This window comes from Diabrotica undecimpunctata, chromosome 5 (assembly GCF_040954645.1).
Source record: "Diabrotica undecimpunctata isolate CICGRU chromosome 5, icDiaUnde3, whole genome shotgun sequence".
Lineage (NCBI taxonomy): Eukaryota > Metazoa > Arthropoda > Insecta > Coleoptera > Chrysomelidae > Diabrotica > Diabrotica undecimpunctata.
Window position 1 is genome coordinate 135,448,888 of NC_092807.1, and position 288,358 is coordinate 135,737,245.

A 288,358-nucleotide genomic window follows, 5' to 3' on the forward strand; every position below is an offset into this window, starting at 1 on the left:
TGTAATATAGCAAATAAATAGAAAAATTAAAACCCCTACACCACTGTATGATTATTGTGAAGTGTCATGAAATTTAAATTTGGCGCATTCGCATTTCCAGATATGTCCGCCATCAGAGGCCACTTTTTTGGTCTCCTTTTCATAACGATTAGATTCCCTCTTTTGTCTTTTTGCTCGATGACACACACACATATTATATATATATATATATATATATATATATATATATATATATATATACACTGTGTCTGTAAAGTAGGGAACAAATTCTTTTTTAGCTAAACAGAGCATTTTAAGAAATAATCCTGAAACACGTCAATTTTTAATTTTAATTTATCGTATTTTAAAATAATATTCTAATATTTAACTTTACTTAACAGTAATCCAAACGTTGTACAAATTCTTGTTGAACGTTTTTTATTGTGTCTTGAGAAATATTGTTTATTGCTGTCCGAATTATCTGTTGTAATTCTTGAATATTTGCTGGTTTAGTTTGATACACAACATTCTTCAGAGGGCCCCACATAAAATAATCCAAAGGATTGAAATCTGGTGACCTCGCTGGCCATTCAATAGGTTCACGTCTACCAATCCACCTGTTGCTGTACCTTCTAACATCTACAGCATAATGTGGAGGTGCACCATCCTGTTGAAACCATAAACTTTCATCAAAACCTCCAGGATTACGTCTGCTGGGAAACAAATTACGTAAAGTAGGTAGGAGATACCCCCTTAAAAACTCCAGGTACGTTGCCCCGTTTAAATTACCTTCGAAACAGTAGGGTCCGATGATTCGATTTCTTACAATTGCAGCCCATACATTTAACTTTCGCGAGCATTGTGTATGATGCTCACGCATCCAGTGGGGGTTTTCTTTTGCCCAGTATCTACAATTCTGACGGTTAACCTCGCCATTTAACGTAAGAGTGGCCTCATCAGAAAAAATAATGTTTTGTACCAAGAGAATGCCTCGGTGGCAGTTATCCATCATTGCTTCGCAAAATTGCATTCTTCTGTCGGGATCATCTTCGTTTAATTCCTGCACAAGTTTGATTTTATAAGGATGCCATTTTTCAAGCTTTAATAGTTTGTGTACCGTTGTTTTACTAACACCGATACCGCGACTAACTTTACGCACAGAAGTGTGCGCATCTTCTTTAAAACTAAGTAAAATATCTAATTCTGTATCAGCATTTGCAGAGGGACGACCTGATTTCCGTGCATGTGCATTTTCAACCGTACCAGTTTCTGGAATATTCTTTTCAATCTTACTGACTGTTGAACGCGTTATAGGTCTTTCTGGATATTTATCATTAAACAAATTGCACACTTCCATCTGAGTTCGCGATCTGTCTCCATACCTAATCATCATAAATATTTCAATTCTTTGCTTTACACTTAACTCCATTTCTACTTCAAATTAAATCTAAGCAATAATTAAAACATTCACAAATACCAAAAATATTGTAGTACTAAACTGTCACTGAACATCAATAAATTACTAAAATAATAATGACATTTAACAAAAACATAGCCTACTATGTTTTTTTTTTTTAAATTGATAAGAAATAATTTCTTTCATATTTTGTTCGCTAGACAATAAGTATTTTTGATATTGTTAATTTAACTAACGCGTTACTTTATGAGCACACACAAAACTATTGTATTTTGTCCACTCTGTACCAATTTGAATCAAGATGTGATACATTTTTGGAATCAGCTCAGCTAGAGTAATCCGAAAATTGAGACAAAACAGGGGTGTTCCAGTTAAAAAAAATGACGGTGACGTCATTACTCGAAAGTTATTCACCCTGTATATTAGAATGTTATTTTAAAATACAGTAAATTAAAATCAAATATCGACGTGTTTCAGGATTATTTCTTAAAATGCTCCGTTTAGCTAAAAAAGAATATATATATATATATATATATATATATACACACAGTGATGAGTGTCTTACCACCCGGCTTATGAAACTCGTAGAGGTGGGAAATAATCGGTAGAAACCTATAATTTACATTACCATTATCGATAGTCTCACACCTTTAGACGTTAGCTTCGAGCTAAATCACCTCGGTCATAATTATTATGTGTAACGTATGTGTGACGTATTTCCATTTTTTAATTTCATATAAAGTAAAAACTGATTGACCACAATAAAGCAAAAATGTGAATAAAATAATTTAATTAATAGTAATTATTTAATCTAAAGTTTTAAATTATTAACCAAGAATAATTTCTACTATGATGTGAGGAGTTTCATACACTCTTGTCACGGAATAATCACAATCCTTCGTGGATTAGTGGTAAAAATTCGATACAGACGTCGCAGAAGATTAGAGTTCAAAACCCACATGTGGTTTTCTTTTTTTTTGTAATAATTTGAAATTATGCAGAGATCGTTTTGCTTTGAGTCGCTTAACATTTATGTCAGTCGTTACTAGTATTAGAAGTGTTTAAAGTTAAACATAAATATCTTATTGAAAAAAAAGTATCGTCGTACTGTCGAAAATAAAGTAAAAATTCTTCAAAATTAAAAGAACGTTTAAAGAATGTTTAAATAAGTAAAAATTCTACAAAAATAAAAACAAATATTGTAAATAAACGTATTTACAATATGTTCAAATAAGCCTCCATTAGCAGCAGAACAATAACCCAAACTGTCACTAAATAAATATAAAAGTTTGATGGATTAGAGTTCAAGTCACGATGTTCTCATGCAGGCGCTCAGGGTTCAAATCCCACATGAAGATTTTACTTTTTTAAAAATTTGAAATTATGCAGATATTATATCGTTTTGCTTTAAATCACTAGACATTTATTTCAGTTTTTATTAGAAGTGTTTATAGTAAAACATGAAAATCTTATTGAAAAAACAATGTCGTACTTTCGAAAATAAAGTAATAATTCTTCAAACATAAAAGAACGTTCTAAATAAATGTACTTCCAAAAATATTTAAATAGGTAGAAATTCTATAAAAATAAAAAAAAATATTCTAATGAAATGTATTTACAATAAATGTTCGAATAAGTCTCCATTAGCAGCAGAACAATAACTCAATATATTATAAAAGTTTCGTCTAACATTAGTTAATGTTTCTGGACTAATACCTCTCATTGAATCAGAGATCTTTTCTCCTAATTCTTGGAGAGAATTAGGCCTATCGTCTTCAATTCCATATAGCTTGGACTTAATGTATCTCCACATAAAAAAATCACAAGGTGCAAGATCAGGTGATCTTGCAGGCCAAAAAATATCTCCGTGGCCACTAATCAATCGATTAGGAAAAGTCGCACTGAGATATTCACTGACGATGCGAGAATTATGTGCGGGACAACCATCGTGTTGAAACCATATGGAATCGAAAGGTATTGATAAATTACGAAGAGCTGGGACAATTTGATTTTGCAGAAGTTCCAAGTATTTCCGCCCAGTCAACATATAAAAAATGGACCAATGACATGATTTCCTATTATGCCTCCCCAAACATTCACTTTTCGAGGACGCTGGGTACGAGCGACATAAATCTGACGAGGATTTCCTCGAGACCAATACCGAGCATTTCTGAATTGTGACGGCCCTGCAATGAAAACGTACATTCATCGGTGAACAAAACGTTCTCTAAAAAATGTTCATCTTGATTTGACATTTCCATTGCAGTTTGACAAAATTCTAAACGTCTATATTGATCCCCAGGGAATTGTTCGTTGGATTTATGAAGTTTATAGGGACGGTATCCATGTCTTTTCAAAATTTTACCTACTCTAAATCTTGAAATTCCATATTGTTCTCCGAGACGAGATGTTGATTGGGTAGGATTTTGCTCAATACTTGCACGAATCAAAGTGTCCCTTAGTTCCCTTTATAAGTAAATCTGGATTTACCTCCCTTCGTCTACGAACTCCTCTTGGAGTGAACACGGATCCATAAGTAAAAAAAATACGTATAATAGACTGAATTGTTGATCGTGCTGGAGCCGGCCTATTTGGAAACATATTTACAAATTGTTGTCTAATCATGTTGTCTGATAATTCATTCACATACCAGATAATAATTTGCACTTTTTCCTCAACCGTTAAAACCATTTTCACGAATTGTTTTTTCAATAAAAAGTTTCTGTTTACCGTGCAAAAACACTTCTCGGTATGTTATTATTTTTGATGGCTTGATGATTTGATTAGCTGTAAAGCAGGCAGCTGTTCGCGCGTATCCATTACAATGTTGTTAATTGTTTTGAAAATCATTACCTGTACAGAGGAATTGATATTAACACTGAGAATTTAGTGATGGATTTGGCATTAAACAGTCTTAACCGGATTATTTTGCAATCACAACTGAAGACTGTAAAACTGAAATTAAATTTGAATTATTTTGTATTTCTATTTTTTAACATTGGAATAAGAATAAATTGTAAATAATGAGTTTTTCAAAAACTTTTTACCTAATATGTATCATATTTTCTATTATTTTTTTATTGAGTAAAACAAAAATTTTATCCTTGGTGTGAATTGAACCTCAATCTTCTTGTCACTAGACCACGTCTCTAACTGTTACGCCAATTCCACATACAATAATTGTTTTCGAAAAGAACATACCTACCTTTAGTTTAATCAAATATTTCAGTTAAGTTATTTTTATTATTAAATAAACTTAAAAATTTATAATTTAAAATCGCTAATAATTAATGTTTTTTACTATAATATATCTTAATTTATTCAATCATTTATTCTAACATCAGAAATTATTAAAGTAAAATATTTTCGAGGTCATCCGTATAATTATGACTGAAGTGAAATATCCACGTCAAGAACTAGCTTTATCTCATACTATCTCACAACTTAATCTGTCTTCTATCCTTTTCGCTATTTTGCCGGGTGGTAAGACACTCATCACTGTATATATATATATATATATATATATATATATATATATATATATATATATATATATATATATATATATATATATATATATTGTGACAATTAGGGTTTATAGAAAATAATTTATAAGTTATATACTACATAATATTAGATATTTGGTTGTTTTAAATAAGTTATATACTAGAGAATTTAATAAAAATATATTTATGTGAGGGCATTTTTAATAAATTAGCATATAATAATTGTAAAAAGTTGTATTTAGTAATTTTAATGTTGTAAATAGATTTAAGTGAGCCATGTGCCTAGGCAACCAACTATACATACTCCAAGTGTCAAATTAAGAATCATAATTACGAATATAAGTGGGGTTATATTATTTGAAATGTGTATTTTATTAAATTAGAGTGTTAGTTACTAATTTGAATGTTTATTCTGATCTGAAAAGCCTAAATGTCAACAAAATTATTAATAGAAAAGAATGGAATTCTCTGGATCTCCGGAGATGGCCATGTTTGCGAAATGGTTTGTTCCAGAAAATTCAGACAAGTATTTGATAGAACAAATTAGAACATGATATCTTACGAGATGGTTCTAGAATGTCCAAAAGATATAAATACCCGTGATTTGGATTCAAGATGGAGTTTTTAGAAGTTTTTAGTCAGAAGTCAAGCAGTTTATTATGAAAGTTAGTTAGAGTCAGTGAATTAAGTACAAATAGTCCAATAGTTTAATATAGTGAGTTAAATGAAGATTAAAAATTATGCATATAATTTAATGCACATTTATAATTATACACAAATAATTATTGAAGATAAAAAAAGGTATATTGGAAGAAATTAAATTATATTATGGTTGGAGATTAGTATAAATCAACTTATAATAATTGGATATTGGTATATTGAAAAGAAGAATAAATATAAATGCTGTTTGCTGGTTTGGTTGGTGGTGTATAAATGCTGGTGAAGAAAACTATATCTTAAATTGGTAGAAGCTGATAATTGAAAAAAGTAATTTCACAAAAAACAAGGATAACTGAAGTACGAAGACTTTCAGTGGTGATTAGAATATATATAGTGGAAAACAGTTCATTTAGGCATTCAGTGAAAGAAAGGTACAAAATTTTGTTAATATAATTTAGTTAGTGTCATAACAATTTCAATTTTGAAGATAGTTTTGTTTAAATTTTAGATTGTCTATAGAATTTAATTAGTTTTATAAGAATATCAATTTAAAGATAGTTTATTTTAAATTTACATTGACTAGGTTAGATATATATGTGTGTTTCATAATAGTTATAATAAAGATAATTTAAAAAAGTACTTACAAGCTAATTCTTTGAGAACCGCGATAAAAACCCTATATATTATATTATTAAAAATACTCATTGCTCATCATTCAAAACAAAAAACACATCATAACAATTTGGCACCCAACGCGGTGGCTCTCTATTTAAAAGAATTAGTTTGGGAAGATAAGTGCTCTCATATAATTAAATTAATTATCAGTAGAAAGGAAAAATAATAGATTTTATTATTAATTATATTTGAACAAGTAAAGTCTCAAAATGTCTCAAGGAAAGAAAGGTACAAGAAGCAAAAAGAATGAAGAAGATGTGGAAGTAGAAACACAACCTATACAAGAGGAGAGTTTAGTTCAAGTTCCACAAGATACTGCAGAAATGAATCCAGAAAGAGAGGAAAATGTCAATATGGCAGCTTTGATGTCATTAATGATGCAGATGAACAAGACAATAGAAGAGAATTCAAAAGAAATCAAAGAAGACATAAAAAAATTGGAAGAGAATTCAAAAGAAGTCAAAGAAGACATGAAAAAAATAGAACAAAAAATGGAACAGAATTCACAAGAAGTCAAAGAAGACATGAAAAAAATGGAACAGAAATTGGAAGAGAATTATAGAAAATTAGAAAAGAAAATAGAAGATAATAATAATAAAATTGTAAAACAAATGGAAAAACAAATGGATAAAAAACTTGAAGCTGCAGAGAAAAAAGTAGCAAATGAAATAAAAAGTATACGGAATGACTACAAGAAAAGGATAGACAATGAGAGGACAGAAGTAAAGAGGATTATTCAAGATAATAAGATAGATATAGAACAGAAAATAGAGTTACAGAAATGTAACTTAGAAGTAAAAATTAACGAAGACAGGAGAAACACAGAAGAAAAATTAGACGATATACAACAAAATATCCAAATAAATTGTAATCAAATAAGAAATGTGGAACAGAGAATAGATGATATTTCACAAATGAGAGACATAGGGAGACCTTACTTAAATTTAACAAATGAGACTGGGATTAAATTCTCTGGTAATATAAAAAATTTGCATCCTAGAGTATACATAAATAGTTTAAAACATAAATTAAGATTTGTGAATAATATTAATGATATTAAAGATTATATTAGAATGACATTAAATGACAATGCAGCAACTTGGTTTGCTAGTATTGAGAATGATTTAGATAATTTTCAAACATTTGAAAATAAATTTTTAAATTATTATTGGGGTGAATTAGAGCAAGCCAAGTTTAGAGAAATTCTATATTTTGGAAAGTATAATCAAAATTTAAAATCAAATATGGTAGATTATGCATTGAAATTGATAACAGTTGCAAAATATTTAGAACCACCACTTAGAGAGGATGAAACAGTCTTAAATGTATCTAGACATTTTGATGCTGATGTTGTGCAAACCGTAACTGTACAAAATATTCAAACAATAGATAGTTTTATTAATTTTATTCAAAGAATACAAAGAGGCAATATGACAAGTAATAATAATAACAGAAAAAACAATAATAACTTTCAATATAATAGAAATGATAATCAACAATATAGACAATCATATAATAATTATAGATATGTTGATAGTTTACAAAATTTTAATAATAATAATAGTAATCAAAATAGACAGAATTTTAATAACAATACTAGTTATAATAGACAACATTTTAATAACAGTACTAATAATAATAAACAAGATTTTAACAATAGAAGAAATACAGAGCGACCTAACTATAACAGACAGGTAAATTGTGTTCAAAGGAATAGAAGCTGCGAAGACAGGGAACGAAGTAGTACAAGGCAGGAAAATATGAGTAGAAGTCATAGTAGGGAAAGACATAGGACATCAGATCCAAGTGGTCAGATACAATCTGAGAATTCTAATAATCAAAATTTTGTTCAGTAAACTTTCTGAATTACAAGTTAGGCCATTGCTATTATGAAAAACCTTCTGAATTTATTTCTTTAGATGAGTATAAAATTATTGACTCTATTAATTTAATTTATATAAATGCTTTGGCCAAAAATAAAATGATTAAAATTATGATAGATACTGGTTCAGAAAGTACTTTAGTCTCGGAGAATTTTATTTTTAATACATTAAAACTATCAGATATAATAAAGATTCCAAAAATTAAAATTATTGGTGCAAATAATAAGAAGTTGGGTGAAATTGATAAACTAGCCAATTTTAAAATTAATATTCTTAATAAAGAAATTAATATGCAAGGATTTATTGTCAAGGATTTATGTGTTGATATATTAATGGGAAATGATGAATTGGAAAAGAAGAAAGTAAAGATAGATTTTGAAGAAAAAATGGTAACTTTGGAAGGGCAAATAATTAAATTTATGCAGAAAGATGAGGTGGAAGAAGGAATAAGAGTTGATAGGATATTATTAAAAGAAAATAATGATGTTTATGAAGAAGAAATGTATTTTGATGATAGGGAAATGTCCCAAGAGAATGTAAAGAATAATTATTGTAGTGAATATTTAAGGAATGGAAATTTTAAGCAGATGGATGCCTACGAGGTGGACTGCGTAAAATTGGAAGCAAGGAATAATGAGTACATAATGAAGAATAATGTTATTTGTAAAGAAGAAGATATGAGGAAAGTTTTAAATTGCCCTGAAGAATATAAATCAATAGTCATTTCCATATTGCAGCAACACAAGGGACTTGTCAATAAAGAAAATAGAATTGCACAAAATTATATCCATAGTATAAAAGTTAAAGAAGAAAAAGATTTTAAAACAAAATCATACCCAATACCATATAAATACAGAGAAGAAGTAAACAAAACAATTAATAATATGTTAGAAGATGGGATCATTGAGAAGGCAGACACACGTTTTATTAACCCCATAGTAGTAGTACGAAAAAGATCAGGTGAAATCAGGTTATGTTTGGATGCAAGGAATATTAACAAGATTACTGAAAAGCAATTTGAAGCACCAATGAGTATAGATGGAATATTAGGAAGAATTACAGGAATGTCATTTTTCACTAAAATCGATTTACAGCATAGTTTCTGGTTAATACCTCTAGAAAGAAAAAGTAGACAGTATACAGGATTTCAGATAGATGGAGTAGTATATCAATTCAAAGTAGTACCATTTGGACTTCAATCATCTTGCAGTGCTCTATGTAGATGTCTTCATGATATTTTGGATCAATATGAACATTTTGTAATTCACTACATTGATGATATATTAATTTTTTCTAAAACTGCTGAAGATCATGAGAAACACCTAAAAATTATAATAAATAGATTAGACAAAGTTGGACTAAAAATAAATCAAGAAAAATGTACATTTTTTCAAAAAGAAGTCATATATCTAGGTTATAAACTTAACACTAAGGGAATCGAAATGGATCCAGAACGGACACAAGTCATTCAGGAATATAAAACACCACACAATTTAAGAACTTTAAGAGGATTTATTGGAATAATTAATTATTATAAAAGGATGATACCAGATCTAAGTATAAAAGAACTTCCATTACTTGAACTACTGAGAAAAGGTGTAAAATGGAGATGGGATCAGAGAAGAGAACTAGCATTCCAAGAGATTAAGAACATTTTTCTGTCAAATTTGAAAATATACTATCCTGACTACACACAGCCATTCATATTAAGAACAGATGCATCAATAGAGAGATTATCAGGGGTATTATTGCAAATACATGATGGGGTCGAATACCCAATACAATTCATTTCAAGAATTACAAAGCCACATGAAAAGGGTTACTCAGTTTCAGAATTAGAACTAGCAAGTATTATACACTGTGTCACAAAATTAAGATTTTATTTGTTGGGTAATGAATTTACAATAGAAACAGATCACCAAGCTTTAACGTCTATATTAAATAACAAATATGGAAACAGTAGAATACATCGGTGGAGTCTAATACTTAGTGAATACTGCTTTGAAATCAAATACATTTCTGGAAAATCCAATATAGTGGCAGATGCTTTATCAAGGTTAGAAAATACACCACAAAAAGGGCAGCGCACAATAAAAATTGGATTAAATCAATTAGTAGAAAATACAGGATTATATTCTAAAGAAGAAATTATAAGAGATCAGATCAATTTGAGTGAAAAACAAAAAGTCCTTAGGAAAGATGGGGTATATTATAAAATAATAAATGGCATAGAAGTATATGTAATAACTAGAACTTTAGCAAAGAAAATATTGAAAAATTTACATAACAATTATATGCATATTGGTTCAAGAAAGCTATGGATGCTATTTAGGGACAATTATTTTGCAAAGAATGACATAAGTATAGCAAAAGAAATTACTACCCAATGCCCAATATGTCAACTAAACAAAGAAAAGAATTTCAAAAACCAGAACACATATAAATCTAATGTTGTATATGAAAAACTAAATACAGTTTCCATGGATTTTATTTCAAATTTAGTTCTCAGTCCAACAGGAAAAAAGCATATACTAGTGATAGTTGATTTATATACAAAATTTATTAAACTATATCCCTGCTCCAGAACAAATGTTAAAACATTAAAATTATATATTAATCAATTTTTCGAAGAAATAGGACCATTTAGAAATTGCATAATAGATAATGCTACATATTTTAACAACCAAAAATTTCGGACATTTTGTGAGAAAAAGGGAATCAACATTCATTTTACAAGTATCAGACATCCTCAGGCAAATCCTGCAGAAAGATATATTAAAGAAGTTATAAAATATTTAAGGATACTGTGCCAAAACCAACATGAAACTTGGCAGCAACATATACCACAAGTAGAATATTTTTTAAATAATACACATAATTTGAATACAGAGGAAGTACCAGAATATTTAATGTTTGGCCATATAGGAAACAGAAAGTGGATTAGTGAATATAATCAGGATATGTTAGAACAAGTAATGCAGAAAGTGAATAACCGAATTAGGAGGAAAGCTGAAAAATATATCAGAAGACAAAATCGAAATATAAAAAAACCAATCACATTTCAAAAAGGAGACCTAGTGTTAATTCGTTCACTTAGAAAAAGTAATGTTAAAGAAAACCGTTGTAAGAAATTACAACCAATGTTTGAAGGTCCATATACAATTGAAAATCAGAATGGACTAAATAGTTATGTGTTAATAGATGCAGAGAACAGACTAAGAGGCATATTTCATATCAACGACATTTTTCAATATCATGAAGAGATTGAATAATGATTTCTATACCTTTAACACAAATATGATAACACTAATAACTTACTGATAGATCCATTTCATAGATAGATGGTAGATTTCTTTGTTGTGAATAAATTTGACATCATACTTGTTGAATTTTGTACATATGGAAATTGTTTGGTACCCTAAAAATCATAATTTGGGGTTAGATACAGAATTGATTGTGTAAATGTCTTTATAAAAAGTGGAAAAACTTACCAATTTATATTGATGAAAGTTATTTTGAATGGAAATAATTCCTAGATTTTGTCTATAAATAAACAGAACACAATATCCATTATATTTTTAATTAAGGTTATATTTTATTCTCTCCATTTGACATGACAGTTTGACCATAGAATAGCCGAACTGTGCTCCGTTGTTCTCTGTTTTGACATAGACAGCGAACAGGGATGTATTTAACACATTATAAATAAAAAAAAAATTGATTTATTAAATTTAATAAGGTATGAGAAAATTAATATTTAAAAAAATAATAAGTAAATTATTTATTTTAAATATTATTTTTGGGGTATTGTGACAATTAGGGTTTATAGAAAATAATTTATAAGTTATATACTACATAATATTAGATATTTGGTTGTTTTAAATAAGTTATATACTAGAGAATTTAATAAAAATATATTTATGTGAGGGCATTTTTAATAAATTAGCATATAATAATTGTAAAAAGTTGTATTTAGTAATTTTAATGTTGTAAATAGATTTAAGTGAGCCATGTGCCTAGGCAACCAACTATACATACTCCAAGTGTCAAATTAAGAATCATAATTACGAATATAAGTGGGGTTATATTATTTGAAATGTGTATTTTATTAAATTAGAGTGTTAGTTACTAATTTGAATGTTTATTCTGATCTGAAAAGCCTAAATGTCAACAAAATTATTAATAGAAAAGAATGGAATTCTCTGGATCTCCGGAGATGGCCATGTTTGCGAAATGGTTTGTTCCAGAAAATTCAGACAAGTATTTGATAGAACAAATTAGAACATGATATCTTACGAGATGGTTCTAGAATGTCCAAAAGATATAAATACCCGTGATTTGGATTCAAGATGGAGTTTTTAGAAGTTTTTAGTCAGAAGTCAAGCAGTTTATTATGAAAGTTAGTTAGAGTCAGTGAATTAAGTACAAATAGTCCAATAGTTTAATATAGTGAGTTAAATGAAGATTAAAAATTATGCATATAATTTAATGCACATTTATAATTATACACAAATAATTATTGAAGATAAAAAAAGGTATATTGGAAGAAATTAAATTATATTATGGTTGGAGATTAGTATAAATCAACTTATAATAATTGGATATTGGTATATTGAAAAGAAGAATAAATATAAATGCTGTTTGCTGGTTTGGTTGGTGGTGTATAAATGCTGGTGAAGAAAACTATATCTTAAATTGGTAGAAGCTGATAATTGAAAAAAGTAATTTCACAAAAAACAAGGATAACTGAAGTACGAAGACTTTCAGTGGTGATTAGAATATATATAGTGGAAAACAGTTCATTTAGGCATTCAGTGAAAGAAAGGTACAAAATTTTGTTAATATAATTTAGTTAGTGTCATAACAATTTCAATTTTGAAGATAGTTTTGTTTAAATTTTAGATTGTCTATAGAATTTAATTAGTTTTATAAGAATATCAATTTAAAGATAGTTTATTTTAAATTTACATTGACTAGGTTAGATATATATGTGTGTTTCATAATAGTTATAATAAAGATAATTTAAAAAAGTACTTACAAGCTAATTCTTTGAGAACCGCGATAAAAACCCTATATATTATATTATTAAAAATACTCATTGCTCATCATTCAAAACAAAAAACACATCATAACAATATATATATATATATATATATATATATATATATATATATATATATATATATATATATATATATATATATATATATGTATATATATATATATATATATATATATATATATATATATATATATATATATATATATATATATACGTACCTTGTATACTTGTATCTATAGTGTATAATATAAACATAAATATATAGTTTGAACACATAATTTTACAAATAAAATGGTAAATTTTAATTTAGTTTTACCGTTTTAGGTCGTCAGATTTATACATGCATTTTTAACATGGTATAAGAGCTGTGCAAACTAAATGCTGCTTTTCGAACACGCTTCGAAAACACAGTAATATGGATTGTTATTTGCCTTTCAAGTTATGAAACACCTATTTCAAAATGGCTAATTAATTAACATATCAAACCGGAATTAATTTAATTTTGAACACTTGAAGTGGAATGTAATCACATGAATAAAGCTCCATTCAGCTACATTCAATTGTATCAAAACTTTTGCTTTCGAGATTTCAGTTCTGAAATTTTGTCGTTTTAAAATTATTTAGTGAAGGTATCTATAGATCACTGTTTTTCGTAAATAAATTTTCGTGTGGCATCTTAAATCAACTACTATTTTAATTGCGAATAAGCCACAAGTTAAGTTTAAAATTAAAATGATTAATAAATAAATCAATTTATCAAGGTTTTGTATTTTGAGAACTATTTCATAAGTGGAAATCGAAACGTCAATAAAATTATTTTAAACTTAAATTGTGGCTTATTCCCAATTAAAATAGTAGTTGCGTGAAACAACTATTATAATTTAATTGAAATTATAAGTAGGTCGTTCAAGAGGAGTATTCTATATGTTTTTATAATTGCATTTACGCCTTTTTAAATGTCTATATTTAGATATATTTAACAAATTTTAATTACATTATAAAAGGAAAGATGCATTTATCTGAATTAACCAAAGGTCTCGAATTTAAACAGTATACCATTTAACAAAGTGCGTATCGGCTTTCACTGCCGATGTCTTGGAATTATAATTGGATTTATGGGAAATTATTTGCTTTCAACGTTTCATCTGCGGATGCATTAAAAATTATCAGACGATTATGGCAGATGCTATTTGCGCCAGCAGTCGTAGTTTGACTGCAACTGATTACCGACTGAACATGTCTCTCGATAATGTTTATACTTTCTGTATTTTTATATCCTTTATTTGCGTTTCAACCTCTGTCGGTTATTCTTAAGTGGTATTAGAAATCTGATTATCTTACAAGCGATTTTGTATTTTGTACTTAAATGAAAAAGGTATATTTTCCCTTTATCACGATTAAAAATTTGTAAAGTCACTAACAGAGAAATACTACATGATAATAACATCAGTTCTTAACAGGTGGGTACACCATTTCAACGAACATCTAAATATAAACGATACTGATACTGAAGGAGGTTACAATATCAACAAGATCTACATCGTTAACTACACAGTGAAGACCCAACAAGAGAAGACGTGTTAAATGCCATCCTAAAACTCAAAAACAATAAAGCCCCAGGAATCGATGAAATATGTTCGGAAATGAATAAAAAAGGTGCTGATCAACTTTTTGCAGTAATCCATAAACTAATAGTACTTATTTGGCAGAATGAATTGGTACCAGAAGAGTGGCTAAAGGGAATAATATGTCTTGCATAAAAAGGGTGATCAACTGGAGTATAAGAACTATAGAGGCATTACTCTGTTAGCATCTGCGTATAAAATCTTCGGCAATGTATTGTTTGGAAGACTTAAACATTTAACAAAGGATATTGTTGGTCAATATCAATGCGGATTTACTGCTGGAAAGTCAACTATACATCAAATTCAAGCACATACGCAGATGCGTATAGCGCAGATATGCAAGTCACATGAATATAACACATATACACACCATCTTTTAGTCGACAGTGTAAAAAAATTGCATTATATAATGCAATAATAGACTTTGGGATCCCACCTAAGTTAGTTAAGTTGACCCAACTAACAAAGCAAAACATAAGCTCATGCGTTAGAATTGAAGGAGAAAACTCTACGTTCTTTGACATTAATAATAATTTAAGACAGGGGACGCGCTGGCGTGTCTCCTCTTTAATATTGCCTTGGAAAAGGCAATCAGACAATTAAACATTAGAATAAATGGAACTATTTTTAATAGATTGACGCAAATTCTCGCATTCGCTGACGATATAGTTATAGTGGGCAGAAGTATGAGAGATATGGTGCAGTGTTTTACAAGGCTGGCGGACGCGGTAAGTGAATTAGGACTTGTAAACGAGGAAAAAACCAAATATATGTTGGTTTCTAAAAACCCCCGAAATATCCAACAGAGAATTCAAATTAAAAACCATACCTTTAAGCAAGTCGAAGAATTCACATATCTTGGATCGCTAGTAAACGCAACAAACACGACAGGCGACAAAATAAAAAGACGCATAGCAATAGCAAACAGAACTGTTCACGGTCTTCAGAAACCTTTAAAAAATAAAAATATAAAACGTGCAGTAAAGCTCAATATATACAAGACCGGTTTTGATATATGGGGCTAAAACGTGGACGTTATCTCAAAATGATGAAAGACTTCTTGGTATTTTTGAGAGAAAAATTCTTAGAAATAGTTTTGGGGCCGTAAATGAAAATGGGCTTTGGCGTCGAACGTACATTTTTGAACTATATCAATTATACACCGATCCAGATATTGTGAAATTCGTTAAAGTGCAGATACTTAGATGGGCTTGACACATTGCTAGGGTGTCAGATCACGAATACACGAAGAGATTAACATTTTCAAAACCAAAGGATAAGAGACAGAGGACGAACACTAAGGAGCTGGATTGATAATGTGAAAGACGACCTACAGATTCTAAGGGTCAGATGATGGAGGGAATTTGCCAGGAATCGACAGGAGTGGCGACTTCTTTGTGAGCAGGCCAAAATCCACAAAGGATTGTCGAGCCACTTAAAATGATATTTTCTCTTTTCCAGGTTGATCAGATACAGTTTTAATACACAGCGAAAAAAGTTTGCCTCTTGATACTAATTTTGATTTCATTTGAAGAGAGGAGAGGGGATGGACTTGGTTGTCATGACAAGCTTAATTTAATTTATATATATATATATATATATATATATATATATATATATATATATATATATGTATATATATATATAATATATATATATATATATATATATATAATATATATATATATATATATATATATATATATATATATATATAAAGTAAACGTTAAATAGTGGGTTTGCAGCAATAAAAATGAAATGTGTACTCTTTTAAATTTTTATTCCAAGCTTTCGGACATTGGTTATGTCCTTCATCAGGGAGCTACAAATGTGATTAAGAAATTTTTGGTGTTGGTATAATTAATTAAAAATTGTTTCTACTTACAAACTTAACGAGGTTGTATCAACAAAGATCTATTATAATATTGATAAAATTTGTCATGGTCTCTCATCTATTTTAATATATGAAAAAACTATTTTTATGTTTAAAATTTTAAAAAAATTACTGTAAATACAAAAACACTTAATTATTCTAAATAAATACGTGACATTATTTTGACAAAATTCTTTTAAATGTCAATTGATAAATTGTTGTTTGTGTTATTATTACACTTATCTAGTAGTAACAAATAGGAGAACACTTCATTTAGATGGCCAATATCCGTTTTATGATTCATTGTATTATTATTTTGGCAAATGTAGGCCATTTCAAGAAAAAGTCTTTTGGTGATGTTACTTTTCTTTCCAAAAGACTTTTTCTTGAAATGGCCTACATTTGCCAAAATAATAATACAATGAATCATAAAACGGATATTGGCCATCTAAATGAAGTGTTCTCCTATTTGTTACTACTAGATAAGTGTAATAATAACACAAACAACAATTTATCAATTGACATTTAAAAGAATTTTGTCAAAATAATGTCACGTATTTATTTAGAATAATTAAGTGTTTTTGTATTTACAGTAATTTTTTTAAAATTTTAAACATAAAAATAGTTTTTTCATATATTAAAATAGATGAGAGACCATGACAAATTTTATCAATATTATAATAGATCTTTGTTGATACAACCTCGTTAAGTTTGTAAGTAGAAACAATTTTTAATTAATTATACCAACACCAAAAATTTCTTAATCACATTTGTAGCTCCCTGATGAAGGACATAACCAATGTCCGAAAGCTTGGAATAAAAATTTAAAAGAGTACACATTTCATTTTTATTGCTGCAAACCCACTATTTAACGTTTACTTCCTTACGTTGTCAGCAAATACTTCTGGTTCATTATATATATATATATATATATATATATATAAATTATATAATCTATTTAAACTTTTATTATTATAATAATGTAAATACAAATGAAGAAACAAACTGTTTAAGGTAGTTTTTAATTAAAATTTAACTTTGTTACAAAGAACTGTTTCAGTAGATAACAATTTTAAAAGTTAGGAAAAAAACGTAAGCAAATCTTGTAACAAAATGACGCTCAATTAATGAAAAATTAAATCATGTGTCCGGACAAACTGATTTTAATAATCCCTGTTTCCTCCACGTGCTCGAGTTATTGCCTGAATTCTCCTTGACATGCCTAAAATAAAATTAGAAATGTCCTTTTGTGGAATAAGTTCTCATTCCTCTAAAAGGGCTTCTTGCAACAGATTTAAGATTAAAGGGTCATGAACACGACTTCGTATCCTTCGTCTAAGCATGTCCCAAACTTGTTTGATTTGGTTTGCGTCTGGACTCAATGCTGGCCAATCTGTTACAGCAATGTTTACTTTATTTAAAAACTGTTGAGTGATTCTCGCACTGTGAGACTTGGTATTATTATGCGTAAGAACGAAGTCATTTTCAACAAAACCAGCATGAGGCACAACAAAATCTTGGAGAACTTCATCAATGTACCTGGCAGCTGTTATGAAGCCCCTCGAACGATGTACAATTTTGTACGTGCCTCTAGAGAAATTTCAGTCCACACCATAATTGAGCCCCGTTGATAGCCTACCCTAGCTCTGAAAGTACATTCTGCAAAACGCTTATGTGATCCTCGCCATACTCTCTCATGGCCATCTGGAGACCGCAAGGTAAACCTGGGTAAGTAAAACAGGTCATCGGTAAATTAAACGTGCCTTCACATATTTACAGTAAAATGATCATGGTTTCGGCAAACTGAAGCAGCGCAATTCGATAGCGCTTAAGAAGTCGTAGGCCTGTTGCAGGTAAAGTAAGAATTGTAACACCGTTTGCTTTTGATAGTTCTAAAGATTCTACAGACTGGTGTGATTCATGATTATCAAATATCAAATATATATAAGGAAGGATTGTCTCTTGAACATGAAGTACATTTTATGAAATGTTTTAAGACTTCTGGGAATAATTCTGAATTCATCCAGCCGCTTGGAGCAGCCAAACCCAGCGTAATTTCTGGAGTACCCTTAATCATATAACTTTTAAAAATTTTCCTAGGAAAACACGATAACAGTCGACGTGATTGCCAATTAGTACATATTATAGCACATGTAGTGCATAACGTTCCTTTCTCGGCACTTGTAACTTGTAACTTGGTGCCAGGACTTTCGGTGGTTTCTGATCAGTCGTCATTGATGTCTCGTCTAAATTATAAATACGTGTTCCATTACTGAAATTGGGATGACGCTTGAGAACCTCTTCAAGATTCGTAAAATATTTATCATTATGAACTTTGATCAGATAAAAGGCATATATCCAGCACAGTTTAATTAAATCTTGCCCAAGTACTTTCGATCCCTAGATCATCTTCAGGGGCATTTCGTCAATTGTGGCCTATCCGGCAAGAACAAGATGTCATAAACATAAAATTGTACATTACACTACACTACAAATAGACAAACAAACACTTTAAAATAATTTAAGGGAGGCTACATTGCTTGAAAGCTTCAAGCAATGTAGCCTCCCTTAAATTATTTTAAAGTGTTTGTTTGTCTATTTGTAGTGTAGTGTAATGTACAATTTTATGTTTATGACATCTTGTTCTTGCCTGATAGGCCACAATTGACGAAATGCCCCTGAAGATGATCTAGGGATCGAAAGTACTTGGGCAAGATTTAATTAAACTGTGCTGGATATATGCCTTTTATCTGATCAAAGTTCATTTATTCGAGCATTCAACCTTATATTTATTTATCATTATGTCGATTAAAGCCCGCTGCTCGGACCAAGCTGCAACCTGGTGTTCTCAGGGTTAAATCGGAATGACGCTTTCGAAATTATCTAACCCATTATAGCCCTACTATTTTGTGTTGTATCCAGAAATTTGGGACCTTTATTTTATTTATTATTGCAGTGTCGTAAGCTAATTTGCGACAGTCTATAATACTTAATCCATAAAATAGATATGCACACTCTTTAAGATAGTTTATCAGAGTTTCCTCTTGATCGTCATTAAAAATTTGATTCACGTTATAGTTACGAACTAACGAAATATCCTGTCCTCCTGCATATCTACTTTTTAGATAATACCTTCTTAGGGAAGAACAGGAAATTACTCTAACTTTAGCAGCTTTTCTGATTGTCTTTTCAGTGTTAATCATTTCCAAAGCTGCCGCCATGTTTTCATTTATGTGGGTTCCTATTTTTCTAGGGGTATATTTCCGGGTCATGCTGTAAAATAAATAAATAAACCTTACTCCGTTATCCATATCTATGTTAGAGTGGTACACATTGAACCATGATAGTACACATTGTGGATTCAGAAGGTTCACTGTGGGACATGATTCACTGTGGGACAGTTGACCCTACATTGATTTCTGGTTCCCAAATAGTTTATGAGGGCCAGTTGTCATAGTTTACTGGAAAAAGTACTAAACAATTAAATATTTAAGTAAGATTGACACTAAAGAACTACCAGACCTTCTTAATATCTAAAAGATACTGCGACATAATAACACTTAAACTACAAACACAAAACAATTTAAACCGCAAAGTAGATATCAGTTATAAAGCAGCAGATTCTAAAAAACATAACTTTCTTACCACAATATTTTCTAGCGGAGCAATGAATTCTATGAACAAATCGATGAGGTGCTACTGGAACGTCATTTAAGCGTAATAAGTTGAACAAAAAATCCCACAATTAACAGATAAAGCGATTGTGCTGATTTCGTTATATAAGGAAATGTTTCCCATCTGCAGCTATGGGAAAAATATACTTACAAATTCCTTCAATTTAGCACTCAAATTGCACTATTTAGAATAGTTTGAAATAGAAAATATTTTGTTTCCAAATTTACACCGGGAAAAGGTAATATCCTTATGGTACTTCTATTAGGGTGCGTTATAAAGTTTTTTAATTTATCATTTTGATAATTAACTTATTTACAAATGCACTTGCAAATTAAATTAAATAAACTTGTTTATAAGTAGTATTTTAAGAATTAATTATTGTGTTGTTCCCACTTTTATCTATATAAACTGCGAGGCATAAGTTAGGGATAGAGCTAAACACTAAATAAACAATAATGCAACAATTATACAACTGGATAAATCAACTAAGTCAATTATCTACATCAACATTATTTGTTTGATTTTTTGAAGTTATACTTCTATACGCGCGTTCGACGTTGGAAATTTGTACAGGAGTGAATCGGCAAAATCATTACATATGTAAGATATAGGTAAGAGAGAGACAGAAGATATATTTTCTCTCTCTTCCTCTCTCGAATATAAAAATGTTCCTTTTGTAAATATATTTAATATTTATTAATATTAGTATTATTTTTTTTATTAATATTATTATCATGGTATATTAAACATATGCGTAAGTAAGTTATGTATATTGTCATTTTTAAATACTTATGAATATTGCATTTTAATTTGTATTCTATTATGATATTGAATTATGTTGCAGTGTATTGTACTGTATTTTTATATTAATAACAAAATAAACAATGAATTTTACTGCAGAGTATTGTTAAAAAAATTTTTTGCATTCAACTCCTTTCATACATATATGAAAATAAAAATATACATTTTCATCAAAATATTGATTCAATCCTTCATTTACTATACTCCTATTACAGATAATTTTTTGTTATATAGAGCAAACGATGCACCATATACCTATATACCTATTTCTGTTTCTCTTTCTGCTCTCTCTTACCTATAGCATTACATATGTAATGATTGTGCAGATTGACTCCCATATAAATTTGTAACGGCGAACGCATGTATAGAAGTATAACTTTTATACATGCGTTAAATTTATAAGTTGTTTATAGTTTATTATCCCATAAAACGATGCCGCAAAATCACATGAAAAATCGAACAATAACTGAGCACTATTTTTTAACTGGAATATCTGGGGTATGTCGATAGAAAGGACGTATTATCTCGTGGTAATCGAAACTTTTACTGCGTCATGACATTTCAGCAAAAAAGGGACTTTTTCATTCATTTCAATATTGTGAAAAAACTACTCATTCTAGTCAACATTCGACAGACGACTTTCTTGAAAGTACTTTCTCTTTAAAATGAGATTTTCTAAATTAAAAAATGGTTATAAACAAAAAAGTTATTGCAAATTAAACCTGAAAGTAAGCATGTTTGTCAATTGTTCATAACTAATAAAATGTTTTTATGTAGTTACTACTTGCGAAAGATAAGCATAGGTAATTATTCAGGTAGTTTTTAAACAATTATATTTGTGGGATATTATGGGATAACCATTTGAGAGAACAAAGGTCATTTTCAAATTGCTGTACAGGTACTTTGTCAATACTTAGAATGTTTTTTTTGGTCCGATTATTTTTATAAGGTCTCGAATTTTCATGTTTTTTAAAAACTATAATAATTTTTAATTGTTTACTTTCAAACAGAATACCATTATATTGGTAATATCCCTAACTTATGCCGCGCAGTATAGATTAGATATAGTTTAGAGTAGGAGTGTTTTTAGTGTTGATCGTATATGTAAAAACATGTAAAACTAAATTAATGTCAAACAATAAATAATTTAAAATTGAAGCTGCTCACTGGTTTTATTTTTTCTAGTGATAGAAGAATATATGGCGATCTTTTCCCAATAATTTTTTATCAAGGATTCAAAAATCTTTGTTTATCACTATTTTATCTTAAAGATAGGTGACAAAGGTAGGTCCGGTAACTTATGTCATTATGTATGAATTTGGGTGAACAAATATATCGAGTTTTGGCCAGCGGTCACCTATTTCAATCGAGACTAACCAAAGAATATAGACGCATATACACCTATATTCTTTGCTATCACTATTAACTTGGTTCTGAAACTACTTTCTTGTGGCATGGTGAAGTTAAATATTATGTTTTTATTGGATTGACCCACAATTATTGGTTGTGTTTGCGATGAAAATCATATTTTTAATTAACTACTATTTGACGTTTCGATTTCCATTCCGGAAATTGTTCTCAAAAAGGTTTTTTCTACAAATAGCGATCGCAAATTCCGACAGGGGGCGCTCAAGATTTCAAAGATGGACGATCACTACGGGAAAACAAATCATTTTGTCATTTGATCTCGAAGCTATAAAACGTTTAATATAGATCATGTACACGTGTGTTTTGCCAAAGTAAAAGTTGGACATTCTTCAAAGTTTATTTGTTTTTGATTCGAGTTTATACATACGGTAATTGACTCCCAAACCTGAATAAAAATAAAATTAAATATTTTTTTACAGTATGTCTGAAACACAAAAAGTAAAATTTACATTATCTCAATTATTTTTGTGGTTGCAAGGACGGCAGAGATCTTTAGTTGAGGGTGAGGCAGTTGTTGGAGCTGGCCACGTTATATTTTGTAAATTACGCCTTACGATTTCTACTAATAACTTCATAAGACCTTTGGGGCAATTTAGCTGATGGAACAGCATTTTTCTTCAGTCTCAGGTGTTACTATAAAATAAGTTAAGATACAAGGGAAGAGAAACCCAGGACGACGCAAAATATCCTGGCTAAGAAATTTGAGAGAGTGGTTCGGTTGCAGCTCATTAGAATTATTCAGAAGCGCGGCCAATAAAATTAAAATAGCGATGATGATTTCCAACCTCCGATAGGAGAAGGAACCTGAAGAAGAAGAAGTTAAATATAAATAAATTAAAATATAAATAATATTTTAATCAACACTTACTTGGAAAGTAATCGTTCTCAGTAAAATGTAACTGCACACAGTTATGTATTTGGTTATAGGTTTGCCAATTCGCAAAATGCATTGCCAAACTTTTCTCATATTCTCGTCCAGCGGAAACTAATGTATGGATCTTTTTTTGTGAATTATAATAGGATGCACATGAAATCGAAGTCATTGTTAATTAATATATAAATCGGTCGCTAATATGTATACAAATTAATGACAATTTCAAGGTTTTTCCGAAGTGGATGCTTTTGAAATCTACCACCAAGCGTCGCCCACTTTAGTGGTTTCTTGGTTATGTCATTTTAAAGTTGACATTTCTTGATCTACATCTTGCATGTCAACAGCCCATAGTCGTTACCACACATTTTTGAGGGTGGTGTTTTTATCTTAGGAATATCAAATTGTTATTGTGTGTTCCGTGTTATATGTTTGTGTAAAAATTATATCATAGTTGTGGCCATCGAGCAAAAAGACAAAAGAGGGAATCTAATCGTTATGAAAAGGCGACCAAAAAAGTGGCCTCTGATGGCGGACATATCCGGAAATTCGAATGCGCCAAATTTAAATTTTCCGACACTTATTAACAGTAGCTATAAAGTTTTCAGAATGTGTCTTAGACGAGAAAATTTTAATTAAATATTAACGATAACAGTCTAAAATGTGAAACAATTGTTAAAAAACTTCAATATAAATAAGATTTCATGTGACAGTTGGGACAAATAATAACATAACCCAACTAAATTTGATTTCTTAAACAAGGAAAGACTCTCTTTCCTTGTTTAATTTGGCCTCTCAAGATGGCACTTCCTGTCTAACAATATTTTTGCCCCCACTGCCTTTACATTCCCTCTTTTGTCTTTTTGCTCGATGGTTGTGGCTGAGTGTGATTTATTTATGTGTGCATTGTGTGTTGCATATGTATTGAGTGTTAGATTGTAGACGATGTGATTGACCTCCTATTACTTGGCTATTGTTGGTATATTCTTGTTGTTGACTTCTTTTAGTATTAGCAATCAAAGCGGCTACATTCTGCTGATGGGTTTGCTACACATTTTTTTTCTTACTTGAGTAGGATGAGGGCTGCTTCCTTGATGTTTCTCTTTTTCATGTCTGTTTGTTTTTTGATTATTGATGTATCTTTTCATTGTGGTCTGTGCTCGTTCTTCAAAAGTCTCTGTTCTTGATGTATGTTTAATGCTCGTTTATTCTGATATTGAGTGGTCTTGCTGTTTCTACCAAGTAGAAATTGTTGCATTCACAGGGTATTTTATAGATACAGCTTTTTAATCTTTATTGTGTATTGTTAGGTTTGGTTTTGGACAGGATGGACCTCAGTGTGTTGGTTGTTTTGATTATTGTACTTGTTTCCTATCCTCTTTAGTTTTTTTACCAAGCCGTAAACATATGGTAGTGTCATCTTTGAGCCCCTTCCTGTGACTGTTTCTAGTTTATTTGTGATTTTAAGTTGTTAAATCTTGTAAAATTCTTTGTTTATAAATGACAGTGAGTAGTTATTTTTAGTCAGAACATTTGTTAGCAGGTTTTTCCCTTCCTGAAATGCAGTTTCATTAGAATAGGTTCTATCGAATAGGGATTTAATGATTTCTTTTTTGATGTTTACGTTGTAGTTGGTAATTTAAATATCTATTGGTGTGGGTTGGTTTTCTTCAGACTTTCGTTGCATATTCTGTGTCTTCTTTTGAGATTAGCACGTCCAGAAAAGGAAATGTGATATTGTCTTCTTGATCCATGGTGAATTTAATTGATTATGCTTTATTGTTAATGTCCATCAGAAATTTGTCCAATGGATATGGCGGAGGTTTTAAAGAAACATGTCCACATTCGTGCAGTACATTGTCAAATTGATATTGAATAGGATCTTGTTTAAGTCGTTTGATGGTTTTATACAATTGCGGTTTTAACATTGACGTTACAAATGGTAAAATTTTTTCCTGTCAACCAAGATACCATATCTATTTTTTAGAATTACTGGTGGGTACTTAATTTGTATATTATGATATGACACATTATAAGTAACAACAACGATGATACACGCAAATTGGGTATTAACTGTTCTTTCATCCATTTTTCGTAATTTTTTGAAATTATTTCATCATGATAATCTCCGGTCTTGGCTCCCGATTTAAAAATCAAAAGGGGATTCTGTATGAAAGCCATCTCCTCACCACTATTTACGATAACTAACCTAATTCCAACTTTGAAATGTTTTTAAACAATCCTTTGCCACTGTCATCTGTCCAACTATTTGGCGTAGTGTGTCCAGCGTGTACATAGATTTCGTCAACATATACAATTGACTTACTTTCGCTTCTGTAATACTTAATGCGTAGAGCACGAATGTCATTCTGTTCAAATAATAAACGTCGATTATTTTTTATTTTCTTCCATTTAAATCCCAAATATTTCACAATCCTGTAGGGAGAACTCAGACTTACAGTTCACTCGTACACCTCTTCAGGCCTTTTTTTGCAAAAGCTTCAATGATACACGACAACGTTCAGTCTCATGAAAACGGTAAATGGTATTTCTAATGAACTATTTCGTCCCCTGAGAGCAGAACTATTCTATGTCCAAAATTTCATTTTATGCGATTTTACGCCGAACGTATCCATTAACGGATGCTTGATTTGCAGCAGAATCAGCTTAAGTCCAAGTGGGAGGGGAGACCAGTAAAAAATACACCTTACTAACTAGTCTATGTGTTGAAGCGACGTCAGTTCAGTGCAGAAGGATGCTATGTAGGCAACGGTATACTTAATGAGTGTGCATTGAATAATTTTAATGGACATACACTTGTTCTGATCTGTTTTCATTTTAGTAGTATATTGCAGTGGTGGAGATAGACTTGTTCTGCCTATATTTTGTGTGAATAAAGTGGAATTTTAATGGAGATCGACTTGTTCTGACCTAGTTTTGGTATGATAGTATAGGATTTCATTGGAGATACACTTTTTCTGCGACATTTCTTCTGTAGTAAAATATGAATAATCCAAGGATTCAACGAATGTTTCAAAATATGAAAGGGAAGGAGAATAGGTGTTTAGGTAAGTAAAATCGATAATAAAAAAATTGTGCCTATTAACTATTACCTAAAAATATTTTGTAATGCGAATTTATATAATTATAAAAAATACTTTTTTCAGTAGATAGCATGTGTTTGTTAGTCATACTTTATTTCGTCTTTCATTACTTAATTATAATTATTTCATAACATAAAATTTATCTCATCTGAAATGAATTAAAAGATAGTAGGTACTGACATATTATTTTCATTTCAGATAAGAAAAGAACTGTTCAAAACTCTCCCTACAAATCAACTTCAGATGTGGCAAACTATGTAAAAGATGTCCGTTCTTTAATGACCAGGTGTGAAAACTTGGTACCTCCATCTTATCTGTTATTAAGGGAAACATCTACTAGTGAATCAGATGTGTCATTTTTATCTTCAATGCACGTTGTTTCAAGTCAGTTTTGTACATCTGAGTCATCAGTTTATCCCGATTCATTTCATATCAGCCAAGTGAAGGAGCCATTGCTAACCACAGTTGATGTAAGTAGTACATCACATAATATGATGGAAGATAAGTTAACAATGAATTTACCTGGTCCGTCTTCAAATGTATTGCTTGATGATTTAAGTCTATCTTCTTCAGAATCGGACCCGTTTGGAGGAGATGACGAAGATAATGACCCCAATTATGTATTAAAAGCTACTGTTGGCCGTCATAATCAAGTTCCAATTAATGACTCTGAATTTGATAGTTCCGATGTGGAAGACACAAGCGGAAAAGAAAAAAAATACCGTAAACGAAAACGCAAATACAACACCTGGAGAAGAACTGAAATCAAAGCATCGAGAAACAGCGGCAAGTCTTACATAAACTGGAAAGGAAATCTAGTACCTGAAAGAAAAATTAAGGTTTCGTGTAAATGCAGGATGAAATGTTCTGATAAAATAAAAGAAGGAGACAGAGAAAAGATATTTTTGGAATATTGGAATCTTGCAGATATAAACAGACAAAGAGATTATATCTCAAAATTTGTTCAATGTAACAATAAGGCAAGAACGCGAATCCGAAATAACGCAGATAAAACAACCGAGGACCTAACTTCCAGACGAAATTTTACATTCGTCTATTACCTTCAAGTCGACACTAAGAAAGTTCAAGTCTGCAAACTTTTCTTTCTTCATACTTTAAGTATTAGCGCTCAGATGATTAGGACTGTAATTAATAAGATTGGTTCCACGGGAGTTGTACGTGAAGACAAAAGAGGTAAAGTTTGTAAAAATTCAATGTTAGATGAATCGGTTAAACAATCCATTCGCGACCATATTAACTGCTTCGAAACTGTTGAAAGTCACTACTGTCGGCAAAAAACAACACGTTTGTATTTACCTGCGACTTTAAATATATCCAAAATGTATAGCCTCTATGAAGAATATTGTCAAAATAACAATATCGAACAAAAAGCGACGGAAAGTTTATACAGAACAATATTTAATACCGAGTTCAATATGTCTTTTTTTTCGCCCCAAAAAAGATTTGTGTGATACTTGTCACGATTACGAACATTCATCTGCAGAAGAAAAATTAAAACTAGAAGAAACATTTCAATTGCATATTCGAAACAAGAACATGGCGAGGGATCTGAAAAATATCGACAAAGAAAAAGCATAAGAGAATACGACATTTTGCGCAGCCGCGTTTGATCTACAACAGGTGCTTTCAACCCCGAAATCCGACGTTGGTCTTGCGTACTATAAATTAAAACTCAGTACGTATAATTTCACGGTCTTCGACTTAGCAACTAAAGATTCATTTTGCTACATGTGGTATGAATGTATTGCAAAAAGGGGATCCTCAGAAATTGGCAGCTGTCTCCTTCTTTTTATTGAAAATCAGATCCAAAAAGGTGTAAAAGATTTCTCGTTCTATTCGGACAACTGTTCTGGTCAAAACAGAAACAAATATTTGTTTTCGTTATACAATTACCTGTACCAAAAAGACAAAATGAAAATTCGCCATACATTTTTAGAAAAAGGCCATACACAGTCTGAAGGGAACTCAGTACATAGTGTTATAGAGAAGGCTGCGAGGAATGTATCTGTTTATACTCCTGAACAATGGTATACAATCGTTAGGTCTGCGAAAAGAAAACAACCTTACGTTGTAATTGAACTAGAGCAAGCAAACATACTGAATTTAAAAAGTCTACAAGAAAAAACGACAATCAACTGGGACAAGGATGAACAAAATGAAAAAGTCACGTGGAATAAAATTAAAATTGTTGAAACAGACTTTCATATCCCAAATGTAGTTTTCATAAAATATTCTTACAGTAACGACGATCCATTTAAAAAAATATTTATATCTAAAAAAGGAAGAAAGTCACTCAACGTCAATGCCAGAGACTTTTGCTTAAAACCACTTAATACAACATTACTTCCCATATCCAAAAAAAAGTATGACCATTTAAAATTTCTGTGTGACAAGAGAGTTATATTGAATCCCTATCACAATTTTTTTTAAAAATTTACCATTTTCTGAAAAAGAAACAGCAAAAGATTCAGACAATGACAATTGAATTAGGATTTTTCTTATTTCTATCGCTAGTAACAGTATTTTGGATTATTTTTAAGTTCGAATTCTTTATTCATTGTAAAGATCTTTTTAAAATTGTGTTTTATTTCAAATTAAAGATTTAAACTAGTGGGTATTGTTTATTATTAATTATTATTATTACATCAGAACTATTCTATGTCACATTACAAAAGTAGTAACCTATACCGTTACTTTACATAGAATTATTAAAAAACTTGTGAGTATACTATGTCCACTTATTTCATAATTTCGTAATTTTAGAGAATGTTAGGTAAAGAAACATGTATCTGGGCACTAAAAAAATATTTCAATTTAATTTATTAGTACAATTTTACGTAAGGAGATCTCAAAAACAAAAAAAACCTCTCCTGTAAAATTTGCATTTTGTGACATAGTATAGTTCTGCTCTCAAGGGACGATTTGTCATACTCCCTCAAGTCTGTAACGGTTGATTTTCTTTTAGCAGGTACTTTTTACTGTACATAAAATACTCCAGTAGCTTCGCTCACACGTTGTTTAATAGTGGTTCAATTATCTTCAAGAAATAATATTTGTATATATTGAAATACATTGTAAACTATTTTTGGATTCTGGTGTCAATCTGATCTGTTTACTCGTACTACACTTTACCGTATTCATTCTACAAAATAGTTCTAATAAGCGTGTTAGCACCTATCTTTTTAAGATTTGACAACATAATGAGAATAAATTATGAACTCGTTTGAAATCCTACCCTTGTGGTGCCCTATCCAATTAGTGGATGTTGGCGATAATTCTGGCATACTCCTCTCGGTCTTGTGTGGCTCTAAAGAGTGCATGGGCATCGAGGTTTGTACAATCCCTTATGTTTTTAAGCCATGGGTATTTCTTTCTTCCGATGCCCTGTTTTCCTTTTATCTTTTCTTCCATAATAAGCTATACGAACTAGTACTTGAAAATTCGAAATATATGACCCAGATAAGCAGTTTTTCTTTTTTTTATTATTGGCAGCAATTCTCGTTCTCTGCCCATTCGATTTAATACTTCGACATTTGTTGTGTGATTTGTCCAGGGAATTTTAAGTAGTCTTCTAAATATCCACATTTCAAAGGCCTCCAATCGGTTCATCATATTGGCCTTTATAGTCCAGGTTTCTACACCATATAGCAGTATGGAGTAAATGTAACATTTTACAAAGCGATATCGAAGCGTTAAGTTAAGGCTGCTGTTGCTTAGCAAGGTTCTCATATTAGTAAATGCTGTTCTGGCTTGCTCAATCCTGCTACGTATCTCTATGACTGGGTCTAAATCTTCAGTTATCCAACTACCGAGATATCTGAACTTGGGGACCTTTTGGATGTTCTTATTGTTTACTCTTATATTTAATTGCATATTTCGTGTTCTGCTAACCACCATTACCTTCGTCTTGTCTACATTAATCTTCAAGCCCAGTCGTTCTCGTTCAGTGTTTATTCTATCTATTAGTCGTTGTAGCGCTTCTTGGCTATCAGCTATTATGACTGTATCATTAGCATAGCGAAGATTACTAATAGTCTGTCCGTTGATTTTGATTCCTTTTTAGTGTCCCTTAAGGCTCTATCGAAAATTGTTTTAGAGTAAAGATTAAAAAGGAGGGGTGACAGAACACAACTCTGTCGTACACCTTTTTCGATTGAGAAATATGATGTAGATTCCAGTCCTACTCTCACAGATGCCACTTGATTCATATAAAAGTTCTTTATAATTTTAAGGTCATTCTCATCTATCGAACGTTCCTGGAGCAATCTTACTAATTCTGAATGATTAACACAATCGAACGCTTTCTGGTGATCTATAAAGCATGGGAAGACATCTTTTTGCTGATCTCTGCATTTCTGAAGTAGGACAGTTAAGCTATAAAGTGCTTCTCTTGTGCCAAATCCTTGTCTGAAACCGAACTGTGTGAGGCTAATGTCTCTTTCACATCTGTTGTATATTCTTGTGTGAATTATCTTTAAGAAGAGTTTTAGGACCTGGCTCAATAAGCTGATCATTCGGAATTGGTAGCAACTATTAGCGTTTGGCTTTTTGGGATTGGTATAAAGGTTGATTGAAGCCAATCCTGTGGTATTTGACCGGGCCCATAAATGTCATTAAATAGATCTACCAAGGCATCTATATTGCCTTCACTCAACATTGTTAGAACCACTATGTATATGTCGTCTGGGCCTGGTGCTTTTCCCCATTTGCTCTGTTTGATTGCCCTTACGACTTCTGACTTCAATATTTTGGGGGTGGGTTTACATTTATATTCACTTTCAGAGTTTCTTCTAGTGTTGTCTGAGTATAGTTGCTGTGTGTAGTTTCTCCAATGTTGAAGTAGATCCTTGGGATCATCATCATCATCATCACTGGTTCGACAACCCTTTTTGGGTCTTGGCCTGTTCCAGGCTCCATTCTGATCTGTTTCGTGCTTTTTTTCCCCAGTTTTTTATTTTTAAGTATCTCAGCTTCGGTCTTCCTCTTGTTCTTTTTCCTACTGGCATCTGTTTGAATATTTTGTTTGGTATTTCGCCTTTTTCCATTTTTTCTACATGTCTTTTCCAACGCAGCTGTCCTATTTTAATGAATGTTATCCGGATCCTGGCATATTTTGTATAGTTCAAAGTTGTATCTTCTTCGCCATATTTCGTTTTCTTTTGTGCCCTTATATATGTGTCGCAAGATTTTTCTTTCGAAGGTGGCTAACAACGTTTCCTCTCTTTTAGTGAGTGTCCAGGTTTTTGAGCCGTATGTTAGAGTCTTATTAGGGTTTTATATATTTGGCATTTTGTTTCTCTTGCGACGTTATCTGATCTTAGTTGCCTAATTAAGCCATGGTAACATCCTTGGGATCAGTAATTTATTGTCCTTCACAATACTGTTAAAACTGCAAGGTTTTATATGACCTGTCACTTTTTTAACGAGTTTATGTATGTTAAAGTGGTTATGTTTTTCTTCCAATTCATCAAATTCTGCACACCTGTCTAGTAGCCACTGTTCTTTAGCTTTGCGACACTCTTTTCGTATTTGTCGGTTAATGCGCTGATGTTTGGTTCGGTCTTTGTTTTTAAATGATCTGCGGTCGTCCATCATTGATAATATTTAGTCAGTCATCCAATTCTTCTTTTTGTACTTTTGGGAAGCGATCATAAACTTGGTGGTGGTTACGATAGCTTTTTTAATACAATTTTTTGAAATCCAATGACTAGAAATTTTCATAAATTATTCTTATCAGTTCTTTCTATGTCCTTAATGAATCGTTAAGAAGTTAATAATAATGACTTTATAATTACGGTTTTAACCTTCCATCACTCGCACGTTAAGAAAAAATATAACATTTTTAAATATTTCGCCATAATTTTCAAAATATTGCTTCTTCTTAATTCTGCCACCAGTTATACTCATATCAAGACTTGTGTAAAAGTATGTTAAATGGTAGTGGAAGTACCTATAATCTTATAGCGGACAACGGTTGTTGTTAGTTCAAATCTAACATACGAGCGTTAGAAAAAATCTAACTAGATTTTTTGAGAGATAACTTTATAAAAGTTATATTATCATAAAAGGTAAGGATTTTTAGTGAAATATAGACTGTTGAACGTACATTATTATAAGCGGTGGGTGAAGAGATAGACGGCTATGTGGCACCACTAGCTGTGTTGAGTCATGGACAGTTTTACGTAGTTTTTTTCTAGGGTTAGACAGAGTTGTTTAAAATGTAAATTTTCGTTATCGATTAACAGTTGTAATATTTTTGTAATTTATTTGTATAGTATTTGGTTATTTTAAAAAATAGAAATTTTCGTGTTACACAGTCAGTTTTATTATGTATGTTTGTAATCCGGGTCAGTTATGAGACATAAACAAGAAACAACGTCTAAACTCTACTTACGTTTCAAAAACCTAATAATAGGTAATTCTATAGGTAAACCTATATTGTACTACCAAAAATTGCTTTTAAATACGAAATCTATGACACATAATTTCCTCTGACTCTACAATGTCGCGCAAGAGGTTTGCTGAATGTTTACTCGCGGTTTGTTTATTTGACATTTAATTAAATTAGACGATGTTTTCGTTATTACCATACAATCCCAAGCTTATATTTTAATAATTATATGTAATGCCCTATATATTAAAAAACGCGTATGGGAACATACGCACATCTTCCAGGAAAAGGAAAAGATAAAAGGAAAAAACTAATAAATTCTTTCTTTCACTTTACTTCAGGGTGATGCATTTCAGTATAATTTTTAATACATTGAAGAAAGTCTTTTGATTATTATAGCCTGAAAAGATTTTAGCACATTTGATGCATTAAGTGCCTTTTCTATCATTGCAGGATTTAGCTAACAGACTACCAATACAACAAAAGTGCAATATGATTTCACACCCGCGTGTATTTTTATGTATAGTCCAGGATCCCTACTGTAAGGAATGCCCTATGAGCCAATGTATTGTTGCCCGTATCCCGACACTCGGAGGCAGGTACTTTATAGGGGATACAAACTACTGTAAACTAGTATATTATCTAAAAACTCCAAAAACTCTAATAAACTATAAGTTTATTGTTTAAGGAGTGATAAAATCACTATTATATCCTTAGTATACTTTTTGTAGAGACATGCACAAGGACGTCCATCGTGCTTCATCGACTTCTCCAAGGCGTTTGACAAGGTCAAACATGATAAACTCATGGTAATGCTCAGGAAGATGCATATTGATGGCAAGGATCTGCGCATAATAACCAGTCTCTATTGGAACCAAAGTGCTGAGATAAAGATGGGCAACTTACACAGTGGGAAGATAGATATTAAAAAGGGTGTACGACAGGGATGCGTCCTCTCGCCGCTCCTGTTCAATATATACTCTGAACAAATCTTCAGAGAAGCACTGGGAGAAGTTTCGGATGGTATCAAAGTAAACGGAGAGGTAATCAATAATATTAGATATGCTGACGACACAGTTATTATCGCAAATGACTGCAACGAGCTTCAAAGACTCATGCAAAGCATACACACAGCAAGTCAAGAATATGGTTTAGAACTCAATACAACCAAAACTAAATGCATGCTCATCAGCAGAACACAACAACCTCCGATGCAATTGACATTAAACAACCGAAAAATAGAACAAGTGGAGACATACACATACCTTGGAACCACAGTCAACACAAAATGGGACCAGTCAACAGAAATAATATCACGAATTGAAAAAGCACGAAACGCGTTCAACAATATGAAAAAGTGGTTCACAAGCAAAATCTCATTGGAACTAAAATTAAGACTGGTCAAGTGTTATGTCTTCCCGGTCTTGTTCTATGGAGCAGAGGCATGGACCACAACGGAAGCCACCCTGAAGAAACTAGAATCCTTTGAGCTGTGGATATATCGCCGTATTCTTCGGATATCCTGGACAGACCACATCACTAACGTGGAAGTAATGCAGAGAATAGGCAAAAGCAAAGAAATAATCTTCACCGTAAAGAAACGGAAGCTTGAGTACTTCGGACATGTCATGAGGCATACTAAGTACCGGCTGCTACAGTTAATAGTCCAAGGAAGAATCGACAGTAGGAGGGGACCGGGAAGAAGACGACACTCATGGATGCATAACCTGCGACAATGGTTCGGACTAACATCGACCGAACTGTTCAGAGGTGCCGTAAACAAAGTCAAAATAGCCTTGTTAATAGCCAACGTCCGAAACGGATAGGGCAAAGGAAGAAGATACTTTTTGTAGATCCTGAAATTATGTTTTCTTGACGAAGATTTTACAATTTTCCCGTCTAGAAAAAATCTTCCTCGGTACAGGTAGAAATTGGTAACACAACTTTTTCATTTTATTTAATTATTTACGTTACACCATATTACATATTATTAATTCAATTTTGGTTTAATTTTATTTTTTAAAATAAATTTTATCAATCGAATGTTTAGTATCTAACTTTTCATTACATTCTTGTAATCTTTTTTTCTAAAACTCATGCTTTTAGATCTAATTTGTTTGTCAAAATATTTTTATTCGAGAACTATGTCTTGTATCTATTTAAGGTGACAAAAATTAATAACAGTTAAATTATTTTTATTTAATTTGACATGGTTTAATACTTTCAACATATCCTAATTAAAGGTCGAGGTTTATTAATAAATAATAAACAAGTACATGGTATATAAACTATATCTCAACAAATTGAAATTAAAAAACTAGGTGCTTATTTAGTTTTAATATTCTCAATCATCTTTTGCTGCTCTTTCTCCACAATAATATCAATGGTACCGTTTTGGTAGATTTCTGGTTTTATAAAAACACTTAGTAAATTTCCTTTTAATGACAAGTCTTTTCTGTTCATTAAAAACACTGTAGTTAAAGCTCCTACGAAGAAGTTGAGTGCCGCAAACGTTGCACATGCATTTGAAAATTCGTAGTGCTCCATGAGGGATCCTCCAAGAACAGGACCCAGGACCTCCCCAAGAGAATATACAGATGACCATAAACCTGCTATTACCGAATGTGTCGCTAAGTCATCCGCATATCCATTCTCACTAAAAAAAAAAAAGGAAATAAATATGAGCCATATCAAATATAAAAGAATAAGTACTAATAAATTTAAAATTTATCTATTTTCATGTAAGGAGTTTATGGATTACTATCTCAGAAAGAGTAATGCTGTGACGATATCAACGTCACACCAACGCTCCATACGCACGCACTCACACTTGACTACAGACAAAGTCCGAGTTCTATTAGAATGTTGATCTGGGAAGAACTCTACTGGCCCTAGGTTGTTGGCCGAAGGCCAACTGCTTCTATTTGATGTGTTGATCTAGTGGCAACTACCGGCCATAGAATGTTGATCTGAGACATACCCGTTCCGTGAATAAATGCTAATTAGTCACTTCCCACTCCTTGCCGGATCGAGTGTTGATCGATCCGTTTACCTCTAACCCAGATCACCCCTATTCTTTGGCGTGTATGTGTGTTAACACATCGTATTTTCGTTTGATTTTTATGAAATTAATTATATTTTATTTTTCGCAGGTATTAAACAATGGGTCATCGAACCGTCAATACCAGTATCTCTAGGATTGACTTTTAAATTGTACATATTATCTAGGATATAATTTTAATTTTGTTATTATGTTATTTAGAATATATTTTTATTTAAATTAAACCTGTGTTTTACTGAGTCTGCTATCTAAAAGAGCTACCCGTCACAAGCTTGGCGAAGCAAATTTAATGGCACGATCAGAGATGAATGTAACAGGGTCTGACTGTATGTCTGACAGAATGGATTTCAAATGTACGGCTTAAGATAAGCCGCAAAGCATGAAATTAAGAAGAAGAAAAGATTTTAGATGGATTGGATCCTCTAAGCCTAAATGATACACATCTAAATTTGATAAGTGAAGTAAAGTATCTTGGGGTAATATTGGACTCGAGGCTCATTTTAGAACGAATAACCAAGAAAGCAGTAACTATGCTAATGGTAGGCAAAACTCATGGAAAAATATGGGTTTAAAACCAGACATGTTATATGGGATTTATAACATGGTGCTAAAACTAATAACTACATATACATAATTGGTATCGTGGAAAACTCAAACTAAGCGAGATGCGAAGGTTGCTTGTCTTGGAACCACAGGGGCTACGAGGGGCACATAAACAGGAGCACACAAACAGGAACACACAAACAGCAGCTATGAAGGATCTACTGGACCTCCCTCCTTTAAAGACAGTTACAAGATATACATATATAAACCATATAAATAAAAGCCATATAAGCAATATGGTACCCATATAGAGGCCTAAAGTACATTCCACGTGTACATTTTACCCACGAGAGGGATTATACCTATAGAAAGACGGGTTTAAAACTAAGGAAGGGTCGGACTTAAAAATACTTAGTAGTGCTGGAAATTTTAACGTTTTTATTCCATTAGGAGAATATTCCTCCGCATTTCACTACAGTACAATTTGCACTATGCAAAAGAAAAAAACATGAGGGTTTTCGAACTAAAACTAACGAATATATACACAGATATCCAAGCATGAGCCACTCATATAAGCCCTAAGGTGGACTCTAAGAGTGTGTCAGAATATAGTGGGAAACTCGAGAGACAAGTGGAATATAAGTAAAACACTTTTATGGGTTTCAGGTCAGTGGAAAATACACTGTAATGAAAAAGCTAATTCACCTGTCAGATGAGCATCAGCTCATAAATACTTCGGTACAGAGTCGGCCGTAGGAGTACCAGAAAGTATCGTCCGTTATCAGAAAACTACAATGGGACTGTTTGATTGGGATAACCTGCAGACTCTGTAGCGGAGGGCCTCAAATATTTAACCATATCTTAAATGACGCAAGGCGCTAGATCGCAGGCGGCAAACATTTTTCAAAGTGACTCCAAAAACATACGCTACCCATCATCTAGACCTGTATAAGCAGGGTCACAGAGTCATGGAAGATGTACATTAAGCCAACTGTCTTCAGTTCGGCTGCAGTGGTACGTATTCCTTTAAAAAATAGTACCCATCTCTTTTGTATTGACTATTCTCAACTGTACATTTAGATCACACTCTAATTGAAAGTAAATAAAAAATCTAATCTAAAATCTAAATTTAAAGTATTATTTTTATCATTTAAAATCTACAAAATTTGTCTCTATACCAATATCTCCGTGTCATCCCACCCTAGTAACATTTTTTTACAATACACAGTGTTTTTTTTAAGAAAAGCGTGCTACAACAGAACTGGGGTTTGAATATAAACTGGAAAGCAATCGAAGAGCTTTATTAAAAGAAATAGTAATTATCCTTTAAAAACCAAATTCTTCTGTAAATATTAAGAATGTGCATTCAAGATAACTTCATTTTTAGATGAAACATATATCTATCAGAAATGAAAAAAATTGTTCGAATTGTTAAATTATAGTCATTACTAATAAATTTAATCTTTACAAACTAAATTTATTCTTAACCTCCTTTTAGTTATCATACATACAAGACATATAGATATTTAGCATACATATAACAATTTACTGATGACACATGTGCAAAGAACCAACGGACTGAGTATATAGGAATATTCTATTTTCACAATTAAAAATACGTGTACAAATAAATAAAAGTTATCGTTATAATTTCTCATTTCGTATTGTCTAAAAATATGCTCATTAAAATTTACCTTAATTCACGAAATATTTCAAATATACTTACATAGCACTGTCTAAAATAAACTGATATGTAGGCATTAATGCCATTCCTACTGTAACCCCTAGAAGTGACAAACTCAACATATTTAGCCACAATGATCTAAAAAAGAAACACCATAAATACAATCATAATATGACATATGCATAACGCATGATATTTTTTAATAAAATTTGTTAAGCACATAAAAAGTTTCAAATAATTTAATGTTATTTTTATTTATGAAAATCTTAAGTTACGATGTTCGTAGCATCTGCAACTTCTTTGAAATATATATTGAAATGTATTGAAGTCCCCTCGTATTTGCTAAAGCAATCAAAGAATATTTTAGTGTATTTCATTTCCCATTCGTACGTATTAAAACACAGAATTCTTCCAATTCATCTTAGCGTCGCCGAGTAAAATAAGCCATTTTCAGAGTTGTTTATATTTCCTTGGTATTTTCTTTGATCAAAACCGCTTTTTGGGATATTCTGCGTTTCAAATAAATATTCCAGTTTATATGTTTTGTTTATGCTAAGTTAAGCGACAGATACGGACTATCTCTTAACATAAAGAAAACCAAATTTATGGCAATTAGTAAAAAACCAATACTAAACGCTCAACTTACAATCAACCAACAGAATATCGAAAGAGTCGAGCAATATACATATCTAGGCACCAATTTAAATAGCCAATGGGACCACTCAACAGAAATTAAACAGCGAATAATAAAAGCAAAAGCAGCATTCGTTAGAATGAGAACCATTTTCAACAGTCGAGACATATCATTAAAAACAAAATGCCGTCTATTGAACTTCTACATATTCACAGTTCTGCTCTACGGAATGGAAGCATGGACACTGACTGTTGCATCTATGAATCGGCTCGAAGCTTTCGAAATGTGGTGTTATAGGCGCATCTTACGTATATCCTGGGTTGACAGAGTTACTAATGTGGAGGTCCTGCGTAGAATGGGGAAAGAATGTGAAATTCTCATGACTGTCAAAACCAAAAAGTTGGAATATCTAGGACATGTCATGAGAAATCAAGAACGTACGGCCTTCTCCAGCTGATTCTCCAAGGGAAAGTAAATGGTAAGAGAGGACCGGGAAGAAGACGCATTTCCTGGCTTCAAAATTTACGAAAGTGGTATAACACGACTACCACTGAACTGTTCCGCGCTGCAATAAATAAAGTAAAGCTGATTCTCCAAGGGAAAGTAAATGGTAAGAGAGGACCGGGAAGAAGACGCATTTCCTGGCTTCAAAATTTACGAAAGTGGTATAACACGACTACCACTGAACTGTTCCGCGCTGCAATAAATAAAGTAAAGATATCCGTGATGATCGCCAACATCCGGAACGGATAGGCACTTTAAGAAGAAGATGCGAATGAATTTAAAAGATTATTAGATCACTCTCTCTAAGACGTGATCAAGAGCGGTGGGCCTCAGCGTTATGTCCAAAATTCTAGGTCGAATTTGAAATTTTTCTGTTTTGTTCCTTTTCATGGAAAATGTGTAGCACTTTAATCAGTTGCAATTTAAGTGAGGTTTGTAAGAATCGTTATTTCCATTCTTGTTTTGTGTCTCCCTGGTTGTCATCCCATGCTTTTTGGCAGTTTGGAGATGAATTTGTTCATGTTCAGAGATTTCCAATCCAGTTTCAACCCTAAGAAACTTTAGTGCAAATAAGCACCCTCAGTGCTTTTTTTTTGGTGAAATCAGGTAACTTTTTGTGTTTTAATTTTGAAGTAACGACAGACATTTTTTTAAAAGTAATAATTACTTTCATAACAATTTAAATTTTGATAATTAATATGGTAGATCTTATGACAGCTAGATTCACATTTTTCACATCCAATGTCATTGGATTGGTACCAAAAGCCGACAGCATCAGGCAGGTATATAAATTACTATTCAAACCATACCACCCGTCAAAAATATAATACCATACTTGGTATGAAAAACAGGATAATGTCCATTGTTGATGACAACTTTTTACAAAAAAATCTGTACATAATATACAAAATTTTTCGTAACAAAGGATATCCTACACAAACTTAAAAAAAACTGATTTACAGCACTAATTTCTAAGACGGTCCCGTCCATGATTCTAACAACAAATCGATCAAATATAAAAAACTTCCCTTTATTAATGGTCTAGCTCATTCTGTCATATCTATATTCAAAAATGTTCCTAATATTAGTATAGCTTAATACAATACCATGAACAGCAAACAACTATTTTCAAAAATCAAAGACCCAGTACCAACCTTATATAAAAGTAATGTCGTTTATGAAATACCTTGTTTAGGATGTCAAAATAGCTACATTGGTCAAACATCACAATGGCTAAAACAACGCATCACACAACATAAAATTGATTGCCGCTTGGGAAAAAAATACTTGCGCAGTAGTTGAGCGTTATGAAAACACTGGTCATATGCTAGACTATAACAAAGCTTACATTTTGGCACAGACTGATAACTACAAAAGTAGATTATTTCTTGAGATGTATTACATTAACAAAAACACTTTAAATTATAAAACGGACACTGGACAGTTAAGTAACATATATTGTAACATATTAAACAAGATTTATAAATATTCAAAATAGCCAACATTCATCTTAATAACAACTAACCTTAATAATTCATCAAAGAAATATTATACTTCTAACTTTTCTTTTATTGTTATTTTTATTTTTACATTTGAAATAATTTTAATTTTTTATCGTATAGCTGTAACGAACGTGCTTAAGACAATTTAATCTTGACATTCAATATTTCAAATACTTCAATGTCAGTTTTTATTTACGAAATCTTTTAAATTCTGTGAGTGTTTTAAAATGTATTTGTACACCATTTTTTGTTAATGTTCAAATTGTTTTAGTTTACTCCTGAGGAAGCTATTAAATAAATGGCGAAATATTGAGTATCTCAGAAAAAAGAAAGATTTTCATTACAGACCACTTTACCCCATAATTCGAACGTATTTATAAATTATTTTTTGGTCGAAATAAACACTTCTAATATATATATAAATATATATATATATATAAATATATATATATATATATATATATATATATATATATATATATATATATATATATATATATATATATATATATATATGTTAGTTTTGATATTTCCGCGGGAGCTGTATGTTATATCAATGGTATTCCGGGTTTGACTCCGCGTTAAATGTTGTTGGTTTTGATAAAAACCATTTTGACGACGTTTCGGCAAGATCTCACTTGCCATTTTCAAGTCTCTCTGGATGGTCTGATTCTTGTCGATGTTCGAGTGGAAGTGACTTGAACTTCCACTCGAACATCGACAAGAAGCAGACCATCCAGAGAGACTTGAAAATGGCAAGTGAGATCTTGCCGAAACGTCGTCAAAATGGTTTTTATCAAAACCAACAACATTTAACGCGGAGTCAAACCCGGAATACCATTGATATAATATATATATATATATATATATATATATATATATATATATATATATATATATATATATATATATATATATATATTTTGCTCTTGCTTTACTCCGAGACATTTGTACATGTAATTTTCTCCCATGGCCTCGATGTTTTTGTCATTTTGCGTATCGAATCCTCGGGGCTGAACTTTTTTTCTGACTGTATTTAAAACACGAAGTACATACTAATATCATCAAATAATTTATTAATTTGTTGTAACTAATTAAATACGATTACTTCTACAATTAAGTGGATGAAATAATTTCGAAAAATAAAAAAATACTTACTCTGGCAAAAAATTAAAACAAGGTCCTAAAAATAATAATATCACAGAATTGCCAAATAATCCAACGGTCATTAACCACCAATAAACTTGAAGTTTATCTGTTAAGTAGCCCCAGAACGGACATGATATTGCATATGTTCCAGATGTGAGTAAAAATATCAATCCTATTACTGTGTTGGAAAGAGAAAACTGAAACAAAAATGTTTAATTAAAATCATTGTAAAAAGATGGACGTAAATGCAATGGCGGTAAATGTTACTAAAAAAAAAGAGATGAATAGATGACATTTTTGGGATTCTGTATAATGGGGCTTAGTTCTGTAAGAATTTTATTAGATCCATTTGCGTGTCCAGTCTTGGAATATTTATTAGCTAGTTCTACTTTTTTCTGTTTGTAAGTAGTGTAGTAGTAAGTAGTACCTCGGTGGGGTTCGAACTGTCACAGGCAGAAATAGGAGCGAATGAGAGACAGACGACGCGAGAGAGATGGTAGCCTCATGAACGCAGGTGGTTGAAAGTCTTTTGTGGTTCGTGAAGTGTTACACATAATTAGTAAGTACGATAATAAAGATGTAAAAACTATTAAAATTGGGAAACTTTCTTTGCTTTTACATATTTAAAAGAAAGAGTATTTTCTATTGACAATTTAGAAAGCTAAATAATTTACAAAGTGTTAAAAATTTTCATATTTACCTTACTAAAGTGAGGTTCCAATGTGGGATCCAAAAATCCCCATGTCATTGATACCACGATCATAATAAAACATGTCATCATGATCGGGGTCAACTTCAAAAGACTAGTTAATGAACCAGACTTAGATTCAATCTTGGCTTCTGAAACAGAGATTAAAACAATATAAATTAAGTATAATACCATTAGTGTCTTGTATAATCTTTGTTTAACATTAAACTAAGACGAGAAATATGTAAACTATATAACAAAGGAAGTTTCTTCTTGTTTGAGTGCCAAATTAGGCATGGGTAGCTTCCATGAATATTTGCCGATATTGTTCTCGATCTTACGCGGCATGTAACAATTCATCTGCTGATAAGCCAGCGAAGATTTGACAAAGGTTTCGAAACCATAAATATTTCTTAATATTGTTCTGAAGCTATTTTCTTGTGGCATGTTAAAGTAATTACTATTTAAATGGGAATAAGCCACAATTAAAGGTTAAAGTACGTTTATTGACGTTACAATTTCCACTTCGAAAATCCTGTTGCATTTAAATGCCTATTCATAGATTGATTATTTCCGAAGTGGAAATTGAAACGTCAATAAACGTAATTTAACCTTTAATTGTGGCATATTCCCATTTAAATAGTAATTACATAAATATTTCTTCCTACCAATTCCACTTTTTCCCTTGATCTTTCCGTTGAATATTAATTGCAATATCCAGTATTTGCTACCTTTCATTATTTGTCAAAGATATTAATGTAACCATTATCATATCATTATATTTCTTTTTTTTATCATCTTCGTCAAGTCACCTACGCCTTGACCCATTCTGTTTATCCTCTTGATCTTGACCCATGATATCATGAAGGCTTCTAATTTGTTTATCATCTTAACCTTTATGATCCAGATTTCATATCCATATAGTAATACAGGATACATATAATATTTTAGGAACTTGATAATGATCTTAGTTGTAATTTTAGCTGAAAGTCACACATTATAGGTCTAAGTTTTATTAATGCTCCTACAATTTAGTTACGAGTTTTAATTTCTTCATCATGATTTAGTGTCTCGTTTATTAAACATCCGAGTTATTGTAACGTGTTTGGTAAAACGAGCGGTTCTAATTTATGTAAATAGATTTATTCATAAGCTTACAGTTCGATAATATCTCATCAACTAAACTAACTAATATCAGCGCGGCTTTTATATATACAAAATAGGTTGGATTGTAGAGCCAAACAAGATCACCTACTTCAAAGCTTTTATTGTTGCATCGAGAATCATATTAATCTTTCATACTGTCACTGGCTAACTTCTGGCAGTCGACATATTCGCATGTAAATCACTTTTTTCATCAATCGCTCATTCCTTGTATTAGGTTTTACAAACAAATAACGTAAACATGTAATCAACTAATATTTGAATCGATTTTTTCTATTAAATAAGATATTCGTAGAAAAATATCAGTTTAGATTTGTATTGCAAAGTTTAATAATTGGCAAATTCCGGTCTTAATCTAGCTTCCTCTCTTTAAAATTTAGAAGTTAATTTTATTTTTATGTGGGTTTGTACAAATTGCATAATTGGAAATTATGCTCCTAATTTCACTTTAGTTGTGTACCCATTTCATTTATAAACAATTTACTTCGGCAATTTCAAACATAATAATTAATAGGAATTATGATGTTCTATATAACGTATTAAGAAAGCCTTCAAAGACATAAGTTTAATAACCATTTAAAAATGAAACAAAGGTAATAGTTGCCATTATTTTATTGGATTTAATGTTGTTTTAATTGTAGTCACTAAAGTTGTTAAAGTCTTTGAACTTAAAGTCTTTGTTCGGTTTTGTGTTTGGCATATTTGGATTCTTTAACGAATTTCCTTAATTTGGATAGTGATTTCGAACACTTATACTAGTATTTCCATTTTTCTTTGGGCTGCTCTTAATTTGTTTGTGAACGTTTTAATAGAGGTAAGAGTTTCGGTTTCGTATCTCATAAGAAGTAATATACTCGTCAAAAGTCAGGAATATTCAGCTTTGGACTTCTTCTTTTTTTATAGCGCTATCTTACGGTGGAAGTAAGCAGTCACTATAGCTATTATTTGTTATCTTTGACCTTACCTAACCTAACCTAAACAACTCAATGGAAGTGCAACCATGGTTAAGAGATTTCTCAACCATGAGATTCTTCGCCTTCCTGTCAATGTCTTTTCCTCTATTTTATCGTGAATGATTAACTGAAGTCAATCATATCTGACTCTTCTCATTAATCATAATCATTATCAACCCATATGGGTCCACTGCTGGACATAAGTATCCTCCAGCTCTTTTCATCTGTCTCTGTCTTGTGTGGCGTGCATCCAGTTATTGCTAACACTCTTCAGGTCATCAGTTCATCTGGTTGGTGGGCATCCTCTGCTTCGTATTGCTTCTTGTCTTGGTCTCCACTCGACAATACGTTTCGTCCATCGATTGTCTGATAATCTGGCAACGTGTTCTGCCCAATTCCATTTTAGCGACGCGATTTTTTCGATGACGTCTGTTGTTTTTGTTCTATGACGTATTTCTTCGTTTGGAACTCGGTCTCTCAGAAAGACACTCAACATCTGGCGCTCCATAGCTCTCTAAGTTACGCGAATCGTATTTACTACCTTTTTTGTATGCTAATGTTTCCGCTCCATAAGTGAGTACATTGGACAAAGATATGGATATATCTAATTTAAATACATAATTTAATTTACCAAACGCTGCCCATGCTTATCCTATGCGACGTGGGAGCTCACATGTCTGGATATCTCTGCCCAACCGAATTTTATGTCCTAAGTACTTATACGATGTAGTCTAGTCACAATATCCCTTCTATCAACAGCAATATTTCGATTTAGCAACAGATTAGTCATTATTTGGGTCTTGTTCATATCAACCTTTAGTCCGATCTCCAAGGAAGCGTGATATAATTTTTTAAACATTATTGTTGCATCATCCATACGATCTGCTATAAGGACGATGTCATCTGCAAATCTCAAATGACTGAGCTTTTTTCCATTTATGTTGATACCATGCTTGTTCAGATGTGCCTTCTTACAAGTATTATCTAAAAGCGTCGTGAATAGCTTTGGAGAGACTGTGTCTCCTTGCCGTTCTCCTCGCTGTGTACAGAATTTATTTGTTTCTTGTTTAGATAGTCTTAGGCAAGCTGTGGCATTTTGGTAGATATATTTGATTATGTTAGTGTAGCGATGGTCTATTCGGCATTCTATCAATGTTTTTAACATTTTCTGATGTCTTATAGTATCGAATGCTTTCTGGTAGTCGACAAATATCACTGCCAATGATTTTTTGTATTCTGTAGACTTCTCTATCAGGTTCTTAATCACTAGTAAGTGGTCGTTAGTGCTGTATTCCGATTTGAATCCAGCTTGTTCCCTTGGCTGATAGAAGTCTAATTTAGGGTCCAGTCTTTTTTTTGATAATTTTTGTAAAAAGTTTATGTATGTGTGAAAGTAAGCTGATAGGACGATAGCTTTTAGATCTGTTATGTCTCCTCGCTTGTGTAATAAAATATTGACTGCACTGTTCCATTGAAAAGGAGTTTTTCCTTGGTAGATGCATTCGGTAAAAAGTTTGGGTAAAGCCTGGATAATTTTATTTCCACCTAGTTTGATTGCTTCGATCACTACTCCTTTCACTACATGACCAAAATATTCTAGCTTCTGGTCTTCTAATTTACTAATCTTTTGATGTTAGATCTTTTTAAGCTTCAATCTTCAGCACCATATAAGAACTTATGTAATATCGGTTTAATCACATTCTCTGTTCTAAATTAGGATTCCTGTTAGTAAGAAGTAATTTCATTTTAATAAACGCAGCTTTTGCGATTTCGATTGTGATTCTCTATGATTTGACTATAAATAAATAAATTTGAGAATATTCTACTAATAATCATGCATTTAATTTTTATGGGTTTATAATCAGTTAATCGTGATCATTGGATCTATTTTTTCATTCTAACAAGTCCTGTAACTATTCCAGGTGCTGACGATTAGCATTGTGTCGTCGGTGTATCGTATATTATTAATAAATCTCCCATTTACCTAAATTATCACATTAAATATAATTAAATATTCGCTTTGTTAAAAAGAGACTCGGAGTTGGACAAATTACCTAGTACTGGAGTTGTATAGTTCCTAGTTGGGTTTATATTTCTTCGGAGAATTTATTATCTACACTAATAGCTGCTCTTTGGTTTGAGTGAACCTCATTTATTATTTTTCTATCGTTGCTATTGATATTCTAATTATTTAATTTCATTAGTTAATCATACTTCATTTTATCAAAAGCCTTTTGCCTAGTAGTCAACAAAACACATATAAATATGGAAATTTCTGTACATACACCTGTATATTAATACCATAATGGCAAATAATGCTTCTCCAGTTTCGAAGTTACTTTTTGATACTTTTTGAAATTCTTTACCTTCATTGTTTGTGGCAGTCTTTAACTGTGAATCCTGTTCCGTTTTCATATATTTTATTTTCTGATCATTAAAAATCGCTCCATATTGATATGGTTTCACTTTTTGGTTATCCTCAGAAATTATCTTTTCAATCTTACCATTAGTACCATGCAGAAAAAAACTAATAACCTGGTTTTGTTATAGTAGATCATTCCTTGCGTTTGTATTACGCTTTCCTCACTATTTTTTCTAACAAGAAATTGTATAGTATAGTATAGTATTGTATAGTACAGTTGCGGATGGAGCGGACGCAGTTGTCCACATCCATTTCCCATGGTTGAACGGGCAGCAAAAATTTAAAGATAACATAAATAACTGCCGTTATATGTCCGAAAAAATAATACATATAAACATCACAATGGACTACCAAAAATTAAATGTCATATCTATCTATAGCCCCGAGGACTGCAAACCTAAGGAGGAACGAGAGGCATTCTACGAACAATTGCAAACTATCTTGGATGAACTACCTCATGAAGAGCCCTTAATTCTTATGGGTGATTTTAATGCACAAATAGGAAATGAAATAGTTCCAGGAGTAAAACAAAGATTTAATGAAAACTACATCAACGCAAATGGAGAACTCAAAGCTAATCTCTGTGCCTTGAATGAACTGAGAATCAATAATACATTTTTTGACCATAAGCTCTTATTTAAACATACATATAAAAACTCCCGGGGCACAAATCTATGATTGTTTTTATAGTCACTAATAGAAAAATCCACCCAAAGCAATTCTAGATATCCGAACTTTAAACTCAGCAGACGCAGGAAGTGAACACAAACTAGTACTAGCAAAGATAAGAATGAAAATGACACCAAAAAATTTTCTACAGGAAATCACCGAGAAAAAATTTAATGTAGAATCACCGTGGAACGACTCTACAAGTGAAATGTACTAAAGGAGGCTAGCACAGAAGATACAGTTAAAACAACTAGACAACGTCGAAGATATAAACGAGAGTTAGGAGAAAATTAAAAACAACATTAAAAAAGCAGCAACAGAAGTTCTAGGAAAACGCAAAGTCATACTGAACAAAAGAAACAACAACCATACACCATAATTTAGAAAAGAAATAAAATAGAAATGTTAACAGAAACGAGAACCCTACACGAAGTACAAAACATCAATTACCCCAGAATATCAAGACACCTATAGAAGAATAATGAAGGAATTGAAGAAATACAATAACATACCAGCAAACGAATGGGATGGATACCTGACTGAACTGTTTAAAGCAAAGGAAAATAGTAATCAACCCAATAACGTACCTGAATTAAGACACAACATAGAAAAAGAAGTTTTCAGGAAGTAGAAATAGCCATACATTCACTCAAAAATAGAAAATCACCAGGACCAGACGGAATAACCAACGAGCTTCTAAAATACGGAGGAGAAAGTATAACCCTAGAGATGACAAAACTTATACAAAAACTAATATTGCCCTGCCAGATACCAGACGCATGGAGAAACAGCATAATGATACCAATAATCAAGAAAGGAGATATTAAATACAACAAAGTACATAGAGTAAAGTAGCTAAATAAAAAGGGACTGGGCAGTGATTGGGAAATTCGTCAACATTTAAAAAATATATGGGTATGTAAATTTTTAATTAATTAGGGACACCATTAGTAATTTGCTTGTATTTTTGACCCTGACGTTTTCGACATAGTGACAAAAAAAAATCCATAATATAGTAAGAATAGAAAAAAATATGAAAAAAAATTACAAATTACAAAAGGAGATAAGGAAGACCCCAACAATTATAGAGAAAAGGCCATCGAGTACAATAAACCAGCATATATATATATATATATATATATATATATATATATATATATATATATATATATATGTTTTATAAACCTGACAAAGGCTTTCGATAGCATCCAAGTCGAAGACGTCTTACACCTACTGTATAAAAGAAACATACCAATCAATATTATACAAACCATCGAAAACATCTACTTCCATAATCGAATACAGGCAAAGACAAATGGAAAACTAACACAGTGTATACCAGTACAAAGCGGAGTCAGGCAGGGTGACTCGTTAAGCCCACTTCTCTTTAATATAGTAATGCACGAAATAATACAAGCAGTACGTAAAGGTCATGGTTGCAGAATGGTGAACAAAGAAATCCAAATATTATGTTATGCAGACGACGCCGCATTAATCGCCGAGACAGAAGACGAGCTCCAAAGATTAACACACATCTTCAATACAACAGCCAAGAAATATAATTTGATAATATCAGCAGAAAAAAAACAAATGTATGACATCTAAATACCCTTCTTTTTCACGTGCCATCTCCGCGACGGAGGTTGGCAATCATCGTGGCTATTCTGATCTTAGATGCTGCTGCTCTGAATAGTTCAATTAATGTGCATCCATATCATTCCCTCAAGTTACGCAACCATGAGATTCTTCTTCTTCCTACACTTCTCTTGCCCTGGATTTTCCCTTGTATATTCAATTGAAGTAGGTTGTATCTCTCATTACGCATAACATGCCCCAGGTATTGGGTATTCAGGATATCTAAATACCCACTATGATGTAAAATCGAAATTGATGGGAAAATATTAAAGCAGGAAGGAACTAGTTACGGAGATGTTGAAGAAGAAGTACGACAATAAAGCTTAAAAGCAAGTAAAACGGCGGGATCTCTTAGAACTCCTAAGACAAAACACAAAAACAAGAATCTACAAAGAAGCAATTAGACCTATATTAATATACACGGCTGAGACAAGACCTGAGACATCTAAAATGTGACGACTACTAGAAACATCAGAGATGAAAATACTACGACGAATATCAGGAAAAAGTCTGTTGGATAGAGAGAGAGAGAGAGAGAGAGAAGCCAAAACATAAGAAGAGCATGCAACACAGAAGAGATAAATGGATGGGTGACAAAACAGAAACAGGAGTGGAACGAAGACATTAGTAGAATGACAGAGGATAGGAATAGCACGAGATAAGTCACCAAATGGACGAAGAAATATTGGCAGACCAAGAAAAAGATGGTGCGACAATTTAAACAATTTAGGAGGCTAATATTGAAGAAGAAACAAGCTTTAAAGCCTGCATACAAGCAGGAAGAAGAAGAAGAAGAAGAACAGGCAGCGCAGAATATACCACCAACGGGTTGGGTGGTGTATTCTGTGGTTGTAGAGACAACCACAGGCGGTGAGAAGTTTAACAATATAGATTTGTTTGTACAATTCTTTATTGCGTTTTTAAGTGTAAAAATAAAAAGAAATCAAGTGTATTAGTTTTTATATAAGCGGCTAACCAACCAAGCGATATACCGTAATAAGTATTATTGGTAATGAATCCTACTGCATAATCCATTTGTAATTTTTTTTCATATTTTCTTCTATTCTTACTGTATTATGGATTTTTTTTGTCACTATGTCGAAAACGTCTGGATCAAAAATACAAGCAAATTACTAATGGTGTCCCTAATTAATTAAAAATTTACATACCCATGTATTTTTTAAATGTTAACGAATTTCCCAATCACTGCCCCGTTCCCTTTTTATTTAGCTACTTTACTCTATGTACTTTGTTGTATTTACTAACTATATTTATTAATAGTTAATAGATAAAGTATATAAATAGGACAATAGGACAATAGCATTGTAAACAAGATTTATTATTGCGGTCAATCTCCTAATGTCAAACATTTGGAACAGTTGCTAAATAAATCGGTTATTATACATTTTTTAACTTATATATAATAAACTTTCATTCGAATTTGTAAACATAAAAATGAAATATCGAATCACAATGACTTCCTGTAATTACTAAAAAGGTAAAACTTTTATAATAAACTTGCCAACTCAAAAATATAAGTGTTGGATACGACTGTTCTTCTTCTTCACGTGCCGAGCTCGATTATCGAGCGTTGGCTATCAAATTGGCTATAGTAATTTTGTTGACGGCAGCTCGGAAAAGAGATGCAGAGGATCTGTTAAATCAATCTCTCAGGTTTCTAAGCCATGACGTTCTTCTTCGACCTGGCCCTCTTCTTTCGTCTACCTTGCCTTGTATTATTAAATGTAGTATATTATATCTCTCTGGGTGGCGCATAACATGGCCAAATTATTCAAGTTTGCGATTTTTAACTGTTTTGACGACTTCCCATCTTTTCCCAACTTTTCCCATCCGATGCAAAACAACTTCGTTATGAACTCTATCCACCCAACTTATTCGTAGGATTCTCCGATACACCCAGATTTCAAAGGCTTCCAGTTTCTTGAGAAGTGTATCCGTCAAAGTCCAACCTTCGACACCATACAAAAGAGTAGAGAACACATAACATCTCACTAATCTAATTTACAGACTTAAAGTAATATTGTTGTTATACGACTATTACTTGATGGCAATTCATTTTATATAACAATAAAACACTGAAAACGTTGTTTTCAAAACTTCCATAAATTTTATTATAATATCTTATCACTACAGCTGTTTCGGCAGAGTGCCTCTCTCAAGTGATCTATTTTTGGTATATGTTTACACTTTATAGTCTTTAACTGAATAAGTTGAAGAGGAGAAAACTGTTTGTCTCAAGTTATTCAGAATTATGACTGTATTTTTTAATTTATTGCCAAAGAGAGTTTGATGCAAAAGAATACCAAGACCACCGGATAATAAGTTTAATGAGTCATACGCTCAAAATATTTTTAAAAATTGTACCGGAGAATACACAACAAACTTGAGTAGGACATAAATGACACACAATTTGGATTTAGAAATGCACTAGGAACGAGGGAATACCTGTTCGCTGTAAATGTACTTGTGCAAAGGTGTATGGATGTTAATCAGCCAGTATATATAAGTTTCTTGGATTACAACAAAGCCTTCGATAAGGTCAGACATAACCGTCTTATCGAATTACTTAAAAAGAAAAGCTTAGATATGAGAAACATCAGGATCATTAGCGCTATCTATTATAATCAGATCGCTGTGGTAAAAGAGAACGACGTCTTTTCCAATGAAATGCAGATTGAGAGGGGCGTCAGGCAGGGCTGTCCTGTCTCCTAATTTGTATTCAGAGGAAATAATCCAGGAAGCACTAGAAGAACTAACTATGGGAATAAAAGTAAATGACCAACCAATCAATAATATACGGTTTGCCGACGACACTATTTTATTAGCGGAATGTCTTGAGGATTTACAACAAACTGTTGACAGACTGGTAGAAATCAGTGAAGAAACGGACTGTCCCTAAACCCAAAAAATACACAATTTATGGTAATTACAAAAGCCCAACAGCGCCAAGAAAACATAATAATACATGGATAACAAATTAAAAAAGTTGAAAAATATAAATATCTGGGTACAATAATAAACGAATATAATGAGTACGCAGAAGAGATTAAGGCAAGAATAGGATAGGCAAGAAATTATTTCAACAAACTGAAAAAAGTACTCTGCACCAGGGACATTTCAATTTCTTTAAAGATAAGAGTTCTGAGATGCTACGTGTTCTCCATATTATTTTATGGGTTGGAGGCTTGGACATTAAAGAAAGATGTTTCGGACAGATTAGAAGCCTTCGAGTTATGGGCCTACAGAAGGATATTAGGAATAAGTTGGGTGAATAGAGTCACGAATGCTGAGATGTTGAGGAGAATGGGAAAAGATAAAGAGGTTTTAAATACAATTAAAATCAGAAAACTGCAATATCTGGGACATGTCATGAGGGACGAGCGGTATAACTTGCTGCAATTAATAATACAAGGAAGAATACAGGGTAGAAGAAGTCGCGGAAGAAAACGCATCTCCTGGTTAGACAATTTGAGAGCTTGGTCTAACTGCACTTCGGCTGACCTCTTTAGAGCAGCGGTATCGAAAGTGCAAATTGCCATGATGGTTGCCAACCTTCTTAGAGGAGATGGCACATGAAGAAGAAGATGATAAATTCTAATAACGATAGCTTAAGGCCTTTATTTTGGAAGTGAAAAATTTGAAATTCATCATTAAAAGAATGATTATGATCTAGAAGGTAAAGTGCGTATGTAGAATCTGTTTTTCTATTATTGAAAGCCCTTTTATGTTGTGCTATACGTTTGTTAAACGATGTTTAACAAACCAGTTCTACCAGTTTGACCGATGTAAGTTTTTGAGCAGTCGCCACATTTAAGTTTTTATACACCACTGTGTAAGTGCTTTTTATTTTGACTCTTATTGTGCAGGATTTATAATGGGCTATCCTCTAAGCCCATTTCTATCAGATATTTTTATGGATCATCTAAAGACAAAAATTTCAAAACATCCCGTATTCAAACAGTTTTTATATTGGTAGAGATACGTAAACAATGTACTGTATATTTTATAGGAACTAACAGGCAACTTGACCAATTTTTATCATATATTAATTCACTCCATAGTCATATTGAATTTCCAATAGAAACAGAACAAAATCAGTCCATAAATTTTGAGATTTAAATATTGAGACCTAAAAACAAACATTAGTTCTCCATATTTCATAAACGTACCCATACTGACACGACTAAACACAATTCATCATTCCATCACACAACCTAAATTGGCAGCCTACCATAGCATGATACATAGATTAATAGAAATTCCGATATCAAAATACAAATTGGAAATAGAATTAAATATCATTAGGCAAATAGCAGTAAACTGGCAATAGTTAGTGAACAAATAATTAATAAAATTTTAAATCAAAAACTACATAAGAAAGCCCTGAAATTAGTATTTTTACCACCAGAGACAAAAACTAAGTACCTTCTGCTCGATTACATATACAGACAAGATACCAACAAAAATAGCCAAACACATATGAAAGAAAGGAATAACACCAGCTTTTAGAACAAATAACAACTTGAGCAAATATATTAAAAACAACAAGAGCCAAAATAAAAAGCACTTACACAGTGGTGTATACAAACTTAAATGTGGGGACTTCCCAAAAACTTACATCGGCCAAACTGGTAGAAATTTTAATAAACGAATAGCAGAACATAAAAGGGCTTTCAATAATAGAAAAACAGATTCTGCGTACGCACTTCACCTTCTAGATCATAATCATTCTTTTAATGACGAATTTCAAATTCTTCGCATCCATAATAAAGGCCTTAAGCTATCTTTATCAAAATCTATGAAAATTAACAAATTTAAAAATACAGATATAATTCTGAATGACGAACTTGAGACAAACAGTTCTCTCCTTCTCAAATTATTCAGTTAAAGACTATAAAGTGTAAACACATAACAAAAATAGATGAATAGAAACCTCTGTAGTGATAAGATACTATAATAAATTTTGTGACAGTTTTGAAAACAAAGTTTTCAGTGTTTTATTTTTAAAAATATAAGTATTTAAAAATTGAAAATTTTACATTATTTCTGAATTTGTTTCTACTAATTAAGCAACTGCCAAACACTGCTAGAAATAACACAACAGACATAATGTAATATATATGACAGTAGGTATAGTGTAACATTATAAAAAAGTGAATTACTTACTTTGAGGCCTTTCCAAAATGAAAATATTTAACGGTGCAAGTATCACCAAAATTATTCCTACTACGTAGAATGGGAGGCCAAAGCCTCCGATCTTCCTAGAAAAAAGACATTATTAATATTATCTTTGACAACACAATATAAAAAATCTATGTTTATGTAGGTATATTTTGTATGATTTTTAATTTGTCTTGTATTTTTTGCATTTGTTTTATATTTGTAGACAAAAAAGCACTTGTTAGATTAATACTATATAGGGGAAAGTAGCCGAAATTGTACCGGCACCAATATTGTACCGTTCGCGTCATAAAAAACTGGTACAACCCTTATAACCAAAAATCGTGTTTTTTAAGTTGTGTACGTTGATCTTGTCACATGTGTCATTCTAATTTCTAGGGCACTGTTGCCAGTTCAACGAAAATATTATATGAAACCAGCTAAAAGCAGAGCTGTGCGACAGACCGCCAGTTTTGAGTATACTAAAAACTAAAACATTATCGAGCATTCATTATCAGTCAGTCACATTTATTTAAACATGCATCCTAAAAAATTCTCCTATTACTATTGTAATTTTCCATAATCTCAATTAAGTACCCACACATTGATTTGTGTTTTATTATAATTTATGAAAATATTTCAATTCAAAAATAATGATAGATAATCAATCTAAACATAACTTTAAATTATTATAATAAAACATTACAGTGAGATATTGGATTGTAACTGTTACGTTTTGGAAAGCGTTTTTTCGTCCCGGATATTTTATAGTTTATAATACGTAGGATAAAGTATAATGTTAATTTTTCACATTTCTTGTTCTTGTAATAAATAATAATTTAATCTTGGTAGTTTGCCTGTTACTAAACTTATTGACACAAAATACAGTTCGTGTTCGGTAGGTAATTGAAGTATAAAATTACAGTAGACGCATTCCAATGTTCTCTTCAAACATTTTGGATATTAGCTCAACCCTATCTTTGGTTATTAAATTTATTAGATACAGTTTTTTGTTGTTAATGATAAAAATAATACCTATCTAAAAACTTTATACATTTTTGAACGTTATTTTTTATATATAGATTTTGTGCAATTCCGTTATCTATGATGGCAAAAACGAATTGATTAACGGACCATTGTGTCCAGTCTGAACACAGGTTTACATTGGGAAAAAAAAGTGTACCAGTTTTATATGACGGGAAGTGTACCACTGTATTTATCCTTTATGAGGAAGCCAGAATGCTCTTATGTCGTTTAGTGGAACTAAAATAGTTACTACATAGAGTTAAGTGCTGAAGTTTTACAACGTTCACATTTGTCGATTTTGTTTTATCGAATTTTTTGTATTTCATGGTGTGTCGGTATAGTTTTCTAGTTTCATACGTAAGGTTACAACATCTGTAAAGGTATGTGAAAACCATTTTGATTCATAATATTAATACAAGAAAAGCATGCATTTAGGTGGATCAAACTAAGTTGTTTCCTTTTGCTGGACCGTTTTTAGGTTAGGAATAGTAGTTTATGTACATAAAGTGCAAGTTTCCCATATTGTACCACGCCGAGTTGCCTATATTCTACCGGTACAATTTTAGATACCGTTGAATATTTAGGACCTACTTATTTTCAAAATAAATAAATGTATATATTCTTCTATCTCTTCTATATCTTCAAAGAAATCAAAGTTCGAATAGAGAAAGCACGTACAAACTTCAATAAAATGAGAAAGGTACTTTGTGCAAGAGAACTAAAATTGGACTTGAGAGTTAGGCTGGCAAGGTGCTATATTTTCTCGACTCTGCTTTATGGGATAGAACCATGGACACTTAACGCGTCGACTGCTAAAAAGTTGGAAGCATTTGAAATGTGGGTGTATAGAAGAATCCTGAAGATATCATGGACCGAGCATGTAACAAACAACGAAGTCATGAGAAGAATCAACAAAAGAATGGAAGTATTGGAAACCATCAAGACACGAAAGCTGCAATACCTGGGGCATGTTATGCGTAATGAGAGATACAACCTACTTCAATTGATTATACAAGGGAAAATCCAGGGCAAGAGAAGTGTAGGAAGAAGAAGAATCTCATGGTTGCGTAACTTGAGGGAATGGTACGGATGCACATCAATTGAACTATTCAGAGCAGCAGCATCTAAGATCAGAATAGCCATGATGATTGCCAACCTCCGTCGCGGAGATGGCACGTGAAGAAGAAGATTCTTCTATGTTTTAGATGCCTAAAGGAAAATATGGAACTTGGAATGTGGACGACATGAGTCGGGCTCTTCAAACATTCCGTAATGAAGATATGGGATTAAATAAATGCTGCAGGCAGTATGGAGTCCCTAAGCCTACCTTGCTTCGACACCTTAAGGGGACCAATGTCATGGCAAATGAGAAAACTAAGGTTTTTGGTCGAGTTGATCACATTTTAAAACTAAAGACGTTGATGTTTGGTCTCACGATCAATGATGTTCGACGGCTTGCACTTCAAATCGTCGAGAGAAATCAAATAACACATAATTTTAATAGAAAATACCAAATGACAGGAAAGTAGTGGTTGTATGCTTTCAAAGCTCGTCATAAGGACATAATCTCACTGAGAGAACCTCAAGCAACATCCATGATGGGCGCAAAAGGATTTAATAAAAGAAATAATATGATAATATTATTGATACAACTCGCTTATTTAACGAAACGGGTGTCAGCACTGTGCAGAACAAATGCCAAAAGGTTCTCGAACAAAAAGGTAAAAGGCAAGTTGGGTTGTTTGCAAGACAGTTGTTTGCTGTGCGAGTGCTTTAGGAATTTAAGTTTCACCTATACTTATATTTAAGTGTATGCGAGTGGACAATGATTTGAGTTTTGGTGCTCCACCAGGGAGTATAGTTGAGATAAAAGTCCAGCCTACATGACTAGTAATCTCTTTGTAAAATGGCTCACTCCAAGAATTTCGAAGTAATTTTACGTACTAGAAAGCACGGTGTAATACTGATACAATTGCCTGGGCATACGATCCATCGGATACAGCTTTTGGATAGAAATTGCAGGAAATGGTTTCCGAACTAGTGGATGGCCTGTTGATCGTATAGTGTTTAAAGATCATGAATATTGTGGGGCTGAAAATTTAAATGACCATGAATGCAGTGAAATTAGGGAAGATGGTGAAAATGAAGAGTCTATTTAGACAAACAAGGAACCACTTAGGTCTACAACAGGAGCTAATGTAGAGTACGAAATAATCTGACCTGAACTACCTAGTCCTAAAGAGAGTTTAGCTACTACTACTACACTTACTAAGCCTACTAAAAAACTAGTAAAGCAAGTCCAAAACTTAACATTTCAATTGATTGAATTTCCCTGATATCGAAACCTCATCCAAAATCCGAAAAGGGAACAGCACAAAAGGCAATGGTTTTGACGGAGGGTCCTTATAAAAATGAATTAGAATTAGCTAAATAGCTATAGTAAGCGCAGTAACAGATAAAACAAATAAAAATGAAATTGGGGAAGGTTAAACAGAAATCGTCCAAGAAACTTGTAACTGCTCCAAATATAAAACTAGAAGGTAAAACTAGTCTTAAAAGGAACAAAGAAGTAGGAAAAGGAACAATACAGTTTTAACTCAAAATTCTTAAATAGTTCCACTGTCAGTATTTTTCTTTAACTAACTTTCTTTAAATATTAATTAGAAACACATTTAATTTTTTTTATCTGAAATAGTTTTTCGTTGATTCTGAAAAATCATCTTTTTTGAGTTACGACACTATTGTATTATTAGTGCGTTATCTAATAGTGTTTACTATTTTTATTAAAAATCAACACAATTTCAGCTTACAATAGATTTATGTTGACGTTTCGATTTCCACTTCGGAAATTAATTAATCTGAAATTGTAGTTAATTCCTAATGCCACAAGAAAACAGCTTCAAAACATATTTAATATATTATTAACTCACATCAAAAAGCACGCCCCCGATTCCTGGACCTGCGCACAGTCCTAACCCTACAAATGTTTCTAAAATACCCTGAAAATAACATACATTAATATTAGCTGGCTTTATAAATAATAAATAAGTTTAAAACATTTTTAAATTATATAAACAATGTAAAATTTTAAACTTATCGCTTTTAGATTTAGATTCCTATTGGAGCTATGCATATAATAAAGTATATACAGGACGATTGATTAGAATGATAAAGCTTAGTAGATCAGTTATAATAAAAGCTGCTAAAAAGTTAGTTATAAAAATTATAGACAGTATTAAGCTTGGTGAATAAATAGTGATTTATAACACACTACCGGATAATAATACATATTTTTACGTAAAGCACCCTGTATTTTACTTTAAACTAAAAAATAGCCTCATTGTCATCACGATAGAAACAGTGATTCATATTTACCCTGATTGCGCCAGCATTATCAGGAAACACATTTACTACTATCACATAGGCAGCAGTAGCGTACGCACTGGAACCCAAGGCGGCAAAGCCTCTTATTACAAACGAAAGTGTTGTAAAACCACCGTAGTCTTCTACGTGATGCAAAGTTCTACAAAATAAAAAATACAGATTATTATAGGTAAACATGTAAAAATACATTTTATTCTTTAATTGATAATAATTACACACTTTAAGGTCCTAAAAAGGGCGCGGAAATGAAATATTTGGGCGAACAAGGTTGATAGGGAGGACCAGCGATGGTTTGGACACGGAGATACAACGACAGGATCAAATTTACCGCCGTAACGTGTATTCTACTGCCGGGATCTATTGTATTGTATAGCAACACTGCTAGAGACCAGCTGACAAAAGCATATGGCCTTCGCTGGAAAATTGTAATCGTTAAACAGAGTTTGTTTATTTTTGAACGCAATAATCTAAATTTTAAAGGTAAGAACTTACCATTTTTCTGTAACATAGTTTCATGTTTTGTATTTTACATTCCATTTTAATGTAGTGGTGACCAGTAGGGATATATTTATGTAATACAATGTTTGGTTAAAAATTCACGGCCAAAAACGTGTGATTACATCAGTTGGGGAAACAATGGACAAGTTGTCAATTATATCACCGATAAACCGATATTTATTAATTATTACCGCACAGCATAACCTTATTCTAGATGTCACGAGAATTTAAAAGAACAACATAACAAAACTTTCCTGAAGATGATCCAGAGCAGAAGGTGGAGAATCGTGGAAATTTGCGCCATGTAGCAGCTAGTCACAACGTAACGAATTCTCGACTGTATGTAAAGAAAACCAGAGAATTGGATATAGACAACATGTCGTTTAAATCAAACTTCCACAGAAGACAAGTTCTCTCAGACCAAATGGGGAAAGCACTGGTGGATTATTTACAGCAGTCACCTTAAATGATTTACGGAGTGACATTAAATAAATGCAGACACATTGTTTACAATTTGCTAAAGTCAACAATCTTATATTTTTCAAAGTCTGGAAAGAAAAAGGGCAAGCTTTTGATGACTGGTTTACTGGGTTTATAAAGAGAAATCCTACGTTAGCTATTAGAAAACCTGAGGCAACCTCTCTTGCCCGAGTGACTGCCCTCAAAAAACCATGGTAGGCGAATTTTTTGACAAATTAGACATTGTTATGCAAAGGAGGAAGTTCCGACCTTCAGATATATTCAGTGTCGTTAAAACGGTTTTTGGCGACTAAAGATTTCTAAAGGTAAGTCGATTCTTGGTACAGATAACAGTAATGAGTAAAGCCAGTTAATTCTCATAATTTATTCACAATTATAGTTGCTATTTTCGTTACTTTTATTTACAGTCAAAATATCGCATTTTTTCTCCATTATTATTCTAATATCATTTAACCAGCGACCTGTTAAGTTTTACACAAAACAACATATTATATTTAAATTTAATCAACAATTTTCCATTTATTCCGCAGAACTGTTTACAATATGTCAAGCTCTGGAATTGACTATTGAGAAGAAAATGTCTGATCAACAAATAGTAATCCTGTCGGATTCAAAATCTGCGTTGTCTGCTTTAGATAATTGGCATAAGCATATAATATACAAAAACGGTATTATCGTCAAAATTTTAGAAACTCAACTAAAATTACTTAAAAGACATAATTCAGTCTCTTTTGTTTGGGTAAAGGGACATGCTGGTATCTCAGGTAACGCCAAAGCAGATTATTTTGCTAAAAAAGCGGCTTTAAATGGATTAGAAATTAGTTGGCTCAATAGAAGTGATTATTTAGTCTGTGCCTTTTGCTGCAAGAAGCCATCCCAATAAAAGAGTATATTTAATGTTTGTTAGATGCCTTGTTAATTATGCTACTGTGAAAGACTATTTTCATAGATTTAATTTAAGTGAAACAGAACTCTACGATTGTAATGGTAACACTGACGATATCAATCATTGGATGTTCGGGTACAGATATAATGATGCTACTATTCAGTATCTATTGGAAAATATGATAAAAGAACAAATATGTTTTTCCTCAAAGTAAATGGTTTATTTTATATATCTCTAGTAGTAACCGAAGTATTAGGCTTAACCTAATTTTTTGAGGTTATTTAAAAAGCACTAAAAGAAAAATTTAGGATGGAATGTTTAATGTGAATGTATAAACCTAGCTTTGTTCCCTCTGTCTATCCTTATATATATATATATATATATATATATATATATATATATATATATATATATATATATATATATATATAAACCTCCTAGTCGTTGCCTGGCTTGTGCTGTAATAAAGTCGCTATTAAAGGCATCTTAGCGTAAAAAGTATCCCTATATTATGCAAACCCTTGTTGGTACTAAATACTCACTTTAAGTTGGTTAGGGCCCTGAATGTAACGAATAAAAATATGGTTTATTGTCAATCTACTGATTCTTGTGATATTGATGTTTACGATAAAGGTTTAATTTACCTTTAGGCGAAGTGCTATTTTGTTAACAAATGCAATAACTCGGTACATCAATAAAAAATTCAATCAGTCAAATATATTATCGTGGATGAAAGGATTAACTTATCCAAAGCCATTATTTAAATAAAAAAAAGTTTTTAATTAAAATTATAAAATATACACTTCCATTATTCATGATTATTTTTTTTTTCAATTAAAGAAATCTTCAACAGCAAATTTATTGCAGTTGTCAATAATATGTGGTCTTACAACTATAATGTAGGCTTACACGGCTGTCCTAATTAAAACTGGTAAATGTATGGCTCTGCAAGCAAGCAATTTAAGTAAACTCAGCCTGTGAGACATGTTCACCCCTAAGAATTACGTTCGGGTGTAACAATTTATTGGTGCGAGGTGTATTAACTCGAGTAAAAACGGGAGTTACTCCACCGCGTTCCATGCTCCAGACCATCCCTTTCCCCCCTATAGCACTCTGATGCACGATAGAGGCACAACTATCAGCCAAATGCTCTTTATGTGGAAGTCCTGGGTAATATAACTCCAATATGGTTTCCTAACCGAATTCAAAACTCAGGACAGCGCATTGTCGCTATAATCCTGTTATCTTACTGTGGCTTATCCGCGATTATGGCTCTGCATTGCAGTGGCTATACATTTTATTGATATGAATCTTAAAGTTAGCCTTTTAGTAGTTTACTTTTTATATTTGAAACACGCTTTATGCAAACGATAATACACAAATATAAGCGGCCAAGGTCGTCCGAAGAAAATGTCTCCCAGCAGGATGGATTTCTTATTATTCTGTCCTTCTGTCGTGGTACATCTACGCCTAGGAAACAAGATTAGATGGTCCATAAATGGCAAGTGAAGCAGTGGTTAATCATTAGAGGATATATAGAAGATGAAGAAAGAACTAATTTTAGACCTAGTAGATTTGTATTAAAGCCTCGTTAAAGAACGATCACAAAAGAGCGCGACTAAGATGCAGTAATCCATTTTAATCATTTGGGCATTGAACATTTGTAACGTTTACAGTTTAAGCCTAATAAAATAGATTAATTTTTTTTTTCATTCTCAAAAACGGTATCTTCAACTCCACAAAACTCCACAAAAATAATCTATAAATTTTGTGAAGCACTATCTGTTTAGGTTTGTTTTCTAAAATTATAAGATATAAGATAAAAATGTTATAAGCAACTTACCCAAATATCACAGTACAAATCCCTGATGTAAATAATCCAATAATAAATAAAAATTTAACTCCAATTTTTGGACACTGAAACAAAAGTAAATTTCTTATTATATGAGAGTTAAAATTGTCTATTTAGTTATTCTTCCAAAAACTTTATAAACGAAATTAAATTCAACTAAATAATTAGTCTAGGCGGGATCTGTTTTGGATTGGACATTTTCCATAAAGAGCTATTATTTTGCTGGAATCCCTTCAGGATGTGCCCAATATCGATAATCACGATGTGCGCCAGTCGCAAACCCTGTGCTAAATTTTTTATTTATCAAAATCTGAAAACAATTGAAAATTTCTCATTTTTTTGCTCCTATTTTCGTTCATAATTAGGAAAATATTGATCCCAGAGAAAAAACTATAAGAAGTTAAAAGTTTCGTTATTCAATTTTACACAATATTTCGTTAGCTAAAAATTAAAAATTTAATGTTTATTGTTGAAAAATAGCAATAATTGGAAAAAAAAGTACAAAAAAATGAAGTTAATCCTTTAAATGTTTTCGACTTTCTAAACTTGACCTACAAGCTCCATATTTCGCCTAGAAAAACCTTTTAATATTTTTAAAACGTGTGCTAAATTTTGTTAAGATCGGTCGGATAGGTTTTGCATAATAATTTTGCAACCCAGCCTACTGGAAAAAAATCGCTAATTTTTAAATTTATAGTAGGCCCTAAATAAGGCCCACAGATAGTTGCAAATTTTTTTACACATAAAAGAAGGCTCAAACTTTCAAACGCTTTTTAAAAAACTCAAATCGGTTCACTAGTAGAGCCTAGAAATTTTTTTAAAGTTCTAAACATTTTTTAGGCTTATAAACAAATTGAATAACTTAACGAGCTTTAAACATATCAATTTCAAAATTTTTACACTTAAAGAACATTAAAAGACGCTTCTTTAAAAAAAAAGATACATTCGGCTTACTGGTTGCCGAGATATTGAAGGTCAAAGTTGGCATACATTTGCCGTGTAACCATAAGTGATAGAGGTCTCGATTTTAAACAAATACCCTCGTCTTGTCAAGTACTTTTTATATGAAAAGTTTTACGTAATGCGCTTTATGGCAACGTCTATAAAAAAGACAAATAAAAAACCGTTTTCGCGTAAAATGTCGCTCGGAATGCATGAGAGGTGGTGGTGGGGGACATTCACTCGAAATGTGAATCGGCGAGTTCAAAATCATAGCGCGCGCTAAAAATTGCATTATCTCGGCTTCTTGTTAACCAATTTTGCTCTTTTTTTTTAATCGATGTTGAAAGGATTTCAAATATCATATTTTCAAATACCATTTTTAATTGCAAAATTGGGAAATTTGCAATAAACAATTGTATGTTAAACAAGTAATACATTGAAGAAAATTGTTAGGTTTAGTAAACAAATATGTATTTATAAATTGTTAATAAATAATTTAAATTGTTAAAACAAAGGCGAACGAAAAAAAATTTTTTGACTCAATCTTCAATAAGTCTTTTTCTTTTTTTGGAAGGACAAGAATCTTCAGGTCTGACCTTGACCTTCAATATCTCGGCAACCAGTACGCCGAGTGTATCGTTTTTTTTAAAGAAGCGTCTTTTAATGTTCTTTAAGAGTATAAATCTTGAAATTAATATGTTTAAAGCTCGTAAAGTTATTCAATTTGTTTATAAGCCTAAAAAATGTTTAAAACTTTAAAAAATGTTCTAGGCTCTCCTAGTGAACCGATTTGAATTTTACAAAAAGCGTTTGAAAGTTTGAGTCTTCCTTTATATGTAAAAATATTTGCAACTATCTGAGAGCCTTATTTAGGGCCTACTATAAATTTGAAAATTTGCGATTTTTTTCCAGTAGGCTGGATTGCAAAATTATTATGCAAAACCTATCCGACCGATCTTAACAGAATTTAGCACACGTTTTAAACATATTAAAAAGTTTTTCTAGGCGGAATATGGAGCTTGTAAGTCAAGTTTAGAAAGTCGAAAACATTTAAAGGATTAACTTCATTTTTCTGTACATTTTTTTTCAATTATTGCTATTTTTTCAACAATAAACATTAAATTTTCTTTTCTAGCTAACCAAATATTGTGTAAAATAACGAAACTTCTAACTTCTTATAATTTTTTCTCTAGGATCAATATTTTCCGGATTATAAACTAAAATAGGAGCAAAAAAATGAGAAATTTTCAATTGTTTTCAGATTTTGTTAAATAAAAAATTTAGCACAGGGTTTGCGACTGGCGCATATCGTGATTACCGATATTGGGCACATCCTGAAGGGATTCCAGCAAAAAAATAGCTTCCTATGGAAAATGTCCATTATGGTCTGAATTTCTACAGATCCCGCCTAGTCTATATTTTTTTAATAATATTCACATATACACGTCATATTTCCACTGCTTCCGTCGTGTTCTAAGTAATTCGTATGTTTGCACATAGATGCCAATAAAAAATTTTGATAATACGGAGGTGTTACTCAATTATTCCCACCTGTTATAAAACCACTCCGTGTCGTATTGCCTCACTTTAGGTCGTATTTCCACTGTTTCCGTCGTGTTCTGACGCATTCTTATCTTTGCGCATTAATGTCAATACACATTTTTGATAATACGGAGGTCTTGGTCCTCATTTTCCACCTGTTTTAAGACGCCTATCAGTTTGTCGTCGGTGACCCGGTCAAAGGCCTTTTCGAAGTCGATAAACACATATATACCGGTTGTTCTATATCTTGACATCCTTGAACCATGACCGGCAACCTGAATAATGGTTCTCTGGTTGTTTCTATAACTGTGTTTCGCTTAAACTTTTTCAACTTAAAAATCTTCAATACATGGCTCATCAGACTGATATTGCGATCATCGCTATATTGTTTAGCGTTTTCGGTATCATTACAACTGTTAACAGTAGTCAGTCTGCTGGTATATACCCTGTTTCTTATAATTTATTGAAGAGGTTTAGAAGAGAATGTTTACCTTTCTCGTATAGTAGTTTGATTAATTTTGCTGGGAACTTTATCTGAACCGGTTGCTTTCTTATTATGTGATAGTTTTATGTCTTAAAGTTTATGTTTGGACCAGTTGATATATTTTCGATTTGAACAGTTTCTCAATATATTTTCTCCACCTCTCTAGTTTGTCTTGTTCTTTGACTATAAAATTTCTTTGTTTATCAAGTAAACTACCTGCAGCTGGTCTATATGATCCAGTTATTTCTTGCACCTTTTTGTACATATAAAAGTGTCATTCCATTCTGTACTTCTTTTATTTCAATATATTTGCTGCTGTATTTTCCTTCTGATTTCTTTATTAATTATGTTGTATTATTACATGTTTAAGTTGTTTTTCTGTTTTCATATGTTTTCCATTAGTATCATCATTGTTGTTTGCCGGTTAGCTGGCATTAGTTGTTAGTTATTTACCATTAGTATCAATGTTTCATCATTCATCCAAGTTTTATACTTTTCATCATGATGACTCAGTTCGAAATGTTACTTACAGATTTAATACAACTAAAGATTTCTTTATGTACAAATAATGTCACACCATTCTGGTAGTTATTACCTTCTTCTCCGGAGTAGAATACATCGTAGTCGGCTATATTTACCAATCCCTCACCAGCGCAGCGCATCTCGCTTATACCAAGAAGTGGTATACTGAGCCTTGTATATCAGTTCACGTATGGTGTTTTGTGTCTTAGCAGGCTCGTAGAGGCTTCTCACATTCCATGTACCTGTTATTAAGCTATATTTTATTCTTACTTATTTTCTATTGTCATAGGGATTTCGATGGATAACGGTCTGGGAAGCCCAGTGTGCTTGTCTTCTTCTGCAGGACCATGGTGTCCAACGACAATGATCAGTATACATTTTCTTATCATATCTCAGTTATGAATGAACTAAGAAATAGTAATGGGGTGGTTTCCCGTTGCCTTTCCTATCGCAGTACCACAAACATTTAAACTGTTGCAGTCATGCTTATAGTAGTCCAGTTATAAGCCGATCCAGGATCATTTCCCCTGTGCCTTGAGCTGGTAATGATGATCACTATTTACGTTACATACGTACATAATTTACAATCTAAATATAATTTTTATGTAGTCAGCTGCTAATAAATTTTATATAGATATTTTAGGTTGAATATATATATATATATATATATATATATATATATATATATATATATATATGATTATGACTGGTAGATTTTAAGAAGTATAAGTTAATTGCTACCAGTGGCGTAGCAACACTTGGATACATTTCTTACAGAAATGTATTCAACCGTACTGGTAATCCCCTATGCTTTGTTCTGTATATATTGTTAGTTTGTCTCTAATTATACCAGTCATTACTTTATATGTTATATTTAGTAAATTAACTGCTAAAATGATATTTTAAAATTTTTTTTTAAAGAAATTATTATTTTTCCAATATCTTTTCCTGCTATAATTTTGCACTCCTTTATTATTAATAGTGCATAATAAATTAATATTAGTTATTATTAAGTCTCATTCGTAAACTAATTTATAATAAATTAGTCAATTAGATGACTAAAGAGAAAACCATAGACGCACATATCAGAAGCAGTTCTGTGAACATCCAATGCGTCAAGATGAGTTCATTTCCAAACAAGCTTAATCGGTTGAATAATTTAAACAAATTTATAGAAACTAATTGGTATTTAAGTTATAACCTGAGACTTATACCATATTTTGAAAGTTTATAACAAAATATTAAAAACTGTACTTTTCTAATTTTTTTCACAAATGCCATATTCATATTGTTCTGAAAGTATTTTCTTGTGGCATCTTAAAGTAATTTACTATTTTTAGTTGGTGTTAGATTTAATTTACTTTATTTATTTTTTAATTATATTATTAGAACAATTTCCAAGTAACAAAAACATTTATTAATGTTTTGTATTTTGAGAACGATTTCCGAAGTGGAAATTGAAACGTCAAAATAAACCTATTTTAAAATACTTAAGTAAAATTATGGCTTATTCCCAATAAAAATAGTAAAATGCCATATTAATGTGACGACGTACCTACTGTAATTTTTTTAAATAATCTTGATTCCAAAAAATTCTGCCCCCATAAATCCTAGAACGACTGTATTGAGGATAGTTCATTCGATTACATACATGGCGCGATTTTTGCCATTTTTTATGATTCTCAGGAGATCAATACAATCTATCGCTTTAATTGACTGGCCACTATAAACTTTAGATTACTAGAGCCTAACCTTTAAAAGCTATAGCATGAAATTTTAGTTTTGAGTTTTGGCGGCAAATGTGAGGTATTTGAAATATACTTAGAAAACGCTGGATGTAAACTTTCACACAACAAATGATCTAAAACAATTTAAATTTTTTTTTTCAATTATACTAGTACGTATTTCAAAAGAACAAAACTTCTGCAGTAAACTACATTCAAAACCGTCTTCTTAAATGCATTTCCCGTGATGTGTGATCGTTTGTAATGTAAAACATTCAATTTTGCGTTTTTATTCATACTTCAAATCCCTCATATTTGTTACCACAACTCAAAAATATAATTTCATGTCATAAGTTTAAAGATTGATCTCTATAAATGAAAATTTTACTACAACTGGTCAATGAAAGTAATCAATTTTATTTATCTCACGAGAATCGTAAAAAATGGCAAATATCACGCTACATTAATTTATTTAACACCTTTATAAAAACTTAGTTTATTCTCGGCAAAATGTATAAACTGCATACGGAAGCTGCACTCCTCGCTTTTAAAACTTGATTTTTGCCGATAGGACATTTGGATCAAAATATATCGAATTTTTACCGTCGAGCTGATACAAATGTAATTTCAAAATTCATTGAAAGATACCACAACAGCGGACATCAATATATTGAACAAACAAATAGTCAACACAATACAACAGGCTCAAACTAAATATTGTCCGACAAGCAAAAAAGATGAAAAACTGAGTCAACCCACGAAAACCCTTATAGAACTAAGGCGACAAATGAAAGGAGATAATACTACAAGCAAAGAAGCGATAAATCAAATAAATAAGACGATCACAAAGGCAATAAGAAAAGACATAAGAAACTACAATGTAGAAAAAACAAAACAGGCAATAGATCAAAATAAGAACATGAAAGTTTTGAAGAGGAGCGTACAAAAGGGGAAAATAGAAATTAACAAACTGAGAAACAGCACTGGAGAAGAAACAACGAACAGAGATGAAATATTAAGAATAATCGAAGAGTTCTACACAGAGTTATATAGATCAAGAAAAAAAGATAACAACACGGAACCTCCAATTACACTAAAAACTGGGATATTAAACCAAGGATCAGATTTAATGCCCGATATAACAAAATCAGAAATCAAAGAAGCCCTGAAGAAAATGAAAAATAATCGAACCCCGGGTGAAGATGAAATAGTATCAGAAGCACTAAAAATTGGAGGGGATGTATTACTTGAAAAAATTAAACAACTTTTCAATATCTGCCTTCACAGCGCCAATATTCCAACAGACTGGAACAACGCTACTATGATTCTATTACACAAAGCAGGAGATAAAGCAAATTTAGAGAATTACAGACCGATTAGCCTCCTCAGCCATATATATAAGTTGTTTACGCGAATACTAGTTAAGAGAATTGAAAGAAAATTAGAGACTTATCAACCAAGGGAACAGGCAGGATTCCGAAAAAGTTACGGAACAAATGACCATCTACAAAGTATAAAAACCCTAATAGAGAAAGCAGTGGAATACAATAAACCTCTAGTTCTAATATTTATCGATTTTTACAAAGCCTTTGACACAGTTGAGCTAAGCAAAATATTACAGGCGCTTAAAGAATGCGGGTTAGATTATAGATATACTAAATTATTATACAAAATATACCTGCAGGCAACAACCACTGTCAGATTACATACTAACAGTAATCGCATAAAAATAGAACGGGGGGTTAGACAAGGAGACCCAATGTCACCTAAACTTTTTAATACTTATATATAGCAATACTTATATATATATATATATATATATATATATATATATATATATACTTATATATAGCAATATATAGATATACTTATAATATCTGAAGATCTAGGTATGGCAAGAGAGATGGTACAGGAACTCGTTGTGGCTACAGAAAGTGTAGGTTTAAATATAAATATCTCGAAAACAAAAATCATGACCAATTTGGTACCCAACCAGAACATCAGTATTGGTGGAAAAGAAATAGAACTCGTAGATAGATATAAATACCTGGGACATGAAATTATGATTGGCAGGGATAACCAGACTCATGAACTGAAGAGAAGAATCGGCCTTGGGTGGGCAGCATTTGCAAAACTGAGAGAAACTTTTAAAACTGAGCTGCGCACATGCCTAAAGAGAACGGTATTTGATCAGTGCGTCCTCCCAGTCTTGACGTACGGAGCAGAAACACTTACCTTAACAAAAGCAGCAGCTACCACGCAGAGAAGAATGGAGCGGTCCATGTTAGGAATAACTTTGCGAGACAGAATAACCAACGAAGACATCAGGAGAAGAACCGGAGTGACTGACATCATCGAGAAGATAGCCAGACTAAAATGGAGATGGGCAGGACACATAGCCAGAATGACAGATGGGCGATGGATAAAGAGGTTATTGGAATGGAGGCCAAGGGAAGACAAAAGAAGCGTCGGTCGACCACCTACAAGATGGACTGACGATTTAAGAAGACTCAATAAAAACTGGATGAGAGCGGCGCAAGATAGACGGGGTTGGAAACATGAGGAAGAGGCCTATGTTCAGCAGTGGACTCTTGAGGCTGGATGATGATGATGATACAAATGTTATTGAACATTGATTTCGCACGCGTAACTGACATGCCAAATCGACGGTCGTTTCAAACGTTGTTTCTAAGAGAATGGTTTATTCTACACAAACAATGTTTATAAACATTTTTATTTAAAATTATCTCAGCTACTCTTTTATTTCAAATATTTTTTTCTACGGTGTACAAATTCTTAGTAAATCGATTTTTTTGTGTTTCTACCCCTTGCGAAGGGAATTTTAGGGGGAAGCCCAGGAGTAAATGTATTAAATTTTTTTGCATCTTTTTTGGGGTCCCAAAATTAATATTCTCTGCAAAATTCAGCTTATTCGTATTATTTCTAGGGGTCAACTTTCTGAAGACTGGACTATGTGTGTTGTCTTAAAAAAACAAAGACCACAGCTAAATATGACAGTAAAATTGGTACCTTTTCATTGATTTCTTCTTTTACTATTAGTAATCAGAACCACTACATTCTTCCGAGGAATTTGCGACGCATTTGATTTCAATAACTATATTTTTATCATCTGTTAAATGAAACATGTCCTAAATCAAAATCTGAATTAGCAATAGATCATTTACAAGAAGGAAACCTCTAGATGCATTGGAAGCAGATCCAAAAACAAGTACCAGGAAAGTAACATGCCTAAATAAGCATTTCTCAAAGGTTAAAAGAGTTTTAATAAATAATAATGGATACGTGATGGATTTAACCGTTACTTGAGGACCTAACCACATAATCTGAAGGCCACATATATTTAGAAGCAAGCAGCCCATCGATGTCATAAGTATCATTTAAATTTATTTAATGTAAACCATTAGGCAGGGTTGTTTTTGCTACTTAAATATTATTTTTTATCTTAGATAAATATGATTAGTTAAATTATTGTTTTATTTTTGTTTTATTAAGACAAGACGGATCCACACTTGAGAGACTGAGCTAGGCGAAGCATAGACGATAAGCTCTCATGGTTGATTGAGGTATTATTTTTATAATAGTATTTCAATTCTCTTTGGTAGTCTTATCGTTACAGCTTAGCATACAAATGGTACCCTTCTGCATAAGTTCGTCTTCTAGATTCTCTATTTACTACTTTTCCACCAAACATTCTGCGAAGTATCTTTCTTTCCCATACTTCCAATCTATTCTGTATGGTTTTGTTCATAGTCCATATCTCGGCAGCGTATAGCATTGTGACTCTAATTATAGTTTTGTATACTCTTATTTTTGTATTAAGAGATATATCTTTGGCCTTATTACGGTCCAATTATTTTGCTCATGGCTCCAGCACACCTGTTACTCTTGGTCAGTCTCAGGTTGATTTCAGTTTCTTCCTTAGTCTGATCAATAAGAGTACCTAAGTATATATTTTTATCCACCTTCTTGAATTCTATAACTGATCCATCCTGTACCTCCAATTTAAAGGATACCTGGTGTTTATTCCTTTTGTGATCGAGATTTTCATGTACTTTGATTTATTATAATTAATATTAACTTTCAGTCAATTTTAGAGCTTTTCCGAATTAGTAATTATTGCTTCTCTCATATTAATTCTAACCAAAAAATGATCTGAGTCTACGTCAGCCCTTCTGCACGTTTTCACATTTGTTATTAAATTGGCGATTTCTCTTGTATTAAGACGTGGTCTATTTGATTAGTTTAATTTGATCCCGAAATTTTCAACGTTCCTTTATATATATTTTTTCTCCTGAAATGCTTACTCATTATTTTCATCATTTTTCAATTGCTAACGTAATCAATCTTTGGCCATTACCATTTGTATTCATATGTCTACTTTCACCTCCTGTTATGTTTATATATATATATATATATATATATATATATATATTATATATATATATATATATATATATATATATATATATATATATATATATATATATATATATATATATCTTCTCTTCCGACTTTTGCATTGACGACTCCTATAATAATTATATCTTGTCTGGGCATTTCTTCAGACAATGACTCTAATTCTACATAAAATTCATCTTTCACTTCTTCTTTTTCTTCTGTTGGAGCATGCATATTTATCAGCGATATCATGTTCTCTTTTCCTTAAATTCTAATTGCACACATTCAGTCAGATTTTGCTACGAATCGTTTTACCTGCTCCTCGTCTTCATGTACCAGAAAACCCACTCCAAAATTCCTATTATCGCCCCCACTTGTATAAAACGTGTATGGGCTAATCTTTTCAATGTTGTTTCCAGTCAAATGTGTTACTTGTATTGCTATGATATGTATTTTATATTTTTTAGGTTAATTAATTAATTAATTAAAGTTAATTATTGCCCCCTCCTCGTATACTCCTCGTACATTCCATGTCGCAATATTTAGTTGCGTATTCATATTTTGTGTTTTGCTATTTATATTCAAACTCCTTTTTCTGTTCATAGCTAGGTCCGTCGACATAATGGGCCGTCTTTTTCTTTTTCCACTACTATATGCCGTTTTTTGGGTCCATATTTCTAGAATTTTCTCGTTTGAAAGTATCATTTCCGGTCCATTCCCATTTTATGCCATCCACAGTTAATTTTTTGTACCCAATCTTTACTTTTTTACCCTCAGCTCTTAATTCCTTGTCTTTATTACAATTTCCTGCCTCATGTGTCTTTCCTTTTCGGTCAGGTCACCGTTGATGAAAATCTTTTCTCCAGTAAGAAATCTAAGTTTGCTTGTTAAGAAATAATTATGTTAATATTTATTTTACTAAATAGAGAACTGAATAACCTTTCAAATGAGCTAGCGCACGATCCCGTATGTTATGCAATTTGTCTCGAAAACCGCTCATTCTCGAACAAATGAATTTATTCCATAATTATGCCCCTCGCTATGTATATCCTTGCCAAAAAAAAAAAGAAATAAATATAAAATGTTCGTATTGAAACAGATATTAATTACTAAAATATTATTTCTTTATTTATTATTGTTGTTATGATTGCCATAAAAAAATACTTACAATTTTACCGAATATAGGAGATGAAATGAAAATGACTAAAGCGAAATAGCCGAATACGAAGCCTGCCATGGATTGTGTCATCCCCCGATGTGCAGCTTCTTGTGGATAAAAGGGTGCCATAATAGACATTGAGCAATAACACATAAAATCTGCTGTCATTAACATTACTAATGAGCATTTTTGCTTCCATGTTATCTTCTTTCCTTTGCTGTAACAAACAATACATTTTAGTTTCAAATTCAGATTATGTTTAAATTGGTTTCATAATATATTCTCATATAGAGGTCGTTACCTGCGTAGGTACACTAATATGATACGTTATGATAATTGCCAGGTCTCTTCGGACCGTTTCTTTTTAATTAGAGAACTCACAAGTGCTCCCCGATGAGTGGAAAACCACGAAATACGTATGAGCTTCCCTAATCCCAGACGGTTACGGCAGCTTATTACTTTCTTATTTTTTAAATTTTAACCAGTAATACCAATACTGCAAAAGTAAAAATCATCAGAATGATTTTTTGGCTCTCTCCAAATCCTAAGAGCAGCAAATTTAAATATTTTTTCTGCTTTCTGCCTATTTTTTAGATATTCAAACACATAGGTACATAATTTTAACCGGCGACCAAGATTATTCCTGATTACCAAATTTAGTTTTCAAGTATGACAGATAAACCTTTTTAAAGTCTGTAATATTTGTAACAATAAAACACTGAAAATTTTGTTTTCAAAAACTTCCACAAAATTTATTATAAACTCTTATCACTACAGCTGTTTCGGCTGATTGCCTTTCTCAAGTGATCTATTTTTGGCATGCGTTTACACTTTATAGACTTTAATGAAATATGTTGAGGAGGAGAGAACTGTTTATCTCAAGTTGGTCATTCAGAATTATATTTGTTTTTTAATTTGTGAATTTATATAGATTCTAACAAAGATAGCTTAAGGCCTTTATTTTGAATGTGAAAAATTTTAAATTCATCATTAAAAGAATGCTTATGATCTAGAAGGTGAAGTGCGTATGTTGAATCTGTTTTTCTATGATTGAAAGCCCTTTTATGTTCTGCTATTCGTTTATTGAAATTTCTACCAGTTTGACCGATGTAAGTTTTTGGGCAGTCATCACATTTAACTTTGTATACACCACTGTGTAAGTGCTTTTTATTTTGGCTCTTGTTGTTTTTAATATATTTGCCTAGGTTGTTATTTGTTCTGAAAGCTGGTGTTATTCCATTCTTTTTTATTTTTCTTTTTATGTGTTTGAATATTTTTGTTGATATTCAACAAAAATAACCAAACACATGAAAAAAAGGAATAACACCAGCTTTTAGAACAAATAACAACTTAGGCAAATATATTAAAAATAACAAGAGCCAAAATAAAAAGCACTTACACAGTGGTGTATACAAACTTAAATGTGATAACTGCCCAAAAATTTACATCGGTCAAACTGGTAGATATTTTAATAAACGAATAGCAGAACATAAAAGGGCTTTCAATAATAGAAAAACAAATTCTACATACGCACTTCACCTTCTAGATCATAAGCATTCTTTTAATGATGAATTTAATTTTTCACATTTAAAATAAAGGCCTTAAGCTATCTTTGTTAGAATCTATGGAAATTCACAAATTAAAAAACACAAATATAATTCTGAATGACCAACTTGAGATAAACAGTTCTCCCCTCCTCAACCTATTCCATTAAAGACAATAAAGTGTAAACGCATGCCAAAAATAGATCACTTGAGAAAGGAAATCAGCCGAAACAGCTGTAGTGATAAGAGTTTATAATAAATTTTGTGGAAGTTTTTGAAAACAAAGTTTTCAGTGTTTTATTGTTACATAAAATGAATTTCCATCAAGTAACGGTCGAATCCATCAATTCTGTAATATTTCTTTGATGTTTTTTAATTACAAGTTCATCACAAGTATATCAAGAACTGCGAACAGAATTTTGACAACCGCGACTAGAAGTTGAGCTGATTACCGAAAATATAAAAATAAGGTTAAGTTTACAGTAAACAAGCTTCAGCAGTGCTATTAACGCAATTCTACATCCATTATACCTGATTTATTAATTATATTGTAACTATATAAAAGCTATTGTATTCTTTACGAAAACATCGGTTAATAAATTTAACTATAAAATGTGAGGAAGTGAGGAAGAAATGATACAGCTTAGATAGTATCATATTTGGTTTAGCGACCTAAAGGCATAAAAATAAGATATCATTAGTAAAAAAGTTTTTTCATCGTTGGCTTGTGTAGGAAATTAAGGAACATTAACATACAAAGAACAGAAAATATTGAAGTGGTACGGACATATAAGAAGAGCCAGTCACAGCAGATATATAAAAAAATAATAGAATAAAGCCTTACATTCCAAAGAAAGAGACTAAGGGCGAGCCTTGACTGGTAAGTTGACCCAGAATAGACTAAGCCTGTCGAGGAAGTAGAGGAACGGATGGCATAGCGAAAAAAGCATAGCATACAGTAAAACTTCTGCTAACGGACACTTCTTCAGAACGAAAACCTCTGCTAAACGGACAGTTTTTAGGCCACCGACAATTTCATATGTGGGTAAATAGGAAGACACCTTCAAACAACGGACCCTTCTTCACAACGACTCCGAACAAAATTTGCCTTCAGTTTTTATTAGAAATTATTTAAATTTTACCTGCCAACCACTGACAGTCAGGTAAAGGCGATTAAAAGATTTCTACCTCCAGCTTTTATTTTCGGAAAGAGGAATGCTTTCATGAATAAGAAATAGTGATAGAAAGAGATATCATTCATGAATGGCTGAAGTTCTTCATTAAAATAGTTCGATCATCCATGATCATCATCCAGGATACTTTTCAGAAGAACTTTCCAGGTCAGAGAATAACCCTACATCGTATATCCGGTTTGGTGAAAACTGCATTTGAAAAGAATTTCATCTCTTCAAATGTTACCTCTGGGTTTCAAAAATGTAGCATTTGCCCATTCAAAACAAAAGTATTTTCTGACCTGGAGATTTTATTCATCTGAAGTTCACTTTATCAAAGAGGAAACCTCCTCGAAAATCACTCAGAATAATGTAATGTAATAACGCAAGTAGCTAAACTTAAGTAGTGTTGCATCCTCCTATATGCATGCAGTCGAGATGTACTAGAAATATCTTCAATTGCGACATACATCTTTTTTACAGTGTCTTCTAAGAAAATTCTTTTGCTCGAGCTAAAAAATCTACTGAAGTTAAACGCCGGACCAAATGCCAACATTGTAACAATACTTTTCTTAAGCAACTTGTACTGCATAATTTTGACAGCCAATTTGTATCCCTTTCACCGATAGGAAGTCCAAAATAATGCTGATACGCTTCTTTGACCAGATCTATACTGATATGCAAAAATATGGACTTTGTGCAAAACTTACCAAAATATTCGATACAAAACGTAAACAATTACCAGAAAAAAGCTAACTGCGCAAAAATTGTACTACTATAAAACTTACTTACGACTCTATCTTTATTTCACTACTCCCTAAAACCCATCCTGTATATTATCATTTATAGTGTTGATGCAAAAAAAATAAAAAAACGGGTGTGGCAGTCCAGTGGGACTGCCGGTAGAAGTTACACTTCTATACACGCATTCGCCGTTACAAATTTATTTGGGAGTCAATCTGCACAATCATTACATATGTAATGCTATAGGTAAGACATAGCAGAAAGAGAAACAGAATTAATAACAACTTACTAACAATTAATAAACAACATTTAACCTATAATAGTAGTAAATGAAGGATTGAATCAATATTTTGATGAAAATGTATATTTTTATTTTCATATATGTATGAAAGGAGTTGAAAGCAAAAATATTTTTACACATACTCTGTAGTAAAATACATTGTTTATTTTGTCATTACAATATACTAATACAATACAAGTTAAAATGTAATATTCATAAGTATATAAAAATGACAATAATATACATAAAAAAATACACTACAATACAGTGCAACATAATTCAATATAATAATACAATACAAATTAAAATGCAATATTCATAAGTATTTAAAAATTACAATAATATACATAACTTTTCTACTTACATGTTTAATTTACCATGTAATAATATTAATAAATAAGTCCTCCCCGACTGGGAATCGAACCCCGGTCTCTCGCGTGACAGACGGGGATACTGACTACTATACTACCGAGGACATGGCACAAACGCATTTCAAAATTGACAGTTCTGGGTCATACAGTGATTTATTGAGATTATTATTTTGAAATACAAAAGACTAATATAATTATGAACATTTAATAAATAATACAAAACATGTCACATAAATAATAATATTAATAAATATTTTATTATATATATATAATATTATATGTATATATATATATATATATATATATATATATATATATAATATATATAGTATTAAATATATATACAAAAGGAACATTTTTATATTCGAGACAGGAAGAGAGAGAAAATATATCTTCTGTCTCTCTCTTACTCATTATCTTACATATGTGATTTCACAGATTCACTCCCATACAAATTTCCAACGTGGAGCGCGCGTATAGAAGTATAACTTCAAAATCGAAAAATTATAAATTTTAAGTAATTTGAAAAAAAAAATGAATAACAGAAAATCTAGAGAGCATTGATATCTTAATATAATAAAATTTGTGGAGGGAGAATTTTTTTGCAGATCACTATTATTAGTTTATTGTTATAGATAAATCAGTTAATTTTACCGGAACCTAAGTAACTTAACCTTTATGTTTATCCCTGTATAAAATTGTGAATTCGTATGTCAACCTCTTGCAATAAAGCACATGAATAGACATAATCGGATGAGACATTTGCTATACATTTTTATTATCTTCTAAGAATACAAAGCCACTTAGTAAATAACACATCTCTTTGTCCTATAAATCCGACTATCAAGTACGCATAACCTGTAATAGCAACTGAATACTTTATTTCCTTTCTTATACAATTTGACCATGACGACAGTAACTTTAAAAATTATGAATGTATTATTTTGCTTCGCTGTGATCAACTGAAATGTTAACATAAATATTGAAAAATTATTGGAAGTTAAAAGTAAAAAATCAGCAACGTGATTTATACTTGGCCAATAAATTCAGTCTAGGGGCAAAGAGAGGTTTCGTGGCGGATTGAGGTCCATAGGATTTTACAACTGAATTTATGTATTTTGATCCGCTGATTTCGAATCTTGGATAATCCGAATTTTTCAAGTTAGGAACTTTTTATTAACAATTTAATGGTTTAAATGTTTATAATTACTAAATTAATAAAGATATATTCTATTTTTAAATTACGGCTTGTGTCTGTTAAAAAAAAAACAAACGAAACAACCTTTAAAAAATTAAAATGGGTTTATTAGAAGCCGAGATATTGCAAATTTATTATTAAAAAATAACAAAATATCGAGTATATCAGATATTTTTGCTTATAACTTTGTTTTTGCGCAACGTCAAAAAATTTAGGGTACATTATTTTAAAGCTATCATTATAAGCTTTAAAATGAATTTTGAAAAATAAAATTTTATTAATTTTTAGGAATTTAAAGTATACATCTTAGGTGTATACAAATAACGAACAGATTAGAGACAAAGCTGGATTTTTACCAACCTCGGGAACAAGCCGGTTTCCGCCCTAATTACGGCACAAACGATCACCTGCAGTGCCTAAAAACCCTGATAGAAAAAACTAACGAATATAACCGTCCCTTGGCATTGATACAACGTCCATTTGCCCAATGCAAACACTAGGATGCAAGCTGTAATCATTGCTGCAATCGTATCGAAACGCTGCTCGATTCAAATCAACTAAATATCTTGTTCTGCGTCGCAAATTATCTATTTGTTGCCTTCTGTTGTTCGCTCGACGATTCTGCATTGCCAACCGAGCTGTTTCACGGGCTGCTTCACTTTGCTCACGTGATTGAGAAGCACGAAGTCGAGCCATACTATCGCGGCGCTGTTCACGTGCAATTTCTTGTTCTTCTTCAGTCCTTTCATTTGCAGTATTTTGTATTCTTCTTGCATTACGGCTTTGTCGGGAAAGATTCGATCGTCTTGGTCGCGGCATTATTAATTAAACTTCACTTCACTTCAATTACGGCTTTGTCGGGAAAGATTAGATCGTCTTGGTCGCGGCATTATTAATTAAACTTCACTTCACTTCAATCCACTTGTTAATTATTTATTTAATAGAAATAGTTTTAATATTGATTTCTTACAAATATCAAATTGTCATCCATACGTCATTACATAGCTGTCATTTTACGTCAATTACATAGCTGTCATTTGCGTTTTGTTATTCCAAGTCTGATTCTTTTTTGTTATACCACGTTTTATAGTGACTGACGTTTCATGTCAAGTCACACGGGAACGCTGTCGAACGGGATAAAAGTATCCTATGTCCGTCTCCTGGCTCTAAGCTACCTCCCTACCAATTTTCAGCCAAATCTGTTCTTCCGTTCTTGAGTTATAAGTGGTGTAACTAACACGACTTTCTTTTATATATATATATATATATATATATATATATATATATATATATATATATATATATATTTCGTTTATTCATAAATATATCGACTAATTACCAGAACTATTATAATACATAATTAAAAAACTTATCATTTTGTAATAATTACTGCGAAATTACGTCCATGAAACGACATGTAGAAAATGATATACTATAAAGTATATTTCGGGAAAATATTTTTCACTCTTAATCACCAAAATAGAGAACTATAACAAAACATAAATGGATATAGTAATTATTTGTATAAAAATTTAACTTTCTGAGTCTATATTTATTTGTCCCTTTCAACGAGTACTAAATGTAGGATGTTTCATGAAGATTACACATTGGATTTCTTCTCCTTCTAGTGCCGTCTCCACTAATGAAGGTTGGCTATAACCACTGCAAATTCTATCTATCTTCTGCTTTTCTTAAGAGCGTCTGTGTGTTTAACCCGGTCCAGTCGCGAATGTTTTTCAGCCAGGATATTTGTCGTCTACCAGGACCCCTTTTTTCTTCGATTTTACCCTTCATAATCAGCTTCAACAACTCGTACTTATCATTTCTAAGTATGTGCCCCAAATATGCTGTCTTTCGCCTTTTAATGGTGGTCAAAAGTTCTCTGTCTCTTCCCATTTTGTGCAACACCATTTCGTTCGTAATATGACCGGTCCATGATATCTCCAAATTCTCCTAAAAAGCCACATCTCAAAAGCTGTCAGTTTTCTCATTAAGTCAATATTAACAGTCCAGGCTTCGACACTATAAAGAAGAATAGAGTGGATGTAACATTTTACCATCCGATATCGGAATTGCAGATTGAGTCTTTGGTTACTCAGAAATTTCCTCATCTTCAAAAAGGCTACTCTTGATTGCTCTATTCTTGAGCGAATTTCTGATTTCGGATTAGATCTTCCGTAATTCAGACTCCTAAGTATTTCATTTTGTCCACTTGCTCAATATCTTCATTTTTTATCTGGATCATTGTAATGACTTGGCCCTTCTTACTGATAACCACGGTTTTTGTTTTCTTTATGTTTATTGTTAAACCAAACTGTTCCCCAGTATCACAAATTGTGTTTAGTAACGTCTGTAGGTCTGCCTCACTTTCAGCGATAATGACTGTATCGTCAGCATAACGGATGTTATTTATATTTTCACCATTTAAATGGTGTAAATAACTCTCCGGAATATATATATTAAATAGTAATGGTGAAAGTACACAACCCTGTATCACTCTTCTACTTATCTGTTGCGCATCCGTGCTATTTGCATCTAATGTTACCACATCCTGTTGGTTCCAATAGATATTTATCATTATTTTAATGCCATTTTTGTCGAGTCCTTTTCTCTTTCGACATTCCATGAGAATGTTTAACTTTGTCGAAAGCTTTCTCATAGTCTATAAACACAACGAAAAGATCTTTTTGTTGGTCTCAGCATTTTTGGGCAAGAGTTGTGAAACTATACAGAGCTTCCACTGTTCCGAAGCCGTTACGAAAGCCAAACTGTCTATTACTCATATCCGGTTCGCACTTTCTGAATATTCTTGTATGTATAATCTTTAAAAATGTTTCTAATAAGAGTGACATTAAGCTGATAAATCTATAGTTATTACAGTGTTTGGAGTTCTTGGTTTTTGGTAGCTGAACAAAGGTCGATAACAGCCATTCTGTAGGTATCTGACGGGATTTGTATATGTTGTTAAAGAGTATAGTTATTGCACTTAAATTGTCTTCGAATATAAGTTTAGAGTTGTTTATAGCATGTTGGACTTCAGATTTTAATATTATTGGAGCTTCCTCGTTATCAATTTCTATTGGTTCCGTTCTTGTATCCATGAAAAGATCTTCAATATATTTAGTCCATACTTGTTTTATTTCAATTGGGTTATTAATAGGTTTATTGCTTTTGTCAATTAATCGGTTAGGTGTATTTGTTCGTGATTTTCCAGATAATTCTTTCACTTTTTTATTTAAATTATAATGATCATGCTTTTTCTGCAATTCTTCCACTTCGATGCATGTTTCCATCATCCACTTTTCCTTAGCCTCTTTTATTTTATTTCTTATTAATTTATATTTTTCTCAGTACTTATTTGGGTTTTTGTTTCTATATTTTCTTCTTTGTTCCATGATTTCTAGTATTTCTTGAGTCATCCAAGGTTTTCGGCTTTCTGTTTTCTTTTGTAGAGTTTCTTTCTGTGTTTTTATAACAGAATCTTTAATTTTGCTCCACATAATGTTCACATTCTCAGTTTTCTTCATTTCTGATGTTAATTTCTTCATTTCTTGATTGATACAAGTTGAAGCCTTAGCACGGATTTCATTTATCTTGAGTAACTGATTATTCACCTTAGAACTTTTGAATTTTATTATCTTTGTTTCCCTCAGTTTCATTTTTGAGACAAGGAGGTTACGGTCTGAGGGGACATCTGCTCCAGGAAAAGTCTTAACGCTTAAAATGGAATTTCTGAATCTTAGATTCGTTAGAATAAAGTCAATATGATTTCTAATGCAATTTTGTTCATTATCCTGTGGTGACCTTCAGGTATACAGTCTACGGGTTGGTAATCGAAACCAATAGTTCATGGACTCACATTAGACTAATTTCTGAAAACTGATTGTCTGTCAAATAGTAATAGTGTTCCCATTTTCTAATGTTAATACTTTTGGAGGTACCTAATTCTGGTTTAATGTTGACGGTTAATTCACTTTAAACATATTTTATATATATATATATATATATATATATATATATATATATATATATATATATATATATATATATATATATATATATATATATATATATAGTTCAGCAAAATAGGCCTCAAAGGCCCAAGACTTCAACGGTTTTCTTCCATTTCTTTCTATCTTGTGCTAAGTTTTTCCAATCTTGTACCCGCAGCGACTTCAGATCTTCTTTTGCTGACTCCAGCCATTTTCTTCGGGGCGGCCTTTTTTCTTTTTGTACCAGCCTCCGTGTTTATTAATTCATTGGGAACTCTTCCTTCCTTCATTCTTGCTATATGTCCGAGCCATCTTATTCTTTGAATTTTAGCAAGTCTTGTTATTTTTGGTTGCCCATATATTTGCATTATTTCTTCATTCGTTCTTCTTCGCTAGATGTTCCCCTCTTTTACACCTCCATATATCTTTCTAAGAATTTTTCGTTCCCATTTATCTTATTTTACTTCCATATCTTTATTAAGTGTCCACGTCTCGCTAGCATAGAGTACTGTAAGTCGAATAACTGTTGTATATATTCGTTTTTTTGCTGTTCTGGATATTATCTTTAACCTCAGTATCTTAGTCAGGCTCCCAGCACTCTTACTACCTTTGGCCATTCTTTTTAAGATTTCTTGGTTCTCTTCGTTCCTATTTGTTAGTGTCACTCCCAAGTAATCGAATTGGCTAACAACTTCAAAGTTATATTCTTTACTTGGGCTTTGTATCTTAAAGGACTGTCCTTGATGATTTTCGTTTCCCCTCATAACCATATATTTTGTTTGTTCTTCGTTTATTTCTAAACCATATTGCCTGGCTATTCTCTCTATTCTAGTAAAGATTTCTCTTAATTCTGCAGGTCTCCTTATTATTAAGGTAACATCATCTGCATATGCTACGCATTGATGTCTGTGATGATATATTGTGCCTCTAGTGTATATATTACATTCTCGTAAAATCTTCTCTAAAATCAAATTGAAAAAATCTATTGATAACGGGTCACCTTGTCGCAGACCTCTATTGGTGATAAAGCTATCCGAAACCCGTCCTTCTAACATGACTTTACTTTTAGTATCATTGAGTATGCATTTAGTCAGTCTTACTATTTTTGTGGAAATTAAAAATATTCTAGTGCTTCATATACTTTATTTCTTTTTATAGTATCATATGCCTGTCTAAAATCAATAAACAGCATGTGTAATGTTAGGTTGAATTTATATGAGCTAGCTAAAAGTTGTTTCATTGTAAAAATTTGGTCTATTACCGATCCGTTTGCTCTGAAACCTGCTTGATATTCACCTAGACAATTTTCAACTTTTATTTTAATTTTATTTCTAATTGATATGGCCAGAATCTTATACACTGTATCTTGTAGAGCTATTCCCCTGTAATTTTTACATTCTGTAACGTCTCCTTTTTTATGCACTGGACATAAGATTGCTTCTTTCCACTGATTGGGTATTTTTTCTTTGATCCACACTTCGCGTATTAACTCAGCGATTTCTTCTTGCACCATTTCGCCACCTTCTTTTAGAAACTCAGCAATGATACCATTTTCACCAGGTGCTTTGTTGTTTTTTAAGTTTTTTATGATCTCTATAATTTCTTCCTTGGTAGGTACTTCTTCATCAAACATATTGTATATAAATAAAGTAAATTGTAAATGAACAACGAATAGTTTTCACCAGGGTTGTTTTGACAGGGGTGAGCTTATTACTTTCTGCTACACAAAAAATGGCCTCGGACTTTATTTTGGTTATAACGTACCTTAATTTTCCTGCAAATCACATTTTGCAGAGTTACAAAAAAATTACTACAAGTTTTCCATGAGAAACTTACCGTTTTCCGGTTATTCAACATCATATGTTTGGATTTTTGTATTCGATAAATAAAAGTCTACGTCCAAACAGCCGTAACTATGATAATATTATATATAATATAATAAGTTAAGGGTAATAATAAAAACTAATCTCTTTGTTATATAAGCTTCATTTTATATCCAAATAGTTTTTCTGATAAAATATAAATTTTTGGAGTTATTCGCGAAAAACCGTTTAACAACATGCTTTTTTGACGTGTAATTTGTAAATTTTCAGTCTGAATAACTCCAAAAAGATTGACTTTTCCAAAAAAATTAAAGCAACACTTTTATCCAAAAATTTACTATTCTATTGACTACCATAATTCGTTTTTGATAAACTTTTTTCACCCCCGAGTTTGGTAATAGCTACCCCCAAGGGACAATCACATTTGGGCATAGGATAGATTTTGATCTTTGAGCTTTTTTTATCTACTGTCAAAATCTCAAGCAAATCCATGCATATAAAAGGAATTCTGAGCAGAAAACCGTCATACCCAGGACTATGATGCTGTTTTTGATATTAGTAGGTGTTTAGTACGCTCTTGCGCCTTCAAAATTGGAAATTTAAGGCGTAAAGATCGGAAAGAAAAAAATAAAGAAGGGTCTAAAGTGTTAGGATGTTAAAGAGTATGTAAATGTAAAACATTATTTCAATCAATAAAAAATAAGAATTAGATGGATTTATTAGTAACGAATACTCGTATACGTTACTGTCTTAAGGCGGACTCAAACGACAGAAAGGACAGAAACTGAAAAAAATATATAAAAATCTTTTTTGTAGATACAGCGCCACCCATATATTGCAGGATCTCAAACGAGAATCTTTAGGCCATGTGGTCATTAGCGAATCTATTTTTTTTCAGTTCATTAATAGTGCACTGGGCAGATATGTTATCTTGTATTCATTTCCAGGTATCATTAACTGCATTACAATTTTTATGTTCTTTATATTTGGTTATACAAATGACCGGCTCATTTTTATAAAAATCAAAAAACTGCAACACGTCATTTGTCCACTCCATTTCAATTAAAAAAACACACACACACACACACAAATATAACTTCTGTATGCTCCTGAGGTCTTTGAAAACTAAATGAATAATCCCAGTAACTGCCAATTATTTATACATTTCGTTTGAGCGCCTTTGCGAGTATAGACAAGTATGTACTTCGCAAGTGTACGAATAATCGTGATCCCTTTGACTAGGGACATTTTTACCGACAACAGATGGAAAACCAATAGCCCAGTCTGGTTATGCAAAAATCATCGATTTCACGAAAAAATTTTTTACCGAGACTACCGATTTTTTTACTTTTAAGACATAGGTGGGGGTTACTAGATGACAAATAGATGAAAACGTACTCGTATTTTTATCTTGTGTTTTTTTAAACAATACACAAATCACAATTTGATATTTTGTCTATAAGTTTTTTCCCTTATATTTTACATAAACAATATTGATATCATTTTTTTTTATATCAAGATTATCTTTCTTTTCCCGTTTTTTAAATTAAAATTGATAAATAATTTACAGAGGTATTTGCAAAAAAGCAGTTTTTTTGCATTAATTTATAAATTTTATTAATTTTTTTATTAACAAAATAAAATGTTATTAATACATTTGAACATCGAGTAATTACCGTCTTTTAAATTTGTGCGAAATTTTCCCCCGAGCGGTCAAATAGTTTAAAAGTTATTTAACTTATTTATCCCTGAGGCTAAATATTTGAACTATTGAACTTGCTCTATTAATGATGATAGACACATTTAGCAAATTTCATAGGATTCTGTAAGACTTAAACTATCTCAGAAGTTAAATGCATATTGCGTTTTCATCGAAATTATTTACAAGATAAAAATTTGAAAAAGGGGTATGTTTTTTTACTTATAAATAATTGTAATAACTTCTATATTTTTCAAGCTACATACTTGTACGTACAACCATTGGATAGCTGTTTAAAAACTCACATTATATATTCCTGATATAAAAAAATGATAAATATTGTTTTAATATTTATTGTTTAAAAAAAACGCAAGGTAAAACTATGAGTACTTTTTCATTCATTCGTCATCTAGTAATGTCTTAAAAGCTTCAGATATCCACGAAAAATTATTCGACCTTTTTTTTTAACCAGACTGGGCTACGAGTGACATTAAGTGACAAATAATTGTACGAGTAACCCACTCATACGAAATGGCAAATATACGCAAGTGACGATTATTCGCCAAGTACACGAGTCGTTTGAGTCCGGCTTTAGTTAAACCATTTTTGGACATAATATGATAATACAAAACCGTTTGCAATCGCGAAATTAATTAATTAATTTATAAATGTGATTTTAAATTATTTAAGCTGCAACCCACAATATATAAGCTTTTAACCTAATTTTTAACACTACATCATTGACTAAAGTTTATCTCATTGATCACGCATATGGTATTATAGTTTATATTAGTTTTGATAACCTTTTGGATTCTGATATCGCCTTTTAACCCAACATGAGTGATTTATTTTAGCTACAGGCTATAGGCCAATAAACTTTTGGAAATATGTATTGGTAGTGTAAAACGAAAAATTGATTTTTCGTTTTTTTGTGTTTTTCAATTAGATTTATAAGTTTTACATTAAAATCAATTTCGAACGTATTTATATCTAATTTATGAGTTTGATGGATTCTTTAATTAATAGTTGCAAATTTTTAATATACTACCCGGCATAATTTAAGGATATTGCCAGTATAATGGTAATGGTACTTCATTCTGGATCAATGATTTGTATGATTGGATTGAAAAACATGAAAATTTGAAATAAAAAGAATAAAACAAAAAAAAAACATTCTTAGTATTGACAAATCACTTTTTGAGATATTGTGCTTACCATGTTCACACTACTACTGAAAATCATGATTATTCCTCTATCGAATAACAATTATCTTTACCCGCACTCAAAAACTGTCATGATATATCAGGAGCTATATTTATATATATATATATATATAAGATCATACATGGATTTATTAATTATCCAAACCTGATAAGCCAGATTAACTTTAATGTTTCCCACCAAGCTCTCCTCCTTTACCACAATGTTTTCAATATTTCTTTCCATAGAACAACCTATGGTATTCACAACCCATTGGATAGATACATGGGGCTATGAAATGTTCCCAATTTTGATATTTTCAATATAACTTTAACTCAGTTAAAAAGATCTCTTGCTTTGTGAGATGTATACTGTTTTGAGTTCTTGAGTTTTGAGTTTTGAATCCTAACTGTGATATTGTATATTGTATATGTAATTTAAACTGTTAATGGGGATATCTCGTGTATTAAATAAATAAAAAAATTACACCAATGATCATGGCCAAATTATGATGGCCAAATTCATAAAAAGGATCAACCAACTGAAAGAAGTATTGTCTACGGGAGGCACCAAAAGAAATATGCTAGTAAGATTAATCATTCTTTTTTTGTTCTTTTAGGAAACATAAGCAGTTAATCTGAAAGTAACGGGTTAATAAATCAGATAACAGCTTACTCCTAAGAGAAGAAATGCCTAAGGAGAACAACACAGTCGACGATGATCTTAATACGATAATTCAGAATTTTCAATCTATTGACACAGTTATAAACTCGGATGACGTAGTCAACTATCCTATTTTCTTCTTCTTCACGTTGAATAATTGTCCTACTTTTTCTACTTTTACTACAGCCGAAGTTGCATATATCTGTGTAATCAGTCAAAGGACAGTAAACCCAGTGTTGGCTAAAAATAAATTTCATCCATACAAATTAAAAATTATGCACCATCTTTTAGACAATGACCCCGACCAAATGCTAGAATTCGGTGAAAATACGTCTAATTAAATTAACCAGCCACCAGATTACTTAAAAACAATTTGTTTTAGAGACGAAAGTAATTTTTTCCATCAATGGAAATGTTAACACACACAATTTGAGGTATTGGAGTAACATAAATCCTCATGTCTTTCGTGAAAAAACATACTTAATTTCCAGAGAAAGTAAATTTTGGGAGACTGTTTTTCCCAATGCTAACTTAACTGGCGAAATGTATGTGGAGATATTACAAAACACAATCAAGCCGATCATTCTTGAAATTCTGAAAGATAATCCAGATTTATTCGGCAACTAGGAAATAACGTTTCAACAAGATGGTGCTCCTGGACACTATTATGGTGCAGTAAGACGTTACCTAGATGAGGAATGTTAGATGGTAGATTGATTTGACGACAAAGTTCGATAGAATGGCCAGCTCGGTCAACGGACTTCATACCATTAGATTTTTTCTGTAGGAGTACTTGAAATCTAACGTTTACGCTACACCATCCGACTGTATTGATATTTTAAAACAACGAATTGTTGAAAAACAGTTTAGCAATAGAAGGCATTACTGTCAGAAAATAGATGCAGCATTATTTTAATCACTTAGTATAAGAACTTGTTCTTAAATCAGTATTAATTAATTTATACGAGATATCACTTGTCAAAAGGTCCCATTTAAAATATTGGGCCACAGTGTCTTTGTGACGTCATAGTACGTCACCTTTTATGACTAATTGAGATGCCTTCGTCGGTTAATTTTCTGCCTCAAAATTTAACTGTGATAAGTATAACCGTTCAAAAAAAAACGAGCGTGGAGGGAACTTTTGGCTAGTACTGTATATATATATATATATATATATATATATATATATACAATGAATTATTAAAAATCTTACTTAACTTGACAAGTTAGTTTAAAAACTTAACTTAGCATAAACCCCGAAACAACTGTCGTGAAAATATAATAAATCAGAAATTGCTTTATTTTTTCACCAGGACTTTTAAGCAGAATTGGAGCAACATTTTATGATGTATTCTGAAGTTTTGATATAAAATGTAGGTACTGAAATTACGTATTTGTGTGTAGTATTATTTTACTCTATTAAATGAAATAATACTTCCAGGAAAAATTTCAAGATATGACATCGTATATGTTTAGCCTTGACATCCATGACTTCCATTCAATACGTATATAAATAATTGTGTTGAATTACAAGATTGGCAAAAGTTAATGAAAACAAATTTACTACTAGTATCTAATAATTAAACCAGTTAGCAATATTTTAAGAAAAGTCCAAGAAACCAAAACCAAAAAAAAAACAAAACTAAAAAAAACTATTGAAATGTACCTATAATACTAGTAAAATCATTATACTAATAAAATAATAGCTCTTTATCGAGTATTTAACACATACCATAGGCTATGGCAATAAAGTCAATATTTTTGGAGTTATTCGAGACTGAAAGTTCACAATTACATCTAAAAAAGTTTTGCGGCAATACGATCCATTATTGGTTAAGAAGATCTTGAAGAGCTTGTCTAGTATAAACAATGTGCAGATCAAGAGCAATCTGTCTCTGAAGCATATCCCATATATGGTCGATAGGACTAAAATCTGGTGATTGTCCTGGCCACGGTAAGAGTGTAATATCGTCAATATGAAACCAATCTCTTACTGTTGCTGCAGTATGAGGCCTTGCATTATCCTGCAAGTAACGCAAATCAGGACCTGTAGCAGTAGAAAATGGTAATTCAAAGTTCCTTCTACAAAAACGGGAACAGATGATGAAAAATTATTCCAGCCCATTTGCATTTGAAGCGATAAATCGTAGGAATTTGAGGCGTTGTCACTATTGCCTTTAATAAAACAGTGAAATTGACAGATTAATTTACATGGCATACATTGGTGTGTAGAGAACAAGTTTTCCTTAGACATTTTTGATGTGTGTAGCTGATCGTCGAAGATAAAGCCGAAGATAAAAGATCAAGAGGCAGATTTCTTCACGATGGACTTTAAAAGTTTACAAGAATCTTCCTTTCAGAAGTATCTCACAAAGCTCAAAATAGAGTAGAATGGCCAATTACAGTCAATCAAATATAATGGGGTCACGATATCCTACGCAAGCATGAACTGAGGAGGAAGAGGCTGTTTCTGTTGTAAATTTAAATAATATTATATTTAAATATTTAGTAATTAGTATTTAAAATTTAAATATTATAATATTATATTTAAATATTAATTTACTTACTTTCTCTTATGATCACATTTTTAATTTCTGTCTTTAACTAACGTCAGCTTCCAATTCGACTGATCAATTTAATTTTATAGTCAATTTACAAAATGCAAAATTTATGTGCAAATTTTGAACAGATATATCTTAACCAAATTTTCTTTTACAGAAAAACCAAAAAAATAAAACATTTAGAAAAGCAACCCTATATTTTTTACTCTTCAAGATTTTTATTCTTCAAGTAGTTATTTTTTTCAAAATTTTAAAAAATTTTCAAAAACAAAATTGTAACTTTAATTAACTTTATTAATTTGATTAATTATATTTGGGGGGCTAATCACCTTGGAGGTGATTTTCACAATGTTTTTACCAAAAAAAAAAGGGACCAATTTTATTTTGAGCGTAACTCACTTAGTTTGGATGCTAGTAGCTAAAAAGAGATTAAAGATTTTTTTAAACATTTTCAAAAATTTTTGACGAGTTTTCCCCGAAAAGTGTCTCATTTTTTGGTTATTTCACGTTTAAATATTCGATTTGGAATTTGACAAGAATCTACTTTTCATGAGCTACAACTCTGCTTCTAAGGCTACACAGATTTCATAAGTAGGTACACCATTTTTTTTTGTTTTTTTTATAAGCTAAATTTTGACTAAGGGCATTTTTTTCGATAAATACTTAATGTTTGCTTAAAACCACGGTTTTTAAAAAGGTGGTTTTGATTTTGAAAAATGAACATTTTCACTTACAAATAAGTCAAAAAGTATTAACTTAGTGAACAAACTCTATAAAATAAAAGTTGCTTAGAATTAGATAACTTATCTATTTCCGGACTTATTCCGAACGTATGTTCTTTCACCCACGAGAAGGGGTGGCTTTCAACCGAGTGACAGCAACCCTGAGCTTGAGTTCAAAAGTGAAGTAGAGGGTAAGAAGAACCAAATTTTCAAGCAAATTCGTCGTGATGAGGAAAATTACACTTCAAAACAGTTATTTACTGTAGTAATAATCTGATGAACTAAAAAAATGAAAAAACAAAGAAAGAAAAAGAATTCAATACACGATTCTTGTAATAGGGTTATTTACCGGAAAGTATCATTAGATAGGCGAAAAACTTGAGTTCTATTGAAGTATTGAAAAAATATTCTCATGATATTTTTTTATATCATTATGGGTAATTTTAACGCCTATGTTGGCAATGATATAGTTCCAGGAATAAAACAGCGATATAATGAAAATATAAGAAATGTAAATGGAGACCTTCAGACGGACCTCTGCAGCATAAACGAAATACGTATTATTAATACATTTTTCCCTCACAAATAACAATACAAATACACTTTTGAAAGTAGTAGAGGACAAAGATTTATGGTAGACTATATTCTGTCGAATAGAAAGACACCGCTCTAACATCTTGGATTTAAGCGCATTAACATCAGCAGAAATAGGAAGCGACCATAATTTGGTATTTTGCAAAATCCGAATGAAAACACATATGTGTGATATCAAAACACCAGAATACAGCACAAAAGATAAAAGTCGAAAGCTTACAGGATGACTCCACAAGATACCTAATTCAAAAAATAATGACCGAAAAAAGCTCAAACTCATATATCACAGAAAGTGATTAAGTCGAAGAAAGCTGGGCAAAAATTAAGTCTAATATCTGAGCCTCGGCCAAGGAAGTTCTTGGTGAAAAAAATATAAATAAAAATAAATCCCAAGGCAAAGAACTCCATGGTTTTGTAAAGAAGCGAAGGAAAAATGTAAAGAAAAGAAAAAAGCTTACCTGAAATACATGTCAACCAAAACACAAGAGGCATACTATAATTACAAGGCAATTAGAAACGAAACACATGCACTTGTAAGAAAAATGATTACTGGGAACGCTTTTTAAAAGAAATGGAACATGATTTTTACGGTCTGCAAAAGAAAATATGGCACTTCATAAGAGGTCAAAGAACTGAGGTAAAGGAACTAATAGAACCAAAACACATAGAAAAGGATATGTCAATTGACTACCTAACAAAGCTTTATACAGAGGAAGAACAAACGACGGTAGAACCGGAAACACCAGAAATTACCACAAATGAAGAACAATATAAATGTACAGGAAGCTCGGAAAATACTTAAAAAGCTGAAGAACAGAAAAGCAGCAGGTAGAGACGAGATACTAAACGAATTACTGAAATATTGTGGAGCAGCAATAATAGAACAATTAACAACATTAATTAATAAAATTATAAAACACACTAAAATAGAGAAGAATGGAGGGGAAGAGCAGAGAGAATAAAGGAAGAATGAAGAACGAGTGAAGTAATTCTACTGTTCAAAAAAGGAGATAAAAAACAGCCAGAAAACTACAAAGGTATATACTTATTAAATACTACCCTAAAACTTACAACTAAAATTTACAAAAGTGCAACTCAGAGGATAAGTTTATCAGATGAACAACAGGGTTTTTGTAGTGGAAGATCGTGTACAGATGCAATATTCGTTATAAAGCAAAATTACTAACAGATTACTAGAGTATAATAGAACAACATTTCTGTGTCTGATTGACCTTAAGAATGCGTTTGACAGAGAAAGACTCAAAGATGTAACCCGTCTTCTGTATAATAGAGAAGTTCCTCTTAACATTATAAAAACTATCGAAAACATCTACCAAAACAACAAATTGGAAGTTAGAATAGATAGACAACTTACAGAACCCATAGAAATAGGTATCAAAATAAGACAAGAGGATTCATTGAGCCCCATCCTCTTCAATTTAATCGTGAATAATATCATCAAAAGCGTTAACAAAGGAAAAGGATACAGAATGACAAACAAAGAAATAAAAATACCCTGTTACGCAGAAGACGCAATATTGATAGCCCAAGATGAAGATAGTCTGCAAAGACTGGTCCACAGATTTAACATAAGAGCAAAAGAATTTAATATGACAATCTTATCTCAGAAACCTAAAACAATAGTACTTAGTCAGCAAAGAACTAACAAGATGTAAAATAGAAATTTATGGCATCAGTATTGAACAAGTAATGGAAATAAAATACCTGGGAATTACACTGTCTAGCTATGGAGATCTGGACAAAGAAGTGAGAGATCAAGTACAAAAAGCAAATAGACTGGCAGGATGCCTTAATAACACTATATGGCGAAACAGACATATTAACACTGAGATGAAGTCAAGAATTTATTAAGCCAGTATAAGACTAATAATAACATATGCCTCAGAAATAAGATCCGATACAGCCACAACGCAAAGGCTACTGGAAACGGCAGAGATGAGAGTACTGTTTAGAATTATAGGAAATACGCTGAGGGATCGAATAGAAGTGAAGACATTAGAAGAAAATGTAATGTACAGTGTATAAATGAATAGACACAAAATTGAAAAAAGAATGGAATCTGCAGAAGAAGTATAGGATGACCGCGCAAAAGATGGAGTGACAACCTTCCATAGAGGTATTAATCCGCCAATGAACAAGCAGAATTGTTTATAAAGAAGAAGAGAAGATAAATATATATATATATATATATATATATATATATATATATATATATATATATATATATATATATATATATATTTCAAATTATTTTTTCGACCGTACTGTTTTAAATATTAATTTATAGTATCAGCAATCGGTCAGGACATAAAACTCTATTTGTTCAGTCTCAATATTTCGTCACGATTTTGTGACTTCTTCAGGAGAAAACTGTAAATTTATTAGAATAATTAATGATTAAATGTAAACAAAATGAATATTTTAATACTTACAACTATAAGAATGAAAATTTAAATTTTTTTGGCATATCTAAATAAATGACATATTTGTTTGATTTTATTTAGGAGTTATGGTAACCGCAATATTTTATAGAGTGAATTCCCGTTGTACAATTTTCAGCGAGTAGGTTAAAATAAACAATTACTATGACAGTATTATTCATTTTATAAAGTGGAAAGATGGAATTAATAGAATTGAGAAAGAATCAGGAACACGATAAATTGATCTATAAAATGTAATTGATGGTATGTAGGCAGTTACTGCAATAATGATATTTAGGAATGTAATAAAATTATAGGTACAGTTACTAGAGAATTACTAAGTTTGTGTTTAAAGGTTAAGATCTATCATATTATATATTGTTTAGTATGTTGCAGTAAATATTACTTAAATGATTGGTGTCTGTCTTATAATTGATAGATTCAGGAGTTTTATTAATGTGTACCATTTCAAGGAAAAGCCGATTTTTATAATTATCAACTTGTTCCAAGATTTTTACATTATTGAAGTCAAAGTTATGTCCTGTCTTCAAGTGGTGGTCCACTAAGGCACAAGAGTTTTTTTGTATGTTACAGTCACTTTTGTGTTGAGTGACACGTTTTTTAAGCCACTGTTGACTTTGAGTTTTTTTTAAGTTGTTATATTGGTCAAAGTCAACAGTGGCTTAAAAAACGTGTCACTCAACACAAAAGTGACTGTAACATACAAAAAACTCTTGTGCCTTAGTGGACCACCACTTGAAGACAGGACATAACTTTGACTTTAATAATGTAAAAATCTTGGAACAAGTTGATAATTATAAAAATCGGCTTTTCCTTGAAATGGTACACATTAATAAAACTCCTGAATCTATCAATTATAAGACAGACACCAATCATTTAAGTAATATCTACTGCAACATACTAAACAATATATAATATGATAGATCTTAACCTTTAAACACAAACTTAGTAATTCTCTAGTAACTGTACTTATAATTTTATTACATTCCTAAATATCATTATTTACGTACCATCAATTACATTTTATAGATCAATTTATCGTGTTCCTGATTCTTTCTCAATTCTATTAATTCCATCTTTCCACTTTATAAAATGAATAATACTGTCATAGTAATTGTTTATTTTAACCTACTCGCTGAAAATTGTACAACGGGAATTCACTCTATAAAATATTGCGGTTACCATAACTCCTAAATAAAATGAAACAAATATGTCATTTATTTAGATATGCCAAAAAAATTTAAATTTTCATTCTTATAGTTGTAAGTATTAAAATATTCATTTTGTTTACATAGTCATTAATTATTCTAATAAATTTACAGTTTTCTTCTGAAGAAGTCACAAAATCGTGACGAAATATTGAGACTGAACAAATAGAGTTTTATTTCCTGACCGATTGCTGATACTATAAATCAATATATATATATATATATATATATATATATATATATATATATATATATATATATATATATATATAGGAACTTAACACAATAGCTTAATAATGACAAAACATTAGAATATTTTTGTCTAAAAATACGTTCTTCAATCATTTAACACAGAAACATCTGATTTGAAATGACCTCCGACCTCTTTTATCAATCAGTTGATGAGTAGTGTTTAAAATTGTCTACCAAGTAAAACATATAGCTGATAATATGATTGATACATACTTTTTTATTCAGAATTATTTTTTTTAAACTTACATTTCTTGTTTGTTGGCTTGTTTTTCGTCTTCAACTTTAGCAGTGGTAACATCACTAGCTCTTGCATTTTCATCTACCACTTGGGAGACACTAGGTATATTTTTGTTCTCATCGGGCTCCATGACGAAAACAAACCGAACAACATACACGATAAGAATTAAAATTTATTAGTTTTTGTGGTATTTAAAATATAAACAGCAATAATCACAGCATTTGACATTTTTAGAAATCTTTACTTCTTCCTAAATATCCTACTAGCGTCGATACATTTACTAGTTGGTAGTTCAAGTGAACGCGTCGAACTCGAACGTTTGAATGAATGAACTGTAACGATGTGATAGGAATTGTAGCTTCTTGAGCGTTAATAAGCCTATAAAAGCTCATCTTTTCGGCAATTTATTCATTGGGCTTGATGGTGGGAATTTATGAAGCGCTTGCTGAATACTACAATCTTTATAGTACAATCAGTTTGGTCGCTTGAGTATTTATGTAGACTATGCCCATTATGAACCGATAAACGTAAATTAAAATTAGCGGTATCATTCATCTGTGTACTAGCATGAAAATTTTGCGTAATATAATTTTACAAATTTAATATATCAGATTTCTTTCTTTTTATAAAAGTTATTAAGTTTAATTGAAGTGCTTAGTCAAGGCTCAAAAAAATCCTGTATAGAATACTACCATTTTTCTCAGAGACTCATTAATTCCTCAAATATTAGTTGAGCTGAATATTGAGTCTCTTAGTAAGATGGAAGTACTATATCACCAAACATAATACCTTGCGTTGTCTGCCCATCCGTTTGAAGTTGAAAAAAAACTTGTGAAAAAGACAACACAACTCTAAAACTAAATTGAAACAACATTGGATCTCAGTGGGCAATACCTCGGGATGGTATGAGGGGGCAAATAATTTCGTAATGTTAACATATGGCATGCAATGCTACCAATCTAAACATTCAATTTACGAGAAACTAAAGATCAAACAAGAGTTAAATTAATTAAAATAAAAATATTAAAAACAAAAATACTTGCCCTGAACTAACGCTTTTTTTATAATGATTCAAACGTTATTTTTGTATCCTGTTTGGGACTATTTTCTGGGTCTACTTAGTTAGTACTCAGAAGCTAAAACAATAGTTCACCTGAGATAATTATTATAATTGGCAGATGATTTACTGTTTTGCAGAACGTTCTTCCTCTCTTCTCGTGGTGTCTTTTCCGTGCAGCTTGTTCCCCCTAAGTGTATGTTTATAAACTTTTTGTCGAATACTTCTTTCTTATTTAATTCGAATTTTATCTATTTTTAAAACTATTTTATTAGCGAAGTTCCTTTCCTTTAGTTCCTAACCTTTCCTTTTTTTGTATACTTCCTTTTTATTTTGACTTTGTTTGCGATTTCTTGTGCCCACCATATGTTTTTATTTACATATTTTCTTTTTCAGTTTGTCCTATCGCGTCCTCTGCTTATCTAATATTGTTTGTAGTCCTTCCATACTATGTGCAAACACGACTGTCTTTTCTGAATAGTTACTTGAAGAGCATTCACGCAAAAGTTGGTAAGTCCAATTTAACCAATTTTGCGAAACTAGTTCTTTTGTTATTGTCTCTTTGAGGAAACTGAATTTTTTATGCGGATAAATACCTTTAAAATGTTCATTACTTTACTTAGCTCATATAATAATTAGCGGTAAATTAAATGCTATAACAGCCCTAAAAAAATATATTAATTTTTGCAATTAACAACTGTTGCTTGAATATTATTGGCTTATTAAGTTTGTTTGAATATGTTAACGTAAATATTGAGTTTTGATTGATTTTATTTTATTTTCATGAATATGATCGTTAACAACAAATTTCTCTTAAAGAATTAGAAAAATCAAAAAGTATTACAAAAAAAAAACATGCAACTAAAGGTGAAAACCTGGATCTTCGTCAAGATATTAACAAGTTTCTTCAAGTATCCATTTATAGTTTTCATGACAGTTTGCATCTTGGGGTTTTTTGAACAAATTTTTGTACTATGCTAAATCAGTATCTGTATCCCAATTTTCGCCATATTCGGTCTTTAATAAGGATAACATGTTCTCAGTTTTTTTAAAGGGTAATAGGCGAGCAATTTTTAATTCTGAAAGAATTAAGTTAAATACCTTTTTTTTAGAATTTTGCTTAGTTGAGGAGATATGTTGTGGGATGCAATTTTTAGATTCCCCATGTCTCTCTTAACATCTTTATCAACGTCTGTTTTGCCTTGCAATTCTTAGAAGGCACAGATTAAAGCGGAATTCTTGAATTTGGTTTCGAAAATTAGTCTACGATTTTATTATTAGATGTCGCTACATTGCGTCTATACGAAGCCATGTTAGAGTTGCTTCCTAAGACAGAAAAGATTTATTTCACATTCAGAGCGTTTGCGAAAGCCGTTCTGATGATGCCTATTGGGCTGAAATACATATAAACGGATGAGCAAGCTCCCTATACGTGAAATAAAATCTTAACTGTCTTTTCCTTTTTATTTCGATATACTCTGTACGAGAAACCAATTCGCTAAGAATTTTGCTTAGTTGAGGAGATATGTTGTGGAATGCAATTTTTAGATTCTCCATGTCTCTCTTAACATCTTTATCAACGTCTGTTTTACCTTGCAATTCTTAGAAGGCACAGATTAAAGCGGAATTCTTGAATTTGGTTTCGAAAATTAGTCTACGATTTTATTATTAGATGTCGCTACATTGCGTCTGTACGAAGCCATGTTAGAGTTGCTTCCTAAGACAGAAAAGATTTATTTTACGTTCAGAGCGTTTGCGAAAGCCGTTCTGATGATGCCTATTGGGCTGAAATACGTATAAACGGATGCGCAAGCTCCCTATACGTGAAATAAAATCTTAACTGTCTTTTCCTTTTTAAATACCTTTGTTCCTCTCTTGCACAAATTCTGATTCTTCTATGTCAAGATGTATTCCTCGTACCAGTATCTTAATTTCATTTTTTAATGGATTTTTAGACTTTTCATATAAATAAGCTTCCAATATTTTTCCAAAACATAGATTTTCCCCATTTATTTATAAATTTTATGGTATTGTTCTTTTGTCTTGATAAATGGCTCTTTCCTCAATAACTTTTCGACCCTTTCAAATGCGTTGTCGGCTGGAAGAAAGCTATGTCTTCTTAGAGGAAATACTATTTTAACCATAGTTATAGATGTGGCAGTATTGGCTAACCAAAACATTAGCGTATGGATATCATGGTTGTTTTTATTTTGTCTACCACATCCATGACAAAATACAGTAAAAGCATTTATTTCCGATAAAATTTCCAGAGAGTTTAGGAAATGTAAAAGTGCAGATGCTACTTCTACGCAGCCTCTTCCGGCTTGATCTTGTGTCCATGAAATAAAGTTTGCGACACCTGGGAGTACTGGTATAATTCCAAAGTTATAATAACTCATTTTCCTTAAATAGAAAGCATCCGAAACAGCTGTTTTGGGCAAGGGTTGGACTTTTTGTAGTTGCTTTTCCTTCATTAACTTGTAGTTAGCTGGTAACTGGTGTAACTGGTTAGTTCGCAGTTTATGAATTCTTTTCTCAGTATGCAGAGTTATTTTTTAGCAGAATTTGTTTCCATTTTAAGAGTATTCTTAAGTCTTTCACATAAGCTGTATATATCACCTGGCGCAAGCTGTATACGTGGAAATCCCCTCAAGACAGACCCGGGAGAATTATTAGGAATCAAATATACTACACTTTAGTAAATAAAAGATTCCGAAATAGCTTAACATCTGTTAAGACTTATCGTGGAGCAGACTTGAAGACAGATCACGTTCCACTGGTGGGAGTATTTCGAGTCAAACTCAAAACAGTTTAGAAAAGGAAAGCACAATCATACGACCTACGTATGCTGAAAGATCTTGATACGAGGATGAGAGTCCAATTCACGTTAAACGAGCAAGTGACTGCAATTAAAGACGAATCGAACGAAGAACAAAGGATCAAGCATATTACAGAAATAGTGCAAAATGTAAAGGATAAACACTTAAAGACAGATATATTATCAAAATGACAGACAAATATAAAACCATAAATATATTAATAAGTATAATAAAATACGGGAAAAATGCGAAGAAATTGAGACTCTGCTGTTAAAGTACGATAGTCACAATACATGGGAAAGTTAAATAACTCACAGGGGAACTAAGACGAAGCCAGAAAGGAAATATAACTGATTCTGACGGAAACATCATCTTGGGAAAACAGAGTAAAATAAGAACGTGGAAAGAATATCTAGAAAAACTATTTGAAGACCAAAGAGATAACACCTTTGAGCTAGAAGAAGAGGTAAATGATGGACCAAGAATATTACAGCAGGAAGTTTATTCCGCAATAACACAGTTAAAGGATGGCAAAGCGGCAGGCCCTGATAATATACAAGCAGAACTACCCAAACTAATGTACAACGAATCAATAGTAATAATCACAAAGATATTCAACAATACATACAACTCTGGACAAATACCAACAGAATGGCTGAAATCTGAGTTTATTGCACCAAAAAAACCAAAGGCTAAAAAAAATGCGAAGATTACCGTACTATAAGCCTCTCCTAAAATTGTTCCTAAAGATAATTCATAGAAGAATCTACAAGCTGTGTGAAAGTCAAATTTCCCCCCACCAGTTCGAGTTCATAAATGCTGTTGGTAATAGAGAGGCTTTGTTCTCAGTACAAGTCTTATTTCAGAGATGCAGAGACGTCAAATACGACGTATACGCATGTCTGGTTGCTTACGAGAAATCTTTTGATCGGGTAAAGCACGTCAAGATCATGCAAATACTAAATGAAGCAGGAATATAAAACCAAGATCTGAAAAGAATTAGAAATCTTTACTGGAATCAGACAGCCAATCTCAGAGTTAAAGGTGAACACACTGACTATGTGAAAAGCATGCGTGGAGTAAGGCAAGACTGTATTTTGTCTCCTCTAATCTTAAATCAAGGTATTCTACTAAATGGTTATAGGCTAAACAACATCAGATATGCAGATAACACCATAGTATTTGCGGACAACTTATGATAATAAGCAAGAAAAGGATAACAGAAGATCAACTCTTCGTCAACCAATCCCCTGTAGAAAGAGTGACGCAATACAACTACGTCAACACCGTAATAAATGAAGAATATACCAACAACCAGGAGATTAGAGTACACATCGGAAAAGCTATATCCACCTTCAATCGGATGGGGGCCTTCTTCAAGAGTCACAACCTCTCTCTTGATACAAAAGTAAGAATGCTGCGAAGCTATGTCTTCTCTGTCCTTTTTATGGTGTTGAATCGTGGACCTTGAACGAAGATATGTGGAGAAAAATGGAAGCATTTAACATGTGGCTATATCGGAGAATACTTAAAATCCCGTGGACTGACCGAGTCACAAATGAGGAGGTCCTCAGTATAATTAATAAGAACCGAGAGGTACTGACCACCATCAAATCTCGAAAGTTACAATTCTTCGGACATATTATGCGAAATGAATCCAGATATACTCTCCTACAAGCCATCCTGCAAGGAAAAATATTTCGAAAAATTTGGAAGAAGAAGAACATCTTGGTTAAATAACCTCAGAATCTGGTTCAATACAACATCTGTGCAGCTTTTCCGCGCAGTTAAGATAAAGATTGTCATGATGATCGCCAACATTCGTAAGGGATAGGCACATCAAGAAGAAGAAGAATTAGCTGGCGGAGATTTAAACCCATTGTTAAACTCTTTTGCGAAAATTCTTTGAAATGTTGAAAATGAGACAATTTTAATTTTGGCAGCTGAGCGGTATAGACGAAACAATTTTTTGATTGATAGGATACAGTTAAGATAAATGCGTTTAGATTTATTTCGACCATAAAGACCTTCAGTACCTTAAAAAAAATCCGGACTTCTTCTCTGCTTGAAGCTAACTTATGTGATATTTTATCTCCCCTTCGTCTTTCCTTAGGTAAATCGCCTCGTTCCAAGATTTTAGAAATTCTAATAACTCTAGCTCTTAAAATCTCAAATGCCAAAAAAGAAAAATAGGAAACATTTGGATATATTCTTCCAAATAGGAAGAATAATGTACAGAAATAAATACCTGTCAGTTTATTCTCGTTTGCCCTTAGAATTTCCCCCCCCCCTTTTTTTTTTAAGAACTAGCAATGCTTTCCCCCACTAAATGAAATCATCATCATAATCATCATCAAAATTAAGTTGTAAAACATTCAACGCTCATGTTATTTTTCTGTTTTATGTGAACCACAAAACTTCGTCCACTATCTCTATCTTACATCAAATATTAACCCAAAAGATAGCACCATGAGAAGAAGAAGAATAACGAAATACTGTTGTGATGTATTTCTTCTTAATGACATAGGTTCAGCTACTTGATAACAGGGGGCCTACATTGCCAAAACACTAAAAATATATTACAGTGATCCCCGAAGTGTACTTATCAACTTATAACTGAATCCTGATAGCACTCATAAGATATTAACAGGAATTAATCGATATTAATCGAATTTGATTATGGAAATATTTACTTTTTCTTAATCATGACCACTTTCGTATTTATTTTGCATGGTATTTATCAACTTTAGCACACGTTTTGATAAAAATATCGATAGATATTTGCTTTTAGATGTCGAATCCATACCTAACTCAAAAATTTGATCTTTGTAGTCAGTGGCAGGCGACCAGGGTCGGCAGTGCCGACCCACATATTTCTAGATATTATAGATTTTTTTATATTTAAGTTAATCTGTATTTTATTAATTAATTATCGCAGGTAATAAATTGATGTAATTTGTTTCTGTGAAATAAGAAAAAATATTTGTTAGATAATACAGATAAAGTTAAATCATGGTTATTAAAAGAATTCGACCAATCCGAGCTTTAAGTGATCCCTGCGCATCAAGACTCTTTTTAAATTAATGATTCGAGATCCGATTAACGGATTATTAGTCGATAAGCAACCAAACATACATTTCTCTACGTACGCATTTAAACGGTAGTTACGGCAAATTTACATCTGCTGATGCTTTATTTGGATTATCCTTAAAGTTTCACGTGGCTTGCAACCTCTAGATGAAATGTTATTTAGGAATAAGTAGTTAAGTAGTGAAGTGACAGAAAAACCAACCCACACCAACAGATAGTTAAATTATCACCCAACCACAATGTAAACATCAAAAAAGTAATCATCAATTCCCTATATGATAGAGCCCGAAGCTCCTGCTCTAATGAAAATGCATTTCAGGAAGAGAAAAACCTGCTAACAAAGGTTCTGACTAAAGATGACTAGCCACTGTCGTTTATAAACAAGGAATTTCACAAGATTTAAGAAAGAAACCAATATAACACCACCAATAATACAGAAACACTCACAAGAAGGAAGTCAGACAACAATACCATATGTAAAGGGCCTATCAAAAAAACTGAAGAGGATAGGAAACAAGTACAACATCACAACAACATTCAAAACAACCAACACACTGATGTCCATCCTGTTTAAAACCAAACCCAATAACACACAAGAAAGATAAAAAAAACTGCATCTATAAAATACTTTGTGAATGCAACAATTTCTACGTGGGAGAAACAGCAAGACCACTTAATATCAGGATAAACGAGCATGAAACATACATCAAGAATAGAGACTTCGAGAAATCCCAGATATACGAACATGACTGAGACAACGAGCACAGGCCACAATGGAAAAATGCATCAATCATCATGAAAGCAGCAAACATGAAAAACGGAAAAAGCAAAGCAGCCGTCATCTTACTTAACGAAGAAATATGCAAATCCATCAGCAGTATGTAGCCGGCTTTAGTTGCCAATACTAAAAGAAGAAGTCAACAACAAGAATATACCAACAATAGCCGAGTAATAGTTTTAGAACAATATTAAAGTATTTTTGATTAGATATTATTTTCTATTTGAGTTAATTAAAAATTCAACAAATTTAGTGACGTGTGGATATTTCTATGACTTCTAAAGTTAACCTATTTTTAAGCATTTATAAGATAATCACGTTTTTATAATATACCATTTAATGCAAATAACAGGTTTATTTGAACCTGGTAAATTTTATTGTATTTGAAAATGATTTATATGCTTGTCTTATAAACATATTTCCTATAATTTTGTATGTGGATAGAATCGCATTTATTTTGGGTTTTACAGGATAGCAAAAATTGCCCAAGAATACAGTATGCATGATGCATTTAAACAACAATTGAAATAGCCCAAGAATCATTGTGCACAATGTCTTAATGTCAGAAAGGATTTGAAATATGTTTATTTGTTACTAAAGGGTAAAGGATATTTATACAGGATAAAGGATATTTGTCAAAGATATAAATATCTTTGACAGGAAAAAGACGATAATAATGTAACTTTGCAGGCAACTACAAAGACACATAACCCATCTGATGCTATATTTTTGTTACTACTCTAGTTCCGGTTTCACCGGAAATACCCCCAACTTAAATATTTTAATATGACACCCTGTATATTTTAAATACTTTTAAAACTCTTGTTATTCATAATTCAGATATATTAAGTTTTCAGTAAAATCAACAACTGTAGTTAGTTACAAAAAGTCTACAAGTTTTATAAATTTGTTAGGTCAATTAAACAGCTATTCAGAAGACGAGGCAATAATGGTACAGGAAATTAACTTTTGTGCTAATTTTTAATTCAACATTGGTAATTTCGTTCTTAATATACAACAGACTAAGTGCAAATGCTCTTTAAATTACTGGATACAGAAAACAACTTGCGACTTCACTAAAGAAAAAAGATGGAAGATTTGTTGCCATGAACAAATAATGTCTACGTCCAAAATAGCTGAACTAAGGATGTAAAAAGAACTCAATTGTAGTGTTTTAAACATATTGTTAGTTGACTTAAAGTTAACTTTAATTTTTATACGTTTAGCTATAAGATGTTTTTACTGTTTAAGGTCGATGAATGTGTTTTTTTTTTAGAATAATATAGTTTTTTTTCTGTTTTCCTATTGCTATTTTAATAAAATTTAGCAGTAAATCGAAGTGTTAAATTTGTCGATATGTTAAAGATGTCGCCATAGCGTCTTTTGCACATTAGTTTTAAAAATAATAGCTCATTGACAGAAAGATTTTGTTTCATTGAGAGAGCTTACCGCAAGTTCGCTTTAAAAACTACATAAGAATGAAATACATATAAGCGAATGGTAATACTCTATTAAAATTAAATCTTAAATTTCTTTCGTATCAAATTTGTCTGTAGTACCCAAAAAAAAATAGAATTTTTCTCTATCAATTTAATTAAAACAGTATTGGTAAAATGATGATAAAAGCATTATTTATCACCAAACGACTTTAATGACTTCTTGTTTGTCTATTACCGATAAGAGGCAAACATTTAAAATACCGATAAGATGAACTTTTTGTAGTCCGGTTGAAATAATATCACTACTAGAAGAAACTAGTTTGTGAAGATCAGGTTATTCAGAACATTTTAAAAACATAAAAATATACAGGTTAAAAATAAAAATGATGGACTATTATGCTAAACTTGAGTGAATCACCCTGTACAATGAAATTTATATTGAAAAAGCGCCATTTGAGGTGTCTCAGATTTCTAATATTATAAAAGATAGACAAAAAAAACTATTCCATAACTGGTTTCCACACCGCAAAATTTCACCGTGTAAAATTAATAATAGATACTACATGGTATAGTTCATTAAGATCAGATTGTCAAGGAGCTTTTGAAAATGTAAAAATATACAGGATGTTCCATTAAAAGTAAAGCTCTTGGACTATGTTTAAAAAGCCCATATATATACATACATATATATATATATATATATATATATATATATATATATATATATATATATATATATATATATATATATATATATATATATTAAACCTAGAGCTAAGATTAATACTATTACAGGAATTAATATTATTAAACTCAACAGTCTTCCGGGTTGAAATGCGTCGGTTATCATTGCGCCGAAGTTTCGACATCCTCTTCGATGTCTTCTTCTGGGTTTACGAGGTCTCAGTCTCCCAAGCCGTAATATACTGATCACTAATAGATGCGTTACTGGTGCTGGGAATAGAGGAAGAGTCATTTATACCGTCGATGATGACGTGGCTTGGGTGGAGGTTAGCGTGGGGACCAACGTAGTGTTCCGCGCGGGGATTGGCGCAAATATTTCTTACGTAGATTTAAGAGTTTGTTAATATAAGAAGTGTTTAAGATGACGTTGGCATTGCCTTTATCGGTGGGAAGAATGACTAGATTTGAATTTGACTGAAGTTTTTCCAGGGCTTTCATCTCAAATTTGCTGATGTTCGGAGTAGGAGTTTTTTAGTTTATAAGGTATCTTCGGAAGGTAAACTGGAGATGGCTTCTTCAGTTTGACAGATAATGGTCTCAATTGGAATGTGACTTGGGGTAACATAGTAATTGAAACCTTTTGCTAAAGCTTGAGTGGCAATGGTCGAAATACGAGTATCAGAAAATTTATGAACCACTGTAGTGGGTGCCAACGTTGTTGTTTTTCCAATTTGCACTTCTAAGTTTCAGTCTTAGATTCGAAAGTGTTTGGGGCTGTCTGTGTGTTGATACGGTCGAAACTGTCCCATAAGATAGGATGTACATTGAAAGAATGAATAGATGACCAGATATTAAAAATAGTGATATTTGTGACATCTAGTTTTTGTCTAGTGGAATGAATTGTTTCACCTAGAAGCGCAAGACTCATCTTTCTAAGAATTTGGGAGATAGAAGAAGAAGAAATAGGGTATTTAGGTTTTAGAAATTTGGGATGAATGACTTTAGGGTCTCGACAGGCAAGGAAAGTTAAATCACAAAGAAGACGATTCTTACGTAGCAGCAGTTTGCTTTATGATTCATATATATATATATATATATCCTCTAAAATAACAGCTGATCTGGTAGATGAAAAAGGGGGTTGAGGTTAATTGGGTATTCAGTCTCCCGAGCTCCCAGACACTACTACACTCACTAGTCAGTGACAAGTGAGTGTAGTAGTGTCTAGGGGCTCGAGAGACTGAGACCTCGGAAGCCCTGAAGAAGAGATCACAGAGGATGTCGAACGATCGGCCCAATGGATATCGACGCGGTTCAACCCGGAAGGCTGGTGAGTTTAATATTAATTTTTATAGTAGTATTAATCTTAGCTCTATATATATATATATATATATATATATATATATATATATATATATATATATATACACCTATTGGGTGGTATTTAATCGCTATTTTTAGTATTTTTGGTATGCACTATTTTTGGCCTTTACTCATTCTATCCACATTGTAGTACAGTATGCTCAGGATAGCAAAAGATGTGAGCTGCGCGCAAACCACATGAGGGATGTTTAATTTATTAGTAGCTTAATTTATATTGCCACAGTTCCTGCTAATATTGGCTGATTTCTTTGTATGTACAAAAATGTTGTTTACATGAACTAATGTTTTGCAAAATAATTATTGTATATTTTCCTAATTTTATACAGTTAATTAGGTATAAATCCAAAAATCCTTCTTTTCCGGTGGCATCCTATCTTCCTCGTGGGTGATATTTTATTAATATTTTTGATATATGGTCCTCACTTATTCTGTCTATATGGGAGTAGTACTACATCCCTTGACGATTATTAGAAATTTCATTTCTGCTGCCTGGATTCGTGTCCAACAAAACTTTTAAACAAAACTCTTTTAAAATCAATCGAGCTATCTGTATAAGTAACTAAGAAACATATAGTGTATCACATTACTTCACTTCCTAGCATTTAAAACTGTGGCAATTTTAGAACTGCCACAGTTAAGTAGCTTCAAAATAAAATTGGTTTAGTTTGATAGGAAACATTCAGTGCCAGAAACAATATATTTTACTTACAGTCAGAGCTAGTTTAATAGAAAAGTATTTAACAGCATTATATTTCAATAATAAAAAAACCTATTACAAATGTTTATAGATATGTTTAGATGTGAAATTTATTGTCAAATTGCTCATATTTTAGATTACTAAAAAATATATGTAGTTCTCATACGTCCTAATTCGTTTTTCTATATTTTCTAATATTTCATTTATTATTGTAATATTTATTATCCATTTATTTATCCATTCATAATTTGTATACATAATAAATTTATAGTTCGAAATTAACAGTAATGTTCATGGAATAGAAAAGAAGGTTGAATACTGACCTCTAGGACAGAGTTTTGATGTATTGAATTTTAAGTTGTTGATGGATTTCACACATTTTTAAGTCATAATATAAATCTGTAACTAAGAGAAGTGCGTACAATTTTTAAAATGTATTACATGAAGGTTTTAATCTTCTAATAAAATATTGTGTCGGGCAAGGAGAACTTCATAAACCTTGGACAAAAAATAAATATTTTTATGCTTAATAAATATTCGTGTTTATAAATTTATTACGAAATGCAAATGACTACCCTGTTTGGATAAGAGGAAAACTTTTTTAGATATAAAAAAAAATAAACACGACTAACGGCAAATTAGTACTAGTACTGCCTGAAAACTTCTCAGAAAACTGGAAACAAGCCCTAGCATCCCGACAACTAACTCTTCATCACCACACTCAGAACATATAGCAAAGCGCATTGTTTATCTTTCCAAACCAGCCATATAAAGGTTCATAATAAGGAAGTACGATATTATCAAACAGATCAAAATTTCACATCAGCAAAGCCTGATAATCATGAAACAAATAGAGACCATGCAGTAGACTTCATTAAGTGTCGCAAAGCTCCAGGAGTTAAAAAATACTTCCCGAGCTCATAAAACACACTGGTCCAAAATCTCGAAAGTGGTTCCTAGATCTCTTCAACCATATAATAACGACGCAAAACTTCCTAAACTATTTAAACAAAGCAAAGTCATCCCGATATACAAACCAGGCAAAGACCCTTACTACCAGACAGTAACAGATCAATCGCTCTTTTAAATGTCTACTACAAGATTTTTAAGCTGTTAGAGCTGTTAGAGTTGGGGATCAGTTAACAGACAACATTAAGATAAAAAGAAGTGTGCGACAGGGATGTATATTGTCCCCATTATTGTTCAATACATATTCAGAACACATTATGAACCTAGCGCTAACGGACATAGACGAGGGAATACTTATAAACGGAGAACGATTGAACAACATAAGATACGCTAATGATACTGTCATTTTTGCAGACAGTCTTAAAGGTCTGCAGACACTTGTCTCCAGGGTGGCAGAAGTAAGTAGCAGGTTTGGGTTTGATTTTAACATCAAAAAAACCAAATACATGGTTATAAGCAAAAACAGGATACCACCTGGTCAATTACTAGTTAACCAACAACCTATAACACAAATCACCAACTTTTGTTATCTCGGTGCAAACTTAAATGAACAGTGGGACCAATCGACGAAAATTAAGATAAGGATCGAGAAGGCAAGATCAGCTTTCGTCAAAATGAAAAAAATCTTTAACAGCCACGATCTAAAATTGGAAATAAAAGTTCGTTTACTAAAATGCTACGTATTCTCCGTTCTTTTATATGGCGTGGAGTCATGGACCTTAACTGAAGCATCACTGAAGAGACTCGAAGCATTTGAGATGTGGTATGTTATATAGACGCATGTTAAGGATTTCCTGGATAGACAGAGTTACCAACGAAGAAGTACTACATAGAATAGGTAAAGAGCGCGAACTAGTCATAACCATAAAACGTCGCAAATTAGAATACCTGGGCTATATAATGCGCAATATACAACGATACAACCTACTTCGGACCATACTTCAATGTAAAGTGCATGGGAAAAGAGGTCCAGGACGAAGAAGAATATCCTGCCTGCATAACCTGCGAAAATGGTTTAACTCAACCACTACCGGACTTTTCAGGGCAGCCGTCAACAAAGTCAGAATAGCCATTTTAGTGACCAACATCCGTAACCGATAGGCCCATGTGAAGAAATAAGATTTTTGAGGGGATAATCTACGCGAGGCTTTTACAATCTGTTAGCGGAAAGATTCCCATAGTACAAGCTGGATTTATAGGAAGGATTTGCAGTGATCAAGTCCTTTCTCTAACAACATTAATTCGAAATGGCTTCCGAAACTAAATTAAAACGGTAGTAGCTTTCATTGACCCGATTTGCGCTTAGGACACTGTATGGAATGAAAAGTTTACAGTATGGCTTACCCCAAGGGTCGGTTCTTTTGCCGCTCTTGTTCAACATTTACATCTCAGACGCTACCAGTACAATCTGACGCAAATTTATTTATGCAGATGACATGGCTTTAGGTTTACAAGAAAGAAACATCGAGAGCACCCAAGCTATTCTAGAACGCTATCTAAATATTATTAACACATATTTTAAAAAATCGACCCTTTAACAAAATCCTACAGAAGTTACTGTGCTGCATCTAAATAGCCGCGACGAAAAACACAGACTAAATATAGAATTTTCGAAGTAAAAATTGAAACGCCGATAAACTTACTTTAACCTTCAAGTGTGGCTTATTCCCATTAAGCTGAATTTTGTCTAAAATATTAATTTTGGGACCCCAAAAAAGATGCAAAAAAGTTTATCACTTTTATCTCCGGGTTTCCCCTAAAACTCCCCTCAGAGGGGTGGGTAAAAATGCAAAAAAATCGATTAACCAAGAACATGTACGCCGCCGAAAAGAAAAAAATGTTTTAAATACAAAATGTAGCTGAGATAGTTTTTCAACAAAAATGATTATAAGCACTTTGCGTTGCGTTTTCTTGTTTCGTCACGTTTTTCGCCATTTTAGATTTTTGTCATTTGCGTGAAATAATTGATTTTTCTTTAACTTCTGCCACTCGATCTTACTCATCCATTCTGTTCATTCTCTTCTTGTTTCGAGTCAGAAGCATGGTCATTATATTTATCACCATACTCGTTGTCGGTGTCAGGACTTTCATCTGGAATTGCTTCATCTTCATCGTCCCACAAAGTATCGGCAATCTGGCGTAATTCTTTTTCTGTTAGTATTCTGCCAGTAATCCTAAAAACAATTATTATTTTTATAAACCGATATTCACGGGCGTACGCATCAATATACCCCTTGATAAAAATTCTGCGACCGCCACTGTCTATTTTATAATTATTATTAGACTTTAGAAACATTTTAAATCAACTTACTTGGATAATTACGACTGGCAACTTATTACAAAATTGTCACACAATTAGTCGCATTGGGTTAAAAAACTATAAATACGCTTGCAAAGTACACACTATCCAACTAAAACCGGTACTGGTGTTTAAGACCGTAAGACATCATCTATCCACAGAATAATAAACATTCAGAATGCCCACTCTGCTTGTCAAGATTAGTACACGCATCTCATTCGTGCAGACGGAATCAGCCATGTTTTAAACGGAACCAGTGCTGTTCAGTGAGATTTTATCTGGTGTGCAAAGAAAAATTAACTCGGTTTAATTTATTTACGGCAACCATAGGTATAACATGCACTATTTTATTCGTACTTTTAGTTGAAGAATAGATTAAATTATTTCAAATTTACGAAATCATTACTCTCTAAAAATTTAAACTACAGTTCTGTCGTAGTTTGTCACAAATTTCTCAATCCGAGTCTATGTTTCCGTAATATATGGCGATCGCGTGCTGACATACTTCATAGGCGGCATCTGACAGTGGGCATTCTGATTGTTATTTTTATTCTGTGGTCTAGCTAGAAAGGCAGACGGAAGGAGGTGGTCGCATCTTTGCGCAGTTAACTGAACGACGGTAACGTACCGTGGGTGGGGTCACAATGACCCCACGCGACTAATTAAGGGTTAAATGATGACGCACGGGTAAAGAACCATGGACTGAACTGTATCACAGGACATAATATATTCCATTTGTGATGTCACGGTATTTTCATAAGAAGGATACATTTTTGATTTTAATTCGAGTCCTTTATTTTAATGAAAATAAATATATTACGTCATACTTTACAATAACATTACGAGATCTTGAAAAACGTTAATTTATCATGACCTTTGAGTATCTTCTACTTAGGGGACATATCAGTGTGTAAAAATGTCAATATTTTTTATTAATATTATAATTTTTTATACTTACTTACTTTTAATATGGGTCAATGAAAGTAAATACTAGTAATATATTAATACGGAAAATAAGTTACAAAATTTTAATTTATTATTCACAGCTAAAATGGGTGTGACGCGTAATAATTTTAACGTCATATCAAAGCGAAAAATTATTAAAGATTATGGTATAATAAGTAGTTTTCTAATACATTCATTATTTTTTCGATCTTTAATACTCCAGTAAATGACAGTTTTGGACTGGAATTTTTCTCGTTACGACGGATTTGCTTGAAAATTTGGTTTTAGGTTAGGGATTTACACTCTATTTCACTTTTGGACTTGAGCACAGGTTGCTTCTACTTGGGGGTGAAAGCCACCCATTCTTGGGGATAAAAAAACGTACGTTCAAAATAAGTCCGGAAATGGATAAACTGACTAATTATAAGCAACTTTTATTCCATAGAGTTTTTTCAAAAAGTCAATACTTTTTGAGTTATTTGTGAGAGAAAATGTTCATTTTTCAAAATATAAACAACTTTTTCAGATGATTTTTCACCAATAACTCAAAAAGTAAGTACTTATTGAAAAAAATATTCGTGGCAAAAATATAGCTTATGAAAAAAACATTTTATACTTATAAAATCTGTAGAATTAGTAGAAGCAAAGTTGTAGCTCATGAAAAGTAGTTTCTTATTTGTCAAATTCCAAATCGAATATTTCAACGTAAAATAAGCAAAAAATAAAGTAAGCTTCGAACAACACGCCATAACAATAAGATAATAGTAACTGAGACAGTTGACCGTTAAAAAAAAATAAATATCAATGATGCCAGAGTGCAATGCAAATTTCTGAAAATCTTAGTATTTAGTATTTTTGTAAAAGTAGCCAATCACTAGAGAGTGTCATAGTGGCATTTTTGTAAATATTGTAAATAAGTTCACTATACCTATGATCAATCCTACTGTCATTTATTGCTTGTATAAGGCTGTCTTTTTAGATCGTGTCGAACGCTTTATGAAAACCTATGAAAGTGAGAACAAGAGGTTTGTTGTATTCTATAGATTTTTCAATGAGGGTCTTTACTGTATGGAGGTAATCATTGGTATCATTGGTAACATAATGTAACATAATGATTAAAAATAAATCTCAGGGTATCTGGACACCCCCATTAGATATCAACCAATATCAGTCACATATTAATAATAAGCTACTACTACATGAAACCCCCGAGAACGAGCTTAACGACTTGAATAACTGCATTATAAATGCCTTACAAGAAAGTCATCGAGTGCGCTGTCCTAAAAGAAAATCAGATAGTAAAATAGGTCCATATACTGAAACGCTGCTAGATCAAAGAGGACAAATGAGAAGCGATAAGAATGCAGACAGCCACACTCTAAGAGAAATGAATAAAACTGTTTCGAAGGCAATCAGGAGAGATTTAAGCAAATTTCAAACCGATAATATTAAACGTACTATACAGGAAAATAACAGCTTAAAAGTTCTACGTAGAAAGCTAACGAATGGAAAATGCACAATTCATAAATTAAGAAAAAAACAAAATTAAATAATATTACGTAGGGAGGAGTTAGTACATCAAAGAGTTCTACGGGGAATTATATGGAAGAAGACGAGAAGATCAAACAGAAATACAAACAGACATTTCAAAGAAGATCATAACTCTTTCCGAACTAATGCTAGAAATAAAGGTAGATGACATTTGACAAGCGTTAAGAAAAATGAAAAATAACAAAGCCCCAGGAGAGGATGGAATTGTAATAGAAGCTATCGTAAATGGAGGAGATATGCTATTAAATCAATTAAGAAAACTGTTTAATATATGTTTGCAACAATGAGAGGTGCCTAAAGAATGGAACAATACTATAACGTTTCTTTTGCACAAAAAAAAGAAGATAGAACGGACCTAGAAAATTATAGACCTATTAGCCTGTTGAACAACATATACAAGCTCTTCGCTAGGTTAGTGACATCAAGATTGGAGAAAAAATTTGATTTTTACACCAACCGAGAGAGCAGGAAGGATTCCGATCAAATTATGGTACCATTGATCACCTTCACTTGTTCTATGTATTCAATAAAAATTAAATTTTTAATAACTAAAATTTAGTTTAGAAACTGCTTTATTAATTCCAAACCTCAACGTTGCTTTATGTATTTTGTTAAAAATAATTTTTTTGAATTAACTGTATTATTACCGCAATATTGCTATACATCTTAAAAGCATTTAAAAAATAATTATAAAAAGAAAATTGTTCCTATATTTAAAATACCTTAGAATCCCTTAGAATCAATTTTCTGATCTTATGTCATGCAGTAGCTCCTTCATGCACAAGAACATACTATTACTTCTGTATATTATCCTGGTTGTAACAACATCATGCGAGTCAATACATGGTACAGTATATGATACAGAATGAAAGGCCTTTCTGAGACAGGAGAAAAAAACTGACCAGAAGAGAACTGATAAATGAGTAGAACTACAAATAAAAATATAAAGGTAAAGGGCACAGAAAGGGCCTCAATCACTGTTCTACAGGTTTCGTACAATAAGGCAGTTTGTCCTTCATACAAGGACATAGTCCAATGCCCTGAGTTGACAGAGAACTTATATACCGCAGATCTAAGTCCATAGGACTGTATAATAGTTAATTAAAGATGTACAATAAACCAATTTTCTGCATACAATCGGTCTAGAATCGACAGCTTTCAGGAGAAGAAAAAAAACTTCCAGTGTCAATAGGATTAGCTAGATCTGTTAATTCTATAAATCAATATATCCAGAAGGTTAAAACCTTTTTCTGGGAAAAATTAGTTTAAGAATATCTCCATCGTATTAACTATTTTAAAAGTATTCGCAAACTTTCTCTCCTTATGTATAATCCACTCGAAAAAGCTCATAAAAAACGTTACAGTTTGCAAAATTATAGAGTGAGTAAATTTTCTTTTAGAATTTGTTAGCGTATCTCATAAGACAATTTTTTTGTGTACACTAACACTACTACGACATATTTTGATAATTTGATTGTCATCAAAAACTTCTGAACAAATATTTGTAAATGTACGTTTTCCCGTAATTCTAGTTTTTTGACCGATGATTCAGATTTCTAAATAAGGGCACAGAATTGGACAAAACCTTGAAAGAATTTGAATAATGAAACCCTAATAATTGGGGATGTTCTTTAGGAAAATCAGCTATGCTTTGTAAAAGTAAATACGGTATTCGCCAAAATAAACAGTACCGAAATTTAAGCGGTTACGAAATTGCGCAGGCACTACGTATGTAGTATACCAGGCGGGATTTAAACTCACTTTGATCTTGAGGTGTACGCGAAGTACCAAGAATTCCAAGAAGAGGTAAGAAATGGTCCCTTATCGTTTGATTTCTTCCTTTTTTTCCACAGGAGTCATCGACAATGACCAGAGGGTAGTAGTATGAAGAAGTGTCAAAAGTGTTAAATAACTAGAAGAGGCCACTCTGTATGGCAAGTGCCAACAGATCGCTTATCTCTTGATCGCTTCTTCTTTTCCACATAATAATTCAAGGTGACGGACAATGACCAGAGGTTAGATGAAGAAGTACAAGATGTGATCGACATTTACCAAAAAATATACTGTTCTCTTCTTCTTTTCCTTTGTGCAGGGTAATCAAAAGTTGTAAGTAGAGTCTGGCCAAATTTTTTGAGTCTAGCCTAACCTCGCGTTATAAGTAAAACAACAGCAAAACTGTTTCATATAGATAAAAAAGAGAAGTTACTATACTTTTAACTCCCGTGTTTCAACTATCATTTCAAAGTCACAAGCCAAGGTAGGTACATGCATTAGTATTGTAGGTACATCGGAGTTCATATTTTGGAGAGGAGTGAAAAAAACGAAGTTTTTGATTATTATTCAATAATAAGTACAGACTTAATATAAAACATTATTTTTAATATGAATGCTACAGTTCAAAATGACAGTACAGCTCGTTATTTATTGTTACTCGGCGTTGTCCTGAATTTGTCTAATTTTATTTTAATCCTATAATATAGATGTATATACAGGGTACGGAAGATAAACGGAGAATTAGAAATATCTCGAGAACTAAAGGTAACTGAATCATGAAAATTGGTTGTACTATTTATTAAAAATATTTTCTTCTGTTTGCTACTTTTGGTTATAAAGAAAGTTGTCTTTTTCATTATAGAGGATGCTGTCAAAATTGACATAAAATCAGCATCCTAAATTTTTGCCTAGAGAGACAAAAGATATATTTTCTATCTCTTTCTCTCTCGAGAATAAAAATGTTCCTTTTGTAAATATATTTAATATTTATTTATAATATTATTATTTTTTTATTAATATCATTAAGTAAGTAAGTTATGTATATAGTCATTTTTAAATACTTATGAATGTTGCATTTTAATTTGTATTGTATTATAATATTGAGTTATGTTGCAGTGTATTGTATTGTATTTTTATATTAATAACAAAATAAACAATGAATTTTACTGCAGAGTATGTGTAAAAATTTTTTTTGCATTCAACTCCTTTCATACATATATGAAAATAAAAATATACATTTTTATTAAAATATTGATTCAATCCTTCATTTACTATACTCATACAGCAAACGGCAAACGATGCACCATATACCTGTATCTGTATCTGTAGAGTAGGGAGGGCGAGTTAAGTTTCACAGCACTTAGGCCACAATTGACCCATTGCGCATCCTCCCAGGGAGCTGTCACCCTTACCTCATTGTCCATCCTGCCATTTCTAGGAAAGTAGACAAGTCACCAGGAGACATCTCTCTTATGGGGGCAGGTGTGGGCCAGGACTCGCCGAACTCGTACTCTCGTATTAACGATAACTCTGGGCATTCACATAGGACATGCTCTACAGTTTCGTCTTCTCGTTCATACTTTCTACATAGAGGTGTGTCTGCTAGCCCCAGTGTGTGGAGATGTTTGCTTAGTTGACAATAACCAGTTAAAAAACCAACTGCCAAACGTAGATTTTTCCTGGTCATTCCCAAGTACTTCTTTGATGTTGACTCTTCAAGGCTACTTAGTGTTACCCTGGCAAGTTTACATCCTTTCCCTTCTTCCCATCTTTTTACAGTTTGCGTATGGGAGTGACATTTGACAATTTCCGCGATTGTTATAGTTGACCAACCAAAAAGATCCCCAGGTCCTAAGAGTCTTAGGCCTGCCGCCTTCCTAGATAATTGGTCAGCAATGCGGTTGCCTTTATTCCTATTGTGTCCTTTAACCCAACTCAGGATGATGGTATTACCATCCGAAGCTTGAGTTAGTGACTCGTGACACTCCATTACTAAACCTGATGTGACACGTGGTCTGTTCAAGGTTAGTAGCGCTTGTCTGCTATCTGTGCAGATCATTATAGTTTTCCCTGCTATACCTTTTTGGGTTATCCCTTTTGCGGCTATGGAGATACCAGTCAGTTCTGTCTGAACTACGCTGGCATTTTTGCCCATACCCCACTTTATTCTTAGGCTCAGTGACCTGGAGTATATCCCGCATCCTGAGCCTTCTTTCATTTTGGAGCCATCGGTGTATATGCAATAGGCATTTGCCACGTTTGTCTCCATACACTGTCTTGTTTCAATTGTGTAGGGTTCGTTAAAGACAAACTTTGGTTCAATTGAGTCACAGCCTGCCTGTAGCAGTGGTAACGCATCCAGCTCTCTCGCCAGAAACGAGTTCTCAATTGTCCCATTCCTACATCAAGGTTTGCACCAGCTGAGCACAGTCGCATCATTGTCACTAGCGCCACCTCTTTGACATATATATCTAGAGGCGTGATGCCAATGATCAACTCCATTGCAGCAGTTGGTGTTGTTTTCATGGCACCTGTTATATTTATGCAAGCATAATCAGAAAAACCCATTCACCCACTTTCAATGTCAAGAGTCAAGTGTGAAAAATAGATGATGTACCAGATCACTTCTTATGTAAATATTATGATTACAAATACCTTTTCAACGAAATATTATAAAAAATTGTTTCTGGCTGATGTGAGTTTGCACTTTCAGTTTGCTTCTGTATTAATAAAATAAGGTAAAATTTGAATTATGGTTTTGTTTGGAATAATTACTTGAGAATAATAATTATGATTGGGATCAAAAATAATACCTAACCTAATCCTAATCACCGTAAAAACCTAATAACCGGTTTTTACTTTAAAAATAAAAACCGGGTATAATCGGGACAAAAAACAACCGATAAAACCGGTTATTGCGATGTAAAAAAACCGGTTTTCGGTTAAAACCGGTAGGTTTTTCCCATCCCTACTTACAATATGTTAACATGTTGCAAAACTGCATCCTTCTCAGAATTTTATTCAGTAGAAATCTCAATGTTTAATTATTATAACAACTGATAAGTTACAAGTTTGTGCAGAATATGATTAAATGAATATGAATATTATTAAAAAATGTGTTTTTTTTTCTTCGCAATTCTGCGGTTTAATTATGCAGACACATATTATGTAAATATTTATTTGATATGGCTATATTAATCTAATCAACATAAAATTTTAAGAATTTAAGAATTCGACTATAAATCCAACAAATTAAAATTTGAAAACTGCCAAGTTATGTTAAGTAGATTCTGTTATCAAAAAATTACATCACCGCATATTTTCATTAAGTAGGATATAGCTACTTTTGAAGAACGAAATTTGAGATTAAAGTCTGTAAGTATTTTGACATACTTATTACTTAATAGACTTCAGAGCTTAATGAATTTAGATATGAGTCCGCTAGATGCAAAACTCTGTATTTGCAAAAATTGTAAAAATTGAGTTTTAGCTGACAGTTATTTGTCACATGTTATAGCTATCTGCTGATGTAGAAATTCAGCAGCCAAGTAAGGTATTTACTAAGAAAAAGGCATTAGAAATCTTGAATCAGACGCAAAACTCTGTATTTGTAAGCCTATGCCAGTTGCATAACTGTGTAATTGCAATTGGCCAATCGCTTACATTGTTTGAGTCACATGACACGTCTCATGTGCACATGTCAATTATTCCATCATTCGCCATTACCGGTTTCACTGTTTGTTATTTGAGTACTAAAAACACCAAGTTTATTGCAAATAATTAACATTATGGATCTTCATGTGCATATTAGACCTTGTGAAAAAGGAAAAGGGAGAAAACGAGTTGTACAAACAGAAAAATGGAAACAAAATGTAATGAAACCTAAGAGGTAAGAGGTGTCTACAATTAACTAGATAGGTTTGGGACTTATTGTCAATATTTTTAGGCATAAACCTAAGGATTTACCCGGTTTTCCCACCTGTAACCATACAAAGAAGTGTATTGTTGTATAGATTTAAAGATGCGAGACATTCAGCGTTTCCATAATAATCTGTATTCAACAACTGACAAAATAAAACAAGATATTTTTTTGCTGAAATTTTGTGAAGGTCAAAAGCCCAAGAGATCAGGTACAAACCTACATGGAATTTCAATTAAATATTTTGTTCCTACAGTAGAGGGTGGACTTTTAAAGAGTATGCAAGACAGCATTTCTTGGAATAACTCATTTAAGTTCTGAAAGAATAGAGCGTGTTGTAAGAACGTTTGTTATCCGGGGTGAAATACCAAAAGAGAGAAGAGGGGGAGATACAACAAAAGGTAGATTTGATCCAATAAAATTATCTATCCAAACATTTATGGGGCGTTTGAACGGTGCAGAGAGTCATTATAATAGAGGACGATCGACTAGATTGTATTTACCATGTGATCTGAATTTTACAAAGCTTTACAGAATGTATTGTCAACGTCATCCTCATCATTGCGTAAAGTTATCATATTTCCGAACATACGTTAATGAACACTACAACATATCATTCGGCACTCCCTTAGTAGATGCTTGTTCTGCGTGTCTCAGAGCGAAGGAAATTTTGAGAAAAGAAAAAAAAGAAAATTCAGAAGAAGAAAAGTTAAAGGTTATAACAGAGCAGAGAGTTCATACGTTAAGAGCTAAAGCCTTTTATTCTTTGTTAAAAAATGAATCAAATCATAACATACAAATATTTTCTTTTGATTGTCAAAAAAATCTTTCTTTGCCAAAGCTTCCCGACCAGGCGGCTTATTTCTCACAGCAAATAAATTTTTATAATTTCACCATCGTGGCTGGAAATTCGAAATCCCATCTTTCTTCTGCAAATGTGACGTCATATGTGTGGTTGGAGTTTGAACATCCAAAAGATTCAAATGCTGTTGCCTCTGCTGTACATGATACTCTCATAAAATTCAACTTTAAAAATCAAATCGAAAAAGTTCACCTATTTGCAGATGGATGTGGTGGACAGAACAAAAATAGCACGATGATGTCTATGATAATCTACTGGTTGGTTTATGAAGCACCTGGTCACATCAAGGAAGTGGAGTTTACGTTTCCTGTTGTTGGTCATTCCTTTTTGCCACCAGATAGGATTTTCGGTATGATAGAAAGGGAGATAAAAAAGAAGAACGTTGTAATAAACAGAAAAGAATATGAAGACATAATTGGAAAACACTCAAAGGTGCTGAGACTTGGTAAAGACTGGCAGATATCAGACTGGAGAAAGACGAGTGACGTTGTTGTTAAAAAACCTTCCCAGTGGCACATTAAATGTAATGCAACGAAACGATTTATATTTTCTAAGGACAAAGATTATATGGCTACGGTAAGGGGGGAAATATTTTATCGTTCTGACATAGGGTTCAGCAAGTCTATAATACGAAAAGGGAAAAAGATTTCTTTATTGAAACCAAAGTTACAACAGATTGGATGTTCATTGAAAGGAGATAAATCGTCCATAGGCACTCTTCTTAGAAACCATTTTGGTGAAAATTGGAGAGACCAGCCGGATCTCAAATTTTATAAAATTATAGATACTGGCGTACAAGCAAATAATAACGAGAGTGCTGCAGAAAATGATCATATTGATGATAAGGACCCAGGGGAACTTAGAGTTTAGGAATTAATATAAATATATACATATTATAATTTGTAATACCTTTTGTACTTTGGATAAAAATAAACTTCACTAAAAGTTTACTTCCACATGCTTTCTTCCTTATTCCTAACACACTAGGTTTAGAAAACAGATAAAATAACAACCACTAATATCGTTAATGGTTGACTATTATCATGTATTTGCAAATGTTAGTTGCATAAATCTGTATTTACATAGTTCACTTGCAAAACTCGGTATTTTCAAATTTTTCTTCCTTTTCTAGCAAACCCAATAACTTTTCTAAGAAAAAAATCATTATATTTTCCTAATAAAGCATTTATCTATCACAAAAAAGTGCCATTTATTATGTCTAAGGTTTTTTGCAAAATTTATCAGTTTTTTGCAAATAACTCAGTTTGACTTATACAGTAAATACAAAGTTTTGCATCTAGCGGACTCATATATGATTCGGATTCTTAATGTGTCGTGCATTTCGCTTGAATGTCCTCTGTTCAATATCTTGTCCGATGAGATATTATTTATTCAGGATTAAATAGCCACATTTGTAGCAGTTTTACGAAGCATTTTATAATTGTGAATTTTCGTGGATTGGCGAATGTTGCGCAGCATGGCATCTTTTTATTTTATAGACCTCTCTTATCTTCTAACTTTCTTTTTGTTATCATTAATTGAAACGAGTATCATTCTCTTTAGAATTTGTGTCCTAAATAAGCAGTCTTTTTTCCTTTTCGATAAACTTTTATAATAAATTTTTTCCTTTTTTAAACTGCATAATTTGCTCAATTTCTTCCTCAGGTAAGTATGTATTGCCTACTTGCTGAGAGGAACTCAATTGACATAACAGTGTGACGATGGTATGGGTTTCAGGTCACCAGGTTATACGCAATGAAAGAGTTGATGACCTTGCCTGAAGAGTATCAGCTAAAAAATAATTCGGTGCAGATCGTGGAAGTGCCAAAAATCATCGTCCGTGACCGGAAAAAGCCTGGATTCAATGGTAATATATTCTTATTTAAAAAATATACCTGGCCAAACACACGGCAAAATATATACTGCAAGGCATAAGTTAGGGATATTGCCAGTATATTGGTAATGATACTTCATTCTGCATGAATTAATTATTTAAATTGATATAATGAACTTTGAAAAATTAAAGGCAAATATCGAGCACAATTTTAATAATCAAATCTTGCCCAAGTACTTTCGCTTTCTACAGCATCATCAGGGGCATCTGAAATAAGCCAAGAAACGTTTTTTTTTTTAATGAAGAAGATTGATTAACTTCAATAAAAACTCAAACTTAATGGATGATAAAAGTTTTTTGTGATTGTTTTACAATTACTTCGTCAAATTTGGGCTATCCAGCAAGCGCAGAATGTAATAAACATGAAATTAAACATAAATTGTACATAACACTACACTAAAACAAGGATAAACAGTTTAGTGTAGTGTTATGTACAATTTATGTTTAATTTCATGTTTATTACATTCTGCGCTTGCTGGATAGCCCAAATTTGACGAAGTAAGTCTAAAACGTTAATCACAAAAAACTTTTATCATCCATTAACTTCAAGTTTTTTATCGAAGTTAATCAATCTTCTTCATTAAAAAAAAACGTTTCTTGGCTTATTTCAGATGCCCCTAATGATGCTATAGAAAGCCAAAGTACTTGGGCAAGATTGGATTATTAAAATTGTGCTCGATATTTGCCTTTTATTTTTCAAAGTTAATTAATTATTTGTATATACACAATTAAAAACTATTATAGGTTTTAAAAAAACATGAAAATTTGAGATCTTATAAAGAGAATAAGACCAAAAAATCATTCTAAGTATTGACAAAGCACCTGTATAGCCATTTGTTATCTCAAATGTGATAAATAAATATAATTGTTAAAAAAACTACTTAATCGATTTTGCCTCATCATCATATAACGGGGATCCTATGGCGATTGCCGCTTCCCGCATTTCAGCCTCCATATTTTCCTATCTCTCCAATCTCCCTCTTCTAAGCCTCTAGATTGCATTGTTTTTGTAATTTCTCTTCTCCAGGAATTTGGTGGTCTTCCCCTTTTCCTTCTTTCTGGCGGAACATACATTAAGGCTTTCTTTGGCCACCGCTCCTCCTCCATTCTCATCACGTGGCCATACCATTGTAATTGCCTTCCTTGAATTCTATCTGAAAGAGTATCTCTAATTTCTGTACGGTTTCGTATTTCCTCATTCCTGTTTCTTTCCATTCTTGATACTCGACATGACCTTCTAAGATAATCCATTTCCACAACGTCTACTTTATCTCGTTCATTCTTTGTCATCGTCCAACATTCGGCACCATATGTGGTAATTGGTTCTACAATTGCTCTGTATACGCGAAGTTTGGTATGCATCTTTATTTTATTAGACCACAGTAATGAATTCAGTATTCGTATGCATTTTTTCCCTTGGGTTATTCGATTTTGTACATCTATCTTAACTCTGCCATCTGCTGATATGATGCTTCCTAGATATTAATACTGGTTGCAGCCTTTTATGACTGCGTTTTCAAGCCTCAGATCTGTGGTATTTTCTCCAATTTTTAAAAATTCTGTTTTGCTTATGTTTACAGTAAGCCCCCATTTGGCATATTCCTCAAATAATTTTCGATTCATATAATTTATATCTTCCTCATCTGTTGCAACCACCACCTGATCATCTGCAAACAACAATGTATACAGAGTTTCTTGTCCCACTTCGATGCCCATAAATCTACATTTATTTCTCCAATTCCTCAATGCTTCTTGGACGTATATTTTAAAGAGTGTCGGTGACAAACAGCATCCTTGCTTTAGGCCTTTGGTGACTTTAAATTCATTTGAGGTTCTGGTTCCAATTTTTACACAACTAACTGCATTTTCGTACAATTTAGTAGATTAGTAGATTTAGTAGATTACCACGAGGTAATACGGCCTTCCTATTAACTTCCCCCGTAATTTTTCAAGTGATTTTTCGGCTTTGTTTCATGGAGTAATAAACTAAACAACTTATAAATTTAATTTTTTTCATAGCTAATGTTGAAGTGTTGCTATAACAACTGTTTTGAGTAGATAAAGTATCACTTTAACCGCAAGGGTAGATAAAGTGACACTTTAACAGCAAGAGTAGATAAAATGTTTTAACTTTTTTTTATTCGATAAAATTTACAAATTCGAACACATTAAGGATTAAAAGCGACTGAAATTTTACAATTAACATTATTAGAAATATCTATTTTTGGAGCATCACAACTTGTACTCGTTTGCTTAAACACTTGATTCGAGGTACTGGATTGATTTTATATTGGATACAGAGTAATTCATATCCCTAGCAACGGAGAAACACACTTGCGATTTTTGTGCTAAATAAAATTTTCTTTGAAATTCTATTTATCACATGAACTTGAAGTCTTGCTATAGAAAAAATGTTGTATTGCACACGACGATAAAATCGCATTATCTTCTCGTGCATAATTAGAGTCTCGACTGACGTCTCGACGCTAAAAAACGCTCTCGAAGATAAAGTACAATTTTATCGTCTTGTACAATAAATAACTATTAATTTAATTATTTATTCCTCTGAATAAAAAAAAATAGTGTTAATTGTTGATGTAGATAAGTGACTTAATTGATTTATACAGTTGTTTAATTTTATTATTGTTTATTTAATATTTAGCTGTATCCCTAATTTATGCCTCAAAATTTATATTGAACGTACATGTGATAATAGTACTAAATTATTTGTGGAACACAAGCAGAAATCAACTCAGATTCATGGCAGGCTTTCTTACTGAACATGCGCTAGTCAATGAAACTGTTGCATGGAGACTTAAGCTTCAAATTCTGTAGCAGAGGACCTGAAACAGCCAACCTTCTTCCGTGACTATAAGACCTTAGATCGTAATGGCAAACATTTTTCGGAACTTATCTAATCTATATCTATACAGTGAGATTGCAAAATGTACTACTATAACTTCGATATTTAAACCAAAAATCACAACTCAATTAGCTTGTACTGGAAGACTTTAATAGTCACAGTTTACTTTGGAGATACACAGATTCGGATGCAAACAGAGACGCAGTAGAAGCAGGCCGAAGCAGCTATTTTTAAAGAACTAACGTCGAAGATCGATTTAACAAAGTATTATATGGCCCCATACCAAATACTACGCATAGACCAATTTGGCTAACCATAGACCAATACACACTTATGTAGATGATATTTTAGGTGGATGTAACTCTTTAGAAGAATTGGAACTCTTGTTCTCTTAACCTAAAACCTTGTAAGGTGAGCATTATGTATTATGCACAAAGGTGACAATGGAGGCTTTTTGAATAATATTATTTAGGATGATGAAGCAAATTTCACGAATAATGGCATGTTAAATAGACTTATTTGTCGTCAGTAGTAATTTATAAATGTTAGTAACTTTGTTTTTTTTTTCATAATGTGATACTTAAAATTGTGGCAGTTAATGAGTTATTAGTGTGCTGAATTTTAAACAGACCGACAAAATAGGTAGACCAATTAGTAGAGAAGGAGTAAAAAGTGGAGAGGTGAACTGTAAAAATAATATTTATACTTATAGCTATTTATTTGCATTACATGCAATTATAAATATAAAATAAATTATTTCAGTTGTTGAAAAAAAAACTACAAAACTAAATAAAATAATTAAATTATATGTATATATATATATATATATATATATATATATATTATATATATATATATATATATATATATATATATATATATATATATATATGTATATATATATGGAGGATATATTATTATAGAGGACTTCGAGAGCCGAGCAGTATCCACATCAATTCTCAAACCCACATGTTAACTACGATATGTTGACGATACATTCGTCATTTAGCCCCATGGCAGGGACGCTTTGATCTCTTTTTAGACCCATCTGAATGGTATACATCCTAATATTTAGATCACGGCGGAAGTGGAAACTAATTCATCTCTACCGTTTCTCGACATTATCATAAACAAAAACCAATCCCAAGGTTTTTATCACTCTGTTTATCGAAAACCCACTCATACCAATCTTTACTTGCATGCTAATTCTCATCATCCACCTTCACAAATTAATTCAGTCAAAAAGAGCCTTGTCTCCAGATCAATACACCTTTACGATGATGCAAGTAGACCCGCTGAGCTCCCTAGTTTAACACAAGCCCTCATACAAAACGGTTACCGCAAAAATCACATTAATAGGAGCATCCACAGATATCAATCTCCCACTCAATCTAAACCCAAAGACTGAGACCCCTTATCACACCAAAGCTTTTCTTCCTTATATCAAAAAAATTTTTTAATCAAGAGGAATAAAGAAAATATTTACCCTCCAACAAAAACTTTTATCTCTTGTTCGATAAATCAGAGACAACATTCCAAATGAACACCACGGATTTTATGAAATATCTTGTGCAGACTACCCCCGATCCTATATAGGCCAAACAAAGCGTAGAATCTCAAATAGGATTTATGAACATTCCATTTCTGTTCGCAATTCCGTATCATTTTCAGCTCTAGGTCAACACCATCGTCATAAAGGTCACAAAATTGATTTTGAAACTTCAGAATCATCGGAGAATATCGGAGATATATACATACGAAGATATATCTATATATTTATATATATATATATATATATATATATATATATATATATATATATATACTCAGTGACATTAGAAGTGTTACACCCAGAAGGAATAATTTCTTGAACTTAATTTTTTGGCAACATGGTAGATTTACATCAAGAATGAAACGATAACGTTGTCAAGAATTTTTATTGACAAGTAATAAAAAAAAATTAATAATGTGTTTGGCGACCCCGTAGCTGAATACACTCCTGTATACGTCTAGGCATTGACAAAATGAGATGATCGATGTCTGCTTGTGGCACCTCGTTCCAAGCAAATTGAACTTCATGTATTAACTGTGCCAGAGTCTGTGGAGGATAGTGCAAAGTGGACAGTCTCCTTCCCATCATATCCCATACATGTTCGATAGGATTTAAATCCAGAGCACAGGGTGGCCACGGCAAAACATTAACGCCAGCTTCTTGGAGAAAATCCATAGTTTGACGAGCAATATGGGGACGCGCGTTGTCTTGATGAAAAAGGACGTCTCTACGGCCGTCGAGATAAGGCAGTAAAGTGGTTTGTAAGATGTCATCAACACAACGCGCAGCTGACATATTGCCTCGAATAAACACAAGTTGTGATCGGCTGCCATAGGCAACAGCCTCCCAAATCATTACTCCAACTGTCCTGTGTACATGTCTCTCAACAGCAAACCCGATATCTCGTCGCTCTCCACGGCAGCGTCTTACCATCCTACGACCATCATGCGTTCCTAAACAGAATCTTGATTCATCGCTGAATGCTACATTACTCCATTCTGCCATTCTCTGCACCAATTCAAACGTTGATGACAGTTATCCGCAGTCAAAGGAGGCACTAGTCGTGGGCGGAATGAAACTAGTCCACAGGCTCAAATGCGACGATATAGTGTACGCATACTAACAGGTCTACCTACTACTCCAAACCATTGGTCAGCAATTTGACGCGTAGTAGCAAAACGGTCTCGCAGAGCAAGTAATCTAAAGCGCCTATCTTGACGCTCTGTGGTACGCCTCGGTTGACCAGTAGGTCTTCTTCGTGATCCTCTACCATCTACCTTCATTTGTCCACACACGACAGACACGCATAACCGTCATTGCCGTACAATTAACGCGACGGTCTATTTCTCGATACGACAAACCCATATCTCTATACGCAATAATTTTGCCCCTGTCAAAATTTCTATACACCATACATTTTCTTACACTGAATACAATTAGACTGAGGAATAATAACTAAAAATTTATATACAAATCGGTATCTACACAAAAAAAATTAAAGGTAAAACTTTATTTTTACAAAAAGTAGAAAAGATAATACATTGATATTGTTATCATAAGCATGTTTTAAATGTTGTCATTCTGTTGCCAAAAAATTAAATTCAAGAATTTATTCCTTCTAGGTGTAACACTTCTAATGTCATTGAGTATATATATATATATATATATATATATATATATATATATATATATATATACATATTTAAAACCTTTTTGGTAATGTGTATAACTGCTTAGAATGACAATAAAAAATATCGTACATTTTATATTTTAATCAGGAAATAGTAAACGTGGATTAAACAAAATAATATAATAAATTATTTGCGGTTAAAAAAGTACCTATTATTTAACATTGTTTGTATGTAGTGACCACATCATGGATTAGTCATTTATATTATTTCCTTATAGAATGGTTTTTACGTCGAACATTTTGTTATATGGGGTCTACAAAATAACTTATAAATTTTGTGTTTGCTGAATACTAACAAATAAATAATATAATCAGATCTAATTACAAAAGTTTTGCATTAATCAGTTTTAGTAAAATAATAAAAATAATTTTAATGTATTCTTATTTTATTATTTCTTATTTTTATACTAAAAACTCATTATTTACAATTTATTCTTATTCCAATGTTAAAAAACAGAAATACAAAATAATTCAAGTTCAATTTCAGTTTTACAGTCTTCAGTTGTGATTGCAAAATAATCCGGTTAAGACTGTTTAATGCCAAATCCATCACTAAATTCTCAGTGATTAATTCCTCTGTACAGGTAATGATTTTCAAAACAATTAACAACATTGTAATGGATGCGCCCGAACATCTGCCTGCTTTACAGCTAACCAAATCATCAAGCCATCAAAAATAATAACATACCGAGAAGTGTTTTTGCACGGTAAACAGAAACTTTTTATTGAAAAAACAATTCTTGAAAATGGTTTTAACGGTCGAGGAAAAAGTGCAAATTGTTGTCTGACATGTGAATGGATTATCAGACAACATGATTAGACAACAATTTGTAAATATGTTTCCAAATAGGCCGGCTCCAGCACGATCAACAATTCAGTCTATTATACGTAATTTTTTTACTTATGGATCCGTGTTCACTCCAAGAGGAGTTCGTAGAGAAGGGAGGTAAATCCAGATTTGGAACTAAGGGACACTTTGATTTGTGCAAGTATTGAGCAAAATCCTACCCAATCAACATCTCGTCTCGGAGAACAATATGGAATTTCAAGATTTAGAGTAGGTAAAATTTTGAAAAGACATGGATACCGTCCCTATAAACTTCATAAATCCAACGAACAATTCCCTGGGGATCAATATAGATGTTTAGAATTTTGTCAAACTGCAATGGAAATGTCACATCAAGATAGACATTTTTTAGAGAACGTTTTGTTCACCGATGAATGTACGTTTTCATTGCAGGGCCGTTACAATTAAATGATTGCTCGGTATTGGTCTCGAGGAAATCCTCGTCAGATTTATGTCGCTCGTACCCAGCGTCCTCGAAAAGTAAATGTTTGGGGAGGCATAATAGGGAATCATGTCATTGGTCCATTTTTTATAGACGGTATGTTGACTGGGCGGAAATACTTGGAACTTCTGCAAAATCAAATTGTCCCAGCCCTTCGTAATTTACCAATACCTTTCGATTCCATATGGTTTCAACACGATGGTTCTCCCGCACATAATTCTCGCATCGTCAGTGAATATCTCAGTGCGACTTTCCCTAATCGATTGATTAGTGGCCACGGAGAGTGGCCTGCAAGATCACCTGATCTTGCACCTTGTGATTTTTTTATGTGGGGATACATCAAGTCCAAGCTATATGGAATTGAAGACGATAGGCCTAATTCTCTCCAAGAATTAAGACAAAAAAAAATCTCTGATTCAATGAGAGGAATTAGTCCAGAAACATTAACTAATTTTAAACGAAACTTTTATAATAGATTGGGTTATTATTCTGCTGCTAATGGAGGCTTATTCGAACATTTATTGTAAATACATTTCATTAGAATAATTTTTTTTTATTTTTATAGAATTTCTACCTATTTAAATATTTTTGGAAGTACATTTATTTAGAACGTTCTTTTATGTTTGAAGAATTATTACTTTATTTTCGAAAGTACGACATTGTTTTTTCAATAAGATTTTCATGTTTTACTATAAACACTTCTAATAAAAACTGAAATAAATGTCTAGTGATTTAAAGTAAAACGATATAATATCTGCATAATTTCAAATTTTTAAAAAAGTAAAACCTTCATGTGGGATTTGAACCCTGAGCGCCTGCATGAGAACATCGTGACTTGAACTCTGATCCATCAAACTTTTATATTTCTTTAGTGACAGTTTGGGTTATTGTTCTGCTGCTAATGAAGGCTTATTTGAACATATTGTAAATACATTTATTTACAATATTTTTTTTTTATTTTTGTAGAATTTTTACTTATTTAAACATTCTTTAAACGTTCTTTTAATTTTGAAGAATTTTTACTTTATTTTCGAAAGTATGACGATACTTTTTTTTTAATAAGATATTTATGTTTAACTTTAAACACTTCTAATACTAGTAACGACTGACATAAATGTTTAGCAATTTAAAGCAAAACGATCTCTGCATAATTTCAAATTATTAAAAAAAAAAAAAAGAAAACCACATGTGGGTTTTGAACTCTAATCGTCTGCGACATCTGTGTCGAATTCTTACCACTAATCCACGAAGGATAGTGATTATTCCGTGACAAGAGTGTATGAAACTCCTCACATCATAGTAGAAATTATTCTTGGTTAATAATTTATAACTTTAGATTAAATAATTACTATTAATTAAATTATTTTATTCACATTTTTGCTTTATTGTGGTCAATCAGTTTTTACTTTATGTGAAATTAAAAAATGGAAATACGTCACACATACGTTACATATAATAATTATGACCGAGGTGATTTAGCTCGAAGCTAACGTCTAAATTATAGGTTTCTACCGATTATTTCCCACCTCTACGAGTTTCATCTCTTTTTATTTCACAAGGTAACTGTGTTTTCTATCTCTTACGTTAAAAAGCCGGGTGGTAAGACACTCATCACTGTAATCTATTAAACGTTAACGATAATTAAAAATAATCAAGTATCTTATTGGCTGCCGTAATGCACAGGTCTATCTACAAAGGTATTATATATATAGTTTTTTGGTTTTCTTTTAGAAAACTAGAAGCATTCGAAATGTGGGTGTACCGACGCATTCTTCATATATTCTGGACCGTACATGTCACCAACATAGAGGTACTCCAAAGAATCGAAAAGGAGAAAGAAATCGTGAGCCAATCAAACAAAGAAAGCTTGAATATCTAGGCCACATATTGAGACAAGATAAGTACCGTCTACTGTAATTGATTGTCCAAGCGAAAATTGACAGTAAGCGAGGGCCAGGCAGCATTCGTGGCTCCAAAATCTGCAGAAGTGGTACGGGCTCACATCGGTCGAACTATTCAGAAGCGCCGCAAACAAGATCAGCATTGCCATGTTGATAGCCAACGTTCGCAACGGGCAGGGCACTTGAAGAAAAAGTGGTTATTTGGGTTAGCAGCTGAAAATTAAAAGCCAAAGTGTACTCTTATCAAGGATTTTGTTAGATTGCTCTGTTATCTTCAGACGAAAGCTACAATAGTGTTAAAAGAGGGTGAAATTGTATAATGTACAAAATAAGATGAAACACTTACTTGTGTGAGGTTGCAGCAAAAAGTTGTAAAAAATATTTCGTTAATTATAGTGAAAGAAAAAAATCGACAAAAAGCCTGTGTAAAACTTTTTTCAAAATTATACACCACCCAGAAAAATCTCAAAATACTTTATGATTTATGTATAGATAATTCCTATCCACCACTTCTCTTAACGGGACGTCTGTATAATATACCATTGGAAACATTAAGCACTCCAATAAATTCAATACCTAATAACACAAAATATTGTGTGTTGCCTTTTATACATGATCTAACACCTAAGCTGACAAGAATTTTTAAACCCTGTGATAACATCAAAATAGTCAATAAAACAGTTTTAATAGTCAATTCTATTTTTCGAAACTTAAAGATCGAAACCCTAAAGGGCAAATATCAGATGTAGTTTACAGTATTCCGTGTAATGATTGTAACAGTGGTCAATATTGGTCAAACTTCTAGACGTCTCAAATGCCGCATCGCTACTCATAATATGTGTTCTTTAGTTAATCACGTTTACACCCAGAATCACATAATGAATTTTGCAGATGTCAAAATCCTTGAAAAAGAAACATCCTATAATAGAAGACTTTTTAGAAATGACTTACATTGCAACAACTGATAATGTGATTAACACAAAATGCTAGAAAAAAAAAATAATTAAATTGGTATGTTAGACTCTCTTTAATAATATCATCTTGTCTTATTGTATTAATCTAAACCTTAAATAATAAAAAACAATAAAAACATTCAATAATAATTTATTTTCTATATGTAACAACCAATAACATAATAATAATTTATCTTAAATTGATCTTAACATAAATTTTATATTTTAAACAACTTTTCTCCTAAAACCGAAAACTGTCATTGTTCTTTGACAGAAACTTCCGGATCACCTAACTGACAGGCTGCCACCACCTTGAGGTATTTCAATATCTAACTTCGAAATCTAATGAAATCCTTGATAAGAGTACACTTTGTCTTTTAATATTCAGCTGCTAACCCAATGAACCAACTTTTCGACATTTATGTGATTTAGATAGCTGTTATTATTTCTGTTCTGCAAAATGATCTATTATCTCGTCTATAAAAGCGATTTTTTTTTGACATATTACTCAATCAAATATATAATAATTTCAAAACTTCTGGCATACAAAGTTTTAAATCATTATCGTGAAAAAAGTCAACTCGTATCTCAAAAGTCAATTTCATAAGGGCTTGCGCAATTTTTTATTATATCATTCTCGTACAGAGCAAATAATTCAGGTTTTAGTTGATTTATATCGAAAATATTATATTGCGTTGTCAAGTTTTTTAATAGATCATGTGGAAATTATTTTGCTAAAATCGGAAATTTTGAAATATTTAACAGATCAAGAAAATGTAGTTTTTCAATGACTGTAGAATAGAAAAAACAGTATCAGTTTGATGAAAAATCAATGAAAATATTTCAAAAAAATATATATTCTGAGGATCTTCTAAAAAAGCTTTTAAACCTACTGCTTCTCTCATTGTATTTTCATCAAAATCGCGACTATTAATAATAAAGTGAAAGGTCTCAAGGAAAATAATTATCCTTTTTATTATTAACTGTTAGAACTGTGCCTGAAGTAAAATTCCAGCAAGTTACTACATTAGAAGGTATACTATTTCCTCCAATTTTTTGGAGGTACGCTCTGTATAACGGTTTGTAACAACTGTGACAATTAAATTATTATTTCACAGCATCCTATCTTTTGTCTTAAATATTTTTCTTGATCTTATAATCATTTCCTATTATTGTTTCAAAAAATAATTTTACAGCGTATAAAAAATATATATTTTTTATAATCAGAATGTATTGCTTTTTGAATATGCCTCTACGATGGTCAATTGGGACTACAGAGGAGTAATAATAGACGGCGAAAAGCTTAACTATCTCCGTTTCGCAGATGACATTGTCCGTATCACAGATGATTTAGAAGAAGCCATAGATATGTTAAATGAATTGGACTTTGCATGTTCGAAGGTGGGCCTCAGAATGAACTTGACCAAAACTAAGTTTATGACAAATATGGTCCCCAATAACCATTTAACTATTCAAGACAAAGTGGTACAACTGGTGGAAAAATATAACCTTCTTCTCATGGCGCCGTCTCCTTTTGAAGGTTGGCGATCCAAATGGCAATTGTAGTTTTGGAAACTGCTGCGCGAAAGATTTCTGCGGATGAGCGGTCGAACCATCTCCTCAGGTCTCTCAGCCACGAGTTCTGGCGTCTTCCTACTGATCTTTTGCCCTGTACTTTTCCTTCCAGTATAACTTGAAGTAATTCGTATCTTTCGCCTCTCAACACATGACCCAAGTATTGCATTTTCCTCTCTTTGATTATTCTTAGTAATTCTTTTTGTTTACACATGCGACGAAGTACTTCAACATTAGTAACTAGTTGTACCTATGGAATTCTCAACATTCGTCTGTATATATACACCTCAAAGGCATCTATTCTTTTTTCTATTTCAGAGTCCATTGTCCAACTTTCACAGCCATACAGTAAGACAAAAAAAACGTAACATCTGATCATGCGAAAGGGATAACCAAACATGCGAAATCCAGAGAAGAATTACTTTAACGTGGGCAGCCTTTGGAAAACTGCGAGACAGACTTAGGACCAACATACCAATTAGCCTCAAAAGAAAAGTATTTGAGCAATGCGTATTACCGGTCATAACCTATGACTCTAACTAAGACTGCGGCTTCGAAATTGAGAGTGGTACAGATACGAATGGCACTGTACAGGACATGTAGCGAGAATGCATGACTCACGATGGACGAGCAAAATTACAAATTGGAGAACAAGAGCAGACAAACGTAGTAGAGGAAGACAACCTACACGTTGGACTGACGACATCAGGCGTATCACGAAAAATTGGCAACAAAGAGCACAAAATTGAAAAGAATGGAGGAGTTTAAGGGAAGCCTATGTCCAGCAGTGGAAGTGATAAATGAAGGCTGGATGATGATGTTAATGATTGCTTTTTATTTGCAAATTTGCGTTTACACCCCACTCGATATATAATGATAAATATTAAAGTTTTTGACCATAATTTTATGGGTCATGGGTCAAGGTTAACTGCATATTTTCAACTTTGGGTAGTCCACTGCGGATCTTAATCTTCGGCAAATAAAATTTGGTTATTCATAAAGATTAAAGTGAAAAGCATGCAATCTCCTACTCTCAGTTCCATGTTTCTGCATTTTTTTAATTTCGCTAGAGCTCTGTCTAAATATATCTCGAAGTGTGTAGAAGAAAGACAATACCTCTGTCTCAATGCTTTGGTTGTATTTAATGGGAGGGAAATTGAAACGAGAGGAGACCATCTGTTACAATTCTGTCAAGAGCAAAACTTGATTATTACAAACACATTTTTCAAGTTATCAAACAGACGACTGTATGCAGACAGATACATCGGAGAAAGTAGTCAGGAACCAGATAGACTACATTATAATCAATGAAAGATACCGTCATGCTGTTAAAGCCGTGAAAGCATAGCGTAGATCAGACGTGGCCTCAGATTACAATCCACTTGTCGCCAAGATTACACTCACCCTTAAGAATATTAAAAGACATCAAATAATCCCTACAATAGACACAAGAAAACTTAAAGAACCTAACGTAAAGAAATGCCTTCAACGTGAACTGCATCTGAGCTGCAGCAAATTGAACACTAACACCAATGATATTGACGAGTACTGGGATCGACTAAAACATTTTTTACTGGAACCCTGTAATGAAATAATCGACTTCCGCAAGGAGAAACTGAGAATGGATGAATGACGAGATACTCAATATGATGGAACAACGGAGACAAATAGGGAAAATATATCGACGAACTGTTCGATGATGAAAGGGGAGATCGGGAGCACATAGAACTTACATCAGAAAAAATAGAGCCATATATTACAAAAGAAGAAATATTACACGCATTAAAAACAATGAAAAGTGGAAAAAGCCCTGGACCTGACATGCATCCTATAGACACCATAAGCTTGATGTCATATGTGCTAAAGTTACTACTAGAAGGCATCCATAACCGAATATATCACAAACTAGACATAGACGTTAATGATACACAATTTTTTTTCGCAAAGGCCTAAGAACACATGAAGCTCTTTTTTCACTTAATATACTGATACAAAGACGCCTGAACGTCAGTCAAGATATATACGCATGTTTTATTGACTATAATAAAGCATTCGATAAAGTACGACATAAACAATTAATGAATGTCCTGAAATCAAAGAAGATTGACTACAACGACCTCAGGATCATATCAAATTTATACTATTAATAGCGAGCAAAAGTACGTGTTAACGAACAGCTGTCAGAAGAAATTCAAATTAGATGTGGAGTGAGACAGGGATGCGTATTGTCGCCAATTCTTTTTCATGCCTATTCCGAAGACGTCCTGAAAAAAGCTCTTGAGGGTGAAACAGCTGAAATAAAGGTAAATATAGTTCCCATTAACAACATTAGATATGCGGACGAAACTGTGATCTTGCCGAAAATATTGAAGATCTTCAGAGACTGTTGACCAGAATAGCTGAGTATGGAAAAGAGTACGGTCTAACAATGAACGTCAAGAAGACGAAATTTATGAGAATATCGAAAACTCAAAGAAACAATGAGAATCTTCTAATAAACGGAACCAACGTCGAACAAGTGGACAAATACGCATATCTGGAAACAATGATTAACTCCACAAATGATTACATTCAGGAGATCAAAATCAGAATAGAAAAGGTTGGAGCAAATTTCAATAAAATGAGAAGAGTGCTATGTACAAGGGATTTAAAATTGGAACTAAGAGTTACGTTTTTCGAGGTACTATGTTTTTTCGAATTTGTTTTATGGAATGAAATCTTGGACCTTGAATGCGACATCAATGAAAAAACTGGAATCATTCGAGCTGTGGGTGTATAGAAGAATTCTGAAAATATCGTGGACAGAACACGTCACAAACAAAGAGATTCTGAGAAGGATGAACGAAGAAATGGAAATTTTAAATACAATTAAAACAAGAAAATTGGAATATCTCGGACATATTACACGTGGAGAGAAATACACCTGATTAAGCAGGGAAAGATCCAAGGAAATAGAAGCATAGGGAGGCGTAGAATGTTATGGCTGCGCAACCTGAGAGAGTGGTACGGATGTACATCAAATGAACTTTTCAGAGCAGCCGTCTCAAAAATCCGAATAGCTATGATGATTGCCGACCTCCGCCGCGGAGATATCACTTGAAGAAGAAGAATGGGGCGGTGTCCTCATTTCCTATTTTAATTCTTGACCGGTTATCTCTATAATAGTTCTGAGTAGCTCTAATCAAAACAGGTCTAATTTATTTTTATTCTTTAAGTTTAAATTAAAAATATTTTTGCCACTATTCATTTGTCTCATCAGATTAGTATCAATACATTCATGGTCGTTTTATTATGTAACAAACATAATATTTTATTAACAAAACTTGCAAAGTAGTCACACGTTTTCGTGACTTATATTTTACTTAGTATTCTTAATTACTTTCATTAAGTCAACAATTTCTCTTTAACTAGATTGTTATATTGTATCCTTTACGTAATTTTCTTATAATTTTAATTTAAGATTTTAGTACGAATATATTATCAGAACAAAAGCCTTATGAGGATTATATTTTTTTTATCAAAGAAGATATCTAATTAGGCAAATTGTAAGTATTTGTATAAATTAAAAGTCATTAATAAAATAACTGGCATATAAATTGATCACGATTTTTTACAATAACTGTTTCCAGTTAAACCAATACAAAACAAAACAGTAAATAATTATTAGAGATTAAGAATAATAATACGAATAATACAAGGAGGTATGGGTGGATACATGGCACATGCAACTAGATTTTAAGAGTAGAAATGTCGGTAAAGCGGATATGCTTAAATTATTATAGCAGCAGCACTCGATATGGCGATTGTTAATAACAGTCTACTACAAGAGACAAAAAGTCACCTTGTTACATACAAGGGTAGACAAAATAAATCTTCCATCCATCTTATCGCTCTACTGCCAAATTTGAGCCCTCCCTTAGCAAGCGTCTCCACTCGTTACGGTCTGTAGCCATTCTCCCTCACGAATAATTGCCAAGGAAATTTCTTGCGTCCTCATACATCTTCTTTCGATTGCTTTCTTGGCTTTACAATAGGTCTCTTCACCTTGTTGTATTAAACAGTTTTTTGGGAAGTCTGTTTTCTTCCACCCTACGTTGGCACGACGGCACGTCGTCCGTCGATCACATCGTATGCACTTAGGATCTGATCGACTTATTGGATGACGAATACTTTATAGGTGACTTGATTACGTCAAATCACCTTCCTCTGCTGGTTAAAGAACAGATATTTAATCCTTTACCCCACACTCCTCCCCAAAGAATAAGAGACTACAAACGCGCCAAATGGGACCTCTTCAAAAGCTTTTTATCAGTCAATACTCCACAGTTAGGCAACTTAACACAGCCTGATGATATCGATCAGGGTATCACGGTTATTAACGAACTGTTAACTTAAGCAATTGAGATATCAGTCCCCAATAGGGTTATGAACCCCAGTTAACTACCTCTATAATAATATTGTCGATAAAATCAGACAGAAAACGCCTTCAAAACTCACCTACAAAACACCCTACTCAGCCCCGATGATCCTAGATTTGACCAAACGTTCCGCGAAAAGATCGAGAGAGGCATAATAGGACGACTTGCAATCCCCTGAGACCTGCAGGAACCATATGATCATCCTATCATCGTACCTGTGTGGATCAACAAACCTTCGAAAATTTTTGCCAAATCAAATTCACCAGGACCCGATAATATTGCCAGGAACTGCGTGAAACACCTTCCACCGAACGTCACACTCTACTTGACGAACATAGTCAATGCCACTCTTAGACACTGCTACTTTCCATCTCCATGGAAGGTAGCCAATAAAATTATGCTCAAAAAAAGGGCAAACCCCGCACCGATCTACACTCTTACAGGCCGATTTCACTATTAAACGTTCTAGCTAAAGTCTTCGAAATGATTCTCAAGGAGAGACTCGTTGACTTTACCACCGAACATAATATCATACCACCATTACAATTCGGCTTTAGAGAGGGTCACTCCACCAAAACGACATTGAGAGAGATCGTCACCTATATTACAAAAAGTCTAAACGATGGTAAAATCTCCTTAGGCATTTTTCTCGATGTTCAAAAAGCATTTGACCAAGTCTGGCATGCTGGACTGGCCAAGAAACTGTTGAACATCGGCCTGCCCCTCTCGTTCGTTAGACTTATCCATTCATATGTCTCTCAACGTCTAATCTCGCTCTAAAAGAGCGAGGACATTACTTCGACTCTTTTACTCCTACAGTAGGAGTACTACAGAGTTCAGTGTTGGCACCCGTATTATACATAATTTACAACAGTTTCTTCCCTAATCCACAATACACGACGTAAACACAGTGTGCTCAAAATCACCTTAACCTGGTCGACAGGTGGTGTATTAGATGGACTTCTTGTAACTTCTTGTTCTTCTAATGGCGCTACAACCCTTTGTGAGTCTTGGCCTGCTTAACGATGTTCTTCCATTCTGCCCTGTCGGATACTTTCCTTCGCTACTGCCTGATGTTCATGGTTTTACGATCCCTCTCTACGTCGTCTATCCATCTTTTACGGGGCCTTTCTCTTGTTCTGTTTTCTTGGGGCTTCCATCTCTGGATTACTTTTACAGCTCGATTATCTGGCATTCTTTCTAGGTGACCAAGCCAATTTAGTCTTTGTGAGTTTACAAATCTAACAATATCTGCGCTCTGCATTAGTTCATCCAGCTCGTGGTTCATTTTAATTCTCCATGAACCATCGCTGCATTGGGTTGGTCCAAATATCTTCGTTAGTATTTTGCCCTCAAATATTCTCAGTTGATTTCTCATCAGCGGTTGAGAAGGTCCACGTTTCACATCCATATGTGACCAGTGGTCTAATTACTGTTTTGTAGATTCTAAGCTTAGACTCACGATTCAGTAACTTACTATTGATTAAGTCTTTGTATGCATAAAAGCACTTACTACCGCTAAGAATCCGTGCTTGTATTTCTTGACTGATATTGTTGTTGTCATTTAATATTGAGCCTAGGTAGGAAAAAGTGAAGGCATATTTGTAGGTATGGTTGTCTACCTTCAGATTTTCATGTTAATTCGATTTTGTGCACTCCATATATTTTGTTTTGCTTTTATTTATATATAGACCAAACGTAGCAGCTTCTCGTTTCAGTTCTATAACTTTTTTGCTTAATACCCTTTTGTTGCGGCTTATTATGGCAACACCATTCGCATATGCGCATATTTGCATTGATCTTGTATTAATACAGCCGTTTATATCCAGTTTTCTAACAACAGCTTCTAAAGTTAGATTAAAAAGTGTTGTTGATAAGGCATCACCTTGTCTAACTCCATTTTCAATATCAAAGGTCTGCGTCATATCTCCATCTATTCTCACCATAGCTTTGGAACCCTCCAGAGTCATTCGTATAAGTTTAACCAACTTATTATCCCTAACATAGATAGTTGCTTTAACAGCTTTTGTCGATCTACTCCATCAAACGCCTATTTGAAACCGATATATGTATAAGTTGTAAATAGGTATGTTATATTCAACACATTTTTCATGTATACCTCTCAACTCTCTATCTTAAGATGGAAAGTAACACCTAACCCAAATAAAACACAAATGATTCTCTTCAGACACCCCAGTCGCAGCGGATTCGTCACATCCATCATAACCGGAAGAAACGACCTTAGACTCTGGGAAGACCGCCTTTAACTCCGCGACCAGACTGAGTATCTCGGTGTGGTATTTACAAAAACACTAAACTGGAGCGCCGATCTGGACATAGTCTATAACAAGGCTAGGCGCAAATTCGGTATTCTCAATGCTCTTTGTCTAAGTTCGTAAGTTCGGAAGGACACATCCACGTGCACTTATACATAGATACAATACATTCATTAGGCCAGTGATCGAGTAGGGATCCAACATCTATACTATGATTCGCCGTCACCTTACACAAAAACTGCTGAAACTGGAAAAGGCAATTCTGTGTAGAGTAAACAACAAAAGATGCGACTACTCATCCGCTCGTATTCATCACCTATCGAATATCCAGCCCATCAATGAGAGGCTCTCCTTTCTGAGCAAGAGTTATACAATCAAAACCATCCGTGGCCAAAACTTCAGAGCCCAAAATATACTAAAAACTACCTGCTCATCCACCGGCAATGTATTCAAAAGAAAACCTAAATCCAAACTCCCCTTCCCACCCACAATACTACTGGCCTTGCCAGCAACGAACTCCCTGTATGTAACGCATTTGTTTATATCATCTTTTAAAATGTTTTGTATTGTTTTGACACCTTGTTTTCTATTTATAAAACATAAATATAGGTAAGTTATTTTTAAACAATAAAAAATTTAAATAAACATTAAATATCCTTTTATAATGTTTAAATGTGGATTATATTGTTATTCATGTAATACCAGTAAAAATATACTCAAATAAAGATATTTACAAAGTAAAGGTCAGAACGTATGAGAGTAAAAAGATTTTGATTTAATTATTTATTTTTTGTATTATTATTGCTTATAAAATGCTATATTATACAGGGTGTCCAGAATCTCTCCTGACAAACGAAAACCTGAGATTCCTCAGATAATTTTAAGACAATTTAACCCAATTCATCTAATCCGAAAATGCTTCCTAAGGGAGCTAGAGCTCTTTGAAGATGACGCCTTGTAATTAGTTTTTTTATAATACCTTTAAAACGCTTTTAAATAGAAAAACGAAAATTGGTACGATTATTTTATCATCTAAAGTTAAATCGATTACATCAATTGCGAATTTCTAGTGCCGGTCACAGGCGTCCGTTTTGGGTAGGTCAAAGGTTATTTTAACGCATAACTTTTTTGTCTTTACCTTTTAAGCATTCGTTATACTAGATTATTAAATTTTCAGATATTCTAGTACTAAAAGGTACTGTTACTTTAAGTCGGTAGGATATACCGTTTTCTAGAAAAAGCGATTTGAATTTTTTTTTGTCCTGAAAGTTAAATTAATAGGTACCTTATTAATTTTATAAATTATCTTTTGTTTCAATAAATGCAGCACATAATTCTTAAAAAAGGTTTGGGAAAAAAAGTAAAAAGTCAAATTGAAACAAAATTTTATTTAGATGGTTTTAAAAAGAAGTGTTTATTACGATGGAACGATACTAACATAAAAGAACAAGTATCAAAAGTAGATAGGTACAAAAGATTCTCAATGTCATGATCATTAGTCTCTATGCATAAACTTGTCCTTTTGCTTAGAGAATGCCGAATTCTTGCAAACATTTCAAAGTTATTAATAAATTTGTTGCAAGCTTCTTGTATCCTTAGCCAGAGTTGTGCACGATTTTGTATCGGAACGGAATACACAAATGCTTTTATGTATCCCCAAACACAATAATCGCAATGAGTAAAATCCTGCGACCTTGCTGGTCAAGCAAGCGGGATGGCTCTTCTAATCCAGTGGTCTTCGTAGTTATTATCAAGAAAGTTTCGTACGAAAGTTTGCCGAATATTTAAAAGCACATCATCTAACAAATCAGGTAAACCATTTTGCAGGAAATATAAGTAATCAGCACCATTTAAACAAGCTGGCAATCAAGAGGCCCAAGTAGATAATCGTTATCACTCATATCCAGACGTTTATGCTAAACAACGTGGGGATTGCCACTAACGTACGAATAACATTATGCACATTCAAAATTCCATTTTTTGTGAATGTAGCTTTGCCGCAAAACAAAATGTATCTGAAAAAATCTTCATTTTGATTTTTCTGATTTTGTAACCATCTAGCTAATTTTTCACAATCAGGAATATCTACTTGTAGCAGTGCTTGTATCTTTGTAAAATGAAAAGAATATAAATTTTCGTTGTGTAAAATATTTCCTACGGAAGATTTTGTAATTGTGGGATACATTGTAATCGTGGGATAGTCTTCGAACGCTAATTTCTGGATTTTTCTCAACTTCCAATAAAATAACAGGGTCATGTGCTGCTGTTACATCATCATGTCGCCCTTTTTCATTGTTTTTTGGGACCACTGAACCTGTTTTTCTTAATCGTTGATGAAGATTGGTAAATGTTGAGTGAGTGGGATCATGATTGGAAAAGTTTTCAGGGTATCTACGTTGTGCTGCTCGAGCTTTACACTTCATTTCCCCATAAACTAAAGCATATCAGCGTATTCCTTATTAGTAAAAATCATTATTGTTGAATTGAAATTGTTGTAGTTGAATCCCACAAAGCAAAAAACTAAAAGATAAACTTCGAGAACTGAATACAATTAGACAATGAAAAACGTAGGTTATACTTCTGTTGACAGGTTCACGGCCAACTATAGTGTAAAAAATATTAATTTAACTTTCATTAAACGAAAAAACGAAAAATTTTCAAATCGATTTGTCTGGAAAACGGTGTACCCTATAGATTTAAAGTAAGAGTACCTTTTAACACTAGAATACCTGAAAATTAAATAATCTAGTATCAAAAATGCTAAAAAGATAAAGGCAAAAAAGTTATGCTTTAAAATAACCGTTGACCTATCCAAAACTCGCACTATCGATCAGTACTAAAAATTCGCAATTGATGAAATCGATTTAATTCTGGATGATAAATAATCGTACTAGTTGTAGTTTTTCTAAATAAAAAGTTTTTCTAAAAAAATTACAAGGCGCCGTCTTCAAAGAGTTCTAGCTCACTTAGGAACCATTTTCGGAATAGATTATCTGAGGAATCTCTGGTTTTTGTTTCGTCTCTGTATTATGCTACTCTTAGTAGGCCAATAAATAAACGTGAACTACGGCAAAACTGTATCTATAATTTTCAGTGTCACCACCGAATTGCATAAAAATTTTGATTATTTATTATTAATATTATTTGGATAAACTAAAGCCGGTAATTGATTCAAATCAGCTTTTAATGAAGTGAATAGATGTAAATTAATATTAAACAACATAATTCATGATTTTGTCACAGTTTAATCCCTAATTAGTTACAATTAAAACAATGTCAATAAATACCTTGTCTCCACTGATTCAGGTTAAAATTACCCTGCACTTCAAAATTAGACTTTTGCCGTTAATTTATTTTTTATTTATTAGGGGTGAAAACGATCGCTATTAGAAAAAAATCATATTACTGTAAATTCGAGCGATTTGGAATTATTTAATTATACAGTGACATTATACAGTGACATTAACCACCCCTTGCGAAGATATAGTTATAGTATTTTTTTTTTCATTGAAACTATAAATACAATAATATTTTAAATTTCTTAACAACGTTTTACTCGGAGACGTCGATTGTTATTTTAAGTTGCGCATATTTTGTAATGAAAGCTTTTTATACAGGGTGTGTCATGTAACAGTGGTCAATATCAACTTTCCTATTTCAAATATCTTCTTCTTCTTTGGGTGCCGTGTCCGTATTCAGACGTTGGCCGTCATCATGTTTACAATTTCCTGAAACCTTTCTCTGTCGACTGCTGCGCGAAATAATTCTTCTACTGTGGAACCACACCATTGTCTAATATTACGCAGCCATGAAAGTTTCTTTCGACCAATCCATCTCTTTCCTTCCACTTTCCTTGTATTATAAGGCGAAGTAGATGGTATTTAGGTCCTCTAATTATATGGCCGAAGTATTCTGTTTTTCTCTTCTTTATGGTGTTTATGAGCAGACGTTCTGAATTGATCATTTGAAGAACATCTTCATTGGAAGTATGCGAAACCCACGATATCTTTAGGATTCGTCTATAGCACCACAATTCGAATGCTTCTAACTTGTTTAGCATTGTGCTTTTTAACGTCCATGTCTCACAACCATACAATAGGATGGACCACACATAACATTTCAGGACCTTCTTACGAATATTCATCGACAGGTTTCTGTTGCATAAAACTGGTTTCTGTTGCATAAAACTGGTTTCCAGGTCATAAAAGCCTTACGTGATATTTCGATCCTGGTTATTATCTCTTCATCAGAGTCACAATTTACATTTAACCAGCTGCCAAGGTATTTGAAATGATTTACCCTTTCGATCTCCTCTCCATTAAGAGAAATCAGACCTTGATCTATATTGATCTTTCCAACTGCCATCCACTTTGTCTTTGAAATGTTGATTTTTAGGCCTCTCCGATAACTTGCTTCACTAACTAGATTTAGTAATGTTTGGAGATCTTGTAAATTTTCTGCAAGAATGGCTGTATCGTAAGCGTATCTAATATTGTTGATTACTTCTCCACCTAGTCTTACTCCCTCTTGTCTGTCATCCAAAGCCTCCCTAAAGATTTCTTTAGAGTACAGATTAAAAAGAGTGGGTGACAAAACACAACCCTGCCGTACTCCACGTTTGATGGATATTTTTTCAGTCGGACTGTCTTCAATTTGGAAAGAGGCTACTTGATTGTAATATAAGTATTTCAGCAGTCTTATATCATAGTGGTCAAGTCCTGCTGCCCGTAGGCAATCGAAAAGTGTATCGTGTTGTACTCTGTCGAACGCCTTCTCGAAGTCGATGAAACAAACATAAACATTCTTTCGGAATTCACAACTTTTTTGTAATAGAACGCGCATACAGAATAGTGCCTCTCTAGTTCCTAGACCGTTTCTAAATCCAAATTGCTTATTACCCATCCTACTTTCGCATAGAAGGAATACTCGGTTTTGTATAATTCGTAAGAGTATCTTCAGTGTGTGACTCATCAAACTGATTAGTCTAAAATCGCTGCATTTGGTGGGCCTGCTTTTCTTTGGTTATGTTATAAACAGTGACTCTAACCAATCATCTGGTATTTTTCCTTCGTTGTAAATTTTGTTGAAGAAAATGGTTAAGCAGACAATGCTTTCCTCATCCAAAAGTTTAAGTAGCTCAGGGATTTGATCTGGTCCAGGTGCCTTATTGTTTTTGGCTTGCTGTATTGCCTTTTTGACTTCCGAATTCAGTATACTGGGACCTCTGTCTAACTGGTTGTCACAGGCAGTATTTGGAGCATTTTCTCTAGAAGCATCGTCAAAAAGGTCAGATTTTCAAATATAATACCCTGTATATTATTAAATTGTTGCGTTCCTCAGAATGGTCTAGATATATTTTATGTACCATATCCTATACCTATCTTAAACTGTTTTGGAAATATTAAGTGTTTTTAGATTTATGCTATAAATTAGAACAACTAACAACAACGGGAAAACTAACTAGTGATACCGTTTATTTCTTGATTAAAATAAAAAAAACTACATTAATGTGAATGTAGGAGATGTTCAAAATGCTCGCCATGAATGTCTTGATCACATCCTAATCCTTATTAGAAATTGCTTCTAACGGTACTCAACATCTCAGGCGTGACCGATTAAATCGCTAAGTCGAGGAGTCTACTTTTGTATACAATATTTTTCACATCTCCCCATAAGAAAAGTCTAATAGCGTCAGATCAAGAGATCGTTCTGGCCATTCCATGAATCCTCGCCTCCCTCTCCACCGATTTGGAAATATTCGGCTGAGGTACTGCCGAACATTGATTTGGTAATGGGGTGGTGCTCCATCTTGCTGAAAGTATATCATATTCGCTGGAACTTGTTGGTTTGCTGGATCAGGATATAAGTTTGCCAAAGTTGGCATGACATTATATTTGAGAAGTGCTAAATAATTATCGCCATTCAAATTGCCATCAATGAAAAAGGGACTTATGATATGATCTTCTACAATTTCTGCCCATGCATTCACTTTTTTGGGATATTATGTATGTTCTTCTCTCATGCAGTGAGGATTTTCCTAAAACCAATAGCAGTAATTCTGACGATTAGTTAAAAATGCAGAAAACAAAACATGTTCTAATAATAACATCGCTATCTAACATTGCCATCATTTGTTCTCAAAAATACGTTCTATCAAAATCTTTCATGAGTTCCTGAGTTGTTATCATTTTATAGGAATGCATTTTAGTTTGTTTTAATGTTCGAATAATCGACGATTGGCTAACATCAAACATTGGGGCACTTTATCGGCTAGAGGTATGTGGGTTTTCCTCAAACCCAAGCACAATATCGAATTTGGCATCATCACCTCTTGCATTGGCAGCTGTTTTTTAAAGGCAGTTAAAGAGAGGTATAAAACATTGTCCATGAAATATCTAGAATATTCTAGGGAATCCAAAAATTTAATTACATACAGGGTATTTTATTTGAAATAAGAAAGTTGGTATTGACCACTGTTACATGATACACACTGTATAAAACGTTTTTATTGCAAAAAATGCGCAACTAAAAATAACAATCGACGTTTCCGAGCGTTTTTGTAAATACATACATGAATTTATTCGATTTGGCTGTTTCACCCTGTACATCAGTATGGGTTATTTTATTTATTGTAATAATTCAAAATTATGGTTAACTGGGGAGATTTTTAACCAAATCGTTAGATATACTTTGTTGTAGGTATCGGTTTATTTCGTTAGCTCTTAGAAAATTGAACTAAAAACTCAAGATGATTGTTGACTACATAAGTTAGATAATGCATATTGTCTTTATCATTTAGATAGTATTTTGTAATCCTCTTGAATGACATTCACTGTTTTAATACATTATATTTATAATTGATTTATTAATTTATATTATAGAATCAAAATAAATCTTTACCTATGTCATAAATCTTGTTTAGCACTCAAACACACCACATGTTTAGCACACTAAAACATGTGGTTCTAAATTTGAAAAATGACTGAAAAAATATCCTTTTTTGAGTTGATCGTACATAAAATATAGGGTGTTTCACGCAGACCGTATATTAGACCTAGATCTAAAATGTTTCCAGATTTTCAGAGGCACTTCCATAATAGGATAGAATGATAGGATGTAAAGTCGCTATGGTTTTATATACAGTTAAAAATGAAATTTCTGTTAAATCAGAAGTTGCTTGTACCATCAGTTTTTCATCAAAGCCGATCTCTTATGTAGATTTCTGACCATCTTAAAATTTAATTGCTGTTTCAGCACTTAAATTCATCCGAATCTTCTTTACGGGTATTTTTTAAGAATTGCATTCACACCAGCACTGGCACTGGTCATTAAATGTCAATAAACAACACTCTACTAACGAACTGTTTCTGCTGTCCAACTAAAACGCTTCTGGTGCGCTTCGGCATACGCACCCGCTTGGTTGTAAAAAAGAAGGAATTAAAAGTCGCCGTATTTAAAGTGATCTACAATATAAAATGTTACCGAAACTATACCAATGTGTACTCGAAGAAATATTCTACAGACTTCAAAATCTTTTACAGCTATCAATATTTTATCACATATGATAAAAACTTCGCCTAAAACACAATAGTAAAGCTAAAAGATATGCTGCACTTTTTGAATTCGCGGGTGATCGGTTCATCATGGGAGGAGATGTTAACGTGAAACACGCACACACACTGGGATTCAAGACCAATAACAACAAAGGGTAAAGAATTGCTCAAAGCGAGAAATAAGGGTGTGAAGCAATCTCAAGAGGAAAGCCTACGTATTGGCACACAGACCCCATGAAAATTGCTGATTTAATAGACTTTTACATCATTAAGAACGTGTAGATCAATTATATACAAGTAAAAGAGAACTTAGAAGTAAACTTGAATCATGCTCTCATTAAATTACCTATTAGTGAAAATATCATTCAAAAGTAATACAGTCCTGTGCTGGTCAACAATAAAACAGACTAGGACAGTTTTAGAATTACAATAGAAGAAAGAATTAATTTGGTAGTGTCATTAAAAACTAAAGAAGACTTGAACGCTAAGGCAGGAAAACTCAATACCGATAATCAACAAACAGTTTGGGAAAATACCCCTGAACTACGAAGAAGATTTAAAAGAAAAAACTAAAATAACAAAATCTTAAATTAATCTATGAAAAAAGAAGAGCAAGAACAGGACAGAAAAATCATCAAAAAAAATACAACCAACAGAAAGAACAACAAGGCAATGATGCATGCAGAAAAAAATAGATCACTTGAGAAAGATACCCTGTCGAAACAGCTGTAGTGATAATTAATTATAATAAATCTTGTGGAAGAGTTGAACAAGAGTTTTATTATTAGATAAAATGAATTTCCATCAAGTAACGGTCGAATCTATCACTTATTTAAAACTAAGAACGCTATAGAGTGTAACTTGTGTATTAATAGATTCTGTTAGTTAAGTTGAGCTAGAATTTAATTTGTTAATGGTTTTATAGACTATATTGTAATAACGATAACATCATATTGAGGTCAAATAAAAAAATACAAATTCTACCTGTCTTAATTTTTTTTACTACAAAGTAAATGACTTAAAACTGTGGTTAATTCTCAATAAAAATAGTCAATCACATTAAAATATCATAAAAAAATAACTTCAGAAAATTATCAAATAGATAAAGCTGCACCTGTATCGGAATGATACGGTATCGAAACCCGTGCCGATAAGATTCAAACCAAAATCATAATAACATCGGCTGGGATCAATACTTGCATAAAAGAAAAAAAAATCGGTTGCCTGTAAAGTCGGTTTTACGGGCGAAGATTTTACGTGACAACGTCTTTTTCTCGGTAGAATATTTATTGATATGAATATTATTAAATTGCACAATAGGAACAAGGAATTGAATGAAAATAAGAATTGCACAAATTTTAACTATAGAAATATATTTTGTTTACTAAAACATTGTACATGTAAACTTAAACTTAACTAATTTCTATTTGAGTGATTCAACGCGCCTAATTCTCTAGTGCTGCGCGCGCAGCGGACCGATCATGTTTGAGTGGGAGAGAGACGCAAGGCATTCGCCGGTCCGGAGGGCCTCTCTCTCGTTCGGTGACTCATCGTAACAGACGTGAGCGGGCGTTACACTTTTTCATGAGTGACTCCGAGCCACAACCTAATTTAAGACGTTGTCACGTCAAAAAGTCAATTAAAAAAAAAACAGTAAAAAGCATAGAATGGCTAAGAAATCAAAACGAAATTCGAAAGTTCTACAGAAATTTAAACAAAATGAGCAGAGTTTAAGCCAGGAATAGGAAGCTGAAAAGATGGAGAAGAAAATATCCATAAAAAGTCATACGGCCTTTATCTTGAACAGAGGGGTTGAATTTTTCGATACAAAATTTAATACCTATTATATCAAAGAAGCAGATAGCACCCTAGCAGATCGAAATGATTGGAGTCTGTTCAACAAAACGGAAGATCACCTACTTTTAAAAAGGTTGCACAAACCATTCAAATTTGTAGCGAGACATACACGAATGGTGGGGACATCCTGCTACAGACACTGCAGAAACTTTTACTTTTTGTCCGGCAAGATAAGGCCATTCCTTGTGAATGGTATCAAGGCGTGATATGCCCATTACATAAAAAAGGCGATCAGCTCCAGTGTGACAACTGCAGAGGTATACCTCTGTTAAAAATTGCTTACAAAATATTAGCAAATATTTTTTACGAAAAGCTATAAATTTACACAGTGGGGATAGTTAGAAAATACATACTCCATAAAAATCAACAATTGACCTGTTCATTCAATAAGAAAGATCCTCGAGAAAAAATTAGAATTTAACATTGAAACAAATCACCTTTTCCAAGAGTTCAAGGCCGCCTACGATAGAGTCAAGAGAACAGTACTACAATAATTATTGCTTGAGTTTGGTATACCAGAAAAACTTATCCGATTAACCAGAATGGCAATGTCTAGCTTAAAAGTCGGTGTTAGGATACAGGAAAAGAATTCTTGATCCCGAGAATAGATCGATAACAATCAGCATACGCTGACGACATTGACGTAATAGGGCGTAGCAAGCGAGATGTTGAGCAGTATTTCCTAGAATTGGAAAGAGTGGCGAAACAGGTCGGTCTAGTCATCAACAAAGACAAAACCAAGCACATGTTGGTTACTAAGGATCCTATAGGAAATGAGGAATGAGAAACAGCCTTTGGAAGTCATATCTTTGAACATTTTGACAGTCGCATATCTTGGCTCCCTAGTGAGTACCACCAACAAAACAAGCGAATAAATTTAAAAAATACGAATAAACCTTACAAATAAGGCATACTATGGACTATAAAAATAAAATTTCACTTAAAAAATATCTAAAGAAGAACTAAAGTTAATTTATACAAAACACTGCTTACTATAATGCTGAAGCTTACTATATCAAAGGCTTTTGGGAATATTCGACCAGCGTAAAAGATATAATTTCGAATTATACCAACTCTTTAATGAACCAGATGTAGTAACGTTTATTAAAACAAAGCGACTTAGATTTGGCTGGACACATAATACGAATGCCAGACAATACGATTGCTAAGAAGCTAACGACAGGAACACCTTTAGGAAGAAGAAGCAGAGACCGATCATGAATTAGATGGTTAGATGGAGTTAAGGCCGACTTAGGGATACTAAAAATCGGAAGATACGTTGCCAGAAACCAGACTGGCGACAAATTTTAGTGCAGGCCAAGATCCATCGAGGATTATAGAGCCAAAGATGATGATGATAATGGGATGAATACTTAGAGACTGAAAGCGGGAAAGACCCTTATGCAGAAAGTAAGAAACAAAGTAATCAGAAATACATGCGGACTGGATGACTTAGATGAAGACAACAACAACATGGTGCAGAATAGATTAATATGAATAATACTTAAGTTATGTCCAGTAGCCGATGACCATTAAGAAGATCTCCCTAAAAAATTGATTTAAAAATTCCCTTATAAAAGGTATAATATTAAAAAACTCTTACAGGGCTACATCACAGAACGTTTTCGGAATTAATATTCCATCATCAGTGCTATCTGGATGTACATGTTTGAAGCCACTAAATACATGGGTAAAAATCGTTTAAATGTTGTTTGATTAACTTTGAGTTACATTATTTTACTTTATAAACTAAGATGTTTAAGTTACAACAGAAATAGATAACATGGCAACTTAAAACTCGACTGGAGGTTGGTAGTCCTGAGACAGAGTGTCTACGAGGACTTGTTGATAGCAACCAACAAGGGAAAAAATGACCTCTGGAATAATCAATTTAAATAATTTTCAATTTAATTGAATTCAAAGAATTTTAATTTTTATTATATTCTACTTTATAATTAAACTGTAAATCTTTACACTAAACAATAAAGTAAATCTCTAAACAAAACAACAAAACCAAACATATGTAAGTCTAAATGAAAAAAAAGAACATTCGAAATAAACTCTATATTTGAATAATATTAAATTCATTTAATTATTAAATGTAGATACTTTGATAATTATGTCTTAAGATAAGAAAAACCCTTACATTACAATTTTGCATGGTTGTCTTCATATAAATAAACAAAAATTGTTGTAAAACCATCCAAATAGAAAAAGAAAACATTACATTTTTTATATATTTTTAAAAACTGAATTACAAAAACAATTATATAGGATGTGAGACGAAACAATGTGTTTTCTTACAAATGATGTATTAGACTACTCACAAGGATAGTGGTCCAATAAGGTTGTCATAAAAATGTCTCCACTATTCAATAGTAATAGCGCAATCTTACTTCTCTAAAATCAATATCTTTAGATATGTGTATAAAGTTTTAGTATTTTTAGCTAGTTTATTTTTAGAAGAAACAGAGTATAATAAATTAATAGTACTTACAACATAATTTTGAAGTAATCGTCACTTCACTATAGTGTTCGTAAACAATAAATCCACACTTATTTTATCGAAACTACAAGTTGCACGATAAGCAAATAGTTGTTAATATAATATTTGACCGAATTTTTCAACAAATTTGCACGTAAACTTCTATTAGAAATTATAACATGAAGCAATTTCCATGACTGTTTTTGTAAATATTAAAAACACAGTAACACAGGACTCTTAAGATAATCAAATACAAAAAAATATTTTTCGGTGAAATTATCGATAAACATAATATGGTATTCAGAAGTACCTACATAATGTAAATGAAATCTTATCAAATGATAAGATTGATATCACTCTCGAATGAAATTAATCCATATTCTAATATAGGGTATCAAAAAATATATGTTACTAACTCAATTCTAAATTTAAACATTATTCTAAATATATTTGGATTGAACCTTATATTTAGATCTAAGCTTACTACACGTATTAAATATACATACATATATATATATATATATATATATATATATATATATATATATATATATATATATATATATATATATATATAATATATATGTCGTAGGCAAGTATGAAATGCAGGCATTCTCGCAAAAGCCTAGTCATTTTCGTAATGACTTGGCAGTTTGTATAACGTTTTCATTTTTACGAAATGACTTCAACCTTTTAGGCATTTGCGAAACTACCGGAAACGATAATTTCATGATATCATGGGTAATAATTCTATTTTGAAACAGTGTTGCAAGTTAGGCACAGATCATATAATATAAAAAAGGGAAGAAAAAATGAATTACATTATTATTATATACTTGTATTTTTGTATAATTATTTCTGCATTTTTATTGTTTTAGGCCTCTTTACGAAAATCACCCAAAGCATTGTTTCGATGGTTTTTAAAAGTTGCCAAATATTCTCTAGAATCAAGGACATTTGCACTGACTTTAAATTTTTATTCACCAAAAGAATATGATTTTGGAAGAGCTTTTAATAATTCATTTAGGAAAGGAAAAATTTTTTTATATTATATGATCTGTGCCTAAATTGCAACACTGTTTCAAAATAGAATTACCGTTTCCGGTAGTTTCGCAAATGCCTAAAAGGTTGAAGTCATTTCGTAAAAATGAAAACGTTATACAAACTGCCAAGTCATTACGAAAATGACTAGGCTTTTGCGAGAATGCCTGCATTTCATACTTGCCTACGACATATATATAATATATATAAATATATATATATATACAGGGTGAGTCATGAGGAACTTTACATACTTCTACCATATGTAGAGTCCCTCAGGGAGCATATCATGTGGCCACTAAAAAATGTCAACTCCTCTTCTTTATTAATTAACAGGGTGATTTGTGTAATTGACCATTTATTTCAATTTACTGTAGTGTTTATACGGCTAACAAATGTTCAAACATTTCAAACAAATAAATTTCAAACATTTTAATTAAAATGAGTTCCTACAACATAATCTAATACGTAGAAAATTAACATCTTTACTGTTACTTTGTATTATCTCTACGATAGAATCAATTGTTTTTCAATTTTAAATGTTTACTCATAGATCGTATTGGGGCATTATTTTCGATAAATAATAAATTAAATTGATTAAAAAGTCAAACCTCTTGTATGTGTTAGTTTTTGTTGATTGTAAATGATTAAAATTTTATGTCAAATAATAATACATTGCACCAACTGTACTAAATAAAAATAAATCTAAAAAAGTTTAAAATGAAGGTTGGCGTTGACCGTTTGACGTTTCTTGATATTTTATACCCATTGTCATTATTGTCATTATCAATTGTTATTTATGTGTACAAGAATACATATTTCTTCTGTCATATATACGTTAAGTACATTGTGTTAGTTATTATATTTGTTATTATATTATAGACATAATATTTGTTTATGGATTCTGTAATGGGAATGGTAGGGCTGCTAGTAGAGAATATCGCAGGAGATTTCCTAATCGTCGAACTCCCAGTCATCCAACATTTGGGTCAGTTTTTAATAATTTGCGAGAAAATGGCACTTTTCCTAGTGGAACAACTGAGCGATATGTAGATGAAGCGCAGGAAGATGACATTATGGACGCCGTTACTATGAACCCTACAATAAGCACTAGACAAGTAAGTCGAGAACTCAATGTTACTCAATCAAAAGTAACTAGAGTCTTACAAAAAAATAATCTATACCCATATCACATTCAAATGGTTCAGCGACTACATGCTGGAGATGAGATCGATAGGTTGGAATTTTGTAGATGGATTAACAATAATCGTCCAACGCTATACAGGACACTATTTACAGATGAAGCCCAATTTACCAGAGACAGGATAAATAATTCACGAAATTCACATGTGTGGGCAGAAGAAAATCACCATGCTATTCGAAGAATGTCGTTCTTAGTTAAGGTTTTCGGTTAACGTGTGGATTGGTGTCATAAATAACCAATTAGTAGGTCCTCACTTTTTTGATGGTCCTTTAATAGGGCAGGTCTATTTGAACTTTCTACAAATTATTTTGCCGAATTTGCTTGCCAACGCGAACGTTGCTATCCGAGGGATGTATATTCAGCATGATGGGGCACCCCCACACTTTTTACTGGCAGTGAGACAACATCTCAATAATGTTTATGGCAACAGGTGGATAGGACGTGCAGGTCCTATTTCGTGGCCTTCAAGATCCCCTGATTTCAATCCCGTTGATTACCATATTTGGGGACGATTGAAGCAACTAGTTTACGCAGTGAATATTAATAACCGACAACAATTTATTGATAGAATTATACATTGTTGTAATACTATTAGAAACGATCCCCAGAGTATCCGTAATTCAATACGTCAATTAACAATTCGGCAACAAAAATGTGTACAGGCTGCAGGGTTCCATTTCGAAAATCTATTTTGAATTATTTTTATTTTGTTACCATTATTGTATCTTTTCCAGTTCTAATTTATGGGTTTATCATAACTATGTACATATTTTTAGTTTTTTTTTTTCAATTGTTCTTCGTTATTGTTAGTAGTTACTGTTTTTTGTTGTGCAGTGACTCAGTTTATCATTTCAATTAAAATGTTTGAAATTTATAACATTTGTTTAAATTAATTACCTTATAATTTGATACTTCATTATGGTTGTTCTATTTTTGGTAAGATTTGATCGTTCACTAAAAATTTAATAAAAGTGCGACAACATTGTCGCATATGTCGTTTTCATTGGCTATTTATGTAGTTTGAAAATCACTTATTGCATTTTAAAAAAAAATATATACAGGGAGTAATATTTAATACGAATCCATAAATTAATTTTTCCAAAGCCAGTCCTGGAATTTTTTAGTTTAGCTAATACCAGTCGAATGCTTGATAGTACTGTACTGTATCATGCAAAAATTAAAAAAATCAAATGAGCCGTGTAAACACTACAGTAAAATGAAATAAATGGTCAATTACACAAATCACCCTGTTAATTAATAAAGAAGAGGAGTTAATAACTTGAAACTATTACAACTACAAGTAGTCAATAACTTGAAAGTAATTAATACAATTTAATCTTTAATGTTCGAATTGTAGCCCTTGTTGTATTTGACAGTAGCCCAAACGTTGTACAAATTCTTGTAGAACCTTGTTTATGCTTTCTTGAGAAATATTGTTTATTTCTTTACGAATTCTTGTTTTTAAGTCTCCAATATTTGCAGGTTTCGTTTTATAAACAACATTCTTTAAATGACCCCACATAAAATAATCCAAAGGATTGAGGTCTGGCCACCTCGCTGGTCATTCAATATGTCCACGTCTTCCAATCCACCTGTTCGGAAAAATTTAGTTTAGGTACCTTCGAACATCTAAAGCATAATGCGGAGGCGCACCATCCTATTAAAACCATAAACTTTTATTAACACCTCCAAGATTAATTGTACTGAGGAATACTTACTTACTTAGTCCTAAGCCTTTCTACCGTTAGGTGTAAGGCTGGTGGAGTTAAGTTTTGCACTGTTGTCTCCATGCTTTTCGGTCTTGTGTTAGATTTCGTGCACTTTCCGATGTCAATCCTTTCTTCTCAACTTCTTTTCTGATTTCGTTTACCCACCTAACTCTTGGTCCTCCTCATTTGTTTTTCCCTTGCACTTTCGTTTCAAACACTCGTTCTGTTAATCTTTCATTCGACATTCTACACACGTGCCCGAACCATCTTAGTTGCCCCTTTACTATTTTTTCGTTTATTGGTTCTAGTTTTAGGTTTTGTCTGATTGTTTCGTTACGTATTTTGTCTGTCCTCTTTCCGTTTGCTATTTTCCTCAGGAACCTCATTTCCATAGCATTGACTCGAGATTTTTGTCTCCCAGTCAATGTCCACAACTCGCTATTATACATGATTGTAGGTCTAACTACTGATTTAATGACTGCTGTTTTTACCTTCTACGGTATTTCTTTTTTCCCCAGACATGTTGTTTTCATAGTGTTAAATAAGCTTTCTGTTCGTCTCATTCTCTCATTTATTTCCATGTCTTGTTTACCGTTTGATTCAATTATTACTGCTAGGTATTTAAAATGTTCCACTTGTTCTAGTTGTTTTCCGTTTAATTGTATTGCGTGTGTCTTTCTCTTATTTGAAATTATCATTGTTTTGGTTTTCTCTGTATTTATTTTCATATTTATGTTTAACAGTTCTTCTTCTAGGATTTCAAGGTTGTTCTGTAGGTCTTCTCTGTTTTCTGCTATTAAAACCATGTCGTCTGCAAATAGAAGCTCTGATAGTTGAGTCTGTTTCATTTGCCAGTATCCTAATGTTAGTTTTCTCATTCTTTTGGCTTTCTTTATTGCTTCATCCAGTACCACTGAGAACAGCAGTGGGCTCAACACGCATCCCTGTTTGACGCCTTGACTTGTAGTAAATTCTTCGGATTCCTCGTTGTTGGTTCTCACCGTATTTGCATTATTATTGTACATATCCTTTATTACATCAATTGTTATCCTGTCAACTCCTCTTTCCTTTAATGTCCTCCATACGTCCTTTCTTTGTATTCTGTCAAACGCCTTTTCCAGATCAATAAAGCATATATGTATTTCTCAATTTTATTGATTCCTTTCTCACTTACTTGTCTTATTGTGAATATGTGGTCTCGCGTGCTTCTGTCCTTCCTGAATCCACATTGTGTATCTTCCATAGTTGGTCACTGGGGAATAAATTACCTAAAGTAGGTACGAGATACCCACTTAAAAACTGAAGGTATGCTGGCCCGTTTAAATTACCTTCGAAATAGTAGGGTCCAATGATTTTATTTCTTACAATGCCAGCTCATACGTTTACCTTTTGCGGGTATTGTGTATGATGTTCCCGCATCCAGTTGGAGTTTTCTTTTGCCCAGTATCTACAATTCTGACGGTTGACCTCGCCATTTAATAATTTGAATGTAACCTCATCAGAAAAAATAATATTTTGAACCAAGAGAGGGTTTCAGTGGCTATTATCCATCATTATTTCGCAAAATTGTATTCTTTTATCTGGATCATCTTCATTTAATTCCTGTACAACTGTGGATTTTACTTACTTTACTTACTTTTACGTACTTTGTGTACCGTTGTTTTGCAAACATCGAGATCACTACTTACCTTATGAACAGAAGTATGCGCATCTTCTTCAAAAGCAAGTAGAACATCTAATGTTGTAACATAATTTGCAGAGGAACGACCTGATTTGCGTGCATTTTCAACCGTACCAGTTTCTCGAAATTTCTTTTCAATCTTACTGTTGACTGCGTGATGGGTATTACTTTACAATCAAATTCATTTCTACATAAAATTAATTCCAAACAATAATACAAAACATTCACGAATTAATACAATTATTGTACTACTTAATTGTTATTGAACGTTACTAAAAATAATTACAGTTTACCAAAAACTGGAAGTAGGCTACTTTTTTGCAATTGATGATAAATAAAAGGAAAGACAGTTAAGATTTGATTTCACATACAGTGTGTTTGTGTATCCGCTTATACGTATTTCATCCTAAAAGGAATCTTCGAGGCGGCTATTCACAAACGCTCTGAACGTGAAATCAATCTTTTCTGTCGTAGTAGAAGCAACACTAAAACGGCTTCGATATGGACGCATTAGCGACATCTGATGATAAATCACGAAACGAAATCCCAACATTCCTAAGATTTGGTTTAACAATTTGGTTTCGACAATTAGAAATCTTCGGATTTCGTTTCGTCATACGAAACGTCATCACTTTAATCTGTATCACCTTGTCTAATGAAATTTTATTGTAAAATATAGAACATTAAATTTAAAAATTGACGTGTTTTAGATTTTTTTAAAAAAAGCTTTTCATTTAGGAAATATCGAATTTATTCCATACTTTACGGACACACTGTATAAACATGAATAAAATTAAAATTATACTTATTCGACATAACATTAAAAAGACGAGTTTCGTTTATTTCTGGTTTATCAGAAGTTTTTTCGCACATGTTTTGATTGCATTTTAATGAGTTTATAACCGTGCCCATGTCTACATTACTAATATGAACTTGATTTTTAACCTCATTGACCTCATCATTTATCAAAAACAGACCCGAGCGAGTTGTAGGGTCACTAAACTACCCCATTTGGGAAATCTCAAAAACAATTGTTTTACTTTAAATTTATATTTTTATTTACAAACACCAAACAAAAATCACAGGTAAGCCGAAAAACCGGTTGGTTATATTTACAACCGAGTAAAAAATTAACTATCCTAATTATACGAAGTTCCAATCAGTGGTATACATAATTGAATACATTACCTGGTAAATGTTTAATTGTAATGTCCACTTCGTTCTCTCTCTCTCTCTCACTCTCTCTCTCTCTCTCTCTCTCTCTCTCTCTCTCTCTCTCTCTCTCTTTCTCTCATGCTTTTTAAATATTAAACTAATCAATAGGAATTTAGGTGAAGACATGAAGCACTAAAAAGCACTTAACCTACCAATTTTTCGCAGCAAGATAAATTGCTGTGCAAATTTTTGCATTCGATTCGTGAAAGTGCCAGAAAAGATTGTGAATATAAAATTCATGGTGGTAAATTGAAAATTGCATTTTGTGTATAAAGAAAATGCATTTCCAAAGTACGTAAAAAATAAAAAAATTGCAACTCAGAAAATATCGACAGGAATGAGTTCAATTTTGTTACTCGGAGAGTTATCGAGGTCTCTAAATACGAATATGATTACGACGAAGATGGTAGAGCTACCTGGGGCCCGGGATGGATCTTGTCGCCTGGAGTATGTTAATTTTATTCTAAATTAGTGTACAGTCATTACTCGGGAGTTTTCAAGTTCAACGAACACGAATATGATAACGACGATAGTCCTCGAGCTACCTGGTGCTCAGGGTAGACCTTGTCTACTAGAATTTTATGTTATTTTCATTCGAAGTCGAAAGTCATTACTCGGTGTTTTTTCGAGGTTGCTGAAGATGAATATTATAACTTTTTACTAATTTAGAATAAAAATTATATAAAACTCCTGGAGACGAGATCCACACAGAGCTCCAGGTAGCTTGATATTCGTGTTCATTGACCTAGAAAATTCTTCGAGTAATGACTTTTGACTAATTTCGATTGAGAATAAAAAAAACTTCAAAAGACGAGGTTCACCCAGGGCAGCAGGTAGCTCGAGGATCATCGTTGTCATAATATTCGTGTTTAACGAACTCAAAAACCCCGTATTGAAGCCCTCCACACCACTTAGAGACTATTTAGTTTTAATTTTTCGTAAACGTGTGATTAGTACACAATAAAATGACCCCTTGGTCACCCAACTTAGCTCCTCTAGACTTTTATTTTTGGGGGATGCTAAAGAAAAAGCTGTACAGACATGATTTGACATGACATGACACGAGAAAGGCGTTGTATAATAGATCTTATTTGTTTGGCACAAGATGGTGGTTTGTTTGAACATTTAATTCGCTAAAAATTTTATTTGGTTTAGAATGTCTAATGGTTTGGAATTCATTTTTATAAAATTAATTCTATTTTCACACCACTTCCACTACTTGTAAAAAATATTAACAAAAACCTGGTTTCAAAGATATTATTTGGAAAATACCAAATAATATCTTATTTTTAATTAAAAGACGTAATTTTACGTCCGTTGTAATTTTAATTTAATACATCCTCGTAAATAATAAGTTAATACTGAAATAAAAATTAACTTTTAGTAACAGAACCATAGGAAAGCTGTGACAGAACTATAGGAAATAAATTTTTTTCGTGGCTCCGCTCACCAAATAAAGATCCGACCGATTGATACGACGATGCCATTTAATATCATTCTAAACCTTTTCTCTTGTGGTATCTTAATACAATTTACTATTTGTATTGGGAATAAGCCACAATTTTACTTTTGGAAATCAAAACGTTAAAATAAACTTATTTTAAAGTAAAATTGTGGCTTCTTCCAGAAAAAAATAATAATCTGTCATTTAAATCAATTTGCCCAAAATTTTATTGTCTTCTAACATTTTTCAAATGCTAAAAAGACGAAATGTAGAATAAAAACAAAGTTGAAAACAAACCTCTCCTCTTGAATTACTTCCACTATACAAATATCAACAAGGTATTTATCGCTATGTGATTTTAAATATACATAAATAAATTTTTCTCTCATTTCCTATTGTTGAAAACGTATATCTAAACGTGAAGAAGCTATTTCTCATCTTCCTTCCGACCAAGGCGAAGTTGCCAGACAAGATGTAGCCACAATTTTCCGTACTTCTAAACCCCACCGTCAAATATCAGTCTTTCAGAAATACGTGCTCTCAAAGAACTTTATAACAACACTGGTATTGTCATCTTTCCGGCCGACAAAGGTAATGCCACCGTCATAGAAACTTCTTAATTCCACAGAATACAAACGCATCCCAAACGATCCCACCACCTATCTAAAAAAACGACCAAATCCACCATAAATATAGACGGCCATCAAAAAATCCATTAGCCCAATGTCTTCCTAAAACCCATCGTCAGTGCATACAACTGCCCCACTCAGAAATTGGCAACACATCTTGCCTTATCCTTCCAACCATTAGCCGAAAACGCCTCGTCCTTTGTCAAAAACTCTTTTTATTTCATTGATCTGCTGAAAAGCATTTCTATTTCACCCTCAGATATACTAGTTAGTTTTAACAAATTTCTTTATTCAACAACATTCCTATCGATGAAACCATGACCATTTTGGACTCTAAACATCAAATCCTCCAAGTCCCATTATCTCTAATAAAACACTGCATGCCCAATATATACTTTTCATTCCAAAATCATTTCTATCGTCAAATCAAAAGTGTCCCAGTGGGATACCCCTCTCTCCCGTAATAGCTGATATTTACATGAAACATTTAACAAGAGTAAAGACACATTAGATCTCTTTCTCTCCCACCTAAATGGAATACATCCCAGTATTCAATTAACGATGGAAGTTGAGTCTGAAGCGTCTTTGCTATTCCTTGGTGTTCTTATTCATAAACACCCACCTCACAGTTTTTCCTATTCCGTGTACCTCAAAACTCACTCATACAAACCTACACCTTATACTACTAACCTATACCCCATACAACCGTTATCTCAATGCCGAGTGACATTATCACCCAGCCCATCTTACTTCAGTTAACAACACTTGTTTCCCGTTCCATAAGACTCAGCGACAACAATCACAGATCATCTTCAATTAATTCAATAAGTCATACACTCTTACAAAACGGCGACCACAAAACCCAAATCATTCAAAACATTCGAAGCATTCAAAAACATCTAAACCCCATTCCATCCAAAAAAGAAACCTTGCCGCCTGAATAACCCAAAATCTTTCTACCTTTTATTAAAGGTATCACTGACAAGATCAGTAGAACTCTTAATTGTCTAAACATCAAAAATATCTTCACTACTTACTCCAAGTTGTCCAATCTCGTCAGATCCGTAAAAGACAAATCTCCAATGAAGACCATGGTGTCTACGAGATATCCTGTTCTAGTTACTTACGTACATACATAGTACAGACAAACCGACGAATCCATAATAACTGTATTTACGAACATTCTATATCTGTAAGACATTCCGATACTATTTCAGCCCTGGCCCAACATCATAGCAGATTGAGATCTCAGTGTCGTTTGATGATTCTTGTAATTTTACAAAACAAGATACTGGTACGTCACAAGTGAGGGGAGTAGGCAGATTGAGACCCAGAACTCGAACGGAATCGTATTCCTCTTGATAATGGCTCGAAAATGGGTACCGAAACGTCGAGTTTCAAATTCTCAACTCGGTTCTTCCCGAGAACTTAGTAATTTTCATATATATATATATATATATATATATATATATATATATATATATATATATATATATATATATATATATATATATATATATCTTCTTCTTCTTCTTAGTCGTTAACCTGATGCAGGTATCGTGATATCATGAAGCTATTAACTAAATTTCCCAATGTTCCTCCACGTTTTTCTATCTTCTGCCATTTTAGCACATTCTGACAATGGAGTGCCAATGGTAGCAACAATATGGTCCGTGTATCGTGTGGGAGATCTACCTCTATTTCTTTTGCCTTCTACTTTTCCCTGGATGGTAAGTTTTTCAAGACCATTTCTTCGAAGGACATGTCCAAAATAGCTTATTATTTGTTCTGATATTTGTGTTCTTAGTCTTTTCTTTATGTTTAGCTGGTCCAGTATGGATTCATTTGTTCTTCGGGCCACCCATGGTATTCTCAGCATTCGTCTTCAGCAGTACATCTCAAATACATCTATGTTCTTTTTGTCTTTCTCAGTAAGGGTCCAGCATTCCGATGCATAAGTAAAAACTGGAAAAACTAGACTTCTTACTAGTCTCATTTTTGTATCGGTAGTTATTTCATGGCTTTTCCAAATTTTTGTTAATTTTGCCATAGCGCTTTTTGCGATTGCTGACCGCCGCTTTATTTCTTCAGTACAGCCTCCTTTGTTGGTTATTAATGAGCCCAGGTACACAAATTTATCTACAACAGCGATATTGTTTATCATGACCAGATGATTTTGATTGTTGTTAGCTCTGTCAATTATCATGATTCTCGTTTTATCTCTGTTTATTTTAAGACCCATCGTTAAGCTTACGTCTTCTATCCGTTGTAGCAGGTGAATCAATTCAGCTTCAGAACTAGCGAGGATAGTAGTATCATCTGCATATCTCAAGTTGCAAATCTTCTTCACGCCAATGGTGATGCCACCGTTCCAGCCCTCAGTAGCTTTCCGCATTATCCATTCACCATAGATGTTAAATAGAATTGGGCTTAGTATGCAGCCTTGTCTCACGCCCTTTGTGACCCTGAAACTATCGGTTAGTTCCCCATTTATTCTAACTCTGGCATAAATATATATATATATATATATATATATATATATATATATATATATATATATATATATATATATATATATATATATATATATTTAGTTATTTTATTCATTTATTTAACGAGATGGGGTTCATGAAATTTTAGATTGTGGAGTTTCAGCTTGGGGATGAAAGTTCAGCTTGTTGTTAATGGAGTATCTTGCTTACTTTGGAATTACCTGGTCTTTTTTTAATTTCCTTCCTGACGACAACTACACTAATTAATGAAAATTAAAACTAGTTTTCTTAAGATATCTTTATTATTCGGCAACATCAAATTGAATTATAGTAGAATCTTTAGGAACATTATCACCAACTGCAAAATTAACTTTGCTAATTGTAGCATCCCTTGATGCTTTTACAACGTATTCCATCTTCATAGCTATTAGAATAAACAAGGAATCACCTTTTTTCACCTGATCACCACATTTTACTAAAAGTTTATCGAGAACACCTGGCATAGGAGATACAGCTTTATTAGCTAAACCAGTCGAAGATTCTTCTTCTTGTTGGGTGACGTATGTGGGTCTAGGTAATGAAAATTGCAGTTTTCCTTCCTAAAATTAAATTTAATTATAATTAAATTAGCAGCTCTTAATAATAATTAAATAAAATTAAATTCATCACTCGATCTGGTTTATAATATCTTGTAAAAAGCGCAGTAGGCAAATATTTTAATTGTAGTTTCTCCAATTAAGAAATCATCGGATTTTTACTAATTTCGTTATTAGATGAGATTAAGACATGAGAGATTTGTTTTCAATTCAGAGCTTCTGTATATGTCGCTCTGAGGAGACCTAAGAAAGTCGAAATACACATAAGCGGATGACAGTGGCCCTTAATTGAAATTAAATCTCAACCGTCTTTCTGCTTTATAAAATTAAATATTTACTTAATGATACACTCAGCTATACTAACTAGCAGAAATAAAAAAAAAACGGATGTCACCTCTTCGAGGTTGTTTAACAGACTCAACCCTTGAAGCATACTTTGTATCTCAGCAGCAATCTCGTTCTCTGCTATCTTCGCAGTTACCTATTGCTGTTAAATCTTCTTCTACGTTGTTACCATCTTCTAGGATTTCCTCGGTATCTGCATCCATAGAGGTGTCGTTAGTTATCCTTCTCATATTCTTGTCATAGGTTGTCTCAGTATTTCTCAAATCTATTATTTAATTTCGGCATTTTTTTCCATTTTCCTTTCAAATTGTTTTACATTAAGTTAAATAATATTTGTGTGACATTAAAATATGTAGGTACAAATTGTTTGATATATAAACACAACCAAAATGTCTAAGGAAAATTAAGGGTTTTCTCATAAATACATCAATTTTTATTGGATTTTAAAAAGTGAAGTAAAAAATTAAATTATAAATTATTTATAATTATAAATAATCAATCAAAAGTTATGAATTGCACTAATTTAATGGAAATTTTTAACATAAAAGTCAATATAAAGTATAAAAATCTGACAAAAAAATGTTTTTATTAATATGCGTTTCCTCCAGCAGCATTAATTACAGCTTGACACCGCCTTAGCATGCTTAAAATTAAATTATCCATTTTGTTTTAAGCCAATAGGTTCCATTCCTGTGCAAGAAGATCGTAAAGACCTGGTCTAGCATGAACATTGTACAGATGAAGATAAATTCTATTTATTAAAAAAATGGGAATAAGCCACAATTAAAGGTTAAAGTACGTTTATTGACGTTTCAATTTCCACTTCGGAAATTTTTGAGAACGATTTCCAAAGTGGAAATTGAAACGTTGATGAAGATAAATTCGTCTATGAAGCATATCCCATACATGCTCGATGGGATTAAGATCTAGCGATTGTGGTAAAAGTGTAATATTCTCATTATAAAACCAACCGCTTACTGTTTTTGCAGTGTATTGCCTTATATTCTCCTGTAAGTAACGCAAATCAGGACCTCCAGTAGTGACAAATGGAAGGGCAACAGGTTCTAAGATACGACCCGTATATTGATATTGATTCAAAGTGTCTTCCACAAAAACGAGAACAGTTCGATAATGAAAAATTATTCTAGTTCAAATCATAACTTGTTGACCACTATATGCACGAACACCCTGTACATTCCTGAGTCTCTCTTGTCGACAAGGTCCTCTACAACTTTTCTTGAATCAGGATAGATACAAAGCCTAGCTTCATCTGTGAATAACGCACAACTCCATTTTTGAAAGCCTCAATGCACTGGTTGTTGTGCTGACCTTAATCTAAGTCCACGATTTCCATGACGTAACATGGGAACCATCAATGGAAGTCTGGAGTACAGGCCAGCTTCATGTAATCTCTTCCTGAAAATTTGGACAGGTACCCATGTTGTGGGTATTTTCTAACGCTCTACGAAGTTCATGTGCATTTGTATACACATTTCGACAAGCTAATCCTACCACATACTTATACTGTTGAGTGTTTGCACATTGAAGACCTCCATATCTTTCAGCAAAATTACCAAATTGTTCATATCGACTCCACAATCTCGAAATCACGCTCCGAGGCACATCAAAATGACGTACAACCGTGCAACATCAGTTTGTGAAAGACCAACCTCTATCATATTCACAGCAGTGATCATTTAAAGATGTGTTAAATGCCGACGTTACATGACTATCGTTGCGTTTAATAATCTTGTAAAATTTTAAATTTTAAAAGTAAATACAGACTAGTTTTAAAATTTGAAGCATTTTGTCTCTACAAGTTAAAGCAATTAATGATACGAATTTAAGGCGCTGTCACTTTGGTCTTAACGAAACAGTGAAATTTACAGATTAATTTTCGTGGCATACCTTGATTTGTAGAGCACAAGTTTTCAAATCGAATGGTATCTATTAACAAAAAGTGTTTAGGTTTTTAATGAAAAAATTGGAACAATATTAGTGTTCCTTAGACATTTTTGATGTGTGCACATGTACAAACAATATACTCTACAATGATTATTTCACGTATCATTTACGTAATTTGTTCGTTATTAACCAGTAATTTGTTAGTTACCATTAAAAGTATAAAACTGGCAAAAAAACCTCTATTAAAACTTTAAAATCAGTACAAATAAATAAAAGAAGAAGTCCACGCACAAATTGACCTTAAATATTCACATGAAAATAAAAAGTATAGCAGTCCACGAAGATGCATGGAACGACAAAAATTTATGGCGCATCGGATGCTATAAGCGGCAGTATGTATTATAGATGCAAATGTTTGTTATATCCTCAATATCATTTCTTAAGCCATTGTCGGGGTGTGGTGACACTCTATCTAACAGTCTGTCTTTTATATTAAGCTCTTCCAGAATTGACAGGTTCCGGTGTTGTCCGAATACTTTGCTTATCCAGCTTAGCCGATTTTTGTTTCCTAGTTGGCCTAGTTTCTTAACCTTCTGTACTTCTGCTCGTAAAATTATCGGTTCAGCCTCTTTGATTGTATGTCTCTTGTGTTCTGAAACTGATGCATCTTTTGAAGTGTATTTATATAATTCTGAGCAGTAATGTTTATGGTCTTAAATGGTTTAAAGTTGTGGCTTAAACTCTCGGGCCAAAAATAAACTTTTTCATGACTTTAATTGGCAGTTTGAATGTTTTTATCTGTGATGAACGTACACTTTAATTTCCTGTTTTGCTCCGCTATTTCTTGATTGTTGTTTCCTGTTTGTGTTGTATGTTGTAGTGTAGCATAAGCCTTCTTTCTTTCATTAATTCAAAGATTTCCTCTGATAACCAATGTTTGTTCTTTGGGATTTTACACATCTCATCTCATCTCTTTTTCTGTTGAATGTATCCAGCTTTTTTATTTTTTTATTTCATTCCATGTTTTATATGTGTCTTCTAATATTTGTGATTTTTTCTTGTATATCAGTTTCATCTGGTATTTTTCTAGATGTGTGTAGTTTTTGTCCGTAGTTCATTTTTATCAGCTTATGATCTGATTAACAGTATACTCCAGGTATAGTTCTTACGTTTATTACCGAGCCATCTTTTCCACACCAGTATGTAGTAGATTTGATTTTTGTGATCTTGTAATAATTACTTTTGTGTTCTTGTGTATAAACTATATTTATTACTAGATTGTTATATTTATTGTTATTACTAGATTGTTTTTACTGTCAAACTGTAGAAGATTAATATCTATCAAAGGTGGTATATTTTTAGTTTTTCCCACCTTGGAGTTAAAGTATCCAATAATATATACTGGCTCCTTATGTGGGATTTTCTTCAGGATGTTTTCTATCTTGTTGTAAATTTCGTCAATGTCTGTATCTGGAACATCTACTGTGTGCATATATATATATATATATATATATATATATATATATATATATATATATATATATATATATATATATAAATATATATATATATATATATATATATATATATATATATATATATATATATATATGACTATCGTTGCGTTTAGTAATCTTGTTTCAGTAAAATTTTAAAGTAAATACAGACTAGTGTTAAAATTTGAAGCAATTAATGATACGAATTTAAGGCGCTGTCACTTTGGTCTTAATGAAACAGTGAAATTTACAGATTAATTTTCGTGGCATACCTTGATTTGTAGAGCACAAGTTTTCAAATCGAATGGTATCTATTAACAAAAAGTGTTTAGGTTTTTAATGAAAAAATTGGAACAATATTAGTGTTCCTTAGACATTTTTGATGTGTGCACATGTACAAACAATATACTCTACAATGATTATCTCACGTATCATTTACATAATTCGTTCGTTATTAACCAGTAATTTGCTAGTTACCATTAAAAATTTAAAACTGGCAAAAAACCTCTATTAAAACTTTAAAATCAGTACAAATAAATAAAAGAGGAAGTCCACGCACAAATTGACCTTAAATATTCACATGAAAATAAAAAGTATAGCAGTCCACGAAGATGCATGGAACGACAAAAATCTATGGAGCATCGGATGCTATAAGCGGCAGTATTATAGATGCAAATGTTTGTTATATCCTCAATATCATTTCTTAAGCCCTTGTCAGGGTGTGGTGACACTCTATCTAACAGTCTGTCTTTTATATTAAGCTCTTCCAGAATTGACAGGTTCCGGTGTTGTCCGAATACTTTGCTTATCCAGCTTAGCCGATTTTTGTTTCCTAGTTGGCCTAGTTTTTTAGCGTTCTCTACTTCTGCTCGTAAAATTATCGGTTCAGCCTCTTTGATTGTATGTCTCTTGTGTTCTGAAACTGATGCATCTTTTGAAGTGTATTTATATAATTCTGAGCAGTAATGTTTATGGTCTTAAATAGTTTAAAGTTGTGGCTTAAACTCTCGGGCCAAAAATAAACTTTTTCATGACTTTAATTGGCAGTTTGAATGTTTTTATCTGTTTTGTTCCGCTATTTCTTGATTGTTGTTTTCTGTTTGTGTTGTATGTTGTAGTGTAGCATAAGCCTTCTTTCTTTCATTAATTCAAAGATTTCCTCTGATAACCAATGTTTGTTCTTTTGGATTTTACACATCTCATCTCATCTCTTTTTCTGTTGAATGTATCCAGCTTTTTTATTTTTTTATTTCATTCCATGTTTTATATGTGTCTTCTAATATTTGTGATTTTTTCTTGTATATCAGTTTCATCTGGTATTTTTCTAGATGTGTGTAGTTTTTGCCCGGAGTTCATTTTTATCAGCTTATGATCTGATCAACAGTATGCTCCAGGTATAGTTCTTACGTTTATTACCGAGCCATCTTTTCCACACCAGTATGTAGTAGATTTGATTTTTGTGATCTTGTAATAATTAATTTTGTGTTCTTGTGTATAAAGTGTATTTATTACTAGATTGTTATATGTATTGTTATTACTAGATTGTTTTACTGGCAAACTGTAGAAGATTAATCTCTATCAAAGGTGGTATTCTTCTAGTTTTTCCCACCTTGGAATTAAAGTCTCCAATAATATATACTAGCTCCTTATGTGGGATTTTCTTCAAGATGTTTTCTATCTTATTGTAAATTTTGTCAATGTCTGTATCTGAAACATCTGCTGTGTGCATATACAGTATGATGCAAATGTATGGAATAAATTCATTATTTCAGAAACAGACGATTTTAAAAAAAAATCTTAAAACAAGTCAATTTTAATTTTTGAATGACCATCAACTGACATAATGTGTTGGACATTACGTCATCAGTGTCAGCGTAATGACGTAATCGACGATTTTTTAAATGCAAACCTAGGTCATGCGACAGCTCATTTGAAAGGTCTCCTTATTGCCTTTGTAACGATATAATAATTTGAATATTTATTTCTACAGGGTTAACCAAAACTGTTGGTTTATTAATACAATTAACTTACAATAAATGTTTACTTAAATACAATTAAATTACAACAAATGTTCACATTGACGACCTTCAGCAATAATATAAAGTGAAAGGTGGGCAATAAATTCTTTCCTAACGTTTTCGATGACTTCAGGTGCTATTTGTGCAATTTCCGTTCTGATGCGCTCCTTCAACCCTTCTACATTATTCGGTCGATTTTGATACACTCTGCTTAAATATCCTCACAAAAAAAGTCTAACGGAGTCAAATCTGGAGACCTTGGTGGCCATTCGATGGGCCCCCTTCTACCTATTAACTTACCCGGGAAAACGTTAAGAAGACAATTTCGTACCTCAAAGCCGTAGTGTGGAAAAGCCCCATCATGTTGGTACCACAAATCATTTCTATTTGTTAATAGCTGATTCAGCTGTGGCAACAGATAATCCTGAAGAAATTCTAGATAACGAGAAGCAGTTAAGTTTTGCTCAAAAAAATATGGCCCTACAATTTTATTGTTTATAATACCGGCCCAAAACATTCACCTTCTCGGAATATTGTGTCTGTCCGGCGATTGTCTCGGCGATTTACGTGACTATTCAGCATAAAAGACGTTGTATCAGAAAAATTACCTTGTGTATGAAACCCTGATCTCTGTAACATTTTTCCATAACGGTTTCGTAGAATTCGATTCTTCAATATAAGTCATCTTTTAATAGCTCCTAGACCAGATGTACTTTGTATGGATGCCACTTCTCCTTTTTTAGAACTTTTACAACAGTTGATTGGTAGACATTTATCTAGTGCGACCTGCCTAGAACTGGTATGGTGTTTTTCTAGAAACGCCAGTACAACGTCCAGTTTCTTGGCTTCGGATATTGATTTTCTACCACTTCTGGGAAGATCTTTAACATGGCCCCCTTTTCTAATTTTTTTTTAAATTTTACTTACTGTTGATTGAGTAATTGGTTCGCGATTGGGGTATTTCTGCTCGAGTCCTCGCTCTATCTCCATAACCAATCATGATTAAAATCTCGATTCGTTCTGTTTCTGTTAGTTCCATTTTTGTAAATGCTGTTATTAATGTCGGCAAAAAACTCGAAGAGTAAACATTTGACGTCTATTATTTAACAGATTCACAGATGATTGACAAACAAAGACGAGTCAATGACAATATTAATTTAAATATTTTTGAAAAATTACTTGAATACTTACTACAATAATTAATTTCAGATTATAATGTAGCATTGTTTATTATCAATGTATTGTTTTTTCGGAATCTGCAAAAAACACTACATATTTTGTATTAATCCTAGTGGCGTTCCTTAGTGTATTTTAGTTCAGTGAATGAATATTTATTGTAATTCTATGTTACTTAACAAAGTTCATAATTTTGGTGAACCCTGTAGAAATAAATATTCAAGTAATTACATCGTTGTAAATACGATAAGGAGACCTTTCAAATGAGCTGTCTCGTGACCTCGGTTTGTATTTAAAAAATCGTCGATTACGTCATTACGCCGACACTGATGACGTAATGTCCAACACATATATGTCAGTTGATGGTCATTCAAAAATTAAAATTAACGTGTTTTAAGATTTTTTTTAAAAGTCGTCTGTTTCTGAAATAATGAATTTATTCCATACATTTGCATCATACTGTATATCTCAATGACATGGACATTTTCTGGTATGACTTATAATGATATTGTTATTAGTATATCGTTTATTGTTTCATATTGCCTGATATACTTCGAAATCCTATTGTTTATTATTAATATGGTTTTTGCTTTTACTATATAATATTTATTAAAACTTCTAAGATTAAAATAGAATCAAATATTACTAATTAAAATGACTGTCGACTTACCTGACCAAACAAAGCAAGCACTTCTTCGTTTCTGTAGATATTAGTTTTATAAATTATATCATCGATAGTGGCGGTTAATATAATTTTGTTATTGAACTTTGTAATAGTTGCATGAGCATCTATGTACGTTTTTCCACCATCACAGGAAAGGCTGAATCTATTTTCTCTATTAAACCTATTAGTCACAATAATATCTATAACAAAGTCATATTTTAGGTATTATTTCATGTAGGATTAAATTACAATTAATTATAATGAGAGTGAGCAGAAGGAGTCTAAAAATTTCCAATCCAGCGATTAAAATATCTACTCTATAATATTAATATCAAAGAGAACAGTGGCAATGATGCTAAAGTTTAGTTCGGTATGGCTAAAATAATTACGACCTATTTAATGTTTTATTTAAGCAGGAAAAGATAGAATGGAAAGAGCCGTCCTAAAAAAAAACAATATTCGTCCTATAAGCAATCCAAGGTCATTTCTGTGAAAGGCAAAAGACAAATTGGACCTTTCATACCTGCTTAATTACAGTGCACATGATTCCTACATGCCGGCGATGTCGATATTTCAACGGAGCTTACAAATACTCGATTATTGGATCATTCTCTTCCCTTCACTTTTGCAGAATATCACGTGCCCGTTGGATTCAAAGAGATATTTTTGTTAACTGGTTTAAGAAATTTATACAATTTCCTGATCGTACAGTAGATAATCCTTCCGTTTACTGGACGGCATTAGGGCACATATTAAGAGCATAGAACTAATAAATATGCCACGAGAAAATATCTTTGTTATCATATATTTGCCGCCTCACTGTGTTCATGGAATGCAGCCACTTCTTGATGTATCGTTTATGACACCACTGAGCTATAGTGAAAATATGGCTGTGGCTATGAATCCGAGACAGCGGGTCCCAATTTATGTGGTGATGAGCTGTTTTTATGAAAGCGGCAACCATAGAAACTACGATTAATAGATTAAAAAAAACGGAATATATCTATTTGATCCAGCAGTATTTTCAGATTGGATATTCGCCCCATCTGCAACCACGGAGAGGTAATTTAATTGTCACATTATAGTCGTCCTAGCACTCCTATAGTTTAAATTTGACTAAATTTTCTATTCAAAATATTTCAAAAGCTGAGCTGGGGAGATGTAAACATTAAGTACATTCTTTGGGGAGCACCAAGAAATGAAAAAAAGAATAGTTATAGAATGAGTAGATCGCACAAATGGACTTGGTGGTCTTGAATGATAATAAATCAAGATTTACAAGAGATCGAAGTCGCACATCGACATCACGATAGTGAGCCAGCATATAGCAAGAAAAATTACAGAATGGGACGTGCTCGACGAAGAATCTTTATATTCCACAAATATATAAAATACAAAATAAATATAAAAACAGACAAAAAAATGGGTAGAATTAGAGGAGGGGCAAACTGAGTGAATGTTCAAAAAAGGATAGAAGTCATAAAAACAATAAAGACATAAATTCCTTATATTTTGGGAGTTATGGGAGGTGAAAATAAACTCGTTTTTTTTTTCAGGATAAAGTGAAACTAAAACAAATCATATTAGAAGAGACAACAATTGGTGGGGGGAGCTGAGCCTTATTTTTTAATCACATAGAACGTAAAAAAATGAAAAAATATGGAATTCTGGGAATGAGGGCATTTTGACTATATAAACGGGGGTGGGTACTCTTTAGAAGGCGTTTTCGTCGACGGGATAACTTCTAGGTAGATATTTTCAAGGGTTCTGGTTACCTCAAATTTTACAAATGTAAAGTGCAAAGTTTTATTTACGCACTCTTATATAGCTGAAAATATTTTCACATCAAGTTATTTTCACATTAGTTTCTTCATAACAGGTGTAGTTAATAAAAGAGGGCAATTAAAAATTTCATGCCTAATGCTTAACAATTTTACAGGCACACGATGCATGTTCAGTTTTTTGGTTCAATTTTCTTGAAATGAACCAAATGAAATACTGCTTTGTCGGCCATCTTACGGATGGCCTTACGACAATTCCATCACATGAGAATCTTCGTGATGACTTCCGACCTATTTGAAGTTATATTTCTATACGCGCGCTCCACGTTGGAAATTTGTATGGGAGTGAATCTGTGAAATCATTACATATGTAAGATAATGAGTAAGAGAGAGACAGAAGATATATTTTCCCTCTCTTCCTCTCTCGAATATAAAAATGTTCCTTTTGTATATATATTTATTATACTCGGTTCGCTATCTCCAGTCCGAACTGTCTAGTGAATTTAGTAATTATTTTTTTGCGAAGTTGGTTACTTTTTGACAGACTCGAGTGGCTGGAAATTACTATACAACCAAGCACACGTACTTATAGCTAATATTAATAGTAAACAAACTAAATAGTATATAAAATAGAACTTTACAAATTACCGACGATCAATATTTATTTATTTGCACCATATATAATAAATAGTGAGGTATGTTAAATTATAACAACTAAAATATATCTTTTAAATATACCTATACTACCCAAAATTTTATGGGTTTAGTATACACTTCCACTATTTAGAATAATTCTTCTTTTTTTAAAGAAAGAAATCTGCAATAGTAGGATACTTGAGCTATTAATACTGAAAAGTAGGAATTGTTGTGTTTCCGACAATGAATCTGTCAAAATATGCCCGAGCTAAGCGAATGGAGAATGGATATATATATATATATATATATATGTATATACATATACATATAATATTATATATACATTAAAATATTTATTAATATTATTATTTATGTGATATGTTTTGTATTATTTACTAAATGTTCATAATTATATAAGTTTGGTATTTCAAAATAATAATCTCAATAAATCACTGTATGACCCAGAACTGTCAATTTTGAAATACGTTTGTGTCATGTCCTCGGTAGTATAGTAGTCGGTATCCCCGCCTGTCACGCGGGAGACCGGGGTTCGATTCCCAGTCGGGGAGGACTTTTTTATTAATATTATTACATGGTAAATTAAACATATGCGTAAGCAGAAAAGTTATGTATATTATTGTCATTTTTAAATACTTATGAATATTGCATTTGAATTTGTATTGTATTATTATATTGAATTATGTTGCAGTGTATTGTATTGTATTTTTATATTAATAACAAAATAAACAATGAATTTTACTGCAGAGTATGTGCAAACAAATTCTTGCATTCAACTCCTTTCATACATATATGAAAATAAAAATATACATTTTCATCAAAATATTGATTCAATCCTTCATTTACTATACTCCTATTACAGGTCAAATGTTGTTTATTAATTGTAAGTAAGTTGTTATTAATTCTGTTTCTCTTTCTGCTATGTCTTACCTATAGCATTACATATGTAATGATTGTGCACTCACCATACCGCTACTGATTTTAACATGCATCTCTAAATGTCTCCTTCAATATATGAAGTTTTACATAGTTTAAATTTATTTTGCAAAACTCGTCATACAAAAACAGTCGTAACTTTTTGAAATAGTTCAGGATGGGAAAACCCAGCTGAGGTGGAAGCGAGTTACGTTAAACAATGCTGCCGACCGCATTGCGAAGCGTGGCGACGTCACTAAAATATTCAAAATGTCCAGTTATTCAAAATGTCCAGTTCTTTACGGAACTAGGGTTGGCGGAGGGGTAAAGAGAAAGGACTTCAAGCAATACACAATATCGTTGCCGAAGCACGATAGATTACACCACAGTATATTGCTTTATAAAGAATTCTTTAGCAATATACTGTGGATTACACAAACAGTAAATTATACTTGCGAAATAGTCAAGAGGAAAAATTAGACAGGATAAATACATAGATCAGTTTTAAAATCATGTTTCATATGTATTTTAGTTTGCTTTACTTAATATTTCAACTTACCAGTGTCTTTAAATTTTAATTTAATTTTTCTATCGTGTTCATAATTGACTCTAAAATTTGATTCTACAGTAAAAGGATTATACTGATCTTTTCGTGCAATTGCTTCTCCATTTTCTAAATCTCTATCTAGTAATATTGTTGCTATAGCTGCCTGGCATAATTGTGCTATAGATGGGTTTTCTTTCCTAAATAATGTATCATAATGATCTCTGATAAAGTTCGTATGAACGTTTCCAGCACTAAATTCGGGGTGGTCTGCAAGGTCCAATAGAAAATTTACATTTGTTTCTAAACCGGCAATCTACAAAGAGGATAAAGGACATTTTATTATATTGTACAATAAAAACATTTGTGATATATTATTTTATAGCTTTCTAGACCGTGGTATGTAATTATTTTTTCTAAGCCTTAAACCCTGTCAGTGAGACAGTTACGACCGTTGTTACATCGCTTTTGATAGTGTCTAGAGGTATTGCTTGTCAAATTTAACGTGATACTTGGCCGATTTGAAATTAGGCTTCACCCACGATGCGCATTCGACGATTCGACCACAACACATTTCGTCCTTATAATTTCTTGGCCGTTCGAAGTGCGAGGTACTTGTATAGTCTGCGACAAAGTTTTTTTTATTTTACTTATGTTTAAAGTTACTGTGTGTTGAAGAAATATCGTATTACAATAGATTTGACTTTTTAAATAATTATTGTTAAGTATTTTAAATTATAAACATGGATTTTTATTCAAAATTAGAAGGCAACGTCTTGTCTGGACAAACAAGGGAGGTAATAGCAAATGTAATTATTTTTATGCAGAGAGAAGCGATGCAAAATCCACATGTTAAAGATTTTAAAAAAGTTCAAGAGCATGCTTCCTTAGCAACGGGAGTAAGTATAGCCACTATAAAACGGATCTCTCGTAAAATGAAAATATAGAAGAAGGTGCTTCTACATCATTTTCGACGCCTAACAAGAGAATGAGATCTGCCCCAAAATCCAACTTGGGTGATTTTGACAATGATTTACTTCGGCGTATAATAATAAATTATTATGTCACGGAAAAACGAGTTCCTACATTGCGACATATAACAAACAAAATTAATGAAGACAATATTTATACAGGGTCGCATGAAACTTTGAGAAAAGTGATGAAAGACATGGGATTTTATATGAGAGATATATTTAATACGATATATTTCTACAAAATCTCCTTACAAAAATAAAATATTCGGGAAAGTTAATAATGTTATACAGTTTAGTACCTAAATACCGGATGTTGACAGCCATCCCAACGGGGCTGGTATTATTCTATTGTAAAGAAATAAACAACAAGATTAAAATATTTATGACTTACTAAAATGCCGAAGATCCGAAGAATAAAAGAATATATAATCGTTTTCATCGTTCTTGGCGTGTGCGTGTAAAAACACTTGCAATAAGTTGTTTCATCTGTCTTTCCTTGTCTAAGCTCGATTTGTTTACCTCCTCCAGTGGCGGAGCAAAATGTAGCATGTCAAACGAAATAATAGTTATAAAAGAAAATTATAAATTATTTTTCATTGAATTTCTAATAACGGAATATACGTATAAATTGCGAAGAAGTATTTTTCTAGCTTGCAGTACAATAGGACAGGATATAACGAAAAGTACATTTTAAAAGGATTTTGAAATATACCCAAAAAAAGTATAAATTATTTAACCCCCTTTAATTAAAAAATGATACAGATTTTTTAAGTTTTAAGCACTGTAGCGAATTCTGAACTGTTACAACGTACTGACCTTGATTAATTAGCTAATCAGTCAGCGTCTTCACTGGAACTGTCTTCATCATTGGAATCTTCCGCCAAATCGATGATAATCCTACTTTCATTTTCATCATATGTGATCATTTTTGCCCAGTCGTCCTGAATTATTTTTTCAGTATGGTTAACACAACTCGCCCACACTGCAGGTGTTGCCTCAGCTAATGCATCGCCCCAAACTTTTTTCGCTGTTTAATCTCCACGTCCATGTTCTCCAATATGACGATCATAGTAGTGTTTAGAAATGCCCCAGACCAACTCAATCGGATTATTTTGACAGTGATATGGAGGCAATCTCAAAACCTGATGCCCATGTTCTTGGAGTAGCTCGTCTATAATGTACCTGGTATTTTGTGGTTTATTCTGGCGACAAAGACTCAATAGCTCTGTCTTGCCCGAATCGTCGTTAAAAATTATTTTTTTCGCTCGTAACCAGTCCGATTTTTTCCAACTGGCATTCGGTAACTTTTCTATTAAAGAGCTATGGTATGAGGCATTATCCATAATAATTAGAGATGGTTCCTCCAACATTGGTATCAGCTTTTCTAAGACCCACTTTTTAAAAGACTCTTTATCCATAGAATCATGATAGTCTGCACTCTTCGATTTCGTAGAAAACAGTAATCCAGCATCTTTAACAAATCTTTGCCTACTTCCGGCATGTAAAACAACAAAGCGTTTACCTGTATTTTCGTGTCCTTTTATGATGCTTTTCACACAGTCATCTTGCCAAGTACGTTTATATGCCCCTTTTAGGAATATCCATGTTTCATCTAAAAAAACGAACTGAAGTGGGCTTGGACTTGAAAAATTTCTCATATAATGACTCAAAAAATACAGTCGTTTGGAGACAATACATGGTTTCTCACATAGCACTCGTCTAATATTTTCTAGTTTGTATGAAAACCCACAATTTTTCATAAGACGCCACAAACTTGTATCAGAACCGTCATAGAGATGCTTGCTTCTTAATTGTGTATTTAGAACTTTAATTGTAACGTGCTCTCCTTTTGCTTTCATGCCATACAGTACATTTCTAATCTCTCCTTTTATAGTATCGCTGACATCATTAGTCTTTTTTTTGTACATTACGTGACTCTCCTGGTGTAGTAAGAGCTGCCCCTGTCTTGTATTCACTCTTTATTCTGGTCACTGTGCGAAGACTGATTTTCAAAGCGTCCGCTACTCGTTCATGTACCGATGATAACGAAAGCAAAGGTCCGTTGTTTTCTTTTTCTTTTTTTTAAATACTCCAATAAATGAACTACACATTGTCGCATTTCTCCTATTATCGTTTTTCCCGGCATTTTTTTTATTAAATAGAACAATTAGTTATTCACAACAAAAAATAATAAGTAAAACTGTTCGGAACAAATTCCAACAATGACTGACTAAAATCGACTAAAACAACATAAAATATCAATGGTAATTGCTACAATTATAAACCTATTAGCCAGCTAATTCAAGAACAATGCCACAAGTCATTATTGCAATGGGTATCGGAAGAGAGAGAGTTCATTTATAATAAACTGGAATGTTTAAGGTGTCGAGAGTATAATTTTATGTAATGGAATTCCACACAGTAAGAGCTCAAACTATTAATTCATTAAAAACTGTTTACTTATAAAAACTTTTTCATCAGCTACTTCAAACCTGCACAGATCAGGGTAACATGTTAAAAAAAACACGTCACTGCCAGCTATCTGTATTCGTAAAGAGGCCGAACTTATCACCGACACCGTATCGGCCAAACGCATCGGTGTTATTGCTACAATACTGCGAGACGTGAGTGGTCTCTTCATTCCCTTCTCATCGCACTTTACCATGACGAACGTGACTCGCACAATTGAATTACGCATCTGTGTATCAGAGAGAGACGAATATTAAAAATTCCGTAGTAGCTTATTTCAGGCACACGCTAAGAACGATGAAAACGAGTATACCTATAATATAAAATATTACGACAACTCTAGTATAAAAATTAAGTAATAAATGGTTCGTCGGTATGTTCCAGGTATAAGATTAACTACTGTTCTTTTATTCTTATACAGTTTACTGTAACGCAAATGTAAAGCTTTCATCTCTGCCAATATTCCTCTTATAAAATTACAGAACGAGGCATTTATAGAAGTGTTCGAAAAAGCTGCCGCTTCAACATGACTGAATGGTCAATATTAATGAGTCAAATAAAATATAATTATTAGAATAATTTTTTTACCAAGTAACAAAAACAAAATATTTTGTATTTTGAGAAAAATTTCCGAAGGAAAAATTGAAACGTCAAAATAACATACAATTTAGACATATCATAGAAGTTCCATTAATAAATAAGGTCACTCTCTGTAAACTTGTAGTATGGAGTGTACCAACGAGGCGAAGAGACCGAGCGTATTATGTATCTCTTTTCCTCCGAATGCGTTCTCACTTAATTTTCTACGCAAGTGGACAAATTTGTCAAGTATCACCTTAAATTTGACAAGCTGTAATGGATTTTGACAAGAGCTATGAGTCATGCCGATGCAGTACACAAGTTTACCTGTTATTTACAAGATCATAGCTCTTATCAAAATCCATTACCTATACCGTCTACCGTAATGTGTTTCTTTTGCGACCGAGGAATATGGCCATGATAAATAAAGAAGATTTAAAAATCGTCATGGACGAAGATTAAAGCCTTGTAGGCCAGATTAAACCAAATTTTAGATAAAAAATGAAATATTGTAGCAACTAAAGGTAATATGAATGGCCAGAGTGCGAAAATTTTGAGATTAAGAGAAAGTAAATAATTAAGTTAATAAAGGAACGGGTAGTGCTATTGAAGAGTCAAGTTGCTAATCTTGTTGGTAATTTGAGAGATATGTGAAGGAGGGATAAGGTGAAGCAATAAATGTTGATAGATTAGGAAGGGGAATAACGAATATATAATTTGATATTCAGAGATTTGCTTCATTTTGGTAGAGAACTTTGCATTCCTGTTATCAACAGATTTTTTTAAGATACTCGTATTATTGGGATCGATCATGAGATTAGAATAAATAACAGTGTATATTCATTAGGTTAGGTACTACTTTTATTGGGATTTTATTTAATATTCCACTACCTTCTTTCAGGTTAAAAAGTTCTATTATTTCCCACATTCTTTGGAATGGCGACATCGCACAGATTTTGAAGACTACAAATATACTCAAATAGACGAAGAATCATTTTGACCGAGGCTATACAAAAGAGGTAAGGTGTAAAAGGACAATATTAAGAAAATTGATAAGAAAACAAAAACGATGTATGGGTAGAGTCAGTGAGATACTCTTGCATAATCAGTTAGGTTTAACGTGTGGTACGGATAACGTACTAAGAAGGATAGCCAGACGATAAATTAATTGAACGCCAAATAGTCCAAACTGAATTCGTCATTGTTATTAAGTAGAAATAAAAAGTGAGCAGAATTAGGATTTTACTGGACTAAGGCAGGATATAGGGATGAATATTCTATAGAGCATCAATTGTTTAACTTGGTAAGTATAATTAAAGTAAGAAGGGAACTCATCAAAGGTTTGGTTTGAAAAGAACTAGTTTGATATGCAATAGGCGCATGGAAGTTTAGATATAATAAGTATTGTAATTAACTATTGGCCTCAAGGCATTTTAATATAAAATCTTCTTTAGCAAATCAATTATTATTTAATATTATTACTACTATATGTTGCGCTGATGGGTTCTGGTGTCAGAAGTAATCTACATCCTCCTTGGCCAGGCGGCCCACAGCCATGGGGGTTTTTTTTTATTATAAAAAGCAGCCACTTATGTATTTTCAAGAAATAAAACATTTTTAAATTGAGTTTGGAATAAACTCGCCAGAAATGTAACATATGATAACTTATTTGACTTATTTATATAAACATACATAAAATGCTTACATTATATTCTCTTAGTTTTGCTTTTAGTTTTGAAAGACCCTCTTCTCTCTCCTTTCCCCAAACTACAAGCTTTGCAATCATTGGATCATAATGAATTGAAACTTCATCTCCCTGCCTAACACCTGTGAAATAAAACCTTTAAAAATATATTTTACTCCAATTATATTTAATATTAATTATAATTTAAAAATTACAAGGAAATAAATCTGGTCAAAATATTTAACAAACTTAAGAAAAAGTAAAATCAGAGGAAAATCGTATTACTACCGAGTACCAGCTGATAAAACAACATTAAATAAATAATTACACCAGTTAATAGATATTTATTGTACAAGACGATAACATTGTACTTTATCTTCGAGAGCGTTTTTTAACGTAGAGACGTCAGTCGAGACGCTAATTATGCTCGAGAAGATAATGCGATTTTATCGTCGTGTGCAATACAACATTTTTTTCTATAGCAAGACTTCAAGTTCAGGTGAAAAATATAATTTCAAAGAAAATTGTAATTTTTAGCACAAAAATCGCAATTGTGTTGCTCCGTTGCTAGGGATATGAATTACTCTGTCAACAAATGTCAAACAAATGTTACGTTTTGGTTTTTGCGGAGAATATTGTTGCGTTTTGTGTACAAAGTGAATAAATACGAAATGGACGGAATATCATCTGTTGCAGAATCTTACATTAAAGAGTCAATAAGCAATAAGATTGCAAAACAGTTGTTATAGCAACACTTTAACATTAGCTATGGAAAAAAATGTATTACCAACCGTACCAAAAGGAATCTATTCACTAGAGAAACCCACCAAACGCTTGAAAAGGTTTATTATGTAACTACCTATCAGAAATAAAGGGAAACGTTAGGCACGAAAGAATATACGAAAACAGATTTTAAAACACTTTTGGCCTTTTTGTTCAGTCCAACGATTGGGAAGTCTAATCTGAACTGAACGACTCAGTAACTTCCTTTTTTTTTAAAGGGCAAGTTATGTATACAATAAAATGAAAAATATTTAAATACCTACCAGTTTCTATTCGAGTATCATCTGCTGCTTCGGGTGTGGAAACGTAAGAGAGATGACCAGCACCAGGTAGAAAACCACCTCTAGGATCTTCTGCGTAAATCCTGGCTTCAAAGGCATGACCCTTTAAAGTAATCTCTTCTTGTGACAATGGTAGTTTTTCTCCTGACGCCACTTTAATTTGCCACTCCACAAGATCAGTACCTAAAACGCACAATAAGCGCCTTTTACAACTAAACATCTTTATTAGTTAAAGAGTAAAATTATTTCTCTTGGAAAAGTTATCTTAACACTAAGATTATATCTTGTTTGAAATTATTTGAAATTTTGGAAAAATCGGATCATGTATTTTGATAACATTAAAATTTTGTGTAATGAAAGTAATAAATTCAAAAGGACCTTTTTGAAAATGGTGTGTATTAGCAAAAGTGATAGTAATTTACAAAAGATCTGAAATTTAAAATCTAAGTAAAATTTATTATTACATTATTTCTTTATAATTCATTCATAAAACCACCAAAATATCGCAATTGTATTTTTAATTTCCATATACTTGTTACATGTTTTCGAGTATCGTGAATAATAAATAAATCTTCTTTTTTCTTATTAAAATTTTTTATCAAAATTTTCATGATTTGAATAGCCTTATTACCGAAACAGTGAATAAAAGCCTTCTGCAACTGAAAAAACCAAAAACAACATACAATGAATTAGACAAAGAAATATTACAACAAATAAAAAGAAGGAAGATCTTAAATAAATCTAACAAAAGGGGAACCGACGAATATAGAGCACTTAATAGGCAGATTAGAAAAGGAATCATACAACAAAAAAGAAAAGAAAACGAAAAATTAATAACAACAACTATTGAAAAAAATAAGAGTATGAAATGCCTCAGACCGACACTAGGACGACGTCAGATGATATCATTAATGGGAAAAGACGAAAATGAAATCACAACTAGAGAAAACATACTGACACGAATAGAAGAATTTTACACAGAACTTTACAGAACACATCAACAAGATGATGAGATGAGACCAGCACGGAAATTAATAAAAAATGTTGGATCAGAAATAATGCCAAAAGTAACAATTTCAGAGGTAACTACAGCATTGGAAAATATAAAGAGAAATAAAGCTACAGGAGAAGATAATATTACCATAGATATGATATTAGAAGGAGGTAAGGAACTAATTGCAATTTTAACTAAGCTTGTGGACAGTTGTTTACATCAGGGCAAAGTCCCTAAGAGCTGGAACAGCTCTAAAGTAATCTTATTACACAAGAAAGGTGATAGTCGAAAATTGGAAAACTACAGACCCAGCAGCCTACTGTCACACCTGTTTAAAATACTCACCAAAGTCATAACTACTCGACTAACAAGGAAATTAGACGAATACCAACCATATGAACAGGCAGGTTTTAGAAAAGGCTATTCAACTGCCGATCACCTGTTAACCACAAAAATATTAATAGAAAAATGTAACGAATACAAGTTTCCAGTTTTCCTAGCATTTGTAGACTACGAAAAAGCTTTCGATGCCATAGAACACACGGCCGTAATAAACGCAATGCAAAATTGTAGAATAGACAGCAGATATATTAACTTAATAAAAGAAACTATGAACCAAGCTACAGCTACATACTACCTAAATGAAAATGAACACATGAACCCTGTACCATTAAACAGGGGAGTCAAACAGGGAGATACTTTATCACCCAAACTGTTCACCTTTGTTTTGGAGGACGTTTTTAAAAATCTAAATTGGAAATATAAGGGAATAAACATCAATGGCCGCTATCTCAGTAATCTACGATTTGCAGATGACATAATCCTGATAGCTACTGACCTACAAGAAATGCAAACCATGCTTTTAGAACTACATACCGAATCTTCTAAAATAGGACTGAAAATGAATTTAAACAAAACAAAAGTCATGTACTCCGAAGACACCGTGACAATAATAAACGATAAAGTTATAGAAAAAGTTGAAGAATATATATACTTAGGACAAAAAATAATACTAAATAGGGAAATTCAAACTGAAGAAATAAAAAGAAGAAGAAAGTTAGCTTGGGCAGCTGTAACAGTCGTTACTTATACTGTATTTATATTAAAAATAATTTCAGAGATGTAGTATGGGTTGCCTAACTTTAAGTGTTCATTTGCCCATTAAGTGTGTATTTTTAATAATTTAAGTTGTCACTCTGATCTAATTTGGTACCATTGCGAATCAAAGAGATGGCAGGAGATTAGGAGAAGTGGAAAAATGGCTCTTCTTGGTTAATTAACTGTGAATTAAAATTCACTTTTGATCGAGAGTTTGGAGTGGTACATACAAGGTGGCAGTTAGCGAAAGAAAATCCAATTAATGCATAGAATTTCCTTCACTTCAAGAAGTTAAATATTCTAAGTATACCATAACGATTTAATTGACGGTGTTTTCGCAAACTCGGGAGGTGAAGTGAGATTTCTAGCACGGAATTAAGTAGCTATCTGGTAAATAATAATTTTTTATATTATAAACATTAGAGTATTTTATCTATATCCTATTATTCAGATTCATTATTTCATATTTTAATATAGTATTTTGTCCAAGGCCATTATATTTTTACTCTATGTGAAGCAAGGTCACGCTACATCCGATTGGATGGGTTTTTTTATCTACCATAATTATCTTTTTGCTCCGGTTTCTTATGCTGAAAGAAACTTTCCTCACTTCTTCTTTGATTTCTTTTTATGAATGTTGAGATTAGAAGTAACGGGGAATTGTTTTCAGCCACCTACCATGGAATTATAAATTTCCCTCAGAACATCCGAGGGAGAGTACCACTTCAACTCTATAAGAATCAGGGTCATTGGGACAAGCCAGGGGGTATTGTCTACTCCACCCTCATTTTTTTTCTCCAGCCTGCACCTAGAGGTAGGGCAGGACAGTCATCATCGGAACTGAGCCAATTAGCACCAGCTCCGTGCTAATTTCGGACCTCAAGGAGGACTTCGCTGGGACACCGAAGCCATTCGGGAGTATCCTTCCAGACAACTGTTTCACCTAGGAGGACAGTTGGTTTTTACTTCAGAACTATATATATGTATATATATATATATATATATATATATATATATATATATATATATATATATCTTGTTTCACTAGTTCTAGTTTTTTTTTTATAACATAAATATATATATTAATTAATATAACTCCCCTTGGTGTAAGGTATCGGTAAGTTTGAGCTCAAATTCTACCCAGAGATTATCTTCCATTGTTTTTGTATTAACCATTTATTTCTTTATTAACTTTAATTATTTCATTATTAACTTTAATTATTTCATTATTTGTCTACTTAACTAATTTTTTATATTTCATCTTGCGTTATTAACTCCGGTTATTATCCCTTCAGGATAATATACCGTTTCAATTGTTTAATTTGGCTTGTTCCCATTTATATATATTATTTTGTTTGTATGTGAATTTAGAAGTGTTTAACAATATTGTTGGTCATATTGTAGGTTAGTATGATATATTTACGTGGCTATACGTTCTACCAACGTTAGCATTATTTTTTTTAAGGTTGTTTTTTAACCTAGATGTAGGTTGTACACTCTATATCAGAGTTATTCTGTGTAGTTTTCAACTTTTTATTATAGTTGTTTTCAACATTTCTTTTTTTTAAAATATTATATTGTGAAATTTTCATATACTTTTTGGTAACTTAGAGATTGTCAGAATCTAAGAAGTTATATTTAATAAACTTGAATTTGTTTTGCATATAATTTTTTATTAATATTTCCTTACCTTTTTACATTTACAGCATTTTTGTTTATTACATCAACTTTAATTAATCTTAGCAGTATACGATACCTGGAAGAGTGACCGTTACTCTTTTTAGAGTATTATCCCTCTTCTGGCGCCCTCAATTTGTTTTCTTTGTTAATTTTTATTATATCTATTCATTTTTCTTATCTTCTTTTCTATCCATCATACATATTTTCCTGATTTACTGTCTTTAAAAGGCATGCAAATTGGCCGTATCCATCCTTGAGTTTCTAGTGGTCATTCTCTTGCCTACATTGCTAGCCTAGCCACATTCCGTTCAATATTTTTTTTCATACTTCTTTACTTAATTGTTATCTATTTTATCCCATATATATATAGACCACTCTTCTTATACCTCTCTCCTCCTACACACCCCAGTATTTTGCTACATCGGCGTCCCAACGCGGTGCCTTTTCCAAGTTTTTGGTTTTAAGACAGTAGCTTTTAGCTGAGTCCTTTTTTTTTCTTACTTGAGTTTTTGTATTTTTGCTTCTTCTTTTTTTTACTTATATTATTGCTGATTTATTCTATCTTTAAAATTTTTATTAATACTAAACAGGTATACTTATACTGCTGTATTGATTTATTAGTTTTATTTATTAGATTTATTAGTTATTAATATTTTGAGACCTCAGTGATAGGTTATAGTAGTACAACTTACATTCTAGGTTGAATTTTGTATTTTTATTAAGAACTTATATTTACTTACTTACCTACACATACTTATATCGTATATTATATAAACTTTTATTCCTACAGCCAACAGTACTATACTTATAGGTACTATTAATTGTTGCATATATATTAATATTTGGTTTAGAATAGTTATAATTTACATATAACTAGAAATTATTTTGAGTATTTTAGTAAGATAACTAAGGTATTTATTTGATTATATATATATTATTTTTGCTGGCTATTTTGACCTTGGTGGTGTGTTGCTAATAACTTGGCCACATTTTTTTTCACAAATCAGTTCCGAAATTAACTACTAATCATGAAACGTTGAATCCGCCTGTTTTAAGTGATCACAGATGGTCAACTACCAATTCTTCTTTACCCAGTAGCGTTAAACACAATTCTAATGATTACAGTAGTGAAATAGTTCCATTATCAGTATCAACTTTTAGGTTTGTTGATGATGATGATAAATATGTCTATGGTTGTACCATATAATATTTATAACCAATCAAATACTTTAGATTTGCGATTCTTTGTTGGCGATAGAGTTTTAAAGAGAAACTTTGTAAAATCAAGTAAAGGTGATGCTATTTCGGCAAAATTTTGCCAGAAATACATTCCGTGTACGGTTGTAAGGGTAATATCTCCTTTGGTATATGAATTAAGGGACAATTCGTCCAACAAACGAATTGGTCAATTTCATGTAAAGGATTTACTGCCTGATAACACCATCGACGAGGTTAGTTCTTCATCCTCAGAAGAAGACTAACTTAACACTTTCGTTTAAGCTAATCTCTTTCTCTGTTTGTCTTTAGCTTATTTTGATTATATTTTGCATTTTAGTCTAAGATTTTCTTAATCACCAGATAACGTAGGTACACCGCTTTTTTTTTGTATCTTTTGGCATTGGTTAATGACTTCTATAACTTATTAGATAATTAGTATGTATGACTTATCCATTTTTTTTTGTATTATAAATGATGCACTTCATAATGAATTAATATTCTTAAGTACTAATCTTCCCAGGAGAATTACTCCTTTTAACCTCATATGATACGAGGGTTGTTTAGTATATATTTACATATTTAGATTTATACTTATAGTTAATCCTATTACTGATAAGGAACTATGGAACTATGTTGTTACACTACTGGATCATATATTGTGTGTTATATCTTTGATATTTGATTCCTTAGTATTTGTTTTGATATATTTGTTCAATATTTGCCAATTTGGAAAGATGATGTGATTTTTTTTTATCTTTGGTCTGCTTTATTCTCACTTGTCACGAAAATCTTGAATACTCTACAATAATTTATGTCCTGATTCCATATACAGGATGGTTCTGGAATTAGTTTGGAATTTTGAAGTAGGTAAGGATGACCGGCGCGGCGTCCTTCTTATTTCTTCTTATTTATTCTTTTGAATTTTCTGTCAATGAATCTGTCAATACTCAGCTTTAGTGAATACGTGGGTTCGAGATTGTTGCTCAGCAACTGATCACTGCTGCTCAATTAGGTTCGTACTATATGTGTTTATTGCAGAGTAGGCAGATGTTTATGCCTCATAATATTTCTGGTCAGGAAATGCTCGCGACATGTCCTAACCATTCTTGTGTGATTGTCCAAATATTCCAGTTACCTTTTCACAACTTGATAGGGAAGTTTAATTAGTTCATATTAGTTATCTTACTGCAGGTTATGTTTTTTTTCTTTAACTATCCCTACACATGTCAAGTTAGTCATTTTCATTATTTAAGAGTTTAGACAAATGAGTTGTTCTCTTAGTGTAATCCCACTTCTTTCCTTAGGCATAAATTGCTGTTTAGATTTAGGACTATTCCCGGATAATTCCATGCTGCGAGAACTTGTTATAAATCTACAGTTTTGTTCAAAATTGGTTGCTTGTTCTCGACATATTTTTTTTTCTTTCGTTAGTAATGGTATTATAGGAAAAGTCCACCACTTATATTTTCTTAGGATTTCTATTGGAATTTTATCGGTGTCTGGTTATTCTCATACATCTGTTGTAGCCACATGCTATAGTTAGCGAATACCAGCACACTCAAAATTTATTTAGCCTCTGAATTCCTTTAGTCCATTTTAGATTTTAGACTTTAGGTATTTATCTTTATCTTTGGTTTAGTTCAGTTACATATTACATTACTTAGTCTGAATAAGTGTGGCAATGCTGCTTCACACTTTAGGAAATTTTGCTTTATTGTAATTACTTAGTTGGTATTGGCTCATATTACCGGATGAGGGTAAGAGCTAATTTAGTTATTAGCATTAGTGAGAATTGGTCCTCTCCTGATCGTTCTTCTTTGGATATGCTCTATTTATAAATCTGGTGTCCATCGATAGTCCGATTTTGGATTCAGTGTCTGATTCCTCACTTATTTGGTTTATTTGGTTATGTAGGTTCGTATCACCATATGTGGGTGTACGTAGACCTCATTTAGTTTTGAGATTTAGTATTGGTGTGAATGGGTCCATAAATCTTCCTGGTCGTTCTTCTTTGGATATGCTTTTATGAATCTGGTGTCCATTGATAGCCTGACTTTGGATTAAGCGTCCTATTTCACATTTATGTTGGTTATTACGTCTTTGATATACTTTGGTATGTTTACGATTTAGATTACTATTTGTGTTATTTGGTTTGGTGAGAATTGCTCCATAAATCTTCCTGATTGTTCTTCTCTGGATATATTAATATGAATCTGGTGTCCATTGTTAGTTCAATTTTGGATTAAGTGTTCAATTCTTAACCTATTTAGTTTATGATTTCTTTGATCTTAGTTTAGTATATCTCCGGGTGAGATATTGTTTGAATTGGCTCATACATTTGCCTGGTTGTTCGTCCTTGGATATACTTAGTCTTATAAATCTGATGTCCATGGATAGTTCAATTTTGGATTTAGTGCCCAATTCGACATTTATTTGTCAGCAAGAATTTAGTTGGTATATTTAGTTAATATTTGGCTTTTAAGCATATTGTCGATTGAGATTTTGATTCGACTTTCGAGTCATCTGAGTTTGTGGTGTCTGGCGCCATGACCATTCTTTTTTTTCCGTGATCTTTAGTTCGTGGTTATTTTTTTTGTGTAAACTTACGGATCAACGTGGAATGTTAGGCCAGTACACTTAGTTATTGATACTTTTAATTTTAGGAACAAAAAAAAAAAAATTTTTGATTAAAATTTTTTTTTCCCGACTAGTAGGGGAATGTAACAGTCGTTACTTATACTGTATTTATATTAAAAATAATTTCAGAGATGTAGTATGGGTTGCCTAACTTTAAGTGTTCATTTGCCCATTAAGTGTGTATTTTTAATAATTTAAGTTGTCACTCTGATCTAATTTGGTACCATTGCGAATCAAAGAGATGGCAGGAGATTAGGAGAAGTGGAAAAATGGCTCTTCTTGGTTAATTAACTGTGAATTAAAATTCACTTTTGATCGAGAGTTTGGAGTGGTACATACAAGGTGGCAGTTAGCGAAAGAAAATCCAATTAATGCATAGAATTTCCTTCACTTCAAGAAGTTAAATATTCTAAGTATACCATAACGATTTAATTGACGGTGTTTTCGCAAACTCGGGAGGTGAAGTGAGATTTCTAGCACGGAATTAAGTAGCTATCTGGTAAATAATAATTTTTTATATTATAAACATTAGAGTATTTTATCTATATCCTATTATTCAGATTCATTATTTCATATTTTAATATAGTATTTTGTCCAAGGCCATTATATTTTTACTCTATGTGAAGCAAGGTCACGCTACATCCGATTGGATGGGTTTTTTTATCTACCATAATTATCTTTTTGCTCCGGTTTCTTATGCTGAAAGAAACTTTCCTCACTTCTTCTTTGATTTCTTTTTATGAATGTTGAGATTAGAAGTAACGGGGAATTGTTTTCAGCCACCTACCATGGAATTATAAATTTCCCTCAGAACATCCGAGGGAGAGTACCACTTCAACTCTATAAGAATCAGGGTCATTGGGACAAGCCAGGGGGTATTGTCTACTCCACCCTCATTTTTTTTCTCCAGCCTGCACCTAGAGGTAGGGCAGGACAGTCATCATCGGAACTGAGCCAATTAGCACCAGCTCCGTGCTAATTTCGGACCTCAAGGAGGACTTCGCTGGGACACCGAAGCCATTCGGGAGTATCCTTCCAGACAACTGTTTCACCTAGGAGGACAGTTGGTTTTTACTTCAGAACTATATATATGTATATATATATATCTTGTTTCACTAGTTCTAGTTTTTTTTTATAACATAAATATATATATTAATTAATATAACTCCCCTTGGTGTAAGGTATCGGTAAGTTTGAGCTCAAATTCTACCCAGAGATTATCTTCCATTGTTTTTGTATTAACCATTTATTTCTTTATTAACTTTAATTATTTCATTATTAACTTTAATTATTTCATTATTTGTCTACTTAACTAATTTTTTATATTTCATCTTGCGTTATTAACTCCGGTTATTATCCCTTCAGGATAATATACCGTTTCAATTGTTTAATTTGGCTTGTTCCCATTTATATATATTATTTTGTTTGTATGTGAATTTAGAAGTGTTTAACAATATTGTTGGTCATATTGTAGGTTAGTATGATATATTTACGTGGCTATACGTTCTACCAACGTTAGCATTATTTTTTTTAAGGTTGTTTTTTAACCTAGATGTAGGTTGTACACTCTATATCAGAGTTATTCTGTGTAGTTTTCAACTTTTTATTATAGTTGTTTTCAACATTTCTTTTTTTTTAAATATTATATTGTGAAATTTTCATATACTTTTTGGTAACTTAGAGATTGTCAGAATCTAAGAAGTTATATTTAATAAACTTGAATTTGTTTTGCATATAATTTTTTATTAATATTTCCTTACCTTTTTACATTTACATCATTTTTGTTTATTACATCAACTTTAATTAATCTTAGCAGTATACGATACCTGGAAGAGTGACCGTTACTCTTTTTAGAGTATTATCCCTCTTCTGGCGCCCTCAATTTGTTTTCTTTGTTAATTTTTATTATATCTATTCATTTTTCTTATCTTCTTTTCTATCCATCATACATATTTTCCTGATTTACTGTCTTTAAAAGGCATGCAAATTGGCCGTATCCATCCTTGAGTTTCTAGTGGTCATTCTCTTGCCTACATTGCTAGCCTAGCCACATTCCGTTCAATATTTTTTTTCATACTTCTTTACTTAATTGTTATCTATTTTATCCCATATATATATAGACAACTCTTCTTATACCTCTCTCCTCCTACACACCCCAGTATTTTGCTACACAGCATTCGGTAAACTGAACTATATACTCAGAAATCAACAAATTTAAGGACAAGAAAACAAACACATGGATAAGACAGAAAACCAAAGTCACCGATATGGTGCAAAAATCGTTAAAGTTGAAATGGGAATACGCTGGACATGTAGCTAGGAGCGATCTAAACAAATGGCACAGATCAATTTTAACCTGGAGACCATACCAAAACAAAAGACCCAGAGACAGACCTCCTATGAGATGGACAGATGATTTGAAAAGGACTGCCGGGAAAAATTGGCTACAAGTAGCGTACAATAAAAAACAATAGAAAGGAAGACTTGAAGAGGCTTATGTTCAGATGTGGACGTGAATGGCTAGACGAAGAAGAAGAAGAAGATCAAAATTTTCATGTTGGCAATATAATTGTCAAAAACAATTTAAACTACAAACTGATTTTTTCTCGAAGTTGGCATTCATGATATTAAGGGTTATTATGTACTTCTTCACCGTTAGCTACTTGGAAATAGCAATAGGGAAAACCGCCAAAGAATAAACAGAGGAAAGAATTCTGAAAACATTTACAGGTTAAATCTAATAATTTCCTAATACCACGTCAGTCAATGACAAACTATACCCATAACAAGCACGGACAACAAGTAATTTTAAATACTAATACCTTTTTTATTGTAATGATATTACCTGTAATCATTTCGGTAATAGGATGTTCTACTTGTAGTCTAGTGTTCATTTCCATAAAATGAAAAGCGTGAGATTTCTTGTCCAAAATAAATTCAACTGTACCAGCTCCCACGTAACCAACAGCTTTAGCTGCCCTAACAGCAGCCATGCCAAGTTCGTTCCGTAATTTTGGGGAAAGACCAGGCTGAAACAACAACAAACATAGTACCTATTCTAAGTAGAGTACATATCTAAAGTCTTCTCTACTCCACTATTTTCTGACATAAAAACGAAAATTGATATCCCATTGCGCATGAGCGAAAGCATTCCTTCTCCTTCAAGAACTGTGAGACCTTGTGATAGAAGCATCACTGCTCCTCTGATAGAGAAATTCAGCCTTCATTAGCCTTCTTCCCCTACTCTGTCAGGACGACGAAAAATAATTCAAAAACTAACAAATTAATCTAAAAGCATTATATAATTTGGTCTTTAGCATCGTATTTATAAAGTTGAAAAAGCCAAATCACTTTTTAAGATGTGGATACAATTATCACAATAATATCTACGACTGTTAAGGTTAAAATAAATCCAAAAACTTAATATTAAATTAGAACACACCGGTGAACTGCACATTTCTTCATTTCGTAAAAATACAAACTTTTATCTTAAATTTATTAATCTGTGGTATTTTAGTAAAATTATAAATAGTTGTTCATAGTTTTTATGATGTGTTGCTGACATAATCATTAAAAATTCTAACGAACTCCTTTTGTTAAATTATGTTTCCGTCGTCCCTCCATTTATGATCAATTTTAACACCCTCAAAATTATTGATTAATGACCCCTATTAATGAATGATTTTCTATTAATGAGCGATTTCATTATAGGCAACACAACATACATTGCTTGCATAAATTAAACGCTCTGTGATTGGCAGTGACCTGTGGTGTAGGCAACCAAACATATACCTATTTATATTCCCACTAAAAAATTAATTTAAAATGAAGTAGCCGCTGTTAGTACTACCTGTCATTGTATGTCATTATTTACTTTATTGTTTAAAATTCTGTGTATTTGAAAAATCAAAGGATTGATATTGACGAAGAGTTTAATTTAACTCCACCAAAATTTAACTTCTATCACAGAATTTACATAAGTCCAAGAAGACTTAAATATAAATTTGTCAAAATGCTATACAGCAGATAATCATTTATCAATATCTTCCTTTAATTTCAGTAATTGTGCCATTTCAAATATTAATGTTTACTATAATAAAACTACCAATAAGGAAACTTTGAATAAAGTCAATGAAAGCTGAAAAAATTGTTGTTTATCGTTAAGTAAATAAATATTTAAACTAAGATATCTTTATTTCTGAAAAGTACGGTCGACGGAAAAGTTTTGTAACGAACTCGTGAATTAAAATGGCGATTAACAATCTCGAACATTAACGCGCTCGCTTCGCTCACGCGTTAAAATATCTCAATTGTTAATCGCCCTTATTAATACACTTGTTGGTTAAATAACTATTAAATGACATTCTATGGCAAGTAACATTTCGACAATGTATTAACTACTCACATTAATTTTGTAGTCTTTAACTTTGATCTAACATCCTCTAAAAAGTAAATTTATTTGTTTAGGTTTCTACATTTTGATAACTTCTGTATTAGATAATATTTTTTAACTAACCATATATGAATCAGTTATTTATAAAACATATTAAGTCACCCATTTCCAGACATTTTGACAGTAAACCGATGTTTACACATAGGCGCATCATTTGCTGATGAAACATATTAAGTACTATATTACAGGTCACTCACTTACAGACCGTATTTCATTCAGTTTATTTATGAAAGATATTAAATCGACGACTTAATATGTTTCCCAAATAAACGTTTATCTACAAATTTGACAGAATACATACAACCTCTAACCTAATTTTTGTTTGTTTGTCCTCTGTCGTTGCTAAAGCATTATTGATGCTTTACATTCGTATTTTAGTAACAAAAATGAGTGATAGTGAAAGTGTTAAACGGAGGAAGAGAAAAGGTATACTACAACACTGACGAGTATAAAGTCAATATAATTAAAAATGTAATACGTTCTGAAGCAGGGTATGTTAACTACAAAGGCAATATAGTACGTTCAAGAAAAACCGGAAAACCGTGCAGGTAAATAGTTGTAACTAATATACATAGGCAAGTTATGTTAAATTAGGTTATATTTTAGCTGCAAGATGAAATGCTGGGTTAAAATGACGGAAGAACAGCGTCAGGACATTTTGAAGAAAATATATTCCTTCAAGACCAAAAACGAGCAAGATATTTACCTAGGGAGTCTAATCGAGACCATACCTATAAAAAATCGAAGACCAAGAAAATTAGAGAACAAGAGGAAAAGATCATTTAAAGCGAGAAACAGTTCATTTATTAATAACGTTTATTTGGGAGAACGTAAAATAATGATCTGCAAGAAAGCGTTTGAAAGCTTCCACGACGTAATATCAATCAAAATTAATTGCTTATAAAATTTACTACTTTTGGGAAAAACTCCTGAAGATAAGAGAGGGCAGCAGAATAACAGGAAAACCATTCCAGCCAACACTGTTGCTCAAATAATGGATCACGTTCAATGTTTTTCCTTAAAAAAAGTCATTATTCTACACAAGAAGTCGAATATCTTTGTTCAACCCTGAACATAAAAATTATGTACGATCTTTTTAAAACTAAGTACCATAACACAAAAGTAGGATATCCATTGTATTACAAAATTGTTAAAGAGAGGTTTAACTATCGCTTTGGATGGCCACAAGTGGGCACGTGCTGTGAACGTGAAAGACTAACGTTAAGACTGAAAAATGCAACACTTAATGAGACTGCAAAACGTGTTGCTGCTGCCGAATTGCTTGTCCACAAAAAACGGAGTAACAAATTTTACAAATATGTAAGGGATATAACAGTACTATGTAAAGCGAGTAAGGGCACATCACTTTGTTTAACATTCGACTATATGCAGAATATTTCACTTCCATGCATTCCTATTCAGGAAATGGATTATTTTAGGCAATTATCCGTGCTTTTTTTTCTCAATTCATAATGAAAGGAGACTTCTATGCCTCAATAAATGGAAACATAGAAGTCTTCTTCCTATTGGATTACTTGAATATTTATGCTTTGACTAGCGTTGAAAATTTGTACCTGTACAGTGACAACTGTGCAGGACAAAACAAAAATCATTCGATGATACGTTTTCTCTTGACATTGACAGATATAGGCCGATTCAAACAAAATTTCTATAGATTGCCTTTAAGAGGTCATTCATTCCTCCCGAATGATAGAGACTTCGGTCTGGTTAAGCGTGTATGGCATCGAACAGATCGCTATTACACTGTCAAAGAAGTCATGGAACCAATACTACGTCCTGGAAAGAAACATAAGTTTTTAGTAAAGCTAGTTGATACTACAGACATTCTTGATTTTCAAAAATGGTGGCCCACTCTCTACAAAAAAGTTACAAATTCTATTGAATGTATTGCTAAGGAAAGAACCTTTTAAAATTTCAGAATACAATGAATTTGTATTTGACTCAAAAACAAAAGGTACTGTTACTGTTAGTAATTTTATTGGTGGCGCTATAAGGAGACGTTTACTTAAAAAAAACCAGGGCAGTATGTACTCAAGTTTATCAATCAGTGTCCCAATTTGAAAGAGAAGATAGGCGATTTAAAGAAGACACTTCAGTAATTACCAGAAGAGCACAAAGAATTTTATAATACGTTACAAGACTGGCCAACTCGCCAATAGGAAATAGCTTCTTACATCATCACATGTAATTTAAGTTTATAAAAGCACATCAACTTTTTTGGCAACAGTTTCTTGTTATTTTTTTCAGGTTTAATAACTTATTTTTATGTTTTAGATAAAAAATATATATCAACAACTATGTTTATTTATGAATCATACTAAGGCATAATGTAACCAAAATCTAGAAACATACTGATGTGATACAAGAGCCAATGATGTATTATTTGCCATATGATTTTATTTAAAATAATTTTATTAAATGATGCAAACCTACCATTTTTATTGATTATCTGATTGCAATATCGTAAAAGCTACGCTGAAAGTTGCTGCCGTTAATTTAGATATGTGCTCAGAATCTATTGATATGAGTTTTATGAATCAGAAAATAGTTAGATAGATACTTTAGACCTTCACTGTAAAATTGTACATAAAATTATTTAAATTTTTCTAGGATAAGTTACCGCTGGAGCTTCTTCTATAATTTTTTGATGCCTTCTTTGTACAGAACAATCCCTTTCAATAAATGCACGGCATTTCCATGAGTGTCCGCAAAAACTTGTACTTCTACGTGTCTCGGCTCAGTAACAAACTTTTCTAATAATACTACAGAATCAGCAAATGCCTTTTGAGATTCAGTTTTGGCAGACTCTAACGCTTCTTCAAAGTCTTGTTCAGTAAGGGCTATTCTCATTCCTAAAAATTATTCAATATAAATGTTAATTCTAAGGAAGCTGGCTAGTTTATTGGCTAACCACTACAAGATGATCAATTAAACATTAACACAGAATAATTGAAGAAACCCGAAAAGAGAAAAATGGAAAACTACAATTGAATAGAAATACAAAAAACACAAGAAATTGTACCAATACTATCACGTTGCGAATTTGCAACCTATGCATTATAGGAGAATAGGTGAAGAAACGCTAATAAAAAACTAGTTTGGGTTTATGCAAACTAGGTCAATGAATTGAAGCGAATGTAGAATGAATACAGGAATGAAATAAGAAGATCTAAGAGAGAAATGGGAAGTAAACTGCTTCAGGATTTCGAAAGGGAAATTGTTAATTTGTAGCTATTATTTGTTTAATGATCTCCTATAATCTTCCTTTCTCTGGTAACTAATAAGAAAGTAAATCTGACAGAAATATAGAGAGATATTATAAGGAAAGTGTGTTTTTTTGACTATGCATGTATATTGGTTGAGCTTTGATAAGACTGCGTCTTCCGAACTCTTCGCAACATTGCCCTCACCCCGTATCCGATAGGTGTGGATTTCCACCTGGGGATGTGTTTCCGTATTTGGCTTTTTCATCTTACGATTTTCGTTCTTCTTACCCTTATGTTTTTCTGTGTGTTAGGTTGCTAATTCCTAACGCCACAACCCCCGTTTGGAGGACCTTTTCTTCAGCAGCCCATTTAGAAAAAGACATGGCATCAGCCGCCCATGGCATTTGTGGACCTGAGAAAGGCGTATTACTCTGTACCAAAGTCAGAACTATGGGAGGCAATGTACAAATTAGAAATACAGACGGGACCCATAGAAGCTACAAAAGCTCTGTATAAAGAAAATAAAGTGTCCATTAAAATGGGAACAAGAATCATAGGAGACTTCACCACAACAAAAGGGCTCCTGTAGGGTTATTCCACATCTCAAACCCTATTCAAAATATACGTAGAGAAAGCCTTAACTACATGGAAAAGAAAATGCGAAGGCAAGGGAGTACCGGTACGGAACGAATACCTATATACGTTAAACTTTGCAGACGATCAAGTAGTGATTGCACAAGACCAAGACGACCTCAGCTACATGATGAAGAAACTACAAGAAGAATATACCAAGGCTGGCCTAGATATTAACCTCGCGAAAACAGAGTACCTATCTACAAGTGAAGAAGACATAGAAGATCTACAGATTGATGACAACATAACAATCAAAGGAAAGGATTAATTCAAATACTTGGGGTTTATAATCACGAAAAAGGCAACAACAGAGAAAGAAATTACACAAAGATTAGCACAAATAAGAACAGCAATCCAACAACTTAACTCAGTATGGTGGGATAGACATCTAAATATGAATACAAAAACACAGATTTATACAACATTAGTGCGAAGTATTATGACATATGGGGCTGAAAATTGGATCATAAACAAGAAAAACAGCAGTAACATAGTAGCAATAGAAATGGAATGCCTGCGAAGATGTTGCAGAGTAACAAAAATGGATAGGAGAAGTAATGACGAAATGAAGCAAAGAACATCAATAGAAACAGACATACAATATATAGAACAAAAAAGACTAAAGTGGTATTTACATGTAAGAAGAACTAACGACAACAGATGGATAAAGAGAATAACCGAATCGAGCCCCATAGGAAGGAGGAAAAGAGGACGACCCCGAAAATCCTTGAGGAACTAAGTAGACGACGCCATGAGTAAGAGAGGCTTAAACGATGGAGAATGGGACAGCAGAGAGACATGGAAACGGTTGTGCGAGGGAAGGCAGTGAATACTGTAGAATCCCTGAATATATATATATATATATATATATATATATATATATATATATATATATATATATATATATATATATATATATATTGTTATGATATGTAAAATCGAGAAAAATATTGGTTTGTTTAAAAATATTTCAAAGTTCAAAAAGATTAAAATAATTCAGATAAGTAGGATAATATCCAACAAACATTTCGGAGAAGGAAAGTTATTAAATTCTTGGATTACTTGTACTAAACAAAATGTAAGCTTTGCATAAATTATTTCTTTGTTATACTTGAGTGACCCGCATAATTTTAAGTGAAATCCAAAGACAATTGAAATACATTAATGCAGTGATTAAAGACAATAGAAGGGATTATAGAAAGAGGTTCTTGTTAGTTTTTAAGAATTATAGAAAAATATTATTTGTAAATAAGTTTTAGGAAATTTATAATTATAGGTAAAAATTTGTTTGTTATCGAAATGAAAAAATGGGGGAATTGTGACGAGTTTTGATTGGCGGAGATTGAAAAAGGTGGGATAAGTATGTAGGAAAAAGTTTAGCGAGATTGAGGAGAGAGAAGAGAGGATCAGTTGGTTTCCAAGTCTGTAAGACGAACAGTGATTGTTCTCTGGCGGTTCCTGAAATGTAGCAAGCAGTAGTGTTGAATGTTAGTGAGTTTTTGTGGAGTTAGTGTATCTGACAGAAGCTGAAGCAGCAAAATATTGTAAGTCATATTTCTCTACTTATATTCCAAGAGTCACTGTTCAGGCCAACGAGAGATTCAGTTTATCGTAAAGAGAAGATATTACAAGAGTCATTTTTCACTCGGGCCAACGAGAGATTCAGTTTATCGTAAAGAGAAGATATTCCAAGAGTCATTTTTCACTCGGGCCAACGAGAGATTCAGTTTATCGAGAGGAGAAAGGCTATCATAATTTGAATTATTTGTGCTTTTGAAGGAGATCATTAAGGACGATATACTTGCAACAATCTGTGTAAGATTGCTGATTACATAGGGAGCGGTTGAGAGGAGATAATATAGTCTACAAGGAACAAGGATTTGGACCACTCATCATCAGAGAGAGATATTTTTGTTTCTGCAGTTTTTTTCTTTTATTGATAACACAATTTTTACACGTAATTTAGAAAGGATATAAATATTTTGATTAGGAGAGTTAGAATAGTTTGGGATTTTGAGATTTCAATTAATATTGTTTGTACCATTAATTTTGATTGTTCACGTACGGAGAACAAAATTTTGAGAATCCTTATATGAGATTTGTTTATTGAAAACTTTTGAGTGTGAATTATTTCATTATTTTTATTTCAATATATAGTGTTAGATCATATGTGTTTTTTATTATTCCGGTATTCTCTGGACCTCACCTTTCACATGTAATAGCATAGATATTGAAGCACGAATTTAACCCTGAGATAAAAGAAGTAAAAATTGTGATAGAGTCATAATCATATCATTTAAATAATTTTAATTAATCAAAAAAATTAATTAGCTAATTATTGCTTGGCGCACCAAGACTTTAAATATCACAATAATATATATATATATATATATATATATATATATATATATATATATATATATATATATATATATATATATATGTTTATTGGTTTTTTTAGAGGTTTAGCCTATTTGATTTTATCCTTCTTAATCTCATAGGTCAAGTGTCGAGTTTTCCTCGTCCCTCAAAAAAGAACTAGCTGGCGTCCTTTATTTTTCCCCTTTCGTTTTTTTTTTTAATATACCCTCATCCCGAATCTATAGACCCACGTCTCAAAGCTCACCGTTGTGCCTTTCAAAACACCCAAACGCCGGTTTGCAAGGTAAACCAAGTTGCACCTGGATTTTCTTCTTCTCTTTCCAGAGAATGGAAAGTACAAATAGTAGTGAAAAAGGTCGAGAAGAGATCAACAAAGTTCACGTTATGGTCATGTATTGATACTAAATGCAGAAAGAAAAGAAAGAGTTCAAAGACGAGATTGTGAATCCGAATATTATTGGAAAGTTAAAGGGCTTTAAAAAGTAATATTTTCTGATGCCTATGGTCGGTACTTTAGATTATTGGGCTAAAGTGGCTAAGGTGGATTAAATATTAATATTATTTATACGCTCAGTGCTCACTAACAGATCGGAAACACGGGTAATGACGACGCGAGAGAAGGAGTTGCTGCGAATATTTGAAAGAATAGTACGGAAGACCATATATGGCGGAGTTAACAAACAGTAACTATTGAGAAGGCGATATAACTCTAAACTCTATATACTTTTTAGTAACGAAGATATCGTTACACCCATCAAAATAAACGCATAAGATGGGTGGGCCACGTGATGGGAAAGCATGAAAGTGACCCTGCTTAAATAAATATGCTAAACAAGCCGAAAAGAAGGAGAAGGGACGATCTAACCTCAGATATCTGGATGATGTTGAGAAAGATTTAAGATAGTTTAGAGTGAGTGGATAGGAATGACATATGATGATTATGAAAATTATTTATAACTCTAAGAATACAGGTGTTAAAAAGTATTTCTCAGTGTATCAGAAAATTTTATAATTTTTATATTTTTGTTTTACCTTTTCCTCCTCCACCTCTAACAGCTTTAATCATGACAGGAAAGCCAATTCTTCTAGCTTCCTTCTTTAAAGTCTCTATACTTTGATCCTCACCATGATATCCCTCGACTATAGGAACACCAGCTGCAGACATAATAGCTTTTGACGTACTGCAATATACAAAAGCAAAAATTGAATTTTAGCATTTACGTTACATAATTTATTATACATACCTTTTAATTCCCATATCTCTTATGGCAGATGATGGCGGCCCTATGAAAATAATTCCCTCGTTTTGGCAGCGTTCGGCGAATTCAACATTTTCTGAAAGAAACCCATATCCAGGATGAATTGCTTGACTTCTAGATTGTTTGGCAACTTCTAACAACTTATCTCCTCTTAAATAACTTTGAGAGGCTGTAGCTGGGCCAATTCTATAAGCTTCGTCGGCCTAAAAAGTTTAATGTGATACAATTATGGACAAAATTGGAGAAACGCAAGAAAAATAGACAAATTATATCAATAAATAAAAATAAAATAGACAGTTAAGGTTTAATTTCGTCACACAGCGTACCGCCATTGGCTGTTATGCATATTTATGCCTCTTGGCGTCCTCAGAACGAACTAATGGTAAGCTCTAACGTCTAAAACCTTTTCCATCAACTACGAGATAGAATTAAATATCATTAAACAAATAGCAGTAAACAATGACTACAACGAACAGACAAAGAAAATTTCAAACCAAACAAATGCGATCAGGTTGGCCTTCTAAATCATTTGAAGACTCCAGCGAAAGGACGAAAAGAAAAAAAAATAGAAGAAATGCGTTCTTTGCTTAATGGTGAAGGTACCGTTCATGCAAAACAGACAAGGTTACAGGCTCGAGGAAAAAGGAATACCAAAAAAATACTAAAAGAGTTCATAAAGTCTCCAATTCGTGCAGGGAAATACAGAGATGCGTACAGGCAGAATTAGATAAAGAAGACATTACTGCTCTTATACCGTTGCAAGTCCTAGCAATGTTTGTTGGAGCCAATTCAACCAAGCGACAATATGAAATTATTAGAAACACACATAAATCATTTTATCCATGCTACGACTAATTGTTAAACAAAAAAAAACAATGCTATTCAACCGTCAGATTGCGTAAAGGTTACAAGTACTTGCGTAGAAAGCACTTTACAAAGTTGAATAATCGTCCAACAACTTAACACGTACTAAAGTTGTTTTGCGCGGTAAAATATCCATGTTTAAACATGTCTTCAAGATGACCATAATTATTGGCAAGGTCTGTAATGCTGCAGCCAATACAAGTCGGTGTTATGTATGCGGAGCTACATCTAAAATCTTTAAGAATCTGACCAAAAAATAAATACGAGATTTACGGCTATTGAAAGTGGTATGTCGGTATTACGTGCCAGGATTCGAATGCTTGAAAGCGTTTTACGTTTGGCGTATCAAGTACCAATAAAAAAGTATGTAAAGAAGAGAACTGATAAAGTGAATGAGTTAAAACTCACAAAAAAACACAGTCAGGAAAGGTTAAGAAAAGAAACTGAATTATTAGTCGGCATGCCAAAAGCCAATTTCGGGAATACTAATGACGGTAACACTAGCCGAAGATATTTTGAAACCTCTTTTAACTTATGACCCACTTTTAACCAGTTTAAGCAGCAAAAAACGGGTAGAGAAAAGGGTCAAACCAGCGTCATTTTGCCCTGAAACAATTCAAACGATATTACCGGCTGACCCGAACACTGAATGTCAGACACCAATGTCTGAGTTATATATGAGAAAAAGAAACAGATTTTGTTGAAGAAGCAGTTGCGGAAAAGAAGATTTGACAGCTGACGGTTGCAGAAAAAGAGGATTTGATGGTTGCGGTAACGAGGATTTGACAGCTGATGCTTGCGGAAAAGAAGAAGAATTAACAGCTACATAATTTGTAAATTAATGTGGATTAAAAATGGCAGATGACTGGTGCCGACTAGCGAATAAAAGTTGAACAATGACACTCTGTCATGCAGATTCTTTTGACGTAATGGCGGTGGCCATATTGGTTCCGGTCTTGGCTAAGGTTTATGCTCTACTGGTAATGCGGATTTCATGCTTACCTACAGTGACGTCAGAATTGGACTTTGACCGTTTGGCCGAAGCGACCCATACGTAAGTATTTAAAAATCGATAGGTAACGATTGTACTTAGAGATTACAGATTATTAGGACTTTATGTTATTCATTCCATAGTTGCAGGTTTTTTGCCCTAGTTAGGACCCGTCCACGACCTTTAAAATTACTGGTCAAAAAAGCTTATAATATCAATATATTGCTTAAAAGATTTTACTCTTGAAGGTTATTAAAATGTTGATTTAGTAAATTTTTAATACAACTTAAAACAATTTTCACATTTTTTTCCAACATTTTTCATAATGTAAATCTTTATCAGTTTTATTATTTGTTCATTGAAATATTTATCAAATCTTATCATAATTTCATTAAATACCGCGCGATTTTGTTACTTAAAATAGAATAATTGTCTTCAAACGTGAAACTATCCATTTTTCTTTAAATTGTGATGCAAGTTAAAAAAAATATATTTTAAATAATTTACGGTATTGATTATGTTTCAAAAATTTATCACATATTTCTGTCTATTCCAAGAGATCTATTTTTTTTTTAATTTTTCTACACTTTCTTAGACTTCTCAGCCAGGATATTCTGCGTCTACCAAGGTTTCTCCTTCCTTATTTTTGCACAATCCACCTTGCAAAATAAATTCAAGTAATACATACTTTTCCCTTCTTAATATAGGACACAAAAATTCTAGCTTGCTGATTTTAATAGCAACTTTTAAAAACTGTTTTTAAATTCTAACATTTTTGAATAGTCCAGTCGAGTTAGACGAAAAAAGGCCTAACTTTGCATGGCGAGCTGGTTCAAATTTTATTAACCTAACCTTTAGGGGGGTCAATTATAGACATATAATACAAGATAGACTGACTGCTGCAATACAGTCGTGTTCCTCCAGTGCGACAGAAAATACTGAGGCAAAGTAGTCCCTGCATCTCTGTCTATTGGGCCAGGTTTATCAACCACGTGACCTTCTCATTGGACCTTTAGGTCACGTGGTCGATAAACCTGGCAAAATTCTTTTATCACTAGGTGAGGAATCTACAACACAGACGCCGGAGGTAATCATTTCCGACAGTGCTGGGTTCCTAAAACTAAAAACCCCTTCAGAATCACGTCGACCAGCTTGACCTTGAGTCGGACCTACCTGCCCTCCGTAACTCCGATGTGGCCAGAACTAGCTAAACCCCATCTTTCTCATATTAGGGCATTTAGTTATGATTATCCGTTAGAACTTAACTTCTCCTCGATGTCCTTCTCTTGCCCGATTCTCAATCGCTCGTCATCACAGATCAGCTTTTATCTCTTGCACTTAAGCGACCACTACGTCCGCCTCTGAACAAGATTTTTTTCTTCGCTTTCCTTCCTACTATTTGTCGTTGTCCGTCTGCACCTTAGTCGAGGCCCACCTCATTCCACTTGCACTGCCGCCTACTCGTGCCTGCCGCCACTTCCGCCTCTCTCACTCTCTTATTCATACTTGCCTTTACCCCTGTGTTGTCAACCTCTCCTTCTTCCTACCTCTGCGGGCCTAGTTCTGTCTCCTCAAAATCTGACGGAACTATGTCTAGCTCCCGCTCTTCCTTCTCTTTTAGCGACAGTACCTTCCTCACATAGGTGTGGATTTTTTTCCACTACCGCTCATCCATCACCATCTTCTCTACCATCTCTCTCACCGACTTAAACACTCTCTCTAGCTCATTCGTTTTTTTTACCCATCTGATACACTCTAAAAGGATATGTGACAGTGTCCGAAGCTTCACAATATAAATAATTGTCCGATTCAGCCTTTTTGCTCAATATCTCCATTTTCAACTTTGCGACAAAAATGGTAGGAACTGAAATTGTTGTAAATACGATTTCTTATAATTTCTTTTTGACAAATTTTTTCGTGTGGTGGATATTTTCCGAATTAATGGGAAAATAGTGGAAGGGAGGGGAAGCGTAATTATCGAATTATTAGACATTTCGCCGCATTCTAAAAATTGCATAGTCTGATCATGTTAGAAATAAAGAAATTTTAAAACGTATGAATAATCATGCACTTATAAAATTAGTTAAACGAAAAACAAATATTAAAGATCTTTACTGAATTCCCGTTCTGGTAAAAAAATCTGTAAATATTTGCTATTTTGGATCTAGTAAAATAGCAGGCATCACTTATTGTTTTCCATATACTTAAAGAAAACTTTTGGACTTTCTATTAACATTTTCTATATCTCGTAAAACGCACAATGCATTTCTTTTTAAAGTACAAAAGAGAAACTTCCGGAACATGGGATAGTGAAAGAGTTATCAAAAAACTGATATTGCTGTATTATAACCAGAAAGTTGGTATCTATGGCATAAATATTTGGATAGGTGCTTGAAAAATACATCTACACTACACTACACTATAACTTATTTTTATATGAATCTGTTACAGCTTAGGGAATGCAATAATCATAATCAAAATAAGAAATATACTATATAAGCTGGGTTATAGGTAAAATACTGAATTTACAGATTCGCGCTATTTTCTACATGTGTTAGACATAAATATTTAGACCACTCAGATATCCAGAAGGCTTTCGATCAAATCTGACCATCAATCTGAATCCATCCTTCCCTCCTATATGCTGGCTATAAAGTAGTCATCTCCGCAGGTAGCGCTTATCGGACGCTGAGAAAGCGATCTTTATTCGACAGTGCCCAAGACCAGTTAAATAAAGTAGTTAAATGGTGTAACAAATGAAGAGTTACACTCCGTCTTGCTAAACGCAGATAATCCTTTTAAAATGTAGAGGTGGAGAACCAGATAGTGCTCAATGGTAAAAGGCTCCAGTTCAGAACGTAGGTACTTTAACAAAACTCTCGGTAGGACACTGACGGTAAAAACACCCTAAATTTGGTAAGAAGAAGAGCTTATCTCCTGGGAGCACACTCATACACAACTACAAAACCTATAAGACCAATTATCGAATACAGACCACGTCCAAGGATCCTGAAGATACCATGTACAGACAAAGTCACCAATAAAGAAGTACTGCGGAGGATGAACACAGCCGCAGATTTAATCAACATTGTGAAGGGCCGTAAGCTGCAGTACTTGGGACATATAATGAAAAATCAAGGCAGATACGAGGTACTTAAATGCATTTTGCAAGGTAAAATTGAAGGAAAAAGGGCTCCAGGACGAAGAAGAATATCCTGGCTTGTTAACGTGAGAGCATGGTATAGAAAGGCCTTAACACAGCTATTTCGTATAGCAACCAACAAAGCCATCATAGCCAGAATGATCGCCAACGTTCGGAACGGACAGGTACCCTAAGAAGAAGATCACGTCCCTATGTGTCACTAAATAAACGCCAACTTAATATCATCTTGGCTACAGAAAGACAAATTCCGAAGAGAATTTTAATCCATTAATCTATCAACTCGCCAATATCTCGACAATATAGAATGAAACAGAATCCTTAACGTCAGTATACGTTCTAACCATCTTTGATAGCTCCAACACAAGAGCAGAAGAGGTCATAAAAACCCCTTGCCATCGCTTAGAACACATACTCTCCAGACACTCTAAGCACACAGTTTCATTCCTGCCAGTTAAGCTTCTCAACTTGGCCGGCCATGGATTTTCTGATGAGTATTACCACGTCCTAGAAGATAATCCCCTAAGATATCGCAGATATTAATAAGCTGCAATGCCAAAAACGCTGATTCAAAGAGCCGTTCCGAAACTAACAAGGCTAACTCACCATCTTAATTCTTCCTCTAGCAGTTCTGCCACACTTAATTAGAAACTGATGATATTGCTCGGTCCAACCCCAGTCTCCCGTAAAAAAAGCTTCGGTGCAGCCCTACCTTCAATGGGCAAAAGCCTAACCGAGGTCGTCATAACTCGTTCCGGTTCCGAAGTGATGTCATTTTATCTTTATACATTGGAGAATCGGTACCGTCCTTGTCTAGTCTATTTATTAACATGTATATCGCAATTATCTGCTTCCTGCTTTTTACATTTTTGTTTAATCGAAATTCGAGGTTGACTGTTACAGGCTTTACAAGAACCAATGACTTAATACAGTGCGATTAGCATATAGCTGATAGTGGATATCAGAATTATAGACTTTTATGCCGCTAGCGCTACTATTTCCTTCTAGAACATGTTGACATAGAAGTTCCGAGTATACATTAAGCAGCATAGGTGACAAAACGCAGCCCTATCTGACTCCTTGATGAATATATAGTACCTACTGGATATTTGTCTATCAATTCTGATTTTAATCTTTTGTTAGCAGTATAAATTTTTTATTAACTGTAAACCGTTTTCATCAACACCACTAACATTAGGTATAATCTATACATAACAAATTGTGTAAAGTTTCACATTATGCAAAGTTTATTAAAATAATTTCTAAAGAGCAATGTAACCCGATTCAACTAATTACATACTAAATAAGTACTTACCAAAGATACATGCAGAGATTTCTCATCGACATCACTGTATACAGCAACAGTCCTGACCCCTAATCGTTTAGCCGTCCTCACAATCCGACAAGCAATCTCTCCTCGATTGGCTATTAGTAACTTATCTATTTTTCTTAGTGTACTTTTTCGTCTAACGCCATAATATTGTTTGGAAAAACTATATAAAAGTATTATTATTTTTAAACGAAAAGTAATAAATTATAATACTTACAGACTAAGTATTCCTTCTCCGTTAATTAAAATTTTTGTTAAAATCATTACAGTGATATAACCTATAAGTATATTGTTTAACTCTTAACTAATTAATGTTTGAAAATGAGAATTGTTAAGATTTTCGTTCTTATCATTGAACCTTATTGTGACAAAACGTAAATAAGTATCCAGTTTTAATTGACCTTTATCGTAAAAACTATATAAAGTATGTTGAAATACAATATGATAATTTTTAATCCGTGGTAGCTACTCGCAACGCAAGGTCACATGAGAAATATTGTTAAACAAAAATATACAAACAACATTAGCAACATACAAGACAAGTTATTGTTTAAAATAAACAGCGTTCTTTATGAAAGACACATTTCGACAAAAAGAAGTTTTTAAATTTTCTGAGAGATGGCGCAAATAGCATGTCAGGTTCGTCTCTTTTCCATGAAATAAAATTTCCTTTCTCTGTTTTGGTGCAAATGAAATTAGTCAGTATTAATTTTTTAAATAAATCTAAAAATCATTAATGTAATTTTTTCGTGTGGAAGAGAGGGGATGTGCCTAACCTTAGACAAGGAAAGATGCCTAACGGTTGACGGTTGAGTAAAATCCGATATTCGGATATTCAGTCAACGGTCTAACCTAGTAGTGGCACCATCTTACAGAAAATTTTAAAACTTATTTGTTAAAGAACTGCTGTACTTACAGAGTTCTATTAAAATAACATTAAGACCGAATTCCTTATAATCGTTGATTGAAATATTATAGGGGAGAAATTAATATCCAATATTTCAATCAACGTTATAATCTTACTAATTATCCTAATGATATATTTATTTTCTTTAATATTTTATTTTATACCAAAATTCAGAAGTATTTATGTTTTTGTCTATGTTTCCTTCGTTGCCTGGAGTAATTGCGTTAAATCAGAATTATGCAGCTGATTTGTAAAATGCGATTATCAATGCAGAAAACGAGAAAACTATTGAGTTTAAGTTATTAACAGGTGGTCTCTCTTTGTTAAAATAATGTATCTTTATTATTTTTAAACACAAGTGGCAGTGGCGCTAACTTGAAGAGCAAAAAAGTTAGGTTTTGTTACATATATCCTAGAATAACAGTGTGTTGGGTTGTTCTCTGCATAATATTATGTGGCATATATGTTGCGCCCTCTATCAGCTACATCAAAGTATAATTCCTTAGACTCAAAAGCACCCAGTTGTAAATTTTTATACATAAATGTTCACATAGGTACATGAAAGTTATAGCGAAAAATAAAATTTTAAATTTCCACTTTAACACCCGTATCTTTCTTAATATCAACATTTTATTAAATCAAGTTGGCTCAGATCGTAATATTTTAAAGTAAAATAAACTAAAATAATACCTATCACACAGATGTATAGGTACATGGAATAACAAAAAGAATCAATTTAAGAATGCATATATTAGGAGATTCTTAAGTCAGACAATCCATTCCTCTTCTCCCATACACAACTTTAAGATGGCTTTGTCTTAGGAGATTCATTTTTCTACCGATGTTCTCTGTCTTATTTCCTTATTTTTCTGTCCGTGTTTTTTACTCGACAACAACTTTAAATCCATGTTCCATCTATCTTGCTGCTGTTTCCTACTGCCAAAGATTCCATCTGTGTGTATAACTGGTTGCCTGGCTTATGATTACATCTCCATGATAATTTACAATCCTATTCTCAATTTTATTGTTTGTCATGCATTGAATTGTACAGCTATCATACTTATTGAGAAAGCTCTGTACACAACAATTATAAAATGGAATTTTCATTACAAACAGTTGTGGCTTAATCCATAATTATAAACATAATATTTAACTTAGGCATGCCACAAGAAAACAGTTTTAACACTCTGTGCATATAATTTATATCATGGTCCTTGTATCAGACCTTATTAAATACCAGGTTTACGTCTAGAAATATTAATTCTAGATATAACATTTGGTTATTCCTTTGAATCTGTCCGTAGACTTTCGTTGAATAATTTGTTAAAAAATATTAACTTTCTAGAGAGAGGCTAGCGCAATATTACACACATTTATACTGATAAACAACCCGAGTCTAGCTAGCTTCTTACTTATGTTACCTTAGCTATACCAGTAGTCATTGATTTTGTAATGTTTTATAGAAGTCTATTATATGGAATTATAGATCACTTTTACCCCTACTTATTTAAATATTGGGAATTAAACAGAGGATTTAACAGAAGAAATTATCATCTAATATTGCAATAATAATAGGTCAATATTTTCTTAATATTTAATACAAAGTAACTTACAAAAATTTGCATTATTTAACAACTCTTTTAGATTTTTTAACTCTTTTAATATTTATTCTTCTGATTGGTTTGCAAGGAAGTATAAGTTATGAGCGAATACGCTTCAATTCTTCTGGGTCCATGCTACAGTCCAGGTTTTTCTTCGGTGAAAACACGCTATCTGTTAAATAAATAAATATGTAACATTAACGAAACTTTGTAAATTTTTAATCTTTAAAATTATAAAAATACTGTTTTGGATATTTCTACATTACTAAAAAGAGCACTTACCACACAACCAATTATTTTAATCGAAATTAAGCTCTTCTCTCCCATTTTTCGAAGTTGGTATGATGGGCATCTGATTCGTTGAGTAACATACGTTTTCTTTCAGTTTAGGTTTTTTCATATCGACCTTGGAAATTTGAATTTCTGGCAAACCAGAAAGGATTTTTTGAACCTGAGGATGACTTGTTGAGTCTTGCATTTTGTAATTAGTAGAAATTGTTGATATTGGTGACTTTTGAACTTCTGAAGATTTGGTCTGGTTTAAGATTGTTCTCAAAGGTATTGACACTGTACGTTCACTATTTGAACTTGGTTGTTTTAAGCGGCAATTTCGTATTACCGTAATCGTACCATTTTCGTTGGTAAAAATTGTAGCAAGATCACAACTTTCCGCATTTTTATCATCTTTCTGTTGAAACTTTGATTTCGAAGGATCAGATATCATATTATTTTCTGGGATTAAAGATATTGGTTCGTCTTTTTTCGATGGTATAGTAGATGACTGTATACCCTGTAGTATTTTATTAGTTTTGTTGTTCTTTCTCGTTTTGCTCTTTGAATTTTCATCAACATGTTCCCGTTTAGGCGATTTATTACCTTGTCCCATGTGAATAAGCTTTTCAGTTTCAGCAACTGTTACCATTGGCCTCATATCATTTATCGACGAGACATTTTGTTTCCTTCGATCTGAACTACTTATTCTCGTTATTGTAATACCTAAAAAAATATTTATCAAAAAAAAAACAAAGTTACACATTAAAAAATAATTAATGTAACTGATGACTCCATATTTAACTAATATCAATCTAATATAATACGACCATCTAATACGACGGTGTTTAGAGAAGGCAATTAAGATACTCATACCAATATCAGACAGAGTCTTCTTCTTCTTCAGATTCAAAATTTTTAATTATTATTTTGATAAAAAGACAGTTGATCAATTAAAGGCAGGAAAACTGTTAAAATTAAAACATATTTATCCTACCACAAGAGTTTTTTGAGAAATAACATATTTACAAAATCTATTTTCTCATAATATAAAAAACACGAAACTAAAAGTTAGGTTAGGTTTAATTGTCATGATAATAAACGGTTATGTATACTATCCTAAGTTGCTATGCGTAAAATGGTCAAGCTACAGCAGAAAATTACATAAAATATTAGTTACGGCTATCATACCATGAAGTTCTTTCAATTCTTCTTTTAAATGTGCCTATCTTCTAGAGATGATGGCGACCACATTGACCCATCTTATTCTATTCACAGCAGTTCGAAATAAATTAGTTGACGTTAGACCAGTCTACTTCCCAAGATCAGCCAGCCAGGATATACTCCTACGGCCAGGGCCTCTCTTACCCGCAATATTGCCTTGTAGAATCAAATATGGAAGTCGGTATTTATCATTACGCATGATGAGGCCGAAGTAAGCCAATTTTCTGTTCTTTACGGTGTTAATAATTTCTTTGTCTTTTCTTAGCCTCTGGAGAATAGTTACTTGTGTGGTGTATATATGAGACTATTAACATACGTCGGTAGCACCACATTTCAAATGCCTCTAATCATTTTATGGCATCTTCTGTAAGGCTCCAGCTTTCTACTCCATATAGGAGGACACTACAGACCTAACATCTAAGAATTCTTACGCGTATATTGATACTTAAAGATAGGTTGCAGAGAATCTTGCTAAGGCTGTTAAAAGAGCTTCTGGCTTTTTCAATATGAGTTTTTATTTCGTAGCTGTGATCGCAAGTATCCTTAATATTATAGCCCAAATAGCATATTTTTCCACTCTTTCTAACGGTGTATCGCCTATTGTAATTTGGGCGTTTATGTTGGTGCTCTTACTAATGATCATTATTTTTGTCTTCTTGGAATTTAGTTTCAGGCCGTATTTGTTACATGTTTCTACAACGTTCTCCATCATCCTTTGGAGTCCCTGCGAACTATCTGCCAGCAACACTGTATCGTCTGCATATCTAATATTGTTTATAAGTTGACCATTTACAGCAATCCCATCTTCTGATTCGTCCAAGGCCTCTCTAAAGATGTTTTCAGAGTATATGTTAAATAATGCCGGTGACAATATGCAACCCTGTCTAACTCCTTTTTCGACTGTGAAGATCTCGGACAGTTTTTAATCGCACTGTTGTTTTTTGTTGGATATATAAGTTTGAGATCAGTCTCATATTCTTACCTTCGAGTCCTGATGTTTTTAGGACATCGATTAGTTTTCCATCAAATGCCTTCTCGAAATCAATAAAACATGCATACACATCGCAGTTGACATCCCTGGCTTTCTGTATTAGAACTTGCAAACTAAAAAGTGCTTCCCTTGTTCCGAGTCCCTCTCTGAATCCAAATTGAACTTCACTCAGGTGTTCTTCTAATTTGGTGCATATGCGCGAGTGAATGATAGTAAGGAGTACTTTAAGTACATGGCTCATCAAACTAATTAATCTATGTTCTTCACATTTTCTAGCGTTGGCTTTTTTAGGAAGTGGAATAAATATTGATAGTAGTAAGTCTTTTGGTAAGTAACCAGTCTCGTAGATGTTGTTGATAGCTTCGTAAGAACTGTGATTTAGTGTGCTTCTAATAGGTTTAAAATTTTGCCATGCACCTCATCAGGTTATGGTGATTTCCCATCTTTAATCAGCTTAATGGCCATAGTAGATTTCAGTCGGACTTCGTGCTGCATCTTCGAATAATTCTTGCATATATTCTTTCCATCTTCGTAATTTATCTTCACTGGTAGTCAAAATCTGGCCTTCAATGTCTACAACTATGCCTTTATTGCGTTGTTTTCTGGTGTTCTGTAGCTCTTTTATTTTTTTGTGTATATGGAAATCGACATGTATGCGTTGTAGTGTTTCAATTTCCGTACATTTCTCCGTCAGCCATGCTTCTTTTGCTTCTTCTAATTAATCCAAATTAAACTTTTAGCTTTGTGTTATAATATAAACTATTTTATTAGAAAATCTCATTATTGAGAGAAAAACTTTGGTATATAATATATTGTAAACTGAAGCAGAGTAGGACTCGACGGTAGACAAGACACTTTGGCAATGTGGAGGGGGCACGAGTACGGGGTAGCCCAACATTCGGAATCAATCCTAATATTTATTATTTGGTTTTTGTCGTTAATAGTGATTCCATTTTTGTCTTTTACTGCTCCTGAAAATGCTGTCTACAATTCTAACGATACTAGATACATTTCAAATGATTGTTTATTGTCTGTTCTTCGAAGATCATAAAGAATGTATACTTACGTAATGGAAAAGTGCCTTGTTAAAATGGATAGTAAGAAACATTGCGATAAATTCAATATCCAGAATAGAGTAAAACGGATTTTTGGTCAATGAGTTATTTATCCATAATTTCCGATATGTTGATGATATTGTTTTACCTCTAGATAACGCAAAAGGCGTTATTCAAAGTCTTATTTTGGAATAGATATTATTTAATATATATCAAACGAAAACAATGATAATCAACAAAATCCTAATAACGTAGATCACCATTTTCTCATAAACGGTAAAACAACAAAAAGTGTACAGAATTTCACATTTGAAATGTAACTGGAATGAGAATAGTTTTTAGTTTATAAAAATCCATATTAGAAAATACCAATCACACGAAAAAAGATATTAAGTAAAGCGGTTCTCCTTTTAAATCAAGATGACAGCTGACGCAACGGCGGAATTTGAGTCGCAATTTTAAATTTACATTACTATTGACCTTTCCTAAAGGTTAGAATAATAAAATTTGGGGCAGTTTGCCATGCAAGGTCAAATGCTATCCTGACTGGACTATTAAGACTTTATGTTTTATAAAATAAAACTTTTGTCTACCTATATAATAGCTATGATTTGAGTATTTAAGTGTTATATATTTTCAAGCTATGGATTTGCGGAGGCCATAATCCAGAGGAGATATTGTTTTCGCCCATTTTAGAACATTAAAATGTGAAAACCTTAAAAATGTAAATTATCCATGTCTGTCTGTCCGTCTGTTTCTGAACAAACTCTGTTATTAACACATAAAATGACAAATGAGGTGTTGAATGGTAGGTTATAACCCAAAGATGCTTTAAACGTGAGAAATTTGATCTCAGACTTCCGGTTCGGAACTTGCAACCGGAAGTACTATTTTAAAGTCGCCAAAATAGTACAAGCGATATATTATTCGACGTACCATAGTAAGTCGAAAACATGTAACGATGCGCTGGACGTTCAACAGTTCGAACCGTGGGAGTGTCGATAATCGTGCACCCATTTCCACGACTACACGACGAAGTGGGATCCGGAGCGGCTATTTAAGGCGAGCGACTGGCGGAATTAGATTAGTCTTGTGGCTAGCGCTCTAGGCTCCCTGGCTCGCTGGTGTATTGAATCTGCGAGCCGACCCGGACAGAGAGACTTCCGTACTGAGGATTATACTCTGTCCTCAATCAAGCAGAACCCGTGGGTATCGTGCATTGAACGTTACCGTATAGCGTGAATCTGCACAACCGAATTTTGTGAGTGCGTTTGGCGCTTCCGCTGGATTGAAGTGGAAGCGAGCACAAGTCTGCGTGCGATTAAATTCGTGTATTCCATTATTTTTGTTAGTAATAATAATTTTTCTTTTACAGGCGTCCGCCGGGGAATCCACTCTTGGGGGATCCAGACGGGGACCTAGAGTAAATTTTATTTTTATTTCTTTATTTTTGTATATACGTTGAAACTAATAGATTTATTTTTATTTCAAGCTGTGTTTTACTGAGTCTGTCGCTTCAAAAGAGCTACCCGTTACAAACAAATATATACTTCCAGTTTTTATATCATTCCGGTTAAAAATTTGTGATCGGAAATTTGGCAAAAATTACTCAAAATTAGTGAAATCGTATATCAATCGACGCAGACTTACAGAACGGCTTCAAATATGGATTTCTAATCAAATTGGGTGAAAACATAGGACTTACGAAGTCCAATTGCTTATTTAAGTACCAAATTATCAAAGAAAACTTACCTGGTGGAATAAGGATGTTGGGAACAAGCAAATCCTCGTGACTGAGACTTTGTTTTCTGTCATTAATTTTTATACCCTTTTTACTTTCCACTATTCTCTTAGTATTAGAAAGCTTATTAGGTTCGGTGCTAGATGGTTTATTATTTTGTTGTTTATTCATCATATCGAGAACTACTGTCACTTTCAGTTCTTTTGTTATAACTTGTGGAATTTTTTCTGACTCTTTTAATCTTTCAATAAAACTTTTTGCTTTCTTTTTCTTTTTATACCCTTTGTTTGGTTTATGGATTACTTCAGTTTTGTTACAATTATCAGATCCATTAAGAAGTGTGTACATGAGCTTATGATCCTCAGGAGTTGAAACTTTTAAGGTTATTTCAACTGTTGGAGAATTATTTCCACCTCCAGTAACCCTTTTTATTGTTACCATGGCGGGTATAGTTTTTTCAATCACTTTTTCTCTTTCCTCATCCTCAAGTTTTTGCTGTTGCAATAGTCTTTTCTTCTCAGCTTGTCTTTCTTTTTTTGCTTTCTTCTTTACTTCTTTAAGAGCTACAAATTATTGAGAAGAACATTGTAGGTACAGATTATAACAAGCATAATTTCAAAAAAGTTTTACCCTGAAGTACTGCAGCTTCAACTTTGGCTTTTGATTTCACTCTTTCATCTGGACTTTTTCCCAATTCGTTCTCTTTTTCTGTCCATTTTAGCTCCCCGACGTTATTTTCTTCGTTATCTTTTCCCTCGGCAAGAATCCTTCTTTTCTCCTAAAATTAAATACACATACACATATACCTATATATATATATATATATATATATATATATATATATATATATATATATATATATATATATATATATATATATATATATATATATATATATATATATGTATATATATATATATATATATATATATATATATATATATATATATATATATATATATATATAAATATATATATGTATATATATATATACTATATCACCTCTATTTTGCGCCGTGCTTTTTTTACTGTCTTCTTTTGATGGAGCTTCATGTTATTATCAGCAACTGTCCTTGAAAATAATTCACTATGTCAAATGTATCACGGCCAAATCACCAAATCAGAAGTAGTAATTATCGACCAGTAGTATTTTAAGATATTCTTTCTTTTACGCATATATGACGGAGACGATATCTAAATCTGTCTAGTCATAGCCCCCATAACGAAAAAATAAAGACGATCATGATCTAGTAAAATTGGGCAAACAGTAAATCCTACAATCAAAAAATTTAGTATTATCAATTTTAATACATAGAATAAATATCGTTATTAAAATATACGTAGCGTTTTTAATAGGTTATGATTTTGGTTTATAACACGACTTCGTAGTTCTAGAATAATTTTGGGAAGATAAAATCCTAATTTGTACAATAAAACTTTTAAACACTTCTTCTAACTTTTAAAAACATAAATCTTTTTCTTAGGCTGACTTATATAGTTCAGGAAAATAAGCAAAAGAAATACCCTGTTTGTGACAATGACCCGGACAGGCAAAAAACAGTTGTTTTGAGTAGTATAGATCAACTTAAAAAAAGACACATCGAAATCCATAAACAAAAACCAGAGATACAGTTAACAGTTCCTTCCCCCTCCATCGTTCCCGCGAGTTTTAATGCCTGCCGATTTTGAGGACCATATTTTGAAGCTTTGTGGACGATTCCGTTGAAAGGCCATATTTTGCAAATTTGCCACGTTAGAACTTTAAATTATATTGTTTCAAATAATGCTACTTATATCTGTTAATCGTTATAATCTAAGCTGTTGTAACTTATTTAAATAAGAATCTTCGTGCCAAAATGTCCTAGGACAAGTTTTTCTTTTTTTTTAAATTAGTGAAAAGATACAAGCTTTTCAAAAATGAAAAAATAATTTTCCTACGATAAATGGTTAAAAAGTTAATATAATTGTTTATAATAAAAAAAATCGACATGTTTTTGCAAACTAATTTTGCATATTCAAAATTGTTTTTAATAATATTGATAGAATAAATTTTCTTCTTTCATATCTTACCAGTAGAATTACTGTAACTTCATTATTTTCTGGCTCATATTGTATTTATAAAAAAAAGTAAAATTAATTTTATTACGTTATGTCTACTGTATGCTAACTGTTGATTGTCATTTATCTTTAAATATTTTTCGACCAATCAAAATTAAATTTTGATCGAACGGACAGAACGGTAGTAGAAACCTACACTTATTGTCAGGCTTACATAATATTTACGTTATGTCTAACTGTATGTTTATACCATCGAGCAAAAAGAGAAAAGAGGGAATGTAAAGGTAGTGGGGGCAAAAATATTGTTAGACAGGAAGTGCCATCTTGAGAGGCCACATTAAATAAGGAAAGTGAGACTCTTTCCTTGTTTAAGAAATCAAATTTAGTTGGGTTGTTATTGCTGATGTTATTGTTTGTCCCAACTGTCACATGAAGGATATTTTTGTATTAAAGTTTTTTAACAATTGTTTCACATTTTAAACTATTATTGTTATTATTTAATTAAAACTTTATTGTGTTCTAGTGTTGAAAAAAGTATTTTAAGTGTATTATGTATTAATTTTATGTAATATAACAAATAAATAGATAAATTAGAACCCCTACAACACTGTATGATTATTGTGAAGTGTCATGAAATTTAAATTTTTACGCATTCGCATTTCCGGATATGTCCGCCATCAGAGGCCACTTTTTTGGTCTCCTTTTAATAACGATTAGATTCCCTCTTTTGTCTTTTTGCTCGATGGTTTATACTAACTGTTGATTGTCATTTATCTTTAAATCTTTTTCGACCAATTTTGATCGAACGGACAGAACGGTAGAAGAACTCTATTTTTAGAGAATTTGATAAAACTCAGGATGTGACGTCATGTACCCCCAATCTTTTGGTTAGGTCAAACTAGTTTGATAAAATATTTGACGTCTGACACCGACCTTACTCTCTTCGATTCAAATGCTTTACTGTTTGCTGATAGAGAAAACAACGAAAATTGACCGTTTTTTGAAATTAATTTGTTAATAACTAATTAAGTCCAAAAAACGTTTGCCTGGCCAGGTAAGTGTCACGAGATAAATCTTATTTTCTTGGACTATATTATTCTATGTCCTTGAATAGGACGTTTCATCAAAAAATGATGTCAGCCATTTTTTTCGAACAAACATTTTGTAAACAAACAATAAGTCAAACAACAAAGTGCACGTTAACCCGTAATCAGGAAAAAAATCATTTAAAGAAAATACACAATACTTTATAAATTTTATAAAGCCTCTATTTCTTTATAAACAATGATATTTCTTTAAAAAATATTTGTTTTAAAGTAATTACTATTTAAATGGAAATAAGCCACAATTAAAGGTTAAAGTACGTTTATTGACGTTTCAATTTTCACTTCGGAAATCGTTCTCAAAATACAAACATTGGTGTATTACTAATGTTTGTATTTTGAGAACGATTTCCAAAGTGGAAATTGAAACGTCAATAAACGTACTTTAACCTTTAATTGTGGCTTATTCCCATTTAAATAGTAATTACTTTAAAATGCCACAAGAAAATAGCTTCAGAAAAATACTAAAAAATATTTGTTTATTAACCAGTACGCATGACGTTCAATATATATTTTACGTCATTGTCAAATCTGTCTGTATGAAAAACATGGAATGGAGGCTGATGAAAAGTTCTATTGCGCTAATTCTAGGCAACGACAGTTTCTTGTTACTTGTTGCCCGAAACAATTCAGCTGTGCATTATTGCACTAATGACTAATGATTTGAGATCAAAATAAATATAGTAATTAGTGTTTATTTTACAAAATTAGAAAAAAAAATTTGCAAAACGTATTTGCAAGACCTGTCAACTAATAAAGTTTATCCCTGTTGTAGTATGCAAATAATACAATTAATAAATTGTAATAATTTCAATAAAAAGGTCGAGTTAAACAATTCATACAATACCAAAATACATTACAATCTTTACACTCTCTTACAATTGACACAATGTCATGTATCTTTGTTTTCTCTGCATTTTATAGAGGTTAATATTCCATTAGAATTAGCTGGGTAAATAATTATTATTCCTTGGGATATTACCAAAATAAAGAAAGAAGAAGATCATAATTCATACAGGTTAGGTTTCTCCTACAAATTGTGGTTAGAATTAGAAACGACCACTGTTTTTATTGTTTATATTTTATAATTTATAAGTTTCAAATAAAAATATAAACATGGAGGAAAGTTTTACACCAGAAGAATTAGAATTACCGTCATGCAAATATGAATGTAAGTAATAATATTTAAACGTTTAAACTATACACTTATTCCTTTATTTATTATTTGTTTTTTTTTTTTAGATTTGGATCATACAGCCGATGTACAGTATGTATTAAAATATTTTAATGTTAAATATTTATCCTATCATTTATCTTTTAAGGTTACATGCTTGGGGAGACAGTTTAAAAGAAGCTTATGAACAATGTGGTATAGCAATGTTTGGATATATGACAGAACTCGATAGTGTTGAAATCCTACAATCTTCAGAAATAGAAGCCACAGGACATGATTTAGAAAGTTTAATGTTTCATTTTTTAGATGAACTATTATTTTTATTCAGTTGTGAACCATTTCTTATATGTAGCAAAGTAACTATTACAGAATTTGTCACTGAAGGTGAGGAATATAGAATAAAATGTAAATGTTATGGTGAAGAGTTTACGTTAGGTAAGCATCCACAAGGAACAGAAGTTAAAGCCATTACTTATTCGGCTATGCAAATTGTGAATGAACCAGCAAAAAAACAGTTTGAAGTGTTTGTTATTATTGATATTTAGTTATTGTTAAACTGTAATATACCCATTTTATTAACGTTTTTAGATAATTTTTGGATTTATAACAGTTGCACATTGTTATGTAATACTATTCACAGATAAAGGTGCATACTCTGAGAAAATTTAAGTATAAAAACTGCAAATAAGAATTTTGGAATATACACCACAGACTTTACACTATAATATTGTTTTAAAAGCTTTAAGTCACTGATTTGGAATTAAATTAAGAATACTATCACATTTAATAATAGCAATTGTAAATGACAATGTAATAAAACATGCTTATGACCATAAAATAAAGGTTAACTTGATTTGGGCTGCCAAAAGTATCAATAGTTTTAATATTTTCAAAGGACAAAAAAAAATAATAGTAATTAATAGTCCTTTAAATGCAGTATAATGCAGCATATGTATAATGTTTCTAGTAACAATTGTTTATTAGCAAATGTAAGACACTTTGTGACAAGTAACAAGAAGAAATTGTCATATTGTTCTGCCAAGAAGTATACAATGCAATAATGAATATCTCTTTCTAATTGTCACCTTGAAGACTTTCTCCAGAAATCCTAAACGATTTCAAAAATTGTAAAATCTATAAAAACATCTAGCAGATATCACCACAGGAACAAATAGGAAGGAAAGCTATATGATAGAAGAATTAAACACTCATGGAATATTTAAGAAAACAAATATGAAGGAAACTACAGGGAAATAAACACAATCATTAACATCAAAGAAGCAAAATAGTTGCGACTGCAAAATCAATGCATAGAAACTGAATTCCTTGAATAGATTTATAAGACTTTTAATCTACATTATCAAATCCAGGCTGTAACCATAAGAAACCTCTCAAGAAGAAATAATTCTGGACAAACATACCCCACTTTCTGAAATTGAAAGAATACTTAAAATATAGAGGGAATACTTGACTGAAAAAGAACAAGAGCCAAACTGAAGGCCAGAAATGTCTCTCAGCATAGTAGCACATGTATTAAAAGGACTAAAAAATATTAAGACAAGCTTAAACTCTTAATAAAATTGATGAAACTGGCTAATTGTCTGGAGACTGAATAGTTTCAACATTCATTCCTAGATAAGAAAACAGAGAAGAAACATAAATAAAAAAAAGTTCCACCAGATGCTCCTATTATAGAATTCTAAGCTGAGTGAGCCATCTATTTAAATGCTTCTTGGGGTTACTCATTCTTGCTTATATGAAACAAGGAAAGAAAACATTACCAATGTTAACAGATAATGTGAAACGGACTTGGAACTCAAGAAGCATGTTTTTTATACAAGTTTTGCTACAAAGAGTTCGTAACATGAACTACTCTGTCTTTGCATGCTTTATTGAGTTTGAGAAAATATTTGGAAGATTATAACATTGTAAACTTCTTCAAATAGTAAGGGAATGAAAAAGGTTTGATAAAATAACCTAATCAGAAATGTATACTTACAACAAAGGACGGAATTATTCAATACATACTCTGAAATTTTCTTCAAGGAACATATAAGGAAGAATGGAATAAGAGATAAACATAAATGGTGAAAGTGCTAATAATTTACAGTACACAGACAGTACCGATGGCTGATGGTGCAGAGGATCTACCATGTAATGGTCTTCTTCTTCTTCCTATGCCGTCCCCATTAACGGAGGTTGGCGACCACATTTTTAAAGGCTTCTCTATCTTTTGCAACGTGGAATAATTCGTCTACAGTCATGTTTGTCCAGTCTCGAATATTTCGCAGCCATGACTTCCTCTTTCTACCTATTCCCTTTTTGCCATCGACTCTACCCTGCATGATGACCTGCAGAAGACTATATTTATTATTTCTTAGTATGTGTCCAAGGTGTGCAGTCTTGCGTACTTGTAATGGTACATTAAAGAAAGACCATCATTACCTATAGTAAGCTTAAATGATGAAACATTACAAACGTAAGAGAAATACTTTGGAAACCGTAGACAAAATCACATATCTAGAATGCTGTGTAAATAAAGAGTAGAATTATTCACAGGAAATTAGATGTCACATAGCAAAGATGAGAGCTCCACCTCAGAAAGATTTTATGATATCTTTGGGAAAAGGCAGATTTGTGAATAAAGTTTGTTCAAAAATAGATACAAATTGCAGAGGACACTATAATCTCATTGCACCATGTTCAGTTACTATTTTATACTAGAATATACTAGAGTTGTTTGCAGGATTTTGCCTAAACATTCTTTTAAAGAGTCGGAAAAGGAGACATTTGTAAATATATAATTGTTTTTCCAAAAATTTCATGATTGGGTACTAGCATTACAATCTAAAAGTATTATGGCCGACTGGCATACATGAAATGCAACGACAGCATATACATCCTCTAACCGCAACAGAAGAGTTTATAATTCTGAATTTGTTCCTAGATAAAGTTGAGTGTTGGGTTTTTCGTAGTTTTGATAACCCATGTGAAAAATTTGCACTTGTGCCATTGTTTCTCCAAAGGTAAGGTGTGTTATGTAGAATTATACCTAATGGTTGATATAAACACAAGAATCTTGAGATGCCATGTTTTTTTACCTTTTTATATAACGTACAAGCCTGGACCTTGACAGTGGGAATATCAAAACGACTAGAAGCCTTCGAAAGGTGCTGTCGTCGCTTGTCCAGAATTTCGTATATTCATCATGTCAACCAACAACACCGTGATAAAACGCTTGAAAAAAATTTGGAAGTTAAATATAAATACATCTACACTGCGCGTCATATACTTAATACTGTCAATCATTAAGGCAAATGAAAAAACAAAATATGGAAACAGAAACTTTATAACATTGACAAGAAACATTTTCATAGATAATATGTAAAAAAACAAAACTTTTTTTTCTAATTTAAAATGCAAAAAACTTTGCAAATGTCCCATTTTAGGCAACCTATATCCTAAAATGGGACATGGGGTTACTCAAAAAGGGACACTAAGTACAACAGTTGATACATGTGAAATAAAGTTCATCTAAAATTCCACAAGTTTCATTTGCCCAAAGGCAACAGTTTTTGCACTGATACCAGTCCTCTTTGCTAGATGCGTAAATACATTTACACACTGCACACAACTCCTTTTCTTCGCGCTCTTTTTTTTTGTTCTGAGTCTAGCTTTCTTTTGCCTTTTCCACTTTTATTTTTTGTATTTTCATTCGCTTCAAGTTCATTTTTATACGGAGACTCAGTAAGAATGGTTGATGGTAGGGACCTATTAGAATTCATTTTCTTTTTTCTGCTCCGGGCTACTGGAACAGGACTTATCTGCAATATGCTGATATGCTTTTTCTGAGATTTTTCACTTTCGTCCTGGATTTTTGATGTTGAAGGTTGTGGATTATTTAAGATTCCGGCGTTTTCCTTTGATTTTTTCTTATTCGGGATATTTAGTGACTGATCTTTACCCAGAATGGACACTTCATTGGTGTTACTTTCAATAACTAGAGGGGGAGGGGCTTCAGTTCTGTCGTTTTCTTCCAAAGGTAATTCTGTCGTTTTACTTGGGGCAAATTCGTATTCCTGAAATATGTCGGGGTTGTATGGCCATATGCCAGCTGCTCTAAAACCATTCATAGCAGTTTTAACAGAGGCTGCCTGTGAAAAAGCATCAGTTACCGCTGCAGCAACCTGATATATGCCAAAAGTACGTCCAGGGTGGTTTTTCATCCATCTATTTAGCCCAGCGTCGTAGAATGTCATAAAAGGTTTAAAAAATGACACATCTAATGGCTGCATTTTGTGCGTGCAATGAGGAGGCAAGCTTAAAAGGATAAGATGGTTTTCTCTTGCAAAATTGATTACGTCTAAGCTTTTGGTGTGCGAGACATGACCGTCTAATATTAATAGGACTGGTTTTTCGGCAGTAGGTCTTACATTATCCACAAAATATTTCAAATATTTCAAAAAAACGTCGCGGTCCATCCAGCCCTTATCTTGAGCAAATGCTACACTTCCATTGGGAGCATTATCCATAAGCTCAGGTTTTATCCTCTTACGAGCAAAAATAAATGCTGGTGCTAGAAAATTTCCCGTCGCACTCATTGCACAGACGAGTGTGGTGTTCACTCCTCGTTCGGCACTTGTTAGCCCTCCTACCTGTCGTTTACCTTTCTGAGCTAGTACTTTAGACAGCTTTTGTACTGTTGTTACTCCTGTCTCATCCACATTCCATATTCGATCAGGAGACAAATCATACTTGGCAAAGATGGCTTCTAAATTTTTGAAAAATGTCGAGACAGCATTTTTGTTGAAGCCCGTCGCCCTTGCGTAGGACGTTGCTTCTGGTTTTCTAAGAGAAATGTTCGAATGACGGGACAGGAAACAATAGAGCCATTTTTTGGAAGCCATTCTTGTCACTTGGTTGAAGTTGTTGGGGATGCCGTTAATTGCAGCGAAATCGAAGGCTAATCGACGAAGTTCTTTATAGGAAACTCCAAAGAATCTTGATTCCATTTCCAAAACGTATGCTATAATTTCCTGTTCTTGCTGTTCATTGAAAACGCTACGAAATCTGCCCAGATGTTTTTCGCTGTTCTGTACCGTTTTATTTTTATTTCCCGTTCTTCTTGCGAGGGTACTTTTTGGCACATTGTAACGTTCTGCCGCGTCTCTGATGGAAAGCTCTCCTTTATGGACCTTGACAATCGCCTGCGACATATCTGTTTGAGACCACTTGCCGCGATTGGTTTTTCTAACATATTTGTATTTTTCTAAGTTGGGCATCTAGAAACAAGAAAAAATGCTGTTTACTATTCACATAGTAACTCTTTAAATAACCCTACTAACCGATAACACTTTATAAAAATATGTTTTATTTTTATTGTAATGCATACCAAATATAAGAGAAGAAAATAGAATAAGTTACCTAAGATGGGACGTCTCAGGAAACTTCTTTCTGTCCCATCTTAGGAATAATGAATATACAAAAAAATTTCATAACCCTACTTATCAGCAGTCGAAAATAAAATCATGCAACCATAGCAATATGTACAGTATAAAGTACCTAATGTTATGGCAAATAAAGAAATAAAACGCACTTACATTTTCCGAGTAAAAACACGCCTCGAATAAACCAGAATATTTTAACGAATGGCACGATAACAAGCAACGGCTTCTCACAGGACACTGCGAGATCGATGATGGCCGATATTCGTAAAACTTGTTCATACTGAAGGAAGGTTTCCGCACGGGACGGTAGATGTCAGTAGCCTCACAGAATAGACGGGCAAATTACGTGTCTCATCTTAGGTTACCGTCCCGTTTTAGGTTACTCTCCCCTACTTGATTCAGACTTGCAACAAGTTTGATATAGAGGAAAGGCACCAAATTTGAGACACTTTTGTTGAAAAACAAATGCAAAACAGAACATTCAAAAGTTTTTAAAACATTTATTTCCAAAACTTAAATTTAATGTTTCTATAATACAAAACAATATAAAGATAATAAAACATATATTTTTGCAAAAAACATACATTTAATTTTTTTTGCGGCATTTAATGTTAAAAATAAAAGGTGGCCTAATTTGGGATAGCCGGGTATCCAAATTTGAGACAGGTACCCCAATTTGAGAGTCTATTTAAAAAAGCCCTTTCCTTCGCAGGAAAGGCAAATAAATGTGCTGGCATTTATTTCTCCACAGTCTTCATGTGCCCACCTGCCACACTGGTAACACTTTGCCCATTGTTCGCCATATCTATCGTGGAAAATTAGCTAGTGCAAAATAAACATTCCGCGCCGTTTTCTCCACTTTCATCGGTCGATGATTCAGCTAATGGAAGGTCTTCACTGCTATCTGAGCTTGAACTTGAAGAAACTTTCCTTTTCCTTCTTGATGTTTTGCCTTTTGATGTAGAAAGGTTGACCAACGTCTTCATGTACTGGTATTTCTTCTTCGGGCGTTGCTGTTTTTGTTTAATCTGACACTTTTTGTTGAATTGTTTTTTTCTGGAGCTAGTACACAATCAAAGTTTTTCTAGGGTACTAGTTTTTTTATTTTTTTGTGTTCTGCAAACTTTGCTTTAATTGTTCTTTGTAGGATGTTAGAGTAATAACTGAAGCCTTTCCTGATCTGGCATGAGGTTTTTTAGTGGTATCTCTCTTGTATGTAGAGATTGGACAGATGTCTTTCGGAGAAACAAGTTGTTTATGAGGTATTGGTGGACTAGGAGTTATATGTTCTCGCATTGGATGATTGGATTGTTCATGGTTTGGTTCTATTATTTGTTCGTCCATTTAGTTTTGTGTTTTCAAGTGCTCTTGAATTCCAAATTTAAAGTTCCTAAAAATACGGTGACAAATAGGGATCAGTCCAGTTTTTCGGAAACCATTGCAAGATATTTCCATCGTCGCAGCTCTGTTATACGCTTTACAAAAAATAGTGGCAACGGCATAAGGCGACACAACACTCAACTAATTTCAGAGTCGTAGTAAGTTTTCAGAAGTGTCATAAAAACAACATCCAACGGTTGCACCTTATGTGTAGAATGTGGTGGGAGGCAAATAATTGTCAAATGATGCTGCTTGGCCAATTCTATTAAAGCAACATTTCTCGTATGAGAATAGTGACCATCAAGGACTAGAAGAATAGGGTCTGCAGCTGAAGGTTTAGTGAATATTATGAAGTGTTGAAGCCATCTAGTGCAAATATCGGCCTGTACCCAACCTGACACGTGGCATTCTGACATTGCTTCAGTGGGTGCTCCTAGCATCAACTCTGTTTTTATATTTTTTCTAGGGAAGATTAATAATGGTGGTACTAAAACTCCTGCAGCATTCATACACGTAATAACAGTAATCAGCTTGCCCCTTTCTGCTGAAGTAAGTGACGAAACCTGCTTCTTCTCTCTCATATAATTCTCTATAATTCTCTCTCAAAAAATGCTTTGCTATGTTTGTGCTGTACAATTGTAAGGCCTCTTTCGTCCACATTGAATATACGTTGTGCAGGGTTAGTTAACTTAAGATATTCTGGTTTATACAGGTCAAAGGACTTGTACTACTATACCAGTACAGTACTGTGGAAAATATTTTATACTCTGCATTTTGAAGCATAATTCCTCTATAGTTAGAGCATTCAAAGATATCTCCTTTTTTGCGTATGGTGCAAAGTATTCCAATATTCCAATCATTGGTGAGGGATTCCTGGATGATTTGTTTCTGGTTAATTTTTTAATTGCATCTTTAACTTCAAGAATCATTGGTGGTTCCTTTTCCCTCTCGTCTGTTCCTCTTACCTCATCTCTTTCGTCTTCCAGGCTTTCTTCTTCTTCCTATATATTAAGTGCCTGGTAAATGTATTCCACTCATCTATTCAATACATTCTTCCTTGTTGTTAATAGGTCGTCATTCTGACTTCTGCATTATCTTGTGGTTGCCTTGAATTCTTTTCTGTTGATGTTAACTTTCTTATAGAATGCTCTGAATTATTTCTCTCTGTTGAGGTTTTCTATATATTTAAGTTCCTCATTTAGATGGCTTCGTTTTTTTCTTTTGTGTTTCCTCTTTTCTTCTCTTCTCTTTGTTTGTTAATTCTCTACAGTTGTTCTAGTTCGTCGGGTAAGCCTCATTTTTTTCTTTTGTTACATTCTTGCATTCATCGTCAAACCAATGATTTCTACGGGCACAACTTTCTGTTCCTATTTCCTCTTTCGCTGCTGCTTATTCTTCCTCGCAATTCTTCCCTTATTCTGGTCCAGTAGGAGTCTATATCTGTCTGGCATTATTCATTTACATTTTGATTCCTTAACCTGTTAGTTCTTTTTTCCGAGTACCGGTCTGCAATTGTCGCATCTCTCAGCTTTTGCACATTTCATTTTTTTGTATCCATTTTATTTTCTTTACTAGTATTTGAAATTCTAGCCCTCAATGTTGACATCACTAGGCAATGATCTGAGTCTATGTTTGCGCCTCTATAACTTCTGCAGTTTATTACGTCTGTTCCATGCCTGGAATCTATTAAGATGTGATCAATCTGACTTGTTGTTCTTCCATCAGGAGAGGTCCAGGTTACCTTGTGTATGTTCTTGTGTTCAAAATAGCTGCTAGCGACTGTCATATTGAGTGCTGCTGCTAAGTTTATCAGTCGTAATACATTATCGCTACTGATGTTGTGTAGACTATGCTTTCCTGTCGTGGACATAAAAACTCGCTCTCATCCTATTCTTGCATTCATGTCACCTAATAAAATCTTAATGTCATTTCTGGGACATCTCCTGTAGGCTTGCTCTAGGTCTTCGAAGAACTGTTCTTTTATTTCCTCTGGTTTGTCATCAGTTGGGGCATGGGTGTTGATCAAACTGTAATTAAAGAATTTTCCTTTTAAGCGTAAATAGCACATTCTTTGACTGTAGGCTTTAAAATCAATAATGAGACTTTTTGTTCTTCGGTTTACAATAAATCAAACCCTATCTATGTCTTGGTTTTCATTGCAGCTGTAATATATGGAATGGGTTTTCTTGTCAAGAGTGCCAGTTCCCGTCCACCGCATTTCCTGCAGTGCTAAAACATCTACTTTGTAAGTGTTCACTATGTCTAGTAAAGATGTGAGTGCTCTAGTTCGGTACAGGGTTCTTGTATTCCATGTTCCTAATCTTAATTCCATTTTTCGTTTGCAGAGTCGTAGTCGTGAGTTCCGTCTAGCTAATAGTTCCTGAGAGTCCGTAACATATGTTTTTTTACAAGAAGAGGTTGTCAGCCTCTAGCCCACTCCCCAACCTGGAGGGCTAGAGACTCTTTTGTTAGGGTTGCCATACCTTAGTCTGTTTTGGTTCGCGGTTGGTATTTTTATTTCCCAACTACCCACCGGTTTTATGACCGGTTAGGACGTTCCTCTATTCACCACCTCACTGACTTCATTTGCGACAATATAAAAAAAATTGCTTGCGAAAGCTGCGCTTTCTACCTTTAAAATTCATTTTCATCTTTGTGGGACACTCTAATCAAAATATATTGAATTTTTACCGTCGAATTGATACAAATTTTATTTAAAAAATTGATGTCGCGCGCGTAACTGACATTCAAAATCTCCGGTCGCTTTAAGCGATGATTCATTTGACACAAAAAGTGCCAATAAACACTTTTGTTATCCGTTTCCCCCATAAATGGGGGATTTTAGCGGATAGCCTGGGGTTAGGAGTAGCAAACTTTTTTGAATATTTTTTGTTGTCCTAAAATTGTCATTCTCAGCAAAATTCAGCTTAAGCCCAGGCTGTGGGGGAAAAAGTACTCTCTAATCCAGGAATTTATGTAATGTGGCCTAGGTTATAAAGGGCAACCTTAGGAGCAATCCTTCAGTTCATTCAACAAAAAATTTTTGGTTATTGTTTATTTATGAGCGTTTATAGGTTCAAAATACGTATTTTTTGAGTTTTTTTCATTTTTTGTCTAAAATAAGTATTGTAATGGGTAATTTCTGTATAGATTATGAAAGTTCTCTGAAAGACCTTCAATTTGAGTCGGTATACGTTCAATTTAATTTATTTGTTATTGCAAAAATTACGAATGAAGCTCAAAATTAAAAAACGTAATATTTATTGCAATTTTTGTTATTAATATAAAAATACAATACAATACCCTGCAACATAACTCAATATTATAATACAATACAAATTAAAATGCAACATTCATAAGTATTTAAATATGACTATATACATAACTTACTTAATGATATTAATAAAAAAATAATAATAATATTAATAAATATTAAATATATTTACAAAAGGAACATTTTTATTCTCGAAAGAGAAAGAGATAGAGAATATATCTTCTGTCTCTCTTTTACCTATATCTTACAAATGTAATGATTTTGGCGATTCACTCCCGTACAAATTTCCAACTTTCAACGCCCGTATAGAAGTATAACTTCAAAAAATGTTTGTGGAAGATAAAAATAAAAAACCAACAACTCGGATTATGTTGTATATTTTCATTTTTGCGTATATTACATATATTTAATAGGATTAACATGGTGTTTTTAAATATTTAAAAAAAAAAAGGGAAATTCGTATTGGGATTCGAACTCACATATACCAGCGTATGAACAAAACACGCAAAAAATTTGCCAATTAGACATAACAGTAAAGTATTTAAAAATTGTCAGTTCTCGGTCATACATTCTCGAGAGAGAAAGAGGGAGAATATATATCTTCTGTCTCTCTCTTACCTATATCTTACATAGGTAATGATTTTGCCGATTCACTCCCGTACAAATTTCCAACGTCAAACGCGCGTATAGAAGTATAACTTCAATAAATGAAATTGAACGTATACCCGCTCAAATTGAAGGTCTTTTAGAGTACTTTCATAATCTATACAGAAATTACCCATTACAATACTTACTTTAGGCAAAAAATGAAAAAAACTCAAAAAATACTTATTTTGCACATATAAACGCTCATAAATAAACAATAACCAAAAATTTGTGTTGAATGAACTGGGGGATTGCTCCTGAGGTTGCCCTTTATAACTTAGGCCACATTACATAAATTCCTGGATTACAGTGTAAAATCACCCTTTTTTCCCCCACAGCCTGGGCTACTTGTTCGTCAAGTATTTAGAGATCAAATCAATGACGACTGAATTAAAGAATTAATTAGATTTTTTTTTAATTTGCAAAGGCACTTTTACAGAACAGTAATAATATTTATTATATTTTTTTATTAATTTCGACACGTCTTCTGTTTTTCTATTTACATACATAAAATACACTTTTAAGATTATTGGTTATTTTATTTGGAGAATAAAAACTACGAACAGTTATTTACAATTTAAACTGAGAACATTGGAATCACAACCCTTTGATTTAAGCTCGCTCTGTAATAAAAATTCACATCGAGATCTCTTCGAATCTTGCAAGAACTTCAGCAAATACTTAGAATATAGACGACAACTTTCTGAACGTACCCTTAAAAGTAGTTTTTCTTTCTCAACTATTATCCGAAATCAAACTACCTTCATTATCACTTTCCTAAGCCGGTTTTTCGTCAGCTTTCAATAACCATCTGAGAAAAATATCCTTCCTTTCATCGCTTCCAATAACCGTTTACGCTATCGTCCGTTCAAAGTCTCCATAGACGAGTTTCAGATTTTCCGAATACCAAAAAGAGCCAGCCAATGTTTTTAGATAGCCGCCTAGGATCTTTGCCATCAGTTTGAATCGGTCCTTTGCGCGAAGGACATCATAAACATTCCTTGGGCAAGCGGGCGCTCTTTTTCACGTGTTCCACAACTTTTGCGTTACTAAAAACGAAATGGTGTTGTTTAAAATTTTTGTTTTGGAAGTTTTTTTCGAAAGATTATGTAAAATTTGAGACAAGAAATGGCAAAAGTACTCTACGTGGTAGTAGTGTCTGTTGTTTTTCTTTCTTTGATAAACTTTGCGGAAACTATTCGATGGTTGTAAGTACTTCTTAAAATTAGTATAATAACAATATCAGCACTATTATTTACTAAATATATTTCCACGTATTCAGTTTGTCGATTATATAACGAATATACAAAATTCATATTATACTTCTTTTTGAAATTTTACCTCTTCTTGGTATTTTAAAAAAATTGACACTGTTTTTATAAGAAGCTAAAGTAAGAAGTTCGTTAAAATAATAATAAAAATTAAATTTTAATGTAAATCTTAAATATATTCTTTAAAACAATTGAGGTTCTGTTCTGGTAAGAAAGCCTTAAAATTCATTATTATAAATGTATTTTAACTTTATAGCTATCAGCACTTAATTCGAATTTTGTTGAAAATATTCTTGAGAAAAAACTTTCTTCATTTTTCAGTGCCATATTAGGTTCCCTTAACATTGGCAATTACATTAGCGAGTCGTTCACTGTCTTCAACTAATTGGAATAGTTTTCGACGCTGAGTATTCCTGTCCAATCACGAATGTTCTTGAGCCATGACATCGGCTTCCTCTGCGGCCCTCGATTTTACTTTTCATGATAAGCTGAAGGATTCTATATCGGTCTCATCTAAGAACATGCCTCTGGTATGAAATTTTTTTTATTTTGCAACAACACAGCTTCGTTGGTCTGCATCGCTGTCCAGGGTGTTCGGAGCGCCTCTAGGCAATTAATAGTATCAGCCTTCAGAGACCAGATCTCGGTGCCATATAACAACATTGACCAAATATACCATTTAATTATTTTTGACGAAATTTTAAGTTTAAGCTTTGGTTATAGAAGAATTATTTCATTTTTAGAAAAGTTGTGCGAGCCGCTTCAATTCTGCATTTGATATCTTTATTCTGATATTTGATTTTTAAAGTGAGTACCTCTCACAATGTTTTATTGATCTTTCTGAAGGGAAACATTGTCGTGATGTTGGCGATAAAATATCGTAAATATTGTTTTAGAAGCATTTATTTTTAGAGTAGTAAAGTAGAGTAGAGTAAATTTTTATTTGCATAAATTTTTAAACGTAATTGAGCAAATAACGTCACATTATTCATTACAGATTAAAAAAATATATATTGACATCACACATTTAAAATATAACATTACAAATTAAATATGCTGATCAAGGAGAAGGATAGGCCAGGTACTCCGCCACAGTATAGGGCTCAATGTCAACTAGGTGTTGAAAAACCTTTCTTTTAAAAGCTCTAAGTATAGTGTGTTTCCTGTTGAATGTCAGATGGTAGACTATTATAAAATTTAACACACGCATACAAAGGACTTCTCTCTGTTATAGACAATCTGTGAAGTAGCAAATTCAAATTAAGGCTTCTTGTATTATATTCATGATTGGGAAGCAGGTGACAAAACAAAGAAAAATTTTTAAAAAGGAACATAATATATTCAAATATATAGATGGCTGAGAAAGTGGGTATATTGAGTGATTTGAATTGGCCTCTACAGGATTCTCCCGCCTTTAATCCTAAGATCACACAGACTGCCTTTTTTGTACTATAAAGACAGTTGTGCTATCTACTGCGGCACCCCAGAAGATTACTCCATATCGCATAACAGAATAAAAGTTTACATAATATACTAATAGTAAAATCCCCTGGTCTAGATAGCTCTTTAACACTCTTAATGAGTAGCAGGCTCTATTCAGGGTTTTTGTCGTATTTTGTATTTGTTCCCCCAATTCAAATTCTGGTCAATATGAATACCAAGAAATTTAACTGATCTAGCAGGTTCCGTGTTTTGTGATAGAAAATTAATTGTATCTGGAAACTGTTCTCGTGGCTGGCTGGTTCTAAAGTAGACAAAAACTGTCTTATCAGTATTAAGCAACAACCGATTTCCATTGAACCACTGTTCAGCCTTGCTTAGAATTTGCTCTGCCACTGTGCCACTGTGAGGAGTGTTTCTAAAGATTTTTCCCAGAAAAGCACATTTGAGTCATCAGCGAAATTTACAAGGTTTGAGGAGCTACTAACCACAGCATTTGGAAGGTCGTTTATGTAGACCAAAAAGAGAAAAGGCCCCAGGACACTCCCCTGTGGTATGCCTAATTTTAAATTGATAGGATCAGAGTAAACCTTACATCCCCTTTTCTCCATGCATAACTTTTGCGACCTATCTGTGAGAAATGATTTTATCCATTTTAATGCCGGTCCCTGTATTCCATAAAGATGTAATTTTTGTAATAAAAGAACATGATCTAGGCTATTGAAAGTCTTAGATAGGTCCAAAAAAGCACCTAGTGTTTTCATCTTTGCCTCCAGTTTTTCTAAAAATTTTGATATAAAATCATAGGTAGCTGTCACAACAGATCTCTCTGCGAGAAAACCATGCTGTGAACTACTAAATAAGTTGTTTGTAGTAAAACAGTTTTGTAGTCTGAAATATATTGCTTTTTCGAATATTTTTGAGAATGATGAAAGAAGGCTTATTGGTCTATAGTTCTTCATCTTAGTAACATTACCTTTTTTATGTAGTGGCTTCACAATTGCCAGTTTTAAACTTTGAGGAAATTTACCTTGCCTGAAAGAAGCATTAACTATAAAAGAAAGAGGAAGAGAAATCTCTGATAAAACGTATTTAATTAAGTTGGTTGATATTTCATCATAACCAGAGCTATGCTTGTTTTTTAAGTTATTTATTATGTGATTTATTTCTTTCTCTAAAACGAGTTAAAAACATGCAATGATTAGTTTGTTCGATATTAATTTGAAAATTTTTTACATGCTTTATTTTCTTTACAGCTTCTGGCGCTCCATTTGCCATAAATTGATTTATTTCGTTAGAAAGCATCTGAGGGTCACCCTCCAAACATAAATTACCTTGATTTTTGGAATTACCCTTAATCTCTTTTACCAATTGCCAAGCCATTTTAGTTTTTTTTTCGCTATTTTCAATTCGTTCTTTATAACAATTTTTTGCGAGATTGAGTGAGTAAAGAATTGTATTTGCGTTTTTCTGTCCTGTAAATATCTTTATAATCAACATTATTTGTAGACAGTGTAAGCAAAACATCAAGCCTAGATTTACAATGTTTTATATCATCATTTTTAAAGTACTTTTGTGATTTTTTTTATTTGCTGTATTTATCTCTTTGAGTGGAAAACATTGTATACAAATTTTCTGAACTATACTCATAAAAGCATTCCACTGATTATCTACATCTAATGTCTTAAAAACAGATACCCAGTCTACATTACCTAACATGAATATAAAAAATGTTTATTCTCCTTGCTAAATATTCGTTTTTTTATTAAATTTGACTCAAATTCATTTAATTCAAATTTTACGTTTTGAGCAGTATGAGCAGATGTATGAATAGAAGATAATCAAATATGTCAAGATTTGTAAAAATATTATCGATACAGGATTTTTTTGTTACCTTGTATGCGTGTATAGTCTTTGATGGAAGGTTTAATATCAAAGGAGCTCAAAAACATTTTTAATGTGCGCCACCTCGCACGCTCAAGCAGCATATCTAAGTTAAAATCACCAGCCAGAAAAATGATGGATTCCTTGTCAACTCAATCACAAAGTATTTGGTCTAATTTGTTTATTAAAACTTGTGGGTCTTCTGTTTGGTAGATGGATAGGATTACAATCTTCTTCTTATTAATTTGCATCTCTGCAGTGGAACACTCAAACACCGTTCTTTCTGATAAACTAGAAATATCTTCCCGGGCTTTTGCAATAAACGTGTCTTTGATGTATACCGCACTGCCACCATGCTCCTGTGAACTGCTTCTACAATATGAAGAGATCAGTTTAAAATTCCGCACATTGTAGTCCCGCAGTTGTTTCCAGTGCTCAGTTAAACAAAGGAGGCATGTTGTCGAGTCGGCTAAAACCCACGAAGGGTTGTAACGCCACGGAGTAAGTAAATAAGTTAAACAAAGAGCAAAGCATTCATCATGATCTTCTAGGATAAAATTAATGGCATCAATACTTGTTTTAATTGATTGCGTATTTAAGTGGATTACTGATAATTTCTTTTGGTGTGTGCCACAGACTGTCTTTTGACACTGTGGTGCCTCTGTACATTCTGAAAATGCTTAAAAATTACACTATTCGGCCATAATTCTTGCTGCATTAAATGAAGTATTTTTAGTTCTGGAACAGTAATTTTAAATTAACTTTTGTACTTATCTGTCCTGGTTTTCATTTTTTCGCAGATAACATTTTCATCCAGTTTTCTTTCTTTTAGATAGTTAAGTATTTCCTGAGCTTCCGTTTTTGGATCGAAACCTAACAGGAAAATCGCCATACGTTTTGTGGCCACACGCAGGATACTTCCAGCATTCTCATTGGTTCCCTGGAGTGGATCTGGTCGTTCAATAAGTGTTGAACGAGTTGTTTTGTAAAAACCTCTTTTTTTAGGTTTCCCATTTATCATTTTCATCTTCAATCAGCGGACAGTTGATATCTTTAACAGGCGTCACGGGTGCAATTGAACTGCTTGATATTCTTGGTTTAGGTGGCAGCTCAGACAAATCAACAAAACAAAGTGGCTGTTCTGTGACTGCGTCAACTGACATTGTAGTCTCTTTCAAATCATTTTGTTCTTTTAAAATTATTGGATTGTTATTGTTATTCTTAGTTTTTGCAGCATTTTTTACCTCCATGGAATTTTTTGTTAACTTTTTCTCTATGCTTTCTATTTTTTCCCATAGCAGCTTATTATTTTCCTCTAGGATTTGATTTTTACTTCTTAACTAACAAATTAGTTCATTTAGTAGATGAATGATCGTATGCCATCCCCACTATTTAAGGTTATGTTAGAATCACAACAAATCACACGCGTTTCATCTAAAATTTGAAGTTTTCCGGCCCAATCCCATGCCGTGCATAATTTATGGAAGTTTTTTTTTTCGCTCTCACTGTCGCGATCATCCTTATCGGATGTCATCTCAGATTTAGACCAATTTCTCTTCCTGTCGTGTTTACGCAATTAAATACCTCTTGAAGGTCTTTGAGACTCTCGTATAAAATAGCAGAAAGTATCGTCAGCTTATCTGTATCAGATTATTGATCAGTTAACAATTGATTTTCACTTCAAAGTCTTTATCTTACTAAGCCTGCTTGAAAATTACATCTGAGTAGATATTAAATAACAGCGGGGGTAGCATGCATCCCTGTATCACGCTTCTTTGACTGTAATATTTGTCGGTTAATTTCCCATCGAATCGTACGACTGCTTTCTGCTTCCGATACTTTTCTGCTTCCGAAGTTTTCTATGGTACGTAGGTCTGTACCATCAATTACTTTGGTGTTTAATATTTTTAAAAGCGTTCTATGCTGCACAATATTGAAAGCCTTTTCGTAATCGATAAAAGCAACATAAATATCTTAACGTTGGTCGCGGCATTTTTGGATAGGTACATTTAAGCCAAAAAGTGCCTCATATATATCCATCGCATTCCTACTTCCAAACTAGGTTTTATCTAGGTCTCTTTAGCATTGAATTCTTATACTTCCATAAATAATGCGAAGGTGTCGGATGTAGCTTGTAATATGTACTTGTTACTAGCATATTGTGATCTTGGCAAAGATCAAAGAGTTTTTCCCTTGTTCATAACTATCTCTGGGACTTCTATCTCTCTTCCACTACAAGATCTGATCTACCTTTACCAATTTTGTCATTAAAATCCCCCATTATATATGTGATTTTGTTGGATTTTAAACTTTTTATTGCTACAAGTTTATTTATTAATTACTATTTTAATGGGAATAAGCCACAATTAAAGGTTAAAGTACGTTTATTGACGTTTCAATTTCCACTTATAACATAAACATTACAAACATTAGTTTGTATTTTGAGAACGATTTCCGAAGTGGAAATTGAAACGTCAATAAACGTACTTTAACCTTTAATTGTGGATTATTTCCATTTAAATAGTAATTACTTTAACATGCCACAAAAAAATAGCTTCAGAACAATACTAAGTTTATTATAAGAATTTCTACTTCATTTTATCATATTTCTGCAGTAGGTGCATATTCCTGTTTCCTGGACTGGCGCGCAGTTGTAAGAGCATTATTCTCTTATTTATTGAGGCAAAGTTAAGAACATATTTTTCCAATTTCGATGATACTTTCTCTACTCCAATTCTATGTTGTAGGTTGTAAGAAAATTCCTACTCCATTTCTATGTTGTGGTTGCCGTTGCCATTCCCACTAAACATAAAGGTTCTAACGTTCCTTGTGCTTATCTTTTTAAAATTCACATTATCATTCAATCTTCGCTTGTCTACTACTGGACATAGATCTCCCTCATAATTTTCTATCTGTATCGATCTTGTGCCTCTTGCATCCAATTCCTATGGCAACGTTTGAGATCGTCAGTCCAACTTGTTGGTGGACAACCTTTGGTGGCTGTTATCTGTCATTAGAGCCACGTAAGCTGCCCAGTTCCACTTCAGTGTTGCTCTTCTCTCTACAGCATCAGCCACTTCTGATCTTCGTCGTAGCTGGCGGTTTGGGATCTTGTCTCTATTGAAACGTCTAACGTAGCACGCTCCATCCCCCTTTTTGAACCGCATGGATCTTTTTCACTGTTCTTCTTGTCATAGTCAACGTTTCCGCTCCGTAGGTCAACACTGGTAAAACACACTGATTAAAGGTTTTTCTTCTAACACATGTTGGGATGCCAGACGATTTGAAAATGTGGTTCAACTTAAAAATTCAAATAGGTACCTATTGTTCATTTTAAAATGTGTAAAACAAGTTATACAGTTTTGTAGTAGTTGAAAGTACATAATATATTGAAAGATAATTTCTGATACAAGATACATTCTTCTATTTACGGTGTTATAAACATGTTATCCTTGAAGTTAAATGTGTCGATAGCAATTAAAGTAAATTGTATACTCACGCTTAATCAAGCCATTAAGAGCGATGCTGGGAATATTTATATTCCACTAAGCATCAACAATTTACCCATATAAATTACTATCTTTCTTGTACTTATTGCGTCGAGTAAGGACGATAAATATGCGAAAATGGTTGCGTTTCGATTTAATTTGAGCTTCTTACCACTCCCTGACACGTGTTTCTGGGTCTTCCCGTCATCAGAGAGAGCTTGTAAGAAAACTCAAACTAAACCAAAACGGTCGAGTAAGGACGATAAATATGCGAAAATGGTTGCGTTTCGATTTAATTTGAGCTTCTTACCACTCCCTGACACGTGTTTCTGGGTCTTCCCGTCATCAGAGAGAGCTTGTAAGAAAACTCAAACTAAACCAAAACGCACCGGCTACTCGGCAATTATAGACAAAATAATTACCAGAGTATGCTACTAGAGACATCTAGTGATGAAAGATGATTCAACAATTTACCCATGTAAATTACTATCTTTCTTGTACTCATTGCGTCGAGTAAGGACGATAAATCTTTCATCACTAGATGTCTCTAGTAGCATACTCTGGTAATTATTTTGTCTATAATTGCCGAGTAGCCGGTGCGTTTTGGTTTAGTTTGAGTTTTCTTACAAGCTCTCTCTGATGACGGGAAGGCCCAGAAACACGTGTCAGGGAGTGGTAAGAAGCTCAAATTAAATCGAAACGCAACCATTTTCGCATGTTATCCTTGCTTTGCTAGCAGCTATAGGGATTAGTTAATCGCTATCATTCATTTATATCTTAGATCGCCTGTAAGACCACATCTTGAAGGCGTCAAGCTTTTTTAAAGCAAGTTCAGAGATCGTCAAAGCCTCAGAGATAATCCATATAATCTATATTAATAAAAATGAATCGCCAAAATATTTGCACGGGCATCACTTCAGAACGACTGTGCCAAATTAGATAATTCTTTTTTTGTTGTGTTCTTTTCAGGAGAAGGTTTGTGTAAAAGATAATTTTCAAAAAATTGTACCGAAGGGCAACAGTTTTTTTGTCATTTTAAATCGCAATATAACAAATAGATAGTCCCATACTATGACTAACAAATGAAGCTATGATTAACAAAATAAATTTCAGTATTGATAGATTGACATAACGAGATAGCTGGAAGTGTTGGGTATTGTGGCTCCAAGTAATAACGATGATATTAAAGACAATTAAATAAAATAGAGTAAAATAGACCAAAAAAATTAGAATAAATAAAAAATAAAGTAGAATAATATAGAAAAAGATATAATAAAGTAAAACAGAATAAAATAGACCAAAAATAGAATAAAATAGAAAATAATGCAATAAAATAATAAAATAATATAAAATAGTGATACGAACCTTTCACCGTGCTTCGGCTAAAGCCGTCGGTCCCCCTGGGCTAGTGTGCGTTGACACTAGCTACTTGAAACAGGGTTTAAGATGCAATTGGCGCCGAAACAATCCAAAAGGATCTCCCCGAAAAAGCGATACGATATTATTATTATTATATAAAATTAAATTAAATTAAAATAAATTAAAATCCACAAGGAAAATAATTCCTGCAGCTGGCTGTATACCACGTATAACAAAAAGAGGTTAGTCTTTGTATGTGGGTATATTTTATTTTATAAAAACCCTTAAAAGGGCAACATTAAAATCACGAACGTTTTCGGAACAACTGTTCCATCATCAGGTTAAAATACAGGTTACCATGCCTGAGCCACCAAAATATTTGGGTAAAAACCCTTTAAAATGTAATGTGTTACCAAAGATTGTACATGATGTTAATAATATTATATGATGTTTAATATTTTAATTAAATTTTACTTCAGGTAAAATACACCCATGCTTAAGTGAGTTCCAGTGTCCGGAGAGTAAACCTCTTCAAACGGACTTCAGCTGGTAACTGAGTTACTTTTTTTTTTAGAGGAAGATAGAATGAAATAGAATAATTAGACTAAAATGGAATTAAATTAAATTAAAATAAAATAAAGTAAAATAAAACAGTAAAATAAAAAAATCAAAATAAAATAATATTAAATAAAATTTAAATAAAATAAAGTAGAATTAGATTGAGTAAAATGACCAAATTAGAATAAAATACAATTAAATTACAATAAAATTAAAATAAAATAGAATCAAATCGTATAAAATAGAGTAAAATAAACAAAAAAAAAATAAATTACAATAAATGGAATAAAGTAGAATAATATAGAACAAGATAGAATAGAAAACAAAATAAAACCAAAATAATGTAATATAAAACAAAATGAAACAGAATAAAATAGAGTATAAATGAATTGAATACAATAAAATAATACAAAATTAAATTAAATTAAAATAAACTAAAATAAATTCGAATAAAATGAAATAAAGTGGAATAAAATAGAATCAAATTGAATAAAATAAATTAGATTAAATTGAAATAAAGTAGAATAAAATATAGTAAAATAGAACAAAATAAGATTAAATTAAACTTAACTAAAATAATATAAATTAAAGTAAAACAGAGTAAAATACAAAAGAACAGTTTAAAATAGGTATATGTAAGTGGACTAAAATAGAGTAAAATAAAATAAAACAAAATAAAATAAAGTAAAATAAAATAAAATACAATCAATTAGAATAGAATAAAATAAAAAGGTATGATCAAATCAAATCTTAAATTTGACGAATATTAACGACTCCAAGTATGCTAATTCAATTATTTGGTCTGTCTTTTATAACTTAACCCGTTAATGCGCAAAACTTTTTTTACGTCGTTCAAAGCTTATATTCAGTAAAACAATGCAAAACAACTATTAATAGAGTCATAATGTATCCTCTTGGTATTACGTTTTTTTATTTGTCGAACAGGATCTGGTTGACTTTTCAACCAAAGAACTGTTGTGGTTCCAACAACTTTGAAAATTTCACTGGTTGAAAAATCAACCACTTGTTCAATTTGTTAAAGAAATTGTTTTACTAAATAAAAAAACCACTTAAGACAAGGTTTTATTCAAAAGACAATTATTGTAAGAGACATTATTACAAATGGAAAGGTGTAAAATATTCCAAACAAGAGGCAACATCACATTTTTTGCATATAATGTGAGATCGCTTTGGCTTCTTCTCTGTGCTGCAGAAAGCACATTGCCGAGAGGTACTTTTTACAGGTAAATGTTCACCAACCATCGAACTTCTAACCAAAGGATCGGTAGAGACCTTTCGTCCTTCAATCTTGTTTATTTTACGAAATGTTGTTGCTACAGGACCCCTTTCTACTCGAAAAATTGTCTCATTGGCAAAAAAGCTGCAGTATGCCAAATGTGATATAGGCCTACGTGAATTTCTTTTCAATTCAATATTATACAATATATAACTGTTTACTACTGTAGCATTTAGAAGTAGTACAATAGTTTCACCCACCATTTTCTGGATTTCCAAGAGAGCGTAGCAAGAAAGCATCTGATCGAATCTGTCGATGCCCCCCATAAACCGATTGTAATCACAAACTGGTGACATTCAATTTACCACCATCTTTTGAGTCTATGGCTTGGTCATCAGTTATACCATCAATCCATATCTAGATTTGATTGGGATCTAGCTCTTGTAACTTGTTATTCCTGAGTCAGGACATTCTGAAACAGAAAAATCATTTACTGTAACAAAAAATTTAATGTTATTAATTTTATGTTGTTATTGCCAATGCTTTATAATTATTACTTTATTATAATAATTGCTATCATTATTACACAGACAAAATAAATATTGGCAAATTTCAAATCAACTAACATGTTGGCAGTATGAACTGGATCATCATCATCACTGGCTTGACAACCCTTTTTGGGTCTTGGCCTGCTCCAGGATTCTTCTCCATTCTGATCTGTTTCGTGCTTTTTTTCTCCAGTTTTTTATTTTAAAGGTAGTTATATCATTTTTTATTTGTTCTAAGTATCTCAGCTTCGGTCTTCCATTTGTTCTTTTTCCTACTGGCATCTGTTTGATTATTTTAGTTGGTATTTCGCCTTCTTCTATTCTTTTTACATGTCCTATCCAACGCAGCCGTCCTATTTTAATGAATGTTATAATATCCGGATCCTGGTATCTTTTGTATAGTTCAGAGTTATACCTTCTTCGCCATATTCCGTTTTCTTTTGTGCCCTTATAAATATATGTGTCGCAAGATTTTTCTTTCGAAGATGGCTAACAACGTTTCGTCTCTTTTAGTGAGTGTCTAGGTTTCTGAGCCGTATGTGACGGTCTTATTAGGGTTTTATATATTTGGCATTTTGTTTTTCTTGCGACGTTATCTGATCTTAGTTGCCTAATTAAGCCATGGTAACATTTATTTGCAATAAATATTCACCTCTTCACTTCCTCCGTAACGTTATTATCAGACGTGACTAGGAATCCCAAGTATATAAAGTTTATTACCCCCTCTATGTTGTATTCTCCTATTGTTATATTTTGTGGCTGTCTTATTTTTGCGTTTTTACTTACCTGCATATATTTTGTTTTGTTCCAAAGACCACTATTTTGTGCAGCTCGTTCTATTTGGTTATATGAGTATGAACTGGATATAACATGATATAACATCTCAGCCGAAACTTTATATACTAATTTTGGATTTTATTTCATACATATAATGTTTAGTTAATGAAAATAAGCTTAAAGAATTTTGCTAACACTACTAATTGGAAAATTAAAACAGAAATAAAAGCACTCGTAACCTGAAAAAATTGCCGTCTAACAATATTTTATTGTGTTTATCACTAATAAGCTGCATTCCGTTTGCTTTACATAACGTGACAACGTTCTGTATAAACAAATATGATATAAAATAATTAAAACTTACCTAAATAACGGTTTTTTCATAAAAATCGGGCAATTGAAACAACAAAACAGAACACATGTAAGACAGCTAGTACACTAAAGGCGCACCGGTTGAATTATAAACCACTTGTGACCGTAGCTCGCGCACGTTTGCATTCACCGATACTGACTCATCGAAAGATCGTCCCTTAGACAGAATCGTGATAACTGGCTCATTCAGAAAAATGTGCAACATTAAGAAGTCAGTGATTCATAACCGGTTGATATATCGACCATAAATCGTTAAAGGCTTAATTATCTGATTCCAATTAAGTAATGGCAAGAATACCACAAGGCAGTGTTCTTAGACCATTCCATTGCATTCCTTTATCTATTATATACTGCTGATGTTTTTTAACCGATTCACTCCACAAAGAATTTCTTGGTGATCCACTCCTTCGGATTTGTCTTTTAAAATATTACTTAAAGGCTCTAGTCTTGACTTAAAGGCTCTAGAATTTTCCGATGGTATACTAGTAGAGACAGAAAAGCCCTGTCTCGTCACAGTTGAAAACTTACTGGGGATGTATCTTTTGGCTACTATCAGTTCGAAAAACGTTTTGATGTAAATCCCAGCTGCCTTCACATCCAAACTTGCTGCCTCACCATGCCTGACAACGAAGTGAATGCCGGTCCTTTTTCTAAGATAGTAAAACCAGCCGCGACTGACTTTAAATGACTCTTCCGATTTTTCGTTTGTGGAAATGTGTGGGATCTGCTTTAGCAAATCACTGTAAATCGCTGGTGCCTTCTCTTATATGATGCTTTGTGCTAAGGCTTCTTTTTGAAGCTACTTCTCTGTCAACCACACCATCAGTAGTTTCTCCATCTTTTCATGGAGAGAGATCCGAAGCTTCAAAATTATTGTAACGTCCTTAGCTTTCCAACTCCTTCTGTTTAAGCACAGTACATTTATCATTCATGTGCTACGCCCATACATCCTCTCCAAGTCAATTACTCGCATACCTTGCTATAATTTTACGCTTTAATTCAATAGACATCTTCTTCTTCAGACTCATGGTTATAAATATAAATGTGTGAATGTTTTGTAAATGTAAAAAAAGCAAAAAACGCGAACCAAACTTATCAAAAATGCTTAGAAAACGAGGGAAACAAGCAAACATACTGAGGACTAGTCTGAAGTGCGAGAAACTGGTGTGTTTGGGTCGTGTGTGTGTGTGGTTCCTCGTATCTTAAATCTTGCTCTTATCTCAAAGCAAAATATCGCTTGCTCGGCGGCATGTATATCAAAACACTCGTGGTATATTAGGACACTCCTATATCTAGTTTGTTTAATATTTATATGCCGGATTTTCATGTTCCTTATGACTTAGAATATTTATGGTGTTCTATTTAAAATGTTTCCTTTCTTTTCTTTCTCTAAGATAGTTTTTATCAATACCTGTTTACTTGCCTACTTATTTATTCTACATTTTTTTGCGTTAATATAAAATATTTATAAAAAAATGTCAATATACACAAAACCTTGGAGGATATTTATAAACTGAAACTTTTATTGTTTCTAACTCCAATACACCCTCGTAGGTCCTCCTGGCTATTAACGGGCGCCTTCTAGATGTACCTGTGAGATATTCTCACCTCATAATTATAGGTTTCGTCAAGTTCACGCGATATATTTTCGATTGTAAATTGGTTTGGCATTTTTTTAACGGGTAAGCACAATCATACGTTGAACTGGGTGTTGAGAGGGAAATTATTGGTTGTTTTCATGCTTTTCACATAAACACTGCATTATTGACATTTACAATAAATTTCGTATTCGTAGTTACATACAAATATTAAAGAGTTTTATAATATTTTTTAATTGGATGTGTCTCTAATAGATATATAGGTAATTTTCTTTTTTAATTTTTTGATAATTTAGGAATCATTTCATTATTAAATTTTAATGAGGGGTGCATTGGAATGACCTGAAAATACTTTGAAATTCAACCACAAAATACAGTTTATTATTGAAAGGACACAATAAAATATACAAACGTGAAAAAACACAATAAGTACCTAAGTGCCTAACGTATATACATTCAAACAAGAAACTATTAATTTTTAATTTACATTTTAATTGAAGGGCTCGGGTGTAAAAAATGGTATGTGATATTTTTTAAATGTTAAAGGAGACACTCTTGAAAGTTTCAAAAATCTTATGTAAGAAATATATACTCTAATTACGGCAAATTTGAGACTGAAAGTGCAATAATTCAATTCGAAAGTACAGTAACAAATTTGTGTGCACTGGATTCTTTTCAAAGATATTACAAGAATTTTTGAAAAAAACATGCAGTAGATACCATTATTTACACTTTTATAATTAAGACACTGCAGTAGATACCATTGTTTGCATTATTTTATTTAAAAGCAAGTTACATAAACAATAAAAGTTTTTTGAAGAAAATATGTCCTTAACTAAAAATAATTCAAAACTTAAAATTCAAGCATTGAATTTAACACGTGAATTGGTATAATAGTCATGATGCACTAAGGGTATCCATTTTAGGCATGATAGCACATGTTCAAGTTTTCCAGACTCAATGGGAAGCTGAGCTTTATATTTCCTTTCTACTTTGTTGAGAAACTGTTCTTTAAATCGAACCGGTCTGCCTCTTTTTTAATTGAGACACTAGTAAAATGGCCACTATATGAGTTCGATAACTCTATCATATCAAGATGTTCAGCTGAAAATCTTATTCTAACAGCGTTTCGGATACCTACTCATCTAGGTAATGATTGTCGGATGGTTTTGGCTATTGAAAATAATTCCTCATATCAGAAATTTTTAAAAATTCTTCCTGTTTCATACGATATACTAGGTGTTTAGGATGACTTTTTTTTTTGTGAAGTAAGTAAAACTGCTTCCCATTCCTTTGGAGAATATACATATTGGCAGTGAGCTCTAATATATTTTTCCACTAGGGCAAAATCTCGATCTGAAGGAAGCATTGTATACCCAACTTGAGAAAACACATGAATAATTTCTTTGAAACGGGCTTCTGATATAAGACGAATCCAAACCGAGGCAAGTAACCAATTCTTATTTTAAATATAAGAATAAATGCTCGAATAAATGAACTTTGATCAGATAAAAGGCATATATCGAGCACAGTTTAATTTAATCTAGCCCAACTACTTTCGATCCCTAGATCATCTTCAGGGGCATCTGAAATAAGCCAAGAAACGTTTTTTTATAACTAAAGAAATTGATTAACTTCGATAAAAACTCGAAGTTTATGGTTGATAAAGAGTTTTTATGTGATTAACAATTATAGACTTACTTCGTCAATTGCGGCCTATCCGACAAGAACAAAATGTCATAAACATATAAATGTACATCACACTACACTACAAAAGGACAAACAAATACTTTAAAATTATTTAAGAAAGGCTACATTACTTGTAGAAGCCGGAGACATAATGGCTCCCGATCTAACGGAAATGTTGGGGTGACATGTGACAAATGACAGCTTGGATGAGCAGTCACAATCATAGATATGTGATCTGCACCTTTTACAATTCTATGAAACTAAGTATTGACCAACAGTCCAACTGACACTATAGTACATCCACTAATAATTTTCCAACATAAACATGCCTCATTCTGGTATCAAAGAGACCGCCTTTCAAATCAAGGTTGTCAGACATATTTCCTAAAATTCCTAAGGTTATATTTAAAAAATATTCTCTATTCGTTATTATTCAATTGCTAGTCAACGAACGACACTCTTAAAAAATAATATGAACATATTCTCAAAAAATATCTCTATAAATTAATTAACTAGATAATAATATTTCCATGGACTCTTCACTAATGAATTAAAGCAACCGTGAACTTTGTATATACTACTTATACTCTAAGTAATTTTCGAATATCGGCAACATTGTAGTCTGGAGAGAATTTGAACGTTCCGTCTATATCGACGTTGCCATGTTGGTGAATTTAGCGGTAATAATTTTATAGATATAATGATCGACTTTTAAGAAATCAGACAACTTTTAAGAATCCAAGTTCTCAAAAACGGTTTTAAGAATTGTATTATTTTTTTCCAAATTTCATTGATTTTATACCTTACCTGGAAACATGAAAAATTGCAGATATATTAATATGGTATTAAAGTTATATTCACTAATTTTAAACTCATGCATTATGGCAACAGCGAAGCGCAAAGCCATAAATCGTAATGAACACCTGTTTGTCTCGCTATGTGACACCCTAAAATATTACATTTTGCAACCAGATATCAGAGGCGGAGACTTATTATAAGGTAAGTAATATTATATTTTTCTAGGATTATATTATTAACAAAAATTAGGCACTGTTACAGATCATTTCTTAAAACGAAAGCGACCAAATAAAAAATTGGGTAGGATTGACACTGCTGCAAAAGACGTTATTCAGCGAACAGTTTACAATTTTTACAAAGAAAATAGAGTGCCTACTTTAGAACTGATTCGTGAAAAATTGAGAAATTTCCCTGAATATAATTATACATCCTTGGAAACACTGCGCGAGATTTTGATAAGTTGCGGATTTAAATATAAGAAATTAGATAATCGAATAGTAATAATGGAATCTCGGCGTATTGTTGAACATCGACGAGAGTATTTGAGTAAAATAAAACAGTATCGTAATTCAAACAGAAACATAATCTATTTAGACGAAACCTGGTTCGATACGCATGATGTTGTCAAGTACGGCTGGGTTGACAACACAAACAAGTGTGCGTTAAATACACCGTGTTGTATTTTGACAACATCTTTGAAGTTGATAAACCAGTTTTTATAGATTACTGCATTCTTAACTCTTCATCTATTGTTTTGTAACCCATGTATGTTTAAGAATGCCTTCTTACAAATTTGTAATTTACCAGTCATAAAGGACCTCATGTAATACATCACGGTGTGACTTCGCCTTGAAGATGTATTTTTAGTAGTACTACGAGCTTTCAGTTTTAGTTCTTTGCAGCCCAATATACCTATATACATTTTGGATATTAAAGTTGCCTAATTTCCAAAATTTCTCAAAAATGTTTTTCACTTCATCTTCGGATAAAAGTGTAAAACATTTAAAATCGTAGACTAATTTTCGACAAATTTAGACGTATAGAGCGTATGCGAAAGCCGTTCTGATGATGCCTATTGGGCTGAAATACGTATAAACGGATGCGCAAGCTCCCTATACGTGAAATAAAATCTTAACTGTCTTTTCCTTTTTGTAAAACATTTATTTCTACAACACCAGTCTGATCCTATAGACTTTTCTTTTTGTACCATTCCCTTACCACGAAAGCTGAGATATCTTTCGCCACTATTTCTTTTATTCTTTTCCTTGGTTTGTTTTTTATTTCCACATTTTCGTCCTTTCTTTTCAGTGTTTGTAACTTCAGTTATTTGTCGTGTCAAATTTTCCTCATTTATATCCTGGTCTGACGATGTTGATGAAATTTCACATGCTATCTTAGATTTCTGCAAGAAAAAAGAAAATATAAATCTAGGTGTACATAGAACTACCATGCAAATAACCAAATATCTACATGCGTGTAAAAAATGGTATCTGAATTAACTTACCATTGTTTACATGCAGTGTAGTTTATTCGATAATATGTCAAATTTTATACCTTTATTAGCCCATTGTCATCGTTAGGCATATATTCCTAGTCTTTATGTGAATCATAAAACTCGCTGTCACTATTTGTTAGCAAAGTTTCGCTTAAAACATCTTTATTTTTGGCAACAAAACATTGATCCAGCTGATCGTTAGACGGCATGATTTACACATACCATTATTTACGCAAATTTGATGTCACTTAACTACCATTTGCAACTTATTTACAGCGCCATCTTTTAAACTAGTAACGAAATATCAACAGATTCCTGTTTAGAACTGCATATACCATTGTTTTCATGCAAAAATTTAATTTCGACAATTTTGTCTAATACCATTATTTACACCCGAGCAATTATCCATCAAATTTGAAAAATAAATAAATGATTGCGTTCTGCAAACGCTATAATTTGAATTATTTATGGAAATTAATTTTAAAACTACATCTTCAATGGAGACTATCGAAATATCCTCCGTTTAAGGAAAGTGAAAAGTTGAACAAAAATTTAACTTCAAACTCTGAATCCACAGCAAATATTTCAATGATCCGTCCCACATAATAATTACACAGCTTTTTTGTAACAAACTTCACTAAAATATAGTGATTCTGTTCATATTTGGCAATTTCTATGAAGTCCTCCGATTCATCTGAACTGGCGTAAACGATGTATTTATCGGGTTTCGAAGTTTCACTCTGTGGTAACTCCGCATTCTTCTAAGTAGTAGAAGTAGCCTTCCAAATGTTTGTTTTCGTCTTATTTGCTTGCAAAAAAACTGTTGTTTTTATCCTCTTGCTGGAGTATCTTCTTCAATTTTGTTTTTTTTAATTACTATTTAAATGGGAATAAGCCACAATTAAAGGTTAAAATACGTTTATTGACGTTTCAATTTCCACTTCGGAAATCGTTCTCAAAATACAAACATTAGTTTGTTTTTTTTTTCTGGCGTTTCTGTTAAAACTCTAGATTTAACCTTTTTTCGTGCTCTAATATTTTTTCTCGGGGCAGCCTCGTACAATTTCAGGTGTTATTGGAATTTATGAAGATAGAACAATTTCAATTTTAGGTGCTACGGCGGTTGATGTAGATGGAACAGCTTTTGTTGAATTGTTTACATTAATTCCTGGTGATGGCCGGTCAGTAAAAAAAAACACAGTCAAAATCGTCATCTGAAAATACAAGACGTTTTAGGGGCCAAGTGCCCGTTTTTCTAAAACCTTCAATTTTATTCTTTATGATAAATGAAGAAGTACATGCAGTGTTTGTAATAACTACTAAGTCATGTATGGTAATTGCTCCAGCGGGATGCATTATCATCTATTCGTTCATAGCAACGGCAACTTTTGATTTAAACGACGAATAAACCGCTACATCTAGCGGTTGAAGGCGATGTGAGGTGTGGGGTGGAAAAGTAACTAATACTATACCATTTTCACGTGCAAACATTATGGATTTAGCAGAACAATGAATTTCGTGATTGTCCATCAATATTAAAAATCAGAAGAACACTGTGTATAACGTTTAATGTGATTAAGAACCTTGAGAAACAGTTCCTTGGCCACACATCCAAAACTTGGCTCCAAAACTCTTGGAAATATGTACACTGGAGGTACAGTGATAAGGGCGCATATCACTCTGCTGAAACTATCTGCCCAACTTGTTTGATTCCCTTTTGGGTTACAATGTTTAGAGCTTGCAGGACAGTGCTGATACCAGTTTTGTCTAAGATATAAATCCTGTCAGGTGTAAAATCGTAAGTTGAAAGAGCACGTTCATAATTGTCAAAAAATGTCCCAACATTTTCTTTTGTAAAACTGGTAGCTCGGCTAAGGCTGATGTTTTCGGGTTTCCTCAATGCTAAATTTTCGTACCTGTTATTAAAACACTGCAGCCAGTCTATACCAGCAGTTTTATTGGCATTCCATTTACTGGTTCATATAGGTTTGTTTAGGCTTTTTGCATAATCACAAGCCAAAATTCTGATTTGGGTGTATGTTATTGAAATGAGAATTTATTTAACTGCTATGTCTTTATTTAATTTATAATGTCTTTAATAAAAAGGTTCTTATTTTAATTTATTAAAAAGCACGATAACATATATCAATTTATTTAACGAATGATACATAATTTATATGGGCGAACGTAACATTTAAATCGCGAGCGCGTCTTCAAAATCAAATGACTTCTTCAATTAAAGTTCCGTTATTATATAGGAAATCCTGTTATTCGAGAACGGCGGCGATCTCCCCAGAAGCTCAGACCGGTTTAATTTCGGTCTACCTGGACACCTCCAATCGGATGATTCATTATAATTTGGTTCTAGATCCTTCGCCGAAATTTCTACAACAAAACAGAATTAGTCATAATATATTTACGGTTATTTTAGGCCATGATATTTATCGTAACATTATCCCTAATTTATTTTTGAAGATTTTAATATATAACTAATAGGTCTTCTTCAGTTTTGTAAAAAAACTTGACCAGTAGAATACAAACTTCAATAATTGGACAGATCATTATAAACTACACCATTTTATTCTGCCCTTTCTCGTTCCTGTTTCCTTTTTATTAAATAATGTCGTATGGTTAATTACATACGTTGCAGCAGCAATTCTGCACGTTTTCTTTTGTATTTATGAATCTCATTTCCTAAAAATCCACATTTAACATTAATTTTAATTCTTTCTAATGGAGCTTGCAGTAATGAGGCACCTCAGAACATAGTTTAAAAGTGCCTTATTCCTGTTTTTTAAATGTGCCCCACAACTACAGATTTTAAATTTAGCTAAGTTAAAAATTTAGGGTTAGAATTACGAGGTTAGATGTCGAACACATACCTTGGAAAACTCCTGCGAATTGCAGGCTAGCAGCAACACCACCCAGTTCCGAATATTTGGCTTGTATTATTCTTACAACCAAAATTACACACAGATGCGTTTAAATACCAAGAACCTTACTTTCGCTGTTACGTTTGTAAACACAACAACAGTCTCTCATGCAACTTCACACTAGTCGTATAAATGTGGCCAATATAAATGTAGCCAACACAATAAATGTAACCAACACCGTATACAAAAATTACTAATATTGCGGTGCTTATAAGAGAGAAATTTGAATTGTTCAAATCCATCCCACGTTCAAAAGAGCCTTCTCCAACCCTACGTGTATATTACACTGTATACGCGCAAGTTTTTCTTATCATCATCATGATCATCATTATGTAGCTTCTACAACTTTAAGGGGGACTTAACTGACTGTACAACTTTTTTACAAAAGGTTTGGTATTGTATCAATCTATTGTCCAGTGAAACATTCCGTTTTTGGAGATCTGAATGAATGTTATCTCTCCATCGCATTCTGGGAAGCGTAATTTGTTTTTTCCTGTAAAAACCTCCTCCCAAACCAGTTTTACAAGTTTTTCATTACTAATGTAAATGTCCTGCCCATCTTAGCCTCTGTTGACTTGTTGATAACTGTTGGCTGTATCTGATATTGTTGTTGATAAATATCAACAACAATCGTCGTATCTCGTGGTTGAAAAATCTCCGACAATGGTTTGGGATGACCTCAGCGGAGCTGTTTCGCAGAGCAGTCAACAAAACCATGATAGCCTTGATGATCACCAACATCCGGACCGGATAAGGCACTGAAGAAGAAGAAGAAATATCAACAGGTATCATTTGGTTTACTGTAGGTTGATTTGGGCACAATGGTGGAGCTTGAGTATTTATTTGACTTACTTGGTAATACGGATGTATTAGGTTTGTAGGCTCGTTCTGCATTGCAGTTGGAAACTACAGTGTAGCGTACTCAAAATTACTTGATCCTGGTTCGTTCCTTATGTGTTAGAAACGTTTTCACTTCACTTAGAGCTTACTTTTATTTCAAATTGACTGGAAAAATGTAAATTTATTTAAAAAGGTAAAAGAAATAATAAATTACACTTACTCACAATCAATTTAATTTAACTAATCAGACGACCGGTTTCGCTTTCTACAATATGCAAAGCATCTTCAGGTCAGGATACAAAGTTAAATAAATGCTGAAAATAATAAACCCATATTAGGGTGTTGTCTAATAAAGGTAAAACAATGATAGATGATATAAATTATATAAATTACAGTAATTATGCCAATATTACATGTCTGTGGTTTTTCAAAATGAATAAGATGTTTAAACAGACAAGGTAAGACCCACAAATTGGTAAAATAGTCTATTAAACTGTAATGAATTAATAAATAAACAAATAAATAAAACATTACTTACATGCCGGTACTCTATTAATTGATGGTTGAAAGAACATGGTTCAAACTATCTTGTATTTTTGATTGGAGAACTCAAGTCAACTATTGTAATTGTTTAACAGTAAACAGGGAGGTTCTTGAGGAGACAGATTTTATCCTATGAAGTAGAGATAGGTGAAATGTAATTGTTTGTTTGATGAAAGTAATGTTCTATACCATTAAGTTCTTTAAAAGTTATTTATATTTATTCTGGAGATATATTTATGAAATATGTGTTATTTATTGAAATTTTTATTTATGTTTTGGAAGGTGACAGTTGTGAGACAATGAATAAGAATAGATGTACAAATTGTGTGGGTGTGCGATTATATTAGCTTGTAATTATCAAATTTCTTTGATAGAGTTATGTTGTAATATGTGGCAAAAGGTTGTAAAGTTCACTATAAAAAGTTAAAAATTAAAATTGAGACACTTTAAGACACACAGAAAACACACAGAAAACACTTAAAAAACGGGGGGACGAAACAGACATTAAATTAAAAAAAAAAAATCTTCCAAATCTCCCCTTTTTTTTTTTAATTTAATGTCTGTTTCGTCACCCCGTTTTTTAAGTGTTTTCTGTGTGTCTTAAATTGTCTCAATTTTAATTTTTAACTTTTTATAGTGAACTTTACAACCTTTTGCCACATATTACAACATAACTCTATCAAAGAATTTTGATAATTACAAGATAATATAATCGCACACCCACACAATTTGTACATCTATTCTTATTCATTGTCTTACAACTGTCACCTTCCAAAACATAAATAAAAATCTCAATAAATAACACATATTTCATAAATATATCTCCAGAATAAATATAAATAACTTTTAAAGAACTTAATGGTAATGTTTCGTCCCCCCGTTTTTTAAGTGTTTTCTGTGTTTTCTGTGTGTCTTAAAGTGTCTCAATTTTAATTTTTAACTTTTTATAGTGAACTTTACAACCTTTTGCCACATATTACAACATAACTCTATCAAAGAAATTTGATAATTACAAGCTAATATAATCGCACACCCACACAATTTGTACATCTATTCTTATTCATTATCTCACAACTGTCACCTTCCAAAACATAAATAAAAATCTCAATAAATAACACATATTTCATAAATATATCTCCAGAATAAATATAAATAACTTTTAAAGAACTTAATGGTATAGAACATTACTTTCATCAAACAAACAATTACATTTCACCTATTCTACTTCATAGGATAAAATCTGTCTCCTCAAGAACCTCCCTGTTTACTGTTAAACAATTACAATAGTTGACTTGAGTTCTCCAATCAACAATACAAGATAGTTTGAACCATGTTCTTTCAACCATCAATTAATAGAGTACCGGCATGTAAGTAATGTTTTATTTATTTGTTTATTTATTAATTCATTACAGTTTAATAGACTATTTTACCAATTTGTGGGTCTTACCTTGTCTGTTTAAACATCTTATTCATTTTGAAAAACTACAGACATGTAATATTGGCATAATTACTGTAATGTATATAATTTATATCATCTATCATTGTTTTACCTTTATTAGACAATACCCTAATATGGGTTTATTATTTTCAGCATTTATTTAACTTTTTATCGTGACCTGAAGATGCTTTGCATATTGTAGAAAGCGAAACCGATCGTCTGGATAGTTAAATTAAATTGATTGTGAGTAAGTCTAATTTATTATTTCTTTTACCTTTTGAAATGGACTCACACAAGCAACACATTCATGACATGATGTAAATTTATTTATTTACCAATAATCAATCAACAGTTATCAAATCTCGAGAAGATTAGACAGATATTTGGACAATTAATTGTATTATTGAGATTTAAAAAAGGTCTCAATACCTAAAAAATGTGATAAGAAACTATTACACTGCTTTAATAAAATATATGGTAGGTCATAAAGATGAAGTTTCGTAATTTATTAATAAATGTTACGATGAACATCATTATCTCAACACAATTTCACTATAAGTCCCACTAGTAAAAGAATTTCACACATTGTGTATCAACAACAAACATAAGAATTTAAATTGTGATAAAAGCACAATCAAGAAGAAGACAAGTCAGGATGTTGGCTGTTTAATTTTAAGCATCAGGTTCTATTTCATAAGAATAAAAAGGCGTTACCAACACTATTGTGTATCTGCTGCTAATAACCGAAGGGTGGAGTACTCTACAGAATATTTTATTGTACCTTAATGTTTGAGCTTTAATGGCATACCGCTACGGCAGGTAGGTGTTAATTGTATAGATTTTTACGATAATTTCGGATTAATCACAAACGTAGGATGAAATTACTTGAGAGGGAATTTAATTCCATCCTAAAAATTAACACTCTAAATTCAAAATCGAGTGGCGGAAAATTGTAAGAAATGGTTTATAGCTTATACAATCGAATAATTATGATAACAATTCCATACTATTTAATTCCATACTAAATAATAACATTCTAAATTCAAAATCGAGTGGCGGAAAATTGTGAGAAATGGTTTATAGCTTATACAATAGAATAACTATGATAACAATCATAGTGGCGTTGTTCCAAAGAAAAAGTTTTAACTAAAACCATAAGAAATATGTATAAAAATGTATAAAATATTCAATCCGTATTCATTCATTTCTCGACATAATTCTCACTCTAGCTTCTGTACCTACTGATCTGGGTGATGTGATTTACATATCCATTGTTTTCTGGCTGTAGTTCGACTATCATCTACCCATCTTTTCTTGCATCCCCTTTATCTCTGTTCCTTTGTTTTGGATCCCATTCTGTTACACTACGTGCTTATATATATTTTCATATTTTTTGTTACATTCTAAGCAAAAATTGTTGCTGTACAATTCAGTACTATATTATTATATGTATGTTGGCTGTTGGCAACACATTTTATTTTTATTGATATCTGATGACTTACTTGTCACTTGTCACTGATCTCTGTACACCTTACACCAGAGTATATACCACAAATATACAGGGTGGTCCTTAAGTAATTGTACAAAAAGAAACAGTAGATTCTACACTATAAAATATTACGATTTAAGCCAAATTGCTTTAATAAAATGTTGATATTAAGAAAGATACAGGGCGTTAAAGTGCAAAATTAAAATTTTATTTTCCACTATAACTTTCATGTTTGTAAACATTTATGTATAAAAATTTACAACTGGGTACTTTTAAATATGAGAAATTATAATTTGATGCACACTTTGATGTAACTGATAGAGGGCGTAACTTATGCCACATATGTATTATAAATTTGCACTTAACTTTTTTGCTCTTTAAGTTACCTGTATTTGGGATAAAAAATATTAAAGATACATTATTTTAACAAAAAAAAGTATACTTGTTAATAACTTCAAAACTCAACAGTTTTCGAGATAATCGCATTTTAAAAATCAGCTGCATAATTCTGATCTAAGGCAATTACTCCAGACAACGAAGAAAAAATAGACAAAAACATTAATACTTTTGAATGATGGTATAAAATACCTTTAACTAAAGTTAATAGTTAACGAAATATTAAAAAAAATGAATATATCAGCAGGATAATTAATATTAGGATTTAGACAAAATAACAGAATAATAGGATTTTACATCAAACATTTTACGTTTTATGTTAAATTAAAGTCATAATCAAAACATTTTGTTTACAAACCAAATTAAGAAATAGTTAAACTAAATAACATAACTTTTTGTCAAAGTAAGTGTTCGGTATGTCCACCATTTTCTTTAATTCATTTGTCAATATATTCCATAAAAGATCGTCTCATATTAAATATCATCATTAGTTCTAAAGAAACTGCAGTATTTATTTCTTCCCATAGTTGTTTGTGAATGTTTATGGGATTCTTATAGACACGTTGTTTTAATGTGGCCCATACACCAAAATCAAGCGGATTAAATTCGGGGCTACGTAGTGGCCTTTGGATACATATCCAAATCTTATGGTATATTATGGAACTACATCTTATTTGTCGCAGAAGTCAAATAATTTATTAATCTGTGATGTATCTCGTTCATTGGTTACTTATATACCCACGGAATAACCTATCGATGACATTACTTATTTATATGATTACGTTACAGCTTACGAGTAACTATTATTATATCTCGAACAAATGGACTATTATGATTTACTAACGAACTAATATTATGCTGAACTAAATTGCTTGTATATTTACTATACTTATAACAATATCGGTTATTAGGACAACGATGATGTTTTTGTAAAAATGCTGAGTCTTAGATTTGTAGCAAAAGTATTATGAAACAGGACATATATGTGTTATTCAATACCTGTGCTCTAGTTTCAATTTGTCCTAATAAAAATGGGTAAACAATTTACGTAATGAACAATAAGTATTCTTTTCGGATTTTTTATGAATTAAATAATTATATCAATATCTCACCACATTGCCAAGGAATATAACTACCACGACCAATCCAACGTTCAGAAAAGTTGTATTTAAGTATGTTCTAACTGCCTTCTCTCTAGAATGTGGTGGTGTATTATCTTGCATAAACCACATATTTTGGGTTTTTAGCATTTTACAATAGAGAAAAAGTTATACAATGCCATTATAGAAACTTAAGAAGCGATAGCAAAGGGAAATTGTAAACATGATGACGGCCAACGTCTGAATACGAACATGGCACCTAAAGAAGAAGGTGAAATATCTTTTCTCCAATAAGACATTTAGCACCCATAACAAAGCATTTTGTGATGTTACATTATCATTTTTGAGTTGTTTTAATAAGAATAAACTATGAATTATGCTTATCTACAGGTATTCAGTGCTTTACTGCACAAATATCAAACTAAGAATTATTGTGCAGCTGACTTATAAAATGCATTTTTTATCTCGAAAACGGTTGAATTTTCAGGTTACTAACAAGTATGCCTTTTCTTTGTAAAACTAATATATCTTTAATATTTTTTAACACAAATAGAGCTAACTTAAAGAGCAAAAAAGGTAGGCGCAAATTTATGCCACATATGTGGCATATGTGGCGCCCTCTATTAGTTACATTAAAGTAAGTATAAAATTATAATTTATCCTACTCAAAAGCATCCAACTGTAAATTTTTGTCCAAAAATATTTACAAACGTAAACGTTATAGCGAAAAATAAAATATTAAATTTCCACTTTAACACCCTGTATCTTTCTTAATATCAACATTTTATTAAAGCAATTTGGCTTAAATCGTAATATTTTAAAGTGCAGAATCCATGGTTTCTGTTTGTACAATTACTTAAGGACCACCCTGTATATACTCTGCCTTACACTTGTACTTGTAAAACAATAAAACCTATTTCTTTTCTAATTAAATATAATAATAGTGTTATTATTAATAACCAGCGTAAACAGGTTATGAGCCCAGCTGCAGGTATTTAGAAAAGTGTTTTATAGTTTGTGTTCTAAACAAATTAAAATTTGTTCTGCTAAAAATGTGTTGCAATTTTTGTACGTGTGACATTTAATTATGGCTTTGTCCAGCGATCAATTTTTTATGGCTAATGTAAAACAATTTAATGGGACCGGTTTTGATTCGTGGAAATTTCGACTTATTATCGAATCAAATTAGCTTATAGCTTTCAATTTATCGCATTGGGACCGTTCCTTAAAACAAGAAACAGAGACAAAACTCAGAGAATTATATAAAAAATAAAAAGTTTCTAAGCCAAAGTCGATGATAAATTAATTCTTATTACAATAAATTAATGTCAAGAATACCACAATGCAGTGTTCTTTGCATTATTACGTTCGCCTAAAATAAATTATGTATTAATTAGTGGTTAATAAACTTATATAAATTATCGTGCTTTTTAATAAACTAGAATAAGAACAATATAATAAATTAATAAAGACATTATAAATTAAATAAAGACACAACAGTTAAATGAATTCTCATTTCAGTTGTATTTACTAATTATTCAATGTACTTATTGATAACATTGTAAATTGCAATCTAGGGCGGTACAAAAATATGGGTAGCTATAAAAGAAATTCTTTTATAGTTCCACGTCTGTTGGTATAAATATGATTTTTGAGAACAAGAAAACATTCGTCCGTTCTATTTTGTCGATAATTTTATGTAAGTCTCCTATAACTTCGGTGTCTTTTAATTAACTTTTCATTACAATTTTTACATCCTAATCTAAATTAATATTCTACAGTGACACTAACAAGCGGATTAAGAAATAGCTTGAGCATACGAATTGTAAAATAACCTTTAAGAAATGGAAAATAAATTACTATTGTTTTACTTCATTATCTTTCGTTTTACGTTTTGACAGTATCTAATGCCGTTTTTGCGTGTCAGCGGCTTTAAATAATTTCACATAGGTAAAAGCTCTCATGCAATTCTTTCACAATGTCAAACATTTAGCGACAAATCTCTACGGATAAAGTTACAATAATTTATTAGCGAAGCTTACACTATAAATCTTGAAATTTCAAGAATTAGGTTAACTCTATGTATAAGTTTGTATAGAGCCGGACACGATTTAAAGTGGCGTATAATCCTGCAATTTATCATTTGGATTTTTATCTTGAGACAATTCACATACAGATTATTCGTACTATTCGGAATAATAGAAAAAACTCATATGCATAAACATTACTGCTATTGAATTATAGTCCAACAATATATTGGAGAGAGTGACTTACTCTCAAAATCGAAATCTTCCGATTCAACACCTTCAACTCTTGAAGAACTCCATAATTCCAGAGACATGCTTATTTCAATTTTTTAGGATTGAATTATTTTATTAACCATTAATTCCAGCGTGATGTCTCTGTAGATACCTTTGTCATGTTGTGAATTTCTTACTTCATCCGGTTTATTATTTGTATTTAAAAGGGATTTTGATGCATCGACACACAATACTTTTCAATTTTTTTCAAAAAAAAATAATTATGTTAGAACAAGAGAAATCATAAGATTTCCTACTTGGCGAAACTGAATTTAAATCTGTACGACTGCGCTTTCTACAAGTTGCAAAGCAGACAGATTGTTGAATTAGTCTGCAAGGGAATCTATAATCCGTTCACAAATTGTCGAGAGCACGAAATGTGCCTCAAAGTCATAAAACGGACGTAAAATTTGTATCATCATAGGCGTTCCTGAGGTGTTTATTCATTAAAATTAATGCGTTTTACATTTATTTTCCTTTCCAAAGTGTTTATTAATATTAATAATGTTTTAATACTAATATATTTAGCAAAGAATAATTAAACCTTTCACGGCTAATGTTGGTTATTATATTATATTAATAAAAATAAGAATTTAACCATTAATAATTTTTTAAATAAGAATACCTTATCTCTTTGGATATTTCAATACTAATCTTCGCGTTTAATCACTTTACTAGAAAACCTGGAATTCATATCCGAAGGTATTAATCGTTGCAAGATAATTAGGATGGAATTCCCCAGATTTTTAATAATATAATGGGTATAAAGATGCCGCCATTGGCCACGTGCCTCGTCTGTTCAGTTTATAATCGAAACTTAACTTGAAAGGGTGAAGTTATTACGAACGAAAACAATTTTTTTGTTTAGTACGTTTTTGATCGCATGTAATTTACGACTCGTCGGTGTTTCCACGTCTACGGCAGTACTTAGCGTCTCGAATATTTCTTTTGCGAATTATAAGCTGTGCCTGAGTGATTTTTTATTCCATATACCTACGAACATATACGTACCTTTCGCTCGTGCTCGTTTTGTTGGATTGTTTGTGATGGCTTTATCATCAACATCATCAAGTTTTACACCGGTACTGTTGCGTACAGTCAATAAGTCTGTCTATTCACCAAGAGAGAAGACTATTGTTCTGAATGTTCACGATGCTCTGGTTTCTCAGAATCCCATAAACACTGTTCGCAACATAGTCGAAAGTTGTGCCAACATGACTGGCGTAGGAGAGTCAACTATATTTAGGTTCCTATCAGAAAGAAAAAAACACGGTATAACTAACCCAAACACAAACGAACACTAAAAGAGATGGAAAAAGCCTATTGAAATTAATGAATTTGCCAAAAATGGTATTCGAAGGAAAATTCATTGATTTTTTTTTCAAAAAAAAATACCAAACCTAAACAAAATTTTACAAGAAGTTGGAGACGACCCGGATTTGCCTCATATCGGACGAACTAATGGCAAGTTTTAAAAGAATTAAATTTCCGGTGGGAGAAATCAGACCGAAAATCACTTTTGATTGACCGGGAGGAGATAATATGTTGGAGAAGAAATTATCTAAGATCCATACGAAAATTCCGGGCTGAAGGAAGGCCAATCTTCTACCAGGATGAAACGTGGGTAAACTCAGGTCATACTCTAAAAAAAAATTGGTCAGATAAAAATATATTAAGCTCCAGGCAAGCCTTTATGGAAGGTTGGTCTACTGGTATCTCCCCACCTTCTGGTAAAGGCAGCAGATTAACAATTTCTCACATTGGCAGTAAAAAAGGATTTGTTAAGCATGGCTTGTTGGAATTTCAGTCCAAAAGCACAAAAGACTATCACGAGGAGATGACAGCTGATGTTTTCAAAGAGTATTTTGAGCAGATGATTGAACACATACCACCAAATTCAATTATAGTATTAGATAATGTACTTTATCATTCACGACTAGTAGAAAGACTTCCAACGACTGCGTGGAAGAAACAGGATTTTCTTGATTGGCTGCGGAATAAGTATCTGCCTTACGAAGATGGAATGGTAAAAGCAGAACTTTTAAAAATCGCCCGGCAACACAAATTTAAGTTCAAGAAATACGTAGTTGACAAAATGGCGGAAAGCGAAACATCACAGTCCTTAGACTTCCACCCTACCACTGTGAAATAAATCCAATTGAACTCATTTGGGCACAAATGAAAAGTTATGTGGCTAGAAAAAATACGTCATATAAAGTACAAGCTGTACGTGAACTGTTATACGAGTCTTTACAACATATTACAGAACAAAACTGGAAAGATGCAGTAAGGCATGTAATAGAAGAAGAACAAAAAATGTGGGATCTTGATAACATAATTGATGCGACCGTAGAGACACAACCGCTAATTATTAACCCTCAAGATGACTCGGATTCCGAAGTTGATCCTATTTATTTTGAATTTGAATAGTTTTCTAATCGTAATTATATAAGGTAAGTAATAGTAGTTGTAATCGTAAGGTATTAAAGGGGAAAGGCGCAAAATGTCGCCTGTCAAAATGTTGAATGGGTATTAAATGTATCCATTTTTTTTTTCAAATCCTGAGAAAACTTAAAAGCATTTTGAAAAAATTTACAGGCAGAATGAAATATTTATTAGAATAAATAAAAAGTTTCTTTTGCATGCAATATTTTAAATTAACTATATTTTCTCTTTTATTTTCACCCCTGTTACATAGCATATTAAAATAAACATTGTCGAAGTTTAGAGGGTTAGTTTAGAGGTTTAGTTTACTTTCTGCCCCCAGTAACGATGTAATCTTTCATTCTGCGTTTAAAATTTTCAAAACTATTTATTACTTTTCTCCGGATTAAAAGATAATGGATACATTTAAAACCCATTAAAAATTTTGTCAGGCGACCTTTTGCGCCCCGTCACAGGACAATAATTATCGAAATAATTATTTACAGTCATAACAACGCCATCTAATAGCAACAAGAGAAATCATAAGATTTCCTAGTTGGCGAAACTGAATTCAATGATCAATTCAATAATAAAATTCATTGATCTACAATATTCGTCGCTACAAGTTGCAAAGCAGACAGATTGATGAATTAGATAGAGATGAGATAGATTTTGTTTCGATTCAAATCAGCAGCATATGCCGCTTTGATGAGACCTAAAGAGGTTGAAATACGTATAAGCGGGTTGCCGCTGCCCTGCATCGAAATAAAAAATCTAGTACCGTCATTATGTTTTATTTCTTTACTCTGTTTGGAGTACCAGAAACTGAATTCACTACGAATTTTGATCATGATGAACGGCATGTGAAATGCATATTTTAGATTCTCTTGCTGACTAATTCATCAATATGTCTGCTTTGCAACTTGTAGAAAGCACAGTGGTAAAGATTTGAATTCAGTTTCGCCAAGTAGGAAATCTTATGCTTTCTCTTGTTGTTATTAGATGGCGTTGTTACGTATGTAAATAATTATTTCGATAATTATTGTCCTACGACGGGATATATTTTGTTTCGATTCAGAACAGCAGCATATGCCGCTCTGATGAGACCTAAAGAGGTTGAAATACGTATAAACGGCTTGCCGCTGCCCTGCATCGAAATAAAAATCTAATACCGTCATTATGTTTTATGAATTATGTTAGAAAATGTAAATTTTTATCAATCAAGCGTTGCCAGATGGGTCAGTGAACCTAAATGCTGCTGATATTTAATTTAGAGTGGGGGCGGTGTTTGTGTCTACCGGTGGATTTCGTCAGTTGGCTTAGAAGTTTCATAGTTGGCAGTAAAACTTAGCACGTTCTTCTGATTGGTATTACTGGTGTACCAGTGAACATTTAGACAACCATTTTTTAAATTTTTTTGTGTTTGTTGTTTATTTCTGACTGTTACATTTCTTGAAAGTATATTTCAAAAAATTTTAATATTAAAAAAAAACGAGGTATTCAAATGAAATTTTCTTTTGGGAAAAAAATTATAAAAAATATAATTTTTTGACAGTTGAAACAGTTGAAATTTTTATGTAAGATTTTAAATAAATATGTACCTACTTGATCGTTTATTTTGTCAAATTGCTAATCAAATTGAAGTATTTATACTTTCTGTTACTTTTTTCTATAAAATGACAAAGCTTCAATACTAATTAGTTTTCAGTGTCGTCCTAAGGCGGTTAAAAGAGGGTTCACAAAAATAAATATAGGTAGAATAATATAAATAATTTTTTTATATTTGCATTTATTTTCCAGGATTGTTAAAAATTATGGAAGAAAAGCGAAGTTTTTCAACATGGTTTTGGAAAAGCCTTTAACGCCAGCGAAATTACATCCTCAGGTACTTCTACACCACAGCTATCTCGAAAACGAAAGATTAACTTAAATTTATCAGAGGATAATATAGAAGGTCACTTGGATTCCGATGATTCAGTGGATGATCCTAATTTCATGCCTTCTTCACAGCTTCCACTGGTTTCCTATGAAAGTGAAGAAGAGGATGAAGAGGTAGAAAATACTACTGAACCATTTTCTTCTTGGACTAAGACTGCCGTCCCCGCTAAGAAGTTCAATGAATTTAATTTTACTGCCGATGTAGGAATACAGATTGAGGTTGAGTCCGAGGAGCCAATTACATTTTTTATGAACTTTTTTGTTCAACAATCAAATCTATATGCCGAACAAAATGGGAAACAATTAGATTTAACAGTGAATTAGCTTAAGGCATTTATTGGTGTTTTAATTATAATGGGAATTAATACATTACCAACCCTGCGCAAATATTGGTCACGTAGTCCTAATTTTCACAACAACAGAAAAGCAGAAATATTTCCTCTCAAAAGATTTTTAAAAATACTCAGGCTTTTGCATCTAAATGACAATCACAACATGCCACCTCGTGGATCCACAGCTTATGATAAACTGTACAAAGAGCTCATTGAATACTGCTCTAGTACATTTTGCCGATCGTTTAAACCAAGCCGAAATGTTGCAGTAGACGAAAGCATGGTTTCTTTTAAAGGGCGTACCAGTCTAAAACAATATATGCCCATGAAGCAGATAAAGAGAGGAATAAAGATTTGGGTTTTGGCTTGTTCAGAAACTGGCTATTTATTTGCATTTATAATATACCAAGGTAAAGAAGAAACGACGACAAATGATACTTTAGGAGAACGTGTTGTTTAAATTTAGTTAAAGATTTCTTTGGTCAGGGATATTGTATTTATTTCGAAAATTTCTATACCACTATATCCCTTATGGAAAAATTAAAAGAGAGATCTCTTTTTGGTTGTGGAACAATCAGACAATCTAGAAAATATGTACCAAAAGAGAAATTGAAAGAAGACAAAAAGCTGGCGATAAGGCAAATAGACTTTGCAGTGTCTGATGAGATATCTATCACCAAATGGAAAGATAGAGGAGTAAAAGCAGTTACTGTAGTAATATGCACAATGCTGCTGAAACTGGCCACGTTCTTGGCACAAATAAAAAAGGAGAGAGAGAAGTTGTGGAGTATCCATCTTATATAGTTGATTACAACAAATATATGGGCGCTGTTGACCGCTTTGATCAAAGAATGGCAGCATATTCCATATGTAGGAAAGGTAGAAGATGGTGGGTGCAGCTTCTATATTACTTTATAGATGCATGTATTGTGAATGCCTATATACTTTATAGAGAGGATCTTAAAACAACGAATCCACGAAAAAAGCCTTGCAGCCACCTGGACAGAAATGATTTTGGAAACATTACGCACGTTCCAGTTAAAACAACCAAAAGTAGGTGTCAAGAATGTCCCAAACGTTGAATTCAGAAGCGTAGTAATTATAAATGCCATATCTGTGATGTAGCCTTATATGTGGAGTGTTTTGGGCCATACCATAACACTTAAGAAATTTAAAATATATATTGTTTTATTTAGATAATGTTTTAATTTGATACTGTTTGTATTTTTATAATAAATAATATTAAATGGTTTCGGTATACCATGTATACCAGAGAACTTTCATGATTTTTTTCCTTTAATGCTCCCTGGTACAATGGTTTACCACATTTTTACAGAAAAATCAACCATCTAAAAAATACAAAACAATTTTTTACTACTTAGTGTACATATTTTTGTGTAAAAATGCACTTTTTAACTCAGTTTAGCAAAAAAATAATTTTGCGCCTTAAAGGGTTAAAATGGTTAATAAACAAAAAAGTTATTTCAAAATAAACAACAAAATCGCTATTTTTGAATATTGTTAATATACTAAAATAATAATAAATAAATAAAGGCTTCGGTCACCAAAAAAATCAAAAAATACTAAGAAAAAAGCGACAGCTATCCAAAAAAATTAACAAAACCTTAAAACCTGGGCACGCAGGGCCCACATCCTCGGGCACCGAGTCGCTGAACTGGGCGCAGTCCGGAGCTGAGACTCGAGGCCCGAGCAAGCAATTTCAGTTCGATGATACGTCACTAGAGAAAGCAGCTAAAGACCGCCTCACGCTAGCCTGCATTGATCCTTCTAAAGGGTGTGCAAGTCTTTCAGACTGGGTTAATTAAATTGCTTGCTGCGTTTCTTGCGAAGCGTACGGTCCAATAAACCCAGTTATGGTTTACCCGTTGTTATTGGAAATAGGTTCTTCGGCCGACAAGGCTAGACGGGTGCGAATAAAGTATCAACCTATCACCATCAGTATTAACCAAATCATTGCCCAGCGGGTAACGGCGTGGAGGCTGACCTGCCACTTTTCCTATTCTTTTAGCGCGATAGCGCATAGTGAGGTATCTTATCTTATCCAGAAGTCTGAAGAGGTTTCTGTGCAACGATCAGCCGAGACCAGCTGTTAATGGCCTACATTGATAGGAACCCTCCCTTTCGAGAGGATTCGGCATGCCTACCAAAGCATATATTAGTCGCCTCTTACGGCAGGTGTAGAATAGAGCCCCGGCCTTATTCTACTGGCTAGCACCGGACGCCTTAAATCCAAATGCTTGACAAACTTTTGTTAAAGGTTTGTTGACAGAACTAGCAGTTAACGTAGTTGTAGCCCATATTGGCAGCCCATTAAAGAAAACAGGACACTTTTATCTCGATTAAACGCAATTTTTTTATTCGATAAAGCAGTGAGGTAAGTCTTTGTGTTGGTCTCGACACTTTTATAATCGAATGTTGTCAAATTAACGTTCATTGTAAACTCTTTGTTCTCAATAGTTCTTTGTAATAGAGACATTTTTATAGTCTACTGTTGTGTTTGCGATTTAATCAGTTCTATATATTTTGCTTGATCAAACGCTCTTACTTTAATAGCTTAAGCAGTAAAACAAATCTTTGTGTTGGTCTCGACACTATTGATCTAAGACAGTCATCTGGAAACTATTATATGTATTATATGTTTAATACTAGTGTCAATGTCTGAATGTTTTTTTTTTATTAACATGGTTTCTGTATGCGTTAAAGTGACTATTTTTTAGTAAATCTCAAAAATTCTCACATCTGCTCTTTATACACACTTTTTTCGATTTCCTGCTCTATTTTAATTGATTCTCTGTTTTTTATTTTTTATTTTACTTTGATTTTTATAAGATATTGGAGTGTATATATTTTCTAAAAAATTTTCTGGTATGCATTCACTTTTTGTATTTCTTTTCTATTTCTTGTATGTCTGTTTCCCACTTCTGACAATCATTAGTAAGTAGGGTTGACTTTCGGGCTATTTGAATAGCTGTTTTTGATTAAAATATTTTATTTTGTGTTTTAATCCACACCAACCAGTTTAGGGTAAGTTTATATATAAAGGGTACAGGGAAAAAAGGAGGTATGTCAAAAATAACACATTTTGAAATAAGGCGATTTTAATACTTCAAATCGGCACAAAGATTATAGTCTTGTCAGTTACATTGATCAAGGTATTACCAGAGGTTAAATATAAGGTTTCAGTTGAATTGCAAAAACGTAAATTATTCTACTTTCTTTATTTTGCCAAACATTTAGAATTACACATTACACATTAATTCAAAATATTAAAATAAAAAAGGAGGTATGTCAAGAAAAGTAGTAACAACGTTGATACAAAAATGCATTTTATTTCAGAAAACAAACAACGATTATTAAAAAAATAATATTTATGTAAAAGGACTTAAAAATAGTTTTTTCCAACAAAGTTAAAGCGTCTACACGAGATTTGGGTATAATGGGTCTCTAAATTATTGATGCGGAAGTTCATCAAAATAACGTTAGGTATCTGAACCAGAAAATTTTTTTAGATGCTGCAGATCTGCATATTTCGCTTGAGTGATCGGCAGAAGTGCTAAAAAAATAACAAAAGTAAGCTTTATAAAACTAATTAATTGGGGGGTTTTGCCTGTATAAGCATATGGAGGTAGCTCAAATTCCATTTCTGGCAATTTGGCGGTAGTCAATCTCTGCTGTGTTATTACTGTGGTCTCCCAAGTTCCATTGAATGTTTTTCTGTAATACAAAAGACGAGGATGATCTCTAACAGCTTTTATCTCGCGGATGGGTCGAGTTAGAAAGCGGCATTTATTTTTATAATGCTTGCGTAAATATTCAGTCCACTTTCTAAAATACTCTTGAGGACATTCTTCAACATAAAACGGTGATGGTTTTCGTCTAGCAGTTTTATACACTTCTGTCCAGTCTTAAAAAAGTTCGGCTTTTGATTTTTGATTGACAAGTCCAAAATCTTTGTCACATTCCAGGTAGGAATGTCCCCTAACAGGAAACGTTATTTGCATAGAAAGTCTCTTCTCATGATGAACTATGTTATGAGTAAACCGAAGAACAGTGTAGTTTTTATTCTGTCCTCTACCCGAGTCGCAGAAAATATTCAAGTTTCGTACTTTTCGGTCAAGATAGTTGGACTTTAAGTTTATGTAGCTTATTTTCTGTATCTAGTTGCTTAATATCAGCATGTAATTTATTTGTTTCCTTCAAAGATTTTGCTAATAGACACTGCTTTTCAAGACTTTTAATTTTTGCTAAATATTTATCACAAGAACTACACGTATCGGTCCTTGGAAAACCAAAAGAAATATTAAATTTAGTTGAAAAAATATTTGTACATACAAAACTTCACATACATACTTCATACAAAAAAGTTTTGTATGAAGTACGCATGTCTGGAAATTTTTCTATGTACATTGTGTACATTTTGTTAATATTTAAATCCTTAGATAAGTTAGGTATAATTTCGACGAGTCTTTCAAACTATAATGACTTTTTCTGCCCCCGAAAGACCCTATTGCATTATAGTTTTTTGTTTCCTGTCTGTTTATTTGACCTGTCAATTTTAGTGACTTTTGTAGAACTTCTAACTTTTTTTCCCAATTCCATGGAATGCCAAAAAGGCCTTCTGACATACTAGAACTTCTTGTGTTTTGTCATTTACATTACAACGGATTCTATAACTAAAGGCGGCATCATGATTACGTGCAGAGTCCTCCGATACTCGTGGTCTTCGTTGCTGTACAGTTTGTACAGTAATTAATCCACATAAGTATATATTTTGGGCATCTGTCGATTCCATGAGGTTAAAATTTCTAATAATTATTTGTATACGCTTCTTTAGCTTTTTTCACTGCAACTTTCGCTTCTTTTTTGGCGACCGTATAGTTTTGAAGATCTGTTTTCTTGCCACTGTTTATATAATTTTAAATTTTTCCTTATTTTTTCTTAAACTTCGTTTGTCGACCACCAAAGTTCTTTATTCTCGAACTTTTTTGTTGAGGTTTTTCCCAGTATTTTAATTGCACTGTCTTCCTTTCATATTCCAACATATTTACTATAGTAGAAACCCTCAATTCATAAGAGTGATTTCATAGTTTAAACGCCGAATATCCTCAAATTTAAATGTACACAGCGGCCCTCGAAAACTGCCTGTTTTCTCAATTGCAATTTGCGTTTCCTCATAAGAAATTACAGAATATATAAAGTAGTATATTTATTTGTGCTTCTCTATAGAAAAACTGACCAGGAGTTGTCGTAGAGTGTAGCCAATTCTTGTTCACAAGTAGTAATTATGGTCATACAAAACCTGTATTCTTCCACGCAGCGATTATTACCGTCATAAAAATACCAAAAAATATTATTTTTTCAATAGTAAAAATTAAGTACAAAATTGTAATTAAATAAATTTTATTTATATGTTTCGTTTCGTTACATATTTAAAATTATAAAATAAAAATCGATATTTTAAAACAATATTTTTCAATCGTTTGGCAACTTTGGAATTAGCGACGGAATTCCGACCCGCAGAAATCCGTAAAACTAGTTTTTGTCGAGCAAGTGCCCAGCAACAATAGTTGATTTACATAGGCGTTTCTAAGGGTAGGGCATGTGTTGCATTTTGTGAATATATTTTATGCGATAAGTTTGTGTTATTGATAAAATGTGTTATTGATAATACGAGTGTTATAGTTTGTCGTTTTATAGTAAATTTTTAGTTATATTCTGTGATTATTTGGTTTGAGTTTTATTGGAGTTGGACGAAAAACCGAGTTGTTCCAAGACAAGACAGCAAAATTCTGATGTTGATTCCAAAAATGAAAAGCCGCAAAAGAGACGGAAAATGTTAACGTCCGAAGAGAAGGTAATGATACGAAACGTTTATGAAGGAATTGTCGGCAGAAAAATGGCATTAAATGTTAGCTAAGCGGTCGACATTTGTAGCAGTTTAACAAAAGTATCCGTTAGCTGTATTTATCGTGTACTTAAAAATACATCGGAAAATAAAAAGCAAGAAAAAGGTAAAACTAGAGGTAGGAAAAGCATTGTTTTCGATGACGAGACAAGGAATATTATACGTCGAAAAATTCATTCATTTTATTTTCTGAGTGAAATTCCAACACAGAAAAAAAATTCTCAAGAGCTCAAAAAAGATGACTCTTTACCCAAGATATCTCATAGGGTCTTAATCAGAACCATGCGCGAAATGAACTTTCGATATGTAAAACGCAACAGAAAAAATATGCTATTAGAAAAAAATGAAATTATTCTATGGGGAAGAAAATATTTAGAAGAAATACGAAAAATTCGCAGCACTGGATGCAAAATATATTATTTGGATGAAACCTGGATTAACGAAGGTCATACAGTTGGAAAAGTTTGGCAAGATTTAAATGTCAAAAGTAAACGCGAAGCATTTATAGAAGGCTGGTCTACAGGATTAAAAGCTCCATCAGGAAAGGGACGGCGTTTAACGCCGTCCCTTTCCTTTATCACTCATATAGGAAGTGATACAGGGTTCTTTGATGATGGTTTGCTTCAATTTGAGTCGAAAAAAACAGGTGATTATCATAAAGAAATGACTTCCGAAGTATTTGAGCTCTGGTTTAAGAGAATCTTACCAAAATTGGAATCTGGGTCTGTGGTTGTTATGGACAATGCGCCATATCATAGCCGCAGACTAGAACAATTACCGACGACGGCATGGCGGAAAGGGAGAATTCAAGAATGGCTTACAGAAAAAAGCTTACATACGAAGAATCAATGCTCAAAATTCAACTACTTGACATTGCATGGTTAAGGAAAAGTGAATATCTTAAATAGTGTTGTGGATGAAACTGCAAAAGATTATGGTGTCAAAGTTCTACGTCTACCACCTTATCATTGCGAACTTAATCCCGTTGAACTTATCTGGGCGCAAGTGAAAGGAAAAGTAGCACGCAATAACAAAACGCTCAAATTAAACGAAGTTAAGGAACTTTTGATTCAAGCAATCCTCCATGTAACTCCAGAGAAATGGGCTAAATGTATAGGCCACATAATTAAAGAAGAATATCGTATGTGGAAACTTGACACTCATGTCAAAGTTTTACTAGAGCCAATTATAATTACACCAGGTGAAGATAATGACAGCGATATCAGCACTGCATCTTCAGATTTAGACAGCGAATAATATTTTCTAATAGTTTAGTAGGCATCAACATAAAAAAAACCAAAAACAAAAAAAAAAGCGAGAAGAACATAGTAAGTGTGTATAATGTTTGTGTTTAAATAGAATAGTACAATGTTTTGTTACATCCAAAATTATTTTTATTTTGTTTTTATAGAATTTTATTTTATTTTATAGGATTTTATTTTGTTTTGTTTTATACTGTTTAAGTGTTTTGTTTATTTTATTTAATGGGATAATATGGCTCTTGGCGAACACCCATTTAAAAAAAAGTGACGCGCCTCAAGACATACCTCTCGGGTGGTGTGGAAACTGTCTTAAAATTTGTTTTAAAAAAATTTCATTGTGTAACTCTTTAAGGACGGGTCACGTCAAAAGACGTTTTAGCGTAACTTCCGCCACAGCCTGGAGGCATCAGTAAGCTTTCTGCAAAATTACTTGTTTTTTATAGTTTTTTGTTTGTGGCATTCTGTATTTTTAGGAGACTGTATGGAATAAGCCACAAAATATTTATTTATAGGTTTAATTTACTGATTTTTCGATCTCTATATAAAGACATCGTTTTCAAATATACAAGTGATAGTAATATTTATTTTTCTATGGCTTTTTGCTTGCCGTTCTGTATATTTAGAAATAATGTTGGGAATAAGTAACAATATATTTAATTGAAATGTTTAATTTACTGACTTTTCGATCTCTATATAAAGAGATCGTTTTCAAATATACAAATGATAGCAATATTTATTTTTCTGTGGATTTTTGCTTGTGGCATTCCGTATTTTTAGGGAGAATGTTGGAAATAAGCCACAATACATCTATTTACATGTTTATTTTACTGACGTTTCGATCTCTAGTACACAGATCGTTTTTAAAGTTAAGAAAAAAAAAAGAAAATAATATAAGAATATATAAATATAAAATAATAAACAAATAAAATAAATATAACTATAATTTATATCTTTGAAAACGGTCTTTGGATATAGAGATGGAAGCTTCAGTAAAAACCTGCAGATAAATATACTGTGGCCTATTTTGAACAATAATATGTAAACAATATAATATAATTAACATTAAAATAAAAGTTAGTGTACGCCACTGGATTTTCATACGACTTTCCCCACTTCTACGACTTCAAACGATGACTCACTCTCCCAAATAGTGAAATTAGAGTTTATACTATTCTTGACCTGAATGTAACTTCTTTTCATCTTTTAATATCCACCGTTTAATTTTTTGTGGTCTTTTCCTATATTTTGGTTTAGTTTCGCTTTTTTACTTTGTTGTCCAGCATTAACAGACCACAGTTTACATTACCAGAAACAGAAAAAATGTGTATATTTTTCCTTGATATACATTTAATATATTTAATAATCATCTAGGAATACTAAAGGAGGTTTTTGGTTAGTTTATGTTCAGCAATTACATTTTCTTCCGATTTCCATAACAACTTAATAATTTTAATATTTTATCTATGTTTTTTTTTTAATTTTTATTTCGATAACTATTCTTGGCACGATATCTATTGTTTGATTGCATTTAAATGTCAAATATTTCGTAACAATATTTATTCTTCTATCTAATGGCCATCGACCGATAAAAAATTGAATTAAACACGTCCTAAATTTTAGTTTAGGTTGGTCTGCAATGCACATTCTTTAAAAGATGCACAAGGCAAACATGTAGAGATACAAGTATTTCTAAATATCCAAACAATAGCTTCAAAGGAAATGGAACAGGTACGCTTTTATTTGTCAAGAGTAATAATTACGACTTGTAAAGTCATGAAGTCATTGCATCTTTCCTGTTTTTATATCAACTTCTAACAAAGCCGCACATTTAAAAACTATGAATGTCTCATTTCTTCGCTAAACCGTGATATTATGTTACTAGTCCAGTTAAAAGAAGTGTTTAAGGAATAAAAAATTATTGTCATCCACAGTTAAATTTTCTTTTAGTTCCCTATCAACATCATTATGTTAAAAACACTAAAAATTGTTAATTTGATCTACATTTTTTTTTATTATAATTATAGTATATAGTTTATTTGCAATCTACATTATTATAGAGTATTAAGTAAATGTGTTACTGGTTTTGGGCGTGAAGGAGAGATATCCAATGATATCTCACCTTATTGTATTGGTTTAGGATTTTTAGTACGTCTTTGGGCTAGGTTCTATCTAGTCTTCTTGTGACTGGACCATTGTTGAATAACTCTTTTACTAGCTCATTTTTATGGTGAATGGTACGTTCATAATGTGACTCCGTGGTTCGATGGATTTCTTTTCCGATGAAAAAAATCTTTAAGTCGTAGTGAAGTGTTTGATTACTTAAGTACCATGGTATGATCTTTGGATGATGATCTTTGATCTATGATCTATGATCTTTGGATGATATTCAGCGACATTGTTTGCACAGCCCCATAGGTGAAGTCCTTAGCACCAGATAGGTTTGAGTATGGCTTTGTATAGAAGAATTTTGTTTTGGATGTTAAGTTTTGATTTACGTCCAAGGAGCGAATACATTTGGCGGAATTTTAAGTCAAGCTGTCTTCTTTTGGTCTGGATATGTTTCTTCCAAGTGATATGTTGGTCAAGATAGAGACCAAGGTATCTAGCGTCTGATACTATTGGTATTCTTACATTTTCCATTCTTGTGGCGGTATGAATGTGCTGTGGTAGTTGGTAAATGTTATTTCAGGTAATTTTGTGTTGTTTACTTTTGGTCTCCATTTTGTGTGCCATTCACTAAGTATGTTCAGATAATGTTGTGGGTTTTGTGAGGCTTGTATGGGATCTTTATTTAAAGCTAGTATTGCTTCATCAGAAATGTTAAGTATGAGTTGTTGCAGCTGATTATGAAGGATAAAATCGAAGGAAAAGTATGTCCTGGTAGACGACAAATATCCTGGCTGAAAAACATTCGCGACTGAACCGGATTAAACACACAGACGCTCTTAAGAAAAGCAGAAGATAGAGACGAATTTGCAATGGTTATAGTCAACCTTTATTAGTGGAGACGGCACTAGAAGAAGAATTGCTACATCGTCAGCAAAGGACGTGATTGTAATATTATTACTCTCTGGTATATCGGATGTGTAGAGTGAGAAAAGCAGCGGCCCTATAACAGGGCGGGACTCCGAAGTTGATAGGACAGAGGTTGGATTGGTCATTTAATTTTACAAAAAAATATATATCTAATATGTGGGATTTCTACTGAATAGTGCTATTTTTTAGCACTCCTCTTTTTAGCACTATTTGTAGCAGACCTCTGTGCCAGACTTTGTCAAACGCTTGTGAGGTGTCTAGGAATATAGCGTTGCAATATTTAATTTCCTTAACCAAACTGATGTAGTGAATGACTTAGTAAAAATTCACGATCTGTGTATATCCTTTGTAGCAGCAATCTTTCAAAAACTTTGTTTATGGTTGAGAGTAGACTGATAGGTCAATAAGATGTTACTTCAATGGACTCTTTTCTTGGCTTGAGAATCATAATGATTTCAGCAAATTTCCATATTTTTAAATAAGTTTAAGTTGAGTTTGTTTATTTCCTTCTTGACTTCTGCAGCAGTAAAATTTTTAATTGTAAGGGAAATTTGACATGCTGCGGTAATTAATTCTTCCACTTCTTTATTAGGGTCTGCTGGCACTTTAAGTTTAAGATATGTTTGTAAGATGTTCGGCAAAAGCGTCCGCTTTTTTCTTTGTTGGAACAGGTCCATTCGCCATTTGGTTTACAGATGGGAGGTATAGTTGTGTATAGTTTCTTAAGCTTCTTAGTCGCCTTTCATAATGTCTGGTCACTTGCTGTAAGGTTTGTAATGTAATGTTCGGAGGTTTCGTTGTTTGGCGGCTTTACTAGTTACTCCAAGTTGCCTAAGTAGTCTATTAAATATTTGTTGATCTATGTTGTTTCTAGATTTTTGCCAGGTTCTCCTCTCACGACGTTTTTCAGTAATGCGTTGGCGAATGTGCAGAGGAGTATTTGTGGTGTGTATTAGTTTGCTGATCTAGATTACCATGCCGCTTTTTGCACAAGTATGATGAAGTATTGAGCTACTGTATGTATGTCATATGGATATTAAGATTAGTGTTTTGTTCTAGGTAGGATTGAAAATCTTCCCAGTTAGTGTTTTTGACGTCAGTCGAGGAGGGAGTAGTTTTTTTGCTGGACACACCTTTGTTCATGTAGTAGTCCAGTAGATCTGGAAGTTTTCTGCGGTCACTCGGCCAGAACGTAGGGATTCCGTTGGTGTGGCAATCATAGTTGTACAAGAGGCGCCACCTATTTTGGTGACGATAAACGAAACACGATTTAACAAAATCGGTTTCTATCCTTTTGAGTTTTTTAAAAACGGAAAGTTTACACTTCAGCAAAAGATTTGCTATCGCTATGATAAATTGAAAGGCGCATATATATTTGGCGCAACAGTACAATCATTCGTCAAACATTCTGGCAAACATATAAAGAATTTTATAACATTAACTGTGGCATTGTAATATTGGGAGTACTGTCTTCTTTTAGATTATGATACTTCATAATATTTATTTCAATATTATGATCATCAATATCAGCATCAATATTTAAAACTTTCTTTGTTTTTATTTATATTTAAGTGTTTAATATTTCTTTAGCTGTATCAACAATTCCGCTTGACAACTACGTTTAATTTGAAATTGTGATTGTGAAGTAAATCTCAATACTTAATTGTTAATCTCTCAATAATCTCAATACTCTCAATAAATAATTGTAGGCGTTGGTAACGGATATTTAAAAAGGGAATTCAAATCTAGTCTCTATAATTATTTTGTACTTCAGTAGTAGAAATAGTAATAAAAATTTTAAAAAACCAGACATTTACTTAAGCCATACAAAAAATAAAGAAAAGTTTTGAGCGAATTTATGGTTTTCTGCATTTTTGAGTCACGAACAATGTCTTCTGGCCGAACTCTTATCCTTTATTATTATTCTTAAAAATATATTTCGTAATTTATACATTCCTGTTTCTTTCTTTCTTTCGCTCTCTGTCTCTCCCTATATATATATATATATATATATATATATATATATATATATATATATATATATATATATATATGTTGATAATTTAAAATAAAACTCGACCTTTCGGCACCCATTTTGAAGCCATTGTTTTCCATTCCATAAGACTTAGGGACGACAATCACAGATCATATGAAGTCAATTGAATACGGCAAAGACTTTTGCAGAACGGCTACCACAAAACCCAAATCGATAGGAGCATTCAAAAACATTTAAGCCCCATTCCATCCAAAAAAAAACCTTGCCGCCCGATTAACTCAAAACCTTTCTACCTTTTATCAAAGGTGTCACTGATAAGATCAGTAGAACCCTCCAAACATCAAAACCATTTTCACTAGTTACTCCAAGTTGTCCAATCTCTTCAGATTCGTTAAATACTAAATCTCAATGAAGACCATGGTGTCTAAGATAAACCTCGATCCAGTTGCCCACGAATATACATATGACAGACAAACTGACGAATCCACAACCGTATTTACGACTATTCTATATATGTAATACATTTCAATATTACTTCAACCTTAAGCCACATCATATTCAGACATGTCATACAATAGATTTCGAAAAAGCAAAACCCATCGTTCCTATCCGCTTCTTACAATCTAGAATTATCCATGAAGCCATCGAAATTAAAAAACATTTTAACAGCGCGATGACGCTAAAAAACTGCTAGCAACATGGCGACAGCTGCTTCAGCGACACCCCAGCGCATATTGAGGGTATAAAATCAACTCCACAGGGTAAGACCGTTTCTTTGGTTTCTTGCGGTTTCCCAATCTCACTACTCAATGATACCTGTCCGTCCCTGAGAAAATAGTCGCAACTATTTTCTCACCTGAATTAACAGATGAAGACATCGACGAAGAGATCGACGAAGCCTGACCGTTAACGCAAGCGATCAGTAACATGAATATTAGTGCAATACACTAGTTCTGAAGTTGGTATAAACGGCTTGCAGGAACAATGGTGACTAGAGAACACAGTTTTCGTCTCTGCCGATTCAGACTCGCACACATTCACACTATAATCACAGTTTAACCACAAATGCTACAACACACTCAAACACACAACACTTCAGCATCATCATCCAGCCCCATTTTCACATCCATTGTTGGATATAGGCCTCCTTCAAACGTCTCCAGGTCTCTCTATCTCTAGCTGCTGCAATCCAGTTTGTTTCTATTCTCCTTAGGTCGTCGGTCCATCGGGTGGGTGGTCTGCTTCGACTTCGCTTGTCGGCTCTTGGTCTCCACTCCAATAATCTCTCATTCCATCTTCCGTCTTCCATTCTAGCAACATGTCCAGCCCACCTCCACTTTTGTTTATTGATTCGCAGTATAATATCTTCTACGCCAGTTCGTCGGCGTATCTCCTCATTTCTCACGCGATCTTTCAAAGTCAGGCCCAGCATTGACCTCTCCATTCGCCTTTGTGTTACCCTCAGTTTTTCGGCAGTAGCTTTCGTTAAAGTTAGGGTCTCTGCTCCGTAGGTCAAGACTGGTAAGATGCATTGGTTAAATGCCTTCCTTTTCAGGTGAATTGGGGTATTTGTTTTAAAAATGTCTCTCAACCTTCTATATGCCGCCCATCCCAACGTGATTCGTCTATTTAGCTCGCAGGTTTGGTTGTCTCTGGTTATTCTAATTTCATGAAGTATGTGTATTTATCGATTAATTCTACCTTGTTGTTATTGATCTGTATCTCTTCGCTGGGAACCATATTGGTCATCATTTTGGTTTTCTCGAAATTTATCTCCAGCCCAGTTTCTTGTAGTATGTAATTCAGTTCTTGGAGCATGTCTTTGATCTCTCCCAGATTATCTGACAGAAGCACGATATCGTCTGCAAAACGTAGATTGTTTAATCTTTCTCCATCGATGGATATTCCTTTCTGTTGCCATGTTAGTCTTTTAAATGCATACTCAAGAAAGGTAATGAACAGCTTTGGTGACATGGTATCACCTTGCCTGACTCCCCTTTTTATCTTTATTTTATTAGTTGCTGAATGTAGACTTATGGTTGTTGTGGCATTTTCGTATATATTTTAAACTATATTACAATATCTGTGGTCGACCCTGCAATCTTGTAGTGCTCTTAAGATGGACGGTAATTCCACTGTATCAAACTCCTTTTTAAAGTCTACAAATATCAATGCCAAGGGACGGTTATATTCGTTAGTTTTTTCTATCAGGGTTTTTAGGCACTGCAGGTGATCGTTTGTGCCGTAATTAGGGCGGAAACCGGCTTGTTCCCGAGGTTGGTAAAAATCCAGCTTTGTCTCTAATCTGTTCATTATTATTCGGGTGTATGGAGACTGATTGGTCTGTATCTTTCCAGGTCTGCTATATCTCCCTTCTTGTGTAAGAGTACAGTTATTGAATTATTCCACTTTGTTGGAATATTTTGATTCCATAGGAATAGATTAAAGAGCTTTTGAATTTTGGTTATCAGTACTGAGCCTCCTATCTTTATCGTTTCCGTGACGACACCGTCCTCCCCCGGAGCTTTGATATTCTTCATCTTTTTTAGAGCCTTATGTCATAAAGACAGAACATTTTCGAAATACATATTCCATCATCAGTGTCGTAAAAAGTATATAACCATTTAAGTTAAAAAGAACGTGAAATTTAAATTTTAACTAAGATTAATAAAAATTGTGGTTAATACTTACTAGGTATACATGTTTTAAAGCCACTAAATATCTGGGTAAAAACCCGTTAAAAGTTTTAGGTTAAAATTAGGTTTACATTATTTGATCTTAGGTATTAAGATGTTAAAGTTACCAGTGGATTTGATAACGTGGCAACGTACGGCTCTACATGAAGTTGCTGGTCCTGAGACAAAGTGTCTACGAGGACTTGATGATATCAACTAATTGAAATGACAATATTGACGATTATAAACCTCCGAGTAGAAGCCCCGTGAAGAAGAAAAAAAAAAGATATTTTTCAGTTTGCAATATCTTCTTCTTATGGTGCCTATCCGTTACGGATGTTGGACACTAACATGGCTATTCTGACTTCGTTCACTGCTGCCCTGAACAGTCCGGTAGTGGTAAGTTAAACCATTTTCGCAGGTTATGCAGCCAGGATATTCTTCTTCGTCCTGGACCTCTTTTCCCATGCACTTTACCTTGAAGTATGGTCCGAAGTAGGTCATATCGTTGTTCATTGCGCATTATATGGCCAAGGTATTCTAGTTTGCGACGTTTTATGGTTACGACTAGTTCGCGCTCTTTACCCATTCTTTACCTATAGTTTGCCATATGCCAATCGAATTTAATTAAATTTTTCGTTGTTTTTTTTAATTTACTATTTAAGGAAATGTTTTTCTTGGATAACGGAAATATATCACAGTCATTATATTTAAATTGTATAAATATCATTTAAACATACACTTGTATTTTTTACAGGTCACTACAACATTCACATCTGCAATGGAATTTCTCATCATTAAATAGCAATCCTGGTAGAGGAATTAGATCGGGTGTGAGATCTCCTTGCACGATAGCTAGACGAAGATATGGTTTTGTAAAAATTCAAGCAAAATTATGCAGGCATTCCATGGAAATTATGCCTTATGTACAAGCTGCTGCTGTTCTAGCTTCAGAAACATGCAAATCAATTTTTAGGGATAGAAGATGGAATTGCTCCTCAATTGTTACTGCTCCATTCCTTACACCAGATCTAACCAGAGGTAATTGATTTTTTATACATTATTACTTTAAAATCGTTAGGAAATTTTAAATGACATATTTTCTATTCTATACGTCTTAGCAGATATGTATTTTTTCTCCCAATTGTGTACAGTATAGACATAATGTGTTTGTATAGACATAAATGTCAAATATACATTTTTCATGCTTCAGAGGGCGGTAAAGCCGTCGGTTCCGGCTGCGTTAGTCGTCGCTAACTCGTGTTAAGGGCGCTTGGGCGACCTGAAATACCCTAACACTACATTTAACCAGAAGGTTACACGAAATTTACTTTACTTGATTCTCCTGTTATTGATACGTCTTGATTATTTCTCCTCCAGTGGGTAAAATGAATTAAGTGACGAAGAAGAAGAAGTATTTGCTATTAAATCTGACTTAAACTTAGTTACTCAGATATAACTTTTGGTTAATTTTATTTACCTGTATGCTATTTATTAGATGGAAATAAGGCTCATTTACATATTTTTTATTTATCCATTTAATTCATAGTTAAATATTGATGCAATATTGGATAAAAAAACAACTGTTTTAATTAGTAAATTGAATAGATACAATTTCCATTTTATCAGGTTTTATGTTTTGTAGTACGATGAGCTTTTGGAGCGCCTTTCTACGTATTAAAAAACTTTTTTCTCTTTTCTCTACATCACTGATATGAAAATAAAAGTATATTGTCTGAAAAGATTAGAAAGTTTTCGTGAAAACGAATCCCATTCAGCGAAGGTACAGTATCCATCCCTCCTATTGACTTTCTGTTAGTTCATTAGCCAATTCCGTGTGCAGAATCGCTAATGCATCTAGAAATATATGCACCTTCTACGCTGCTCAACTATTGACAAGGGATAGGATGGTAAATAAGGTGAAATTTACTAAAATATAGTCAGCTAAGGCATTTCTTGAGATTTCCAGTTTTTGACTTCCTTTTAAAGTGTGCCATTGTTCCCTTATTTTTCCCTATTTGGATTCTGAACTCGTGATACGGGGGATAACTGTTTTATTATAATAATAATAATAGTAATATAAATCAAAATACTAGTGTTTATATGTTAAAAATTTATAATTAATTAGAATTAATATCACCTAATATTCTGGACATTGCAAACTTCACTGTTATGGAGATAACTACAAAAAATCGTTCTTAGTGACCGCAATATTCCATGTTAAAAATTACTTTTGATGATAATAATGTGAATATAGCCAACTACGCAAAGTTATGTAAGAGTCATCAAATGAGAATCGTAAATCATCTCTTTGTAAGAAATTAAAAAATATATCGAAGAAATTTCAGGCAGTTAATTTTGTTTCTGATTATTTTTCTCTTCTTAGGGTGCCTAATGCTTTAAGGATATTGGTGATCATCACGGCCCATTTAACTCTGTCTGCAGTTCTAAATAACGTATGGTGCTAAAGTTTTGGGAAAAATTTCACCTGGTCTGATTGAGAAGCAAAATGCATTTACCAAAGAAGGCCATGGAATTGAAATGTCATCAGTTATTGACATTTAATAAACAAAGCAGAATATTTTGGTTTGTGCTCTGCAAAATGTTTTATAAAATTGATATTCGTCGATGTGTTTATAATATGGTTGGGCGAATGTCGAAACGAGATATTGTTAATATTTATCGAGATCAAAACATAAGCAAATCGACAATTTATCGCACAATCAGAGAATGTGAAGAAGGGATACCATGTGTTAACTTGCGTAAAAGTGGCCGACCGCCGATTTTGAACCATATAAGAGAGGCAAGACTGATTGAAGCAGCTAAGAACAAAATGGGAGTCTCACAGCGAAAACTGGCCAGAAGATTTCATGTTGGAAAGACTACAGTATACAGCACCCTATCGATTAACAATATTATCTACCGGAAAAGAAGGAAAGCTCCAAAATACACAGAGGATCAATTAGAGAGAATTCCGAGATGTTGCCGCGCGTTAAGGCGAGTGCATTTCGTCAACAAGTTAATCGTGATGGACGATGAAAAATATTTTACTTTGTCCAACCCTGAGATGAAGGGTAACGATGGGTTTTACACGAACGATTACGAAAATGTACCTGATGAAATAAAATTCAAAAGTAAGAAAAAATTTGAGGACAAAATTTTGATATGGTGTGCAATTTCTGAGGCTGGCTTTATCTCACAGCCCTACATTGGTGTTTTTCGAGGCGAAGCCTTAAACGCAAATATTTATATTCAAAGATGTCTCTCTAAATTGCTTCAGTTTGTGAACACACATCATGCAAATGATCAAATAGTCTTTTGACCAGATCTTGCTTCATGTCATTACGCGAGGATCACAAGGGACTGGTACGAAACTAACAACATTACCTTTGTACCGAAAGCAGACAATCCCCCCAACCTACCTCAGGCTCGTCCAATTGAAGAGTTCTGGGCAATATTAAGTCGGAAAGTCTATAATAACGGATGGGAAGCACAAAATCAGGAACAGTTAAGACGCCGCATATATACAAAAATTAGAGAAATTGGCGCCGAGGTCGTCCAAAGGATGATGCAACGTGTCAGGGGAATTATTAGGCAAATCGAAAATAATGGTCCCTTGTCTGTCATTTGAATTTTGATTTATAATTAGGATAGTTAAGTTAAATTGTTGAATAATGTAATAAAAATATAAGATTATTGTGGTCAGAAATGCTTTTGAAATTTTTCCCAAAACTTTAGGACCATACGTTCTCTTTCTTTGCTATTTCCGATCTTCTTTTTCCTTTCACCCTTCCTTGTATAACCAATCGCATTAACTCATATTTTTTATTTCTTAATATATGGCCAAAGTAGCTTATTTTTCTTTCCTTCATAGTGCTGAGTATTTCTTTTACGATTTAAATAATTTCAATGTGTAGTGTTATTTCAAAAAATATTAACAATTCAGTAATAAGCAGACATAAAATTTCATTATCCTTCACGTAATAATAAGACGCTATAAGAAGTATTCACTTCTGTCGGCACTCTTCAAGTGTCCAGCTCTTTTTTTACTTATTATAGTTTCCTAAAAACTCATTTCTTTTGTAAACGGCACTATCCCTTTCATCATCATCTAACTGTATGCATCCACTGCTAGACATAAGTCTCTCTCAGCTCTTTCCATCTGTCTCTGTCCTGTGCGGCTTGTATCCAGTTATTGCTAAAACGCTTCAGGTCGTCAGTCCATCTAGTTGGTGGACGTTCTCTGCTTCATAGTGCTTCTTGTCTTGGTCTCCACTCGACAATACGTTTTGTCCATCAATTTTCTGATAATCTGGCGACGTGTCCTCCCCAATTCCATTTTAAAGACGCGATTTTTTCGATAGCGTCTGTTGTTTTTGTTCTACGACGTATTTCTTCGTTTGGGATTCGGTCCCTCAGAGAGACACCCAACATCTGGCGCTCCATAGCCCTCTGAGTCACGTAAATCTTATTCATTACCTTCTTTGTGAGTGCTAATGTTTCCGCTCCATAAGTAAGTACAAGTAACACACATTGGTCAAAGATTTTCCGTTTCCCACAAGGTAAAACTATCCCTTTCACACAAGGCTTATGTCTTCCATTTTAAAACTAAAGCAAACATGTTTAATTTTTTTAACACCGTCTCTACAGAAACCGTCTTTTTACTTTCATTTTGCAGATTAATATAAAATAAAAATATGTTTCAACAATCTAAATGTTTTCATTACCTTGTTAACATGGAACTGTCTTTAATTTTAAGCAAAAAAGGTAAGACTGCTAGGCAGACAAAGCGTTAAATCTGTCACTGAGTTTCGTAATTATCCAGTCGATAACCTCAAGCATGGCTTATTTGTCACACAGCTCATCAGGCACTTTTTTATTTTTTTGTTGTCTTTTTTTTGAAAACTTAGATGGCATAACATTCATGATTACTAAGAACTTATGCACAATAATAGCGTCAGTCTTTGCAATACTGTAAGGACATTAAAAGACCCTGAAGGTTCTAGGCAGCCAAATCTACTGTCACATCTTTTCTTTGGAAAAACTCATTGCCATGATTGATAAAATACAAAAATATGTCAAAACGATGAATTCAAGTTTTCCAATAATTTTCACTAATTTCCACCTTAAAGTAGCTAGCCTCAGTCATAGTGTGAGTTGTTTAGAGATTATGGTTTTTAAGATACTCTACAGCCTGCACAACTTTATCTTTAGAGCCGCAGCAAAGCTCTTGCTGAAATTTGTAAATCTTTTACACATTTCGTACAGCTTAAAAAGACAGAAAATGATGGTCATTTTCGTTTAAATCTACCAAAATATGTGTCGTTTTTTGCAGCATTATACTAGAATAGTGGAAATAGCAGGACACATTCGCTGGTTTTCCGTCTTAGAGTTTGTATCTTCCCAACTGTCTGAAGACGTACTCCGTCCGGCTCGAGGAGACAAGAATACAGCCGGGGCAAGTATCCCTGCCTGTCGTAAGCGACTAATGGAAGGTATGAAGAGGTGGAGAGCCGTCGTTCGAGGTATCGGGTTTGTATAAAACGTACGCAGGGCGCTTGGACGTTACGGTCACCGGTTTACACTCTTAGTATCCGAGACAAGCCCCTCCTGGGACCACTCTACTCTAATTCCACAGAACCAAGGTGAGGTTGAACGTGCTGCATCCCTGATACACCCTTTTCGCAGTAAGGGCCTGGGGTTACGGCACATATACACCTTGGGAGACTTAAGAGTGGTAGAGGAGAGCTCCTCGGAAGCTACCTGACAAACGTGCGAGGTCGAGTCTCAACTCAACTCAACTCAACGAGTCCCGCAACTCAGGTACTACGGGTAGGGTGGAGCCCCGCGATGCTTACACGGAAAGTTTAACGACTTGTGTTCTTTCCGCCGTTTATTTTTATGTATTCGGCGTCTCAATTCATCAAAGCCGCAACAAAGCTCTTGCTGAGATTTGTAAATTTTTTACGCATATATATATATATATATATATATATATATATATATTGAAATGATTTCAATATGTTAAAAAGGATACAACTTAAATGGATTTTTATATGAGTTTGTTGTTCATGAATTTCATGAAGCCATCACAATGTGGGTTCGACTCTGAAATAAAAGAGAGAAAAAGATTAGTAAATTGTTAAATAAATTAATTTTGACTTACCTGGTATAGTGTTAATAATTTATGAATAGTATAGTTGCCTAGTGTATAGGTGAATCGTCTAAACCTTAAAAAGAACAAAAAAAGAAGAATTCTTAAAAAATATTTAAACATAGAAATTTAAAAAAAAAACGTCAGAAAATAAACTGTCAAGCAAGTCTGTGGGAGCTAAATTAATAGGGGTTTTGTTAAATAAGAAATTACAATTATGTGGAGATGAAAAGAATAAATTGTATTAGCATTGTAATAGAATAAGTTTTATATCTGAACATTTTTTTTATAAATTCCCAAATTAGATGTGATTAAAGTGATTATGAGAAATTAATGTGGATTGACAAATGTGTCAGAACAGGACAGTTTTATGGTTTAAAAAAAATAGAAGACGAAAAGAAAAAAGAACGTTGGTTGCTGTTAGCAACGGATATGAGGTTTTTTTGAGGAGGCCGACGAGGATTTTTCGACGAAGGGGAGCCCTGAAACTGTGGAATAGGTCGGCAGTTTTTTTTTAACTGGTCTAATTAGAATTTTAGTTTTTCCACAGTTTCCAAAGCAGAGATATCCAGAATTTGTTCCAGAGAGTAAGAGAAACAATTTGACTTATAAATTATTATTGGAGTACAGAAATGTCATTTAAATTGAGAAAATTAAAATTCATGAATTAACATAATTGCGATAGGCCTTAAAAAATAGAAAATAATAATCATTAAATTAAAAATAGAATAGTACGTACCTTAACTTCCGAAGAGAGGATTGATATTCCAGTTTTACAGATTATTTTGCGAGTAGTTAGTTTTCTTTAAATAAATCAGAACTGTTTTAAAGTGAGGTTGGATAATAATTTTGGGGATCATTTGAAATTTTGATTATATTTGAATGCAAGTTAAAAGTCAGCGGAATAAAGTGTTCATTTTCTTTTTCTTTATAGTTCATTTAAACACTTTATAAAGTTGCGATATTTATTTAGTTTTTAGGTACTTGTAGAGAGTCTCCACATTTTGTAATAAATTTT

General features: G+C 32.6%; 6 protein-coding genes across 8 annotated transcripts in view; 2 read left to right on the forward strand and 4 right to left on the reverse strand.

Moving 5' to 3' along the window:
- Window positions 1-35,149: 35,149 nt before the first annotated feature.
- On the reverse strand, window positions 35,150-153,232 carry LOC140441829 (MFS-type transporter SLC18B1-like). Of its 2 annotated transcripts, none has more exons than XM_072532770.1 (10): window positions 152,982-153,232; window positions 73,688-73,895; window positions 62,878-62,951; window positions 59,162-59,309; window positions 58,717-58,785; window positions 54,767-54,857; window positions 42,749-42,888; window positions 42,058-42,245; window positions 38,302-38,397; window positions 35,150-35,627 (listed from the first exon to the last, which is right to left on the reverse strand). In XM_072532770.1, exons 1-10 carry the CDS (start codon window positions 152,984-152,986, stop codon window positions 35,297-35,299), a joined length of 1,350 nt encoding a protein of 449 aa, XP_072388871.1. In that variant the 5' UTR covers window positions 152,987-153,232; the 3' UTR covers window positions 35,150-35,296. The 2 variants fall into 2 exon arrangements, with proteins under 2 accessions (XP_072388871.1, XP_072388870.1); XM_072532769.1 differs by lacking the exon at window positions 152,982-153,232 and adding an exon at window positions 96,410-96,807.
- Window positions 153,233-164,664: 11,432 nt separating this feature from the next.
- Mccc1 (Methylcrotonoyl-CoA carboxylase 1) lies at window positions 164,665-209,653 on the reverse strand. Its single transcript, XM_072532771.1, is given in 12 exon segments — window positions 164,665-164,983; window positions 172,591-172,784; window positions 176,494-176,794; window positions 182,206-182,327; window positions 183,231-183,431; window positions 193,721-193,904; window positions 197,970-198,028; window positions 198,031-198,201; window positions 202,603-202,751; window positions 202,815-203,032; window positions 209,160-209,337; window positions 209,392-209,653. Coding segments are annotated over 12 exon segments (2,121 nt in total). The 5' UTR covers window positions 209,439-209,653; the 3' UTR covers window positions 164,665-164,686.
- A 2,063-nt stretch (window positions 209,654-211,716) lies between these two features.
- Window positions 211,717-218,323, reverse strand: LOC140440797 (uncharacterized). 2 transcript variants are annotated; one of them, XM_072531160.1, is made up of 5 exons: window positions 217,966-218,323; window positions 217,594-217,741; window positions 216,975-217,526; window positions 211,965-212,678; window positions 211,717-211,854 (listed from the first exon to the last, which is right to left on the reverse strand). In XM_072531160.1, the coding sequence occupies exons 1-4, from the start codon at window positions 218,014-218,016 to the stop codon at window positions 211,981-211,983; spliced, it is 1,449 nt and encodes a 482-aa protein (XP_072387261.1). In that variant the 5' UTR covers window positions 218,017-218,323; the 3' UTR covers window positions 211,717-211,854; window positions 211,965-211,980. The 2 variants fall into 2 exon arrangements, with proteins under 2 accessions (XP_072387261.1, XP_072387260.1); XM_072531159.1 differs by having other exon boundaries at window positions 211,735-212,678.
- Window positions 218,324-221,105: 2,782 nt separating this feature from the next.
- Archease (protein archease) lies at window positions 221,106-221,881 on the forward strand. Its single transcript, XM_072531161.1, has 3 exons — window positions 221,106-221,295; window positions 221,367-221,391; window positions 221,447-221,881. The coding sequence occupies exons 1-3, from the start codon at window positions 221,241-221,243 to the stop codon at window positions 221,841-221,843; spliced, it is 477 nt and encodes a 158-aa protein (XP_072387262.1). The 5' UTR covers window positions 221,106-221,240; the 3' UTR covers window positions 221,844-221,881.
- Window positions 221,882-228,262: 6,381 nt separating this feature from the next.
- LOC140442488 (uncharacterized) lies at window positions 228,263-228,706 on the reverse strand. The gene has a single exon (XM_072533555.1). The coding sequence runs from the start codon at window positions 228,704-228,706 to the stop codon at window positions 228,263-228,265; it is 444 nt and encodes a 147-aa protein (XP_072389656.1).
- Window positions 228,707-281,974: 53,268 nt separating this feature from the next.
- Window positions 281,975-288,358, forward strand: part of LOC140440799 (protein Wnt-11b-1-like) — an 18,686-nt gene continuing 12,302 nt past the window's right edge. The window contains exon 1 of the mRNA XM_072531162.1: window positions 281,975-282,227. Coding sequence (XP_072387263.1) covers window positions 282,095-282,227 — 133 coding nt within the window. The 5' untranslated portion in view covers window positions 281,975-282,094. The remainder of the gene's footprint in view (window positions 282,228-288,358) is intronic.

Bases quoted from the DNA above. Each gene is read 5' to 3' on its own strand.
- LOC140441829 (XM_072532769.1), bottom strand. From the start codon at position 96,531: ATGGAGCCCGATGAGAACAAAAATATACCTAGTGTCTCCCAAGTGGTA. The intron at 59,310-62,877 runs GTAAGTTGCTTA...TTTATTTTGTAG, and splicing joins ATTTGTACTGTGATATTTGG to AACTTTGCATCACGTAGAAG. The intron at 54,858-58,716 runs GTGAGTTAATAA...TTTTCTAGGAAG, and splicing joins TCGGGGGCGTGCTTTTTGAT to ATCGGAGGCTTTGGCCTCCC.
- LOC140440797 (XM_072531160.1), bottom strand. From the start codon at position 218,016: ATGAAGCTCCATCAAAAGAAGACAGTAAAAAAAGCACGGCGCAAAATA. The intron at 217,527-217,593 runs GTAAAACTTTTT...AATAATTTGTAG, and splicing joins TGAAGCTGCAGTACTTCAGG to CTCTTAAAGAAGTAAAGAAG. The intron at 212,679-216,974 runs GTAAGTTTTCTT...ATATTTTTTTAG, and splicing joins CAACATCCTTATTCCACCAG to GTATTACAATAACGAGAATA.
- Archease (XM_072531161.1), top strand. From the start codon at position 221,241: ATGGAGGAAAGTTTTACACCAGAAGAATTAGAATTACCGTCATGCAAA. The intron at 221,296-221,366 runs GTAAGTAATAAT...TTTTTTTTTTAG, and splicing joins ACCGTCATGCAAATATGAAT to ATTTGGATCATACAGCCGAT. The intron at 221,392-221,446 runs GTATGTATTAAA...TTATCTTTTAAG, and splicing joins GATCATACAGCCGATGTACA to GTTACATGCTTGGGGAGACA.
- LOC140442488 (XM_072533555.1), bottom strand. From the start codon at position 228,706: ATGAGAGAGAAGAAGCAGGTTTCGTCACTTACTTCAGCAGAAAGGGGC.